Raw genomic sequence first — 288,358 nt, forward strand, 5'->3', positions numbered from 1 at the left:
CTCATATCGACCGTAATTTATTTTTCCTTTCATTTTGATCATATTCCCCTCCTTTTCTAATGGGTTTCATCCTACTGTAATTTTTTTCACTTTTTATTTATTTTAAAGGCTATCTGCACTGGTCTATATTGGATAAACTGTTAAATTAAAAATCAAGGAAAATTGTGTCACATTTTTAATTACAACCAAGTAAACTTGTCTAAGTGGTTGTTCTTGCTTAAGTCCGAGTTTCACATAACTAGCGCTGTTTAAAGCGCTGTCAGTACATTCGCCTAATGGCGAAGAGAGCGGGCAATACTTTGCTTAAACGTCACGTATAATCACAGCGTGCGTCACTCCATTCTGTGGCATAGGACATTGTGGTGTGGTTAAAGGGCGAGGCACCACTACTGCGTTGCGTCGTCGCAGCGTTTCCCATATAATTTTTTATACATGCCCCATTACACTGTTGCGTCGTCGCGAGCGACGTTTATACGGGTCGACCGACAAGAGACGAAGCAGGGAGGAGGGTGATCACTATTTCTTAATGCTATCAGAGGAGAATCCAGAATCTTCTATGGTTTCTAAGTTTAATTCGGCGGTGGCGTAATAAAAGCAACAAAAGAACACGTTTATGTCTGTCCATTGCGAAGGCTGAGACGCAGTTGCAACGGCGTGTATAGCATCTTGCGTCGAGACGTCTCGCCTCGACGCAACGCAGATGTGGCATACAATTCGTCAATCCGATGCGACGACACGACGCAACGCAGTAGTGGGGCCTCGCCCAAACTGTGTTATACGAGTATGCTGTCTTGCAAGTGTACTTCGAATTCAAACATTTTGATTTATTGTGAATCATTACGAACCACGGCACCATGTTGTACCAAATTAAAAGTATTAAAATTTTTTAATCCACTATTTAATGCGTCATACTACAGACATAAACTTTTTTTATATAGCAGATTTAAATGTATTAACGGTTTTAAGGAGTCATTAATAGACTTTTACAAATAAGAACGTCTACAAATAGAGTCCAAGAGACACATGATTCCCCGTTGCACAAGCTATCAGTTCGAAAGCCGAAACTTTACTTCCACTTTGACCTTTATTACAATAGCATAAGACTTAAACTTGCATTGTGCAATTTAGTAGGTAGTTAGTATTTCCTAATGACCACTGGTTCCCCTGAGACTGGCGACACGAACGAATTAGTGAACAATGAACAATTAGACGTACTTCAAATAGAACGTGTGCTCCAATTATTTGAGGATTTCGATCGTATTCTGGAACGGATTCACGGATTTACATAGAATTATAACAGTATTGTATCAATATCGCAGAATACAAGGTCGAATAAAGTCGAACAAAACGTAGAATTTTAGTGATACTGCAGGCACAAGACTTTAGACACCGGACCCCGAGATCAACAGCCTTGGATTAAAAAACATAGCGATAGGCATAATCCACTAACGCTGATTGAATTTGTGTGGAACGTGACGTCGCACACTAACGTAATTATGATACAATTTAAAAACGAAAACGGATCTCGGCTATAGCAATTTTGAAAGGATAATAGTGGTTGCTAATAATTTAAACTTTATATTATTTTCCTCGTTTATTAACCACAACATCATCGAAGGATATATATATATGTCGTGGGCTTATCGTTAGATTGGCCAGATCGAGATATGCCCGGGCACTTCTTGAAACGCCGGCACATCATGATTCGGCCGGGCATATCGCGATGCGCCAAGTAAAAGGTTGGGCAGATCGACGAGAATAACGTATTTGTCGATATTCCGAGCTAACAACACGGCGGATCGTGAAATAGTTGCATTTCGCGCCGATAGTGGCGCTGTCTTCGCGCGCTCGGCTTTGTTTACGCGAGCGGAAGATGGCGGCGTTACAAACAAGTGAATGTGGTGTTGATATTATCAAAATGAACAGTGAAAACGAAACAAAAAGTGCATTTAAAGAACAATATTACCATCAGTTACTTGATTTCTATGAGGGACATAAAGATTCTTCGCACAATGTAAAAAAACCATGGACTTCTCAACGTATTTTAGAGGTTAGTATTTAGTTGATAAACAAGTGTTTATTTTTGCATAATAATGTGTAGGTGATGCGTTTCTCTCATGTCATTATGTATTAAAATTCTTAGATTGATTAAGTAACTAATGTTTGTACGCTAAAGTTCCATTTTATTTTTTAGGTTATTGAACAAATAAAAAGAAGTAGGGTGACCATGCAGCGGGTCTCTTCGGACTATTATTGGAGTGCAAAATATGATGTCATGGAAACTTCTGACAAAGATTACTTAATTTTCAAAAGAAAAACTGCCGATGATCCTACAGTGCGCATAGTCGCCGTAGATGAATATTTTGATATATTAACAGAAGTTCACAAAGCTGTTGGGCATGGTGGCAGAGAAAAAATGATATATAGTATTAAAAACAAATTTCACATACCGAAAAAAGCTATAGAAATATACATTAAATTGTGTGCAGTGTGTGAAATGAAACGTTCCATGCCAAAAAAAGGTATAGTGACAAAACCAATTATATCACCAGATTTCAACTCACGAGGTCAGGTAGACCTTATTGATTTACAATCAGCTCCGGACGGGGAATACAAGTGGTTAATGAATTATCAGGACCATGCTACCAAGTTTCTACACTTGAGGCCATTGAAATCTAAGAGGGCTGTGGAGGTGGCGTTTGAACTATTTAAAATATTTTTGGAGTTTGGTGCACCATTAATTTTACAATCTGATAATGGGAAAGAGTTTACAGCTCATGTCATTGAAGAACTTGTGCAGTTGTGGCCAGAATGCAAGATCGTTCATGGAGGCCCTAGACGTCCTCAAACGCAAGGAAGCGTCGAACGTAGCAACAATAATTATTTTCAATTTTAATAAACATTTTAATTCTTAACTTTATTTTTATTTGCTAAAACCTTGGACACCCTACATAATCGATATGCCTAAAGTATCTCTGGCCAAATCGCCAAACGTTAAGTGTTGAACGATATGCCCTGTGTTGGATGGCCAGATCATGATGTGCCGGAGTATCACGTTCTGCCTGGGCATATCTCGATCTGGCCAATCTAACGATAAGCCCACGACATATACACTGACGGACTCATAAACTGCATCAAAGTAAAAAACGACTTTGAAATAAATATTTTAACCAAGTATGCAAACTTTCTACACAGATTTAAATTGAAACGTCTAGATTGGTTCGTTAACTTTAAAAGTAGGGTAGCGTAGGGTCATAGTATCGTATAGTAGTCATCCTTAAGTTTAAGTTTGTGTATTCATTAATTAATTTATTGTTATTCGATAACTTAATAATAACTAACATCGATCCAGCCGATCTTGAGTTATAAGTGGTGTAACTAACACGACTTTGTGTTATATATTTAGATTTCCCGATTTAGATCAACACTGACTTTATACAAGATAACTTCAGGTAATTATAGATTCCGGTGGTGGCTTAAAGTTATAAATGGGAAAGTCTATTACATTCTAGACACTCATTTTCTTATAATAAATGTCATTTTCGTAGTTGTCTATAAAATAAAATATTCAAATACTTCAACTGTATAATAGCCCTGTAGACGTCGGCCTGTGACCTGCAACATCACGTCTAATTGTCGGTTGCCCCAGCAATTGTCTCTGATTTATCTCCTATCTATTGTATTGGTTCCACAGAGCAGACTAATTACTGTACTAGAGGACTTGTGCTTACAGAAATTATGCGAATTAAACAAAGAAAATTCTGTGTATTTATACGAATATTATAAATACTAAAGATTTGTTTTGTATGTAAACTCAATTACTACCAATTTGACTTAGAACTCTAAAAAAATAGCGTACCAATACTTAAAAGGCCTGCAACGCACTTGCGAACCTTCTAATATGAGTGTCCATGGGCGCCGCCCACTTAACATCAGATGAGCCTCCTGCCCGTTTGCCTCCTATTACATAAAAAAACTACTGGACACTTTAAAAAAATCCTTATGCTATATTAACTGTGAGTAACAAAAAGTATGTTTAAATTCGGAATAGGCCGCTAGTAGGCCAATAGCTAGTCATATGCCGTTGATTATATTATTTGAGCTAATAATATAAAGTAATTTAATAACAAACCGATTTCAAATACCTGTCTACATTATTTACCTATGTTATACATATACCTATAATTAATTGTTGATAATTATTTAAATAAAAATCATCTCGACATGACTTTTGTTGATAATTATGTTGATAACACACTTTCGAAGTTTAGCACACGTGCGGATAGCATACAGAAATATCAAATCTACAATATCATAGATACAGAGCAAACTGATAATCTTGGTTTTTAGTCTGTTAATAAATAATAACATTAAATTGAAATAGTTTAATCACTTTTGCTTGGTTACGCGAGTGCTTATGGTGGCTTAATTCTGTATAATAATTTATAACAAGTCTTAGGGTCTGTTTCACAATGTACGGATAAGTTCTACATAAGTTCCAAATTAGCTATTTATGACTTATTGGTAGGATAAACACTATTGTTGCATTTCACGACTGTCAGATAGCGCTATTCGTCACATAAAGTCCATCATAAGTTATGAGTCCGATGAAGTGTGATATAGCACAATTTATCTTCCAAATAATTTATGTGTTGCATAGCTATTTGGTACTTTATCCATACATTGTGAAACAGACCCTTAATATAATATACCTAAAATATCATATAATAATCACACTGATCCTTAAAGGTTTTATTTTAAGGTTGGCAAGGGTCTTATTATTTTACTGAAAGCCGAAAATGCCGAATATTTTATTTTTTACCTGATTTTTAACAGCGATTGGTATGTTATTGTATTGTATAACTTGGGCGCTGTAATAGCCGGAGGATTTAAGTTCGACATCCGGCGAAGCATTGTTTGCTTACAACCGGTAGCCCTGAGGGGGATTATTTAATTTCCTGGTAGAAATTACCTTTAATTATTAAACAGGTTGGCAAAATACATAAATGAATATTTAAACAAAACTTAACGAATGTATGAATAATAACAGGAATTGTTATTATTGAAACTGTAAACAACGTTTTGGGTGCTTTAATCACAATACATATTTATAGAATATACAAAATCAATAAAATACAAACGGGGCAAAACAAATTTTTGAGGAATCTTAGGATGTACGGTGTGTGTCCTTTTTACCCACTCATTGTCGACTCATTGGTCTAGTGGTTAGTACCCCTGACTGCGAATCCATGGGTCCCGGGTTCGATCCCCGGCTGAGACGAACATCAACGAGCATTTGGTGTTGTGCTGAGGTCTTGGGTGTTTAAATATGTATTTATATGTCTATCTATCTATAATATGTATGTATATCCGTTGCCTAGTACCCATAACACAAGCGTCACCAGCTGAGCATGGGACTAGGTCAATTGGTGTGAATTGTCTAAAAAAAAAATGTATCTGACCTTACTTATTCTTAGTATTTGGGCTACAACGACCTTAGATCAAGGACGGATCGTGGATTTGTCGGTCTCTGGGCTCTAACAAAGCCGTAATAGACGCACACACGAAAAATACACCGACCGAAAACAAGTCACGGGGAATTCCCCGTTCCGTTCGAGAGACAAATATCGCCTATTGTTTTCAGTGGGGACTGAGGACCCTTTGTATCCACGGGGCCCTGTGCTGCAGAGTATGCCGAGAATTCGCGCTTTGATGTACTTAATAAAATTACATGGCAAGAACAGTAATTCGGCAATACTACACTGCCTTAGGGTACGTCAGAATACGACATCGTCCGCCGTTACTTCATGTGCCCTAGGACTAACCTTCTGAAAAGGGCACATATGATTCGCTGTACAAGTAGAGTTAACGAATTACATAGGTTAACGGACCTTTTTTATAGTCCGTTGAGTGATTTGACTCAAGTTCTATTATTTGTTAGTGCTTATAGTAGTTAGTTAATTGTTTGTATTGGGTTATTATGTCATTTTGTTTTTCCTAGTTAATTTCTTACGTTTGTTTTCGTGTGTAAATGAGCCATCATTGGTTATGCATTATTGTCTATTTAGGGTCACCTGTTAGGGCAGGATGGTGTTTTTGATAAAAAAATAATATACCTATATCATTTTCCTTCTTACTAGACAGCATGTAATTAAAGAGAACATTAGGATTTATTATTTGAATATTAATAACAAGAAAGGAAATAGATGGCGTATGGCAACTTACAATATATAGTATTTATCTATAATATCAAATTGGTTTTGGACAATATCAATTATATTGGCGCCTCACACTGAACCCGATAAGCGCTCAAAACGTCGGCTTATGTAAATAATGTATTATATATTATATCCGCTAAAGAGGTTTTATATGTACTTCCATAGACAATATGAATTCAAATATGTCAAAATTGTATTCCACCCTAATTATTCCTGGCAAGACTCACGATAAAATACTCCAAAACTGGCGTAAAGTGTAAGAAAGATTTCTTCAACAAATTTTCTGGCGGAATTGCCTGAACGCCCCGAGGCCATAATTCGGCTTAAGTGGGACTTTATACCTATTAAGTGTAACCGAGGCTCTGAATTGATATCAATTCCGACGCAAAGCCTCACACTATGTTCCGTTTAATCAAGATTTTTTAACAATAATGCCCTACGAACATATAAAGACTTACTATTACATTTTAAATAAATAATATAAACTGAAATATATTAGTCAGGGCTAGCGTGGGTTCTAGGTTATGGTGGTCAGGGTTAGAATCAAATGCCTAATTTATTTATTTATAAGTTCTAAAACAATGTGAACGTATCACAAATTTTACACACATAATATATTATATTAGCAAACAAGCTAGCAAGGGAAAAAACTAAACAAGCAACCACAAAATAATAAAAATCGGTTGTCTGTAAAGTCGGTTTACATACGATAGTTGAACGTGACAACGTCACGAATCGCTCACTCAAGTAGGAGAGAGACAGATGTCGAACGCTGAAGAGCGCGGAGTCCGATTGTGCCTCTCTGTCGCTTCGCGCTCTCGCTTGCACTTCAAGCCTTAAATGGAACGCCTCAGAGCGAGGTAACGCCGCATGAGTCATGTTTTTTCGTGCGTGCAGCCGGCTCCATCGAATTATAAGACGTTGTCACGTCAAAAAGTAATAATAATTAATAACTAAAACTAAAAATAATAAAATAATAATAATCACTAAAACTAAATGAAAACTTAAACCACATTTAGAGCACGATAAACAAAGTTACTGCAAGTTGGAAGACTATTGTAAAATTATCAATATTTTCATTATTAGGCCAACACGGCATTAGGCAGTTATATTATTAATAGAGTTTTAATTTTAATTTCCGCGGAAGAAAATTGTTTCTTAAGTAAACGTAACGATTACAAACCATTTCATATTACAATTTAAAGTTACCAGCATAATCAAAAACAATCGCATCTATGTGTGAATGTAAGGGGCGTAAATAAATTTCGTTAATTTTGCTCACACAGTTGGAAATCAGTGAGCAAATTTCATTCAGTTCAAAATTAATAAGCGTAATGGCTGACATTTATAATGTGTCGACATCGCATCGTAAAATTGTTTCAGCCGGTAATAAACCTTATAAATTGTACTGACGGTTTTTATAGCCAGTGTGATACGAGAATCTCAAGTTAAAATGGTATATTATTTTGTTAAAATTTTGCTTATATTTGTATATAGATTTTTTTTTATAGAGTAGGGAGCAAACGGGCAGGAGGCTCATGATGTTAAGTTATACACTGTCAATGCCAGAGGCCTCGCGAGTGTGTTGCCGGACTTACTCTTGCTGAAAAACGCAAAAACAGATTAATTTCAATTAGATTTTTCAATGGCCTTCTTCTTCTTCTTCTTGAAGTGCCTCTCCACTACTGGAGGTTGGCGGTCAGCTTATCATACTCCTTCTTATTTTTCGCAACAAGTTTCTTTCCTTTAGCGAATAAATTTCCCACGAAGTTATATGTAACTTCTACGTTTATATTTTAATATCTTCTAATAATATGAAAACACGATGTACACAACTACTCCACCTTAAATTAAAATTTGCTCACTAAGTAAAGTAAATGAGGGAATAAAAATAGAGGAAATAAAAATGAGTGAAATGAGAAATAAAGTATCTTTGAACCGACCCTGATTTTAATATTTTGTATGTTTAAGCTAACGAAGTGTAAATAAATACATACCTACCGACATTTTCGCATATAAATGATTTAGCATTGCATTTGAGTAATATAAATAATACATCAGATATTTGACAATGTTTAATAAACTAGTAAATAATCGATTTGTACAAATTTATTATTCACAAAGGTATCAATTGTAACAATATTCATTCCACTCATGTACGTGTCAATCAATTTTTAATTAGTTCAATTCAGTGTATAGTTTACGTATTACAGTTGGTTTATGGGTGAATTAATACATTTTTAATTAAAATAATAAAGTAGTGCTAGGTTTTATGAAGTATTAGGGTTAAAACAAAATCTTAACAACATCTCAACTTGTCAAAAAGAAGAGACCGGCTGCCCACGACACAGGGAATCCTAGCGTGGGGACTAGTGTACTTTCTTTTAACTTAATGTCCTTTTATTATGTATAATAAAGACTTTCTTTCTTTTTTAAGATATTTTTTGTTATAGGCAAATAAATCATTCTTCTGTGTCTGACACACGTAGTTGATATTTGGAAATCCATTCGGATTCTTGACCAATCTATGCTTTGACAAGGCGGTACTTGATAACTGAAAATAAGATAAAAATATATATATACTGACGCATAGAATAAGCGTCTAAAACATATGTTTAGTTAAGTAATATAATATTTTTCGTTATAACTTTGCCAAAGAAAAGTATTGGATACAATGAAAAATCTATTTATGGCTCTTTATTGGCCATGGTTTCCGAAGTTTTCATATGAGTTGGTTTGGTTATTCATTTGTGAAATATATCGGACCAACCGAATTTTATTTACAAATAAATAGCAGTTTTTCCCGTGGCAGATACTATTTTTGTAAAATTTTTACTGATTCTTAACAGTTCTGGAAATGTTTCACCTTTTCATACGATTTAACTCGGATTCATAAGAAAGAAGATATGAAACAATGACCTGAAGAAGAGAGAAAAGTTAGTTTCTCCTTAATATATCGTGAAGTAATTTGCTTATTTCTGACTAGAAAAGCTCGGTGAAGTCAAACTGATGATGTAGCCTTCACAATCTTTTTGGGTTTTGAAAGAAAAATGTAGACCTTTTGTCATTTTAAAGGCGAATGCTACACGCTCGATATTTATCGTGATATTTATCTTGTATTTTTTTAGTATACTACACACTCGATACGAATCGCGTAAGTACGACGGTAAATTTCATTGTGTACACTCGTACGTTTCTTATTATAATAATGAGTAACAATATTAAGAAAGCTTGCGTTGCTATTATATTAGCGATAGCATTGAAAAAACGTATAAAGCGAAAGAAATGGGCGAAACATTGGTTTCAAGATAGAGAAAAATATACACATCTGAATTTATTAAATCAAATTCGGGAATACCAAGAAATGGACGACTATCAATCGGCTTTTCATTTTTATTCAAAAACTTCAGCATATGAAATACCCAAGACTTTGGATTGTATACATTTTCAACTGCAGCACCCGATCGCTTCGAATCTGTTATTTTTTTTAATTCTTTTCTATAGTTCGATTTTAATGAATTGATCTTGGCAATCACGTCTTTAGCTGTCGCGCCTGGTTTAATTTTCTTAAAAATGTTAAGCAGCTGCTCATACGCATTCACCCTTTTCACTTTATTAATTATGTTTGCATTTGAGCTGTCCCATATCTCAGGTAGTGTTTCTAATACAAGTATAAATTCTTTCAAGTGTTTTGTGGTCGTTTGTTTGAAGTGCGGCGGGCGCCGACTCAATATGCGCGTCCTCTTCCATCGCTGGCAGAATTAATTGTGACGCGATAAATATCGACCAGAGACTAGACGCTCGATATTTATCGACGATAATTGATACGGATCGTGGATTTTTAGATTTCTAGAAATCCAGCGATCCGTATCACGTATCGTGATACGCCTGTACTACACATCGTAATTCTGGATCACGATCCAAATATCACGATAAATATCGAGCGTGTAGCATTCGCCAAAGATATTTTCTTTTAAATTAACCGAAAACTATATACCTTCATTGTTATCATCTAAACGAAATCCCCAAACAAAGGCCACACCAACTCACACATTTTATTAGAAATTTCTCCTCATAAAGTATGTGATATACAAGACGATATAATCCTGGGAATAAGTTGCGAGATTGCAAAAAGTTATATGTTGAGAATCGCCACAAACTTTCCAGAAGCGGCGTTTGATGACAACGGGGTAGATTAGATCTGCCGTCGCGATAGTGGGAAAACATTGTTTGCTTAAGCTGTCCATACACGAGGTGATGTTAACAACTATTTTATACATTTCGACGGTATTATAATCTGTGCCACAAAGAAAATAGGACAAATAAATGTTTATGTGAAAAACCTACAATCCTAAGCTCCGTGGATATTACAGAAATATTTCCTTCATAGAATAATTTTCAATTAACGCATAAATGGTTTCCTGGTTTCGTTACAGATAGATAGACTCGTTTGTAGTTCATAGTATCAACTAAAGCGTACGCCAAAGTATTACCAGTGGCGCTACAACCTTTTTAGGTCTGGGCCTCAGATTTCTGTATTCAATTCATGATCATTCAACCTAATAGATCAAGTAAGTAGGTGATCCGCCTCCTCTGCTTGACACACGCCGTCGACTTTTTGGGTCTAAGGCAAGTCGGTTTCCTCGTAATTCTTCCCATCACCGTTCGAGCGAATGTTAAATGCGTACATAGACAGAAAGTCAATTGGTGCAGCCGGGCATCAAACCTACGATCTCAAGAATCAGAGTGTACGATCCCCTCCCTGAGAGTTGTACGATCAAAACACAAGGCCAACACTGCTACTAAATATTACCAAAACTCATTATTAAATTGTATATTCTGAATCGCATTAGCAAACTCTAAGAGTCTTAGTGTAACACCCGTTGCTTACTTAAATAGATGGCGCTGGTTTGCAAATGCTAAGCAAAGCATTTATTTATTTACATTTCGTTACCTTAAGTTTAGTAAATATAGGAGCTCGATAGACGAAAAATATGGCACAGAGCGCCCCACGCTTTTTCACAATAATACCAGTATTTTTTGTTCATTACCATTTTCAGCCTAAATTAGGAATTATTTTTCACTTTTTAGTTTGATGTGCTTTAAAAGCGTATTTTTTATTTTTTTTAAACTATTATTTATTTTTTAGTTAATTTTTTTAATTTTTTTTGCTGATTATTGCATTGTCATCGATCTTTGACAGGTGGGTAAAGTTTGAATTAAATCTGTCCGTTAAAAGTGGGTCAAAATCGAGTCCGAAGGAGTCGGTTACATACATACATACATACATACATACAGGTGAAGCGTGTAAAATAAGACCTACTAAATCATTTAAGTAGACCTAAAAAAAAACATATGTAAAAGTGCATTTTCCGAATAACGGTTTGTAGCCGATTGTCTACGCAGCCGTATTGTAGAAAAGAACAATTTTCAACTCGTAGACCCTCTTGTTAGTTCGTGCTACGAAGACTTGCTTTGTGATACTCTTAAACTTACTTAAATTCATATTCTTTTTTAAAGTTGCACTTTGAGATTTTTCAGGATTTTTACAGAAATATTTTAAGGATAACTCTTACACGTAATGTGTACATGTAGTTTGTTGTCATTATATTCCGAGAGAACAGACTATTTTATGAAAGGTAATTATAATAATAAAAGCCAATTTACAAACAATGTAGAATATACAGCTTAGATTTGCTATATATTTATTTACACTTTATTGCTTTATGATATAAAAATTTAACAAAATTACATGTAAAGGAAAGGCAACTGGCGGCCTTATCGCTTTCGAGCGATCTCTTCCAGGCAACCACTATGAGAAAAAAAAATGTATAAAATTACATAAGGTAGGCAAGAAGAGCAAAAATATATGTATTACAAATAGTTGTTCAGAAAAAGAAACTAAACAGGAACAAAAAACGAACTAAACTAACAAAGGATACATGAAAAAAAAAAAATATATATACATAATATATATATTATATACATTTTATATTGTTTTTTCTTGTTATCCTAATATCCTAGCTTCCTTTAGCACCATTAATTGGAACCCCTTCACGGGTAAAGGTCTCCTCCAGCTTTTTCCAAGTAACACTATTCATGGCATTATTTATCCATTCTTTATACCATAAACATATACAGGGTGGACAAAAAGTCGTGGATCAAACGCAAATAGGGGATAGATGAGGTCATCAGCGGCAAAAAATTGTTCTACGGGAGGTCTCTAAGGTCCTCCCCTGCAGAGTTATGATTTATTTTGGTTTTTATATGAAAATTGACTTTTTTTACTAATTCTTATTAAAATTCGAAAAAAATCTACATCCTGTATCTTTTTCATAATATCCACTAGATTGGTACTGATGAGTTCTTGCGTTAGACATACTATTTATAGTTGTTTATTGAGTGTATTGAAGATAATATTAAGTTATACGATATACATTTTTTTCAAATCAAAACTTTTTGTTTATTTCGGACCCCACTGTGAAAAAAAATACCGATATACTCTACCGAAAGTGACTCTATATTACAAGTTTTGGCGCATTTTATATGGATTCTGAAAAGGTATTACGCATGGCCATGAGTCGCTCTAATATCTTTCTAGGAAGAATTACAAACAACGATTGTGAAATAATAATTGTATTAAAACAATTATTTCTCAATGGTTGTTAGCCTCATCCTGTATGAGATGCTTAGAGCTGCTGAAGGAATGTGTTTTGTAATATAAAATTGAATAATGAGTATTGGTAATATTTTGGTGTATGCTTAAGAAACTATGAACTTCATATATTTAAATCAATCTGTACAGTTAAATCAAATTATCGTGATTAAAAATATATTTAATGTTGATCTCACGCCCTTTTGTTTCGATGTGATTTTGCCATGTCAATCTACGGTCCGAGTGCAGTCCAAGATATTTGACTGAGTCACTCTGAGACAGATCCTTTCCTCCTAGGTTTACAGGAGCAGAAGCATGTATTTTTATATATATTTTGGAACCATTATATCCTTTGGCCACTGTTTGTTTTCATTTCTATTGATATCGAAACGCGAACGCGAACGAAAAGCGAAGTTAATGGAAACTCGACCCAAAAATCTACATTAAATTTGAATATAAAATTTTTAATAATGCATTTAAAGCGTAATTGAATAACTTTAGTAAACTTTTAAAAGTATTCATCATAAATAAGTCCCGAAGACGCTTTCAAACTATTTAATTTAAAGAAAAAAATATAGTGAAAGTTGTAAATTCACTTGAAAAGTTTCTGAATAATTTCTATTACTGATTTGAATATGAAGTATGTAAATAAATTACACAGATTTACATGAATTTAATAGAGAAACCTAAAAAGGAAGCTTGAATTAAATATAGAACTTACATGATATTTTTAATATGCCAAATTTATTTTTAAATATATTTCTGTAATTATTTGTTTGAGGTAAAATACTATATCACTATCGTTGAAAAAATAATGAAACAAGTAAAAAAAATTATCCGCAAAGCTCTAAACAAAAAAAAACTTGTATTGTTATTGTAATACAATAATAATAATACCACTTTAACTCCATACTATAAAAATACAAATCAGGTGGGTGTTAGTTTAGCTATTATACTCCTCCAACAGATGCTTATTGGAAATTCCAACTCACAGCTCATCCTTCTTAGATAATTCGTTTAGGATCTCCGCCATTAAGTTGTGGAATAGGCTGCCGACTCCATAAGTGAGCTACAATTTATGAAAATTATTTGATCTGTGATTATACTACAAGAACCGTAATAGAATGAGGGTAGGGAAAAAAGGACAGACACGGACGGTGATTGCCGTAGATTGGACGTGTTCGAGACATAAATTGTGTCTTGTGTGATATAAAATTTTGGATTGTTTCGGTTATAACACTCAGCCAAGCGTTGTTGTGGCTAAGATTTTTGTTATATTACATAGTAGTAAACTATTCAAGAGAAACGGCAGGACAACACCAATTCAACATGCTTTTTTGGTGGTTATGCCATTAAATTGTAGCTTATCAAAATGTTTGCTAATTGTTTATGTGGTAAACATTATCACATATAATAGGTTTGGTATGATAAACCAAAATCCTCCTGGCGCCCACATTTATGTATTTAACTTAATTATAAGATTTAGTTTAATGTACTTTAATTATTCTATTTTTCTGGCTTACTTGTTTGATGGCCCTTTTATAAGTATCTTAATATGTGCTAATTTGTTTTATTTTATGTTAAAAACCCATAACAGAACAAAGGCGATAGTGTGAAAATACCTTTGAAATTAACTATACCCCTCATGCGCAATGATTCCCTCCTCTCTCTTTAAGGCAGTATTCTTGATTAATTATAGCTATTTAGACTTTAATCCCTGACTGAGCAATATATGTCGTAAATAGCTTAATTAATAGAGGTAATAAACATTAGGAAACCACGCTTGTATAGTTAAGCTACATACGGGGACTTATGTTATATTTGGTACAAGATGGTGTTTTGCACAAAACATATGAAGGAGTAATTATCATAGTGGGAATTCATGAATGTTATTACCCTCGGAGTTTAGTCTTTAGTACATGTTTTATTATATATTATGTTGTTATTATATATTATAAAACTGATTATTTAGAGCAGAGTTGGTCTAGTGGCTTCAGCGTGCGACTTTCATACCTGAGGTTGTAGGTTCGATCCCCGGCTGTGCACCAAAGGACTTTCTGTCTATGTGCGCTTTTAACATTCGCTCGAACGGTGAAGGCCAACACCGTGATTGCGTTAGACCCAATAAGACGACGGCGTGTGTCGGGTACGGTCGGTTGATCACTTACTTGCCTATTAGAAAATATTTTCATTTATAAAACGATTATGAAACAGATTAAGAAATCTGACGCCTAGACCGAAAAGGTTGTAGCGCCACTGGTTTTTTAAAAGTTATTATTAAATATCCTGCCATTTTGATATTTGGTGTATGCTATCAAAAGCGGTAATTTAAAAGGTCCATTACATATATTGATGTAGTCCTCGTCTTCGCAAATTCAATGCGATCTAAACGAGGGAAATATTTTCTAACTCATAAATTGTTTACATAGAAGGTAATTTAAGATATTCCACGTTAAGAAACTTCCGTGAATATCTTTTCTTTTCTTGAGCCTGACACGCTTCGAATCGCAACCTGTCTACGGCTTGGGGTTCCGGTCTGCGCTCCTCATATATGTCCCTGTGGCAGTGATGTCGACAAGTTAGGACATCACGGCCTGTCATGCCAAAAAAGTGCAGGCCGCTTCTCGAGACATGCCGCACTTAACGATATCATACGCCGTTCCCTTGCCACCGTCAACGTGCCAAGTCTACTTGAGCCGAGTGGTATTGCAAGAGACGATGGCAAGAGGCCGGACGGTATGAGTTTGATTCCATGGAAGATGGGTCGGGTACTGGTATGGGATGCAACCTGTTCAGACACGCTGGCCCCTTCCCATCTACATGGAACCAACTACAGAGCTGGTGCGGCTTGTGAAGCGGCTGAAAAAAATAAAGCATGCAAATACAGGGGTCTGGGCTCAGAATATGATTTTGTCCCATTCGGTGTCGAGTCCCTTGGTCCGTGGGGTCCTAGCGCTTTAAGGCTTTTTAAAGAAATTTCAAAAAGGTTAGTCGAAATCACAGGAGACCGAAGATCTGGCAGCTACCTCGGACAAAGAATTAGTCTAGCAATTCAAAGGGGGAACGCTGCCAGTATCTTCGGAACCTTGCCTAAAGGGACTCCTTTTAATGATATATTTTAGTTTATGTTAAGTTTAGTTATTTATTTCAATATATATTATTTTATTATTAGTTTTATGTGACAACAATTAAATATTATTTGTAGAATATGCCACTAGACGTTACCATAATGATAATTCAGAGAGGAATTATGCTTGGAAATATTATATGATTATTTTTTAGAAACTTCCTGTGTGATATGTTCTGTGCGCAAATAAACAAAGACACAACTTAAATTTAAACAAACTCACTTTCTTCGCCCAACGTTTTAATTCACTAACAATCTAAAGCAACATTTTTTCGACCTATGCTGAAATGTAAAGCAGTCTTCTTGAGCAATAGTAGTTAAATTATAAAATTGTACGTGTTATGTAGAATTTTTCACATCAAATTCAAATTCAAAAATCATTTATTCACGTAGGTAACACAATGTACACTTGTGATTCGTCATTAAAGATATAAATATTAATGCTTCTAATTTTGCATTTACTGCCAGTTCTCAAATCAAGGGCGTAGAACGGAAGAGAAGAACTGGCAATAAACTCTCCGCCATTCTTTTTAATCGCCATGTTTTTTTTTTTTACACAACGGTTGTAAGGAGCTGCAACCATTACACCATGTTCCACATGACATTTTAAGTAATTAATAATAAGAACATAAATAAAAACAAAGACTTGTCCCCTATCAGCAGGAGGCATGGTGAAATAGGAGCACGCACTTACATTCTCGTGGGAACAACACGCAAACACATAGTCGAAATAATTAACATCACCGCATACACGAATTCAAGTACGACCAGTCACCACAAGCAGCACCCGTTCACGAGTATGACGCATGGCCAGCCATCGGCCCCCTCGCCATATTTTAGGGAGAGAGACAACCCGACGCATGGACGCCGCCACAAGCAATGACATTTAAGCGAGCATGACGATCCTTGAAATGTGGACTTGGCTACATAAGAAAATAATAATAATACTGAAATAATTGGATACCACATGGATCACGGTTTGTTCCCACTTTACATTAAAACAGTCGTGGATGTTGACGATCGCCCTGTTAAATATGTATCAAAATAATGTTTACGTACTATTAGTGACATCTAGTTTGTTATAAAGAAAGTACTCATTTGTGGGTCTATGTATGATTGTCATTGAATTAAAGTTAGTCTGTCAACGTCCACCGTTGTTTCATTATTATAGGTTATGGGCCCAGACCCGTTTTTAAGTGTATTATGGAAGTTTAAAGTATTATCTTTATCCATACTGCTATAATAATGTCGGTGAATTATATAGCCAACGTCCCAAAGTTGAAGGGTCGTGAAAACTATGACGACTGGTGTTTTGCGGTGCAAAATGTTTTGGTGCTAGAAAACATGGCGGATAAAATCAAGACGCAGCTATCAGCATCGGCGTCTGCGAGTGATATTGAAAGTGATGCTAAAGCCAAGGCAAAATTGATATTAACAATCGATACATCTTTATATGTTCATATCAAGCAGGCAGCTACGGCATATGATTTATGGTCTACGCTTAAACATATGTATGATGATTCCGGCTATATGAGGAAGATTAGTCTACTGAGAAACCTCATTAACATTCGGCTAGAAAACTGTGAGTCAATGGCACAGTATGTTACTCAAATTGTAGAAACGGGCCAGCGACTTCGAGGAACAGGATTCAGTATAACCGATGAGTGGATTGGTGCATTAATGTTAGCAGGATTGACAGAAAAATATGCGCCTATGATAATGGCCATTGAGCATTCTGGAATTGAGGTTAGTGCAGATATTGTAAAAACAAAATTGGTAGACATGTGTGCTGATGATTATGTTGGTACTACATCCGGTTCAGAAAGTGCATTTATTGCGAAAGGAAGACATAGATTGAAAAGTGGCAATACTAAAAGCGGCCATATTAATAGACAATCAGATATGACGCAACCTATCAAAATTATAAAGTGCTACAAATGTAAACAAACCGGTCACTATAAAAATCAGTGTGCGCAATCGGATAATACTAAACGAAAACAGACCAATGCCTTCAGTGCTGTTTTTCTGAGTGGAAATTTTAATAAGAACAGCTGGTATATCGATAGTGGCGCAAGTAAACACATGACTGCAAACAAAGATAACCTCACGAATGTATCGCATCAGCAGGAAACCAAAGAAATTATTATCGCAAATCAGACTAGAGTTTCAGTGTTGTGTTCTGGCGACGTAAACATCGTTACAGTAGTCAATCGAGAAGAATACGACGTTACAGTTACAGATGTATTGTATGTTCCGAATTTAACCACTAACTTGCTTTCTGTGAGTCAGTTGATTAGGAATGGCAACAATGTAATTTTCAAAGGAGAAATTTGCTATATTTATAATCAACAGAAAGAACTCGTTGGCCAAGCAGAATTAGTTGATGGTGTGTATAAATTACAAACGTTACAAGTCGATGAAATATTTGCAGCACCTGCAATAACATCATGTGAGACTTGGCACCGGCGATTAGGGCATATCAATAGTAATAGCCTGAATAAAATGAAAAATGGAGCTGTAGATGGAATCACATATCCTGAGGTGGTGAACATAGGCAAATCTTCATGCACTGTTTGTTGTGAAGGCAAACAAACTAGGTTGCCTTTCAAGAAAAGTTCATCAAAAACAGAGGATGTGCTGGAGATTATTCATGCAGATGTTGGAGGTCCTATGGAAAATCAATCGATTGGAGGATCAAAATACTATGTTTTGTTTGTGGATGACTATAGCAGAATGGCATTTGTTTATTTTATGAAAGCTAAGAATGAAGTGTTCCATTATTTTCAAGAATTTCAGAGAATGGTAGAAAACCAAAAAGAAAAGAAAGTCAAGGTTCTTCGAACTGATAATGGAGGGGAGTTTTGTAGTCGTGAATTTGGCAGTTATTTAAATAAGCAAGGTATAGTTCACCAGAGAACTAATGCTTATACACCAGAACAGAATGGTCTCTGCGAGAGGATGAACAGGTCAGTAGTTGAAAAGGCCAGATGTTTGATCTATGATGCTGGATTAGAGAAGAAGTTCTGGGCAGAAGCCGTCAACACATCAGTATATTTAAGAAATAGATCAGTTGTCACGGGGCTGAATAATAAGACTCCTTATGAAGTATGGACTGGTCAGAAACCAAACCTAAGTCATTTGCGTATATTTGGCAGTGTAGTCATGGTTCACATTCCCAAGGAAAGACGTTTGAAATGGGATAAAAAGGCCAACAAGCTGATTTTTGTAGGTTATGCAGAAAAAACTAAAGGATATAGAGTATATGATCCTGTAACTAACATTGTCACAATCAGCAGAGATGTAGTTGTCATGGAAAGTCCAAACCAGAATATGGTAGAAATACCATTGGAATGTAAGCATCCAGTGGAGGTAACTGAGCAAGAGAATGATTATGAAGAAATTGAGAGCTCTTCCTCTAAAGACGATTGTGGGGATGAAACTTATGTCCCAGAATCTGAAGTTTCAGTGAGTACTTACAGTGATAAGACATTTGACACAGTCTCAGACCCAGGTGTTGAACCAATTGAGCCAGAGCAATTACCCAAACGCACTAGAGTGAGACCAGATAGGTATGGTTACAATAACTTGTGTATGGTGCAGTGTGAAGACAGTAGTCAAGGAGAGATTACACTCGGAGAGGCATTAAATGGTCCAGAAAGTCAATTCTGGCGAGCCAGTATGAAAGAAGAACTAAAATCATTTAGAGAAAATGAAGCTTGGGAAGTGGTGGACAGGCCAAAACAAGCTACAGTGGTTAAGTGTAAGTGGGTGTTAAAGAAAAAAGTGGACAGTGATGATAACATAAGATATCGTGCTCGGTTAGTTGCTAAAGGTTTTACACAGAAAGCAGGAATAGACTATACCGAAACTTTTTCCCCAGTGGTTCGTCACTCAACAATAAGACTATTGTTTGCATTAAGTGTTAAATATAATCTAGATATAACTCACCTTGATGTAACCACAGCATTTTTAAATGGGCATTTAAATGAAGATGTATATATGTGTTTACCTGAGAATTTTGAATGTCATGATAGGGAGAACAAAGTGTTAAAACTAAAGAGGGCAATCTATGGGTTGAAACAATCAGCTAGGTCATGGTATAAGCGTGTAGATGATTGTTTACAATCTTTTGGATATAGAAAGTCAGTGTATGAACCTTGTTTATTTATTAAACATCATAATACTACCAGAACATATATAGCTTTGTTTGTAGATGATTTTTTTATTTTTTCTGATTGTAAAAGAGAAACTGAATGTCTTAAGACTGAACTAAAATCTAAATTTAAATTAAAAGACTTGGGAGACATTAGACAGTGCTTAGGTATGAGGGTCAGAAGAAAAAAAGATAAGATTTTTGTAGATCAGGAACAATTTGTTGATCATTTGTTGAATAAGTTTAATATGAAAAATTGTAAACCAGTTAGTACACCTATGGAGGTAAATTTAAAGCTTAAAAAGGGAGACACTTGTTGTACTCAGTATCCTTACCAACAATTAATAGGAAGTTTGCTTTATTTATCAATGTTAACCCGTCCTGATATATTTTATTCTGTTTGTTACCTAAGTCAGTTTAATAATAATTATAATGAAACACATTGGAACCATGTAAAACGTGTTTTAAAGTACTTGCAAAAAACAAAACATTTTGGTTTAAAATATGTCAAGGATGATTTAGATTTAATAGGCTATGCGGATGCTGATTGGGCATCAGATTGTGTGGACCGTAAGTCTTATACAGGTTTTATGTTTAAGATGTCTGGTAGTGTCATCTCATTTGAATGTAAAAAACAATTAACAATAGCTTTGTCTAGCACAGAAGCTGAGTATATGGCTATATGTGAGGCAAGTAAAGAAGCCATTTATTTAAGGAACTTGTTAATAGAATTGAAATGTAGAAATGAGTCACCTATACTATTATATAATGACAACCAGAGTGCACAATTGTTAACTAAACATAGTTTATTTCATAAAAGAAGCAAGCATATTGATGTTAGATTTCATTTTGTTAGAACAGCTGTTGAAAATAATTTTATTGTAATAGAGTACTTAAATACAAATGATATGCCAGCAGATATATTAACAAAAAGTTTATGTTGCCAAAAACATTATAATTTTGTTAAACAGTTAGGTGTCACTCCATTGTAGAATGAAATTTGTTCACTATGTTTCAAATGATTAGTTGTTTTTTCTTTTGTCTATATGTCAATTATTTTGATAAGGGAGTGTGTTAAATATGTATCAAAATAATGTTTACGTACTATTAGTGACATCTAGTTTGTTATAAAGAAAGTACTCATTTGTGGGTCTATGTATGATTGTCATTGAATTAAAGTTAGTCTGTCAACGTCCACCGTTGTTTCATTATTATACGCCCCAGAGTCTGGAAATGCAGCCGAGAGATTCAGTCGTGTTACCTATAATATATACTGGAGCAACTCATATCCAAGCACTAGGATCGTTTAAATATTCATTTATATTATAATAAGCCTTAGTAAGCAGTTTTACTTTAATGTACGATTTAAATTTATTTATTGACAACGCTTGTATCTCACTAGGGATTTTATTGAAAAAACGTATACAATTGCCTTGGAAAGAATTACTCGTTTTATGCAGCCTTCTGGTTGGTGCGCTAATTTTGTCTTTATTACGAGTACTATAATTATGGAAGCTACTATTCTTTTTAAAGATCTATATTTTTCCGCACATACAAAATATTCTCATAAATGTATTGACTTGCCAGAGTCAAAATATGTAATTCCTTAAATTTGCTTCGGACCGACTCCCGTGGGGACAACCCACAGATCGCTCTTATAGCCCGCTTTTGCACTACAAATATCGATTTAATGTCAGCTGCATTACCCCACAAAATAACACCATATGACATTATACTATGAAAATAGCTGAAATAAACAAGCTTTGCTGTGTTCTCATCCGTAAGATCGCGTATCTTTTTAACTGCGAACGCTGCGGAACTTAGCCTATTCGAAAGACCTTCTATGTGTCGGCCCCACTGGAGTTTACTATCTAAAGTAATTCCCAAGAACACCGCATTATCAACAAAGTCTATTTCCTCGTCTTTAATTATTATTTGAGAATGACTACTTTTTACATTTGTAGTTACAAATTTAACACATTTTGTCTTCTTTTCGTTTAACTTAAGATTATTTGTATTAAACCAGTATTAAACTACACTGGAGATGGCACTGTTTACGTCATCAAGTGATGGATTTTGTCGTTTCACTTTAAATAAAAGCGAAGTGTCATCAGCAAACAGTACTATCTCGTGAAGCTCCTTTACAAGAAATGGCAGGTCATTTATATAGACAAGGAATAAGAAGGGACCAAGTATGGAGCCCTGCGGTACTCCCATAGTAACAGAGGATCCCTGTGATATAGCTCCATTTACATTTACCTTTTGAATTCTATCGCTCAGGTATGATTCCACAAGATTTAGCGCCCTTTCGCCAATGCCATAGTGTTGAAGTTTCTTGATTAGGATTTCGTGATGGACACAGTCAAAAGCCTTTGATAAGTCGCAAAAAACTCCAATGGCATCATGAGAATTTTCCCAAGCATTTAAAATCTCGGAAATTAATTGAATGCCAGCATCTGCTGTGGAGCGACCTCTTGTAAAACCAAACTGCTGGCTATGCATAATTTTATTATTATTAAAATGTGTCAATAATTGTTCAAGAATGATTTTTTCAAAGATTTTACTCAAAGCCGGCAGCACAGATATGGGTCTAAAATTTGTGGGGTCCGAAGTGCTGCCCGTTTTGAATAACGGTGTGATTTTACTTATCTTCATCTGGTCTGGAAAGACTCCACAATCTATACATTCATTAAATATTATAGCCAACTCTGAACTGATAGTATTGATTACTGATTGTAAAATGAAAACAGATACACCCCAAAGATCTTTAGTTTTTTTTATTTTTAGCTGTTTAAATGTTTTTATAATGTCATTGCAGCTAATGCGGCTAAATACAAACTTATGATTGCATACAGGAACATTCTTTTTCAATAATAAAAGGGCGGCTGATGGTGAAGAATTTAAAACGCTGGTTGTATTTAAAGGAATGTTAGTAAAAAACTCTTCAAATGCAGAGGCTACTTCGAGGTCGGAACTAATTACTTTGCCGTTTATGTTCACTTTGAATTCAGTATCCTTTCTGGAGGTTCTTCCAGTCTCCTCGTTTATATTTTTCCAAGTAGCCTTTATCTTATCAGAGCATCAAGTACCTAAAATCATTAATATCAAATGGAATAGTCTAGCTGCCCACGACACAGGGAATCCTTGTGCTAGTGTACTTTCTGTAAATAGATTTTATAGTACTACAACAACATATACCCCGAAAGTGTTTCAAGTTTTTTTAAATACATGTTTTATTGGGTAATTCGGCGGTAAAAATAAAACTATATTGTCGGCGGAATTATTAAATAACTTATTTGCGTCTAGATAGACGTTTTACCGTCTCTTTAGCTATTGTATTGTTGGAAGGATAAGATATGATGAGAATTCACCGTGGGTTGTCGACATCTGTGTGAGAGAAGCGTTTCAGGTTAAAACATTCGCGTATATAAAATTCAGTCACAGACGCGGATAGCTAAATCCAAAGAACTAAGAGGCGATACTTACTCCGCTGCGGTTGCACCAAAACTTTTTCAGTAACGAGTTGTCGGATAGTTCCTAACTACCAACTACTTCAGTTAATATTGAAAATGGATTGGTTACACGTACAGCTTTATGAGAAAACTTCGATCTGTTTACTGAACGATTTTCGTGCGGATTTATTTCTTTTTCTGTTTACTGTCTACATGTATTTATTAAGTTATAAGTAATCTTACAAACTCAAAATAACTTTATTCATAGTAATCAAGTACACTTATGAGCGTCAACAGAAAACATGTTAAATTGATTATAAATTTACATTTACTACCAGTACGCAAGTCAAGGGCGTAGAGCGGGCGGGAAGAACTGGCAAGAAACACAGCTATACATATACATACTCGTATTATGAAAGAAAACACTTAGAGAATAAAAAGCTAAGATAGATTACATTGTCAAACAAAATATACGAAACATTAATAGATAAGAAAACTAAAATTAAACATTAAACAAACAACTTAATATTATGAAGATATTATTTAAATTGTTAGTACTGCTAAATAAAATCAAACACTTCCCGCTTCTTACTACAAAACATTGGCGAATTTCGCAGGAATTCGGCAGTGTTGTGTAATGGTGTAAAAGTTAGGGTTTGTATGTGAAGTGTGCTCATGATGCAAGTGATTTAGCGCTACGGATCAATACTCCTTTCAAGCATATTCTGCAATAACAATAGTTCGTTAATAGACTATTTTTCACACTCATTGTCCGAACTGCTTTCATAATACACTATATATCTACTAAGATGTATGGTCAATCTTGACCAAGTAAATAAAGGAAACATGGCAATAAATCAAAAGCACAAAGCATGATACACGATTCAACGTGGTATTCCTGACACGAGTTCGGCTTAATAGCTGCTATTCGGCTTATCTCCTACAACTTACTACGTGACTTGGTCGATACACCTCGAATGGATAATGAATTCGATTTACGAATATTTGTTATCTAAATATATATGAACTAGCTGGCCCCGCGAACTTCGTTTCTCCTTAATGCCTAGCCTACCTTTTTAGTAGATACCAACATGGAACATTTTGCTATGCTACCCCAGAGACTGTTCGGTTTTCTGGAATTAAAACTTTTTAAGTTTTTCTGTGATTTTTCTCTATATAAACCTCAGAGTTCAAGTTATAAGTTCTTAACTAACAAATAAAAAATAGGGGTTGATCGTAGAGGGTAGATGAAAATTAAGGGTTGTATGTATTTTTGTATGCTGTATCATAAATAAATAAAATTAAAAAAGTTTATCTAAAAAATTAAATCTATAATTGTTGGGGTGGACACCCCTTATCACTTAGGGGTTTGAAAGATAGATAGTACCCGATTCCCAGAATTACTGAATATGCATAAAAAATTTCATAAAAATGTGGTTCGGATTAATACCTGCAGCTGAGTTTCACCACCGGTCGTTGAGGCAGAATACGAAATTCCACCCGTATCACCTCGACGTCCGTCGTTCCACAACTGAGAAACTTTTTACGGCACTTTTTGCACTCACCACAACTATGTGGAACCAGCTGCCCATTGAAGTATTTCCGAACCATTTCAACTTAGGGTCCTTTAATATAAGTGTACCGTATCCTCAAAGATCGGCAACGCACCAGCAAGCCTTCAGTGTGAGTGTCCATAGGCAGCGATATCATCAGGTAAGCTTCCTTATAATAATTTAAATTTTGGTATAACAATAATATTTATTAATCCACATCTTAGTGACATACATTTCTTCTTCCTATCCGGTACACTCTTGACAGAGCGGTCGTGATCGCTATGAAGTAGTGGTAATAGAAGGAGCAGATGTGATTGGCTTCACGACGTTTCGCCATCGTTGCCTATTAGAGGTCATCCTGCTGCACTGATTGAGTGAATCTCCTACGGCAGACTTGATTTGGTCAGTCCAACGCGTCGGTGACCTTCAGCGCGGTCTAGTGCCTTCCACCTAGACGCCAAGGCGTTCTATGGACTGATCACCACGCCAAGATACGTGTTCAAAGAATGTAAGGAAAATGTATTTATTGTGTGTTATGTGTTTATTTCGATCCCGTCGGTCCAACGGTCTATTGGTCTGCCCTTGTTTCTTTTTCCTTTTGTACCACTCCATTCGGTTACTGCTTTAGTCCATCTATCATCAGTATAACGGGCTCCGTGCCCTTAACTCCATTTGAGTTGAAGGGCATGTTGCTCAGCATCAATTATTATTGTATTTCTGAAATAAATGTTGGTAACTAAGAGCATAATTAAATATCTCGAAGGACTTGATTAAATTTATTTCCTTTGTTCAAATCGCCAAAATATTCGCATGAGAATTTGTAACTTGAATAGTAAACAATCCCGAATGCCAGACACGTAGTTCGAAGCTGGATTAATCTCGACTGCGCCACCACTAATAAAACTAATCAGATGACGTGACTAAAGTGGTTGAAAAAATATATTTTTTAAGTGGCCTTAACAAACGAATCCAGCAGCCAATTCTTAAGACTTAAAACTGAAGTTGGTTTAAATTGAGTACTAAAAAATTAAATCGGAAAGGAATAGTATTTTCAATGATTGTTTCACAAATAGTACATAACTTCGCCAAAAATTCAAAAGCTCCATTTATCGTAATTTTATTCCCTTTTTTGTTTTTCTGAAATTGAATTTGAAGCGTAAATGTGTATAAAAATGGACAGAAATTATGATATCCTGTTGAAACTGTAATTTATTTTATACTGTTAAAACAAACCTTAAACCTATTGAATATTAAAACGTCTGAATGCGAAACCTCAATCCGTGGATTAAGCAAAAAATAAACTTTCAAAATATTCCATCTGAATTTTCCAATTGGATATTATTTGAAAACGGCAACATTGCGCTAGGTTATTTCAATTTAGGTCAGAGCCCTTGGGAAAGGCGTTTGGCCTGCACAATAAAATACCTATCTTATTCTGTGAGGCCTTTCCGTACGTATCATTTTCGAAATTTAAGCAAAATAACTTTGCATATTTCATCTTCCAGACGCCTGCAAATTTGGCTTACCTTTTATATATATATAGCTGAAAAAGTTAACTGAAAATTGTGAATAAAAATAGTAACAGCATGTGCGTGGCAGGTCCACGAAAGCCTTCTAAAGCACAAGTAAATTACAATAGCGATTGTTTGTTGTTTTTGTAAGCAATTTCGATGTTGCATCTTGGGATTGTGCTGACTCAATATTGGTGTCGATAATCGGAGTTATGGAGTATTGTTGCTGACCCGTGATTTGCAATAGAAAATAATGATCTCAATAATTAAAACAAATTATTGCTAGTATAGTAATAACATAAATAAAATAAAAAGTAAATAAATATCGATTTCAGTTCACTTCTCGCATCCGTAGTCTTGCACCTATTGTTACGTCTAGTTTGGCAGAGATCTTAGGTTCGATTCTCTGCAAGTTGTATTGTCAGTATGCTGCGAAAGGGAAAACCTGACTAATTAACCCACTTGTCATTCACCTGCTTTTATTTTCATAAAAAGCAATTGTCAGAGGTAATTAAAAATATCTTCAATTCCAAATCATGAAATCTTATAACAATAAAACAATTCTTATCTAATATATAAAATTCTCGTGTCACAGTTTTCGTTGCCATACTCCTCCGAAACGGCTTGACCGATTTTGATGAAATTTTTTGTGCTTATCCGGTATCTATGAGAATCGGCCAACATCTATTTTTCATCCCCCTAAATGTTAGGGGTAGTCCACCATTAAATTTTATTTTTATTTTTTAGACAAAATTTTTAATTTCTATTTTTTTATGATACAGCATTAAAAAATACATACAACCCCTACTTTTTTCACCCCTCTACGATCAACCCCTATTTTTTTTTTAAATATACATGGCAAAACGACGTTTGCCGGATCAGCTAGTTCCAGTATAAAATTTAAATCTAGGTACTATCTAATTTAAAAGAAAAATCCTCAGAACCTGTTTGACAGAAACTACTAAGTTATACATGTCCCAAGTTAAATACTGTAAGGAAATGTCGTAATATGCATATGAGTAGTTAAAAATAGATTAACAAATCTGTAGAACTGATTTTCCTCTAATTCTACGTGAGCTGTCTTGTCATAAGTAAAGTATAAGGCAGATACTTTTATCTTATAGTTTCGTCGGCATTTAATATTAAAATCATATCAATAGTACAACCAATATATCAATAATAAGTTGATATTTACACAAGAATACAAAACATACAATATACGAGTCTGTGTAAGAGAACTGTCGTGGGATTTGAGGGCATACACGGATGAATTTCTTTACTGTTATTTTAATTTTATATTATATGAAAGAGTTAAAAGTATTAAAAAGAACTATATTAGTTTTTCTCTTTCCGCACTATTGTATCTATTTAATGTGAACTACTTGGAATCATTTTCAAGACGCTATTAGTAACGCGTTAAACTTTCCATTTATAATACAGCTATTGTAAGTACCCAATAGGTATTTTTTATAATTCTTTTTTTTTAAATTATCTATTTTACAGAATAATATAATTACATCATATGTTACATTAGTAAACCGCTCTGGTTTGTTTAAATCTAACAATAATAATATTTATGGCCTTGCCTTGTTTTTTTTCTTCCACTCTACGCCCTTGACTTGCGAACTGTTAGTAAATGCAAATTCAGAACCAATTTAGCATCTTTTCTGTTGACGTTCATTAGTGTACTTGATTACCTATATGAAAGAATTAAAAATAAAACTCCAGTATAATCACGCATATAATTTTATTAAATCAGTAGCTAGGCTCTTCTATGATCAATTAGTTAAACATTAATTGACATTTAATATAAATTATACTTACATTACGGGTATAAAAATAAAACGTAAAAAATTGCTATCTACACAATTATTACAATCAATACATATGAGCTACATTATGTCACTCGATTATGCTTAACTTTGTTCTTCAATCACGTTATAAATTAACATGAAAATAAGTATAAGAGTACTTAACTGGTGGTCAACGAAAAACGTTTTTATGTCATACATGTCCTTTTCAGATGCGGAAATTTGTATTCAAAATTGCACGGAAGCAAAATCAAATAGTTTTTACTCGATATTGAATAAAAAACGATTTCTGTTTCTCTTGAAAATGTTGTATGGGGAAATGTATAACGGAATTTGAAACGATGGCATATTTTGTTTGCTTGTGATTGGTCAATAGCAAACAAAAAAGCAATAGAGTCGATTTTTCCGTTTGACTTTGTTTTTTAAATATTTCATATTAACCAGAAAGCTTTAGAGTATATTTAGTATTTACAGGCAAATTTCTTCTTTTAATACCGAACATAAGTTGAATTATTTACTTCAGTGAAAGGAGATATTGCAAATACACCGGTATTAGTGACAAAGGTCTGTTTGAAACGTTTGAGTATTAAACGCAATGAACTCGAAATTGACTCGCATTTAGTCATAAAATGATTTGTTTTGCGTTGGGAACAATTTCATGTATTTAATTAATTATTTTAGTATTCAATAGTGACGGTTTTACTTTTCTCATTAAACTCGAAGAATCTACGTTCTTTGTCGTCGGTAAAATAAGTTCTTTATAAAAAAAATATGAAAATTCCTTCGAATAGATTCTAGTTAGAAATTTGGGTTTCTCACTAGAATTTCTACGCCAGTGTAGATATAACCTTTTACTTTTGCTCCGCCAAAAGTGTATACTATATTATTCTATGCGGCATATAATATGCCACAAATAGTTAAAGGTGCGTCATGTTAATTATTTTAGTATCACAAGTGTGATAGGGCCAAAACTTTCGACCTGAAATTTGGCTTTAGTTTGTATTTTTAGAACATTTAGGTTTTTGCCAAAAATTTTCATACATATAAGTTTTTTAATCGCATTAAACATAAAGTAGCTTTTAGTACAGAATATTACACTATTCAAAAGTTATATATACCCAAATAGCTATTTCGTGTAAAGAAATTACTTAACAAAACCACCTTTAGATTTATTGTGCCTTTATGAATAAGCCCGTGGAGGTGACGATATCAAACAAATGACGAAACAATGGTGATTGGTCGAACGGAGTCGCGTTTCTGTGATTGGACGAGATTCTGTTGGCCAATCACAATTAAACGAATTGCTTTCGTCTTTTGTTTTAAAATTCCACGTCCAATTACCGACAACAATTCATACATGCATTTTATATAAACTGACATCGAAGAAATGCTTATTTTACAAGGCCAAAAACTAAATAATAATACTTATTTTACAAACGCTTCTCCATATATTATTTACATAATTTGAATTATACAGCTAATGTTTTTGGATATACCTTTGGGGACGTAGCTATAAGAGTTATCCAGCTCCGGTTTCCGTGATGAAATATTTAAATATACTAAAAATGTAATTCATCCGATAAACTTGAATACAGATCCGTGCTATTGATTGGGTCAAATGTATTATATTTCTTAATAACAAGAGATTGTTATTAATAGGGAAGGCCTGGCCTGTCACCTCTCATGGAGTATTTTTTTAAAACATTAATATGGTGCGTGTCCTATCAGATAACATAAACACTTCCTTCCTCCTTCAGATTTTATAAAGAGGTCAATATAAGCCAAAGATTTTAATAGCCATCATACAATATTTCAGCACTGAAACTCAAAGCTGGGATACCAATAGCAAAATTAATTATAATTAATCGTTCATTTAACATCTATAAAACGCTATCAGTCTGATTTCAACAACAATATAAAATTATCTAGTTATTTAATTATATATATTTCGTAACTATATCGTTGACAATTCATTAGTAGTAATCATTTAACAATATACTAATAAGTTTAATTGTAATTAGAATACACAAAATTTAAAATTTTGCCATAATTTTATTCGTATAAACTAAAAATGTAGAATAAAATTGTTGGATATCAATTACAGTTAGTTATAAAATAATACAACATGTTCAATCTATACTAATATTATAAGGATTTTTTGTTTGTTTGAAATGAATAGGCTCCGAAACTACTGGACCGATTTCAAAAAATTCTTTCACCGTTGGCAAGCTACACTATTCCCGAGTGACATAGGCCATGTTTCATTATCAAAAATAGGGATGCTTAGTAAAACTTGAATTATCTAACCCAAGGTGTAAAAAAATAAACAAAAAACTTCCTTCAACCGTGTGCGCTGCGAAAACTATTAATGATAGAACAAAATGATGTATTACAACTTTTCAGGACACATCACTATCTATAAAAAATGTCGCTACAGCATGTCTCTATCTTTATAGTTACGTCACAATAAGCGTCCTTTTATTAATTTTTTTTTATTAAAATACCACTGCTAGAAAAGGCTCTTTATTCGTACCTAGGTATGGATCCTTCACAAAATAATTACCAACGTTTCACATAAGCTACAATTTAATGGCGTAACCACCAAAAAAGCATGGTGGATTGGTGTTCTCCTGCCGTTTCTCTTGAATAGTTTACTACTATGTAATATAACAAAAACTTAGCCACAGCAACGCTTGGCCGAGTCTACTAGTATCTCATATAAAGGAAAAGTTACACAAGAGAGGAATTAAAATAACATCGTAAATGAAATAACAATGGCGCTGTCTTTGCCTTAGACGGTTTTCGTAATTATTTTTCTCTATATGTAAACACTTACCTTCTGTGTACATACTACAAGTTAATTGGGTCACACATGAAAAATCCTCATGACTTGAGAGTCTACTTTGCTAGAAAAACCCACATATAAGCCACAGGACTTCATAGTTCTTTTACATTTTACAGCAGTTATAGCTTCCAATTTCCTTGTCGCGTTTCTATTTTAAAAAATATAGCGCAATACAATTCAAAATGATATATTTTTGGGAGATTTTAGCAGCGAAGATAGTCTGTTGGCGTTTATCCAAACCGAAATGCAGTCGACGATATCTGGTGGAGCTAATTTATAAAAAGCTATTGTTCAATTCTGAATTTTAAAACGTTACAAATTTCAATAAATGTACAGATTGAATTTTTCCATTTAAATCGAATATTTCTTGTGGTTGCTTAGTTTATTGAATACATACTTGTAGCTGTATGTTTTGTATTGGCATACATAATATACATACGTATTATAAACCTATGAAACACGACTTTTTACTACTTCTAGGGTAAGAATTAAAGTCGATACTACGACTTCAGTATGTCAATATAGCTTTAGGTCTCCAATTAGAACCTTAAACTCAAACTTTTTAGGCCTGGGATTTTGTATCGGTTTCATTATAATTTATCAATCTAATAGGCAAGTAGGATCATCTACTGTGCTTGACGAAGTCGACTTTTTGGGTTGTTTTCCTTCAACGTTCGAGCGAATGTTAAATGCGCACATAGAAAGAAATTCCATTGGTGCACAGCCCGAGAGAACCTATGACTTCAGGGATGAAATTTACTAGGCTAACACGGCTAGAAAGCAATTTATTTTCGAATTTGTATAACCCTACACTCATTACATAAGGTCTAAGCTGCCGCACGTCCGCCTCGTCAGACCTAACCAAGCCTGACAATCACAAGAAGGCAGACATTGGAATATCACATTTCTGCGTCTATGTTATCTACGATTCAGGGTAGCTGAGATAATTGTTTTACCCAAAATCGAATTCAATTACTCACGTGGGTCATATAAAGACTATTTTTTACCCTTTACCCTAAGCATATTTTTTTTAGTTTTTTCTTTACTAGGGTTGCCTGAAAGATATCGCTTGTTAGCGATAAGGGTACCTGTTCCATCCCTAATAATTTATGTTTTTTGTTTTTACTTTAATGTAACGAAGTAATAATAATCTTTAAATTATGTTTAATATGTATATTTAAACATAATTTAAAGATTTCAGGAGTGTAATTGTTATCCAACAGATTTAAGACATTTTGCAATTTTCTAATACAATATTAATATTTAATTCTATACATTAATCTTATATACTATAACCACCACATAAGCTCAATACTGCACAATATACACAGCTATATTTGAGCGCTTAATTATTTATACAATTATTGTTCATATCTATAGAACATTAATATGTCATAAGAAGATTTAGACGTAATTTTACTTTTATTTATACATTCCAATAATGTTCGTATTTTTTGTCAATCTTGTAATACCTACAACATTCTTAATCTAACCAAAGACATTAAGAAAGATTTAAGCGGGATTTGAATTAAATCACTATTGGAATACGCCAGTGAGGCTTTTTATGACAATTTTCCAACAATTAGACACCCAAAACTTTTTGTAAAGTTATATTTTCACAGCTGAAAATGATTTCACTCTCCGAACGGCAAACAAGCACTGACTGCCGTTCATGTTGCCATGGCAACCATTATACAAACTATTCCTTAGATTTTAGTGTTCCTGCACTAGAAACGGGTTATGCACTAAATAGTCTTAGTCACAATGCTGCTGGGACTTTCACTGGGGCTCGAACTGTCATCTAGGCGAATGTTTCTTAAATCCTGTAACAAAATAATGCAGTTAGGCTATGGAATTCACTTCCCGTCCCTATTCGTTTAGCTCCTTCTCACTGCTGTGGTCTCTGGCAGAATGACCAGCGCTGTGGAACTTTTTCTCCTCAGCATAATGCTCAGCCAGGGCCAATTACATCCACAGTACACACACATTGCACACTGGAAGCGAACCGAATGGCAAAAGAAAATTTCCTAATTTTAATTTTTAATTTTTATTGTTTGTGATGTCTTATTTTATTTTATGTTTTCTTTAAGTATTGTTATTTGTGTGTTTATGTGTGTGTATTTTCGTGTGTAATAAATGTTATGTCTATTCTCTATCTTCCTTTAAATTTCTTCTGTACAAACATTACCTGTCCACATCGTATCCCTAACTTTCGTACTAACTACTAACTGACGTGAGACTGATCTTAAATTAAATTATCATGATTTATGTGCACTTTTTACTTTTGTAACTTATGTGAACGTAAATTATAACATGTCACATGTAAAGTATGCAATAAAGATTTGATTTTGACTTTTTATTTGTAATGTAAAGAGAGTTTCAATATATAAAATATGTCAGCCTACAACTTCTTTAGGTCTGGGCCTCAGATTTCTGAATCTGTTTCATGAAATTTTTTAAATCTAATAGGCAAGCAGGTTATCAGCTTCCAGTGCCTGACACACGCCGTCGACTTTTTGGGTCTAAGGCTTGTCAGTTTCCTCCACCGTTCGAGCGCATGTTAAATGCACATAGAAAGAAAGTCCATGAGTGCACAGCCGGGGCTCGAAGCTACCACCTCAGGGGTGAGAGTCGCACGCTGATGCCACTAGGCCAACACTGCTCCATGTAAACTTCAAATCGGTTCCCGAAATAAGCTAAAAAATGAATAATAATTTCTTTACATAAAAATCAGAGAATAAAAAATTAATATCCGCAATCGAAATGACTAAGATCAAAACGATAACGTCCCAATAATTGCTTTTCGAAATACGTTAGGCAATCGTTCGTAAAAAGGTTTCTCTTTGAGACGATATTAAATATTTTCCAACTAATAACACAAGCCGGTTTTGCATATACAATGCTATATCATCCAAAAACAAAAGGGTATTTTCTTATGTTAGTTTATTCTGTTGGATATGCTACGTTTACTCAAATAATTGAGCGTGGTGCACGACAAAAACTGCCTTAAAAATCGCTCAGTTGTGGAACGACGGACGTCGAGGTGATATTTTGTATCCTGCCTTGACATCCGATATTGAAACTCAGCTAGTAACCGAACAACTCCCCTGAACACTCTCCATGGTAAATGCGGTAGAAGATGCCCACACCATACGCTACGCCATGGTATCAAGTCGCACGAAAAGTGGCAGGTCGTTGACGAATCGAATCGGTCTTCGTTGGATACGGACAAGCGGAAGGAGCTGGTACTGGGGAGCTGCCGCCCAGAGATGCGAACAGTAAGAACAGTATTTTCACAAAAGAAGAAAAAAAATCCAAGGCTGTTGAAAAAAACTTTAATAAAGAATATCTAAATCTCTACCTCCAAGGACCTAGTGATAAATGAATTAGATTATTTAAGTACATTCTAATCGAATGGTTAATGTCAGGTATAATAGTCTAGTCGACAAGTTGAAAATGGAACAAAATAGAGATACTACTCTTAAAATTATGTGCGATAGCTCATTGGATCCGGAATGACGTCTAGAAAAATGTGCTAAAAGCGTGTATTAGCACATAAAAAATTGCAAAAGTTATAGACCATTAAAGATGAAAAAATAATGGCATTTAGTTTTTTGCCAATATTTAATAAACTATTAATATTTAAGAAATTTCAAATAAAGATTCTGAAAGAGGAGGAAATTTCTAATAAAAAACTCCTGACTCCCAGAACTCTATCTCCATTATTTATAATGTTAATTTAACGCTGAAAATAGGTCTGCGGTTGACATTTTTAGGATTCGCGCGTGGCGTCAAAAGCGACTACGGCACATTAATTAATTTATTTAAGGTATTGAATATTTTTTTTTAAATTTGAAAAAATTATGGTGTGTTCTGAACACTATAATTAATTTATTCCCGTTGAAAATTTTACTTAAAGTTAATTTTTCAACAAGTTAAATAATTGTTAACTAACGAAATTTTCTCGAACGACCGTCTTAATTGTAAGTGAAAAAAAATGTTTAAATAATGGTCGTAAAAATATTTCGCTTCGTAGAGCCTTTCTTACATACATACTTAACAAGATCGTGCCATAAAAGTTAAAAAAATATTTATACTTTGTTTATAACAATTTTTTTACTTAAACAAAAACTTAAAAATCCATGTAATGATGTTAAAAAAAATTTTTTTTTCTAAATCATCATATAATCGTTTTTTTATTAATACAAGATATTTATTGATTTGCAAAAAAAAAATTCCCGCCATTTGTTGATAAATTTTTTTTAAACAAATTGATTAAATCAATATTTTTTTTAAAAAATTTAACACAACTTTATTACATTAAAAATTTTATGATTTAAAAAAAAATTTTTTTCCTTAATAACAATTTTTAATTGTTTATAATCGATTTTTTAATTTTCTATTGTTTAAATAATTAGTTAAGAATTTTTTTTTTTCCTAAAAATCATATTTGACAGTCTTCTATAAAGTAACTTCTATAAGTAGAAAAAAAATTTTTTAATTTTAAATAAAAGTAATATTCATGATAATCAAAAAATTTACAAAATTTTTTTTTCTATACTTTGTTATATATGGTTGTTTTTGTTAATTTTAGAAGTTTTAGAAAAAAAATAAACAAAAGTTGAATATTTGTTTATAACAAATTGGTAAGTTAATAAACAATAGAATTGTTGATTAAAAAAAAATTTTTTTCTGTTACTTTATAGAAGACTGTCAAATATGATTTTTAGGAAAAAAAAAATTTCTTAACTAATTATTTAAACAATAGAAAATTAAAAAAAACGATTATAAACAATTAAAAATTGTTATTAAGGAAAAATTTTTTTTTTTTAAATCATAAAATTTTTAATGTAATAAAGTTGTGTTAATTTTTTTTTTAAAAATATTGATTTAATCAATTTGTTTAAGAAAAATTTATCAACAAATGGCGGGATTTTTTTTTTTGCAAATCAATAAATATCTTGTATTAATAAAAAAACGATTATATGATGATTTAGAAAAAAAAAAAATTTTTTAACATCATTACATGGATTTTTAAGTTTTTGTTTAAGTAAAAAAATTGTTATAAACAAAGTATAAATATTTTTTTAACTTTTATGGCACGATCTTGTTAAGTATGTATGTAAGAAAGGCTCTACGAAGCGAAATATTTTTACGACCATTATTTAAACATTTTTTTTCACTTACAATTAAGACGGTCGTTCGAGAAAATTTCGTTAGTTAACAATTATTTAACTTGTTGAAAAATTAACTTTAAGTAAAATTTTCAACGGGAATAAATTAATTATAGTGTTCAGAACACACCATAATTTTTTCAAATTTAAAAAAAAATATTCAATACCTTAAATAAATTAATTAATGTGCCGTAGTCGCTTTTGACGCCACGCGCGAATCCTAAAAATGTCAACCGCAGACCTATTTTCAGCGTTAAATTAACATTATAAATAATGGAGATAGAGTTCTGGGAGTCAGGAGTTTTTTATTAGAAATTTCCTCCTCTTTCAGAATCTTTATTTGAAATTTCTTAAATATTAATAGTTTATTAAATATTGGCAAAAAACTAAATGCCATTATTTTATCATCTTTAATGGTCTATAACTTTTGCAATTTTTTATGTGCTAATACACGCTTTTAGCACATTTTTCTAGACGTCATTCCGGATCCAATGAGCTATCGCACATAATTTTAAGAGTAGTATCTCTATTTTGTTCCATTTTCCACTTGTCGACTAGACTATAAAGAGCTTTAGTCAAGTCAAGTCAAGTTTAATCATTTCAATAAGACCACCTAAAATGGCATTTTTGAACGTCAAATAAAATATAAAGATGATTCTAGTTTCCCCTTCCAAAAGGTAGTTTCGTGTGGAGAAGAATGGGCAAGAAAATCCACAGTTACTGTATTAAAATATGTTTTACAATATTTTGTATGTATTAGATAAGCAAATATATGTGAAGACAATGTACTCCTAGAATAAAACTACTATACTAAAATAGGCTCGAAGTATTACTTACTTAAGCAATGCAGCGGATAGGTCAATTATTGTTTTTAAAGAAAACTAGCGAAAACCTTTTTGATTCAGTCATTCTAACGTAAACATAGTGTATAATATCCAAACTAACAGCAATCTGAATTGTAATTTTTATAGTATGGAATTAAAGTGGCTTTATTATTATTATCATCATGTCAGTCGACGTGACTGCAAAGGACCCGAAATGATGAATTTTAATAAATTCACATTGATACTGGATATTCTAAACAGGGGGTGTAAGTATAAACAAAAGAAGCAGGCAAAACTTTGTGTGCGATTGTGATTCGTCCAACGGTAACTAACGCCATATCTAACGTTTCATCGAATTGAGATATAAAAACAGCTTACTAGAACAAATTGAGTACTATAAAAAGAGGTTGTTCAAATCAATCCGTTGGCCGCATGTTATTTAACCTAATACTGTAGAGACAGGATTTCTTTACGCATATTTAATTTAGCTAAACGAAAATATCAAAAAACATATTTATGGATTGTATTGTTATGACTTCTGAATTATTGAACTGGCTGCTACGATTTAAAAATTAGAACAATCCAACTTTCTAGTCTTAGTATTTCTATCCCTTATATTCAGAATTTGGAATATGTATTATCTATCATTTTCGTATGTTAAAACGTTTTGTGATACAACGTAGCGCTTATCCTCATAGTTAAAAGCGAATAATTTTATAAGTTTTGTGTGAATAAATGTACAGTTGTGTTGAGTTTGTTTAAGGTGAAACAGCAAGTTCTGTTCAAGTATACAGAAAGGTTTAGAAACTATGTCTTCTTTGTACAAACATTTTTCCAGATCCGTTAAACATTTTTCGTTTAAATCGTTGTAAATTAAATAAAAACCGGATGCCTGTAAAATATTACAACGCTGATAAATCCATAGCAATTTGAAATTGCCGTATTTTATGGTACCTATAATGATGTCACGTAATATTCAATCAACATACGTTGTACAGTATCCAATCTGTTTATTGATTCACCATAATTGCACAAATCATTGTATGTAACAATTACTCTTTGTGTAATATTTTGCGCCATTGAGAAAAAATAACTACACAACCCTTGGTCTTCTTATGTTGTGTATTTATGTTCAAGGTCCTATCTTCCTGTGAGGAGTAGAAACCTGGACTACTATCTTGGCTCGAAAACGGCCAAGCCTTTGAGATGTGATGCTGAGGGCATACATCGATCCTGACCCAACTGTCTGACCGACATTTTCCAACAGTTAATTGTACCTTACTTCGGCCATATAAAACGATGAGCGCTTGGAGAAACTAATCGTGGTTGGTAATACGAAATGGACGGATCAAGTGAAAGACTCATCGTCCTCAAAACTGTCATAAGAGATGAGCTGGACAGAACCCGGTGGAAAAAGATTGTCAGACATGAGCTGCTGACTAAAAAAAGAGAACAGGCAAGTAGTTCATCAACCTTCTGTGCCTGACACATAGATTTTTGAGTCCAGGACATATCGGTTCGGTCTATCTGTTTTAACATAATTTTATTTTAATTTTTGTTTTGTTCAGTAAATAGCTGTCACTCCAAGTTAGTATGGTTTCACTGAAAATCAGTGTTGCTAATGACAGCAACTTAAAGCTGAGTTAGGCCTATTTTTGACTTAAGTGATTGTGTTTGTATTTCTTATATATATAATATGTGTGTGTGTGCTTTAGTCAGTTTTTATTATTGCCTAGAACTTGATGCACGACTTCTTGGTTAAAAGCATACTTAAGCAATCAGCTCAACCCGGCATGTAAATGAGTAATTAAAAAAAATCTTACCCGTGAAGTTGCTAGCCGTTGCACGACAATTTCTAATCGGTCACCCGCAGAGGCAATCAAAGGCACGGTCAAGCAGCAGTCATAATCCACCGTACGTGTACCATTCACCTGTTAAAAAATAATAATTAAAAAAAAAGGAATTTTTTCATATGTCACATTGCGTAAAATCATGAAAAACTTTTGCTTGTAATTTTTATATTATGATTAAACTGATTCTTTGCGCCCCTATAACTAGTTGTGGTTATAAAATCTCCAACAAACCAATCTGGGCCTAAGTTTTCTGTATCTTTTCATGATCATTTGTGAGTCTAATAGGCAAGTAGGTGACCAGCCTCCTGTGCTTGACGCCGACGACTTTTTGGGTCTAAGACAAGCCGGTTTCCTCACGATATTTTCCTTCACCGTTCGACTGAATGTTAAATTCGCATATCCACAGTCCATAGGTGCACAGCCGGGTATCGAACCTACGACTATATTGTAACACTGCTCTATTGAAAATGAAACCAGTCATATAACACTGATTTATATCTTATAACGTATTTCTGGGGCTATATAATTAAGTTTTTAGCTTGTAAACAGAAATATAATTTTCATATCAGAGATAATTAAAAGGAAGCAATATTGCTCGCACTTCAGCCTTACGAAGTACCCTCATAACTAGAACGTCAACTATCGTGATTGGTTTGCTAATTTCATCAACCTGTGACACAAACACTTCGAACGTTTATAACAGAATAGATAAAGAACACTTTTATATACACTATAGTAGTAGAGTTTTGGGCGTCAGGTATTTTTTGATATTTCATAACGACTCCCTATGACAAAGGGTATGGATTGGAGTTAAGCGAACACCGTTGTTGAAGCGGTACGAAAAATTTACCTGAAGTTCAGTTATTAAAACTCGACGATCTCTGATTTCTATCCTTTTTTACAATTGAAAATATTATCAGTTATATCGTAAACACTGAAAAAAAAGGTTTGATCCCCGGCTGTGCACCAATGGACTTTCTATGAGCGCATTTAACATTCGCTCGAACGATGAAGAAAAACATCGTGACTAAACCGACTTGCCTTAGACCCAAAAAGTCAACGGCGTATGTCAGGCACAGGAGGTTGTTTACCTACTTGCCTATTAGATTGACAAATTATCATGAAACAGATAGAAAAGGCCCAGACATATTTTAAGTAATCAAACCCCATAATTCGCTGACTGCAAAACTATGTTTTCATCTTTTATCTATATATTTCTTCAATAAAACTATACTTTTAACAACTACATACTTAACCATTAAAAAATATTGCATTTAATGTTTTAAATAGGCTTTTTGCAGTATTCATTTCCGATACGGGCAAAGATTGTTTTCACCGTTAATAAAATATAATTCAGGTCATGAAAAAGCGATTGATATAATTAATAACGGCTGACGAGATATGGAAAAATAAAGCAACAAATTCAACGCATTAATGATTGAAGATTTATTCTATTAATGACATTAAAAAAGCGTATTTGTATTAAAATGTTATTGCATAGTAGCGAGTCTGAACACAAGCGGCCATTACGACATTTCATATAAAAAAAGTTGTAATAATACTTAAATAATAAAAAATCCAGTGGGACTACAAGTATTTTAGTTCTGGGTCTCATATTTCTGTATCTGATTCATGGTCATTTATCAATCTAATAGGCAAGTAGGTGATCAGCCTCCTGTGCCTGACACACGCCGTCGACTTTTTGGGTATGGTATGCCGGTTTTCTCACGATGTTTTCCTTCAGCGTTCGAGCGAGTGTTAAATGCGCACATAGAATGAAAGTCCATTGCTGCAAAGCCGGGGATCGAACCTACGGCCTCAGGGACCTCATTTGACGAATAAAACTACAAACTACACTAAACACATTCAGAAATTAATTTTGAATGAAAAAAAATGGCAACTTGGAGCAATGGATGACTTTCTAGTCATGGCTGCCTTCTATAGATAGATAGAAAGCATTTTCTTATAACCTGGAGACACAAGATTCGATTTGTAGCGATTTTTTTAGAATATATAAATATTTCATGAACCAACTGCACAAATTATCCTCGCTATGAATGACCACTGACCTGTAAAATCCTGTCATACGGACGTAACAGACCAACGATATCTGCTGGTCCGCCTTTACGTATCCTATTGATGTAGACCCCCCTTTCATATAGACCATCAGATACGGAGAACCCATAGTCATCGTATATAGCATCCTTATATAGTATAACGTGATGAACAGAACCCCGAGCTGGTGATAACGTATCGCTGCTGTAGAGACCTTGAATGTTTAATAATCGTATTAGACTAAGGTGACTAAAACATATCGATATACTTAGTAGGGTAATGGACACCCCTGCGTCCACCTAACGAATGACAAACCTAAACAGAAACCTATTCTAAAAAGGCCGGCAACGCACTCACGAGCGCTCTGGCGTTGAGTGTCCAAGGGCGGCGGGATCACTTAAAATGAACTTAGGACAAGGAATGACGAACCTAAATAAAAACCTATTATAAAAAAGCCAGCAACGCACTCGCGAGCCCTCTGGCATTGAGTGTCCATGGGCGGCGGGATCACTTAACATCAACTAGGTACAAAGAATGACGAACCTAAATAATAACCTATTTAAAAAAAGGCCAGATACGCACTCGTGAGCCCTCTGGCATTGATTGTCCATGGGCGGCGGGAGCACTTAACATCAACTAGGTACAAGGAATGACGAACCTAAATAAAATCCTAATCTAAATAGGCCGGCAACGCACTCGCAAATCCACTGGCATTGAGAGTCCATGGGCGTCGTGATCATATAACATCAACTAAGGACAAGGAATGACGAACCTAAATAAAAACCTATCCGATTTGAAAATTTAGTTTCCACGTAAGAATTAAATTACTAAATATTTATTCTGTCGATTGGCAATTATTATAAGGTCAATTACGAAACATGATTTCACGCCAACATAATTTTCATAGTTACGTGGGAGTGATTAAGATACAATTAGGTATTGTATCGTATTTCATATCCAATATATCGCGTATTATTCTAGTTGTGAGACCTGCCATATTTAATTACTTCATTGGTCAATATTTGCCGAACAATATTGTGTACTTTGACATTGATATCAATTTCTATAAGCTGCCATATTTTGTTGTAGACCAGTGCAGATAGCCTTTAAAATAAATAAAAAGTGAAAAAAATTACAGTAGGATGAAACCCATTAGAAAAGGAGGGGAATATGATCAAAATGAAAGGAAAAATAAATTACGGTCGATCTGAGGTCGGGAAGGGGTAGGGGGGGGAGTTCTAAGGGTAAAAAACGGTTTATCTCGATTTCCGGCAAAACTAAAAGTCCTATCGAAGAAAGTTAAATGGCAAAGTTGTAGGCAATAAAAAGATCTAAAACTTTTGTATTCACACATTTTTCACATAACCTCAAATTTATGTGAAAAATTCAAAAAACCAAGTTTTTGGTTTTTTATTTTTATCTTTTACAAAAATTTATTTTTTTAAACGAAATTTGGTGAAAACTTACCTTATTATGTCCCAAATATACTGTAATTTATTTGATTAAAAATATTTATTTTTTCACCTTATTTTGAATTAATATCGAAAAAACACCCTAATTTTCAATCGAAAATTCTGACGTCAAAATTTCAGCTTTTTTCAAAAAGTTGATGTGATTTCAGTGCGTTGAAATCTCTATTTTCCTATGGTAAAAAATATATATATATTACCATAGTAAATCTTCTCAGAAAATGCAAAAAATCGTATGCAGTAACGCCCAGACCCGTCATCCCCTTCGCTACTTCTCTATGAAATACGAAAATTTTAGCCCATCTAAAGCCTAAAAAGATTTTTTAGGTCACTCAGGTATATATAAGTTATCTTAAAATAGTAATAAATAGGCATCTAATCATAATTTAAAGAAGATTCATAGAGAAGTAGGGAAGGGGATGACGGGTCTGGGCGTTACTGCATACGATTTTTTGCATTTTCTGAGAAGATTTACTATGGTAATATATATATATTTTTTTACCATAGGAAAATAGAGATTTCAACGCACTGAAAGCACATCAACTTTTTGAAAAAAGCTGAAATTTTGACGTCAGAATTTTCGATTGAAAATTAGGGTGTTTTTTCGATATTAATTCAAAATAAGGTGAAAAAATAAATATTTTTAATCAAATAAATTACAGTATATTTGGGACATTATAAGGTAAGTTTTCACCAAATTTCGTTTAAAAAAATAAATTTTTGTAAAAGATAAAAATAAAAAACCAAAAACTTGGTTTTTTGAATTTTTCACATAAATTTTGAGGTTATGTGAAAAATGTGTGAATACAAAAGTTTTAGATCTTTTTATTGCCTACAACTTTGCCATTTAACTTTCTTCGATAGGACTTTTAGTTTTGCCGGAAATCGAGATAAACCGTTTTTTACCCTTAGAACTCCCCCCCCTACCCCTTCCCGACCTCAGATCGACCGTAATTTATTTTTCCTTTCATTTTGATCATATTCCCCTCCTTTTCTAATGGGTTTCATCCTACTGTAATTTTTTTTGGTTTCAAAAATTATCGGCACTGGTCTATTGGTTTATGCATAGTAAATAAATTTCTATGAAAAGCTTTATAAATGTTTGTACTTTTATTGTATATCTCTAGCGACATTCGCTTGAATATTTCATTACGTTACTATAATATTTTAAAATTGAAATCCTGAATTTATAGATTTTTCATAGAAATGTTGTTTCGAGCTAAACATAATCTATTTGGAATATTATGCTTCGTCTATTATCTTCTTTAAGATTTTATTTATTATCTTAATATATATAAATTACGTGTCACGTTGTTTGTCCGCTATGGACTCCTAAACTACCGAACCGATATCAATTAAATTTGCACACAGTGTGTAGTTTGATCCAACTTAAAAGATAGGATAGCTGACATCTCAATTTATACCCGCAATATTATTTTATTGCAAAATATTTGTTTATTATTTGATAGTCACAATTCTAACAGATGGCGCTGTATTTAAAGTACCAACGTTTCACATAAGCTACAATTTAATGGCATAACCACCAAAAAAGCATGGTGGTCCCCATGACTGGTGTTCTTATACCGTTTCCCTTGAAAAGTTTTCTACTATGTAATATAACAAAAACTTTAGCCACAGCAAAGCTTGGCCGGTCTGCTAGTTTTATATATAACATTATTGTAATTAATGTTGACACTTCGGTGGACGGAGAAATTGTGACCAATTTGTGTAGCACCGTGTTACATATCCATTGCCCTCCCCCTCATTTGCCCCGCATAACCAATACGTGTACACCTCTGACGTAACACCGTTATAAAAGGAAATGGACAACTGAACCAATAGCTTTGATCGGATACCTCACATCGGATCGGTCAAATTCTCAATTAGTAATAAGTCCATAATATGTCGCGCACCTCATATCGGGCCGATTAAATAGTCATATTTAGTTAAGTCTCAATTAATGTACTAGTAATTAATACAAGTAATTTAAATACATTTTGTGTGTTTTTTTGGGATTCACCGCTGGCCCTCACTTAATTACCGTCACATTTTTAAAGTATTATGTAAAAAAAACAGAGAACACATACCTGGAACATCGTTCTCATAAATAGGACTATTCGAAAATTGAAAGCTGGATCCCGCCATAGGTTTCAACGGCGACTTCTGCGGCGTAGTCACAGTATATATACCGTTAAAGTCGTTATCCCAGTTACGCCTGTTCGGGGAGACTATACTATAAGGACCCATCTGAACATAGTCACATTTGCATGACGACCTCTCCATGTTGTGAAGTTGGCAATCCTTCATATTCGAAGTTAAAATTTCAATTTGCTGAACATCGTCCTCTCTTGTATTCGTTTTCTTCAAAGTCTCGGGAATAATGCACGTATTCTCGTAGTGGAACGTCTTGAGTGAATTATTGAGTGAATAATTCGGCAAGGGCAGGTCTTGAATGAACGAATTGAAGTTCGAGGCCATAAGTTTATCTTCGTCTGTCGGTGAGTACGGCTGTTTATCTATTATTCGGGACTTGTCTGGTACGGCGTATTCTATTACTTCGGAATTGCCTGAAAATTGGATAAATGAGAAATGAAGGTACGTGAGACATTACCAATAAATATAAGCTTTTATCAGACTATAATTTTATCTATTTTATATATTCTAAGTATAAAAATATAGTTTAAGTTATAAGTATTTAGTAAGTTAGTAAGTATTTAGTAGTTAATAAGTTATTAAGCAACAGGCGGCCCTCTCGCTAACAAGCGATTTCTTCTAGGCAACCCTTTTATGGAAAAATTAGAACAAAAAATACCTACAGAGGGTAAAGTACAAGAAGTGAGTAAATAATTAATAAAAAAATAACATAAAATAACGTGTACCACTATTTAAATAAATAAATAAAAATTTCAATACTAGGAAGTGATGAAAATTATTTTCGTTATAAATATAATGATATAATTATAATAAATTACTTAAAATATAGGTTTCAACTTAATCAAGGTACTTTTATTCCAAGTACGGTATAAACCCAGAATAACTGAATAGATTGGTGAATTTGTGGAAACATTACGCGATTGTCAGCTCTCAAATTCGGCGTAATTCTCAAAGGTTTCTAGGACAATTAAATACGCCTTGGCTTCAGAATCGACGTGATACAAAAAGCATCCCTATTTACAGTTTGGCCACAATCCCAAGTAAGATGTGGCCTATTGAAGGCCTGTCCAGAAGATTCCTATTAACCGCTCTAATGAACCCATATTTAACAGTCTAGCTATAGAAGGGGCAAGGAGTTCCACTCCTTTGCTGTTTTTATAAGAAACGAAGAACTAAATCGAGCAGTGACGCAACTGGGGATGAAGGGGTGAATCTCCAGCGTGCTTCTAGTATCACGAAGGTCGGTTGGACAGTAAAGTGAGCAGATGGGCAGCGTGAGTATGTAAATAGCTCGCGCTGTCACTGCCACTGAGAACACTCACTGGCGAAGATATTTTTTTGAACTGAGAGCAAACGGGCAGGAGGTTCATCTGATGTTCAGCGATACCGCCGCCCGTGGACACTCTCAATGCCAGAGGGCTCGCGAGTGCGTTGACGGCCTTTTAAATTTCAAATATTACAGCAAGCAGAATTTAGGGCAATATTTCCGGAAGCGGCAGAAACAGTAAAGGCTATGTGTAAATGTCTTAAACTTTGAAAAGAAGAAGTTAATTCCTCTTTGAACCGTAAATACTTACCACAGTTACCACTCGTCCTGACGGGAGTGTTCTGGTCCCAGGACTCAACAGCACTGTCGTTTGAGAGGCCTGGACTAGAAGTGGAATGGCTAGAATCCCTTGCACTCGACTCACCGCAGTCCAAATGACCTATTAATACAGTATAATATAACGTAATGCAAATATGTTTTTTTTTATAGAACGGGGTCAAACGGGCAGGAGGCTCACCTGATGTTAAGTGATACCGCCGCCCATGGACACTCTCAATGCCAGAGGGCTCGCGAGTGCGTTGTCGGCCTTTTAAGAATTGGTACGCTCTTTTCTTGAAAAGTCGAATTGGTTCGGAAATACTTCAGTGGGCAGCTGTTTTTTAATTACGAAAATGTTGTAAACAGTTATACCAAAGAGATATATTTTTGTACAGACAAAAGAATGACAGCATTAAAAAAATACTATAATTTTGATTGAATTCCAAAATCGGCTTCAGGTATTACGTTACAAAGTTGGAATATGAATGAGACAAATTATACCGCAAATACTTTTTCGATGAATGAGCAATATTGTAAATACTTTTTGTATAAAATTCCTATGTCGGATTTTCTATTCCAGGAAAATCATATTATGTGGAATTACGCGTGGACTGGTACTTTAGCATATCTTTTACGACCTTTTCAACACAATTCGCTGTACTTCAGTAAATTGCGTATAACAATGAAAATACTTAAACTTTTCTCAGGAATCATATGATGAACCTTAAATAAATTCGGTATTCGGTGTTTATCGTCATCATTTCAAACATATATTACAAAAACCGTCAAATAACAATCATGCTTGGCATTCCCAGAATTTTATTTATAGGACAGCGCCGGTGGGTCACTTTGAATAGCGATTTTCGTTTATCGTAAACGGGACGCCCAAAAATTTTTGTGTGTGAATTGCCGGCCTTCGAGGGAGGGGTGTACTCCTTTCCTTAAACAATTGAAGGTCGCATCTCCCAGGGAAGACCGCCACCGGGAATCGATTCCCCAGTTCGCTAGTTCGCAAAAGAAAATCTTGTGAAGTGGACCGCGGAAGACTTCCAGCCAACAAGATGGTGTTGATGGAATTTTCATACGGCTGGTAGGAGGGATCAACCCAAACAACTCTTCAGAACACTCTCCCATAGTACGCTTTGTAGAATACGCATAGAGACGCAATGTACGTAGAGAGAGAATGTGTATATTATTGAAATAGAAATGACCGCAATTATTCTTATTTTTAACTTTTAATTTTATTTTATTTAGTATACACCTTTACTCAAGACTTCATTACTTACACTGCTAACTTTTACTAATATTATTTTTTTTTCATTTTCTACTAAGTATTATTACATTCATTTTCTTTCTTTTTTTTGCGACTGAGGCATAAAAGTAGCTGCTGTGGTCTCTGGCAGAATGACCAGCTCCGTGGAACATTCTGCTCCTCAGCATAATGCTGAGCCAGGGCACACACACACACACACACACTTGAAACGAAACGGGATTTTTTTTATATCTCTCATTATTTTTCTTAGATTATTATTGTAATTTTGTGTGTTTTTGTTAGTAATAAATGTTATGTCTATATCTACCATTGGCCTTCAAGAAGAGAATTTTTTTTAAAACCCCTAAGTCGTATCTATTTGGAAATACCTCTACTGGCAGCTGGTTCCATAAGGAAAGTGCTGCGCGGCAGAAAGTGCCTTAAAAACGCTATTACTACACTCACCAGTGACTTTCCTACACATTTGCAGCTGAATTCTTTGCCCACTTTGTTGTAACAACTTGATCGCTTCCGACAAAGGTTTGTTTAGGACACTCTCGCCGTTTATGCTGAGCAGCTCATCTCCAATGGCCAGTTTACCGCACTTTTCAGCCAGGCCACCTATAATTAAGCTCTATTAGAAATTTTATAAAATATCTGTATTTTGGAAGGAGGTTATCGGTTTGACTTGAATTGGACAATATTTGACTATTATGATATATATGGTAAGTTTGTATTTTCATAAATTTCTTAGTAACTAAGTGTTATTGACATGAATTTTATTACAATCAAATTGCGGATTGATAGGAAAACATATAGTTTTTAAATCATTTTAGTTTTTCACTTCGGTTTTTATGTAGCCTTGAATTCCGTACTATTTTTTTCAAATAATCAATATTTGCGTTGTCGAGTAGAGCATAGGTGATAAATAATAATCACTCATATATTTATATTATGTAGTGCAATAAATCAATAATGATGAGATGCAGAAGATGCAAAGTGACCCCACATCTCTACGCAACGCCAAAGGATCAAGCCACTCGGAAAGGGATTGGTCGTCGGGGATTCGAACCGCTGTTCGTTGAATACGGTAAATTGCTTGTTGGTTGTGTTCGAGGATTAATAAAAACAACAACAAAGAACAAACCCCCTTAAAAAACCTCTGGACATCTTGATTCCCCCAAAATTTAGCTGAACACTATATAAACTCTACTTGCTTATTATACCTAAAACAGATTACCCAACAAAATATAAAGTATTGTATAGTAGTTATTTACTTGTCAATGTAATAATCACTTCATATTCATATTTAAATTTCGAGAGTAATTGACAGTGAATACATAAATAATTTTCTATAAAATTACATTAATTTTGCCAAAATTTAACAGTATGGCCATTAATGAAAACACATTTATATAACCTACCAGTCGTGATTCGCCAAACAAAACTTCTAACAGTTAGACTATACTTAATGGCAATATGCCGACTTTTTTGGAAACAAACGCCGACCACACCATATCATACACAATTCAAACCCACATAAAAGCTCTTCTTCTCTTTCAGAGGCTCTTTCTTTAACCACTTTCTTATAAACAAAATTTTCACTATTTATTCAAAACTGTATACATTCAATACAACAACAATATTGTAATTATAAAATGTAAGTGTTATGTAGAAATTATTATGAAGTACCGTTAACTAGTCAAAAGGAAGGGACTACCTGTCCTGCCCTGCGAAAATACTTCAAATTTACAATTCGCAAAACTTTAGTCTCGAAATCTTAATAATTATGATATAGAAAACCTTATACCTTATAGCTTATTATTATGTACACATAGTACAAATTAATTTTTAAATATATATTCTGTATTCCATCTTTGGCTATATCTATAGTATAATAGTTAGCTGTAGGATTACGAAATAAATAAATATGTGAAACGTACCTTCAATGAGTCCACTCAATAGTATAGGCTGCGTCACATCCTCGCTTCCAGCTATTGTTAATCCCAGCGGCCCACTGTCTGGTCTTATGATTTCCACCATAAAAACCGCGTCATGCCTGTCCTTCCCGCTATTATTAGGGCTGTCAGTATGCCCAGAGTCCTCTTCACTATGTATCACAGCTTTTGTTTCCACACTACTAAAGCTTTGCAAAGTGAGCTTTGCATTTTGCTTGTGTATGTTCGCCCAGTCGTCGGTCAAATCGCGTTTGCGGATTTTTAATGTTATTATATCTTCTGGTGAGTTTTGAAGGATGTTGAAGGCTGTGTCCTGATAAATAATAATATAAAAATATAATATTTTAATAATGCTTTTTCGTTTTTTACTGTACCCGCCTCCCTCTACTAAAACATTTCGTAAAGATAAAGTGACCATTTTACCTAAGTCACAATTATATGGCGTAAAGTACTGGAAAGTCGCTAATATTCATTTGTTAGTGTTTAAGTCGCGTTATTATTATTTAAAAAAAAACCTTTCCGACCTTGTACATAAATAAATACGTTACGTAATACTTGAACGCTCCCTAAGCAGATACTATTTATATATGAGAATATTAAACCAAATTATCAACACATTTGAAGATAATATAATAAAAATTCCCTAAAAATCTTTCTTCCAAACCGAGTAGTGGCTGAATGGAATAGACTTCCGGAAAGTGTAATTAGTGCACCCTCTTTGAAGTCTTTTAAAAACAGGTTGGATAATTTCTCCAAATCCTCAAATACACGCGCATGAACTTATTAAGCTGCTAGTGTGTTCATCTACATATTGATAATTATAAGTATACAAATACAATAATAAAGTGATACAAAAACGCAGAACCTACATGAAATAAAACTTTTAAATACTCTTCCAGGCATTTTTTTCAATTCTTTGAATTCGTATAAATTAAATAAAAAATAAAAAAAAATTTATAAAAATGTTTTGGGGGTACAATCGAAAGTTCGCATATTCTGCCACACATAATGGGGGGCAAATTTGTCTTAAAACGAATTTTACATACAAGTTATATACATTATGAGTAATCATTATAGTCAATTCTTATATTAATTGTATTGATAAAATATCACATTATTAAAATATAATATTACGTTATCAAATTAATATTAATTATAATGTTTCACGCAAGTGATCATTAATAGAATCATGAATAGAATAATTTTTACCAAAAGTAAATATATGTTCTCGTCTGATAAACAGAATAATTAATTCTATTCTATTTAACTACCACATGACAATTAATAGCAATACAAAATTCGCTCCGCAAAATAATGTTTGTGCCAAATTTGACGTATTAATATGTAAATATTAAACATAAGGCAGTAATTTCGATAAATATATTACCAGTGACAAATTATGTAAAGGCTGTCCATTTATAGCAAGAAGATGATCCCCCGGAGCCAACGCGCCACTTCGATGGGCCACCGAACCTGGTTTGATATCTGATATCACCATTGGTTCCTCATTACTTAATAGCTTCTGTTTGCAACCTGTAAACATGTTTATTATTCAGAATACAGTAAATGACAAATTAGGTTTATTAAATAAGGTTTTATAAGGCATTATACAATGCGCAGAGGAGATGAGAACTTCAAGAAACTGATCGTGGTTCAACAGACAGTTGGTTCGATCAAGTGGAAGACTCATTGTCGTCATGGTACACTGTCATAAGAGCTGGACAGAAACCTGACCTTCCTCGCTGACCACGACGCTCAGACATGAGCTACCATAAATAACAGAATGTATTAACAAAAATAATACCTTTTTAACTGACAAGAAAAGGACATTGTTAGTGTGAACTGTATATTGAGTGATATTGATATATTGTGATATAGTTTTAATTATGTAAATGTTGTTTGTATATTTAATTCTTAGAAGCTATATCGTGATTATGCTTTGTTTACAATGTATGTTGTTGTTAAAAATGTTGTTTACAAAGGTATAATAATTTAGTGAAAAGTCAAAGATTCAAAATCATTTCAGTAGTTTTTGATATAAAGGTACTCGCATTTCTGGATATGTATATACAGTGTAAACTCTTTATAACGTCGTCCGTTATAACGAACAAGTCTTTATAACGTAAAAATGAGTTAAATTTATTAGGTTTAACCCAATACCCATACATTAATTCGTCCTTCCCTATAACGAAACTTCTCTATAGCGAATTGGGGCCTTTGGACCGGCCAAGCAGTGGCTAGACTAGTCGAGGATCCTTCCATTAGGGTGTAGGAACTGTACCTCTGTTCCTCCACAGCTTTTACCTTGTCAAAGGCATTTGAACTTGGTTTGATTACCTGTGATCGTAACTCCAAGACCTGCCGTGGTCTTCGCAAGCTTTACAGTAAAGACCCCACTAGACGCCTCAATAGTATTGGGCATACTGAATTCCACGTTCAAGGTCAGATATTTTGGGTTATGCGAATCATTTCTTCGCTGGAGGATTTCGTTTGCCACATCAAGAGTTAGATTCTCGTGACCGTTTATTGACATCACTCGATCTCGGACTTGAAGACATCCCGATCTATAAAAATTTCAGTTATTCATTGTTCTAAATGTTTAAGGTTCTGTCATATTTTGGCGAATTGTGTGCCATGATATAATTACATTGGAATTGTCTCTCTCTGCAAGTTGATAAAAGTAGAAGATATAGATTGTTCGGAAAGAGAACCGGCGTGGTAGTTACGCAAACTACTTTTTTTAATACAAAACTTGACAGACGTTGGGGCACAATTCCGCTTGATGTTTGATTGATTGAGAACTGTCAAGAGAAGATACAAGGAGTTCCACTCTGTTTTCCAGAAATGGAATCGTGCAGTGCAGTATACAACAAAGGGGTTAAACAAAAATTTTGTTTATTAATAACTTCTAAAACAATATGCATGCTTAAAAATACGAGAACATTGAACAATTAAACAAGCAAAGAAAAAAACACATCTACGCGTATTTTTTTTATTCACAAAATTCAAATATTCCTTTATTTTTTTTTATAATATATACATATAATACTTAATAAGTATCGAGATTTCTGTCAAACTACGTAACAGTGGTGTCAAAATAACAAAAAAAAAAAAAGTACATGTCAAAACTCAAATCCCACGACGATTCTTTTTCCACACTGACTAGCTGATCATCATCAGGTAAGTTTTGGAATACTAGTACAATATTGATTAACGTAATTGCAAAGGGGTTTATCTATACTAATATTATAAAGAGGAAAGATTTGTATGTAAGTATGTTTGTAACAAATTGGTTCAAAAAGTACTGGACCTCAAAATTCTTCCACCATTTGAATATAAATTAATTATAAATTTTGTAATTAAAATAAATACAGAGAAAATGTATGAATCTACTTAAAAACGAACCTGTAGGCCGGTGATTGTGGCGCAACATGTGATATTACCAACGTAGCATTATCTTCGTGTACTAGTAGTCCGCTGCTGTGCCCCGGGGGCACTTCCAATTGTATGTTCAGAGATTCCGTTCTACACACGCCCATACTCATGTAGTTTTGCTGGTTGTCTGGAATAATATTATATTATATTCATACACAGGAAATCAGTAAAGCGTCTAAAGGACGTCTAAAAGTATACTTTTACTTCGTAAGTTGGTATTGGAAATTTAAAGTGAAATATATTATTGAGCAGTGTTGGCTTCGGCGTCCGGCTCTCATCCCTGAGAGAATAGGCACCAATGAAGTTCGCTCAAACGGTGAAGGAAACCAGCTTGCCTTAGACCCAAAACAACGGCGTGTGTCAGGCACAGGAGGCTGATCACCTTGATATTAGATGAATAAATGATCATGAAGCAGAATAAGATATAATCATTATATATATAATTATTCTGTGAGTGTGTATGTCACTGAACTTCTCTCAAACGACTGGACCGATTTTGATGAAATTTGTTGTGTGTGTGTTCAAGGGGATCTGGGAATGGTTTAGAGTCACAAATCAGCCCGGCAGGTGGCGCTGCAGTCGGTACTTTCATACTTTAATATCCTAATAGCTTGAAATATCATGCAGGACAACGTCTGTGGGGTCCACTAGTCTATATGTATAAAAATGAAACCCGTTTTCCGTTGTCACGACATAACATGAAAACGGCTTGACCGATTTGTCTGATTCTTTTTTTATAATATTTCTTGAAGTACGAGGATGGTTATTACGGAGAGAAAAATAAAAAAAATTGAGTGAAAAAGTCTAAAAACAACACTTTTCTATATTCCCATACAAAATATTCGTAATCATATTTAAAGGCAATTTGAACTTTAAAACCATATCATAAAGTTCAAGTGTTAGTGGAGGGGGGGTTCCGGGAAGGTAAATTTTTATTTTTTGACATTATGTATTTATTGTCTTATCAACTTTCTTTTTTTATCTTACTAGCTAGACCGGTGTCCCGAATAGCAGAATAAGTATTAAAAATAAATAAAGAATCGACTGTTAGGCGGTACGATGTTCGCCAGGCCAGCTAGTTAATGGTGATAAGGGACGGATCGCTTATTTTCGATTAGATCAGAAATGTTCCTCACCATTTAAAATCTTTTTTTTTATAGAACAGAGGTCAAACGGGCAGGAGGCTCATCCGGTGTTAAGTGTTAGCCCATGGAAACTCTCAATGCCAGAAGGCTCGCAAATGCCTTGCCGGCCTTTTAAGAATTAATACGCCTTTTCTGGGACTCTTAGTGGAATTAGTTGGGAAAAACTGTGTGGTATAACTTTACCACACAGTGATGGTGCGGCAAAAACTGCCTTAAAAAATTATGCCTTATAAAGCCGTTGTGAAACGGCGAAAATACACATGTCATTGTTTTAATATAAACCAAGCATTACACACCCGAAGATATTCTTTTACAATAATAACATTTGCTTAAATTGATTTAGTTCAATGCTAGCTTGCAAATCAATGATCCACATAGAAATTGAAGTAAAAGTAAAAATAAATCCCACCTAAAATACTATTAACTTTGATACGAATAGCGCCAACATTAACTACGCTTGCACGACTCAATCACCATTACAAAGGTGTCGTAAAACATTTACAAAGTATTCCCAAACATTAGCAAGTTTTTGTTCGAGGTTTGGACTTCACAATAAACAACCCTATAGTACGATTACGGGCCTAAACAAATATTGGGGGCGTGAAATCTCAAAGTTGGTTCGCAAAAAATTGTTTGAACGCTTTTTGCTACAAAACGTTGGTGAAATTGTTATTCTTGGCGATAAATTTTCTAAATTATTCCTGGTTTTCCTGTTCTTTATTTAAGCGTATTTTTATTGTGATTTATAGTGATATGCAGTTAGATATTAAATGGAAATTTCATTTTAATATTATTTACCAAAAATTAAACGAAAACGGTTTTTGTTTTGAATAAAGTTAGATGAATAATTAATTGTTGTCATTTAATCATTCCTCTAAGCGCAGCGCAATGTTGGCCTAATGGCTTCAGATTGCGACCCTCATCCCTGAGATCGTATGGTTCTATCCCCGGCTGTGCACCAACAGACTTTCTTTCATTATGTACCTACGCATTTAACATTCGCTCGAACGGTGAAGGAAAACATCGTGACGAAAGATTTTCAGATTATAACTAACTTACTTGCTAAATATAAAGTTATTTTTACGCCACTAAACGTATCTTTACATATAATTAAGTACATTATAATTAAACGGATTGGTAACAATTAAATCATTCTAATCTAACCATCTATATCTATCAAAGAAAGCAATAAACTAACTAAAATTAGTTGATTCAATTAATTAATTAAATGAATTATTAGTTACAAAAAAATCGAAGATGCCTTAGTACTCACCAAAATCATCCTGACCACCCAGTTTAGGCATGGAACTTTGCCTATATCTCTGCCGTTGTTTCTTAGGATTCAGCGTACCGGATATTGAATTTTCTGAAACAAAACATTTTCTAATCTCATGAAAATGTCATATCCACGAGACAACGTAATAAAAGAATAATATTTCTTATCGGTAAACATAGATTTTAATACTTGCTTTATAAAATTACATTTAAAAACCAGCCTAGTGGCTATACAGCCATGATATCGCTTGACTAGGACAAGATCGTAAAAGTTTTTCAGGAAAAATAAAAGAAAGTAATGCTACTAGGATACTAAGAACATTGCATATACAAATATATATATCAAATGAAAGTTTTTTTTCCCTATTCTACGATTTAAACATTGTTGTTATGTATTGAATGTAAATAATTAAAAAAATAACTAAATGTACAATTCAGTAATTTATCTAATTAGACTGAAGTGCAAAAGCGTTTTACGATAGTTTTAGTGTTTAAACATACATATTACACAGTAACCAAACATTACAATTTTGACGACTGTCTAGAACGTAATAATTTATTAACACTCTATTCGCGGTAATATTATGGTTCACCTTATTATTACCACTCTTTATTTGTTTTTAAACTGTCGCATTAACTTTTCTGATTATTTGGTAACATTACAATTTAAACTAAAATTATCTTTATGGTTGTTGCGATTTATTTCAGAAGACTAAAACTAGATAAACGAGTAGGTATTACTAACATTGTGCACAAAATAATTTCCGTAGAATAAAGACATCCTCGTGTTTTATATGTTTTGCAAAAATTCTGAAATGCAGTAAGGAAGTCAATAATGTGAAAACATTAAAAGAGTCATAATAGAACTCTAGGAATTTGTTTCCCGGGGCAAGCGATATGCATTATACGGTCGTGCGTTCTAACTCGGCTGTGCACAATTCATTTTTCTGTCTACGGTAAAGAAATCATCGTTTAGTATTTATTTCTAAGTTTTATTAGCGACGGCCTTTTAAAATGAAATAAGGCGTTGTATATTTGTGATTGAATGAAGATTTGTCAAAAATCAAATTAGAAACCTATCACATCCTTCCTAGTTACTCACACTCAAAATATCTTTATTCATATAGGTAACCAAGTACACTTATGAACGTAAACAGAAAAGGTGTTAAAAATTATTTAAAATTTACTACCAGTTCGCAAGTCAAGGGCGTAGAGCGGGCAAGAAGAACTGTCAAGAAACTTTCCGCCACACTTTTTTAATCGCCAAGTTTTGAGTCATCATTGTTTGAACTGAAGCAAATCAATCCCACGGTAAGGATCATTTAAATAATCGTCAAATATATAAAAAGCTATATTGATTAATTTATATCTAACAATAGTTTTGAATTTTTTTGTTAATTCTCTAATTTCGCTTGAGTTTGTTGTAAAAACGAATACAATTTCCATATAAGGAGTGGTTTATCTTCTGGAGCCTGGTTATTCGTTCTGTTTCGAGTATTATACTGATCTTAAATATAGAAATTTGTCCACAAAGTCTGCCAGTTCTCCAGAACGTGTGAGGAGTCCAACCCGAATCACTAACCTGACTTTTGTCTTTACCCTATTAAAATATTAACATGTTTTATATTTAACTAAAATGATAAATAATATACCTCTAGGAAACCTTCCACCATGTGCCAGAATATGTCGCGGCGCTATATGAAGTCTGGTAAAACCAGGTTCACAGTTCTCTAAGTAACACATGACTTCTTCCGCTGTGTAGGTGTTGCCATCAATAACGTGGTCGTCAAATGCTAACAGCTGGTCACCTGGGTGGAGGGCACCACATCTAAAATAGGGTAAAAGTAGTCAATTCAAAGTCACATTTGAAACGAACCGAAAGGAAAAAGGGAAAAAAAATTATCTCATTATACGTATTTGTTTTTTTTTTCTTTCATTATTTTATTATATTGTAAGGTTTTGCTAAGTAAGTTCATATAATTTAAATAGACTGTAGAAAATAAAATACAATAAATAAACTACACACCAATTAATAAAATATATACATATTAAAAAAAAACTTTAATATCACCTATTAATTATTTTCTATTAACGTATGGTCAAGTATTTGTTTTATTTTTTATTTAACAGGAGGCAAACGGGCACGAGGCTCACTTGATGTTAAATGATACCCCACAGACACTCACTTTACCAGAGGGCTCGCAAGCGCGTTGCCGGTCTTTTAAGAATTAGTACGTTCTTTCTTGAAGGACCATAAATCGAATTGGTTCGGTAATACTTCAGTGGGAAGCTGGTCCCACATGGTAGAGGTGTGCGATAAAAACTGCTTAAAAAACGCTCAGTTGTGGAACGACGGACGTCTCACTTATTCCTACTTTTCGCCCCACTAAACCAAATCTGCTACAAGGTAGCGCTTCGTCGTTGTTTCCATATAAACAATGGTAACCATGGCAACCAATAAAACCCGTCCACAGGTATAGCATTTATTTGTTTCTTACGAATCTACTGGTTCGAATAGAAAAATTGTTCAGTTATCAAAAATTGGTAAACTTTTATTACAAAAGCAATTATTACAAAGCGAAAGTATTGGTATTTATTATAACAGAAGGAACAACACTATAAAAACAATAACTAACCTTAAAATATAATAAAATAACTAAATTGTATTATTAAAAGGAGTCCCTTAAATAATAAGTTAATAGCAAAAAGGTTAGTCGACATCACAGGAGACCGAAGAGCTGGCAGCTACCTCGGACAAAGAATTAGTCTTGCTATTCAAAGGGGTAACGCTGCCAGTATTTATTTTTTAAATAATAGCGGGGAAAACGAGCTTGCGGGACGATCAAAAAGGGCAGTCTTCGCAGCCCCTAGACACCCATTTTTAGTGGGTGCGTTGCAGGCCTTTAAAATAATAAATAATTTTATTAGCTAATTTATGAATCCAATTATAGAAATATTAAACCTACCTGTCACTAATACTTGCAGGTAATATACTGTCAATGTAAATTGCGTTACACGCCCCAACCCTTTGGTACGTATCAGATCCAGAACTATATACATCGTCAGAATACCGCTGATTACTCAAGAAAAGCCCCAAATCCTCGTTACACGGCCTTTCAATCTCGATAAGTAAGGGCCCACTCGCCAATTTAACAGATTCCATGATAGATACATCATACTCGATAGTTAGGCTCGTCACTTGCGGGCAATTCTGGAGTATTTGATGGACCTCTGATAGTGTTTTGTTTGTTAGGGATATCTGGAATAAAGATAATAAGTCAGTCTTCTCTATATAAAGGTCTTTAGATTTTTTTGAGAGCGTTCGTATTAGCGTGCTTTGATACTGTAAAATATAGAACAAAAATTATTCTTTCGCAGGGAACCGAATCCTCTCCGGGTTGTGCGCCATGTGTGTGCAGTTCGTGAGATATAAAGAAATTTCCCGTAGGAACCCTTTGGAATCATTTTTGTACTTATTAAGGAAAACAGCTTCTAAATCGATTTTTTTTTAATTAAGCCCAGATCTGAGCCTGACTAACTTAGATTAAAGGTGGGTAACATGTTTGTTCAGGGTAAACAGCGTGTTGGTAGAAAGAAAAAAGCATGGCTTCGCAACGTTAGGAAGTGGACGGGTATTGCGACTGCAGAAGAGCTGCTGCATCTGGCACAGGACAAGACACGACCTCTAGTAATGGAGAGGCACCAAAAGAAGAAGAATATTGTTTACTCACATGATCAACTTTCAACAGCCGATCACCAGGTTTTATCCTGGATGTATTGTACGCTGCCCCGCCAGGTCTGACGTGGGTGATGACCAATGGTTGTGCATCCAGAGATCTGCTGTTCAACACCAGATCAGCAGTTGGAGCCGCGTTTTCCGGAAGACCACCACGTATTGTCACTCCTAGTGATCCTCCAATTTTCTCAACTGGAACTTCTGCTAGCTTCGTTGTGATGTAGAGGGAATTTTGTGATGCTGAAAAAAGTATTCTCAAGTTAAAAGTATATTAGTGGTTATCATAGCAGCGTCTAGGAGTCTGTTATAGCCCCGGTATGAAGCGAGAGTGACGGCGCATAGACTACTCGAGGTGGTTTTAGTGGGTATTGCTGACCCAGTATCTGAAAAAAACAGAGATTCTAGTGTGGGTCTCTCATACCCCTGTAACTGTCAGGGGAAGGGGTTGCGCAAATAAAGCCCGTCACAGACTTAGCTATAATATATATTAATATTTTTATGGCTAGGCATATTACTATATATTTTCTATACTAATTTTCGCGTGACCGCACACTCAGCTATAATATATATTTCTGTGACGTCACCAAGCGATACCGTAATATACATTATTGCATATTACTATATATTATGGTACTAGGACGACCATCAATTAAATGAAGGCAAAATATATATTTCTCAGTGTGTGGTAGCTTGCTATAATATATATTATAGTACGGTATATTAATATATATTATAGCTAAGTCTGTGACGGGCTTTAATTTCCACCTTGGATATAAAATAAAAAGGTGTATGTTATAACTTGGTGAGAAGATTAAAATTCAATTAAATTTTTTAAGGCTATTTAATCCAGACAAGCTGTCCTCTTGTGAAATATAAAAAATTCGATAGCATCCATATTTTACAAAAAGGTCTGGTATCTTTGTATTATATACGAGATGTTAATCTTTATTTTAATTATGTACATAATATTTTGAAATTGGCTCTGTTAGCCGGTAAGCTTAGTAATGTTATATTTTACTTATTATAATAATCATTCATGAAATAAATTTATTATCGATCGTTGAAAACAAAAGCCTATTAAAAATGTATAAACGATAGATGTGGACCAAATTGGTTGTAATGATGGTAGTAGAAATAAATAACATCATTATACATAAAACAAATTTTTTTAAAAGTTAAATAGGAAACAAAAACCAACGCGCAGTTAATAATTAACATGAAAGTTTGTTGTGGTAGAGTTTTTAACATTAACTTTGTTGACTTTTTCTTGTGTTTGGTTACCTATGTGCGCTCGTGACAATTTTAACTTTTTAAACTTACTTTTTAACTTTCGCTTATATTTGTTTTGTAATAGAAGTTTACCAATTTGACCTAACAAGTATCATCACACTGCTTCAGATATTTATGAATAATAAATCGAATTAATTACATACTTAAAGAAAACATTGCATTATCTAAATAAATACAGATAATGCAATTTTTTTCTACAGCTGTGATACTTTTTTTGACATTCAACACCTTTTGTCTTCAGTCACCGTGACCATGCACGCTGTAAAGCACGTGAAACGTCGGTTAAATTTAAAATTATGTTAAATTGTAAATTTATAATAATACATAACTTTAATCCGGTTAAAAAGTGTTTTCTTTTAATGTGTAAAGGTTATGTCAATAAAAGACAATACTAATTACATACTGTTATTTAACCCATAGGGACAAACAAATGATTGGCAAACAGAGACTGACACGTGAATGTGACAGAAAACCATTTGATTTATCTAATGAGGTGTTTTATTTTTTAATGTTTTGTTGACTCTGAGGTTTCAAAAACTAACACAGCACACGCACACACTTTATACATAGCACACACTCATACTCCCCGTCTTATACTTGTGTTTGATTAGATGTAACACTAAGACTACGTTATCAAAAAACAATTGTTTTAAACACGCACAATGTACCACGGAATTATTATTATCTAGTTACCCACAACATAGGGGTGTGTGGGGACTATCGATGGATGGATTTTGTCACAACCATATTTTTTTAACAAATGAATTTACATCATCAAACATCTCGAGAACCATTGAAGAATAAGGAGAGAAACGTGAAACTACTAAACATAAAGGACTAATTTCACATAGAAGGAAAGAACAAAGAAATCCAAGAATGAAACATAAACTAAAGTAAAGAATAGCTAAAATAAGGAGGAAGGGTGCCGTTCGAGTACCAATGACTGTGGTACCTCGTTATGCTGGTGAAGTCTCGGGCATTAAGCAAATGTCAAAAAGAGCATTATTATGTGATTTATAATGTTTTATTAGGTATATATAATATATAAAATTCTCGTGTCGCGGTGTTTGTGGTTAAACTCCTCCGAAACGGCTTGACCGATCATCATGAAATTTTCTGTGCATGTTGGGTATAACTGAGAATCGAACAACATTTATTTTTCATCCCTCTAAATATTAGGGGTAGTCCACCCCTAATTTTTTTAAATTTTTAGATAAAAAATGTTTACAAAAAATTAATTTTTTTTTGATACAGCATTAAAAAATACAACAACCCCTAATTTTCACCCCTCTACGATCAACCCCTATTTATTTATTACAAATGATAAACATGGCAAAACGACATTTGCCGGATCAGCTAGTATATATATAAAAATGTGTAGTGGTTTTATTACAATAAAAAACGTTTTCCTTTTTTGACATAGCTGCCTGTATAGTTATTTGTATTTCATCAATTATCTCACTTTAATGGCAAATATAAAATTAATTACTAATATAAATAGTAACTATAATGACTAAAATATTTGCGGTCTTAAAACAATTCGTATTCAAAATATCTTACCATAGTTAGGCATATAGTATTCAACTTCCAAAGATGCCCTCTCTTCAACATTGTCCAATAATCGTAGAACTTCTTCATTAGTAAGTCTAGCAGTGGAGATGCCATTGACGCTGCAGATTCTATCTCCCGGAGCCAGCCGGTCGGATTCATGGGCTACCGAGTCCTTGGTAAATCCAATAATCGAAGGTATTACACCTGGTTCCGAACGACCTGAAAACAAAATAGATTTTATAACGAAATTATTTCACTATTTGTTTCTTTCTAACAAGTGGTGTTTACGCTATGATAAAAAGAGACCAAACTAGTTAAAACTGTAAATAATTCATATAGTTGGATGTATAAAGTAAATAGGTACGTTAGAGAATATATCGCTATAGTATATATATGTCAAGAGATAATGTAATAAGAGAACACGATATCATTTGTTTTATTAGAAATAATATCACGCAATATCATAGACATCTTACAGGGTGTAAATTGTCATTGTGTCTAAGTAAATTTTTCAGTACTGAATTTTTTTGATTATTAGTTTTATGATTAGATGATTTGGATCGATATTCAATCGTAGCTCCGGACGTGCGCACTGACTTATTTTAAAATAAAATCCAAATTCTAGACGACGATAAAGATAATAATCGCTAATATTAATCGCTTTGAATCTGCACTTTAAGATGTTGTTATTGAAGAGTCGTAGAAAACTAATTGATACAACGTTTAATATATTTATGAATCAGATTGAGTGCCCCAACATTTTACTTAAATTTAAATTGTACCCTATAGATACCCCAGGCATCCCATTTTCCCAGAAGAACGTTTTTTGGACAAAACTCACTGATATCCAGATTGAGCATTCTGATGAACGAGCTGATTTTTGTTTATTTTTTTATTCGTGTTTGCCTATTAGTGCTTGTCCCAATGTATCTGTGCTAAGCGTTGGCAAACTTTTATAAATTAAAAAAATAAATATGAACTACTCTTAAATGCAATACTCGCTTCAAGTGAAGACGTAAATACGTACTATTAATTCCCTTGATGGAGTGCTCTCTAACAATCTAAATGCTTTTAATTAGAGTTCACTTGCCAGCCGATGGATTATGCACAATGTAACACGTGAATGTTGTTAACGGTCCAATACATGAATCAATTAATCATCTACAAGGTATATTGGTGCTTAGGACAGACTATAATATAGGACTTACTATAAAGGTGTTTGTTACCATGGTAACCGATTTACTCATAATACAGGAAAAACACTGAAAGTTAGAATTTGATTGTTGTCTACGCTTGATTTCGTACTCTACTCACCGTAACTTGGTTATTATTCTTCCTAGAAAGATATTAGAGCGACTCATGTCCATGTGTAGTACCTTTTCAGAATCCCTATTAAATGCGCCAAAAATTTGTAATACAGGGTCACTTTTCGGTAGAGTATTTTTTTTTCACAGTCGGGTCCGAAGTAAACAAAAATTTATGATTTGAGAAATTTTTATATCGTATAACTTAATATTATCTTCAATACACTCAATAAACAACTATAAATACTATGTCTTACGCAAGGACTCATCAGTACCAATCTAGTGGATATTATGAAAAAGATACAGGATGTAGATTTTTTCGAATTTTAATAAGAATTAGTAAAAAAAGTCAATTTTCTTATAAAAACGCAAAATAAATTATAACTCTGCAGGGGTTGAGCTTAGGGACCTCCCGTAGAACAATTTTTTGCAGATGATGACCTCATCTATCCCCTAGTTGCGTTTGATCTACGACGTTTTGGCCACCATGTATATCCAAAAATGCCAAACGTCATCGCTATGAGTCGTCTATAGAACATTGCGTAGTTTGAACTATTTCGCAAATACTTGTATCATAAATAGTCAATACATACTCTATACATAATATTCTATCTAAAAATTGTTTTATCCTTAAGCCTCTCGAAAGGCCCTCAGGGTTTATTCAAAGTAAGCCTAGGACAGGCTTTAATGGACAAGGGAATTGTTGAGGCAATTACCATTTTCTGTCTCCGAGATTTGAGTTGACCTATTCGTATATTTCTAGGGCACTCGAATTGAACGTATGCACCCTGTAAGACCATCCAGCCGGTTCTTTACAACTCAATAGAGAGAATAAAATTTAATAAATATATAAAATATATAAATTTATAATTATTTTACAAAATTTTAAATTTTTCCCGACGTTTCGCGTGCTTTACAGCGTGCGTGGTCATCCTCTATTCAGAGACATTTCTGCAAAAAACCCTTCATCTTTTATTCGATATCAACTACGGGGAAATAAATACAGATAATAAAACTTTTTATATAGCTGTGATACTTTTTGACATTCAACACCTTTTGTCTTCAGTCACCGTGACCACGCACGCTGTAAAGCACGCGAAACGACGGGAAAAATTTAAAATATGTAAAATAATTTTAAGTTTATAATATTCTGCCTTGATGACCGATAATGTTAGTGGATAGTCATTTGACAAATGCATCGAATTAGTACTAGTATAATACTTAGAATATTATTAATACGACGAGCGCATTAATATTTTAAGTCAATTTAATTTTCAAAATGCGCCATTAATCGACGTCATGGCAAAAGCTGTTGGCAATGAACAAGGGTACTTCAACCGAGATGTTATATAAAAAAATTCCCAAACAAATTGTTCGGAATTTCTGCGTAATATTTAATATTATTTTTAATCCACATTATTATTAAAATTTACAGTCTTTAAAATACCCTTACCGATAAATAACTCATTTCTATTCTCTAAATGGAAACGTCGGTTAATTTTAAAATTATGTTAAATAATTGTAAATTTCTAATAATACATAACTTTAATCCGGTTAAAAAGTTTTTTTTTAATGTGTAAAGGTTATGTCAATAAAAGACAATACTAAATAGTTTTAATTATTCCAACTAAATGTTGGTATTTTCTAGCTAATGAAACTCGTTTCTGTAATTCCATTTAAGCTCCATGAATAATTTCGTAAGAAATGAAGAATAACTAAACACCTCGTTGTCTTTCTACGTATTGCATGAATAATCGTATTAGTACGTACGTACGTATTTTAGCAACAGAATTCTCATTTACAAATTGTTTATGTATAAAGCTTATTTATGAACTTTGGCCTATGATATTTTATTCTGTTTCACTTATTGGCACTCCGGTGGCTCTCTGCGACTCTAAAACCTCCGAAATGAGAAATTTCTCTCCCTGTGCTGTCAAACTCAAACTCAAAATATATTTATTCATATAGGTAAACAAGTAAACTTATGAACGTCAAAAAAAAGTTAAATTAATTGTAAATTTACATTTACTACCAGTTCGCAAGTCAAGGGCGTAGAGCGGGTAAGAAGAAATGGCAAGAAACTTTCTGCCACTCTTTTTATTTATTTGATCAACGGTATTCCTACAGCTACTTACTAAACTATATTCAAACAATTACACTGTACACAATAGCCAAAACGGAATACGCATTTTAACATACACAAAGCACAATTTCACCTATACAAATACAAAAAGTATACAAAGAATATATGTATTTATAATAAACTAGCTGACCTGGCTAACTTCGTTCCGCCCTACAACCTTATAATATCGTTGTTACTTTAATTTAACTTATTTTAGGATTTCATTAATGTTAATTATTACATTAATACAACTTTTTTGCAAATACAGAAATGTTTTATTGCTTGCCATTGCGAAAGAAGAATGGCAGTTTTACACATAAGGCATCTTCTCTCTAGCGTCAATATGGCGATACTGCATGTTAAGCACTTTCTGATATCCAACATCTTTTGATGAGGATCAAAGCATGGTTATGCATCTTCTCATTCACCTCAAGATCGGAATTTCTTGAACTGACACGAATTCGACGTAAAATGATGCGTAGTTTTGTCAACAGATGGCACCATATGGTTTTTGCATTCGTAAAATTAATTAATTAATTTATTGTTATTCGATAACTTATCCGATATTTTATTGCTTATTCTGCTATTCGGGACGGAAACAAATCCAACAAATCAAAAATCATGGCAATCGGTACAGCCGTTCTCGAGTTATAAGTGTGTAAGAAACACGACTTTCTTTTATATATATAGATTCTAAGTTCTAAGACCTAAGATTCATTGCTCATCACAATATATATATATATTAATTAATACAAAGGAAGAAATTTTAAATTATTAAGTTTTTTAAAATTATTTTTTAAATATTTTTTAGTAACAATTTTTAATCGCTAAGTTTTTAATATACAAATTGTTTGAACTGGAGCAAATCAATCCCAAGGATTGTTGGCCAGTCCTCCTCCACTCTGTTGATCTTTTACCATTTATTGGCAAGTACCTGTCATTAATTATCTACTCTAGTCTCAAGCTTTAAACACAATTGTTGGGTCTAGGGCTGTGATTGAGAGACTTTATCGTGAGACGGTTGAGTCCGTCCAAGTCAAAAGTCAAGTTTACATAACGGTATTGAGTTACATTGTTCTTGACAGACATCGCTAAGTCTGGTTTATATTGATTTGGTAAGATTACAAAGAAAATTTTATCTATAACTAACTGACCCGGCAATCGTTTGTTTTGCCATGTACATATATTATTTTAGTAAACATTTTTTAGTGCAATAAAAATAACTATGTATCTTCAATAATAAAAATAGGGGGTTGATCGTAACGGTGTGAAAATTAGGGGTTGAAAGTATATTTGTATGCTGTATAATTATAAAATTAAAACAAAAAAAATCTAAAAATAATGTGAATGTGAGTGGACACCCCCCCCTTACCACTTAGGGGTTTGAAAGATAGCATTAAATTAAATTAAATTACATAAAATATTTCATAAGAATCGGTCAAGACGCTTCGGAGGAGTATGGGAACGAACATTGTGACACGAGAATTTTATATATTAGAGATAACAGATAATGAAAACATGAACAATTATTATAATCCAAAACAGCAAGAAACATCATATTGAGTGTAGCAGAGTAACAAGAAATTAATTTCAAGTCGTTTTAATTTTTATGTTAATTAATGTAGCATAGTTAAGTACTTTAACTATTAATTAGTGTATATGTTACACGAATTAATGGTTACTTACAGTAACATATATCTGAATACAGAAATGAGGATGCGGAAAATCTGTGGGTATGTGTGTGCCTTACACATACCCACACACACCCTCCTAACACTCACGCACACACGCATACATACCCTCTCCCACTATCACACACACACTCACATACACTCACCCTCGCATACACCCATACAACTTTATTTCTACTAACTTCTAACTAGTTGACTGTTTTGTTTTTCTTTCCTTATTTAAACGTTAAATTTGTTTGCCTACCTATATATGTATGTACTTTTTGTTACCACTCAATATGACTTTGCTGTGGAATGGAAGCCTGGTTATCCATATCACAGGATCTTACCTGGTTTGGAAACCAGTCTCCTTCTCAATTGTAATCTTATTGTTTGTTGTAAATGTTATATGGGAGAAAATAGATAATAATAATTATTATTATTAAAAGTTTCTGTATCACATATACAAAAAATTCCATCCAATCTTTATTTATTTTGTATATTTATTGCCTCTTAAGGATAATCGCATCTTATAAAAATAAGTACAAACATAACCATACACTGCTTGTACTACAAGCCATCATCAATATAACGATGCTATTAAGCAAGCGTTGGACGCAGACCAAACTGCACTTCTCGACCAAGCGTGAAGCTATTAAGAATATTATGTGTATGCAGATATTTGTTCTTTTTTCAAATATAATCTTTTAAAATCCTTTATAAGAATTTGACTTTGTGTTTCGGGCGAAGAAACCATAGTTTGGTGCAAAGGTAGAGCAGATTTCTATCGACATAAAACACATTTTTTGTGCAAATTGGACGCAGAAGAAAGAAAGACTTGTGCAGAAGTTGTTGGAGACGGCTGATTTTTAGCAAATGTTTGAGTTATATAAACATATAAGAAAGGTACGATGTCCATGTGAATCCAATTTTCTACTGTACCTGTTTTGTTACGCGTTACGTAAATATTATCTAATATATAAAAATCTCGTGTCACAATGTTCGTTCCCATACTCCTCCGAAACGGCTCGACCGATTCTTATGAAATTTTTTATGCATATTCAGTGTGTCTGAGAATCGGCTACTATCTATCTTTCAAATGAGTGTCAACCCCAAAAAACCCAAGTGGTTTTTTTTTTAGAATTTTTTTTGTTTTTATTTTTTTATGATACAGCATACAAAAATACATCTAACCCCTAATTTTCACCCCTCTACGATGAATCCCTATTTTATATTATAGTAGAATCTGAACTAAAAAAATGTTTCCTAGAAATAATTTACATGGCAAAACAAACGATTGCCGTGTCAGCTAGTACTTTTATAATAGAATGCCAAAGTATGTTCAAGTCAATGGCCTCGCCAATTAGCATTATCAAACAGTTCCTGAAGCTATAAAAACTATTGGAATTATATAACTGGTATCGGTTCACAATAAGACAATAGAACAAAGAGAAAGTTATTAAAGGCGCTATTCGCTGGAAAGCAATGAGAATAACGGACAAACACTAAGCAGGCACATTTCTATTCAATTACACCACTTATAATGTCTATTAACTTTTGTATAGAGCAGTATTGGCGTAGTAGCTTCAGCGTGTGACTCTCATCCCTGAGGTCGTAGATTCGGCTGTGCACCTAGCAATGTGCAATAGAATTCCTGTCTATGTGCGCATTACACCGCTCGAACGGTGAAGGAAAACATTGTGAGGAAACCGGCTTGCTTTAGACCCAAAATGTCGACGGCGTGTGTCAGGCATAGAAGACTGTTTCTTGCATTGACAAATGATCAATAAACCAGTACAGAAATCTGAGGCCCAGGCCTAAAAAGTAGGTTGTAGGGCCACTGATTTTTTATATAACGGCAGCTGTCTCACACTGTAAGTGATACTGCTATCCATGGAGACTCACATTGCTAGAAGGCTCGCAAGTGCGTTGCCGGCCTATAATATCACGTATATCTATTTTTCTTTCCAATAAATTATTTATTAATAATACCATATAATTTTACCTATAAATATGTGTTGTTTAAATAAATTTAGGTAAGTACCAAATAAATATACAATCTCCATACTAAAACTCAATATTTTATAAGCGTTAGCTATAGAAATTTTGGTTTCGTGTAAGTAACATTTTGAGGAAAAAAAGCAAAACATTCAATAGCTATTTGAAGTTTATATTACGTTAAAGAACAATCGGTATAGGTTTAAGTAAACGCAAAACTACATATAGATTACCACAAACTAGGATTTCATCGATGATTTAAATCGCACTCGAATGCGACAAAATATTCAAATCTCCCGCGCATTTACATACGAAACGAAGATCTACATATACACTGATTATTCCATTCGGTTGTAATTAAAACATGTACTGGAAATACGAAAACAGGGAATTTACTATTGCTTGTGGTAATTTATAGAACGTTGCTAGACTTTAAAATATATTTAATGCGAGCTTTTTTGCGTAATTAATATTGGAAACCTGGTGTTATCTAATACTTTGGAAATACAATCAATGGTAACTTTGGTTTGTTTTAAGTGTCACGTCAGCGCTGATATGTCAGCGCGAGTATTTTATAAACCCCCTCTCTTTGCATCACAGTGTAAACTTAATAAGGCAAAAGGAGACAGAAGAGTATTAAAAACACTTAATTTTGTATAAAAAACGGGGGTATATCTATACTAATGTTATAAAGTAGAAAGTAATGTTTAACCTCAAAAACTAAAAACCGATTAATTTGTTTCACCATTAAAATCTTACAATATTAGTGATAATCTATTATTAATATTTTTACTAACATAAAAATTATCGATTTAAAATTTAATATATATGTTAACGTAAAATTGTAAACACCGTTAGATTGTAATCTATCTCTCGAGATTATAAACTGTCGAAAGATTGTGAACCTCAGCTTACTGCTTACAATTTAACATATTATTATTTGGTAGATTGTACTACACTAACTTATAGTTATAATTCAAACTTCTTTGGTCAATTACAGATTAATTTTACTTCCCAACAATTACATATAACTACCGAATAATAATACGTTAAATTGCAAGCAGTATGTTGAGTTGACAATCTTTCGACAGTTTACAATCTCGCGAGATAGATTACAATCCAACGGTTTTTACAATTTTACGGTGACATATACACTGATTATTCCATTCGGTTGTAATTAAAACATGTACTGGAAATACGAAAACAGGGAATTTACTATTGCTTGTTGTAATTTATAGAACGTTGCTAGACTTTAAAATATATTTAAGGCACGCTTTTTGCCTAATTAATATTGTAAACCTGGTGTTGCCTTAATTAATAATTTGGAAATACAATCAATGGTAACTTTGGTTTGTTTTAAGTGTCACGTCAGCGCTGATATGACAGCGCGAGTATTATATACCTCTCTCTTTGCATCACAGTGTAAATTTAATAAGGCAAAAGGAGACAGAAGAGTATTAAAAACACATAATTTTGTATGAAAAAGGGGGTATATCTATACTAATGTTATAAAGTAGAAAGTAATGTTTAGGGTCTGTTTCACAATGTACGGATAAGTTCTACATAAGTTCCAAATTAGCTATTTATTACTTATTGGTAGGATAAACACTATTGTTGCGTTTCACGACTGTCAGATAGCGCTATTCGTCACATAAAGTCCATCATAAGTTATGAGTCCGATGAAATGTCAAATAGCACAATTTATCTCCAAATAATTTATGTGTTGCATAGCTATTTGGTACTTTATCCATACATTGTGAAACAGACCCTTAATCTCAAAAACTAAAAACCGATTAATTCGCTTCACCATTCAAATCTTACAATATTAGTTATAATCTATTATTAATATTTTTACTAACATAAATAAATAAAATATTGGTTGTTTGTAAAGTAGGTTTACGATCGAGATGTTTACGTGATAACGACTTATTGGTGATATAAGTTTTTGGGAAGTAAGGAATTAATGAAGATAACAATTTTTTCAAATTTTAAATTACATCTATCGTTTTATTCACACTTTTGATGATAAATTTCGGGTGTAAAATGACAAGTTTACTTATTCGACTATGATATACATTTTTCTTCATACATTCACGGAATGACTGGCAGCGCTCGAGATGAGACGGGAGATCGGTCCGTCTCTCTCGTTATACCTGCGATCGCGCTCGTGAGGTTTTGGTGTGACACAAGTTTCTGAACATGTCACCCGACTAAAACGATTTTAAAGACGTTATCACGTCAAAATTATCGATTTTAAATTTAATATATACGCCAACTAGGAATATATCAAATTGTATTGACTATAACTATATTGGCTCTGTGGACGAATGATTGTGTGCGCACTCCGAACTAAAGGGAGAATCCCCGACCAGTCTAACCACTGAGTGACCCAAAGGCTCCAGGCTAATGTCCAGAAGTTGTATGCTTAGCGGTTGAACATACTTCGTTAGTGCGATTCAGCGTTTGACATCGTCCTGTTAATTTACATCAGCCCTGCGATTCTGTAACTCACTTTTCAAACTCACACAGCGGTTTTCGCATCGGCGGTCGCTCTCAAATCAGTCGTGAAGCAGTCATTTTATGATTTGGCATTCTGATAAACAATAAACTACAAGCTCCTACCTTTCCAGAGCGACCGCCGATGCGAAAACCGCTGTGTGAGTTCGAAAAGTGAGTTACAGAATCGCAGAGCTGATTTTAATATTGTCTTAAAAATATTTTTAATTTTATGGCTCACTTACCCATCAGGAAAAAAAATCAATTCAAACTCAACACAAATAGTAACGTCAATCTTCAATAATATATATATTGTTCATTCATGAAAAACCAACTTTTTCCATAAATTATTTTTTACTATTCAAAAGTATGTGGCCAGTATCATTACGCACTTATATGCGCCGAAATAAAAACTTTTTTATGTAAAATAATGTAACCATTTCCATAAATTCTTTTTTATTATTCAAAAATAAGTGGCTAGTATCATTACGCACGAGATAAAAACTTTTTTGTGAAGTGACAAAAAAGGAACATCAGATATAATTTTATTATAGATTTCTAATTCGCACATCATGTTAGAGATGCATTTTCATAACTTTCTAACCCGCTCTTGGCGCCGATGACGACTGTTCTGCGTTATACTTATGACGTGTAACCTACGTATCTACGTCAGTTTCACAATGTATGGATAAAGTACCAAATAGCTTTGCAACACATAAATTATTTGGAAGATCAATTGTGCTATTTGACACTTCATCGGGCACATAACTTATGATGGACTTTATGTGACGAATAGCGCTATCTGTCAGTCGTGAAACGCAACAATAGTGTTTATCCTACCAATAAGTAATAAATAGCTAATTTGGAACTTATGTCGAACTTATAGTACAAAAAGTAGTACTTTGTAGTTATCAAAATATTAAATAGAAATCTATTAAAAAGTTTTCTTTTTTTCATTACGTACCAGAGTCTCTAGCAATTAATTTAGTACGACAAAATTCGTTCATTAATTAGTAAACAGAATTGACCTATGTCGAAAAATTAATGACCTGGTATTTCATCTTGTTTGATAATAATTCAGAAATCTACTATTTTGTTTATTAACTATTTAATATTCCAGATTAGTAGCTAACCTACTATTTTGGAGGCATATCTTTTTGACGTCATATTACAAGTTGATTTTGTGGCTTTTTTGTCAAAACGACGTCCAAACCAGCCTGTATTTTGTATTATAATTAAGAACTTTGAGTCGTCATAATCTTATGACGTTTATTTTATTATAAATAAACTATCTCTATGTCTAAGTTTGGAAAATTAAAACATTAATCAACATATATTTTAAACTTTGTTGTTTTTTCTTAATGTATCTTTGTTTTCTCTACAACTATACTGTATAGCTGTTGTAAAAAGCTCCACTCGTCGCAAGTAATGCTTAGAAATTAAACACACTATGTATTTTATTTTATTTTTGCTCTCTCAAACTTCACACATGTCATGAGAACAATCAGATACTTATGAAAATATGCTACAGAATACACGTGTGAAAATGACATGAGAACTAAGAAGGCGCCGTGCTAACCAGATCCAAGCAACTTCCTCACAATCGACAGCCCGCAATATCGCAGCACACAACTCAAGAGGGGACTCTTTGTATCGGACAAGCCGCATGGGAAGCATCAGCGAATGTACACTGTAAATACATAATTATGTAGGAATAAAGAAAATAAAGTATTGGTGAAAACCGACGCTATCCTTTATTCGATAGTTTTGGAATTTATCAGGTAAATAAAAAAAAACAATCAAAAGTGCTAACCTTTTAAGATCTGGGCCGCAGATTTCTGTATCTAATTCATGATAATTTGTCAATCTAATAGGCAAGTAGGTGATCAGCCTCCTGTGCCTAACACGCCGATGACTTTTTGAGTCATCGGGTTAATAATAGGTGATAAGGGGGTTTCCTCACGATTTTTCCTTCACCGTTCGAGCAAATATGCGCACATAGAAAGTCCATTGGTGCACAGCCGGGGTTCGAACCCACGAACTCACTTATCACGTAAATACGTTTTATAATATGTAAGGATTTTTGTTTCCTGACTTAAGATTCACGAAATATTGTTCCGTTTATCAAAAGAATTTAGACGTTATTAAATTCTGTAAAATATCAGTACATTTTATTCGAAGGCAACAATACCCCGCGCAGCGTCGTTGGCGCTGATACTTTTAAAGTCGTTTAGCTTCTATTGTAAACGTGTAGCGCTTAAAGAGCTGGTGTGGTGAGATCTTTTGAATTAAAGATAGATCACGTTCCAGCCCCGGGGTGTCGATTTATTTTTAAGTTGACGCTTTAGTAAATGCTGAAATTTAAGCTTGAAATAGTATGAATCTTCAGGAAACCGGATAACCGGTTTTATCTCACGTATGAATCAGATGTTGACATAATATATATCGTCTGAAAACTTGTAAAAATTTCAAATGATGTATATATATAATGCCGTAATGAAATTTTAATAATAATAATTCAGCGGCGCTACAAGAAATGTTCTTGGCCACAGATTACATAATAATATTTTTATAGACAACTCGTTGATCAGGTATTATGGTGGTATAACATTTTTTGAGGTGAAACTTCTTTAGGCGCATGAGGTGTTTTTACGGATGAAACGCAATAATAATAATATTAGCGTCACGAAGATGTGCAGCGTTTTTGTCGAAGAAAAGGGAGAGAGTGATTGAGACCGATTGAGAGAGTGAGAAGGACGAATTACCTTATTGAAATTCTATTTTTAAAATTAAAATTTCGTAAAGAGAAATTATGAAGTATAATTTATTATTAGTATTTTATACTTAATGGAAAATAATTTATTGAAATCTCAAACGAAGAATTGTAACTAAGAGAAGATTAAGATAAATGTATGAAAAAAGCGACGGAATGGCTTCCTCGCTATGACAAAAGAAAACGAGGGAGACAAATAAAAAGATGGGAAGATGATATAGGTAGAGCAGCTGGTCCTATGTGGCTACGTACAGCTAGACACCGAGAGGAGTGAAAGCTAATAGAGGATGCCTATGTCCAAGGACAAGGTGTAAAATAGAAATTAACCGGCTTGCCGATTAGTTATTAGTATTTATAGTACTTCACATTTTTATGTGTTTTAAAGGAATAAAGGCTTTTATTATAACTGAGTAATACTGCAAACACTCATTAAAATTTAATTTACTTAAAATTGGGTCTAATTTTAAAACGCCTGTTGCCACAACTCATAACCCAAAGTAATTAAACTCTAGCCATAATTAGATTTTCAACACGGGAACTAAAAACTGCAAAAGTTGACTCATAACTCCTGGAATGGCGTGACTTGTATGAATCACATTGGGGTTCTAAAATAATGCTTTAAATATTTGTACCACAAAGAACGGTTTGGAGTTGATACACAATTTATTTATTTCAGGTGATGAAATGTCTAAAGGCAAGGTATATGTTTATTTTATACTTTTCCTTTCAGTACAGATACAAAAAGTTCACAGCATGCAAAAAATACTCACTAAATATTGTATTCGTTAATCGATTCTCGTATTTTCGAAGGTAATAAGCATGGTGTAATGGTTGCAGCTCCTTACAATCGTTGTGTAAACAAAAAAAGAGTGGCGGAGAGTTTATTGCCAGTTCTTCTCTTCCGTTCTACGCCCTTGATTTGGGAACTGGCAGTAAATGTAAAATGAGAAACATTTAATGTAAATTTCTTTTTCGACGTCCATAATTGTACATTGTCTTACCTATATGAATAGGTAAATGATTTTTTACTTTTGATCTTTAAGATTACATAGCAATGCACATACACTTCCACTCATTACACATTCCCGAATTATTAGTACATTGTATTTGTTAATACATTTTTGTATATTAGATGTTATCCGTTTTGACAATATTTAAATATGGTTAATCTTTAAAAGCTATGTAAATAAATAAATAATAAAATCATTTTTGGTAAATATCGAAATTAAAGTGCGTCTAAACAAATAATACAAAAAAGCAAAAGATTATGTAAAGTGACGTGACGATCGGTCGTGTCAAACATTTAGCATAATCCTAAACAAAATTATTCACAAAAATATTACGAACATTAAAGCTGTTTTCTTTTTTTTTGCAAAAATCATATTTCTAACAATATATGATTACGAAACGTTAAAAATGTGCTTATTCGTAATTATAAAATAGATAGTCTGTCTTTATTGACAGCACGTTAATATAATATTATATATTACTAGCTGGCCTGGCGAACATCGTACCGCCTTACAGTCGATTCTTTATTTTTTTTAAATACTTATTCTGCTATTCGGGACACCGGGTCTAGTTAAGATAAAAAAAAGAAAGTTTATATGACAAAAAATACATTATGTAAAAAAATAAAAATTTACCTTCCCGGAACCCCTCCACTAACACTTGAACTTTATGTTATGGTATTAAAGTTCAAATTGACTTTTAAGTATTATTAATATTATGTATTATGGAAAAGTGTTGTTTTTAGACTTTTTCACTCAATTTTCTTAATTTTTCTCTCCGTAAGAACCATCCTCGTACTTCAAAGAATATTATAAAAAAAGAATTGGCCAAATCGGTCAAGCCGTTTTCATGTTATGTCATGACAGCGGAAAACGGGTTTCATTTTTATATATATAGATAACCTTACCCATAGGTTACTTGGTTTTGTTTGGAGAAATTGTAACAAAAATTGTGAACAAACGCGGTACAGATTCTCTCTCTTCAGTCGGTAGCCCATGTCTGAGGGTCGTGGTCAGCGAGGAAACATCTGGAGCGGACAATCTGTTTCCACCGGTTTGTGTCCAGCGCCTCTCTTATTACGTACTGTGTAGTTTTGAGGACGACGAGTCTTTCACTTGATCGGTCGATATGGTTGGTGAACGGCTACGTGATTTTTGCCTTCTGTGCTACCAACCACGATTAGTTTTGTTAATATAATTGAAAAAGTATTTGGTATAAAACATGCAAATTAATATATCAAATGGGCACAGTGAGTCGGTGGTAATTGCAATAATTATTGTTGACCCTACGAAGCACAGATGTGTGGGACGTAGCACGAAGTCAAGCGTTAAATTAGGGGAATGTAAGTCTAATTGCAACGGGAAAAGGTGCAAATTAGTTTGTTATTTTATTATTCGCTGTAAAACTTAGAAATGTTAATTAATAGCCAATGTGTAAAGAGAAAGTGTAGCAATGCAATTATTACAATGCGAATGGCAACATAGGTGTCATTTTATTGTTGTGGTTCTATTAGGGGATTATAAATTGAGCATCATTTATGGACTATGTTGGTTTTACATTACGCCGTTCTTAGAAACTTAATCTAGCTGATGTAATGAAAACATTTACACCTTTTGCATCTAAACATCATCACATCACCTTGATGGCTGGGAGTCTTCCATGGTCAGCTTCACAAGGTCACTTTTGTGAACTACCAAACTGTGAAATCGACTCCTAGTGGGGTTCTTCCTGGGAGATACTATCTCCAATGATTTATAAAAAGTGTATCCTCTCTCAAAGGCCGGCATCCACTTAACTGGCTGTCTATGAGCTGCGATGACTGCCCTTTTTGGGCGTCCCATAGGTTACCCACTATTATATATATAAAAAAAACGATATACATAAATTTTAGAAAACAATAAATATTTTTTAATAAATTAAATAGACAAGGATATAAATTCAGCCGCTGTTGAGCTACAATAAGTTCTGCCCTTCATCAACACAAATGGATAGAAGAGAGAGAGAAAGATACAAAAGACAAAGTAATTCGTAAAATACACTGGTGCGAACTGGCGCAGGACAGGGAGCGTAAGCTTCTCTTTTATGTAGCCAAGCCACATTTTGCTGGAGTAAGTACACTGGTTTTTTATGGAACAGGAGGCAAACGGCAGGAGACTCATCAGATGTTCAGTGATGGATACCATTGACACTCTTAATGCCAGAGAGCTCGCGAGCGTTGCTTTTCTTGAAGGACCCTGAGTCGAATTAACAATTATGATACTCGTAGTGTTATTGTTTTAGTTCTCAATAACCTAACCTGTTGTGTAGGCATTTTACAACATCAAATTTTCAAAAATCATTTATTCATATAGGTAACAAAATGTACACTTATGAACGTCAACAAATAAATATATAGATTTTAATTTTACATTTACTGCCAGTTCTCAAGGGCGTAGAACGGAAGAGAAGAACTGACAATAAACTCTCCGCCACAGTAATGTTTGTAAGGAGCTGCAACCTTTACACCATGTTCCACATGACATCTTAATTAATAATAATAAAATAAATTAAAAACACCTGTTTCATACGTGTGTTAAGTATTTACTGTACTCATAAACAAGTTTGATCGTTAATATCTTTAATCTTGTGTCTTGACGAGTTATAGGTAGCAAAAGTTTGTCTATCATAAGATATTATTAATTTAAGTTTATTAGGTTGGATGATAAAAAATTACACAAATTCTTTGGTTAATTTTGCAGTAAAAATTTAACCAAATTCAAATATCTGTCATAACTATTGAGTTAGGTACCTCTATTAAACATTATCCCTTTAGAAATGTGTGCGTACCCAAACTCTAAAAAGTACAGTTGTACCTAGATTGGAATATCACAATGTATCACCTCATCGATATGACTTTTAGTTTCATATTAATTAAATTTCACATCTACTATGTTACAAGTTATTTATTAAGAAATTATTAATTACTAAGAAAATAGCGGATTAGATATCAGATAGATACTTAACAATGCTTCTGAATTATTTGTGGACTGGATGCCTCATATATCATACTCACATGTTATCCTTGGAATCGGACTCATAACCTAGTATGTAACATAGTCTTCATAATAAAAACAACTTTCGCTCTAGTGACATAAGTCCCAAGTGGCCATTTCATTTATTATATTTAAAGCGTCAGAATATTATGCTTTAGCTCATCACGCCTACATTGAATAATTACTAGTGCTAATTAGAGGAATATTACACGTATTGTGTGCAGGGTAGAAATCTAAGACAAATATATTATATATTTATTAAGTAACTTTTATTACTCGCGAACGTCGAAAACGTGAAGTGCCTACAAATTTACATTTAACAGTTCCTAAGGCCGTAGAATAAGCGAATATCTCTGCCGCTCTTTGTAATTATAACTTGCTCTATTTGCCGTGGGTACTCTCTCTACTACAAGTACTTGTAGTAGTCTCAGTAGCAGGCATAGGAAGTACACAGTGAGAACAAAATGCAAATACATGTGAGGTTGCACGTTGGCACATGTTTCAATATTTTGCATAAATTTATTTCTTATTTTCTGTTTTTACAGTAACTTAATACTTATACAATAAAAACTTAGTAATATAAAAATTAAACCATTACTAAACTATGGTAAATGCGGAAGAAGACAGGCTAAAATGATAATCGTTAATATCTTTCTTTATAATAGTTTTCGTGTATTTTGCAATCCGTTTTTGAGCATATCGCGTTCAAACAGATACACGCGGCCCCATGACTTCATTTTATAATATGTTAGGATTTTAAAATATAATAATTAAAGTACATACGTTGCCCTAACAGAATATTAGACCTTTTGCGGATGTACAGAAAGAAACAAGAATAATCGTTATATTTCCTTAGCTATATTAGCTATCCAATGAGGTGCCAATTGACAGGTCTATAAAACGCCAAATGTGGAAATGGATGGCGCGTACGCTTCGAAGGGATCCAAGTCACATTTCCAAGGAAAAAGAAAACCTAAACAGACCTGGAAACGAAGCGTCATTGCTGAGAAAAGAAACTGGAATAACGTGGTGTGAAATTAAGAGAGACGCCAAGGACCGACCAAGCTGGTAATCTACACTCAATGCCCTTTGCCCCACTTGGGGGACATAGGACTTTAAGTCATTCCTTAGCTGGAGTATAAACAAAAATACATTTCATAATTTCTGAAGTAACATTTCCAACATGTGTCTATTATATTTAGTTAAGTTGGACTGTAGTGACCAGCTGCTACTGAGTTTAAGTACTCTCACTTATTTTCAACTAAAAGCTTTCCTACAAGTTCTCGGGTAGCTCAATGCTTAAGTATTTAAAAAAAACTTAAATTTCATCCTTCTTTGTAAATGGTCCATACATTTTGGATGTCAGATTGTGAATCATATGAATGCTTTATTTATTTTATTTATTTATTTGCTCAACAGTATTCCTACAGCTACTCACTAGGCAATATCCAATTAATTACATTGTACACAAAAGCGAAAAACGGAACACACATTCAAACATCAACAAAGCACAGTTTCACCTATATATACAAAAGATATAACAAAGTATATACTATTATAATAAATTCTAAGTTCTAAGATTCATTGATCATTATAATATATATTAAGTATAAATTAAGAATAACAAAGCCATTATTAATAAAAGATGCCAGTTGTTTTTAATTTTTTTTTAACAATATAAATGCATAAATACAACACTGTTTATATGTTTATGAATAAAATGGTAAGACCACAAAAAAACTTAAAGCTTAAGTGTTCTATAATATAGTCTATGAATAGTTGAAAAGAATAAATTAAAGAGAGATTGTAAAAAGAATGTAATCATTTCAAATAAATTTCCCTAGAATTATTTTTTTGCAGACACCTAACATATTTTGAACAAAATACTCATATAACTCGCGAATCCAGCGTTTGATAAAGCAATCTCTATTCTTTAAAGAGCTTAAATCTTATACTTATATATATAAATATATATATCTTAATATGCATGCAACGATAAATATAAAAGTGGCAATTAAAATACGAGAAGTTTCAACTCAAAACAGCCTATTTTAATACCTAGAATCAAGATCTAATTAAACGAAAATATACCAGGTTTGAAAAGATTATAAATCAATTATGTATGCAAAATTAATTTAATAATAATTTCTCTCAAAGCAAATCATAATGAAATTAAGTTTAAAGACATCTAGGTCAAGCAAGCTCCAATTAGGCGCAGCTGGCAAATTGGGTCTAGACTTTATAAATTATGTTAGCTTAGGGCAAGAATGTCCGTCCTAATTAATGATTTATCAAAACTAATGTTGTAAATGTTTAGTCTAATTAATTAGAAAAAGGAATTTTCTTCCCAAAAACTAGGTCGCTGACTGTTATATAATAGTTAGGTAAAGATCATTCAATGGATAAAATTAATAAGAATAACTAAAAGAAACAGTCTAATTTCAAGAAAACACTTTTTAACCGGATTAAAGTTGTGCATTATAATAAATTTACAATTATTTTACATAATTTTAAATTTAACCGACCTCTAATTTAAAATAGAGGACACCGTGAGCCAATTCTGCCAAAACCCTCCATCTTTTAGGCGATACCAACTCCGAGGAAATAAATACAGATAAATAAATACTACTTTTTCTACAGGTGTGATACTTTTTTGACATTCAACACCTTTTTTCTATATATTTTCTATAGTCACCGTGACCACGGACGCTGTAAACTACGCGAAACGTCGGTTAAATTTAAAATAATTGTAAGTAATACATAACTTTAAACCGGTTAAAATGTTTTTTCTTGAAATGTGTAAAGGTTATGTCAATAAGAGACAATACTACAGTCTAATTTCACTATTTATCTATTTGAAAAAGGTTTGCCAACGGGCATTACAAATAAAAGGTTTCATCTAGGAACACACAAAAAGAACAAAAACTGAAACCTGTGGCAAACACAGCATGCTTTATGCGTAATATCTATTGCTAACCAACAGACTTCATACAAACTATAAATACGTAATCTAAAAAGCGAGATATATATGTTATTGGAAAATTTTGGGAAAGATAAGTTCGCTTTAATTAGTCCGTATCTGTAGTGAAAATTCTGTTTACGCTGTTATTATATAGAGATGTGTATCTCTATGTTACATTATGTTCTCACTTCCGACTTAAGCGCGAAGCTACGAACGTAGCTAACTATGCAATGTAATTGGTGTTTGGTTACTCGCGAGTACTACATTATATGAGACTTCTTTAACTGTGTTGCAAAGCGTGAACACAGGTTTAATTCCTGATCAACCGCTAGGCGAACACTCAATTTTTTTACAAGCTTTAGGCATTGAAGACTGATCACCCACTTACATCTTAGATACAAACATATTTATATTTATATGTTTAATTATTTACAAAAACACATACACTATCCTTACAATACTAAGCCAAAACGATAATGTCGAAATCTATATATACATAATATGTATATATATAAATGTTATGTTGGTTTGTCAACATAACAGCTTCAAAAACTCAAAAAGTACAGCACCGACCGAGCTGAAATTTTAGCATAATATAAAATCCACATCAAGGATTGTTTTTATCTATGTTTTTTTATACATTTTTTTTGTTTTTTTATTTTTTTTCCACAAGTATTGCAAAGTACTTATTTATATTATATGAAATGTTTTCTTTGTTTTGTTTCTCATTTCTCAACCATCCAATCACAATGTGCCACAGCGAAGCGTGGCAGGGAACAGCTAGTAGTATATAAAATATCAGCAGTGTTGGCTTAGTGGCTTCAGCGTGCGACTATCATCCCTGAAGTCATGGGTTCGATCCCCGGCTGTGCACCAATGGACTTTCTGTCTATGTGCGCGTTTAACATTCGCTCGAACGGTGAAGGAAAGCATCGTGAGGCTGATCTACATCCCTATTAGATTTTCAAATGATCATGAAGATACAGAAATCTGAGGCCCAGACCTAAAAAGGTTGTAGTGCCACTGATTTATTTTTATTTTTTACAAAATATACTTAGTATCGCTACTGTGAACTCACTCAGCGAACACAATTAATTTTTTAGGCCAAGGTATTTCATATAGAAATAAAAAACTATTTTTAAATAATACAGTCCTAATGAAATCTTTAAATGTGAATATTCAAAAGACGTATTCAATAATTCGATAAAAAGGTTTTCTTCAGAACCAAAAATTAGATTCCTCCGCTTCGATAACCAAATGAATAATCCATTTACAGCGTGAAGGTGCCCGCGCGAATCAGTGAGGAAAGTGTCAGAGTGGGTAAATTATAAACAGTTGTGATATTGTTACATAAAAAAGTGTACTTATATACACGCGTTAGAAGTTATAATTCCTTGGCGCAACAAGATAAAAGTCTTTTTAAAAAAATTTTCTCTCGTCTTATTCTACGTTTGTAGAAAAAAGAACACTAACAATAGAAAAAATTTACTCTCATCATTTTTCCCTAACGCGCCAAAACAAGTATAACTTCAAAATAACTAAAATGTTGACTATAGCTAACTTCAGGGTGTCGGATTTTTGTGACGGTGTGCGCGCGCATCGTAAAAATTTACTCTCATCATTTATCCCTAACACGCCAAAAGAATTATAACTTCAAAAGAACTTCTTGAAACATTCGCTTACTAAGTGGTCAAATTATAATGAAAATTTGTTCGATTTTTTTCTAACCCTGTCTTTACAATAATTTTTAATACAATATGTGTCTTCACTGAGACATACTGAGACATCATGAAATAATACGATCTAGCCCATCTTAAGACTAAAAAGTAATTTAAGTCTTACTTAATTTACTAATAAGGGGACACTCTGTCCTTGTGTTCTATTTTTTCACTTATAACTATTTAACACTTAAGACTAACGTGCACTAACACTTATTCACTAATTCAAATGATTTTGTCCTTTTCAATCATCTCACTAGGCCCGTGATGTCAAGGACGTGATGTGATGTCCTCGACATTCACGTGATAAAGTCCTTAGAATATACGCACATTTCGGAGATTACTTTTTGTTTATATATCTATTTATATACAGCAAAATAATTATACAAGCTATATATAAAACATATTAAAATGGACAAGAAATTTTGCGTACACACAATGTTTTTTAGATGGGCTCTTTTTATTGTATTTATACATTAAAAAACTCGTGTTTTTCACGGAGTCCATTAGGAAAGGTGAGATTGAGTGTCACGAGGAATTTTTAATGCTGGCAAGAATGTTCGGTTCGTGACTCCTACTTGAATATTTAAGTGTCTGAGGCGACTGGGAAAATGTTTTCACAGGGTTGCTAGATGCAATTCCTTTTTTGAAATAAGACATTTTACATGAAATAGGGTTAACAGAACTGTCAAAATGTTAACATAAGTTATATTTTTGAAACTACACGTCGTTGTTCGGATTAGTACCTGCAGCTGAGCTTCATCACCGGACGTCGAGGCAGAATACAAATAGCATCCGTAGCTGGGCGTTTTTTAAGGTTCTTTTTGGCGCATACCACCACTATGTGGAACCAGCTGCCTACTGAAGTATTTATGAACCAATTCGAGTCCTTCAAGAAAAGAGCGTACCATTTTTTAAAACTCCGGCAACGCACTTGCGAACCTTCTGGCAATGTGAGTGTCCATGGCATCACATAACATCTGATGAGCCTCCTGCCCGTTTGACCCCAGTTACATAAAAAAAAACTTTACAGAAACGTCTAGAGTCTCAAAGTAGTATTGGTCAACAAAAACAACTTGACAGCCTAGTCAATTCAGAGCACAGCCAAATTTTTTTTACATATTTCCAAAAAACCATGCTCCTGAGATTTCTTTATAGATTTTTTGATATTAATAGGCACGTAGAAACCTTGATGGGATTTCTGTGCCTGACTTACACCGTCGATTTTTGGGTCTAAAATATGGCGGCTTCCCCATGTTGTCCACCGTACGAGCGGGTTTCGAAGCCGTGATTCGAACGTACAACCTTATGATTGAGAGTCATGCTAGGCCAGTAATTAATTAATATAGAGCCAGTAATATTTACATAATTGTAACCAGTTGCTGGTGCCTCCCTTTGTAACAAGATATGCTTGGGTTTAATATCCCAAATGCGTTAGATATTAATTATATCTTCGGCTACTATGTTACAGTTGACTCAAAGTGTCTGAGTGAATATGTTTAGTTCTTTAAATGGAAAAAAACATGTACAAAAATTCATTTCCAAATTCCTCAAACGTCGGTATTAAGAAATTACTTCCGAATCGAAAGCTAATAAACTAAAAAACTTTCATCTCTTTCTGTTAAATTGAATTTACCCTATGCTTAAAAGAGATATCTATTTATTTTTTAATGAACGATTATGTCTACAGTCTACACACACAAACATCACGACAGACTTCGGAGGTATTCTAGACATAGACATAACATTTATTACTAAGAAAAACACACACACCCATAATAACTTGATATTTTTTTGTAATTAATTAAATAAACTTAAAATAAAAAAAACTATTTAAATTTGTTTTGATTTTCTTTTTAATAATTTTAAAAGTTTATATTATGATAAAAAACATAACAATTCCGTTTATATAAAAAAGGTTTCTGTATGTATTCAAGTAATATTCTTCGCGTTTTGATCGGTTAATTGTATTCTTTCACGTTTCTCAGAAATGTTGATGAAGTGGTGACCCTGTTTCGTGTAGACGTTTAATTTTAAACTTGGAATGCTTGTCTAGGACAAGGTGATGTAAGATGCAGTAAGTTTTTATTTATGACGACTTTAACATTCTTAATGAAGTTATATTATAACGAAATTATTTACTAAAAGGAACAGGGAAATGTTTCTACAACATTTTAACTGAATTCAAAAAGAAACTTTTTAGGTCTTGGCCTCAGATTTCTGTATCTGTTTCATGATTATAGTTTCGTACCAAGTAGGTGAAGAGACTGTGCTCGACACACGCCTTCGACTTTTTGGGACTAAGGTTTCCTCATAACGTTCTTCTTCAGTGTTCGAGCGAATGTTAAATGCGCACATAGACAGAATGTCCATGCGTGCACAGCCGGGGATCGATCCTACGACCTCAAGGATGAGAGTCGCATGCTGAAGCGACTAGGCCAACACTGCTCTCGTGTGAATTGAATACAATTTTTTTTATTGATTTCGCATTCAAAAACATGCTAATTCGTAAGTGTGTTCAAAAACTTATAGTCTTATTTAGATGACCCATTTTGATATATTTACCCAACTTATTATTATTGAAACTAAGGCAACAGTCCAAGTTTTATCTGGTACGGTTTAGTAATTTTTGAGTCAAGGTATCCTCGAATAATCTGGAGTAGACTTGTAAGAGAGTAGAAAATAATAATTATTTACTTTTATGTATGTATTGTCGTTCTGTTTTTTTATAGAACAGGAGGAAAATGAGCAGGAGGCTCATCTGATGTTAAGTGCTTCATGCTAGAGCGCTCGAGAGTGCGTTGCTGGCCTATCAGGAATTGGTACGCCTTTTAGTTTATGGGCCCCGGGAGTCTTAATCCATGAACCCATTACATCAATTCACGCAGGTTTTCTGCGAGGCAGTGGAACTACACCGGTCGTGCCTGCCCATTTGGCTGAAAGCAACAGATAGGCACTTCCAGGAGGAAGGGGGTAGATCATATTATAGTCCATTTGATTTCGTGAATAACAACAAAAATATACCATCTTTTCTAAGGAATTGAAAGCGTGGAGTATTTACGATTTATTTTGCGTCAACTTTTAGAAGGACTATTAAGAATATCCATAGCGCAAAATCACATTCACATACACACTACTTTTACACCATCACACAACACAGCCAAATTAGGTATTACATAGTTAAATGTATTGCATAATTTTTACCGTTTTTTTTCCTTTGTAATGTTTTAACCTTGTTATAAATATTATATATTCGGCTTCTTTGGTGATTTTATTTATACTTTATTACCTTAATCAAAAACATACACATAACAAAAATAAAAAAAGCAGGTTACAAAAGTTATAAGGCAACGGGCGGCCTTATCGGTAACAAGCGATTTCTTCCAGGAAACCCTAAAGTGGAACAATGTAAAAGAAACACCCACAGAGGGTAGAGTACAAGTAATGAAAAAATTATTAACAAAAAAAAAACTTAAAACTGTTTAGGTTTTACTTTTGGTGTAATTGTTTGTCATTATATAATATTTTTGTTAGAGTGATTACGAAATAAATAAACCGCGGTTTAGGATTTGAATTTACCAATCAGCCAGTTCACACACACGTCACGTCGAATTATGTAAATAATATAATATATCCATTAAAGAGGTTTTATTAAATTCTTGATTATCTCTAATATTTTTCAAACTATATTTTGCAATTTAAAATTCATACCTTGCATGATGTACAAGTACAATCAACAACAAAGCAGGTAAAACTTCATACAGCGAATGACCTGAATCACCAAGCTTAAAAGTAGGGCTGTAAAAGAGGACCTGAGTACCTCATCATAAACCCAATTAAATAACCCAACTGATTTACCGACTCACTGAAGTAGTAGTAATTTGAATCCACAATGCGTTCATCCAATTACTTAGAACGAATAAGCTCATTCTTATTTCCACATTTTTCAACAAGCACACTTTTTTTATTCATTAATAATTATCTTTGTAAGGACTAACAACAAACAATAGTTATATAATATATATATATATATATATATATATATAACAAACTTAACTTAACTTAACTTAACTTAACTTTTAAATTTCTCATTTAATATCGCCATGATCAACAATTGCACTAAATACTGCCAACAGGAAGAAAATTTTAAATTTATTTTAGTTTTGTATTTATACATTTTTATATAATTATTATGTGGGTTTAGATTGTGAATAATTTTATAAGTGCTACATCATTTTGAAAATCGGAGTAAAGGCAAAATTTAATTTCACACCACCAAAAGACTTGCAGGTGAGTTTCATCATCGGACTTCGAGGCAGAATACGAAATTCCACCCGTATCACCTCATCCGTCGTTCCACAACTGAGCATTTTTTAAGGCAGTCTACGTGGAACCAGCTGCCCACTGAAGTATTTCCGAACCAATTCAACAGGGTCCTTCAAGAAAAGAGTGTACCAATTCTTAAAAGGCCGGCGCGAGCCCTCTGTCGTTGAGGGCGTCTCACTATCAGATGAGCCCCCTTCAGCCCCTATGCCCCCTGTTTCATAAAAAAGTAAAACAATATTCAAAAGACTGTGTCAGAGACACATCAAGATATTTTTCCATTTTTGAATTCGAGTAAAATTCATATAACGGGTTAAAGTCCCATCTAAGAAATTCGTGATAAAATAGATTTTCAAAGGATCCCTTCGCGTGTATGTTCACTCGCCTGATAATCGTTTTATCTACCCTTCACTTGCTTCAGGAATTGCGCGAATTTATCTTGCAACTTGCTCATATGTCAGATCTATTTGTAATTTCTTATTCATTTTCTTTTTTAAATAGAGAAACCCGGTTAGGACATCTTGTTCAGCTGAAACTACAGCTCATCATCATCAAGTTTGGAAGTTTAATAAAAGTAAATATTTATACCAATAGCGCTACAACCTTGGGGCTCAGATTTTTGCATCTGTTCCTGTTCTGATCATTTCTATATATTAGATATTTCATAGGCAAGTAGGTGTAGCCTTCTGTACACACACAACATCGACTTTTTTAAGGCATTTCGGTTCCACACGATGTTTTCCTTCTCTGTACGAGCGAGTGTTAAAAGCGCACATACACAGTAAGTCTTTTAGTGCAGACGGGATCGAACCTACGACCCCAGGGATGAGAGTCGTTCGTGGAAACCACTAGGACAACACTGCTCCTGTAAATTTACCTACTACTATAATATATGGTCCCTCCAGAAACGCATAGTCAAGCATTTCATCCCATATTTCAAAAACTACTGAATCGATTTTGATGAAACGTGGACTGGATCGAATATATAATCAAGAAATATCATCTTAGTTTCTATCATTTGTGGACTAACATACATACATTTATGAAAGTTAGCACAGGTGCTCGTATGCCCAAATAGTTATGTTCAAATATTATCCAATTCCAACAACTTCACATACAGATCGTACTTTGTGGAGTTTGTTAAAAAGGGGTAAAGTTATATTTAGTGATTTTTTTTCTATATGTTATGTATTAAATAAGTACAACAAAAATACAGATTTTTAATTTTGTTTCAGCTATTAATATAACGTCTAGTAAACTAATAACGAAGAAATCACTCAACAGTAAGAACTCCTATCGGATGCCAAGTGCGTCAGGTCATAAAAAATATTTTCCACACTTCTTAAGTTTCCTATTTTTGTCACAGTTTCAAGAAATTAGGACCGTGAATAAATAAATGTATGCCAGCGACGGTCACTGAATTATTTTTGTTTAACGAAATTAAATTTGTTTCGGTAGACTTATAGGAAAAAGTCTTTACCTTATATAAATTGAACATGCTTTCCTGCCTTTGTATAGTACTTTCGTAGTAAAAGTTATTATAAAAGGTTAATATTTTAATGGTTTATGAGAAAGCTTCTGTCTCACTGATCGAGATATGCGAAATCGAATGACGCGACGGCCTTTGGTTTATTAAACGATGCATTTGACGCAACTTTAACTCTCATATGGGATCAATAATTTGATTATACAGCTTTAAAGATCGTCAACACACTCGCGATTAATTCAAAACCGCCCAGATGAAAGCTTTGTTTCGACTATGTATTTGCGTGTTGTTCCCACGAGAATGTAAGTGCGTGCTCCTATTTCACCATGCTTCCTGCTGATGGAGGATAAATCTTTATTTTTAATGTATTTTATTATTATTAATTAACTATTAATTACTTAAGATGTCATGTGGGAAAATGATGTAATGGTTGCAGCTCCTTACAAACGTTGTGTAAAACAAAAAACTTGCCGATTAAAAACAGTGGCGGAGAGTTTATTGCCAGTTCTTCTCTTCCGTTCTACGACCTTGATTTTACTGGCAGTAAATGTAAAATTAGAAGCATTTAATATGTATTTATTATTTACGTTCATAAGTGTACATTATGTTACCTATATGAACAAATGATTTTGATTTGATTTGATACATAAATTAATAGAAAAATTATGTTGTAATATATGTTTTACATACAGGAATAAAGTCTCCATCGTTGTTTTTAGATTGATTTCGATTGAAACATCCAAAACATCGTTTATTTACCACACATTGAGTCCGACTCCCTGCAATCAAACATAAATCCATCCAAAGGTGATGTCTAATCTAAAATAAGCCCTTGATCCAGCGGTCGGTAATGGACGTCGCTGGTTTCTTTCAGTTTCATCCCATTAAGTTGATATTTGAAATCTCGGTTATAAATATGATAATGTGTTTCTATCGAGGAACGATTTTTCTCAGAAAACTTCGCCGACAGCGTATATACATATAAATGTGAGATTATTGGATAGGGATGAGTCTAGTTTGATTTATTTTTTCGTTTCTTATAAAAAACGGGACTGCTTACATTACTTTCATAATACGTAGTACTTTGTTCATGCTATATTATTCGGATGAAGTCAAAAATAAAATGGTAGATCTAACTGAAGGCTGTTAGGTTGTCTGCTTTTAACATGATTTTCGATGACTCCTGTTTGCCTTTAAGAATCAAGACACATAGAAAAATCTGTTGTATTGCAACTATGTGATAATTGATCTTAAATAGTAGCCTACTTACGATCAATTTTGATAGTGTATATTGTGTAGTGTACAATTGGGTAGCGCACTATTATAGTGTAAACCCAAAGAAGGTAAGTTATTTAAAAAGTTATTCCCATTCAAAATTTTCTCGTTTTATATATATAAGGGGGCAAATTGACGAAGGCTCACCTGTTGTTAAGTGATACCATGGACACTCACATTGCCAGAAGGTTCGCAAGTGCGTTGCCAGCTTTTTAAGAATTTGTACGCTCTTTTGTTGAAGGACCATAGGTCGCATTTGTTTGGAAATACTCCAGTGGGCAGCTGGTATCACACAGTGGTGGTGGGTGGCAAAACTGCCTCGTGTTAGACAGTACGTAAGTTAAAGTGTATGTAAGTATGTTTGTAACGAATTGGCTCAAAAAGTACTAGACTGATTTTAAAAATTATTTCACCATTTGAATGCTACATTATCACTGATTAATACAGGCTATTTTAATTGCAAGATAAATTATGATCCTTACTAAAAGTACAATAATGTTACCCAAGCTGTAAAAAATGCCTATAACATATCTTTCATCGCATGCGCTGCGGAAACTATTGATGTTAGAACAAAAAAATGTTCCACAATATTAAAGAACATATCAATATTTACAAAATAATTAAAAATTAATGTCAACTCGTGCGAAGCCGGGACGGGCCGCTAGTATGTATACAAATTAATATTATCTAAAATTAAAATCAGGTATTTATAGAATGAAAAGATTTCCCACAAAGTAAATTAATGAAAGAAATGAATCGCCCTAAATTCTTTATGAAGTACGATAAATTGTCTAATTTATCAACACGCCAATTAATTACTTAGATGGCTTTTAATTTTTTCATAATTTTCTTTTAGAAAAACTTTTGATTAATTTTTTATCTAGACGAGAAAGTTATTTATCGTTTTCCAAGAAAAACACAAAATATAATTTGTGACTGGAATCTTTCCATTTTCGTGATTTGAATGGCCATTAAATTTACTTATAATAAAAGTAATTAACAAAAATAAAACCGAAAAATACCTATCAATGTACCTATATTATACAGTGAACCTTCAGAAATGCGTGGAGGTATTTCATAGGCTTCTGAACCGATTTTGATGTACTTTGGCTGAACTAATTTGGAATATTATTTGAAAGGCCGGCAACGCACTTGCGAGCCTTCTGGCAATGTGAGTGTCCATGGGCGGCGGTATCACTTAACAACAGGTGAGCCTCCTGCCCGTTTGCCCATGGACACTCACATTGCCAGAAGGCTCGCAAGTGCGTTGCCGGCCTTTCAAGAATTGGTACGCTCTTTTCTTGAAGGACCCGAAGTCGAATTGGTTCGGAAATACTTCAGTGGGCAGCTGGTTCCACATAGTGGTGGTGCGCGTTAAAAACTGCCTGAAAACGCTTAGTTGTGGAACGACAGCGATACGGTATTTTGTATTTTGCCTTGATGTCCGGTACTATATATATTTTTATTTATATTCTATTAATCCAGAGTCAATGAACAATTAAATTAATCAGTATTCGGTCTGTCCAAACAGCGGAAGCGGCACACGCTCTAATAAAACAGACGTGTTTACAAATACACGCTATTTATAACTATTTAGTATTTGAAAACCATTCACTGTTCTTAGCTACTGATACGAGGTTCCGATACTATTTTCTAGTGAATTGCCATTTCGCTGTTACGTTTATGAATATTGCTCTGAAGTTTTAACACGAACGAATAATTTTTCTCACACAATTTGTATATTATTATTATTATTATTTCAATTAGTTTCAAAAGCTAGGGCGGAAAATAATAAACGGGTCAAATACTCCAAATCCGACTTTGTTCTCTTTGGAGTAGAGACTCTTGGGCCGTAGAGTTCAAGTGTACAGGTGCTAATTAAAGGTGGCGCCTAGAAGATAGTACCGGTGACCCCTGAACTGGTGCTTTCCTCGCTTAACTAAGAAGTATCGCAATACAGTGAGGAAATGCTTTTTCCTTTGTTTTAATTTACTTTGTTTAAGTTTTTTAATTTTTTTTTTCTTATTACTATTTAGGTTACAAAATTGTAGATACTGTTTATTTGAATAATATATTTAGGTTTTAAGAAACGATTCTTTAATTTAGTACCAAACAATCATAATAACATATATGAAACCATCTTTACTGTATCATCATCGTGAAATTAAGATGTTATATTAATCATAATTAAATAATAATTTGAGTAGTACATTATTCTGGTATAGTAATCAACAGATGCTGTTTTTTAATCTGTGGTTAACTTTGGTGGGCTTTCTGCGACCTCTTCAACATTAGTCGATATATTTCAGTGAATTTATATCAAACCATAATTAATGATACATTAAAACCTTCTTTAATAATAATCTGTTGGTGAAAACCATACAAAAATCTGTTCGCCAAGTTTTGAGTTCATCGCGTTCACAGAAACAGACGCGACAGTTTACTTCATAATATTTAACGATTTAGCTGGCAGTACTCCCTTCCAAAAACCCAAATTCCCTTGAACGCAAATTCTGATACACTTCTCCCAAGATAGTGTAGACGTCGCAAAATATGTAATTAGTTGCTACGATAACTCAGTATAGAAATCGGAAAAACGTTATGGTTCCCTGACTAAACTATGATCGAGTAGTGAAATAAAGAAGATACCATATCTTATAAATACTTGTGTCAAAAGGACTTCATTATCTAGAACTGCATGGTATACGTGGTTGCCATGCCAACGCTCATATGTAAAGCCCTGTAAAGCCTTAGAGGCGGTTCTAAACTTGAACAAGGCTTCATTAAGCTGAATTTACACTTGTGCCTTTGATGTTTCGCGATTTAAACTTAGAATACAATATTAGTTGTGGGGTTGCAATATTGCTTATTTACATTTTAATTGATTGACTCACTGTTTGGCATATTACATTTGTATATATGTATATAAAGTGCCATATAGAATGAGTAATGACCCAATTTTATTTGTCTTTATTTCAATATATCTATTACTTTGTTTTGATAAGTAACTGGTAAGATTTTGTTAAAAAAAATTACCGTTCGATCGAATATTAAATGCGCACATAGAAAAAAGTCATTTGGTAAGCTGGGGATAAAAACTACTACCTCAGGGATGAGAGTTTCACGCTTAAGCCACTAGGCCAACACTGCTCTTAATATTTTGTTACCTTTTCATCTATTATCAAACATTATATTCAGTAAAGAAAGAACGAAAGTTATAACACATATAACCTATAAGTTTATTTGTTAGAAATCCTAATCAATCGCTTTAAAAGATTACTTAACCACCAAATTCCTTTGGGACTTTTGAAAATCATTAAACAATGTAATAACATCGTCAAACTCACGTCTTTGATGCTTCGACGGTACCTTCGGAGGTTTTCTAACACCATAACAACGCACATCTTTCTCTTTATGTTTCACTTTGAAATTAAACATCGCACAATTCACATCACGGCCGCCATTTCATACGTGCGTACGCGCAGGCGTCTAGCGTGGGACTTTAGATCTATGATATATATAGACCGCGACTGTCCCATTTCAGTATGGGATATTATGGTGAAATTTTATGATTATGCAGCTATAATGGTTTTTTCTTGTAAATACGGTTTTGAAAATCGCCATAAAGCTTATGGTGGTACGCAGTTTTTAATTTAATTGATTGGGATTCGGTTAAATTCCAATAGAACAAAAGGTTATTCATAATTTTTTTATATATAACAGGGGGCAAACGTGGGTTCGTTGCCGGCCTTTTAATAATCGGTTTGCTCTTCCTTGAAGGACCCTATGCCTAGATATGTGCTTTTAGATAGCAGAATATGGTAAAGTCGAAGTGCCTATAAATACTTTTTGTCTATTTTTTAACTTCGCGGTTTCCCATTTGATAAATGTACGTTATTGCAAAATTGTACAGTAATAGTCAGATGAGCCTCCAATCCGTTTCTTTGTTCTATAAAAAAGATTACTATTTTAACTTAAACATTTTTAATATGAAGGACTTAGTTTCCGGTAAGCAAAAGCTACAAGAAGTGCAAGTTAAACAGCTCTGACGTAGCTTATTTCGGGAGCGCTGTAAAATCTCCATTAAGCTCAAACTTTAAGCTTTAAACTAAACGCAATGTTTCGTGCATGATTTACGAACATCAACAAAACTTTTGCTTAACTCTTCATATGTGTACACGATAACTGTGTCTCCAACTTTCACTGTTAAATAGGCCATATGAACTGTTTATATCATTTAGTCCCATGGGGTTTAGTTCATGTTCGATAGATCTACTAGATATGGCGCGAGCTAGTAACAATATGTACAAATTTGTTCATATTAAAATTGTATAGCTCAATGTATGAAAACATTAAAATTTTAGTAAAAGTTGTTCGAAAATCTAAGCCAACTAACGTTATTACTACATGTAGAGTATTTACTGTATAGAGTATAAAGAAATTATTGAAAAATATGAGTAATTATAAAAAAGCAACCAAATACACCCAAAAATTAATCATTTATCAGTTCAATTACACTGCTTTAAGTAAAGCACTCGTCTGTGGCATTTCATCACTAAGTTTTGACGGAAAGACATTGACAACAAGTGAAAAAAGTATAAAAACGCTGACTGAGCAACATAATCTATAGTAGTATTTTAATAATCTTTGTGATTGTGATTTTGAGTCATTGTTGAGTGACAAATGAATGATGATAGAACCATAGGATTTGTCAAAAATCAGATCAAATTTATCGTATCGAAATTCAGTTAAATTTAAACTATTTCGTTATTAATTATATTCATATTTTTAAACAACTTCCGTGGATGTTGTAACCAGACTATTGTTTACAAAAGTGAAATTAATTAATTTAGGTTACGTAAATACAAATGTTTGTTAACATATGTTGCACATATATGACATGATATTAAATAAAAAGTCGCTTACCGCTGATTTAATAATCATTAAGCTACTTAGTACGGTCATTTATTCACCGAGATATTAAAGTATAACAACTCTGGAAGACATTAGTTTAAATAATCATATACCGACATTCAGTGTGATGACATCATTCCCGGAATCGATGTCCAACTTATCAAAGTGATTCCTGACATATACACCACCTTGACTTCAGCTACAGGGGCCTTTCGGGGAGCCATTCAGTTGTAAGTCGATCCTCCTTTGGGTTTAAGGAACAGTACGCCTTGCTTCATCCAAACATCAAAAGAAATTACTTAGCTAATCAATCAAATAAATATTTAAGACGTTTATAGCTTTTGATTAAAATTGTGGATAAAAATCATACAAAGGGAATAAATATTTAGTAAATGACATAAAGGAACCTTAATTAACAAATCTGAGGGCTGATGAGCTTTGTATTTTTTTTATTGATAGTTTGTTAACGTACCTAATTAAACGAAAATACGGGCTGCATAAATTAAAGGACAAGTTCAATTTGAAGAAAAAAAGAAAAACCTAGCAGACCGGCCAAGCATTGCTGTGGCTAAGGTTTTTATTATATTACATAGTAGTAAACTATTCAAGGGAAACGGTAGGAGAACACCAGCCATGGGGACCACCATGCTGTTTTGGTGGTTATGCCATTAAATTGTAGCCTATGTGAAACGTTGGTACTTTCAACACAGCGCCATCTGTTAGAATTGTGACTATCAAATAATAAACAAATATTTTGCAATAAAATAATATGGCGGGTATAAATTGAGACGTAAGCTATCCTATCTTTTAAGTTAGATCAAAATGCACACGCGCTGATCACCAAAACAGGCACATCCGATGTATTTAGGCTCGATTAAGTTAGGTTATGTATCTAAAGCAAGGTAAAAAAAAATATGATACTGGGTGTCAGTAATAAAGGCTTAATAATATATCATATATAATAATAAATCAGTTGCTTAAAATATGTTACAGTAATGCTATAAAAGAAAACAAGTTATCAGTATCCTATACATATAAATAACTTGAACAGCGTAAATAACAATTTGTAACAAGGCCGTTACCGTGTAACGAAACGTAACTTGCCATATACGAGAAACTACTTCCGGGTGACTTCCGTCTTTAATTGGGGACAGGAAGAGATGATTCAGAGACTATTTCAAGCCTTAAAAAATTTAAGAATATTTTACCGCCTGTGGTACGAGTATAGTTCACGAATATAAAAGAACAAAATTAAGTGTTTACTAAAGAATAAAAATAATTAAATATCTACAATTCCACAGTTTGCCCGATTTCATCAGTAGTGATTTCTTGCTTTCTTCTTACCCGTCGAAATCATAATAATTTGTAATAATAAATGGAATCAATCCAACATAAATATGTGATGGATCATTTGATTAATGTTAACCGTTAGACTAACGGTAGAACATATACAATAGACAAATATTTATATTTAAAAAAAATCTTAATTCGCTTTCAAGAATAACAGAATTATTTATTTATTTATTAGTAATCTTACAGCTAACATACATATTATAAAACAAAACACTTAAACAATATACAAAGCCAAAACAGATAACATAGATAAACAAAATATATGAAACAGAAAACATAAGTAAGTATATTAATAGACAAAAAGAAATTAAAGAAACCTTAAATTTAACATTAAACAAGCGAGAATTAATACCTAATATTTCAAAGAAACAACTAGAATGTTGCTGTTAAACAAAGTCAAAGTCTTCCCGCCTCTTCAAATGTTTCCTCATATCCTCTTTAGTGAGGTGGAAAATATCAACATGCTCATAATTAATCATAGTAAGATAAAATCCGAAACATTGGCGAATTATGCAGGTAATTCGTGGCGTACGAGGCACATGGAACAATTCTGAGTATCGAATACGGTGGAGGAATTCTTAGAGAAATTAACGACAGCAAGTATCATACGCTGAAAAGTTTCAATCAAGAAAACATCGGATATCAATTACCAGGTTTTATTTGCTGCCACTAACTCTATTTAAATTCTAACTGTGTTCTTCATAGAAAAACTATTCCATCATAAACCTAATTACGCTTCAAGTATTTGTAAACATTGATTACGAAATCGGTCAAGTTGATTTGTTTCGAAACAAAATCTAAAATATACCGCGGCCTGACTCCATGATTCACTCAGGAAACAGGCGAAAATAGATTTGAAGTCTATAAGTCAAAATAAATTACGGTTGCCAAGCGGTTCGGAAGCTTTGAGAACAGCGGTTTTATCGTGAGGTTTTCAAAGTATTACAATGGGACTGCGTAAAAAATTGTATGAAAATTAGTTTCCACTGGAATATGCCTATTATTTAGGGTAATTTTTTTTTTGGTTTGGTGTTTGCCTAGTACCTTCAACGTGCGGCTCTCATCCCTGAGGTAGAAGGTTCGATCCCCGGCTGTACACCGATGGATTTTTTTCTATGTGCGCAATTAATATTCACTCGAGCGGTGAAGGAAAATATGGGGAGGAAACTTAGACCCGAAAAGTCCACATCGTGTGTCAGGCACAGGAGGCTGATCACCTTGCCTATTAGTATTAATGATACAAAAATCTGAGGCCCAGACCTAAAAAGGTTGTAGCGCCACTGATTATGATTATTATATTATTTGATAATTAAGTTTATTGCTTATAGTGTTCAAAAAAGAAAGCTTTCCAAGTTTTCCATTGCTGGAAACTAGATTAGAAATTCTTAAAGATTTTTTAAGAATCAACATCTAAAACTGGAACTACTTTAAGGAAAAACCTTTTAAATAAAATAGAAAATGGACGGTATTCTAGAAACCTGAGCAACTTTACCTCAACTTAAAATACGACACCGCCCGCCCAAACTATATGGGCGGAATGGCTCATGGGCAATGCGGCCATTAAGTACGTAATTAAAGTCTCCCACACGTCCGGTCATTCTACGTCCCAGAGCATTGAGTAAAGGTTCCAACTTTGGAACATGCGGCTATTTATTGCACTTTTAAACAAAGCGTTTTAAATCAACTATTTATTATACATATTATTTTAATGTAACATAAATATAAACTCCTTTAAAATCTTGATTTTTTATACACCTATAATATCTTTATTCATATAGGTAACCAAGTATACTTATGAATGTCAACAGAAAAGTTGTTAAATTGATTGTTAATTTACATTTACTATCAGTTCGCAAGGCACTCTTCTCTGCCACTCTTCTTAATCGCCAAGTTTTGAGTCATATAAATTATTTAAACTGGAGCAAATCAATCCCAAGTATTAGGGCCATTTAAATAATCGTCAAATTTATAAAAATATTTATTGATTACTCTACGTTTAACGAGAGTTTTGAATTTATTCTCTAATTTCGCTTGGGAGTTTGTTGTAAAAGGAAAAGAATACAATTTCCATATAAGGAGTGGTTTATCTTCTGGAGCCTGGTTGCTCGTACGCTTAGATTAGTTCTGTTTCGAGTATTATACTGGTGAAAGTCACCATTTGTTAAAAAATACTATTGTATAGATCCATCGGTAAATATTTATATAAGAGAGTATTAATACTTTACCATTACATGCTTGATTTTGCTGGAATAGCCTTATGCTTTAGATTACCTGAAAAAAAAAGATAACATTGTAGTAATAATCAAAAAATTAAAAAAAAATGTCTTTTCACTTCTTGCAAAAGAACAAAGTAAACTGAATCCTATTATACATTTTGATTTTACGAAAATATATTACACTAATTTTATATCTATATCGTAATTATTTTGCAAGAGCCTTCCGAAGGCCTTCAAGGATCTCCAGGTATCTCGGTCATGGATGAGTTGCATCCAGCGTTATAATTAATTACTAACATTAACATTATTATTATATAATCTATTATCTTGCACTGACTAAAATGAACATATTTAAAATTAGAACAATCTTTTATTGTAATAGCTATTTTTTATTAAGTGGCATTTAATTCAACGCTTCAGTATCGTCCAAAATTTGCTCCTGTATGTTTCCGCGCCTACGATACCTGTCCAACCGGCATAATGTTACCTCAACCGCGACTACAGGTCTTGTGTTACGGGTAATAGCGGCGTTGTTACCGTCAACTATGTGCCCATATAAGTGAAATGGCTCTGAATAATGCACTCAAACAATGCTTTTGACTTCTGTAGAGCTAAATGAACGGCTCTCGCTCGACCTTTGTTTTTGCAATTATTTTCTTTTATGACTAGTAAAGTACTTGGGCTCTTTAGTTGGGATAAAATAATACAAAGTTGTATTGCGTTAAGGGAAATGTTTTTGTTATTCTTCGTTGTTATTGAGATTCCACGTCCGGTATAGGAGGAAATATATACTGTTCTAACATTATTTCCAAGTCTCATAGCGGCACATATACAATATATATTTGCGTCATAATGATGGACAAGACAAAAAAATGGGCGAGCATATCAAATTTCACAGTTAGGTAAAAATTTTATACAGATTAAATTTATGTTTATTAGTTTAAACTGTAAGCAATTTAAATAATTTTAAATTAAATGAAAAACAAGCTGTACGCATAAATAGTAGAATTTGGAGATGACTTTCAGTAATTCCTGCAAAAAATGTTTAGACCTTGCTGGGCCTAGCTGACCTAGCATAATTAATTCAATTTCACACCCGAACTTGTTAATTATTTAACCCTTTGGAATAGAAACTTTTGCGCCGTGGGTTCAAGTGAAGTTAATTAAAGATCTAAGTTGGCCTAGAACACACCGGTAACCTCAGAGCTGCCCGTACTCTGTAACTTCTAATTGTGATCCAAACTTCAATATTCAGTTTTATACCACGAGTTCATAAGTGTCAAATGTTTACCTACATTAATAAATTATATTTTGATTTTTGACGTGACAACGACTAATAAATCGATGAACGCACGAAAAAGCATGACTGGTTGTCCCGTTACGCCCATTGTCCCGTTACACTCATTGTAAGCTTGAGTCGCGGTCTATGCGTCCGAGGATTCACTCCTTTGTATACATATACAAAATAGTGATAATTCAATAAAAATGTTTATGATGATGTTAATGATATTAAGTCATATTTGAGCTATTTTCTCTATTAATAAAAACCTCCGGGACAATAACAATATTGTCCAAAGGTAGTGACAGATTGTTGGACCAATCAGAATGATACAAATATAGTCATTCATTTTCGATTTTGAATCTACTGAATTTGAACCCTTGCAATAATAATTATTGGTAATTACTTATTACAAGTCGTTTCTTATTACAACACGCGAGAACGTCCAGCGCTACCTATTGGCTACACATTGGTTATTGAGTTGCATAATATCCCTTTAATATTAAATTGCACACACAAAGTGAGCGTGATGTAGATTGAAAATTGCAAAACATTGTAACCATGGAATGTATAAACAACTTTTTCTTGCTTCAAAGCCTCAAGAGGCTAACCATTAAGTGCTCAACTCAGATCGATTCACTTCAGGCACAGTAGTGTTGAACAGTTGGGCTATAAAACCTGCGAGATATATATTATTATTACCATGTATTTTTGTTGAATCACCGCTAACTATATAATTGGTGTGTTTAATGTATTGGTCTCTATCACATTTTAATTTATATGGCAAGGAATGTTATGACTATCAGGAAATATTTTGATGTTAGGACCCAGTTAATTGACCGTTGATTTTTATTGCTGCTTTGGTTAATCATTGTGATTTATTCTATTACTTTTAAGAATCATAATTCGATTTGAATTGTTTCGTTATAATGTATCATAGATGGAAATCATTAATTAAAGAATAAAAGTACGAATATTTTTATGACCAATCAGAGCAGAGCAAATGCCTCAAGTGGGTTCGGCGCCATCTTGAATTTTGGACAGTACGTACACGAAACGCGGGTCAGTACTGATTCAGTATTTAGTGGAGCATTATAGCATTGAGAGGTCCGAGTTGGGTCTGATAGATTGTGATTAAAAGAGTGTTAGATCAGTGCTTTGAACCCACTGCTCGTTAAAATTTAAGCCAAAGTGTTATTTGTAGTGTTAGAAGGAATCAATCTAAATTAATTATTGTACGATAATTATTCGTGTCTCTTTTGTTCTTTACCCACATGACGCCCACTAAACAGGCTAATGACGATGTCAATATCGATGGAGTGAGGGTATTTGGCCGACATATAGGAAATTTTAATATTACATAAAACTTTTCACTTCTTTAAAACACAGAGGACCTATACAAATAATTGTATTTAATATAAATATTATTTTCTTTTGATAAAAACGTACTTTGCTACATATTAGTTCATGATGTCAAACACTTTTTGAGTTTCGTTTATGGGGCCTTGGGTTGTAATGAATTACTAAAGATAATGTATGATGACGATGAGTGTAACGGCAATGGACTTAAACTGTGGGATATCTTCAAGTATTACAACTAGGCGCAGGTTATAAACTAAGAAAATCTCATCAGAAATGACATTAGAAATCACAGAGCCTTAAATCGTGTAGGCGTTTTTTTAAGAATTACTATTCAGTTTTCATCTGTGGCTTTTGTATTCATACCATTCAAGATACAAGCATTGTGACTGGGTATTACAGCGAACATGATGACTGTCCTTTGAATAATCTAGGCCATTATGTATCGAGGGGATACTTAATAACCTAGATTAATTAACTAGGGTTCTAAATGAGCTGAAAACTATGTTTGCGTATCTAGCAAAGTAGGTGACCCATTTGGATGGGTTTTGCTATCTTCATATGCTATAAATGATTTTCAATGTTAACATATATATATATCTCTCCATTATCCACTATGTATACATACGCTTTTTTCAATTTACTTATTTATTTCGAAATTAAAGGCGTGAAGTTGTAACTCACTTATTTTAAAATATTAATATTTTTTTTGAAGGTATACTTCTTTGGGCGCGTTATGAAAAATTGATGAGAGTGAAATTTTACGATGCGCGCGCACCGTGACACAAAATTAACAGAATGAAGTTGCCCACGGAAGATACTACGGCATTAGACATAATTTAAAAACAACATTCGAATAATAATATAATTTATGTTACACTTAATGTAAGAGAATAAAAATAAATATTTATTTAATTTTTCAAATGTAAACTGATCTTTATTGACTATAATGACTCCTTTTCCAGTCTTTGATTATTTAATTGTAATTAATTATTTGCATGCAATCAAAAACTATTTTTAATAATGCTAAAGAAGTATAACTTCTTACGCGCGTACATAAGCACACGCACCCTTTTTTCAATAAAGTTCTATATAATAAAACTAGTAAGTTTTATTTTTGTGTTGTATGTCCACGCTTGGTAGCCGTATGTGAGAGTAGGATAGATACAAGTGCCCAAGATATTTTACACCTTTATTAGATCTTTATTAATGAATCCATACAAAAATTGGTTAGTTAAAATTCATTTTTTTAACCTTTACTTAAACAAAATTCAAAAGAAATAAATAAAACTTAACCCCCTCATATAAAATAATGCGCTTAAAAGTGCTGAATAATTAATTAAATATTAAATAACATTTTAAAATAAGCTTATACGGCCCACGATTCAATTAGCTATCATATGTTAATTAATTTACAAACTTGTGGCAGCCTAACAGCCGGTAAATCATTTCAGACAACTTAATTAACTCTTGAACTTCAACATAGTTTTAAAATGTGTGAAAAGTTGGCTTATAAGAGTGGTTAAGTGCCTGTATTCATTTAGTATGATTAACGAAATTATAAATCTATAAATTTGTGGAGGCCGTAGCTTAGCGGTGTAAATAACCGCTAAGTAACTTACACAAGAGAACAAAGGGCAAACGGGCAGGAGGCTCATCTGATGTTAAGTGATACCGCCGCCCATGGACACTCCCTATGCCAGAGGGCTCACGAGTGTATTGGTACGCTCATTTCTTGAAAGAGCCTAAGTCGAATTGGTTCAGAAATACATCATGGGCAGCTGGTTCCAGATAGTTGTGGTGCGCGGCAGAAACTTCCTTAAAAACCGCTGAGTTGTGGAAGGGCTGACGTCGAGGTGATACGGGTGGTTTTTATTCCGTCAGATTATGAAACTCAGCTTCAGGTTTTAATCCGAACAACTCCTCTGAACACTCTTCGTGGCGAATGCGGTAGTAGATGCAGAGGGACTCCAAATATCTACGCAACGCCGAGGCATCAAGCCGCTTGTAATAACGAGCGAGCTTATTTCATTATAATAAGCATAAAAGAGCCCGCGCTGGGCTCGCCTGGCCCGTAAACAACACGAGTGGCACCAGATGGAGGATGTCTTTGTCCAATGGTGGACAAACCTGGTGGACCTGACAATGCAAGCATATCATGGTTCCTAAATGTTACATTGTATTTTACCTACTGCAAAAAGTTAATTTTTTAAAGGATTCATATAAATTAAACTTCAATATTCATAATTAAGTTTTGGAAACAAAGACTATTGTTATTGTTATTTGTGAACATAAATCATAATTATTTTTATCCTGTAGATTAATAAGTGCCATAATATTTACCTTTTACGACCTTTTTATCTGATTTGGAAACTTCATGAAACTTAGCGCGAACTATGGCTGCCAAAATCCAATACATTCTGACGTACGTACGTAGATATGGTAATCACTACTATAGTATCTTATCTCGTATTGCCCATTAAATACTATATAAATTTTAAGCGAAGAGCGACCCCGAAACGTTTATAAAAAGTAAACTTAAACGCCGATAAAATTAAAACGATGAATAAAACTTACAAATTTATAGTCGCAATACGGTCATAAGTCGATCATAAGGCAAAAGTTGCTATCGAATAATTTATCATCCATAATATTGCTATACGATTTTGACCCTTTTGCTCTTGCAATAAAGCCCAGGGTTTACTAAAGGAGCTGTCACTGGCAAAAGCCATAAATTTTTTCCTGCCTTTTGAACCGACTCGTGTAAACAACGTCAATTCTGTTTGTTCCAAGTTGAAGCTTTTATCATATTTTTATGAAAATGAAATATTTAATTTGAATAACAATTTTATAGCGCTCAACATAAAGTTGATGTTTTTGACAATCGTTCCGGAAAATTTAATGCCCAATTACATGTTATGGCGTTCCGCAAGGCACCAGTCTAGTGCCATTATTATTTATGAGTTACGAGTTTCATATACACACTAGATAAATAGCAAAAGTCAATGTCCCATTTGAAGTTCAAAGCCTTGAAACTTAAACACGTAAAGAACTTAAAACAACAAACGCGAATGTCATAAAAACCTAATGTAACAAGCAAACCATTAAAAGATCAAAGCGGGTTATATTAGGGGGGCGTCAAAGGCTGCGTTATCAGAATAATAAGTATACAAAACGGTCGCGTTTTATACGTACTTTAATCTTTGCATTTACTTTATAAAGAAGTAGATATGTGAAGACGATAACTTTTGCTCATTTTAAGAGAATTACGCGAAAGGATGAACGTGAAAGTTGACGCAGGAGTGTAAATTATTACAAGTATACATTACGACACTAACCAAGTCTTTCACAACACACATTAAATATCGGGAATAGAAAATAGACATACCCAAAATTCAGATACAGAAGGCAAACTGAATACTGAACCTATAAATAAAAATTTATTATGAAACGCCACTGAAAATAAAATAACTTTTACATTTTAACAATTAATTTGGTCAATGATAATGAAATGTCAATTACCTAATTATATGATATTTATAAGAATACTAGCAGACTCGGCCAAGTGTTGCTGTGGCTAAGGTTTTTGTTATATTACATAGTAGTAAACTATTCAAGGGAAACGTTAGGAGAACACCAGCCATGGGGACCACCTTGCTTTTTTGGTGGTTATGCCATAAAATTGTAGCTTATGTGAAACGTTGGTACTTTCAAAACAGCGCCATCTGTTAGAATTGTGACTGTCAAATAATATACAAATAATTTGTAATAAAATAATATTGCGGGTATAAATTAAAATGTAAGCAATCCTACCCTTTAAGTTAGATCAAACTGCACACGTTGTGCAAATTTGATGGAAATCGATTAAGTAGTTTAGGAGTCCATAGCGGACAAACAACGTGACGCGTAATTTATATATATTAAGATAACATTCACAGAACATAATATTATCAACATAATGTCGAAATAACAATCTTTAGAGTATGTGTACTGCTTAAAACGATAGAACACAGCTCGTAAGTAACGTGCACCATTAAACGAAGCTCTGCTCCATAAACGTATCCCCTCGAATTTTTCACGCGTTTTCCCCTAAGCTGTTACTCTTGATAATTCAATGGATTAAGTAAATAACATTAGATATATGTAAAGGCTTTTACCATACGACGTTTGATGTGCAGTGTCTTATTAACAATTTAGCTTTCGTTTAAAATACAACACATTGTTTTGTCTATTAATGTACTTATTTCTTTTGTTTCGTATATTTTGTTTATCAATGTAATCTTTTTTGTTTTGTATAATTGTTTTCATGTATAAAATGTATATGTGTTAGCTGTAAGATTACTTATATATAAACAAGTAGTTATATGTGATGAATATCGTATATATATGTGAAACGTCAATACCTCAAGATCAATATACGAGTATAATCTAATTCCTGAACAGTGTTCAAAGTTCAGTATTCATTATGTCTTGAGATAAAGTTGCAAGACGGGTCTACAGTATATTAAATAACATTTATTTAGGACAAAATCTGTTGCTATGACAAATATTTGTGCAGAACAAAACGATTGTATTTTCAGTAAAAAATATACAGTAGGTAATACAAAAATATAAGATATGATTGCTATTGAAGTTAACAAGGCGTTAAAGAATATTTGGCTGAGTATTGGTTAACTTTTCTAAGCTTATTTAAATCTATGATAAACTTAATTATTGTAGTAATTGCATACAAGACTCAAGTTATAAAAATATATAACTTAATAAATCTGTTTGACGATTGAGAGAGATGGGCAAATGTGATGTAGTGGTGATGCGGTATGGTTCCGTTGAATTCGTGTATATTTATCCTTAAACGCTTACATATCTGATTTATGGCTGTGTCGGGCCAACTTTAGTCCATTTACATACTCGCATAGAACACGATTGTGTAAGAACATTACTTTTCTTTTCATAAATATTCGTAAGAGTATAAGACAATTTGTTGAGGAAAAACATTGTTGTGATAGTTGAGTTGTATTTTATCTTAAAAAGAGAGTGAAGAGATTTTTAATCAACTCTAAAAACCACAGATACTAATTCGATACGAATACTAATAGAGTTCTTTAAAAAAAATCAGTGGCGCTACAACCTCTATAGGGAGCGTTCAAGTATTACGTCACACAATTTTTGGAGATTATTGAACCCCCCAATGTAACGCGCCGTAATGTTTTTCTGTAGCCAAGTACAGTACTGTAAACGTACAGTAAAACGTCTCTTGGCCACCTAGTGACTCTTTATAGTTAAAAGTTACCATTATGTGGTGTAAAGTACTGGAAAGTCAAAAATAATATTAACAATAACGCGTATTTCAATCCCCGCCCCGCATCGTAACGTTTTATAAAAGGACCCACTTTGTAGATTGTCTAAGTGTTTTATTTTTTAATATGTATGTTAGTTTGTAAGATTACTAATAAATAAATAAATATAGTATTTTATATTCCATACATCTATTACGTTAAAAAATATTTTATTATCAAACAGATTAAAACAAGTCGATATAAAAATCTACCCATAACTCCTTAAATCTGAATCTGTCGTTTTTTGATATTAAATTATTTGTTAAATCATAAACATAGTTTAAATATATCCGCAAAAAAATTTATTTGAACAACAGACATCATAAAATATTTTGACGTTTTCATAAAGCTTTAAAGCTTTAGAGCTTTTTACCGACTTAAAAAAAGAGTTCCGTTCAACAATAAGTGCGCTAGGAAAGCGTGTATAGCTGTCGGTCCTACGCCTGCTCTGTTGATACCTTTGTAGAGAATGAGAGTGATTGAGAGTGATGGAGAATCACAAAAGAGAGTCCAGTCTCATCATCCTCAATATACTTATTTTTAATGTAACAGGGGGCAAACGGGCACACCTGATGCTAAGTGATACCTCCGCCCATAGACACTTACATTGCCAGAGTGCAATTGCGTTGCCGGCCTTTTAAGAATTGATACGCTCTATTCTAAAAGGCCCCTGAGTCGAATTGGTTCGGAAATACTTCAGTGGGCAGCTGGTTTCACATAGTGGTGCACGGCAAAAAATGCCTTAATAAACGCTCAGTTGTGGAACGACGGACGTCGAAATGTTACGGGTGGAACTTATGATTACTAAGACAAATACATTAAATGCTTTCGTTGTACGATAAGATCTACGTTAAATTGCATTCCAAAAGTGACAGAAATGCAATTTTACACTAAGACAGCTTACATAACGTGTGAAGCACATAAATCTGATTCACTATGAAGCTCGGATGAATTTTAATCTCTACAATGCGTCTAGCAATGGAATTGGATGTGCATATGAAATATTGTTTTTGTTTGGTATGTATAAGTTTTTTTTTTATTTGATTTCACAGAATACAATATAGGATATTAAATTTAAATTTGGTTGGTTTTAATCTAACAACAGTCTCATCAGGAGCGAGACATATGCATATGAACATAGTTTGATCAAACCGTTATTATTATTTTAAACTTTAAATTGTACTAACTAAAACTCTGAATGTCAGAGTGAATTGCCGTTATTTTAAGAACTGGTACGTTCTTTTCTTCGAGGACTCTAAGTGTAATTAATTAATTAACTGATTCAATACATAGAAACTAACTTTGAGTGCAGTTTCCCGAAGTAGAATCAAAACAGTATTCACTCTGCAGAGAGCGTACATAGAGTAAACATGCTTAGTTGTATTTAGAAGGATACTGATTTGATACTAATACTGTTTATAATGTTACAGGTACCTATTTGTATGAAAAAGTATATTTTGTATTTTTATTTATTAAATCTTCGCTGCACGTATACAGGTACGAGTATAAGTAAAGCGCAAGAAGTGCAAAAATACATAAGACATATAGTTATTTAGACAAAACTATTGGAACAAAACAAAGCAATTAAAACATAATTAACATGTAAACAGTGAAAAGGACAACAGTAAAAAACACACATGAAAATATAAATTTAACCAAACCAAGGGAATAAAATATTCGTATGAAAATTCTTCCTTTGGTATGCGTAGGTATTTTTGAATGAATAATATTTTAGCATTCAACATTAATCAAAACAAATAACTAAATAAATCACGCTAGTTGAATTTATTCGAAATCATTAAATTTTCTCCTCATATAAATTATAATGAATAATTAATTATTCGTCACAAAGGAAATTTCAATTCGAGACTTTGCAGAAATTTCGACTATAAATCAAAGTATTTAAGCAGAAAATCCCTCACACAGGCTGCGTCGTTAGTTTTTAATAATCCTTTGAAAAATTGAGACGTCAATTTTTATTAATAGCGAAACTGTTGAATATATTTACATAATCGGGCCGGTTTTTGCATAACTCTTCGCATCGATTTTCTATTTAAGCTGTTAAATTATAACAAATAAAACTATCGCCTTAATGATTATAATAATAATAATAAAAAAAACGACGGGGGCACTCCGGGAGCGCCGGCAGAAGTGAAAACTTGAATATTAATGTTGTGCATTTTTTGATATTTTGGAATGGTTAGGGAATAATTTTGCACGAATTGCTTTAATTATGAGTATAAATGTACTATCATTTATGTGGTAGAATACAATATGTATTTATTGCGCGATCGTACATGACAATTTATATTACATTAAATACGCTGCGCCAGCTGTCTACTCTCCATCCGTCTTACGAATTTTCAATCAGGTCACTGTCCTGACGCGAGTTTAATTTTTTTTACCCATTCTAAAAAAGGGTACAACGCCGCTAAAGAAGTTTACACTTCAAAAAGTTTTATTTATGACAAAAGGGTTGTGACAGAATTCACATATCGCTAGTCCCCACACCAGGGAGGCCCTGTGTTGTGGGTAACCAGAAAACAATTATTACGTGGTACATGTTTAAAACAGTTTGAAAAAAAATTGTGTTACAAATTAAGAATGAGTGAATACTTAAGGTAAAAGGCTAAATTTAATGTATAGTGGAGAGGCATACGCCAATGCATTATCGCATTATATACGCAATCAATAAATGATCATATGGTAGAGGAAAACATCATTATTTGTTTTTAATTTATTTTATTATTATTTATTATCTACTTAAGATGGAACATGGTGTTATGATTGCAGCTCCTTACAAACGTTGTGTAAAACAAAAAACTTGGCGATTAAAAAGAGTGGCGAAGAGTTTATTGCCAGTTCTTCTCTTCCGTTCTACGCCCTTAATTTGAGAACTGGCTGTAAAATATATATTTCTTTTTTGACCTTCATAAGTGTAGATTGCGTTACCTATATGAATAAATGATTTGGACTTTTTATTTTTTTGACATCGTGACGTCAAATTACAGATTTGAGAACTAAAAACGACGTCACACTCAAAAGCCCGGTCGCCTTCTTTCCTATAATGTTACCTGCTTATACCAAATACATGGCATCGCATAGTTAGGTTTCACAGTTAAATAATAATTTAGATCAAAACCAAATATAATTGACTCATAACTAACAACAGTTATGAATTTCTCATACTGTCAGTTGTCAAATCTAGGACGAGACACTCTCCAGCATTAGTTTTAATCGACCGTAACACCTTGCTTCGAATGATATGTAATGGTCATGGCACGCCCTTGAGTTGTGTGACACCAAACACAGTTAACAAAACAGTAATAGGGTATGTTACCGTTCATAGAAAAAACTTTTAAAAAGCAACGTAGTACGAAAAGTCGTTATTTCTGTGAAAAGCTGACAATAAAACTCTTGTTATTGACGCAGGACATAAATCAAAACTCCTATTGATATGTCGGTGACATTTACTTTATTACGACTCCCTCGTCATGTCATTTTCGTTCTTCAATTTTTTCGTTATTGAAGGCTTTTATCCGATTTTACAAAGGGTTATATATGTGTATGAAGTATGAGTTCGCCAACGGATAAAGGGTGATATTAGTTTCTATTTTAATTTGGGCTTCTGTGATTTACGAATTTAGGAATGAAATTTTTAACATTCATTTACGACTTTCGGTTTTACAAGGCCTATATATGAAAAGCCTATGTTACTCAGTGAGCAATGTTGGCCTAGTCACTTCAGGTCCCTGAGGTCCTAGGTTCGATCCCCGGCTGTGCACCAATGGACTTTCTTTCTATGTGCGTATTTAACATTCGCCCGTAGAAAGGTGAATGGTGAAGGAAAACATCGTGAGGAAACCCAAAAAGTCGATGGTGTGTGTCAGACACAGGAGGCTGATCACTGGCCGCCTCATCGTGTCGCAGAATCGGCAAATGATCAGATACAGAGATCTGAGGCCCAGACCTAAACAAAGATTGTAGCGCCACTGATTTATTTATTTTATTTTATGCTAGAGTTAATTGAAACAAAATTTAAAGTCATTGAAAGTTTATTCAGTGTGTGCATTATATGTATACAAATCCTAGCGAATATCCCACAATTTCAAAATTTTAATTTAACTTTAATTATTATTGGATCTGACACTCATGTTCGACAGTGCGTCACTAGACGCATGATATCGTATATGAGTTGAATAGCCGTTATAAACAAATTATAAAATAAATTATCCATAGCAACTCTCTAACTTAAACATAATTAGAACTAACATAGTTAGAAGCATCAAAGCATTATTGCAGATAGTAGTTCCATGATAACGAAATTAAACTTTTTTTAAACGGTTTTATTTAGCTCACCCCGTTTGTTTTATTTATTCTTGGGTCAAATTTAGTAATTCAAATTTCACCCTCTTCCTATCAACCGATTAATCTGAAATTTTGTATACACTTTGGATTTTGGTGACAATACAATAAACTAAATAAATAAAATAAAAATAAATAAATATTATATTATATATAAATATATATTATATATATAACATTATATTAAAAACTGTATCTATTTTATTAATTAAATATATATTATAGAATTGATTTATTTATATAAACTAACGGGCAAGGACCCTTACAATAATGAAGCACTAAATGAATTAAACAGAATGCGAAATAAAAACTAAAAACTAGAAAATAAAAATAGGTAAAAAAAACTTTTTTATTAAACGGTTTTATGTTAAACATACATTGCAATGTTTAAGATAAATGTACTAAAAACCAAAAAATAATAAAATAGATACAGTCGTGGGAATTATAAACATATGCATAGACTAGACTAAAATAAAACCGTGGGGCATGTTAATTGTCTACAAATTATCGACTTAATGTGCGATAGAAGAATCGTTTAATTCGTCGTTAAAATAGGCAGTTGGCCCGCAGACGGTCAGGAAATTACTTACTATTTTCTTGCTCATGGAAATTCCAATAGTTATACACTCCATGTTCGACAGTGCGTCACTAGACGCATGATATCGTATATGAGTTGAATAGCCGTTATAAACAAATTATAAAATAAATTATCCATAGCAACTCTCTAACTTAAACATAATTAGAACTAACATAGTTAGAAGCATCAAAGCATTATTGCAGATAGTAGTTCCATGATAACGAAATTAAACTTTTTTTCCATAAAAAGTTTTCCAATTAACAAAGTTGTTCAGATATTGCGAGGATTTATAACTACAATAAAATGAAAAATGTTTTCATAGAGATTGTAGCCCTCTTCTGATGTTTGAAACTACGTTTGACCATTCGTTAAATTTATTTAATTAAAAATATAAATAAATAATTGTTTCAAGTTGGCATTAAGCATATAAACTATAAATCGGCAAGAAGAACAGAAAAGAGGAAGACAACTTAGACGGTGGATAGACCAATAGAAAGAAACATGGCAGAGAGTGGCACGGTGCAGAGAGGAATATCGGGATTTGGAGGAGGTCTTTGCCAAAAATAAAGATATAAATAAAAACGTGTTTAAATGTAAAAGTATCTGAATTAAAAGGCTATTGTTATAATGAAGTGGTACATTCAGATTGATTAATTATAAAGAAAATCAACCATATAAAAATAGGCATGCAACTAACACAATGTCATAATAATAAGTTAAGTTATTTATAATTGTTGTCGAAACTTATGGTCTAAATACTCTTCGACGCTATAACGGCACATAAACAAATTATATATATGCATGTGTTGTGGAACTTAATTTAATTAAAATTTAATTTAAAAAAAATTTTTTTAAGTTTTAATGAATATAAATGGGGATTAAGTTTTCACACGATTCTCTCTTATGTATTAACTAACTTATAATTATGACTCTAAAATTTGCAAAGGCAAAGACTGACAGTTTCAAACCAGCTCGTGCAAAATATAACACTGATAACTTCCGCACATGTAAAATTCTGGAAATACACAATTTTTGAACAACATGTTTTGTACGATTCCGTAAATATCCTGTGCATGTAACAATTTAGTAGCAAATATTTTGTTCATTCAATATTTTATTCGTGGATTTTAAAATTCTATTTATAAAATATTTTTACAAGTCTAGGGTGCTCTTGTGACGTCCCGATGGATACACTATATTTCGGGGCAATAACTCACTTATCATGCAAAATTTAAGTTGTGGATATATCTCATATATAGGTATGTCACAATATTCGTTCCCATACTCCTTCGAAACGGCTCAATCGATTCTTATGAAATTTTTTATCCATATTCAGTAAATCTGAGAATCGACTACTATCTATTTTTCAAACTAATGTTAAGGCTGGTACACCCTAAATTTTGATTTATATTTTATTATACAGCATACAAAAATTGTACATACAACCCCTAATTTTCACCACTCTACGATCAACCCCTATTTTTTATTGGAATAATTTATTTTTTCCTAGAATTAATGGCAAAACAACGTTTGCCGGGTCAGCTAGAATAATATAGTAAACATACGCAGAGGCGATGAGAACTTGGAGAAACTGATCGTGGTTCGTAACACAGAAGGCAAACGATCACGTGGCTGTTCACCAACCAGATGGACTGATCAAGTGAAAGACTCGTCCTCAAAACTATACACTGTCATAAGACAGGCGCTGGCCAGTAACCGATTGAAAACAGATTGTCCGCTACAGATGTTTCCTTGCTGATCACGACGCTCAAACAGACCGACTGAAGAAAGTAAGAGGACATGAATCAAATGTAATTTTTAAAACGAAATTTTTAACTTGCCTATTAAATCAACATTTTATAGGCAAGTTAAAAATTCCGTTATACTTACTTGTTGTACAACTAAAGACAGTTAATTGCGCAAATAGTAATATTCGCTGATGAACGGGGTTGGAACACTCAAAGAGTTACGCTTATCTCATGTTTACACAATTTTACAAATGCTTACAAACATCTATGTGTTTGAATGCGGTAAACTCAAACCAACTGAAAGGAGTCAAGAAACTAAATAGTGATTCTGATAAATGTTTAGGTATATAATTCGTTTATCCTTCTGTGAGCATGTCCTGCTACAGAAGGAGACAGCAGAGCGAGAGAGGGAGCGCTTTAGGATGAATCCTAGGGGTAGAAGACGGGGAGTAAATAGGAGAAGATATGCCCATCTCCTACCTTCTATTTAGTGTATACTGCGCCGGAGGTTTTTGAGTGTAACATGCCGTTGAGGTTCCGGTAGAATGCAACAGCGACCCAGGAGCCTCTATAACGCGGCTTTGTTGGAACTACTCGAGGTGGTTTTAGTGGGTATTGCTCACCCAGTCTCTGAATAGCAGAGATTTTGGCGTGGGTCGAGTCCCACATACCCCTGTTCCGGGGATGCGCAAATGCATTTCCACCTCGGATATAAAAAAAAAGGTATATAATTCGTTATGGTTTCCTGAAAATTATAAACAACAATTATTGCTGAAGAGGTCGCAAAAAACTTGCCAAAATACACGAAATCCACGCAGTCAAAGCTGAGTGGGCGGAAGCTATTTACGATAAAAAACACTCGCTCATTAAAAGTGCACTTTTAAAATTGCTTCCATATACACAATACATTAAGCGCAACTCGCATTTATATCATAATTCAAAGTAGGTCAGTTAAATTCAACTATTAGTCATGTTTATAGCAACTTATCATTCTTTTTAATGGTCTCGCTGGCCGTATATTTTAATAAGAAAACGTTGTTTTTGTAAAGATCTCGGTAACAATATTCAGTTCACTGGTAGTCTGGTCTTTCATAAGTAGAATTTTCCTTATTTCTAAGACAACCTATAGCTCTGGAATTACACAATGTTCATACATTCGATCTAAGACTCAATACAAACTCATTTTCCCCTTTTCATCCGATTCCAAGCAAAAAAGGCAAAATATATAACTTGATTTAATATGGACATATGCTTCATTTCATTTGGGCCTTTATAAGAAAAATAACAAGTGCCGCTACATTCCTTGGGTTACCTTAGATTTTAGTATCTCGTAATCATTTTTTTTAAAAGGCAATAAGAAATCCATTCTCAACCAAGTGAAGATCACAAGACTGTCATCTATCATTTCAAACGGGTGCTTCGCTACTTTGACCATATTGCCAGGAGAGAATCGAATAGTCTAGAAATAGTAGGGAGAAGTGATGATACCATGTCCTGTAACCACCCCATTTTTAAAGTCCTATACAGGAAAATTTTCCCATAAAATTTACAAGCATTTAATAGCAGGGCACGCAAATCGCGTAGATTGAGTCTGAATTGCCTTCAAAATTGCCGAAAGATTCTCAAAGATAAATGTAATGAAATACATTTACGCAGAACGCTGTGTTCTGGCAATTTCGTATCCCTTTTTCCTGTCTTAATATGTGTGATTTAGATCATTACAGCCTCACTTTTGGAATATATGAAAGTCCCTCAAGTTTATTTATGTATTTCAAGATATATGTTGGTTGGTTGATAAAATTGCGAGCCCCGAGGCGATTTATTCATATTATGGTTTCGTGAAACATGCCCTATTAAGTATATACATGTTATATATAGATTTATAGTTAATTTGCTTATTTTTCAGATTGATTATGTTAGTTTCTGTATAAACATTTTGATGACGACATTTCTACAGTCTCTCTCTAACTCTTATTTTTAAAAATATGAGACGGCAAAAAACATCTGTTTTGCGTAAATTTTTTGTACTTTATTTATTATCACATTATATTTTACTACATTAAACATGTATACGTAATACTTTCAGAATAAATAACAAGAATTAAAATGTGATCTACATTACATGATAAATCAAAAGAAGCTACAAACTTTCGAAACGAAAACCTGTTTTCCATTGAAAAATCGATCACCTCAATTGTTTTTATTCATTTCACAAAAGCCTAAAGAACGTTTAAAAAGAGCTTAACAAAAATATCCAAAGTTTTGGGAACTTGGCCTGCGTCCAGGCCCTACCTTTCGGAACCCCGCATTGTGGCGCGAAGCTCGATGCCAAAACGCATCCTTTAATGCTTTTAAATATTAAACGTCCCACAACATTTCCTTTATACATTATTAGAATAGTTTTACTGAATGGCGAGATTTGGAAAATGCCAAATGTATATAATATAGATTTGGCATTATCGTTTAATGAGGTGACATGAAACTAAACTATTTTTTTTCATGTATCCTTTATTAGTTTAGTTTGTTTTTTGTTCCTGTTTCGTTTCTTTTTTTCTTCTTGATAACTATGTGTAATATATGTATTTTTGCACTTCTTGCCTACCTTATGTAATTTAATACATTTTTTTCTTTTCTCACAGTGGTTGCCTGAAAGAGATTGTTCGGAAGCGAAAAGGCCAGATGCCTTTCCTTTACACGTAATTATGTTAAATTTTTATATTATAATGCAACAAAGTTTAAATAAACAATAAAAAATGAATAAACACACAACGCATGTGAAGTCTGTCAAGCAATAAGTGGAAATTCCTAGAAGTTTGAGTAATGAAGTCAATGTTAGATATTCTTGGAATCGTCGTTCAGCGTCAAACTAAATTAAAAACTTTTAAAAAATCCATATAATATATTATTTGGTAATATTTAGAGTATGGACGCGCCATCACTGTGTCTCCAAGTGTACTTTTTTTTTTTTTTTTTTTTTTAACGTCAGGAAATGCTTTTACGCATATCCCTGCTGAATTTTACTCCAGCAGGGATTATGTGGGACTCAGACATAATATTTACACACCTACCCACTAAAACCTGACGGATGCCTTCGGCTCGCCAAAGGGCGGAGGCAGGTAACAGCTGTGCCCTATCCTTACCCCCGCCAAACGCGAATGCCACAATATCAACGTGACTCCTCCCACGAACAAATCATCAGCATCTTAACTTAGGGCAGACGTGCGAAAGCACGGCGTCGCTGCCCCAGTCGTCGTTTTCTTACCGGCGGAGCATCAGAATTGTTTTCGCGCTGACGCTCCGCATTCTCTTTCTCAGTCATGACGGCCTCACAAAAAGCCTTGAAGGCATTCCATGGGCCGTCATTGTCAGCTTCCACCATTCTTTGGATAATTAGTGGAAGCGACAGATTGCCAACAATGCTATCAGCAAGGACCGAGCGAAAGCCGTCCCAAGCCGGACACTCCTCAACAGTGTGCCTCACCGTATCCTCTCTACAGTCACAATGATGACAAGCAGGTGTCGCCTCTCTCCCAACGATTCGATGCAGGTAACTCCCAAAGCATCCATGCCCAGAGAGAACCTGAACGAGCCGATAGGAAAGCGATCCCCACCGTCGGTCCACCCAGTGTTTCAAGAAGGGACGAATAAGATCAACGGTTTGTAAACCAAACCGACATTCACTTAACTCATCCCTCCATTCTAGCAAAATTAGGCGGCGATACTCCTCCTTCCAGACCTTGACTACCTCCAGAGGTGGGTCAAAACCACCACTCCTGGCTTCAGCTCGTCTCCAAAAAATTTCACCCAAAGCCAAAGCTTCCAAATGCCAAGGCGGAGTGGCGGCTATGACACATGCCGCGTCACAGGATACGGTACGGTATGCCCTAGCAATTCTTATGGCAACTTTACGCTGTGACCGTCTCAGTAAAGCCTTGTTGTAAAAAGACAACTTATCTGCCCATATCGGACACCCATAAAGCGCCTTTGCACGCACCACTCCAGCATAAAGGAGCCTACAGCCCCCGCCTGGCCCACCGATATTTGGCATTATACGACCCAATGCCATTGCAGTTGAATCAAGCTTGGGTTCCAGGGCAGCAAAATGAGCCTTGAAAGTCCATCGGGCGTCAAGAACCAACCCGAGGTATTTCAACGTCGACTTTAATGCCATATGAACACCATCCACTATTATATTAATTAATTGTTTAATCGACAGGAATGCTCGTCTAACGTTAGTTAAATAGTTTTACATCGTTAGTGTAAAATCACTTTTAAGAGTCACTAATGTTTATATCCCAGACACCAAAATTGCAGCAATAACTCACCAAAAAGGTTACGAGTCCAATATTTTACACTACAACTTCACAAAGCCGACCATAAAACTTTAAATTATCCGACCTCTAAACAAAATGGACTTCTAATTTATGATAAGAGCGAAAATTGCTTCAGAATATGGTATGAATAAAATTTGAAAATGAATAGCTTATATTTTAAATATATAACATTTTGTGGAGAATTTGACTGCGTATTTTCTTAGCATTAAGATGTTTTGTTAATTAAACGCACTTCAAAAAGCCTTCTTTAAAACTAAACTATATATCTTTGGACGCCGAATTTAATACCATTTCGATAACGATGGCCATTATAATAATTATATCATCAGTACAAAACATGAAATTCAAAATTCGAATGTACTCCTCCCTCAAAGCACGGCAACGCGGGTCCCGCAGGCTCGTTTGCCCCCTATTATATAAAAAAGGATAGGCGTAATTTTATAACTACTAGACAAGTATTTGATCAGACCTCTGAGCCTAACACACGCCGTCGATTTCTAGATGAGACTTAGACTCTAAGGCATGCCGGTTTTCTCGCGACCTTTTTTGTTCACCATACAGATTACAGAAGAATGGGCATACAGAAAATTCATTGGTACACAGCAGTGATTCGAACTTAGTCACATAACTTTTTAATTGGTGGTTAAGTAAAATCACATTAAGGAGAAACGTTCGCGGGGATTTTTTTCTGAGATTTTATTGGTTGGGAACAACTGATATTTTAAAAGATCAACAAAATACTTTTCAAAATGCCAGAGCTGACGCAGCATCGTAAAACTTTTTATTCAAGCTTTATACCCCATAACAAGAGAACGTGAGTTCATATGAGTTTTGAAAATCAGAAGTTGCCAGAAAATTACGATATTAGATAAAACCTGAGGATGTTTTAAATATTCAGTATAAATTATTTTTATCAATTGATGCAGATACGTTTTATAATTTATAAATAATTAAAATAAATATACTAACATAATATTCATGCTCTTCCTGTTATAACATTTATATTGTTTAATACTTTAAAAGTACTATGATGTTTCGCGATACAAAAAATAAATATATAATTATAAAAATATTTAAAAATTTTAATATAAAAACCAAGTATGAGAGGTACAATAATTTGTTAAATTTAATGTTAATGTAATGTATGTATTTGTGAACTATATTAAATGTAATTTGATTTGAATAAGTTATTAATAGGTACTACGTTTTGTACGTTTTTTGTACTATATTATGTAACTAAATCGAGCCTGCGTAGAGAAGTAATAACGAACCTTAATTACAATTATATTTTTTATACAAAAAAGTTAAGTTTCACATAAAGATTTTATTAGATCACCGCTTATCTCATAAGTGACTGAATCATTTATTAGATCTAACAACAACTAGACGAGAAAATTACCATATAAAGAGAAATAACACGTCTTATCAGAATGGCATTACGTTTTACCGCCTCAAAAACACTATCCCCAAATTAACTCAAAACAAAATCACTCAAATATTGGCGTGCGTCCAAACTGGCCGGGCGACTCATCTGAAATTCAAATAGAGATTTTCCGCACCCAATTTCAACCTTATGCAAAGGTAATAAGGTGACGGGGAAAAGAAATCGGGAAAGTTTTCACACGTTTCCCGAAATGGGCGTACGTTAATACTCGAAGTGAACATTTATGGTGGGGGCCCTCTGAAATGATCTTAGGACTTTTTGACAAGAAATGGTTTATTTATAGCGATATCTATATCTGATAAATCTTAAAAGGCGAATAAGAAATGAAGTTAGAGTTAGCAAACTTAATTCGGTTTTTAAAAACTTTGGAACAACTTTTATTTACGGTTCGGAAGTTTAGAGAAAAAACTCAAGACACAGTTCTGTGTGATTGATATTTTTGCTATGACAACGTGATTTGCACAGTGTTCACTCTATTGGCTGATTGATAAGCAAAAGTTTAGTCTAACGGTAAGAGTCTCCCGGATGTCAAAAAAAAGTCACACAATGTACACTTATAAACGTCAAAAAAGAAACAAACATTAAATGCTTCTAATTTTACATTTACTGCCAGTTCTCAAACCAAGGGCATAGAACGGAAGAGGAGAACTGGCAATAAACTCTCCGCCACTCTTTTTAATCGCCAAGTTTTTTGTTTTACACAACGTTTGTAAGGAGCTGCAACCATTACACAATGTTCCACGTGACATCTTAAGTAATCAATAATAATAAAAACAAATATTTGTCAAAATCTAACAAGTATTTGACGTAAGAGAATCATACTTATAGATAATTCTCGATCTTAAATATAAACCTTTCTTATAGACTATTATTTCTGCGAAGAAAGAATACATGGGAATGCACAGTTGCGAATAATCAGTACTCAAAATGTTAATACATAAAATTAAATATTTGAAATATTTCATATTCCGTTTGCTAGTGATCTATTGAATTAATAACGATTAGAGTGATTTCGATGCTGTCGGCTGCTCTATGTGTAATACATGACAGGATTTTTTAAATCTGTTTACAAATTATCTGTTTGTCGCAGATTCAATGTGATTCATATTTGCAAAGTTGATGTCATTATCGTCGTCCGATATTTTAAGTAAATATTTAAACAAATTCAGTACGCACGTCCGCTCATTTCCGCCGCAGGGGCCGATCAGAGAGCAACTGAACAACACAGACAAATTGATTTTGACACATTGACATACATAAGGTGTCTATGATATTGCGTGCTATTCTAATAAAACAATTGACATCGTGTTCTTAGGTGACTGTGGCTGGATTAGAAGTAGAAGAAATTTTTGGGCATACCGTGCAATATCTGCGCCTGAAACCATGATTTTTTTAGCATAGGCAAACGAGCAAACGTGACTCCCAAAAAAAGCAGTCATCGCAGCCCATAGGCACCCATTTTAGCGGGTGCGTTGCCGGCCTTTGAGAGAGGAGTATGCTCTTTTTCTAAACGGGGAAGACCTCCCACCGGGAGTCTAATCAACAGTTCGCTAGTTCGCAAAAGAAATTATTAGTTAATTGTGCAGATTGAAAAATAAAATTGTTACATCAACATTTGAATGCAGGCCCTCAGGTATAACAACGGCACGCTTAATCACTATACACAGCACTTTCTCCTGCTGCTGTCATGGTAAATACCTTTTCAGGTCCCTTTTTTAATAAAAACAATCTAAAAAAGTCCAATCTTGAGAAACTCGCAAACAAAACGACCAACTGTCGTAAAGCACTTAGTATAATACAAACTCTCGCCCATAGTTTTTGTTCAGAAAATTAATTCACTGTACGCGGCTTTTTAACGAAATGGACATTGATTAAGTTAAGTGAGCGTCGTCTGGCCCTCAGCATTAGAATTGCAAAAATACTGAGACAAAACCGAACCTCTTATAAGACGCGCTTTCAGACAACGCATTTTCGAAATGTAAAACCATTTGACCAGGGAAATACCTTCAACCTTAAAAACAACTAAAAATATTGGTTGTTTGTAAAGTAGGTTTACGATCGAGATGTTTACGTGATAACGTCTTATTGGTGATATAAGTTTTTGGGAAGTAAGGAATTAATGAAGATAACAATTTTTTCAAATTTTAAATTACACCTATCGTTTTATTCACACTTTTGATGATAAATTTCGGGTGTAAAATGACAAGTTTACTTATTCGACTATGATATACATTTTTCTTCATACATTCACGGAATGACTGGCAGCGCTCGAGATGAGACGGGAGATCGGTCCGTCTCTCTCTCGTTATACCTGCGATCGCGCTCGTGAGGTTTTGGTGTGACACAAGTTTCTGAACATGTCACCCGACTAAAACGATTTTAAAGACGTTATCACGTCAAAATTCTCACCATAAATTAACAAAAGAAAAACATGTAATTATAAACATTATATTACAGTTAATAGACGGCCTCGGTAAGATGTAAAAGCTAAAAGCTAAAAACAGTTTCCTCCAGACAGCCCATTATTATAAAAAGTGTAGTACTTTCTTTCTCGTCGACGGTGTGTCAGGCAGGTTGAACAACTGCCGCATAGAAACGATCAAGGAATAAATACAGAAATCGGGGGCTCAGAAGTAAAAGTAAACTAAAATCAAATTTTCGTCCGTTATCTACTGACTCAACAAAAATCCCACAAAATCTAGTTTTTAATCCGCCCAAAAATATTTATTTATTTATTTCTTAACAATTATTCTTATTTTTAGTTTGATTTTCTTTACTATATACTTATACACAAGACTTTATTACTTACACTGCTAACTTTCACTAAAAATATTATTATTTTTTCTACTAAGTATTAGTATTATTGTGTAGTATTGGCCTAGTGGCTTCAGCGTGCGACTGTCATCAATGAGATCGTAGGTTCGATCCCCGGATGTGGATCTTTCTTTCTATGGCGCATTTAACATTCGCTTAATAGGTGAAGGAAAACATCGTGAGGAAAACCGGCTTGTTTTAGACCCAAAAAGTCGACGGCTTGTATCAGGCACTGGAGGCTGATCACCTACACGCCTATCAGATTAAAAAATGATCATGAAACAGATTCAGAAATCTGAGGCCAGACCTAAGAGGTTGTAGCGCCACTGTTTTTTTTTTTTTTAGTATTATTACATTTTTTTTGCGACTGAGGCGCAACCAGCGCTGTGGAACAGTCTGCTCCTCAGCATAATGCTGAGCCAGAGCCAATTACAACCACACACGCATTACACACTTAAAACGTACCTTGTTCTTTAAAAAAAAAAATATTTTATCTCTCATTCTTTTTTTTTTGTTATTTTGTGTGTTTCTGTGTTAGTTTGTTAGTAATAAATGTTATGTCTATGTCTAGTAATAAAAGTAGAACCACAGGTGCATACGTACATTTTATTATTTCTTCAGTAGTTTAAATTTTAATCATACTCAAGAAAACATCAAATTTACTTTTAAAGCTTATTCAGAGACCGAATCCTCAAGCATCGATTTGAAATATACTCTTAATGCATACATTAACATTTTACTGTGACCACATAAGGTCTTTACAATAACCGTTTGACTATAAATGTTGAAATCTGGGCGACAACCTGACTTCATCAAAATTCAGATTCTTTATAAAGAGGGCGGAATTTCAAATGCATGCGCCTGGCCGTCCGATTGACGCCGATTCACTAATGCGATTTTCTTTGTAGTAGAAAATTGGACGCGGCTGGCTCTTTTTTCCGATCTATTATTTTTTTATTTAATAACTAGTGGACCCCACAGACGTTGTCCTGCATGATATTTCAAGCTATTAGGATATTAAAGTATGAAAGTACCGACTGCAGCGCCACCTGCCGGGCTGATTTGTGAATCTAAACCATTCCCAGATCCCCTTGAACACACACAAAAAATTTCATCAAAATCGGTCCAGTCGTTTGAGAGAAGTTCAGTGACAGTGACTCACAGAAGAATTATATATATGTATAAAGATATACAGTGGAATGTATGACTCCTAAAATCGTAACGTCATGAATGTCATGTAAGGCTAATGATTTTTGTTTCCGTCATTCTATGTTATAAGATCTAGGTATATAGTTTATAATTAATAGATTTATTTTTAATTGTAGAATTATCGGTGTAGGTATTATTGCTAAACACACCTTAACAGTTAATAACTTCTATTGTATTAGAAGTAACTGATAATATGTGTTAAACAGTTTTACTGTTGTAATGAAAACAAATATTTCTTTGTAAAAAAACTTATTTGGTTTCTAAGGCTAAAAACAAAGTTTTATCAACTCCTCTGAACACCCCATGGTAAATGCGGTAGAAGATGCACTGAGAACTGTACGAAACACCAAGATATCAAGCCGCTCGGAGAGTCATCAGTCGACAGGTCTTCGACGATTCGATGCGTTACAGCCCAATCCCAGCACGAATTGCTGTGTCAGTGTCTCGGGGTGGACAGCGGGGCGCAGTGGAGAGCTGGAGCACTGAGGCGCGCCGGCCCGTAAAACCCGTACGGCGTACCCGTGTTTTACATAACAATTAGTTATGTAAAACATTAAATTAATGTAGATTTATCATTTTTATTTGAAATGGATTACTTGGCTTGCGATAAAATATATCGTGTAAACTTCAAAATCATGTTCTATATACATTTTCGTCATAAAATTAATTCAAAGTGTCAAGAATTGCGTATGATTGGATTTTTTTTCTATCGAGCGAAGTTTTTAAAATCGTGTATCGATCTTTCAAAATGGATACATAAACTACTCAACTCCACCATAAATTTTTTCCATTCGCCTTACAAGAAACGATGACGAATAATGGAAAGCAACTGTGTACTTTTTTGGAGTTTGGCGACCAGATAGGTACTTAAAGCAATTGAGCAAGTAGAACCGGGTGGAACGATGTTATAGCTCATTGCCATAAGCCCGAATGACTAATGAACGAATAATTTAAATTTAAATTAAATTTTCGTCTGTCCGTGTATCCAGCTTACCGCTTACTCACCCAAAGTTATAATGGGATATGAAAATTAGCGGCCAAAGACGATTATGAGGATCCCTGAATTTTTGACACTTGACGGATTTATGGTATTAGGATAATCTGTGAGGTTGGGCGACTTTTGTTTAGTCCTAAAACTCCATTTTGAAAAATTTATATAATACTAGCTGCCCCCGCGAACTTCGTTTCTCCTTAATGTGATTTTACTTAGCCTGCCCTTTTAGTACATACCAACATGGAACCTTTTGCTGTGCTACCCCAGAGACTGTTCGGTTTTTTGGATTGAAAACTTTTTAGGTTTTTCTGTGAATTTTTTTCTATATAAACCTCAGAGTTCAAGTCATAAGATTTTAATGAACAAATAAAAAATAGGGGTTGATTGTAGAGAGGTCGAAATTAAGGGTTGTATTTATTTTACATATCATAAAAGCATATCATAAAAAAACAAGAAAAATTATGGGGTACCCCTTATCACTTAGGGCTTTTAAAGATAGAAAGGAGCTGATTCTCAGATTCACTGAATATGCATAAAAAATCATAAGAATCGGTCGAGCCGTTTCGGAGAAGTATGGGAACGAACATTACACGAGAATTTTATATATATAGATATTGTTATATTAACAATATTCTGTTATTTAGGTCATAAAAATTACGAGCCGGCATCCCATCGCAGACAGAAATATACAAAACATACCACTGCATATCATGACTAAACTAAAGTTACAGACAAAACAAAAAAAAACAAAACAAAACTAAAGCATGAGTTGTTGTGGGTGTGTGAATATGTATAAGGGTGTGTGAATTAAACGTGAATTAAATAGATACAGATTGTCGAATCTTTATTGGTTCAGGGTACGACAAAGTGCCTGTCCTTGTAGCAATATAGATGAAGGTGTTACTTGTCCTGACCGATAGTCCAACGTATATCGACAACGGTACGTACGACAGGTATAACACTGAACAAGCTAAGGGAATAAAATTAACAGAGACGAACTTAAAAGAAATAATGTTCAACAATAGGTTAAGAGGGATCTTTATGGAATTTGCTGTAAATGTCATACAAGAAGTTGTTAAGAGAAAGGTAGTAGTGCCTTGTCAACCGTTACAAATACTATTTAAGTAATTTAATACCTCCGACGACACAATAGTCGGGAATTAGCTAAAAAAAATAGATACAAGACCAAGCATCGTAGGCTTGATATACAGTGTAATCTCTTTATATCGAATTTCAAGGATCTGAGCATTTTTCTTCATTATACAGAGTTTTCGTTATACGGATGGAAAAGAAAAAACACCAAATTTAACCAATTACAATAATCTATATATATATAAATGAAACCCGTTTTCCGTTGTCACGACATAACATTAAAACGGCTTGACCGATTTGTCTGATTCTTTTTTTATAATATTCCTTGAAGTACGAGGATGGTTCTTACGGAGAGAAAAATTAAAAAAAATGAGTGAAAAAGTCTAAAAACAACACTTTTCACACTATATTCCCATACAAAATATTCGTAATAATATTTAAAGGAAATTTGAACTTTAATACCATATCATAAAGTTCAAGTATTAGTGGAGGGGTTCCGGGAAATTTTTTATTTTTTGACTGAATGTATTTGTTGTATTATCAACTTTCATTTTTTTATCTTTCTACCGGTGTCCCGAATAGCAGAATAAGTATTAAAAAAAATAAAGAATCGACTGTTAGGCGGTACGATGTTCGCCAGGCCAGCTAGTTTATATATATATACGTATAATAGATAGGTGACAATGGTATCTGAGACCAAAACTTCCTACAGGTAATGTAATCTAAGAATAATAGAACACGTGTTAATGCAATTAACAATAACAAAGGCGAGAAGGCTGTTTATGACCTCAGGTTTTCTTAGAAATTTCCGCAATAAGTTAATTTTGTGTAATTAGATAATTATAAAAACAATTCAAGTATGTTGTTGATGTCTAAATATGAAAATATTTCTTTGTAATAGTGGCTGTTTAATTTACACTATAATATAAAAATGCTTTAGTTCTAAAACCATAAAACACGTACCTGTATTATACTCGGGATATCGCAGGGGAGCATACAATTTTGTTTGTATTAACGTAAAACTGAGTACAACTACTCATAAATTTTAATAACGAAACATGAAATTCCGTATCAACATTCATAGATGCTTCGCTTTAGCACCCCTGTGGTGGCCACTTTTGTTTTGCAAAATATAAGAGAAAATTTCGCGTGAAAATGAAAAGACTTCTGGGCGGTGTTGATTGTTCTTCATTTGGTATTTATAAATTTTTGAATATTATGTATGTATAATAATTCCAATTTCCTTGACCTGGTAATGATTATAGCATTGAATATATGTTTGTCTCTTTTAATACTTCGTTAATGAAATTTATTATAATTTATAAGGTACATTGTTCAACATTGTTTTTACTATGTGATAAAATAAGTAACTTTAAAAAAATATAAGAATAATAAGAGCCTTTTATTTCAGATACTTAACATTGAAATAATATTTCTCTTATCTATTCATTCCAAAGTGTGCCTTTTTTAGCTCCAAAAGCTCTTCCAAGCTTTTTATTAGAATTTGTTTTATAATATATCAAACTGTTAACTTTTTGTTTAATGTAATAGAAGGCAAACGGGAAGGAGTCTCATCTGACGATAAGTGGACACTCAAATTGCCAGAAGGCTCGCATTGCCGGACTTTTGTGGTCAAAAAATTTGTCAGCTGCTTTCTTGAAATACTTCAGTGGGCAGCTCGTTCCACATGTGCGCGTCTGCCTTAAGAAACGCTCAGTTGTGGAACGACGGACGTCGAGGTGATACGGATGGTATTTTGTATTCTGCTTTGACGATAGTAAAACTAAGCTGCAGTTGTTAGTCCAAACAACTCCTCTGAACACTTTCCATGGTAAATGTGCTTATTTTATGTCTTTTAACCGATTTATATAGATGAGAATAAAACAATTCAGTTATCATCCAATTACCGTCCAGATACTATTCAGTTAATTTAAGCAGGTCCACATAACGTCACATTAATTAACTTCCCCGAATTCGACGTGGTTTGAATTATGTGCTTATTGCCTGAACACAGTATTTTAACATTTACGGTCCTCATTTTAGATTTTATGCATTATTTACTCGTGTACAATTTGTGCACTTTATGTAGAAGCAAGAACGGAAATGTTTTGCTTTATTATTTAGTTTCCTATATTTCATACGAGTGTTAAGGAAAGATTAACACGCGTAAATACTATCTGTCTGGAAGAGTGGGTTAGAGATACCTGGAGTATTATTGTGAATACATTGTCTTTTTTTTATAAAGACAATTCACACCAATTGACCTAGTACCATATGCTAAGCTGGTGAAGCTTGTGTTATACGTACTAGGCAACGGATATACATACATATTATAGATAGATAGACATATAAATACATATTTAAACACCCAAGACCTAAGCACGACACCAAATGCTCATCACATCGATGTTCGTCTCAGCTGGGGATCGAACCCGGGACCCATGGATTCGTAGTCAGGGGTACTAACCACTAGACCAATGAGTCGTCTATAACAAGTGTCAAACTAATGAGTCTGTGTATACGTTTCAGCCGAGTGATTTTTTTGTGTAGTTTTCAAATATGTACGAAATTTTACATTCACAAATTAATACAACCAGACAGAAGTTTGTACGTATAAGTAAAGAAATTCATTACATATCCGTCGCAATTTCTGTTGTAATCTAAACTTTAGTGGCTAAGTGTACTACAAAACCCACGGTCATACATTCAAACTGCTACTGTGATTTTTTATGTGTACAAATAATATTTAGGTGAACAAAACATTATGATCCCAAAAGCGATTAAATTTACATACGAGGTAGATCACCCAATGTAAAAGGCCGGCATCGCACTCGTGATTACTTTGGAATTGAGTGTCGACGGGTGGCGGTATCACATAACATGAGGTGTAAACGGGATTAGAATAGTCCCAAGGCTGTTATAATTTACATAAAATAAATATTATTAAGATTTTAAGCAAAGATATATACTGTTAATACCATTTCCGGGAAACAGATGGCGCTGGCTAGCATTAACTTTGGTAATTTAAATGAGAATTATCAGTGTTCGTCGCCTATGCGGGCTTTAAATCGCGCTAGTTTGCAATTCTATTTTAATTGTGAAAGCTACGACACGGATTGCCTTTGGTTTGCGCAACTACACATTAAACATAGCTTCTTATTAACAAATGCAGCTATAAACATCAGGCGCTGCAACCTTTTTTTATGTCTTGGCCTCAGATTTCTGTATCTGTTTTCTTCATCTAACAGGCAAGTAGGTGATCAGTGCCTACTTGCCTGCCTACTACACACGCTATCGACTTTTTGGGTCTAAGGCAAGCCGGTTTCCTCACGATTTTTTCCTCCACCATTCCATTAGTGCACAGCCGGGGGTCGAATAAGATCTCAGGGATGACAGTCACACACTGAAGCCACTAGGCCAACGCTGTTGTATAATAAATAAATATGCAAATAGTTTTACTGAAATATATTTACTAATTATTAACTTCGTTGCATTAAAATATAAAAATGTAACATAATTAAATAACTGTGAGAAAAGAAAAAATTATGTATTAAATTAGATAAGGTAGTGCAAAAATACATTTTACATATCTATATATATAAAAGAAAGTCGTGTTTGTTACAACACTTATAACTCGAGAACGGCTGGACCAATTGCCATGGTTTTTTATTTGTTAGATTTGTTTCCGTCCCAAATAGCAGAATAAGCAATAAAATATCGGATAAGTTATCGAATAACAATAAATTAATTAATTAATTTTACGAATGCAAAAATCATATGGTGCCATCTGTTGACAAAACTACGCATCATTTTACGTCGAATTCGTGTCAGTTCAAGAAATTCCGATCTTGAGGTGAATGAGGAGATGCATAACCATGCTTTGATCCTGATCAAAAGATGGTGGATATCAGAAAGTGCTTAACATGCAGTATCGCCATATTGACGCTAGAGAGAAGATGCCTAATGTGTAAAACTGCCATTCTTCTTTCGCAATGGCAAGCAATAAAACATTTCTGTATTTGCAAAAGAGTTGTATTAATGTAATACTTAACATTAATGAAATCCTAAAATAAGTTAAATTAAAGTAACAACGATATTATAAGGTTGTAGGGCGGAACGAAGTTAGCCAGGTCAGCTAGTAGTTAATAAGAAAATAAACTAAATACAGTCAAAACAGTTTACAACGACATCGCTTAGACCGGTTATATTGACCAAAATCAAAGGTCCCGGCTGAATACTATTGTATTAGGTACTTAATACAAGTCATCGGCTGTTACGACTATCAGTTTTTACGATCAAATATGAGTAGTCCCTTCGATGTTGCTAAAACAGATTTCGACTGTATACTTAAGGCATACAATATAATTTATCATAAAGTACCTTCCATTACGTAATGTTCAGAGTGCATTAACACCTTTGATGTTAAAACGGCAGGAAGTCTGCAAACTAGCGACTAATGACCTCGCGTGACGAATCAGGGCGGTTCGCAAGTTGCCCAATAAATTAATTTTACGATCGCCATATTTATGAGTGCTATTTTGAAAATTGACTAAGAAGTATGTTTATGGTGATTGCTATTTTCTTAGGTTAATTTTAAGACTTTATAATGTGTAATTTGACTTTGTAATTTGTAATTTTAGAAGTAAAAATAACTTCAAATTTTATCTATACTCATTTTCAGTATTAATGTTATTTTTGTCTAATTAGTGAGTTTCATTAATTTTTAAATTAAAGATGCACATCAGAATGAGCCTAGAAACCTAAAACCAGGACAGCTGTGCCTGATGGCGACATTCATCTCGTTTGTAATGTAATTTTAAGTTTCTCATGTAAAAAAGAATCATTTTGTCATGAGAAATTAAGTTTTTTAAATTTTATACAAAAATAATCGAAGTGGGAATTTAATTTGGGGTTGCCGTGTTGTTGATTTACAGAAAACACTTTAATTATGTGACGCCGTAACATAAGGAAGAAAATATGGATTATTTATCCAACTTATTACGAATTTTCAATATTTTTCGAATCGGTAATTCTTAAGATCAAGCAATAAAGAAGTTTCGCTTTTTATACGTTGACTTTAGGAACTGAGAATCTAGTTATAATGAAGTTCATGCTTTACAATCCGTCAAAAGTTAACTCTTAGATCGAGTTTAACATTGAATGATGGGCCAATATAACCGATAGTTAAATATTGGCTCGCTCATCCATCACTGACGATGTCCGACAACCTTTGAAACTTTTGTATAACTTTAAATCTATCGCTTTTATACTTCGTAAACTAAAATTGATTTTCATTTTTTGTGACGTTGAAAACTGTCGCTAAAGCACTTAGCCTTCAATTTTAGTTTGTTGGAAAGCAATTAACCGATATAAGTTTTATTCAAAACATGCTCTTGCATTGAATTATTATATATAAATAAAAAAAAGCCTTTAATAAAGTACTACATAATCATAATTACATTGAGTTCAGGTCTCTTTCAAATTCTCTCACTTGTCTCTCATCCTCGCCACTATTTTCCAGTCCTTCCCCGCTATCCCTTTTATTCCAGTTACCCAGGCTTCCGGCGGGAGTTATCTCTTTTTTTATTATACCAATATAATGAATTTACGGGGAATTTTTACAGTTTAGCATTGTATATATACGTATATATTACTTACTTTCAGTGGTACAGATATGAAAAAGTGGTCCTTTTTCCTTTTACTTGGACATAAATTAAAAAAAAAACGTGTGTGTACTTATGTACACGCGTTAGAAGTTATACTTCTGTGGCGTAACAAGATAAAAATATTTTCAAATTTTTTATCTTTCGCCTTATTCTAAGTGTGTAGAAAAAAGGACACTAACAATAGAAATAATTTACTCTCATCACTTTTCCCTAACGCGACAAAAGAAGTATAACTTTAAAAAAAACAAAAATTTTGGCTATATCTAACTTCATGGTGTCGGTTTATTGTGACGGTGTGCGCTCGCATCGTAAAAATTTACTATCATAATTTTTCCCTAACGCACCAAAAGAAGTATAACTTCAAAAACGTCACCTACAGCATTGCTTCACACATAATTTCATTATCGCTTCTAAATTAAAAAAAAAAGTTATTTTATAGGAATAGTTAGCTACTTTTAATCTTTTATTTGCTACTCCGTGACTTATCTGAAAGTATGTACCTATAAAAAATGTTTTAGACACATTACGAATGAAAGTGCTCACCCTATCCCAGTACTTCTTCTCCATTCACATTTTCTGTCCTTACCGCGCCCATTCTTTAAATATCACTCTATCTCTTTTCATGCTCCCGCGCTGCCAAGAAGACTTGCAACCGCGCACGCGAGGTGACGCTTCTTGTTGCTTTTGCGCTTGCGCTTTTGCTATGTGGTCTTCTCCCACGGAGACAAGTGAAGAGACGGAGGGCTATCGGTGAGGTCCATATTTTTACGCCGCATTCCACTTGCCCGGTCTACTTTCCTTTGTTTTCGCCGCTACAGTAAGCGAAAAAGGTGCGATAAAGTTACGCAAGGCAGAAATTATGTTTGCAATTTTTCGGAATAGCGCTTTAACGAAATAATAAAAGAGATCATCCGACATCAATTAACATTTCACGTCAACAGCCGTAAAGTCGAGCCGAAAACAGTTTCGATATTTTGATTGCAATAAATCGGAATTCAATTTGCAGTGTTTTAAAAATTCCTACAGAATTCATTGTCATACGATTTTCAGACGTGTGTTCCGAATATTGCGCTTTAAAAACGCCTGTTATACTATATTATACATTGCTGAATTTTAAATCTTATGTCCATGGTTTAAAGTTCAGTGTTGCATGTGTATAGTACAATAAATACCGAAAGTTTTATATTATTTTTTTCGGCAAGAGCCTATTAAGAGTGTAAATAAAAGGCATATAGCCGAGTACCACGAGTAACGCGCTCAGGAGTTTTGATATTCAATAGTGAACAATAAACACTCTCTTTGTACTGAGAATATCTAGGCTTGCTAGTGTAGTTATGAATTGTGCCATAGAAGTTTAGAAGCATAATACAAAATACCATCCGTATCACCTCGACGTCCGTCGTTCCACAACTGAGTTGTTTAAGGGAGTTTTTGCCGCACACTACCACTATGTGGAATCAACTGCCCATTGAAGTATTTCCGAACCAATTCAAGGTCCTTAAAGAAAAGAGGGTACCAATTCTTAAAAGGCCGGCACGGCACTCGCGAAACTTCTGGAATTGAGAGAGTGTAGGCGGCGGTATCACTAAACATCAGATGAGCCTCCTGCCTGTTTGCCTACGTTTAGAAGAAAAGTTCATGTTTTTGAGGTGTAGGTGTATAATCATTATGTATGTAAATTTACTGAAATAAAGATTGTTGATGGAGAGGTTGCAAAACCTTGTCAAATTAAACAAAATCAAAGGTGTAAAAAAGCCTTCACATTATACAGCCAATCGCAACAATCACATTCATCTATATTGTTGGTTAAAATGGTTCCGGTCCTTATAAAATAACTAATACTAACACATCGTTTCAAATATCTTTTATAATTTAGACGTACATGTGTTTTGTTTGTCATTTGTAGTACAAAAATGAACGGAATCCTTTATTATATATTTTTTTAAGCTGTTGAATGTGTTTGTATGCTAGCTAATTGTGGCAACTGAAATCAAATAAATAAATTCTTCTAATTTTATTTATTTATTAACACGTCAGCAGCAATATAATACAATTCCCATAATTAAATGAAAAGGAGGTAACCACTTTGTATATACTATATATAGATATCATGTTTTTACATCCATTCAATCCATGATCTTAGCTACAAGGTAATCGTGGTCTTTTAAATAAATAAAAAAATATTCCACTGCTATCATAAAGTTCGTAGTTATAAGCTTGGAGTTAACTAAGAACTGTCATAACTCTGAACAAAGTTAGAATATGTGACTTCGGTCTCCATTACAATAAGTAACTGAACACTCAACGTCTCGTGATTTACATATTTTTCTGGAGCAACTTTTTTACTTCATGAATGAAATAGAAATTTTAACAGTCAATCGCAAGTTCACAAAATTCATAAAAACTTTATAATAATTTTTTATCTTCAAAATTAAACATAATTTACATGCGTATTTCTGACGACGTTTGCCGGATCAGCTAGTATATTTATATTATTACAAGTATCTGTAGTTAACGGCGCTGTAAACATGTCTTTATTTAACGTATCAACAGGATAAATAATCTGAACACGACCTAATTACAACAGTCGTTGCCTCAACAAATATCATCCGCAAACATAAAAAAGTACCAATGGGAACCATTTGTACACAAATAACAGGTGCGTTGCCAGTCAGCAAACAATCAGAGATATTAAACCCGCTGAAATTGGCAAAAATGTTATTCAACATTTACGTACAAAATTGGTATTACACTAACTCCTTTGGGTCTTAGCGTATCTATATTAAGCTGGATTCTCTAGAAGAGATATTACTGCGTCAATATTATTTTAGGCGATTCCCATAGCGGATTACTTGTGCTTTAATTAAGACAGCTAGGTAGCTTAGATCTGTGCACTAATGGATTTGTGTTATATCAAAAGACAAAAATCATTTATCATATAGGTAACACAATGTACACTTATAAACGTCAAAAAAGAAATATACATTAAATGCTTCTGATTTTACATTTACTGCCAGTTCTCAAATCAAGAACGTAGAACGGAAGAGAGGAACTGGCAATAAACTCTAACTAAATATCGTGTAGAAACCTTTGTTTTATACCATGTGGCAAAACAGTCAGTGACGTACCTTGCCTGAACAGAAGAAATCTTGAAGAATTATATGCTAATATATGCGGTCCAAATCTATAATGGTTTGGGCGCACCTATTTCTGTGGAAGTTTTATTGTGTTACAAAGTAAACGGACAGCTAAATAGTATAATAGCTGAATAGTTTTTTTTCTATATTTTAATAAAGTATACGTAACAGAAAAGAACACCATCATCTATTTGGGACATCATCTATTCAAACCAAAATTGTTTGATGTCTTTTGTCTTTATCAGGATTTTTAACCAAACGAGTCCTTGTATATTACATTTTATTAAGCAACAACAACTAACAAACCAAAAAAATGTTCATACAATAATTACCAAATATTATATTAACATATTATGTATGATTTTATACCAAACACCATTTTACTTCAAGTTATGCGGAATTCTTAAGTAGTCGAATTCAAATAAGATCTAGAAACTGTCTCAAACAATTTTGAGGGAAGTCAACGACCCTTGACTTCCTAAGATAACTCTCAAATAATTTGTGTAAGTATTCTCATTTATATTAATATTTATTTCATAATATTTTTCCCTTCTGTAAAGGGCTATATTAAAATTAAATTTCAATATAAATAATATTTAGGAGTACACTCGATTTTTAGAAGACCCCCACCGGAAGTCGATTCCACAGTTCGGTAGTTCGCAAAAGAAAATGCCTTGTGAAACATAACAGTATTGAAAAGTAACATTTTTTATTTATGATCCAAAACATTACTGAAAGTATACTATTTTATATTAAAACAGATAAATCTTTTGTATTATTTAAAAGATTCAATAGGGACATGCCACTGCGATAAAAAAGTTTGGCACTTTGACCACAGATACTCATTGTTTTTTCTAATGATTCTACATACATGAAAATGTGTTTCAATTAAATGAAATGCATTCTTCATCATCGAGCGCTATGGGCAAACCTTTTGCAAAATGCATTCAATATAAATTATTTATAACATTATAGACGCACTGCTTCAAAATTCAATATAAAATCGTACAAAATACACCGATCAATAAGCTTAACGAGGGACCTTGAGTCGGCATCGAGTTGAGTATTCTTGAAGAGAAGCAGAAGAGAGCAGACGTCAGCTTTTGATTCCACTCCACACTTGATCTGTGTCAAGTTGTCAACCGACTAGAGTGACCACATCTTACGATATATGAAAATGGTATTTCATATAAACACACGTTTAAGTGCACAAAGCTTTAAATAAAATTTTAAATTTAGAAAAATTCTTATTTTTGTTCTTACAAATATCTAAAAAATTCTAGATCTATAATTTTACTCGAGATGATACTAAGCGTTTTTAATATCTAAATATATAAAACAAAGTCGTGTTAGTTTCACCACTTATAACTCAAGATCGGCTGGACCGCTGTTAGTAATCTCTTGGCGGATTCTTCTCCACTCCGAATAGCAGAATAAGTAATAAAATATCGGATAAGTTATCCAATTACAATAAATAAATTAATCAATTTTACAAAATATGCAAACAGCATGTGGTGCCATCTGTTGACGAAATAAGAAAGACAAATTCCATCAAATATGTATCTGCAAATATGTCACAAAAGTAGATAGATATGGCGGCTTTTGGCATCCAAAATTCTAATACCAACGAAATAAAACATTTCTGTATTTGCAAAAAAAGTTGTTTTATTGTATGATAACATGTATTATACCTTAATGAAATCATAAATTAAGTTAAACTAAAGTTAAAACGATATTATTAGACTGTTAGGCAGAACTAAGTTCGTCAGCTAGTAATTTATAATCGCCTAATAATTTCTTTTAAAAAAAATTCTATAGTTAAGAAGGCTGTATGTATCTAAGTCCAAATTTGTATTACGTTTATTCTACATACGGTTCATAATTTCCTCAAGCCATGCTCATCCCAACTTCATTACGTAAGTGAAAATCGAGAGGTGTTGATTAAGTCTCTGATAGACTTGACTGCATTGCAGTTTTCTCACAGATTTAACGATACTGCATCGCCACATTTCAAAGAGACTGTGAAATGAATCTCGCTGAAGCAATTAAGATGCGCTTTACACGGAAGATAGGAGGTAATCCTGGATAAATCGCACACGCTAAGACTATTATAATTATCACGCGGCAATATCTCTCTGGCTAATAGTCAAGTAGGTGATCAGCCTCCTGTGTCTGACACACACCACCACTTTTGACTACTAAGGTCTCGACTGAAATACCGTAAGGATATCTCTGACCACGCTGTGAAGTAACTAAGAGGTATTATTTAAACAAATCATTTCCTTAAGTAAAAAAAAATCAGTAACGCAAAAAAGGTTGTACCTTTTTAGGAATGGGCCTCAGAATTCTGTATCTGTTTCACGATCATTAGTTAACCTATAGGCAAGTAGGTGATCAGCCTCCTGTACCTGACACGCCGTCGACTTTTTAGGTCTAAGGCGAGCTGGTTTCTTTACGATGTTTTCCTTCACCGTTCGAGCGAATGATACACGCACATAGACAGAAAGTTCATTGGTGCACAGCCGTGGCTCGAATCTGCGACTTCAGGGATAAGAGTTACACGTTGAAGGCACTTGCCAACGCTCTTCTAGCAAAATATAAATAATAAATATAACCGAATTTATGAACTTTTATTTAAATAATTATATTCTAAAACGTACTTTACACGGAAGCAGCTAATGAAACGATTTTATCGTTAATCATTAAATCTAACAGCTGTAATACCTATTTATCATTATTGATATCACGATACAAATCAAAGTTAATCTCACGTGAACATCAAACATTTAACGAATATGAGTTGTTGATGCAATATGATTTGGAATCTCCATTCGGTATCGACAATTTACGAAATATCTATCGTAATGTATCGAGATATTACGATTTGTAATATCTATTAAATCTATGGTATATAAGGCTTTAGTGTTTGATTAAATGCGCGTCATCACAATCAGTGTCCATTCAAAATTTTAACATTTATTTTTTTGCCCATTTTGCTATTTATTTAACAAGATATATTGTATTAAAACTTGTTAAACTTTTGTAATTAAACATCTTAAACATTCTTCCGCATTTACCATGGAGAGCGTTCAGAGGAGTTGTTCGCGTTAATACCTGCACCCTTATCACCTCGACGTCCGTCGTTCCACAACTGAGCGTTTTTAAGGCGTTTTTGCCGCCACCATTACGTGGAACCAGCTACTGAAGTATCCAAATTCACTTAAGGTCCTTCAAGAAACGAACTTGCGAGCCTTCTGGCATTGCACGTGTACATGGGCGGTGATATCACTTAATATCATGTGAGCCTCCTGCCCGTTTGCCCTAGTTGTATAAAAAACTAACATAGACTAGATATTATATATGTACAATAGACGTTTGGAGTGCTTTTTAGCAATTGCTAGCCATATTATGTTGAGATTTTACAAAAATGATTATTTCTAAAACATTTTATTTTTGATTAGTTAATACTGCAGACAGCTTAATTAGAATCAAAGCAGAATATTTCTACGTAATGACGTTAATATCTGGAGAAAGAATTCTTTATCTGGTTAAACGATTCATTCAATATTTATTTAAACGATTCAGTATTAATAATGAAATAAAAATATATTTTCTTTTAAGATTGCAACGTTAGTTTTTATGTTCAACCAAATTATCAAATTGAAACTAAAGAGAACTAGATTAGATATCAAAGTTTCTTTTTAAAATAGCTAATGTATCGAAGATGATATTAAAAAGGTGGCAGGAGCGACATGGATCAGGCAAGAGTTAGATCTTTGTGGAGAACACTTGGGGAAGCTTATGCTGACGATCAAGAAACCGTTGTCTAATAGGAAATAATAAGATAATATTTACATTTACTTTCGATAATATTTACTACTAAATTTCGTTAATAACTAAGTAGAAATAAGATAAAATGATACTTCCAAGATTTCAATAAAGGCTATATTTAATATATCAAAATATCTTTATTGAGTTAATTAATCTTAACCCAAAAACCCAAAAATAAATTTTTGTCACCTTTTCGTCAAGTTGAGCAATGAAAATGCAGTTGAAGCTATGACGTTTAATTAATTTTAATGTAACCACGTTTTTATATTCACGTTTGTCCGAGTACTATATATGTATTTATTTAAGTTCACCACATCATATATGTCTTTTCTACGGGATATGTTACAAGGTATCTATTCTAAAATACATGAAAAGTATGGGGAACATAAATTTTACAAAAAATAAATTATAAAAATACAGTACAAAAAAATCCACAACACTTTCAATTACACTAGTCGTTACAAGTAATGTTTTGATTACCAATGCGGATATTTAATCTAAATCTGTAACAGAATATTAGATTTTTTATATCCCAACTACAATTTTGTTCCCTTTGGAGTAGAGACTCTTGGGCCGTGGGGTTCAAGTACACAGGCGCTTAATAAACATTTAAGTTGGCGCTTAGTAGATCGTACTGGTGGCCCCAGAGCTGGTGCTTTCCTGGCTAAACGAATCATTATTCTAATACAGCGAGGAAATGCTGTCAGCGTTAAAGGTACACTGCCACAGGGACCAAACTTTTTAAATTTGTTTTGATTGTCTTTTTATAAATATAATCCAATAGAAGCGCTCTAAGCGCCCAGTATATTTCTGATAACTGACTGAATAGACTAAATAATCAAACGTGTACAAATAATCGATCACACACAAATTTCTACAGAATGGTTTCACTTAACAAAACGTACAGTACTTCAGACAAGGGATTTAAGAATATCAGAGAATCCATTAAAATAAATTATACATACCGAAAAAGGTCTTAATGGAATCGGTAAATGCTGTATACGATTAAGGCAGGATTATATTTTTCTCAAAGGACATAATCTTATCCTTCGGTTACGCGGTTTAATAGGGTCTGGGAGTGCACGTTTATGTTTAAACATTGTGAGTTATATCGTTAATACATATAACTTGAGCGTAAAATCTATATATAACCTATATGTTATTTATAGTAACATGTTTTTTTTTTAATAGAACAGGGGGCAAACGGGCAGGAGGCTCATCTGATGTTAAGTGATAACGCCGCCCATGGACACTCTCAATGCCAGAGGGCTCGCGTGCGTGCGTTGCCGGCCTTTTAAGAATTGGTACGCTCTTTTCTTGAAGGACCCTAAGTCGAATTGGTAAAGACAAGATAATGTTGAAGAGTTTTTTTACTTAACACACTAATGTCCACTGCTAGTTTTAACTTTAAACAAAAGATAAATCTATTTTAGTTGATATTAAATCCAATAATTGTGGGTCATTTATTCAGTGCAAATCATACAGAAATTTTTATAAATTTATATTTATATAATATTTTACTAAAAATATTGATAAAACATCTCGCATTTAAAAAAAATAGGATATTCTAAATAAGGTTTTCATTATTATTAAGAAAACCTTTTAGTGTTGATTTATATATCTAAGAAGAAGTATATATATTTTAATAATTGTATAATAAATCTTTATATTAAATACTTTATATTTGTATGCTGTAAGTAAATAAATATGAACAAATAATTAAATTAAGACAGATACAACTGCAGTGCACAGATTATTGGGTGAAAAATGTCTGTTTCGTTATACAATACATAAATGCATGTTTCCTTATTTTTTTAAATAAATTAAATGATTATCTTTTCTTTCTAGTATTACGCCGGACTTCGGTTCATACACTTTACAAGCAGAGAGAGAGACTTAATTTTTTTTTCAAAATGCTGGTCCTATTAGCAGAAAGTGAATTAAATTCTGAGTAACATTGTATATAGGCCGAATAGAAAACGTCACTGGGAAGATTAATAGATCGAGTAATAATTTATAAGGTGAAGGTAACGACGCAAGACATTATTTGTGTCCCTATGAGAGACCTGTCTTGGGCCCATTCTGTTTAAAGATTAATCTTCAAGCTGTCTGACCGCGGTCTTTCTATTATAAGGAATAAGATGCGCCTTTAAGTGTTCTTTCTATTATAATAAATTTTCGTAACATTTATCATACAATATATATAATGGGTGTTCATGGTCTGCCATGAATGCCTTTTTTGGGCGGCCATAGGCTCGATTATGTAATAAAAAGAAATACAAAATATTTACACAATTCAATTAGTTTATTGCAACAAGAACAATACATTGAAAAGATATAAGATATATACTTATAAATGTGTTCTTGATAATTTTTTACAGATACTATAACAATATCCAATATTTTGCTGTACTTTTATTGTACACAAGAAAAAATCACAACATTCACAAATGCAAAGTAAACTCTTTATATTCATAGTATAATTATATATAGCCCATATCCTTCCAAGAACAAAAGATATTCTAACACACATGTAGAATCATAATGTAAAATCTGTCTGTCGTTCCTGAGATTAGCACGTTCAAATAAACAAAGTCAATTTCAAAGTAATGTTTGTTTTTTTGCCGATTGGCACTAGCCCACTTGGCTACTAAACCCACCTGATGTTAAGTGATATGTGGCCTAATGGAAGGTACGTCTGTCAAGATGCCTGTTCAACTATCGCTTGAATGAACCCATATCATACTGCGTAGGGAAGATGGAAGGGGGCCAGGAGTTCCAATACTTTGCTCTTTTTATAAGAAACGATGAACCAAATCGTGCGGCAACAAGATGGCGACAACGAAGGGTTGCAACCGCGTGCTTCTGTATAGATATATCATATACTATACAGTATTTTTTTAAAACCCCGAGAAATATCAAAAAGACTGCCAAAAACTCACATCATTCAAATCAAATCGAATTCGATTACTCGTATCTTATCTAAGCCAAAATCGATACGTCTCTTCGAATGAACGTCGTATTATTTATAAAGGGTTACAATCTCGCTGCAGCCTGAGGATATTCATCCCAAGCTTCTTAGAACATATATGTAAGAACGAGGTCAAGCTTGAAACTGTATACAGGATTCAGATAAGAGCCAGGATTCTTTGAACTTAGATTTAGGTTGTTAGAATCCGTCTGAACGTAGAACGTGATGTAAAATGCTACTCATATTAAATGTTACGACGCGCTGAATTCTCGTTTCCCTTTATTCACGTATCGCTAATTGCGTAAATGAAATAAAGGAATACTTAAATATAATAGCACGTCTACGTGCTACGCCACAATAATAATACAACGCTACGATTTATCTACGCTTCCGTAATGCTACGTACTTTCGTTACAATATGCTACGGAATATTTACCTGGCTACGCGATGCCAACAATGCGTAGCTTCAAAGAAATCTGCTTTGTTATTTCTCCAACACTTCAGAAAAAGATATTTCAACAATATAAAAAGCAAACACTAAAGTCAGAAATATGCTGAAAGCTGTTTTCAAAAGAGCAATACCAACAATACTGACATTCAACCGAATCAATATCTAGAAAGTTTGAACCTTTCAAATCGCTAAGAGCTGTGCAAAGAGCCACAATGCGGTAACGTAACGTGAATATCTAGACATTATTGTGTCGACATCTCCGAGTTTATATTTAAAGTATTGCAGGGAATAGTTGGTAAGTTTTGCTGATCTCAGTGAAACAAACATATTACAATAAATATAGGATTTTTGATGTCAAACATCTATAGCCGCACGTAAAACCGATTTCAGGCGTGGCGACGCATGCCGTGGCGACGCTTTGCCACGCTATATGATGGTGGTATACACACTACTGCATATAGACTGTATGTCTATATGCACTAGTGTGTACGGTGTGTGTATTTCGAAGTCACTGATTAAACGAATCAAGTAGTCGCGATTTGAAATAAATTCGTAAATTTTTGTATTTAATGAAAATAAATGTTTATTCAATAAATAATCATCGTTATCTGGAAAAAAATCGAAACATTTTATTTTATCATTATGACATATTTGGTTTAGGAACCAATAGTGATAGGTCACAATCTGTTCTTTTCTGCATATTACTTTTACAAAATAATGTCGATGTTTCACATCTGCCAAGGCGTCCCACGACGGCTGACATTTTTTTTGACGTGTTCAAAGTTTGAAACAAATTGCTTGTTTTGTTGAAATAAATTGTGATACATATTAAGTATTGATCGCAATAAAAATTTGATTGCTTTACTTATTTTGCTATAGTAATACTATAGAGATTCTTTATAAGTCAAGTTTTATTATAAAGAATTTCGGAATTACAACAATTCTTCGCCCTAGACAAGGAGCCACAAAATAGTATTAGCCCGTATAAGCCTATCTAAGAGTTTCAGCTAAGGTGATAGACCAGATAATTGTGCAATAACATAGATCTTCAGCATACGTCATAGATCTAATAGTATCCATACATTCGTAGAATCGAAATACCCAGCATTATAATTGACCAGAGCCTTCCTGTATGCGACTTAACGGAGCAAAATATAGTTGTGGGACTTATTGGGGTAAGTCGTCGACTCTATGTTCCCGAGATATTTACGGGTACAAAGCACACATGCTGGAAACCTTAAATACATCGTCATATTATCATGTTTTAATAATATCACATACAGATCAAACTGATAATGACCTTCTATTGAATCCGGCATAAATGTATGATGACTATTACATTAATTTAAGATTTCACGTATTTAACATAAGAAGGCAGAATCAATGCAAACATCAGTGGTGCTGCAACCTATTTGGGTCTGGGCATCAGATATCTGTATCTGTTTCATGATTATTTGTCAATCTAATAGGAGGGGACCAGCTTCCTATGCCTGACTGGGTCTAAGGCAAGCCGGTTTCCTCGCGATGTTTTCCTTCACCGTTCGAGCGAATATTAAATATGCACACGAAAAAAAATACATTCGTGAATAGCCGCGGTTCGAACCTACGACCTCAGAGATGAGATTTGCATGCTGACGCCACTAGGCCAACACTGATGCAAACGTATGAAAACACAAAATATGCTACACTTCGTATTAGATTAATGGTTTGCGGGAAAAATGAAGGAGAAACGCCACCTTACCGCGTGTCGTCATTTATTACCGAGCTCCATTATTGGTGATGTACGGTGGGTTTTCGCCAAATATTTGCGGAATGCAAACAAATTTCGACGTCGGATACTGACGAACCGGGAACTTATGATTTAAGAACCTCTAGGATGTTAAGATCAAATTAATTAATTCGTCCACAGTTTCGCTTCGTAGAACATTAATTTGGTAATTAATTTTCAAACATTTAGTGGCGTTTTAACCATTTATCGCTCTTTCTGGAAATGGTTTTCTGTATCTATAGGTCGTAAATTATAGGGTCGTAATTTTGGTTTACAATGCAATCTACACATAGAGCGATTAATATATTGAACAGCTGGTGTATGACTTCAAGATGGGTTAACACGCATAACGTGCGACGTCGATTAATTCATAATATTTGTTTGATTGAATAAAGTTTTTATACATCACTATGTGGAACCAACTGCCCACCTACTTCCGAACCAATTCGACTTAGGGTCCTTCAAGAAGAGAGCGTACCAATTCTTAAAAGGCCAGCAAAGCATTAGCAAGCCCTCAGGAAATGTTAGTGTCTATGGGCGGAGTTAAACTCTGTTACATAAAAAAAAGTGCGTGCGTACAAAGTACACATGTCAGAAGTGAAACTTCTTTGTAAATTTATTATTACTAAGTACCAGTATATGATCACTCCAAGTATTTGTATACCTATATTTGTGAATACAGATTACAAATTCAAAATATGCCAGATTCTATTTTAAAAATTACATTTCGTAAAGAGAATTTCAGAAATATTAGTATTTTAATTGTTTTTGCAAAATAATTTATTGAAATCTCAAATGACGAATAAAAAATATAAAATACTAATATTTCACAAATTCTCTTTACGAAATTTTAATTATAAAAAAAGAATTTCATATATTTATGTATATTGCTACGTTCGCCCTTTCTCACTCTCTCTCAAACGGTCTCAATCGATCTCTCCCTTTTCTTCGACAAAAACGGTGCACATCTTCGTGATGCTAATATTACTATTATTGCGTTTCATCCGTAAACATTTTACCCTAAAGAAGTTTCACTTCAAAAAATTAATTAAACCCTTCGTAATGAGTTCATTTGTTTTTGAAAAGTACTTAAACTAGTAACAAATGATTTACTAAATATATATTGTCTCACCGTAATTATGCAAATTCCAAAGCTTTACATAAGCTCAAAGTGAAAAGACAGTTATGAAGTTTCAGTAAACGCCTAAACAACTCAAATCGCAACACAAAGGTTAACCCAAATCTCAGGATCAGTCCCTTCTTAACAACGAGAATAAACAGCGAAGTTCAGAACAAATCCTATGACGACGTTTGAATTCGGCACGTATGTAACACATTAACGCTCTGAAGTTTGTATTTACTTGTCAAATTTCCTCGCGCTGATTAACTGAATACTAATTTTTATTAATTCAGAATGAACTTCTGATTCTAGTTTAAATGAGAAAATAAAATAAATCAGTGGCGCTACAACCTCTTTAGGTCTTGGCGTCAGATTTCTGAATCTGTTTCATAATAATTTTTAAGTCTAATAGGCAAGTAGGTGATCAGCCTCCAGTGCCGTATATATCATAACTATGCTATAATCATTAAAAAGTTGTTGCTTATATAATAAATAAATCAGTGTATCTATTTCATGATAATTTTTAAATCTAATAGGCAAGTAGGTGATCAGCCTCCTGTACCTGACACACGCCGTCGACTTTTTGGGTCTAAGACATGTCGGTTTCCTCACTATGTTTTCGTCACCGTTCAAGCAAATGTTAAATGCGCACATAGAAAGTAAGTCCATTGGTGCACAGGAGAGAACCTTTGACCTCAAGCATGAAAGTCGCACGCTGAAGTCACTAGGCCAATACTGCTCATTATCTATATCTATACTAATATTATCAAGAAGAAAGTTATTTGTTTCATTTCTCGATATTAATGTTAATAAAGTCTTCAAGTGTATGTCAAGGTTTAGTACAAGGGTCGTTTTTATTTGTAGTAGACATCGTAAATTTTATTTTTACTGCCTATATTTTAGTATTTTATATACCCCGTTATCCCTACATCTTCAAGTAAAATAAACTGCTTATATTCGTCTGCGTATAAGAACTAATAATTAGAAGTATTTGTTATTAAAAAAAGTGCGTTGTACAAAGTACACGTCTGAAGTGAAACTTTTTTGGCAAACTAATTTTTAAGTCTTAGACTTAGAGGGAGGGAAAATGAAGATATGTTAGGAATTTAATGAATTTAATTGTCATTAAAATAATTAAAGTGTCATAAATTAATACAAATTATATATATTTTTTTAAATTTATTACTTCGATAATAAAACACGTGGCATTTTAATTTACAATTCGTCAATTGAGATTTCAATAAATTATTATGCATAAAATATAAAATACTAATATTTCATAAATTCTCTTTACGAAATTTAAATTTTAAAAATAGAATTTCTATAAGGTAATTCGCCCTTATCACTCTCTCTCATTGGTCTCAATCGCTCTCTCCCTTTTCTTCGACAAAAACGCTGCACATCTTCGTGACGCTAATGTTATTATTGCGTTTCATTCGTAAAAATTTTACTCTCATGCGCCTAAAGCCCTCACTTCAAAAACTTTATTGTAACGACATCTTTCTTAGCACGAAAGCACAGCCTAGATTCGAAAGCAAGAACTCAAGAGTTGAGTGGCATGCTTAAGCTAGGCCAAGGTTGCTTAAATAAAATAGAATAGAAATGAAGTCAAATTTAAATTCAACCATTGCTGTAAATTAACGAATTTTAAATTTAATTCAACCATCAAACACCGCAAACTAAGTTGAATTCGACAATGGAGCCAGGGTTTATTGGGAATTAATAATAGGAAAGCTATAATTGCTTCCCCGAACATATTGTATAAGATATTAATATTCATAAATCAAGATGGCGGATCTTAATCGTAACCTGTTAAATGGAAGATCAGATTAGATAACAACGAACTTAAAATTTTGGATAGGCGCATATCATTTAGATTTCTTATGATTGATATTAAGTAATACAGGAATTGTCAAAGCTGTTTTTCAGGGCCATCTTCAACAACAAATCTAATATATAAAATTCTCGTGTCGCGGTGTTTGTAGTTAAACTCCTCCGAAACGGCTTGACCGATTCTCATGAAATTTTGTGTGCATATTCCGTATGTCTGAAAATCGGACAACATCTATTTTTCATCCCCCTAAATGTTAAGGGAAGTCCCCCTAAATATTTATTTTTTATTTTTAGATATTTTTTTCTGTTTTTATTTTTTTATGATACAGCATTAAAAATACAACCCCTAACTTTCACCCCTCTACGATCAACTCCAATTTTTTTATTATAAATTATATACATGGCAAAACGACGTTTGCCCGGTCAGCTAGTATTTTTATATTGTTTAAATTGGCTTCCTAAGAAATACTCTTAAAACATAAAAATATATAAGCAAATAATATTTTCCTCTGTTTTAATATTATTAGTGGATAAAGCTTCCTGGATAAGATCGTTTATAGGAAGGCCATCTGTTCTACGAGAAATTGATTTATCCAGTGTTAACATTGATTACTGAAACTTGTTTATTGTTTTCTTGTGTTCAATAAAGTGTTAGTAATGAAATTTAATGCAAGTTGCATTCATATATTTGTATAAGCAACAACTGAGCAGAATTGGCCTAGTGGCTTCAGCGTGCGACTCTCATCCCTGAGGTTATATTTGATACCCAGCTGTGCACCAATGCACTTTTTTTCTATGTGCGCATTTAACATTCGCTCGAACGGTGAAGGAAGGATCGTGAGGAAACCAGCTTGCCCTAGGCCCAAAAAGTTGACGGCGTGTGATAGGCACAGGAGGCTGATCACCTATATTCTAAGAGTACATTGTCTTCACATATAATTATTTAACAAATGTAACTAAATATTGTAAACCTATTTTAAAAGAGTAAGTGTGGAGTTTATTGCCCATTCTTCTCCACACGAAACTACCTTCTCGAAGGGGCAACTAGAATCTTCTTTGTATTTTTTTTTGACGTTCAAATGTGCCATTTTAGGTGGTCTAATTGAAATAAATGATTTGACTTTGACTTATTTGCCTTTAAGATTGACAAATGATCATGAAATAGATACACTGATTTATTTATTATATAAGCAACAACTTTTTAATGATTATAGCATAGTTATAAAAGTAGTGTAAGAAACTTTGGAATAGAAATGCTAAAACCTTACATAGATTATTATTTCAGATAGTTTCGGAGCTCCACAGCATCCCTGGATCAGATTAATAACGTTGAATGTAAAATTAGTTTGGGCACCGCGCCCCTGAGTCCCACCGGTGTAAGTAATAAATAATATTATATTGCGGTCATAATACTGAACCTTCGTTTAATTAGGTTATAATTTATTGTTGCTAAAAGTATGAGGATTCAAAATTCGTCTGTTCCTCATAATAAACTAAACTTAACATAAATTTTTATGATTTAATTATATCATTATACAGAGGATAACTATGCTATAGATAATAATTGTACTTTAAAGCAATTCGGATCACGCAAAATTTTCATACAAAACACGTTTTTCTAGAAATAAAGTAGACCATAATCTTTTCCAAGGATCTATTGGTCTACACCTTTTTTATAGAACGAACTGCAAGCGGCAGGTACACTTGATGTTGAGTGATACAGACACCCATGGACACTCTTAATACCAGAGGGCTCGCGAGTGCGTTGCCGGCCTTTTAAGAATACTACTACTAATACTTAAAGCCTTTTTGTGCCCTGTCCTTTGTTGTGTCCTTGTTTGTGGTGGGCTCGCGAGTGCGTTGCCGGCCTTTTAAGAATACTAATACGTGTTTGTAACGAAACATTCCAATATTCTGGAATTATAATTTTTTTTTTTTTTTTTAATATATCACTTTTCTACTCCCCTGCCATTGTGTCCAGGGACCTTTGCACATCACACGTCTCGCGAAAGACGCCCCGGCTACATCTGTAATATTTTTGTTAACAATATTCATGGGCGAGCCGGGACGCAATTCCTCGCGAGACCCGTTCTTGGGGTTTTGTTTGCCGCCTTTATATATTCCACAATTTTATCGCAGAACCGTTCCAGGCACGATCTGTGCTTAACATGTCCTGCAGGCCGTTACGGTCTACAGTCATCTGCATTTGTTGATCCAGGTCGTGCCTGGACGATGCGAATTATACATTATCACATGAGTCTTTAATAATTTCCAAATAATAACTGGACTGCTAAACATTAATAGAATTTAATTACAGTTATATCCAGTCTTCTACCACGCAACGGTTTCGAGTGCAATTTGACGTGAGATTTGTAAATCATTAATTTCGTTACCAGAATATCGGAATGTTAACTATTTTCACAAAGGCTGAACATCGAATTTAATGATTTCCATATAAATGAAACATTGAGTAACTTACATCATTATTTTATACCAATGATCTTTAATTATTATACTCATTATACGGGCGAAATGGTTTCGCAAGACCGGGTAATATTTATTTGTAAAAATGATAAATACAACTTTAAAAAGTATAAAACGATAAAATAATTAAAAAATATTTACAATTTTCTTAACCTACATAGTAAACATAATAAAAATTAATGAATAGAAAATTAAAACTTTAAAAAAAAAAAAATTTTCCTAGTGGGAGTGCCATGCTGTTGCCTTCGGGCTTCAGCCAAATGGGCAGGCACGACCGGGGCAGTACCACTGTCTCTTAGAAAACCGGCGTGAAGTGATGCAATAGGTTCGCCCTATTGTACTCGCGTTTCGTGCGGTGAGAGAGACTCCCGGAGCCCATCCCCCCCCCCCCCCATATGAAATATGAAGGCGCAGAAAAAAGAGAATCTACCCCAGGGGGGTACCACACGCGCTCGCGGTGGAGAATCCCCCTCTGGGCGTCCAACACCGGGACACTCAGCACCCGGTGGTGGACGCACAGGCTGCCCTTCGTATTCTGGGGGGGGCAACTCTGCGCTCAAAAACAAAAACAGTTATCGTTCTCGGGGCAAACGGAGCAATTCAACAAAGGCACCCCCGTCCACGCTCGCCGTGGACTTCACAAATGTTAGGGGGCTCAATTCCAACATCAACGCAGTCCACTACCATTTAGAGACTGCGAAGCCGGCCTTGCTCTTTCTTACCGAGACTCAGATATCCCCCCCGGCTGATACTTCCTACCTCTCCTACCCGGGGTACAAATTGGAACATTCATTTGTGCCGCGGGCTGGAGTTTGCGTGTACGTCAGAGAGGATATCTGTTCTCGTCGCCTCGGGACGCTTGAAGGAAGGGACCTATCTAACCTCTGGCTGCGCGTAGACTGCGATGACCATCCGCGATTCTACGCATGCCTGTATAGGTCCCATAGCGGAAATACCGAAACTGACCGACTCATTGAGCACATCCAAATGGCTACAGATTCCCTGCTCGAAAGGGTTCCTACCGCTGAAATCGTGATACTTGGCGATTTTAACGCCCACCATGCCGATTGGCTCGGCTCTGAAACCACCGATCACGCGGGAAGATCCTTTCACGACTTTGCTTTAGCCTGCGACCTGACACAAATGGTCCCTGCGATTACGCGAATACCAGATGTGGATGGTCATAAACCCTCTTTGTTGGACCTTCTGCTGACTTCACATCCGGAGAACTATCAAGTCTCTGTTGACCCGCCATTAGGTTCATCAGATCATTGTGTGGTCCGGAGTACTGTGCCTTCTACGCGCCCTTCACGGCCCCGCTTTATGGGTTGTCGCCGTATTTGGCACTATAAGTCAGCAGATTGGGATGGGATGCGGTCTTTCTTTGCGTCCTTCCCTTGGGGGCCTATGTGCTTTTCGCCGGAAGCTCCAGATTCCGTCGCCACCTCTGTCACCGAAGTGGTTCTGCAGGGCATGGAACTCTTTATTCCATTTTCTGCGGTGCCGATCGGTGGCAAGTCTCAGCCCTGGTTTAAACGTTCTTGCAAGGCGGCCTCGCGTCGAAAGCGAGAATGCTTTAAGGCATGGGCGGAAGCGGCGAAATCTCGTGATGCCAATACCAGCGAACTTAAAACAGCATATAACTCAGCCTCCAGGTCCTTCAAACGGGAAATCACTAAGGCAAAGTCAGAGCACATTGCCGGATTTGGCGAGAGATTGGCCCAACTCCCTTCAGGGACACGTGCCTTCTGGTCTCTCGCCAAAGCTGTCCAAGGGAATTTCTGTCAGCCCGCCATTCCGCCACTGCACAGGGAGGATGACTCTCTAGCCCATACTGCGAAGGAGAAGGCCGACCTTTTGGGCTGTCTCTTCGCGTCCAACTCGACTTTGGATGACCGAGGGAGATCACCACCGACCATTTCGCGGTGTGATTCTTCGATGCCGGAAATCACATTCCAGCAACGTGCTGTCCGCAAAGCACTTTCTTCCTTGGACATTCATAAGTCGAGCGGGCCGGATGGTATCCCCCCAATTGTGCTGCGTACTTGTGCTCCTGAGTTGGCTCCGGTCTTAACGCGCCTTTTCCGGTACCTGTACTCGCTCGGCACTGTCCCGAAGTGCTGGAAGACCGCTTCGATACATCCGATCCCAAAAAAAGGCGATCGCTCTGATCCGTCCAACTATCGCCCAATAGCTATAACCTCCTTGTTCTCCAAAATAATGGAAACCATTATTAATAGCCAGCTCTTGAGGTATCTAGAGGGCCACCAGTTGATTAGCGATTCTCAGTACGGCTTTCGTCGTGGTCGCTCAGCTGGTGACCTCCTTGTATACCTTACCCATAGGTGGGCAGAGGCAATTGAGTCCAAGGGGGAGGCGCTGGCGGTAAGTTTGGACATAGCGAAAGCCTTCGATCGGGTGTGGCATAGAGCACTGCTCTCGAAGCTTCCAGCCTATGGGCTTCCCGAGAAATTATGCGATTGGATCTCCAGCTTTCTGGCCGATCGGAGCATCAAGGTCGTCATCGACGGAGCATGTTCCGACCTTAAACCCGTAAACGCTGGGGTCCCACAAGGCTGTGTTCTATCCCCGACCCTATTTCTTCTGCATATCAATGATATGTTGCAACTTAGCAACATTCATTGCTATGCGGATGACAGCACTGGGGATACTCTTTACACTGGCCGGGCAGGTATTTCTCGGGCAGTTGTTGATGAGTACCGGAACAAACTTGTGTCTGAAGTCGAAACTCTACTACGTGGAGTCTCAGACTGGGGCAGACAAAACCTAGTCCAATTTAACCCCAAGAAGACACAAGTTTGCGCGTTTTCCGCTAAAAAAATACCCTTTGTCGCTACTCCTCTTTTCGAAAACACTCTTCTTAAAGCCACAGCCAGCATTGGAATACTTGGCGTTGACATATCGAACGACGTTCAGTTTCGCGGTCACTTGGAGGGAAAGGCTAAATTAGCCTCCAAAAAGCTTGGTGTGCTCAGCAAGGCGAGGCGGTACTTCACTCCGGGCCACCGCATGCAACTATATAAAGCGCAAATTCGGCCCCACATGGAGTACTGCTCTCACCTCTGGGCGGGGGCTCCCCAGTACCAGCTCCTTCCACTTGACCGTATACAACGCAGAGCGGTTCGAATCGTCGACGACCAATCCCTCTCCGATCGGCTTGATCCTTTGGCGTTGCGTAGAGATGTGGGGTCACTCTGTATCTTCTACCGCATTTACCATGGAGAGTGTTCAGAGGAGTTGTTCGGATTAATACCTGCAGCTGAGTTTCATCATCGGACGTCGAGGCAGAATACGAAATTCCACCCGTATCACCTCGACGTCCGCCGTTCCACAACTGAGCGTTTTTCAAGGCAGTTTTTGCCGCGCACCACCACTATGTGGAACCAGCTGCCCACTGAAGTATTTCCGAACCAATTCGACTTAGGGTCCTTCAAGAAAAGAGCGTACCAATTCTTAAAAGGCCGGCAACGCACTCGCGAGCCCTCTGGCATTGAGAGTGTCCATGGGCGGCGGTATCACTTTACATCAGGTGAGCCTCCTGCCCGTTTTCCCCCCGTTCTATAAAAAAAAAAAAAACAAAAAAAAAAAAAAACAAATTTAAAAGCTTGGACCCTGTGGCAGTGTACCTTTAACGCTGGCAGCATTACCTCGCTGTATGCGATACTTATTCGTTGAGCGTGGAACGCACCAGCTCTGGGGTCACCTGTACTATCACCATCCACCAACTTAAATCTTTAAGTAGTGCCTATGCATTTGAACCCCACAGCCCAAGAGTCTCTACTCCAAAGGGAACAAATATAAATAGATAAAAATAAAACACTCATTCCACATAAATGGAAACAATAAATAAATACACCAAGTCCTAGCTGTCCCTTGATGATTACAGAAATATATTATTTCAAACTTGAATATCACAATAGAGATTGTGTAACATATTACTCGTAGCTATTTAAATAAGAAGTAGTATATAAAATTTATGAAGAACATAGGTTACATTTATTTCTTCATTTAAAATCTAATGTCAAACTGTGCGAGGAGGTGCTTATTAGTGCTAAAATAATCAAAAGTTTTTTTTTATATAGCACGGGGGGCAAACGGGCAGGAGGCTCACCTGATGTTAAGTGATACCGCCGCCCATTCTCAATGCCAGAGGGCTCGCGAGTGCGTTGCCGGCCCTTTAAGAATTGATACGCTCTTTTTTTGAAGGACACTAAGTTACTAAGTTAAATTAAGTTCTTGTAAAGGGGTTTCTGCTATTAGCGCAATTAACACTTCATACAAATGAAGTTCGATAGTCGGCATTTCTTAAATTCAAATATCGACGTTAAGGAAAACAATATTGCTTGCCACTTGCACGTTATCTAACTTACACAGCTTTTAAGCTAACATTTATAGAGATAAATCTTAAAAGTATCCACTATTTATCTCTATCGCGAAGCTACTGGCGAAATCAAACGAGCTCACTAATTAAAATACGCAGTCAACAAGCTCCAACTTTCACATTATCCACTCTCATCCAAGCTATTCAAAAACTGTAAAAACAATACTTAAAAAACTTGTTAAACCGCAAAACGTAATCCCAAGTACAGTTATGCAGAAAACTGTTGTTCATAAACGCTCGGTTACTCGCCATTTTACGAGCGACATCGTGTATTTTTCTCTCGGTTTTAAAGTCTAACTACAAACGTATCTCGACAGCTGTGTCGTGTTAAGTGTCACGGATAAGTGTTGCTAGAAGTGACTTGTTTAGGATTGTTTGGCGTTTTGAACAGTGATGGAGTGCATTGATTAAGTTTAGGAGACGTATGTACATAACTTTTAATAAGTGAAATTATTAATGGAATACGCTTATAACTATAAAATAAACAGTATTTAAGATTTTATTGACCTACATAGTATTAATAAAAACTGTGGTAGTGCCTTTGTTTTTTTTTTACTTGTTTTTTCATTAAATTAAAAAAAAAAAGTTTTTTTTATTATTCACTCACTTGCGGAACCAGTGAAGTAACCAAATAACAAAATAATTCCGGTTTAAAAACTTCAACAGAAATTTTATTCATGGCTCAATAACATCATAAAACATCAGTGGTACTACAACCTATTTAGGTCAGGGCCTCAGATTTCTGAATCTGATTCATGATCAGTTTTTAATCTAATAGGCAAATTTTTGGGTCAAAGATATGTCGGTTTCCTCACAATGGTTACCTTCACCGTTCGAGCGAATGTTAAATGCACACATAGAAAGAAAATGCATTGGTGCACAGCCAGGAATCGAACCTACGACCTCAGGGATGAGAGTCACGCTGAAGCCACTAAGCTTCAATTTCAATTACATACCAGAATTAATTGCAACTACAGATTCAGGTACAAATATAAAATATAAAAGGTGTGCGCCCATCACGCCTTCACTTGGTTAAACGTGTTACTAAAACGAAATCACCTTACAATCTTTATACCCAAACATAAATCGCCACCACATCCAGACTACAATATCTATGTATAACCACACGCAACTATTTTTATTACCTCCGGCATACAAATTTAGCCTCCCTCCTGGCGTCGCGATACTAATTGACGCTTTAAATCCATCCTCGCCTTTGGACGACTAAATTATTTTATTTGAACGTTATGAGTTATGCGCGTGAGTGTACTCTTGCTTTTCCTGTTTGAGGGCTTAATGTTATATTGGAAATGCAATAAATAATGAATGTCAAATTGGATTTATTTAGATGACATGTTGGTGTCATATTAATTAATTCAGTGTATAAATATGTATGTGTAGAGCAGTGTTGGCCTAGTGGCTTCAGCGTGCGACTCTCATCCCTGAGGACGTAGGTTCGATCCCCGGCTGCACCAATGGATTTTCTGTCTATGTGCGCATTTAACATTTGCTCCAACGGTGATGGAAAACATCGTAAGAAAACCTGTTTGAAGAAAACCCGACGGCGTGTGGCAGTTACAGACTGATTACGTACAAGTTGTTTATTAGATTGACAACTAATCAATAAATAGAGTACAGAAATCTGAGTCCCAGACCTAATAAGGCTGTAGAGCCACTAATAATAATAATAAATATGTAGACGGCGTATAATGTTAAAATTCAATATTTGATTCTCAGATAAATATTAAATACGGTTTTGTTTTGAATTCTTTTAACCTAGGTGGTCGCATACCCATGGCTTGAAGTCAAAGTCAAAAAGAAAATTACATTAAATGCTTCTAATTTTAGATTTACTGCCAATTCTCAAATCAAGGGCGTAGAACGGAAGAGAAGAACTGGCAAGAAAGCGGGATATCTCTGACCCAATTACAAAAAAAATCCATCAATAATTGTTGGGTTTACGTTACATAAAGGTAATAAAAAAAATGTGTGCGTGTACTAGGTGTACCAACGTAAGAAGTGAAACTTCTTTTGACCTAGTTTTTCGAAAAATAATCTACTAATAAAGTTAAATAAAGTTTAACAAAAGGCTTTTTTTATCATAGACATGAATACAAATACAATTATTTCATTTTACCTTATTACTAGTAAGATTATTACAGAATTTCATTAATTGTAATAGAATTATTACTATCATTGTTATCGTTATTATTTATTTTTGTTATTAATGGCTTCGAATCTCTTCGGATCAACCGTGGTAGGGACAAGAAAAAGATGGCGCGTAACCGAAAAACGTGACGATTTGCTATAAAATTTCACCCATACGTTGATAAAAAATTCATTCTAACGCCGATAAAGAAGTTTGACTTCAAAAAGCAACATGGCGCGTAACCGAAAAACGTGACGATTTGCTACAAAATTTCTCCCATATGTCGATAAAGAACTTTCATTCCAACGCCGATAAAGAAGTTTGACTTCAAAAAGCAACATGGCGCGTAACGGACAAATGTGACGCGTAACGAAAAAATTTTACACAATTTTTTTTTCCAACCCCGATAAAGAAGTTTCACTTCAATAATAAAATAAAGGCCTAAAATATTGCACTAATCTAAAGCCAAGACTCATATGGGGTTATGTAGCTTGTCAATATGTCCACGCTTGAATCAAAAGACGTCGACTAAATCAACCCGACAACCAATAAATATGTAAATTTGTACTAGATCCAACAACCCTCGAGTTTCAAGAGGTGTGGGTTGATTTTTGTAATTATATTGCACGGGATACGCGGAAAAAAACATTGTGAAGTTAGATCAATAAATTAGATTTAATATTATCTTACCTGCCAGTTTAAGCCCGATCCGCTTTCCTGGAGGCTTGATTAGTTCTATGTGTGTTCTACGCAGGCCTCGTTCAGTGCATAGCCCGGAGTCAGTTGATAGTGACGTCTGCGATTTGAACACTGTAACAATTAATTCTATAAATTAACAAATAATACAAAATTATTATTCAATATTGCTACTAATGATTGTATAAAGACCTTTTGAACTTTTGATCAATCCCATTATTCATAAATACTCTGCAGCGCCGTATTTGTTACCATGGTTATGTAAATAAAAAAAGGGTTTCTTTCATTTGACAACAATTCATTATAATGTAAGATTTGCGAACCCTTTAAGTATAAAATAGATATAATAATATCTATATATATGTATTTAATTAAAAATAATATTAACTAAATTCCATCCAAAAATAACAATTCGCGTGTTTGTTTTGTGGGCATTACGGGTGATTAATGTACACAAATCTTTTAAAGCCGGTGCGCTGACATTTACCTCTCTGTAATAAACTCTTAAATACACGTGGCAGGTGTAAGCAACACATCAATACTATAAATTGAAGATTTGACCTTCGAGTAGGTCATGGGACAGATGCATAAGGTCAGCTCTCATGTAGTTTCTTGCTTTATCGGGATTTATGATCCGCATAAATTTATCTAAATCTCAGCAAAGTACAAAAGTTGAATCTTTTTAATGACGCAACAGTTTTTGTGTGAGTGATTTGATACAGATACCGGCAAACATTTTGAACAAATGGGCTTGCCTGCGCAGAAGCGGTTTTTAGGTATCACTGGCGGCGGAAGAGTGACGTGTCGATCGCGTGATTGGTAAATCACGAACAATCCGTTGACGTTTATGTCCCGCGCGTCCCGTACGATGCGCAAACTTTACCCCACTCCCTCGTTTATTGCTCAAGAAGTTTGCCGGTATCTATAGGAATGTTTATATAGTAATTCTGCACTGTTTACGCATACTACACGCGATTAGGCCGAGGTAGCCGTACTACTCTGCCGTCAGAGAGAGATACAGTTTAAACTCCAATGGAGGGTTTTAAAGTTACAGTAACAACTAACCGATACGTAACAATCATCTTGTGCTCTTTTAGAATCCAACAAAATTATTTCACGCGCAAGTATTAATTTGTACAGTTACAACATTGTTAAATATTTATTACTGCTTGCAATTATAAAAATAAGGCTAAGTTTTTGAAGAAATAAAGAAAGAACCTTATTAATATTTCGAATTATGAAAGAAACAGTCTGCACACTTGGATTTTTTAAAAACTTTTTCCTGTTTCGACACGAGTGATTCTTCACTGACATTAGAGAAGTATAACAAATCGTGATTCCTAAGTGGGCCATGGGGCAGATACATAACGTCAGGGGTTTGATGTAATAAAACTCGGTAGCTACATTAGATTTCACTAAATTTTATCAAGATTCGTTGAAGCGTATTCTTATACAATATGATATCACATATATACACGGCGCTTTTGACAACACATTTCAATATATCTCTTATCTGGATAAGGAAATATGATTAATAAGTAATATAAAACCTGAAATATGTAAGTAAAAAAGTAAAGTACGTAATCAAAAACGTGTATTTTGTTTAACAATCTTGTTCGTAATCAAAAACATATATTTTCTTTAACAACCTTTGGTTTATTATTTCCATGATTTAGGGTTAGGGAAAAATAGCAATGTTATTATTCACTATCTACATCTTAAATAATTTCAATGTAGTTGAAGAATTTTTTTTTTTTTTTAAGACAATTCACACCAATTGACCTAGTCCCATGCTAAGCTGGTGAAGCTTGTGTTTTGGGTACTAGGCAACGGATATACATACATGTTATAGATAGATAGACATATAAATACATATTTAAACACCCAAGACCTAAGCACAACACCAAATGCTCATCACATCGATGTTCGTCTCAGCCGGGGATCGAACCCGGGACCCATGGATTCGCAGTCAGGGGTACTAACCACTAGACCAATGAGTCGTCATTAATTCTATACTGATGCCTGACATTCGTCACATTTATATAATACAAAATTAAAAAGGCAAATCTACTTTTAAATTCACTAAGTCATGTTTCAAGCAAAGGCTTTTACCAAATTGTGCTTTCCAAAAGCAAATGCACTCGACATTATAAGAATATCCAAGCTTCGAGTATACCTACAGAATTTTATGGATTTCCTATGGTATATAGAAACCTATTTAATCATAGGTCCACCTAGATTTTTCAACTGTATATACATCCCAGCATTCCATTTGTCCCTCCTATCCGGAGAACGCGTTTTGGCCAAAACTCACTGATGCCCAGATTGAACATTCTGATAAACGAGCTGGGTCTGGATATCCATAGATGCTTCAAAATCTACTTTCGTTTAGTTTTTGATAATTCAAATGTTTTATTTTGTTTAATTTATTTTTTCTATCTCTTCGTGTATGTTATTTGTCTATAAGTACTTGTCACATTAAAATTTGTATTTTATTTTTCTTGTACCAATGTATTAGTGTGCATAGTGTTGGCCAGCTTTTATAAATAAATACATAACAATATATCCGTAACATCTATTGTGTGATCAGTAGAATATTATAAATATCATCATTTGTGTATTAATTTTCGCCCGTGGATTTAGCAAGACTTGCAACTTTTTTAAAAATAATGATGGTTTGGTTAATTAATAAATAATACACCTAAAGGGAATCAGACAATCTTTACTTTACTTCTTACATAGGGTATAGGCGGCCGGGAGTCTTCATTATTTAACACGAAAAAAATTAAATAAAGTCTTATGTTAGATTAGTATAAAATGCTCAGTGTAAATAGCTCTCTATATCAGACAACTAAACCTGAACAAACTTATATTAAAGAAGTAATTAGAATCCTAATTCAATGTATCAGTAATATTATTCCCATAGAAGCGGTTGCTTATTAAATTTACCAATTATTCCTAAGCGCATACTAAATTGCTAGATGGTCAGCGTAACTAGGTTAGATTAGATTGCATTATCGCCTCAGAATATTGATTTCCGATGGTCTGGAGTGGCTAAGATTATTGGTTTAATTCTAAATATTAGCATAAGATATAAGTCACAGATGAGCGAATAAATGATTACCGAACAAATGAGCATCAAGAAAACCTAAGTCTAAGACAAAGCAATCTTTAAATCCAAGATCAATTATTCTCTAGTTTTTCCTATTATTAAATATTTAATGGATTATCAAACATTAGACATTACTGTTTAAACATATATAATATATATATATATATATATATATATATATAGGCATGTATGGGATCAACCTTCTCTGCCTATCACACAACGTCGACTTTTAAGTTTAAGGCAAGCCGGTTTTCCCACGATACGATGTTTTGTTTCACTGTGCGAGTGAGTGTGCACATAGATAGATAGTCTATTGGTATACAGCCGGGGATTGTACTTATGACCTCAAGGATAAGAGTCACACGCTGAATTCACTAGGCCAACACTGCTCATGATACACCGAAAACTTAACTATTTTTGGGAACATCCGTACAAAATGCTTTCGGTATTTGCGTTAATTTTTTATGTAAAGATAACCTTTAAATATTTATTTATGAAAAATGAGTGTACAAATCGCGGAAAGCGATCAAAACGTTTACAGCATAGTTAATGAAAGTAATTTATTCAAATCATGGCAACATTGCATGGACTTGTCAAAATGTTCTAAAAACATTATTAATGTTACGTATTTCAGCTCAAGCAATACATATCACAAACGTGAAAAATCCAGAATAAAAACGTGACCTAGAACTGAAAAATTCTAACTGTATACAGATTTAAATACATACTTTTTAACTGAGCTCTCTTATGGTTTAAACCTTTATTTGTAAGTCGTTAGCGAAACTCGACATTTCATTTAAAAGCAGGATTACTTTTTGTCTGCTCCTAATTTGGGAACGGAAAACTTTTTTGTAGTATTGTTTTGTATTGTCGTAAGATGATTGATCGAGTTATAAGGGTTTACATTCAACGGGAAAATAGTATTAATAACGGTTAGCAGTTATTATTATTATGACGTTAGTTAAAAGTATAAAGAATCTCTCGAAAGAATAAATATTAAAATAAAAAATCCATTTATTTTTTGCAAAATCAAAGTAAACTCAATCCTATTACAATTTTTATTTGTACTAATATATATTCTCATATTACTTTATAGTACTTTAGTGTTGCAATAAATACTTAACTTTTGTTGCTGTTTGGATATTTATTAACTATTTGTTGCCGCAAACATTTATATTGATAACAAAAGATCTTGTTTTTAATTGCCCAATAATGTTGAAAATGAGACGTTGAGAAAGAAAAAATCATACCCATTTTTATAACATTACTAGCTGACCGGGAAAACGTCGTTTTGTCATGTATATCATTTATAATAAAAAAATAGGGGTTGATCGTAGAAAAGTGAAAAATAGGGGTTGTATGTATTTTTTAATGCTGTAAAATAAAAAAATAAAAAAAATTATCTAAAAATAAAAAAAATTGGGGTGGACTACCCTTAACATTTAGGGGGATGAAAAATAGATGTTGTCCGATTCTGAGTTATACCCAATATGCACACAAAATTTCATGATAATCGGTCGAGCCGTTTCGGAGGAGTTTATTTTATATATTAGATTATTGCACGGTGTTATATAAAATAATGTACCTGGAAGTCTATACATATCAATAATAATCTGATAAATTCAACGAAGTGAATTTAAAAGAAAAGATTAGTCGTATTTATGAATATTAAAAATAATGTTTGCCTGTACATAAACACATTTTAATTGCAATATTTTAACTGTTAAAATATTTTTTGATGACAGCCGTAAAGAAAGCAAACAAAAGTTAAATGTCCCTTTTATTCGTATGCGCGTCACAAAAACAGAAAAACAATTCATTTCCAAGAAAATGTCTTAAACATTTGTTTGCAAATTAATGATATCTAAGTTCCTGAGAAGCCTTAATTCACGTAAACAAAATCTCTTTGGAATAAAAAAAATATTCTTTCTAAAGATGCGTACAGACTATATAACATAACATGTTATACAACATTGCTATACAACATGTTTCAGATAATGTGGACACTGAATGTTATAAAACATGTTATTTATGGACGAACCCAGCATCTACGTTTTTTTGTTTTTCTTTTGTTATTTAAAATGGTTATATAACATTGTTATATTGCATTGTTATTCTAATGTGTACAGTGTACACTGTACAGTATTGTTTTATGTTATAATGTTGAATAACAAGGTTACATAGGGTATGTTCCGATATACACTGCGAGTACTGTATAGTACTCCCACTGTTCAAAAATTCGTTCCGCTATGGACTGCCAGTATACAGCCGCAGCGTCCTAGGGAAATATATGACGTCGCAAATCCCCGCTATACTTCTACTGCGAGCACTGGCGTTTTCGAGGTAAGGTACTCTCGCAGTGCTTTGATCACGTGATCAATCAAAACCACTTGAATGCCTAACGGCTGATATAACTTACAGTTTAATAACAAACATTTAAAATTCTAACTTACTGTCTTTGTAGTATTAATTCAATTGACAGTTAATATTAATATAGATTTTTTTAATGCGATAATACTCCAATAATAGTTTTTCTTGTTGAATTGAAAAACTTTGATGCACTCATTTGAAAACTGTGTCGAAAGCTGGCTATAGAGAAACGGTTTCACAGTATACTAAATTGACGGTACTCTATACAGTGATCGCAGTGTATATCGGAACATACCCATAATGTGGACGTGTTATAAAACACAAGTTATATAATATGTTACATAGTCTGTACGCACCCTTAGATATGATTGATATTCTTTTATTTCAGTTTTATTTGAGTTTTTCTTAATTCTATTTCTTGTGAATTAATAACTATAACTATACTTACGTTAGAAAGGTATATATAATATACCATTTTCAACATAACAAGTTATCGTGCTCTCAGAACTGTACAAAATATTCACGAAATGGATGTATCCATATTTTTTATTTTATTGTTCATATTTTTTATCCAACCTCAGAACTGACAATTATAAAACAGTTTAGGATGTTTGTCTTAATTCAGTCTTTAAAATTGTTAAATCACGTTTAAAACTATAAATATTTTTATTAATACAACATAAACCAAATACTGAATTACTTAATTACTTATTGATAAAAACCGCAGATTACCAAATCGAAATATTTTGTCTATTTTGTAATTTTTTTTTTGTGAAACAGTTTTCACTTATCTGTCTCTTGCCATCACTTTACAAATGCACAAGAGGTAAATAAGAACCTGAAATCATTCCCTAATGCCTGATTTTTTTTTGATGAATATAAAGTGAAAGTTTTCTTTAGAAACAACTCTTTTGTTTTAGCTAAAATTTTCAGTCTTCTATGAAAATCTAGAGAGCCCTAAACGCCCTTGTAATGTTAAGTAGCCTCCTTTTAGGACGTCGAACCTGATCTAAGTGGCTCTTAAAAATCCTTTACGTTCATAAGAATATGATTTTAAACTACGTTATACAAAAATTAGTTTTTTGTTTTTCATATATATTGAGATTAATTTAAATATCTCTTTTATCACAAAAATGTCGAATTTAAAAGAGATGTGTCCTAAATAAATATATTCAAATTGAGCTATTTATTTGGCTAATAATCTACTTTCAAAATTCATAAACGGTCGACTGCGTATAGAGAGAAAACATTATTCTTGTAATTCTCTGTATCATAATATAAAAGTAAATATTTTCATTGGATCATTAAAAAAAACTACTACAATATTACTTTACCTTGTCTTCTTTGCGAACACAAGCCTCTCTAAAGGCCCCGGGTTCACTCTGGACCCCCTACCTACAAATGGCCTCACGCCTACGACCTGCAAGGTAATCCACCCCGCAATGGCCTGAGCCCTTTCGAGCTGTCAAGGCCTTTAACGCGAACAACGAGACTCCATTCCAAAAAAAAAAGCATTTTAATCAATTCGGTACAGTGTACTGTCTACCACAGTACAATCACACAACTATGAGTATATTTCACAGCCAACTAGCTTAATTAGCCGTTCAATTAACAGCCTAGCCTTTTAACTAATCGGCGCCGTTTAACTAGCGGCCTGAAAGATGTTCAGCCAGTTGATTAAACAGCTAGGCAAATGACTTGGATCGATCATGTTTCATTACTTGCCTAGCCTGTTGACTGTTAATTTAAATTTAATTCCACTTTCTGCTACTCTCAAACTTGAAACGAAACTCTTAAAACTGTCAATATGGCATCGGCAAACCACCACTTTGATGGTGTTTTCCAAAATTTTATGAAAAAAAAAAGAAGTACAATGGAAGAGCGTAGTGACAATGATAATGTGAATTTGACTTGAGCAATTTAATTTTATAAGTTATATTTTTTATCTCATATGTTTATCTTTTTTATTTCTGCCAAATAATGACTATCGTACGAATGGCCTAAGCATTAGCCTAGCAAGTTTATTAAATGTTGTAACAAACGCGCCGTTTAGTTAAAAGGCTAGGCTGTTAATTGAACGGCTCATTAAGCTAGTTGGCTACGACATATATATATAAATAAATCTTCATAAATTGACCATTCCAAAGGCGGAGAACAAATGGAACCTGGTATCCTAGATGTCACGACCCTCTTAGACACAAGGCCATTAATAAGAACTACACAATACGAGATCCTTACAAAAACAATCCAAATAAAACTTCCACTCATAATTAATGTCGCGACGTCACATCCGGTAAACGCGAGATTTATGGACTAAGGATTCTATGAAATTATTTTCTTGAGATTTATGCGTAGATGGACCAAATAGTAATTAACTATACTATAATTATTTTTATATTACAAAATATTGTTCTATATAATAAAATGTATATAATTAGAGGAAAACAGATATCTAAGAAAGAGAAAGAAGAAGAAAGGAGGTCTACACAAAAAGACAATATTTTTTTGATTCCGCGAGTACTAGATAAATTAAACTAAATTTTGTTATGTAACGAAACAAATGCTTCTCAGTCGAAAGTTAATCACAATAATCAAAGCAGATCATAAGAAACTAACGCAAGTTATTAATAACTGCAGAATCGTTCTCACGGCCAGGAAATCTCAAATGAATTCCCATAATTTAATATGAAACCGTACATCCACTGACAAACTCTGGACGACACTTTATTGACTGCACTTTGAAGTATGAGATAGTAAGGCTAAATTATAATGAAGACTCTCCAAATGCAAATACGCTATAATAATAAACGCAATAATATATACTGGCGTTCTTGCCGCTTGGATATTTATTTCATTTAATATGTAACTATATATATGGTGTCTTAATCACTTTGTAATATCTATAATATAAAAATGAATCGCAAAATGTGTTGGTAAGCGCATAACTCAACAACGCCTGGACCAATTTGGCCAATTCTTTTTTATAATATTCCTTGAAGTACGAGGATGGTTCTTACGAAGAGAAAAAATAAAAAAAATTGAGTGAAAAAGTTTAAAAACAACACTTTTCTATATTCCCATACAAAAATATTCGTATAATAATACTTAAAAGTCAATTTGAACTTTAATACCATAGCATAAAGTTCAAGTGTTAGTGGAGGGGTTCCGGGAAGGTAAATTTTTATTTTTTGACATAATATATTTGTTGTCTTATTAACTTTCTTTTTTTTATCTTACTAGCTAGACCGGTGTCCCGAATAGCAGAATAAGTATTAAAAAAAAAATAAAGAATCGACTGTTAGGCGGTACGATGTTCGCCAGGCCAGCTAGTTGTTAATAGTTTTCGCAGGTTACAATATCAATTTCCTACCGATACCTTCCTTTTTATCAGGGATACTGTAGAAATTTAATCGGTCCAGTAGTTTTGATACTTTTCAATGCAAATAAACAATCAAATCTTTCCTCTTCATAAAATTTGTGTAGAATGAAAATTTAATAAAATCTAGCCAGAGCGCTCGCGAGTGCGTTGCTTTTTATTAAGCCGGCCAGCTATTGATTCTAAGGCTAAGAGTTCGTGTAAAACAGCAGTTTGCTGTGTATCGTTTCTAAATGTATTAACAACTTGAAATATATAACTGATTTCGGGATATCAATGCTAACTACAGTCATTTCCATGTTTCGAGACTTGTGTTCATATAAAAACTGCCACATCAATACGTAACCCGCCTACTCATTTTTTTAATGTTCAATAAAAAAGCGTATGTAGCTAAAAACTTTCCGTGAATAAAATAGAAAGCTTAGCTTATAAACAAAACTTAGCGGAGCAGCGTTACACTACGCCGTAAAAATGACTAGATTACACTTTTAAAAAATATGTTGCAAAAATGTTGCTGAATTTATCTTCAACGGGAACACGCTTCATCACACTACTGTGTAAAATGAAAACAGAGTATGCGTTAGATCGTCGGATGGATGCTAAAATTGGAAATGTTGTGAAAATTTAACGAAAACTTATTCCCTTAGCTAAAGAATAAAACTGGTTTTGAGCGTTAATGATAGTAATGAATATCTTTTAAGAAATTAGCAGTATTGGCCTAGTGGCTTCAGCATGAGACTCTCACCACTGATGTCGTAGGTTCCATCCCCGGCTGTGCACCAATAGACTTTCTTACTATGTGCGCATTTAACATTCGCTCAAACGGTGAAGGAAAACATCGTGAGCAAACCGGCTTGCCTTAGACCCAAAAAGTTGGCGTGCGTCAGGCATAGGAGGCTGATAACCTACCCACCTATTAAATTAACAAATGATCTTTGATGATGATACAGAAATCTGAGGCCCAGACCTAAAAAAGTTTGTAGTTGATTTATTTTTGATATTATTTTAAGAACTATTAACTAACTATTATTATTTTAACATATTAAATAATTCCCATGAAAATAAAAAAAAAATACACAAACACAAGCTCCGATTCTGGCCTATTATATCGCAATAGGCTATCAAATAGTCGTTAACAAATTAACGACAAATCACTAGATGCCTCAAAGCTTTTGAGATGTGATGTTACCGTCACATACTTTCCATCAGCTGGATCTAAAGAGTGACGAATGAAAAATCTGTTGAAATGGGGGCGACAAGAAAGTTTATGCAGACTGTTAAAATACGGAAAGTCGCATTTAGTATATATTTTAATTGAAAAGCCATTTCCAACCCATCAAGAAGCCTTTTTGCTGAAGGAAGTTATCTAACATAAAATGCCATTATTCATTACTCCGTCCAACAGTACGCGGTTTCTATTGTATTTGCACAAATAGATTCAACCATGATTCTTTCATTGGAGAATGTTTTATTACTTTCTCATTTCAAAGGTTTTATCTATAAATGTACTAAGTAAAAATATTGGCTTCCATTTATTTATTTACTTATTTCGTAATCCTACAGCTAACATTAATGATATATAATAAAAAACAGTTACACTGAAAATATAGCCAGAGATGGAATGCATAATACATTTAACTAAGTGGTAATTTGGCTGTGTTGTGTGATGGTGTAAAAGTGAGGGTAAGTGTGTGATGGTGTGTATGTAGGGTATGCTCATGATGGAGGTGATTTTGCGCTATTTATTATTTATGATAAAAAATTGGCACAGTTAAATATAGTTCATAAAATCGATATATTAATTGAATAAACGTATTTTGGTTCTTGTTGGTGTATGTAAAGTATGTTTTAAGAACTCCAGTTCTACAAAAAACGGGCAGGAGGCTCACCCGATGGTAAGTGATACCGCCGTACATCGACACTCTCAATGCAAGAAGGCTCACGAGTGCGTTGCCGCCTTTTAAGAATTGGTACGCTCTTTTCTTGTAGGACTCTACGTCGAATTCGTTTGCAAATACTTCAGTAGGCATCTGTTTCCACATAGTGGTTTACCTAATTAGATTAAAAATGGGTTTAATTAACGGGTCACATTTTGCATACATCCTTCATATGGCTTAAATAACTATTAAATTAATGAACAAATCAAAGTAGGGTTGATAAACTTTTACATACAAACAAATTAATTAATATAATACCACAAATTTAATTAATTTGAGGTAATTGGACTAAACTTTTTGGCGCAATATTCAACAAAATATGTATAAATCACATATCTCATTTCGTATATTATATGATTATCCAATATATTTAAATCGAGCATCGACATGACTTTTATTAGTCGGGAAATAAACTAACATACAAACATACAATACAGTCACGAAATTTAGCTTACTTTCACAGCCTAAATAGATGTATGATAGTCTTAGTTCTTTTTTAAAAATAACCTATTTTCCTACGTTTAAATTAGTAACAAAATCAAGTATTTTAAATAAATATAATTAAAATAGTCTTCAACAAGTTATTGAAGCATTAACTAAAGTGACAAAACTCGTGTGGAAGCGCGCTCTTCACTAATTTAGAGAATTCCAAATTGTGCTCACATCTGTATGCAAGTATGTGGTTTATACCGAACATGGAAAATATGTTAAGATATTGAAATACTTAAACTTTCTGCTTTTGTCTCGATTTCACTATTATTCATGTTTTCAAATACCACTATACTAATAATTTTAGAAGCATTTGAGATGTGGTATTATCGTGGCGTTGTTCGTATAGAGATTCAGAAGGTCTCTTGAAAAAACTTATAAAGAACATTAAACAACGGAATATTGCGTACCTTGGCCACGTGTTGAACTATTACCGCTACCACCTCCTTCAATTAAATATAATGGGTATAATCCAGGTTAAACAGCGTGTCAGTAGAAGGAAAAAATCATGGCTTCGCAACGTTAGGGAGTGGACGGGTATTGCGATTGCAGAAGAGTTGTTGCATCTGGCACAGGAAAATATAGCCAAAAGAAGAGAAGAAACACCTTTTTGTTTTAGTTTCATAATAAACCGTGTAGCATCAGCCTCCAGGTTCACCCGCATGGGTGTATTTTGACGATTAAATTAACAATTGTCATATTTCAGAAATTTACTATAACTATAACTTTGAGCTTATCTCGTTCACACAGACGCAGCCGGGGTACTTGTTTATAACATGTAAGATTGTTTGTTTATGTATTGAATCGCCAAAGGGCAATGGAGCATAGTCGTTTCATTCTCCAATGATATTTATCGGCCAGTTGCTAGTGTGTATATTGTGCCTTATTTTATTATGTATATTGTTCAATATTAATTCGGTCTTATGTAGTATTATAATATCGTAGCCATTCGATTCAGTTAGGTTACTTCCCGCATAAAATTATTATAATTATTTAAAGTATTCTATAGTTTATGTGGTCGCATCATCCGGCTGATAAGAGACATGCTACGCTGTACTAACCTGCACTGGTCACGATATACGGACTACACTCGTCTGAGTTGCACTACAGTTACACTCATGTCTCACTCACATAATCAAAAGAAAGACGATGGTGTGATTGATTTTAATCTACCTCACTTGTTTAGTTATTACGATTTAATATCAACAATCGCCAGTAGTTTGGTTTTTCAAGTATGTAATATAATTAATTAACTATTTAAGTACCTTTACTGTTTTGCTTTGTTAAGTAGATTAAGTAGGTATTAACATATAGGAAAGAGCGTTCATCCCTAACACAGGTTCTTGAACTTAAAAGGGATGTACTAAAATATAGATTTAAGACTATTTACTTAATAAAGAAAAATTTTGTTTTGTTTTGTTTTGCTAGTCTGTTCGGATAGAGAACCGGCGTGGCAATATACTTCGTTTTATTTTATGTGACTTTTAGTTTATTTACAATAATCAAATTTATTTTTCCATATTAAGTATTAATGATTACTGTCAAACTATAATGACCCTATTGACTTCGTAACAAGAAAGATAATTTAGTAGTTCTCTTATCCGCATAGGTCTTTCATATGTGCCTGAACACATAGTCGAATTTGGGTTAAAAAACAACCAATTTTACCATAAAAGGAATCAGAATTAAGAATCATATTCAAATTCAATTCAAAAATCATTTAATCATATAGCTAACAAAATGTACACTTATCATCGTCAAAAAAAATGTAAATGAAATGCTTCTAACTTTACATTTAGTGCCAGTTCTCAAATCAAGGGCGTAGATCGGAAGAAAAGAACTGGCAATAAACTCTCCGCCACTCTTTTTAACCGCCTTTTTTTTTACACAACGTTTGTAAGGAGCTGCAACCATATCAGCATGTTCCACATGAAAATCTTAAATAAGTATGGCGCATGGCCAGCCATCGGTCCCCTCGCCATATTTTAGGGAGAGAGACAACCCGACTTTTTCTGACTAATATCTTTTAAAAATAGAATAATATTAACTTTCTGACAATTCAAAACAGAACTTACTTTTCAAAGAACTCGGAGCAAATAAACCATGGAAGCTACAGATTTATAAGTTGGAAGTTGTCAGAGTGAAAAAACGAATGTTAATTTTAAAAATTTCCGAGAATTTTAAGCTTATTTTACGTAACAATACCAGCGTATTCTATTTTATAGACGGACTTCTAAACAGGGCCGAAGTGTTGTTCAACGTAGTCCCGAAAGCAATAAGAGTTGAGATAACACAGGGAATATAAAATGCATTTTAAAACTGAATTTTTCTGTACGATATTCTCCAAATGTGAATTTGGAATTGTAAAAGTTATTTAAAACAAAAAAGTATTCATGAACTAATATAATTACAATTTGAACTGAAATACTCTTTCGCATCTTTTTGTCAAATCGTCTTTTAGCTGTAATGAAAAGACACGAATTATTACTTTATTTAAAATAGTGCAATTAGACTGATGAAAATAAAAATGATTTAACAGAAAAAAGTAGTCGCAAAATTTCTATAAAAAATCCTTGTGAATCTAATGAAGTTAGATAATAAGAAATTGATCGGTAATTTAAAAAGGATTGTGTGTTTTTATGAAACCACGGTAAAAGTGAAACTTTTTTTCACATTATAGACATTTAACTAAATTTTTTTGAAATAATATTCCATTAAGGGTATAAAAATCTCTTTATTAATCTTGATTGTATACTTGGAAAATTGGAATAATAATGGGAAATAATAAAAGTAGACTAAGTCTCTCAACTAATATTTTTAATGAACTCTGTGCCTTAGAGAGTACGACATACATAATATATATAATATAATATACATAATAAGAATTATTTAGATTATATACACATATTAAATAATAGTCCAGACACTACACGGTCAGCTGCTGCGAACCTTGGCTGCTATGACGAGCGCCTTTCACTTTATCCCTACTCCGCGGCCGACCGTCACGCGACATGCAGAACGAAAAAGTTTGAGACGATGTAATAAAAGTTTCATTTTAATAAACATATGTAGTTTTTTCTAATCAAATAAGCTATTTCATGTAACATTTCAACAGGGTCAAATCACATTATTGAATTGTTATCTATCAATCAAATCGTCGAGTTAAACAAGTATCGTGTAAACCAAAGATGGATGGTATGGTTCGTCAAACGCTATTGACTTCGCATTCTGGGGCCTCCCATACGTCTTACGTAAATTCGGCCGAGTCCTTGTAAAGCACCTAAGAATGTCCGCTATTCGCAACCTCCTCGCTCGGGCTCTTTATTTAAAACCATTTTCTACAAGTGTTTGTAATTTATTAAGACAACTCTCGGAACGACGCGAAATTTCCATTTGCATTAGATTTTCTTAATTCAAAGCTGATCTTTTCAACGGAAATCCGGGATTCGTTAACTCTATAATAAATTGATGTTGTTTATATGCTGTATCACGTAGTAATATTGTGTTCTTGGGTTGTTGTATTCTTTTAGATTACTCGTATTTATCTTATTTTTTTTCGTGCTGTATGAACACAGATTGAATTAGTAACCTTATAACTGCATAAAATATACGATTTTGTTTAACAATTATGAAATTTTTGTGCGAATATTTCAAAGCATCTATCCACAACTAATATTTGGTACATTCGAGTAAATGAGAGAAAATGCTTTTCTTGACTTTTAGTCTTATAAAGTTGTACTTCTATGTTGCTGATAAATTACAAGCAATAAAAGACGACTGCCTTGTAATGATTTTAAAGGTGATTAAGTTTTTAAACACAGTGCTTCAATAGTTTGTAAAAGTAACTTGTAAAATGTAACTTGAATTACTGTTATTGTAAACAATTACATGTTCATGTGAAATTGCATAATAATTTGAAATGGCTGATTGTACTGTCAGTTGCATTCATAAAGACTTTATTATTTAATAATCACGTATCAAACAGAATTCAACAAACACGTTCTAAAACAATATGCATGCTTAAACTACAACAAAATATGACGTCACAAATTTTACACACATACTCTTAAATTACATTAGAACATAGAATTTACATACCAGCAAGGAAAAAATAACTAAATCCAAGTAAAATTTTAAATTTCATTAAGTGCATAATAGTAGTTGTTAGTCTTTTTTTATAGGGCAATCAGACAGAAGGATGTAATTTATACCGCCGCCCATGGACACTCTCAATGCCAAAGGGCTCGCGAGTACGTAGCCGGCCTTTTTATTTTTTAGTTATAACATTGTAAGAGTGAGAAAGACTTTTATTTCAAGTAAGTCGAGGATTATAAAGAAAAGATTTAGCTATGATTAGGAAATGATTAATAGATAGATAAATTTGAATGCACTTACCATCCAACTCATAACCCTGGCCGCCCCACTGTGGTAGTTCGTGAGGGTACCCTTTCGAGTCAGTCTTGCCTATGGAAATTTTAAGGCTTTTCCACAACTTCATCTTGCCACCATATTTACTTTATCCACCTCACATGCCTCACTAACACTGCGCCACTATATCTGCAAAGATAAAAAAAATTCATGAAAAATAATTAGGAAGATCGCGGGGTTTATTGTGCATAGAACAAGTTTATTCATAATAGATTTCTTTGACAACGATTTGTATCAGATTCTTATTTGGCTAAGTTTATTATTATATTCATATCAATCTTGTTGAACAATATAACGAGAAACAAAACCTTATTTCGATTTCATTATTTTAGCTATAATTCAAATTAAAACGTTCGGGAGGCTGACCATCATTTTTGGTTCTTAAAGAAAGTAAAATTAAACAATTATTATTATTATTTTTTCCTAACTTTTGTATCTATTTCCCAATTATTATTTTGCAAGAACCCTTCCGCAGATGTAGGCCTCCTCCAGGGATCTCCATGTATCTCGATTTTGGGTGAGCTACATCCAGCTCGGGCCAGCCGTTTCAGCAATGTCGTCCGCCCATCTCGTGAGCGGTCTTCCTCTGTTTCATTTCCCAATAGGGCCACCCCACCTGGTCACCCTTATGGTCCATCGATCGTCAGAGAGTCTTGCTACATGACCTGCCCATCTCCATTTAAGCGTTACGTTATATTTACTTATAAACGAAGACCAATGATACACATACCCTAACATTATAACCATTATTTTCCGCGTAAAACATCACAAACACATTTAACCATCGCGCAATATGTGCAAGAAGCCTGTTTTCGACGAGAATTCTTATTACGTATAATTTATTGTTTATAATTGTTTGATTTATGTTATGCAGCGATCTTTTTAATTTAATTTTTTTTTTGCGTTTTGTTAAATCATTACGTAGTGAAGTTGGTAGCAAGTTTATAAAAATTTGAATAAGATAATCTTGTGTCTTTACCACTATGCGCAATCAGTCATAAAACTATTGCGGAGTATCTTTAATAAGTCATGGTTAATTCATGAGTATTGTGTGCGGTGAACCGTGACAGATGCGATTCATAGAAACAAGTGACCCGTAACGAACGGATGTTACTTTGAACTGATTTCGTGACTTTCATGTTTTGATGTTGAACTAAACTTCATTACACATATGGGAATATCTTAAGACATTCAATACTAATATTATAATAAATATGGAAATGTTTAAGAAACGAGCGGACTTTGACTTTATTTAGGAGTTGTAACAATTTTTTTCTCTATCAAATATTAAGTTGTAGTTAAACAAACATATCCATGCATGTACTTAATTGACTAATGTTGTTTCGTATATTTTGTTTATCAAATCTGTTTTGGTATATTGCCAAAGTGTTATCCATTTTTTAATAGGTATATAATAGGTGTAGCTGTCAGATTACTTATAAATAAAAAATAAATTATATGGAGGATAGATTTCCTTGTAACGAATTAATCAAAAAACTTTATTCAATTCTCGGAAATTATCAGTTTTTATCAACTTCGGTAAGTTTAGAATGCCGAAAATGGTCCAAATTAAAGATATAAACGCCCGTAAACGCAACAAATATGTATTTAAAGTACTGAAATATAAATGAATAGACACCATTATGGACAAGAAACAAATGCTACATGTCAAGACATCGTCTGATCGAGTAACAAATGTAATTTGTATCACTGACGGCCACCAGTCCAAAGCGCTAATGTTAAGTGATGATTTGCCGAATATTATTCACGAACGCGAAAAACGCAATACGTTTTTACGAATCTCACATTTGTATGAAGCAATTTTACCATTTTTTAACATATATATAGAAATACGATTGCGCTCCTGAAAATAATACTGTTATTCCATGAATATTGTATATGTATTCTGTGAATTGAATGTAATTAATCCAAAAACAAATGGTGTTTAAATAAGGCATGTACATTTTTATTTTTTGACGTGACAACGTCTTATAATTCGATGGAGCCGGCTGCACGCACGAAAAAACATGACGCATGCGGTGTTACCTCGCTCTTGACGCATGCGGCGTTACCTCGTTCTGAGGCGTTCCATTTAAGTCTTGAAGTGCAAGCGAGAGCGCGGAACGAGCGACAAAGAGGCACAATCGGCCTCCGCGTTCGGCAGCGTTTGTTCGTTCCTAAATTGACAGAATTGTATTTATGCGTACAAATAAATGTAACTTGATCAATTCAATTGTGATTTCCATTTACCTCCTGCTCTATATCCATACAAAATATCTATCAAACAAATAAAATTAAAATTTTATTTTGAAAAATGCAACCATTCCATACATCAGTATTTTCTTATGACGTTGTCACGTTCAACTATCGTCAGTAAACCAACTTTACAGATAACCGATTTTTTTTAATAAAATTGGTAATTTTGTTTTAACGATTTTACAAATTTTCTTATTACCAATATTCATAGGGACTTAGCGAGAATAATACGTGAAAACTGTCAACTAAAATTATCGTATTGGCGTACAGAAATACTTGACATAACTACAGTAAAATTGGTGCTGGGCGGACAAGCATTTTAAACGTCGACTATAAATTCGAGTACTATATTAATCATGCTTTTTTCTCTACAGTAATATAAAACGGTATTCACTAGACGCCAGGTGAGAAAATGCAAATACGGAGTACGTAGAAAAATTATTAAAGAGGGTGTCAATTGTGAGGCCTCTTAAAGGGAGAGTTTGCGCATTTTGCGTAAAATGAGGTATATTAACTGCGTTTTCTTTGAGATAAAGATAAAAGAGCGTGGTGGCTGAGAGTTGGTTCATTATGGAATAGTGACAAATGGATTTATATCTATTTATTTATTTCGTAATTCTACAGCTAACATAAATTATATATATAACAAAAAACAATTACACTACATATATAGCCAAAGATGAAATACATACTATATACAAAGAGGTTCAAACATTTAAAATAAATAAATCAGTGGCGCTACGACCTCTTTTAAATCTTGGCGTCAGATTTCTGAATCTGTTTCATGATCATTTTTAAATTTAATAGGCAAGTAGGCGATCAGTCTCCAGTGCCAGTCAGACGCCGTCGACTTTTTGGGTCTAAGAAAAATCGGTTTCCTCACGATGTTTTCCTTCACCGTTTGAGCAAATGTTAAATGCGCACATAGAAAGAAAGTCCATTGGTGCACAGCCGGGGATCGAAACTACGACCTCAGGTATGAGAGTCGCACGCTAAAGCTACTAGGCCCACACTGATCAAACATTTACAAAAGGAAAAAGTCAATAAAAATTATTAAATACATTTAACAAAGTAATACCTAATTCGACTATTTAACTTGACAATTCAAAAGTGTAGGTACTTGGTTACCCACTTGAATAAAAATATTTTGAGTTTGATTGTGAGTTTTGAATTTGACTGTGTTGTGTGAAGTCAGGGTACGGAAGGGTACGTGAGGGTTTGTATGTGGGGTGTGCTCATAATGCAGGTTATTAAGACATAGAATAAATCACCTCGTATTTAAAATAAAATAAAAAGACACAATAAATAGTAATACTTCTTAGTCTTTCGTTTGGTTTTGTTATATAAGAATTCATTTTTATTATATACATATATATTGATCCAGAATATCCATATTAAGATAAATCTCCTATGGAGGCTTATTCTTAAAAGGCCGGCAACGCACTCGCGAGCCCTCTGGCATTGAGTGTCCATGGGCGGCGGTATCTCTAAACATCAGATGAGCCTCCTGCCCGTTTTCCCCCTTATAGTTGATATCAAAATTAAATTATCTTCAAAAATAAAAAGGGATATTAAAAATAATATAAAATTATAAATACATTTCGTGTGCGTCGCGCCTACTTGTCACAGACGAGACATTAAACAAGACGAATAATATTTAATCACAAACAAAGACACTTCTGGAATATTATTAGCGTCTTAAGTTGTCTTAAGTTCAAATTCAAATATTAATACATTTAATACCTTAATTTAGCTGTGTGTACTGAGTTTGAGCACTATACTTATTTTAATATATGTATAAAGTTCTCGTATCAGCGATTTCAACTTAATCCTTCTGAAACGGTTTGACTGATTATGAAATTTTATTGAATCGATGACTCGAACATTTATTTTTATTTAATTAAAATTTCATATTAATAATTAAAAATTTTTATTGTTTGCCTACTAACCTTCTACTTCTTTATATTGCAGAAGGTAAGTAATTTTTATGTTAGTGTTATCACATACAAATGATTCTTGTATCTTCTTATATAGATTTATTGTTAAGTTGTCGATTGAAACTTTAGTAGAGAAGAGGTTTTTATTTCGACCTGATTTCCGTTTCGTTTCGTGTTGGTTATTTATATACAATTTTTAAATTGAAGTTGAAATCCAAATAACAAACTAAGTATCTTTTTATAAGTAAAATAGTAGGTAGGAAATTCAATCAGCTATAGGTTGATTTTTTTTAAATTAATTATCGGGTTGTAAGATCGTACTTAAACAGGCTGCATAGCCATGTGAATTCTGAGGCAATCCAACTTCTTGATACAAAAGGAAAAAGACGCCTAAATACAACTAAACCTTCTGAATTAATAAACCTAGTGTAGTGAATATAAGTGCAAGTGCAGTATCACAGACACGAAAGCGTCAAAACATTATAGAAAACAAAGACTGTTAATGAACATTACCTTAGTTTAAGCTATTCACGAGTATTGTAGAAACTTAAGTCAACATAATATTACTTATTACCCATAATTATTGTATAGGCTAGATCATCAGTTCTTCCCAACGTGAGGCCCACGCCCCACTGAAGGGGAAATTTGATTGTTGTTGTTATGTTATTGAAATTTGATGTTTTAAAATCTACTAACTGTGTTCCGTTAACAATTTCCAAGTAATTTTTTCCTAAAACCTATCATTTAAATTTCTTAAATTATTTTTTAAAATTTAATTTCTTACCAATTCAATTTTAGATATTAAAAATAAAAATAATGTATATTTCAATGTCATAAAAATTTTAGGAAGGCTAAGGTGGGGCATGGCACAAAATAGGTTAGGAAAAACTGGGCTAGATTGTTATTTATGTAAAGTCGCACTCTCTTTTGTGAACTTTCTTGTATGAATAAATTAAAAAATAAGTAAACTAAATTTCTTTGCAAAAACATTCTAGATAGGAAGAAAATTCAATCAGCTTTAGGTTGAAAATCTTTTACATCAATTATCTAGTTATAATGATCGCGGAATTAAGGTTAATAATTCTTCCATGCATTATACACTGAAGATATTGTTTTGGTAAAATGGTAATATAACATCGACAATGTATTTAAAATACTTGACTAAATAATCCGAGAAACGGATGCAATCTGAGGCAAACATACACATAGCGTCGAAGCGCTAAACTATTTGAATTAATCACTTTAAAAATATGTCAAATTTATTCAATTATTTCTAATATTTATAATAATATAATTTTTATAAAATTTTGCTGTAAATATTATAAAAATGTTGTTAAAAGAAATAAGTAATACTTAATCATTTTAGTTACCAATGCTATTTACTTAAGTTAAACAAGCTCAAGGAAATATATATAAAAAAGGTTATTTTATCATATTAACTTTGCTTGGCTTGAACTTTCGTGCAAATTCAATTTAAATCGAAAACGTCTTTCATATTATACCACAAAACCACGCGCGTGGCTTCATTGGATTTATATCCTTACTTCCTTACTATAGTAATTTTTTTAGTAATTTTACAGATTATATTGGTAGCTTAATAAGGATGTCATAATCAAATCATTAATTTGAATTAGGCACATTTATAACGGCACTTTTAAAAGTCAATATTACAAGTTAAAAATATTATTATTATTTTACTAGTTACTAAACGCACCACCGTCACCTATACGTGTATTATCAGTCGTAAACAAATTTTGAAACTGTCAAGATGGCCAGCAAATGACAAGCGTTATGTATTACATGTGTTTAGAATAATTTACCTATTGATTGTGATAAAAATAGAAATTATTGTACTTGGTTAAATTTGGTTGTTTTTTCTCTTCTCTTAACGAAAACTCTCTATAAGGAGTTAAAATATTTGTTCCTTTCGTTTATTCGTTATAAAGAGTTATCACTATATATGATTTCTATAAATCCTTAATCTATTAATAACTAATAGACTATAAAGTCTAGCGGTGACGCGGCTAACGAACCTCTTTTCGCTAACTAAATTTGCCTAAAGAAAGTAAAGAGTCGTGTACCTAACTTAAGACGATAATTGGAGATCGTTCGTTCGTCGTAACTAATACTCTGGATTTGTGCCAAACGGTTTTTTCTTTAGTTTTTAGAACTATAGTTACAACTTTGAATCACTTTTTGAATAAGTACTTAATCAACTTTTACTTGGCGATCTCTTGAATTTGATTAGAGCAATTTCTCTTTTATAGATATCATTTTTGTTATCAAGGAAAGCAGTTGTTCCACATAGTATGAAACTTTATACATAACATAGATTATTAGTATTTGTTTATCGTTAATTAAACATAACAATCAATATATATATATATAGCAATTATTATTTTCTTAACCTACATAGTAATAATCAGAAAATTAAACCTAATTCATAAAGTGTGGGCCCTGGGCAGTACACCTCTAACGTTGGCAGCACTTCCTCGATGTATTGCGATACTTATTCGCTAAGCTAGGAAAGCACGAGCTCTGGTATCTACAGTACTGTCTACCAGGTGCCTACTTAAATCTTTAATTAGCGCCTGTGCACATGAATCACACGGCCCAAGAGTATCTACTCCAAAGGGAACAAAATCGAAGTTGAAGGAAAGACTCTTTCTTATATTTGAGTCGTTTGCTATTATTATTTTAGCAATTAACATATTATATTAATTTATTATAGACATATATTATGTACTTCAATCTTCTGGGACTATATTCCAAGGGACGCCGAACCACTTCGTGTCGCCGCAGACGGCAAAGTTCAATTTTATTTCTTATTTGAAGTTGCTGAACTATCCGAAAAGATTCTCCAGGCACATTCTGTGTTCGGGCAAAACTGAACTAAACTGAACTGGTTTTGTCGGAGACACGTTTTTTCTGTTCTATTTCGTACCTGAATCATATGCCGAGTCAAAATTGATATATGATCAGACATTTTAAATACAAATATTACTATACTTAGTGTTAAAAACATGTAAAACAATTATACTGCAGAGATTGAATTAACAATAATAACATTAGCGCAGCGCACAACAGAACATTTCTCAAAACATCTGCGCCATTAGGTCGCCGATGTAAACACCAACAACCATTTATAACTGTCTTGTTTGCTCCTTGCACTTACTTTAGTAATAAATTGCTTAAAAATATAGTAAATGCCATTAAATATAAATCGATTTTCTATCTTATTTATTACCAAAATGTATGTTTAAAAATAAACCCATACAACCCCTTTTTAACATAAATTTTGGCAAAAAGCATTTTGTTTTACAGTTTGATTTAGACATATTATTTAGGTTAATATCTTATGATACCGCCATGGCATTCAATTTACCCATGGACGCACTGGCCATTTTAGAATTGGTACGTGCTGTAGAAGTTAGGTTAGTTAAGCAGGTATAGCAATTGGATACAACCATTAATTAATTCACTTAATTAAAAGTTTGGAAGCTAGCCTCTAATTAATGTTATACCTGAATTTAATTATGTAAAATTGTATATGAGCAGAAAATGAGAAATAATTTAAAAATATCGTAAAGTATAAAAAGCACTTTATATATTACAAGTAAAATGGTGACGGGAAAATATGTACCTCTAAGTGTTGTAATTGGTCAAAGCGAGATAAAGGGCAGTACGCAATAGATAAACCGAACTATGAAGACCTTTGATAGCTAACAATGTATGCCACACATACTATAATTTAATAACTATCAAAATTGTATTTGTTTTACGCAAATATTAATAATACAAATTTTCTTTAACGGATATTAACGTGATTTATTACTATTTTATATACCTGCCGTGGCTGTGTGCACGTTAGTGTAAAGCAGAGTTCCCCAAACTTTTTTGTGTCGTAGACCCCTTGCCATGTTTTTCCGTGTTGGGTAGACCCCCTACTTACTTGATATTGATTTCCTGTAAATTTCTAACTGTAGTGAAGTTTAGTGTTAAAAACTTAAAGTAAAACACATGTTAATTTATACATTTATTAATTGAATTTAAATGAATACTACTCAAAATAAAATTTTGTATCTGTTTGTTTGTAATGTATATGTTTTGATATTATAAGATAGTATGATGTAAGTAAATAGGTACTATTAGTGTATGTGTTGAGATCCACTATCGTGGACCCCCATTTTCATTTCATCGACCCCCAAATTTTTTTTCGCTGCCGTAGACCCCTTGCAGGTTGTCATAGACCCCTAGGGGTCGATATAGACCACTTTGGGAATCACTGGTGTAAAGTGATAAACAGAGTGTCTTCCCCTTAACTATAAGCAGTGTTACTGGACTCTGTCTTATGTTAAATATAATTTTTAGTTATTAATTATTTTTTAGTCTCAATGTATCGTAATGTTAAATTGTATATTTGTGCAGAGAAACTCCCAAGAGAAATTAGAGAATTATCACTGAATAAAATCAAAAATCTCATTAAGGTAACTTAATCAACAGAGCTTTTTATAAATTTGGAGCTCATTTAAATGATCCTAATCCTTGTTATTAATTTGATCCAGTTCAAATATTTATGGCTGCTCTGCCTTACAAACAAATTGTATGACTCATTTAGAATCAATTTAACTTCTTTTATGTTGACGTTCATAAAAGTACTTAGCTATATGAATAAAATTATTTTGAGTTTGAGAGAAACTTATTCAAAAACTACACACCTAGAATTCGACGTTTAAAGCGCTTTTGTCACATTTATAAATTACATTTTACACAGACATTAGTAGTACTACTGCGTGAGTTTCTGTGTATACTGGAAATAAAAAAAACATAACATGGGTTGCTCGATAGACGAAAAATATGGCACAGAGCGCCCCACGCTTTTTCACAATAATACCAGTATTTTTTGTTCATTACCATTTTCAGCCTAAATTAGGAATTATTTTTCACTTTTTAGTTTGATGTGCTTTAAAAGCGTGTTTTTTAGTTTTTTTTAACTATATTTATTTTCCACTTTTTAGTCCTAGCACGTGTTGTCTCAATTTAATCGTATTGCTTTGTGGACTTAGAAAAAATTTCATTGTTTTTTCGAGATAAACCTATGAAATTATTATATTGTCGCTGATTCTTTATAAGTGTACAAAGTTTGAATTAAATCTGTCCGTTTAATGTGGGTCAAAATCGAGTCCGAAGGAGTCGGTTACATACATACATACATACAGGTGAAGCTAATATAAAGCGTGTCATTGCTGTAGCAAATAACACAGAATATGAAGATTATTGACTTTTGACAATTGACACTACGGTGTACACATCTTTCACAGAATGCTAAACATCTACTGGCCTATAATTAATCAAACAGCTGTCTACCCCTTGTCTTTATTATTCTGTTTTACCCCTTTAGATTCCCTAAAAGCTTTTGAATCAAAACGTCTATTACAAATATTTGTGTGGAACTAAAAAAACATTTTATTCACTTTATCCTCGATATCTTTGGCTATTCTTTCTTCGTGGCGTGCTCAAGTGGGGAAGACGGATATTTAAAGTGATCCGATACTTAAGTTCCTCTCTAAGATGCTGATGTAAGGGTAACCTTAATGAGCTCAGTTGATAATATCGGTTAAGAAATATTTTCATTATTCGTTTTTTTTCTTGCTTCATCCGTTGTAATACATAGTTCGATTGTTTTTGCGTTAATAGAACATTTATCACTCATGCGACACTAATAACTACATGTTATCTAAATACTACATTAATTAAGCAACGTACTTATAACATTCTTCGAAAAAGAATCAGTACCACATACACTTTTTTTAAACATAGTTCGATTAATTGAAATTTCAAGCAAAAAAGATGTTTGATTGATTTTTTTATATTCCCTGATTACTAGAAGACTTTTCAGGTGGTCATAATTTTTCAACACTAGGAGGAGTGGGGGTAATTGTTCAAATATACATAGGTATACGAAATATAGCACACTAGTAATCGTAAATACATTGTTTGTCAATTTCTGAAAAGTTTATTTTCTTTATTAAATAAAAAAAAAATTATATCTATGTCCGTTTGCCCATCCCGACCGAAGCGTCCCATTCTAACCTTTCCCGCCCCCTTAACGATACCTTGTAATCTTCTCATCTCTTAAACCCTGAATCGTTATACTCAAATGTTATACAGTTCCAAGTATCACATACATAAGAGTGATAACTTTGCTGTTAATTAAAAATCATACAAACATTGATATTCGTAATTTAAAACAGCATATCACATGGATTGTAATGAAACGTTACATCTCTTTCTGCACTGTGAGATGAGCCCTCAAAGGTCATTTGAAGCGGAATCACTTTGCGGCTTTATGAATACTGATACTACTGACTGTATATGGGGTTGTTCTAATCAACAATACATGTTGTAGAAAATAAATGATGCTTTGGATAAATCTCTAGAACCTTCTTTAAAGTATGCGTGACTTGGGTATATTAAGGATTAATTGTAATCAGTCCATTTACTGTGTTTTTAAACGTCAGAGCTGTAACATTTAGAAACTAAGTTCCCATTATTACTTTTCCACTTCATGTGGTTACAGATAAGTATCATTCCTATTTGTTTCCTTGTTCGGGTTTATTTTGTTTGTTTTAAAAAAGATTTAATCTAATCAAATCAAAATACGTTTATTCAGTTTAGATGCGTCTTAGGGCATGCTTATGAATGTCAAAAACGTTTACAAAATTCGCGAAAGAGCAAGACTATGCCATCCGTTCGCAAAACTACCAGGTGGCCTTGTTCTGAGAAGAACCGGCAAGAAACTTAGTAGATTGGTAAGGTTAAATGCATGAACGAGCGTTGCCATACATAACGAGACAAATAATAAAATAGAATAAAAAAGCCTCTATTTGAGTTCGATAAGGATTACACTAAATTTCTATTTTTTTTATATCAGCACACCTTCTCCAAATTCATTAATTTGTCTCTCATCTAAGCCGCTATTTAATATTAATATTATTATTATAAAACGATTTAAATACCACAGAGAAAATGTATAATTTGTTCCGTACAAAGGAGAAATACATTTCAAGTCTTAAAACTATTTACGCAAACCAGAAATATAATGTTACATAGCATTACAGTAGTTTTTTATATAATTAAGATCTTACTGCGTTCTTACTGGGTTTTATTGGAATTTATCACCATTTATCCCATATCACGTTATATAACGCCCTTTTCCTTGGTTTAGTGCGTTTAATAGGACTTTAGAAGATCTGCGGTAACTGGTCACCCGCCCGAATCGAGAAGAGGGTACCTACACTAATATTATAAAGAAGAATGATTAGATTGTTCGCTTGTGAGCATTGTACGGTCTCCAAAAGTTTTGGACTGATTATCACATATGTATACTGCGGAAACTATAGAGATAATAGAGCAAACTGATGTACTACAGTTTTATAGAAGATATATCTATATATCAATATCTACATACCGTGATACCATGTCTTACTTTTACATATAAAAAACAATCCACCTGTACGAGACGCTTGTAATATTTTGGAAATAAATTTAGTCTCAAATCTTAGGGATGATGTAAAAAATCATATTCAAAATTGTTTATTTTTAGCAACCAGATTTATATACAATGTGTCGCTTTTAACTAAAAACAAATTACTTCCTACCCAACTTTTCCGTAACTTTTATGATACGTGTGTGAATCGCAGACTATATGTGTGTGTGTAAAGTTATGTTAAAGTTATTAGATCCGCCACTTCTGTATATCTTCATTTTCACAATAGTAAGATTCTTGCTTTAACCCAAGAAGTCTATTGAATACAACCAGTCTTCCTCAACAATCTCTCTTCGCTTTTAATTGATACGTTACAAAATAAAAATATATAAAACTCTTAATAATATTGATAACAAAACCTGTTCAATCATTTACAATACTTAACAGACATATCACAGATACATATATAAAAAGAAATACAAGTTATAATCATAAAAGTCTTCGTAAATTGTTTCACAGATAATAAACAAAATGAAACAGTAAAACTAGAAAATTGTATGACATTAAACCGTATAATATAATGATTGTCACATTACTAAACACTGTAGGCCAAAGAATGAACAGTTAATTACACAAAATCGATAAAGGCCTGTCGGCAATGTCACCCCACACTCATCTATCAACGATTATATTTCGGTCACGTCGAATCTTCAATTTTAATTAGATTTGCTCCCCCGTCTTGAATTTATTTTTGGGCGCATTGATGGGTTAATTTAGGAAATATTTAATCTAATTCATATCAGTTCGAATCGATTTATTTTTAAGTCTTTACGATTACCTTCAACAAGCATTGCATGCTTATAGTAAAAACCAAATTTATTATTCTTCGTATAGAGTATTTATCGAGAGAAAACGCAATTATAATGTTTGCCTCACGGTAGGAGCATTGTATGAGAGCACAAGAAAAATTACACGGCCGTGATTCGAACACACGGGGGTTGAGTTTTGCACGCGTAATATAAACATTTGTTTATAAAGGGACAAAAGTTCACGATATTCGTTGTTACAGAAATTATGTGATCAACTTCTCGTGTTAAAATAAAAGACACGCAGAAATACGTCATCCCAAGTCAACAACAAAACATAAGCGTTTTTTCCGTTTAAACTAAAAATAAAAATTATATTACGTGAAAATTCGTTCAAAATACAATTGTCGAGTTTTCGCTTGGTCCCGCTGCAGCGAACTGCGCAATAACAATCGCTTGGAGCTCGTTAGACCCAGTCACTCGTTAGAACTGAACTAACTTAGTTACAAATAACCATTGTTAAATCAATTAGTTTTATTTCGATAGAAATTGTATTGATACAATAATATTTCTATACTAGCGGATACGATAACGTACACAGCTTAAATACAAAAAATTGAATAAGGTCTTTCTTAGCTGTTTGATTTTGTTTATTTAAATTTCGTATCATAAAACAATTCTAAGTTATTTAGAGTAAATATAATTATAATACTCTAAACAATGTTACAATGTTCCTTAAAAATAACGGTCCGCTCTATGATGACGCCGGAAACCCTATATACGGGAAAATACAAAAATTATCTCTGATTCTAATTTAGTGTCAAAACTAAGCTCTAAGTATGACTTCCGTATGTCAAAGTCAATTTATTTTTGACATACCTATTACCTAAACCTATTTTTATTTATGTACTCGCTGACACGACGAACTTCATCACGCCTAATAGTCAATGAATTTCGTTTTACATATTAGCACATTACATATTAAAAATTTCGCACGCAATATTTTTATATTTGTCAACCAATATACATATTAAACCTTCTTTATTACTGAAATTATTCCACAATTTTGGAAAATCTAAAATACGCCATTTACCTCATAGTGTGGATTTATTTTTCATAAGTTCTTTAATTTGAGGAGAGAATTTACCGTATCAGCGGGATGAATATTAAAAGTTTGATGGTTACGAAACCCATAAACATTTTGTATTGTTTTTTTTTATATTTATTTATCAATATTTATTCTGCTATTCGGAACGGAGACAAATACTGTACCACAAAGAACGGTTCGTTGGCCGTCGATACACAATCTTATACTAGGATAATAAGTCCTGACCAAGAAAGGCACACAATATTGTCAGTCGTAAGGATTTGGAGAAATTGTATTAGTTTGGGAACAAAGAGAGGTTAGACTCATATCGATACCTTAAGGGCCTCATAGCCTAGCGGTCTTATTAAGTGGCAGCTATGTGAGGGGTACCGGGTTCGATTCCCGGTTCGAGGGCAAGTTTTAATTTAATTTAAATTTGTTCTCGGCCTTTGGGAGGGTTGTGCGGTACCGGGCGAGTGCTTAAACCGTAAATGGAGGGTACGGTCGAATTTCTAAGGCAAGCAGAGAGTATGCTACCTAAGAAAGGAGACTGTGTAGGTTAAGAACGTAGCAATACGCTCTAGGCCGAGGATGGCCATTACAAGTGGTCATTAATTCAACATCTGATACCCATACCTTGCCTCATAATTGTTCACGAAAACGCACAAAACACTTAATATAAAATTATAAATTGAGGACGTTACTATTAACAAAAAAGTATTACAAATAAAAATGCGTCTAAAATAGCCCGAGTAAATCTCAACAACGACTAACCAAAACATGTGACGATCGGCCAAGTAAAAATATTTTGGATCACCCTCATCAAATTTTATTAATCAAAAATTTTGTATTTCGATCAAATACAATAAAAATCGGTCCAGCTTTCCGACCCTACATTAACAGGAATGCATGTCCGATAAGAAAATTCACACGCGAAATCATTCAAACAAAAACAATAATAATTAATGAGAAAAGCTAAAAGTATTTAAAAAAATATATTTTTTTATGTAATAGGAGGCAAATGAGCAAATCACCTGATGTTAAATGATACCGCCGCCCATGGACACTCCCATTGCCAGAAAGCTCGCAAGTGCGTTGCCGGCTTTTTAAAATTTGGTACGCTCTTTTCTTGAAGGACCCTAAGTCGAATTGGTTCGGAAACACTTTAGTATGCACCTGGTTCCACATAATGGTGTAGTACGGTAAAAACTGAGCTAAGAAACGCTCAGTTGTGGAACGACGGACGTCGAGGTGATACGGATGGTATTTTGTATTCCACCTTGACGTCCGTTATGAAACTGAGCTGTAGGTATTAGTCCGAACAACTCCTCTGAATACTCTTCAATTTAAATGCGGTAGTTGTAGACCCCACATCTCTAAGCAATGCCAAGGGATCAAGCCGTCCGGAAAGTGACTGGTCGTTAGTGGTCAGTTCACTACACTAAATAAAATAGGTCCATTAAAATGTGTAATTCGTTGGCTGTACAAGATGCATTCATATACAACTGGATTTGGTTTTAGATAGTACCACCCCTATCAATAGGAAATGTACTTGAATATGTAAAATATACCATTAAATTCTTTAAGAATTTCAATTGATATTTTTCGTGTATTTAACAGATGCAACGATTGGCTAATTTTTCTTGTCATACAAGCAATTGAACCATTCTAAGAATCCTAAATACACATTAACTTTATTAATAGATTGAATTGATCAGTACCCCACATTTTGACTCAATTGATAACAGACAATTAATTTAGGGTTGCCATCAAATCGTTTTAGGAGATAATTAGACTTAGTTAAAAAGCTCAAAATGACATTTAAGAGTATATGACGGAGTGAGATAGATAAGAAGAAGAGACAAAGTAGAGGGAGAAGGAGAACTACGCTCAATAACGAGAAAGCACGACCTGGAATTTAACAAAAACAAGACCTGTGGATAAATCTATGAAGATAATAAATCAGCAATTCTGACGTCAGAAATTAATTTGTTGGTATCAGCTGTTTAAATTCGACATTAGAGTCTACTTTTTAAAGGCTTGGTTCGACCGATCAATCGAACGGATGGCCGTATTTTTTTATAGAATCTCGCCGTTGGCTTAAGGACTTAATATTTAAAGTTAACATATAAAGTCAGACAAAACCAAACACTAAAATAATACTAAATTAAAATTTGAATCATTTATAAACCGTATTTATTTCAGTTATTTAAATCTTTTGTGCGTATGTTTGTCATTAAACTCCTTCTAAAGGGCTGGATGGTTTGTTTTTTGTTTTGGTGTGTGTTCGTGTGGATTGGAGAATGGTTTAGATTTACAAGTAAATTCTTTCCGCTAGTAATTCTTACAAAAATTACAAGTTAAGTCTGAGAACTAATAAAAAAATATAACAAGCGTTGTACTTTATAAGCCAAAATCCATTGACACTATTTTGAATTCTGTTTTTACTAATAATGTAAGATGGGTTAACCCTAATAACTTTGCAAAGCCCTAACACACAATTTGAGTATTGCTTTTAACAAATAACTAAAATGCATTATTTCGTGTCCAAAAACCTAACCCTAAATCATAACATCACAAACATTACGTGTGCAATAATGGCCTTTATCACAGCGTCATAAAAACCCTTTTACTGTCAATAAGATTTCCAATTTGTGACGCTATTTGGCTAAATGCATATGAGACGTTTTGACAAAGAATTTATAGAACTTTTGTCCTTATTACGTAGTGTTAGAAGATATTATTCCGTGACATAGACGGTAATAGAGCTAGGATTTTTATTAAATACAGTCCCCATTAATTCCGTATTTGGGATATAACTTTATTATCAAGACATTACCGTTAAAGGGGCTTTAATTTTATGTTTAAGGGGTGGATTATAAGCGTATATAATTTTAATTAAGACATTACGAATAATAAGTACCCGTAGCGACAATACTTCTGTACCCGTAGATGAAAAATAGGCACGCGTCGCATTTATTACTGAACAAATATAATATAAAGCAAATACGACGTAGCGACGTTGTAAGGGCTGTCGCAACATCTAAGAAGATGAAGAAGAGAGGAGATTAAATTCCAACTCAATTATATAAAATTTTTGAAGTAAAACTTCTTTAAGCGTATGAGGGTAAAATTTTTACGGAGCGTTTTTGTCGAAGAAAAGGGAGAGAGAGCGATTGAGACCGATTGAGATATAGTGATATAGAAATTATATTTTTAAAATTAAAATTTCGTAAAGAAAATTTAAGAAATATTTAGTATTTTATATTTTATGCAAAATAATTTATTGAAATCTCAAATGACGAATTGTAAATTAAATGCCACGTGTTTTTACTATCGAAGAAATAAATTTAAAAAAATAAATTTATTATTTGTATTAATTTTCGACACTTTTCATTTTTTAATGACAACTAAATTCCTAACATATCTTCCTTTTTCCCTCCCTCTAAGTTTTGGAAATCGAAAGTTTTAGATTTGTATAAATATGAACAAGAGTTTCAAAAAGTTTGAAAAATTAGTTTTCCAAAGAAGTTTCACTTCTGACATGTGTACTTTGTACACACGCACTTTTTTTAAATAAATTTTACGTATTTATTTTAATGAATCCGATTGTTAAGCAATCCGTGCACTGCAAATATAAGACGCAAATAGCAGCAGATGCGATCAGTCACCGCTAACATCCGGACAAAAAGTTAACCGCACGTTTTATTGCGCTCTCTGAGATCTATTTTCGGTTCCTTACTAATTTGCTAGAGGGTTCTAATTATTGAATGCTTTTGAATTTCGAATTCGAAATTGCAAATTGTTAGTGTCTAGTTAGTTGAACGGTTTAATTGCATAAATGTATATTTTATGTTACCTATTAAATTAATTCAATATTTTCATAGATTATGCAAGTACTAATGTGAAACGTAAGTACGAAAAGTACTCGCATTTATTTGTATAAGAAGTATTATTCAAAGGAATCATATCATAGGAACAATAACAACACTTGTAAGTATAACGGTTGCATTTTGCTCTCTTAATTATTTAACTTTAGGTTGATTTCCTAATAAATAAATTAACTTAATAAATTATTAAGAAGCTTATCTATTTGTGTGGTAGCGTTTATCTGTTTGTATATATGTATTTCGTGGTTATGTTGTGATAAAACATTTATCAATTTTCCAGTTAGATTGTTGTAAATACTATACCCATTGTTAAAGTATTCAGTCTACTTGCACCGGTTCAAATAACTTTTTGAAGAAGTGAAGATACATATGCATCTCTTTTTGTCACAGGGAAAACACTATTCGGTAGAAAGAGATGAGCGAGTACCTTAGTTATAATAGTGCAATTAGTACTATATTTAGATACTAACATTGTAGATGGAACTAGGTGACTTACAAGTTGTGTAAGTATGTCCAAGAGCGGCATCAAATAATTTGCCTGAAATCTGGGAATATTCAGGAAATTGTCGCTTTGTCTTGATCTCCCTGGAGATACCGAGGGACAGAATGTGACGGACGAATTACAACTGTAATTGGGGATAAATGGGGATTGTTCAAGACAAATGAGAGGATAGTAATTGGAACCAAACGGTAGAAGATATATTGATATTGGAGGTAGCAAAAGACTTACATACAGTAACCTTTTCCTTCTCATGCCGGCTAGGAATGACCTCCCGGAAGTGAGTTTTTTGTGATATTCTTAATTTAAAAAATAGAAAAGGGAGATATGTTTTCTATTTCGCCTCCCGGTATTTGACATTTTTGTATACATGTTTTGGCAAGAATTTCATATCGCCAGTCTCTATATCGAATTACATTTGAGAAGCTTTAGCATAACTTCCGTGAAGCTTTAATTTTCATTCTAAATTTCACTTCTTAACAAAATATGACATCATTACAATTCACGTGAATTGAGTAATATTGAAACAATCATGCATATATCTCATCATACTATAGACCTCAAAATCTCCCTGTAAAATTTGTTAGTAGGTAATATAGTAAAAACACTAAACTTTTTAATTCAAGCTTAGCGTCTCAAAAACAAAGGAATAGTCAAAAATGTACGTAAAGAAAAAAATGTCGTTTGACACAGACACCCACTGAAATCTTTGTCCAAAAAGTAATCTATATAAACACGAGTGCAAATCACCAGAAAATAATAATAAAGAACCCAATTTGGGTTTACTTTTTATCCGGGAGCGGGATACATCGTAAATTCTTAATCCGGACAAATTGCCGGACGGCGGCGCGTTGTTGAGCCCGATATCGTCCGGATGAGACCCGGGTTTTACACTTCATTTGTTTTGATATACACCTTCGAATACTCATGTAAAGAAATATAAATGTTACAAAAATCCAAACACAAAAATGAAATAGTGAAAGATTATTTATTTTTGAAATCTTTTTTTGCTTTTCTCTGTTTCAAGTACAGAATTTCCTAGAAGAGATCGGTTATGTTACAGATTACTTAATTATAATACAAAATAATTTTTAAACCGAAACGACAGTTAGATGGTTTATAGACTTAACAATAATATGCGTGTAAGGTGTGTATTTTTGTGTGTAACTGACTACGTTAAAATCGCCTGGATTTAGTTACATTAAATGTCCGATAAAGCTTTAAAGATATCTTTTTTGTATTTAATTGAATATGCCGTAGTTGCTTAAAGAAATTGAAAAAATAGATTTGGCGTCATGAAGTTCACATTATTGTTGGTATTCTTTTGGCTAGTGATGCGGACGTGAAGCGAAAGTTTAAAATGAGAACAGTAAACCAGAAAAATTATTATCTATAAATTGTAACAGAGCCTCGCTACAACTGCACTGACATTTAGCGTATTAAAAATTATTCAGTTGTACCTTTGTGTAATTACAATAAGGTAACACTGGACTAATATTTACGAAATAAAATAATTCTATAGAAAATAATTATTTATAATTACACTAGCTGACCTGGCTAACTTCGTTCCGCCCTACAACCTTATAATATCGTTGTTACTTTAATTTAACTTATTTTAGGATTTCATTAATGTTAAGTATTACATTAATACAACTCTTTTGCTAATACAGAAATGTTTTATTGCTTGCCATTGCGAAGAAGAATGGCAGTTTTACACATTAGGCATCTAGCGTCAATATGGCGATACTGCATGTTAAGCACTTTCTGATACCCAACATCTTTTGATCAGGATCAAAGCATGCTTCTGCATCTCCTCATTCACCTCAAGATCGGAATTTCTTGAACTGACACGAATTCGACGTAAAATGATGCGTAGTTTTGTCAACAGATGGCACCATATGGTTTTTGCATTTGTAAAATTAATTAATTAATTTATTGTTATTCGATAACTTATCCGATATTTTATTGCTTATTCTGCTATTCGGGACGGAAACAAATCAAAAACCATGGCAATCGGTCCAGCCGTTCTCGAGTTATAAGTGTTGTAACAAACACGACTTTCTTTTATATATATAAGACTAGCAAACTCGGCGAACTCCGTTTCGCCACCAGACAGATGGCTTCGTTTTATGTAACATTTCGTTTGGTGATCCCGCTTTTCTGTTGAATTAGATTTTTCCTGAATTTTCTTTGCTATAAACCTGACGGAGCCCGAGACCTTTCCAACGAATGCAAAACCGTGGAACTCGGTTCGTGCGTTCTGGTGTTATAGCGTCAGGAAGGAAAACCCGACTTATTTTTATATAGTAGATATAGGATATAAAAGAAATGCTTATGTTCTTTACTTGGAATTTCATAATGAAATTGAATAGTTAATTATGAATAGTATTTAATTATAAATTTAGTATTCATAATTAACACAACAAAATTATAATTCCTAAATTATGCATATCAGGCATTTATCATTCAAACAAAACATTATTCCACTAAGAATAATGGAAAGCAATTCTTAACACTTAAAATTTCAATAAGTTGCAATTCGCCGATAAAACTGTTCCAAACTTACTTAGCAACTTGTCCGCTTTAAATAACTGCAAACCTCTATCAGAAGTTTCGTAAACAACGTTGCAGTAAATTGATTTTATAGCTTCTAAACTAATAGCAATAAAGTCGAAATTGCAATGTATGGTTCACGGTTAGCTAACTATTAACTAAGCTTCAGCAAATTTCGATAGGTGCGGTGCGTCTTTGTAAGCTAGAACGTTAGCAGATAAAAAAAATTGTCTCAGATTTCTTTATCTGTTTCATGATCATTTGTTAATCTAATAGACAAGTAGGTGATCAGCCTACTGTGTCTGACACACCGGCGACTTTTAGGATCAAGCGAAAGCCGGTTTCCTCACGATATTTTCGTTCACCGATCCAGCGAATGTTAAAGGCGAATATAGAAAGAAATTCCATTGGTGCACACCTGGGGATCGAACCTACGACCTCAGGAATGAGAGTGGCACGCTGAAGCTACTCGCCAGCACTTCTTTAGAAAGATAGGAGATAAGAGATATAATACAACAGTATTTACAATTAATACTAAAAATAAAACAAATTTAAAAAGTTTGGTCCCTGTGGCAGTGTACCTTTAACGCTGGCAGCATTTTCTCGATGTATTGCGATATTTATTCGTTGAGCGAGGAAAGTACCAGCTCTGGGGTCACCGGTACTATCTACTTGGTGTCAACTTAAATAATTAACGCCATCTCCAAAGGGAATAAAATCGTTGGAGAAAAGACTCTTATACTTGAGCCGTTGCTCTTTTTGTGCGAGGGAGGTGAGACAAGCCTAACGTGTCCACATAAGTAGCATCCCACCCCCCCCCCCCACCATCATCTCTAGCGATATAATTCATTTTATTATTAATGCATTAATAAAAAAAACCTTTAATTAATGAACCGCAGAAACCTCATACTTAGTCATCAACAAATATAGCAACTGCGAATAAAATCGCTTTCGATTGTGTTATAGGAAAAAACTAGCTATGCTATTGTAATTCAGGTCATATTTGCTTGCTGTGTTTACAGTACATGACGATTGCACAGTTAAATATATTTATGGCACTTTATGTTTTAATCCGTGCTGTTTAGCACCGTATTAGCATGATGAAATAAATAAAATTATTCCTATTAATGTGACTCATTTATGTTAGCAATTTGGCGTAATGTATTCAGCCTATATTTTCACATAATTAGTAGTGTTTGCTCCGATGCAATGTGCACCCTTCTAGATTATTTTGACACAGCGGGTAATATCGACTTAATACATTGATAGTAGCGCGAGTACACATATAAAAACTTATAGAACGGATAAATAATAAAGCTTTTTTAATTTATAATTAAGAAAAAAGGTGATAATATAATTATAGCTTAGATTTTTTTTTACATTTTATACATTACTAGCTGATCCGTCAAACGTCGTGTTGCCATGTATATCATTTATGATAAAACAATTGGGGTTGATCGTAAAGGGGTGAAAGTTAGGGGTTGTATGTATTTTTTAATGCTGTATCATAAAAAAATAAAAACAGAAAAAATATCTAAAAATAAAAAATATATTTTAACATTTAGGGGGGTGAAAAATAGATGTTGCCCGATTCTCAGACATACCCAATATGCACACAAAATTTCATGAGAATCGGTCGAGCAGTTTCGGAGGAGTTTAACCACAAACACCGCGACACGAGAATTTTATATATATTAGATTTATATGCTATATCCTAGCTACCTTCAGAAGATACCGTCGATCGGAACCCCTTCTCGACTAAAGACCTCCTCCAGCTTTTTCCAAATGACTTTGTCTATGGCTTTCTTTAAAAAAAATATGTTTACTATGAAATAAAAGATACAAATACCACTTATTCCATTCCAGTCATTAAATTTGTATCGGCAGAAATCACTCGCTTCCGGCTACCGCTTATATTTCTTCTATCCACCTTTTTTACAGCACCCCCTTCTTCTTTTTCCCCTTGGTTCTTTCCATACAGTTGTCTTTAAAGTCCACCTTTTATCCATGTATCTTGCTATATGCCCTGCCCATGGCCTGTCTTAGGGCGTAATGTAAAGCATCTATCACTTTTGTTTTTCGTCTTTTTTTATAGAACGGATATGAATGGGGACTCTCAGTCACTTATATAACTCAAACAATACCATAACTTTCAGAGTCGTGGCTTAACATTGCACACGACTCTTTGTCGACTTGAATACCGTCAGAGACCACGCTGTGAAGAAGCTACTAAGAAGTTTTAATTAAACAAATCATTTCCTTTAGTAAAAAAGCGTTATTAGGTCTCGGCCTCAGATTTCTGTATCTCTTTCACAATAATTTGTTAATCTATAGGCAAGTAATATAATATAATAGTGATCAGCCTCCTGGGATACGCCGTCGAAATTTTGGATCGAAGGCAAGCCGGTTTCCTCACGACATTTTTCTTCACTGTTCGAGCGAATATCAATTGTGCACATAGATGAAAATCCATTAGTGTACGGCTGGGGATCGAACCTACGACCTCAGGAATGAGAGTCGCTACTAGGCCAACACACTCATTTCCTTAAGTACAACCTTCTATTCTAAATAGATTTCTCTTTTTTCCTACAGTCTGTTAATATTTCGTTACTTGTTTACTGAATAAGTAATGTGTAATTTTTCTAAAGCATCCCTAGTGACGAAGCTAGATTGGCCATCCAAATAACATTGACAAAAACATAAACCATTTTATGACGGAATTTAATTGGATATTTTTTAATGATAAAGATAAGAAAGGAAAGTCTAGGACCTCATTTAAAATCGTCTAAATAACCCTCAATAAAAGACCCCTGCGAATCATTTAGAGACAATTTAGATTCCTCTCGTAATAAAATAACACTTACTATACGAAGCTGGGGTGAGAATTATTTATTATTATTTCAGCTTAGATTGTGAAGTGTGTCTAATGTGGAGAAGAATATCTAATGTAATATGCAAGATTTCTTTTCTTTATGACTTAAACGTACCGACTACAGGATCAGTAACAGTAGGGTCGTTGGTTAGATCATCAAACATCATCAAGCATCAACAAATAGTGACGAAAAAAATCGCAATTAAATCGACAAACGTTTTTTTTTGTTTACCTAAAATATGAAATAAATCATTGAATCTGAAAATTAATATTATTTCAATTCAATAGTCATAGTCAAATCATTATTTCAATTAGGCCCATTAAAAAGCACTTTGAAAGTCAAAATAACAAGTTATATTAAAAAAAATTACCCCTTGCCCCTTGAGTTGCCCCTTCAAAAATGTAGTTGGAGAAGAATAGGCAAGAAACTCCACTCCATACTTACTCTGTCAAAATAGTTTTTAAAATATTTTGTACACTTTGATGATAATTATATGTGAAGACTACATAGTCTTTATTAAGGTTACATAACCTTAATTAATTAAGTTTTCTACTTTTTATTTAGGAATCAAAGAAACTGTAAAAAAAACTTTGATGCAATTAACAAAACATCTTAACAAAATTCCACTGATGCATCACACAATATTTAGTTCATAATTTTCTGTTCGCCTACATGAGATCACTTACTAGCGAACCGTACTTCAAAAAATATAAAAAAGGCTTTTTTTAGCTTATATTTACGAGATATGTATATTTTACATCATAAAAATAATTTCTCTTGTTTTGTCAATCACTAAAACAGCAAATAGCTTCTAAAGCGAAACCATTAAACACTCCAGCCCATTAACAATAAAATGTCGCCAACAAATTGTACATTAAAATAACACTTAGATGTCGTAAAATATATCTGTTATCTCCCCTATAATAATAAATAATAAAGGCGCACAAACAACGTGGATTCCAAGTGATATTGATAATAAAAATTCTTTCTCCGACCAATGAATGGCATTCGGGCCCTCAGATGCTTCGATACACGTTCCATTATTTATTTATTAAAGGTACTGAGATTAATATTTTATGAGTGACTAGTCGAATTTCATAGACACCACACATAATTTTTATAAATAATTTCGTAATAGATAAAAGGTGTTTTTTTTTTGCTTGTTTGACATTTTACCTATTAATAAATTTGAATGAGATTAATTTTTGTTTCACAATTGTTTTAATTTGTCTAAGAATTATATATCACACTATGTTGTTAAATATTTACATACAAAGTCTAATAATATATATCAGATTTTTGTCAAAATTGGAACACCTACTCGTATATGCATATGAGAGCAGTTTACGTAGTTTTCAGCGTGCGACTCTCATCCCTGAGGTCGTGTGTTCGATCCCCGGCTGTGCACCAATGGCTTTTCTGTCTAAGTGCGCATTAAAAATTGATTTAGAGGAAAACATCGTGAGAAAACCGGCTTGCCTTAGACCCAAAAAGTCTATAGCGTGTGTCAGCCACAGGAGGCTGATCACCTGGCCTTTTAGATTGACAAATGATTTTGAAACAGATATAGACATCTGAGGCCCAGACCTAACAATGTTGTAGCGCCACTGGCTTTTACACAAATATAACCTTTGATGATTGAGCTCAAGTATTGTCGAATTGCTACCATTTTTAAATTAAAAGTATTTGACAATAATAAGTTATCGTTTAACCTTTAATTGGACTTAGGGTCCGGCAAGAAAAGAACATACCAAATCTTAAAAGGCCGACAACGCACTCGCGAGCCCTCTGGCATAGTGTCTATAGGCGGCGACATCACTTAACATCATGTGAGCCTCTTGCACGTTTTATATAGTATTTTATAACAAACACGTCCGCATTACCGGACATTACACGCACGCAATAGAGGAATTTCAAGACTCAAGCCAATCTCTATGAAGTATACCACAAGACCTTAAGTAAATTTAGTAGCAAATTACACGTAATAATTAGGATAGCGATCCATATATCACAGATGCCATCACATAAATGATTCACACTGTATCATCAATCACGTCACATAATCTTAGGTGTAATTTAGGCCTGATATAAACATGTACTTATGTATAATGTTTTATCTCTTTATCGTAAAGTTAGCAATTTTAATATATTATTAGTAAACGTAAATCCTCTTTATTGACAGAACACAGTTTGACAGAGAGAGACAAAAGGAGGACAATTTGGTCTGTATAAAAAAATCGGTTGTCTGTAAAGTCGGTTTACTGACGATAGTTGAACGTGATAACGTCACGAATCGCTCACTCAAGTAGGAGAGGGACAGATGTCGAACGCTGAAGAGCGCGGAGTCCGATTGTGCCTCTCTGTCGCTTCGCGCTCTCACTTGCACTTCAAGCCTTAAATGGAACGCCTCAGAGCGAGGTAACGCCGCATGAGTCATGTTTTTTCGTGCGTGCAGCCAGCTCCATCGAATTATAAGACGTTGTCACGTCAAAAATATATTGTACTCATTCGAATTCTTCCCGAATATAACAGAATAAACACTACTTATCCAGAGCTTGATATATTCAGTAGTGGGCTGATACCTAATCCGCTCGCTACTTTAAAGTCTAAAATTGGGAGTGCAATATTTTTATTTAGGTGTCAGCGTCTTATAATTCGATGGAGCCGGCTGCACGTACGAAGAAACATGACTCATGCGGCGTTACCTCGCGGCGTGGCGTTACCTCTGAGGCGTTTCATTTAAGACTTGAAGTGCAAGCGAGAGCGCGGAACGAGCGACAAAGAGGCACAAAAAATTGACATAATTGTATTTATGCGTACAAATAAATGTAACTTGATCAATTCAATTGTGATTTCCATTTACGTCCTTTTCTATATCCATACAAATAAAATTAAAATTTTCTTTTAAAAAATGCAACCATTCTATCAGTATTTTCTTACGACATTGTCACGTTCAACTATCGTCAGTAAACCGACTTTACAGACCACCGATTTTTTACCTAATTGTCATATATTTTAGAAACTAGGTTGTAACATATACTGTAGATATAGCATAATATGTGGTGAACTTGATAAAATTAATACATATTATGGTTTAAGAACAGACCGGCAATCCAAATCTCCAGCCCCCATCTATATTATCAATTCAACTCATGTGTAAATTACCCGAAACAATCGCAAATAAACACTTTCCGAACATTTCAGCGGGACGTTAACTATGTTTCAACTTCTAGAAACTCCCACTTGCATTCTACACTTGACTTAACATAATATATGTGACTATAAAACTAACTGCAGGGTTATCGTAATGTTCGGAACATTTTTATTGGCGCCTGTAAAATGTTCGCTCGTATTTGAATTTGACAATTGCTTTATTGATGGCTATGCGTTTTATTACGTGATTTGTTGGTCTGTGAATAGAGCTGTGAAAGCAATTTAACGTTATGTCACTTGTGTAATTAATTGTTTATTGTGAGCGATCCACCCCGATCAAAATGGACGTTTCCTGGTACAGGTACATTTCTATGAGTAGTATCTGAGTTGGTGGCTAGTCGAACTTGGATCGGGGTTTACACAGCTATGTATTAATCAGTTTCTGCTTTTATTCACCTTGGTAGGTACATTACTATGAATAGTTAAGAGTATGAGTTGGTGTCTAGTCGGAATTGGATGGGTGTATATGTTAACGTAAAATTGTAAAAACCGTTAGATTGTAATCTATCGGTTATCGGTTATCGGTATTCGGTAGATTGTACTACACTAACTTAGTTATCATTCAAACTTCTTTGGTCAATTACAGATTAATTTTACTTCCCAACAATTTCATATAACTACCGAATAATAATACGTTAAATTGCAAGCAGTATGTTGAGTTGACAATCTTTCGACAGTTTACAATCTCGCGAGATAGATTACAATCTAACGGTTTTTACAATTTTACGGTGACATATACACGGCTATCTATTGATTATTTTCTGCCTTGATTCACTTTGAATACTATATGTTTGAGTGTTGTTCCCACAGCAATGTAAGAGTATGCTGCTATTTCAATACTTCCTGGTAAAGGTCAAACGTTTACTTATTTAAAACATTATCATGGTCATCTTGACATGCATGATATAAGGGTTGCAAGTGCTCTTAAAGAATATGACACATATGGCGATTTAAGAAAGTGACGGATTTAATAGCCAGTTCTTCTCGTCCGTTCTATGACTTGAATTTAGCAGCATTAATTTTTTTTACTGACAATTAAATTACCTAGTTCTGAATAATATAAATTTGGTGGTGCTATAATATTTATATACGTCGTGGCTTCGTTGTCCGTTATAAAATTGTTAACCATATATGTGTCATACGTACACACACTTGGACACACATAGTGCAATGTTCTAAAAATACCATAACTGAAAAATGAAACCGAGATGATCGTTTCCTTTGGTATTCCTAATGCGTTTGAACAGAATCTTGTTTTGGTTGTAAACAGTTTGGATTTAGATATGAAAGCTGGAGTATTCAATTGCTTAAGTAAAACGTCGGTAAATTTCCGAGTTTTAATGGAGAAATAGTTTACGTAGTATGAATATTCTTAAGTAAAAAATAAATCTTCTATATTATTCTATATGTTACCGCGAATAAGGTTATATATACATATATCGACAATATTTTTTTTTACTTTGAAATAGTGATAACCGCCGTCCACGGACACATGTCTAATGATGGAATTCAGCCGCAGCTATTAGTCCGAACAATTCTTCAGAGCACTCCCCATGATAAATGCGGTAGAAGATAGCAAGATCTCTGCAAAACCAAGGGATCAAGACGATCGGAAAGAGCAGGGTCGTCTACGATTCGAGTCGCCCTGCGTTGGATGCGAACAAATAGTAGGAGTAGGTACTTGGGAGCTCCATATATTAAGGGAAAGGGAAGGATAGGGGGAAGGGAAAATGATGGTCACCGGGAAACTCACCCACCCCACGAAACGCGAGTACAATAGGATAAACCTATTGCATCACTTCGGTGAGACGGTGGTCTCACAGAAAACCAGGGAAATACCTCTGTACGGCACATCCCTGCCCATTCGACTGAGGCTTAAAGGCAACAGCATAGCACTCTCACAGTTAAAAATGTCGTGTGCTTTTCAGCTAACTTGGTCAATGAGAGACTCTAAATAGCACAACGATATCTGAAATAACGTAATAATTACTTAAATCCGTTAAATATGTAGCACGTAAATCAAAGCCTCAAATCTAAAGCTTCAAAAGCGCTTAGCAATACAGTAAAGTAAATTTGCGGACATAAGCTAGTTAAGCTGCTATCTAGCTTAACAAGAACATATGAAGAAACTTTGTAAAGACATCTATCAGCGAACAGCATTGTCAGCGAATTGGGGTAAACATCTAACAAGCAATAACAACTGTGTCAAGTTCGATACCGATCTAATCGTTTCGAGGCTCATATTTATATCATTTTATATTATAACATCACATGCACCTTGATGGCTGGAAGTCATCCACAGGCATTTCACAAGGCATTTTCTTTTGTGAACTGAATCGACTCCTGGTGGAGGTCTTCCCGGAGAGATACGACCTCCAACTATTCAAAATTCGAGTGTACTCCTTCCTCAAAGGCCGGCAACGCACCTACTAATTTATTTATTTATTTAATTATAAGTAATCTTACAGCTAACATAAATGATATTACAAAACAAACACTTAGACAATACAGAAAGCCAAAACAGATTACATAGATAAACAATATTATATACGAAAAATAAAACAAATAAGCGCATCAATAGACAAAACTATATACAGAAAACAGAAATTTAATATTTAAAACAACAAATAATACTAAATATTTCGAATCACTACCTAAACAAAACTAGATTCTTCCCGCCTCTTCAAATATTTTCTCACATGTTCTTTGGTGAGGTGGAAAATATCAATATCCTCATAATTAGTGTCATAGTTAGATAAAACCCGAAACATTGGTGAATTATGCAGGTAATTCACCAATGTATCTAATAATGGGTCTATGTGCTGACTGCCCTTTTTGGGCGTCCCGCAGGCTCATTTGCCCCCCTGTTATATAAAAAAAAGTATTCTTTATCCAAGAGTCAACTGTCTATTGATGCGATTTACTTTGCGCCATGACCGCTTTCACCTCCTTTAATTAATTGTAGTGGGTAAAACCAGGGTAAACGGCGTGTAGAAGGAAAAAATCATGTCTTCGCAACGTTAGGGTGTGGACGGGGAGGGGATTGCGACTGCAGAAGAGTTGCTGCATCTGGCACAGGACAAGACACGCTTCACGAGGCTGACGGCAAACCTCCAGTAATGAAGAGGCACAAATAGAAGAAGACTTAGGTGAAGTATCTATACGAAAAGCAATAATACTGCCTAAAATTACCAACGCCTCAACAACGCCTATATAACACACTCGCAATTGTTCTAATTATATTTGTCGTTTATTTTTTTCTTTGTTATTAAATAAGGTTTTGTACATAAATAAATAGTTTTTAACAGTTTTGATAATAAAATTGAGTAACAACCAAAAACATCAGCTTTGTTATTAATATGTTATAGGTAAAAGATTTTTTTTTACTTTTGAATGTAATGTCAACCAGGGTTACACTGTAATTGCAATTCAAACCCCGATCCAAATTAACATTAAGTTTACCACGTTATTAAACATTAGCGACAATATCGGTACGAATATAAATACACCAAATTCTGATTTCATCATTATGGCATCAAGGAGAAAATTAATCTTCGGAAATCAGTACAGATAATACATCAAAACCCTGTAGGTCATCACGGTCTAAATATAATAAACAACACTATTCAAAATGTGTTAGATAAAACTCACCAGTAGTAAAATAAAAATTCATAATTGTTTATAAATACGCGCGAACGTGGAATACAGTAAATAAATTGAATTTAGTTCCAGTTAAAGCAATTTTCCAGTTAAAACGTAAATTGTCCAATTGCCAACCTACTGTTTTAGTTTAGTCCATTTGAATTTCAAAATCGATACAATTCTGTTAAAAGTAGTATTTCCGAATTTTCTATAATACTATAGTTCGGGATTTCGATGTATCGGATTGTACTTTTATTTAAACTATTGCTTCTTTTATAAGTATAGCAGTGTTGGCCTAGTGGCTTCAGCGTGCGACTCTCATCTCTGAGGTCGTAGGTTCGTTCCTTCCTGTGCACCAATCGAATTTCTGTGTGCGCAATGCGCATCTAACATTCGTTCGAACGGTGAAGGAAAACATCGCGAGGAAAACGACATGTCTTAGTCCCAAAAAGTCGGCGTGTGTCAGGCACAGGAGGCTGATCACCCACTTGCCTATTAGATTAAAAAATGATCATGAAACAGATTCAAAAGTCTGAGACCCCGACCTAAAAGAGGTTGTAATGCCACTGTTTTTTTTTATAAGTATACGTCGCATATGCGTAAATATTCAAATAGTGCATAGAATAGTTTAATAGTAGGCTTGAATATATTAAGATGTATCTGGTGATGACGATTTTTTTTGTTAATTTCTTAGTAATCGGGATAATATAGCATTTTGGTGAAATTTAGACATCGGTCATACAAAATACAAATCATTCTTCATTATAATATTACTATAGTGATCAATTATCATGATAGGTTTAGAACCTGATATAGTTCCCGATTCCTTGGCATCTTGAAGGAATTGCCTAAGGATATTCAGATACTGACCTTAAATTATAAGTCTACGGGACTTATATACTTATACTTATAACATACATACAAATGATTTTAGTCACTAACGTATTAAATGTGTTTATAAATGAATTATTCTGAATTCCAATTTTTTTATAGAACGAAAACAAAATGGGCAGGAGGCTCAACCGATGTTAAATGATACACCATGGACACTCTCAATGCCAGAGGGCTCCCTTATGCGTTGCCGGCCTTTTAACGATTAGCGAACTTTTAAATAACGCCCGTTACTTTTTAACCCACGATGTTTTCCTTCGCCGTACGTACGTATTATTACTTCTTATTACGTAATATTATTAATTTTACAGGGTTTCAGCACGTGATCTCAGTAAAACTCACTGAACCTATAGTCTTAGATAAATAAATTGTACGTGTATTTACCGGACTTATTTAGTCTGAAGAGTCTATTAAATTACGAAAACTTATCCACAAAGCACGCACTCAAACGAATCTAATTAGTTACTCAAATACCTTTATGTTTATCTAAGAACATTTGAGGTCTAGACTTAACTATAAGCAAGTCGCTCAAACGAATCTTTGCGCTGGAGCGTTAAGAAGTGATGATTCAGCGTAGATAGTTAATTTTCTCCAAACATTGCTTCGTTGCCTTTACTTTTAAGAATGTGTACTACCTATTTATTTATTTAACAACAAGGCACAATATATGATCTCGATTATGTGCACAAATGCTTATAGTGTAATGTACTTACAATTCATATAGGTACCAAGGATACTTATGATCGTCAACAGAAAAGATATTAAATTGATACATTTACTACCAGTTCGCAAGTCAAGGGCATAAAGCGGGCGAGAAGAACTGGCAAGAAACTATCGGCCACTCTTTTTAAACGCTAAGTTTTTAGTCATACAAATTGTTTGAACTGGAGCAAATCAATCCCAAGGATCATTTAAATAGTTGTCAAATTTATAAAAAGATTAATTTTCTTTAATGAGAGTTTTGATTTATTCAGCGATAATTGTCTAATTTCGCTTGGGAGTTTGTTGTAAAAACGAATACAATTTCCATACAAGGAGTTGTTTATCTTCTGGAGCCTAGAGCCTTATCTTTAGACCCTAAGTCGAATCGCTTAAAAAACGCTCAGTTGTAAAACGACATACTTTGTTTCTCTTGTTTTGATTGCCATAAGTTCACATCAATGAAATAAACTGTTCGTAAATTTAGTTTAATGAAGATGAATGCCATATTTACGTGATGATTGTCGCGTTACTTTGATGTACCGCATGATGCAAATGCAACGAGAATTTGTGGTTACACTGGCCAGAACAATTGTGTAGATTGAATCAAATGCGTTTATTAAAATTATTCTCAATTTTGAATCGTGGTTACACATGCCTGTCCATGTAATATGGATTTATAGCATTTCATATCATTTGGCCATGTATGGTATCCAATAAATAAATCATATTTATAGTAAGCAACTTGTTTTAATAGAAGCGTTGATGTTTTTTAGAAATTTACATAACACTTAGAGAAAAATATTTGTAAATTGAAAGAAATTCTAGAATGAAATTAAACGATCTTAGCTTACGGATAAAGTGTATATTTATTAATTTATATCTAACCCTTTTTTAAGACATGTCCTTGCGTTAATTTAAATTATAAATATAACTGTGAAGTAAAGATAAAAACTGTTGTTAAAATAAATAATGATTAGCAAAAATGCTTGCGCGGTCGCAGAGCAGTTGAAAAATAATAAACGGCTGTCTTTCCACCGACTTCGATTTAAAATATAAAATTGTTGTGATTTATGTTTCCGTATATAAAAGATAATATTATTTCTTTATTAATCCGGAATTAAAAAAATATAAAATCATTTAAATTAAACGTAACATGAATAAATTGTTTGTTAATTATTGCATTTAACGTGCCCAATTTATTTAATAGCATTTAAATCCCTATAATTTAAGAAAATTAAACAATCCAGCGTTTCACACAGGGGGTGGTAGATTGGGAGACAAAGTGGGATTCCACAAAGGATTTGACCGGAACAAATAGTAGTATATTGCAGGATGTCGCGGCTGAATTATGGACTTTGCGACCAGTTAATTCTTGCTGCTTCAATTCAAAAGTGTATAAATATTTTATTCGGTACGAGGTACTTTGGGTATACGCTAACTTAGGAAAATTATTTATTATATTACAATAAACCATGTTTACATTTGGTTCAGAATAATACTTTGTAACATATTAAATATATGTTTAAACTGGTACCTGTTTCTTAGATATTCTCTACAATTTAATATAAAAACGACTCCAAAAACCCAAGGAAGGAGGGTGCATTGAGACTCAACTTGTTTCATAATTATAAATTCATAAAATCCTATAAAAATATTTATTTATTCATTAGTGTGATAGTCACAAATATTAATTGACAGCTCGAAAGTAATTTAATCAATTTTCAAATGAAAAATCGAATTTGATTTATTAATAAACATAATATTTCTTTTTGGAATTTTATACAACGACGACGTTCAATTATGAATTGCCAATTAAACGTACATTTTCCTAATTCAGTCAGTGTTCAAGTTCTTTAAATTTTGTTGATTCTACTATTCACGTTTGTTATCACCTAGAAATAATAATAATTTGCTCATTACTCAGTACGCATTACTCTTTCTATCAAAGCGTTAACATAACTGCACAGAAAAGGACGAAGGACTTTTTTTTTTAGAACAGAAGACAAACGGGCTCACCTGCTGTCAAGTGATAGACACTCTCAATGCCATAGGGAGGCTCACGAGTGCGTTGCCCGCCAATAACTAAATATTTATATAAGAATCTAACTTACGGAAGATACAGGTAATAATGTTATAGATTTTACAATTGAAGTAAGATTGTTCGGAATTACCTCGTACCCTGGAGCGCTATAGTCTTTATCTGAAATGGTAATGTACTTAGTGCACTGAATAGGCCATTTTCAGTAATGCACTATTAGAACGTGGAAATTTCAGGAGGAAAATCCAAACTGTTATCTTTGAGACATTATCATTGTTTCAAACGCTTTGTAAATGTTGAAGTTTTCAGTTTCAATAATGTTGAATTTAACAATACTCTACAGTGATATTGAATGAATATTTCGGATCCCCTTTGAAAAACACCTTACGTTTTTCGTATCAACAAAAGTCATGTTATTTTTCTATATTTAATATACAAATTCAACATGACTAAAAATGGCAGAAATTGCATCCAACGGTAATTCAAGTTAAGGACAAAACTAGAATGTTACAATCAAAATATAGTTTTGATCAGAAAATATTACTAACCATAAACATACTATTGAAAATTACCTTTTATGGTTCACCGTTTATTTGATAAAGCGAAATAAACTGCACTATAAAAATGTACTTCAATTAGCTTAAAACCTATTGAATTTTTTGTCCTTATTACACTTTAGACTGCTAGTCAGTATACATACAACATTATTTAACTAACTGAGGCTTTTAGTACGTTTATGACTAATATATTGATCACAAATGATTGTATAAATTATTTGAATTTTGTTTAACTCTAATACTTTGTTAATAATTATAAAATTCTATATGTTAAAGAGTTTCCTTTATGGCGCTGAATCCTGGACAATACGGACATATGAAAGGAGGAAAATAGCTCTGGAAATATGGTGTTGGAGACTGATGCTTAGAATTCACTGGACACCTGGAAACAAATGTGTCCATACTAAGACGGTTACAGATAAAAAAACATCTTCCGACACTTTGTCGGAATATGTTTTGAAGTTTCAAAATTTAGAAAAACTTATCGTGACTGAGCGGTGGGCACCAGATCTCGAACCGATCCTTTACCGCATGACCTATCAAGTACCCTAACAGGTTTTACTATCACCCTGGCAAAGAGGCATGCTGCAGACAAGAGAGTGGACGAAGTTGTTAGGGCCCACTAACACGACCTTCAGAAATGAAGAACGCGACTGAAGAAGATAATGGAAAACTTTATTGTGCTCTATAAAATAATATTAAATTGAAACTTTTGAATTATTTCATAATTACACAAACATACACCTTTATAGTTTTACATACACAACATTAATAAACTTCATTCAAAAACACACGTTCTTGTTTTCCCAACCTTATTGTCTCTTACTTCCCAAACCTATTTTTCAACCTCTTGAAATTCTCTAGAATTGTCATAATATTTCTCTTATAAACGAAAAACTTCTAACCAACTATATTCGAAACAGTATAACCTAGTTCTCAGTCATATGTCACAATCGAATTGAGAGCTTATTTAATTTTAATTATATGATATTGATATTAAATTCTAAAGGAACGTTTATAGTAAAGCTAGTCTTTAAATTAAAGAAATGTGGCTTTTTATTAACCGACTAAAAGACAGCGAAAGAAGAGGTTACTAATTCGACGAGTAATTGTATTTGTTTCTAATATGTTCAGGCATAGCTGCGACGGCCGTGTACCGATGTCAATAATCGAGATGTCCAATTATTTGGAATTGCGGAAACGATTGACTAATATTAATAAATGAATTATCGTAATTCTCTCGGTAATACAAATATACATTTGCAGTCAGTTCTATTTTAAAGGAAATTCATGAGGTACAATATAAGTCTCCTTAATCATATAAACTAAATTAATACATTTGCACTGTCACTGAAAAAAAAAACATAATGAGAGATATATACAAAAAAATCCCTTTTCCCATTCGGTTCGTTTCAACTGTGCAATGCGTGTGTGCTGTGGCTGTAATTGGCCCCGGCTCAGCATTATGCTGAGGAGCAGAATGTTCCACAGCGCTGGTCATTCTGCCAGAGACCACAGCAGCTAGTTTGCGCCTCAGTCGCAAAAAAAGAAAGAAAAGAAAAAACTTAGTAGAAAAATAATAATAATAATAACATAAGGAAAAGTTAGCATTAAGTAGCAGTAAGAGTTAGTGTTTGTAATGAAGTCTTGTGTAAAGGTGTGTAGAAAATAAAATAAAATGTTAAAAATAAGAATAATTGTTATAAGAAGTAGACAATTTTTTATTTTGGTTTGGTATGTACAGCATCAATATGTAGAGAAACAACAACAAAAGGTATATCTATAGAGAGATCTACTTCTCGTAGCAGTTTAGTAGTATACAAAAAAGCAACAGATCGCCCGCGTGGATATTTTTTTTCTTGTTTACAACAATAAATTTACAAAAACCACAATCAATTATAATATTACTATTTTTATCTGAATCGACAATACATTCATTATAATTAAAAAATATCAAAGATATAAAAATGTTAGAAGTATTGTATTCTAAAGCTAGCCTGAGGCTAACATCTGAGCAGTGTTGGCCTAGTGGCTTAAGCGTGAGACCCTCATCCCTGAGGACGTTCGAATCGCGGCTGTGCACCAATGTAATCTTTCTATGTCCGCAATTAGCATTCACTCACAATGTGAAAACAAACACCGACACGTCTAAAAATTAATATATTTATTTGATCGAAAGCCATTTAGAGTTCAAGCGCAACTGGATTATTTATTTTTATTTTAAAAAGAATACGTGTAATATTATGGTGGTACGATTGTACCACCATAATATTACACGTATTCTATCATACTTATATTACACATAAAAGTATGCATCTGTCATAATGGTGTAAAAATTTGCCTTAAAAAGGTAGAATTTTAAATAGAAGTTACAATAAAAAAGTAAGCAAATATTATTGAAAAGCAGTTATTTATTCAATATATATAAAAAGTGATTTTTCACATCATCCGCACAGCCCAATAATACGCCAATACGCGTTCAGAATTCAATTCAATAATCACATAAACCTACCAATAACGAAACAATTTAAAGATACGGATTGAACAGGAAATTCGATCAATTTGGTTTAAATCATCTACGCTATCGTCAGGTTTCTTCACAATTTGTGATTCATTATTTATAATGTTTATTAACTGAATTTGATTTTAACATAGTATATGTGTTGTATGGAGGAGGCCTATGTCCAACGGTGGACAAACCAAAACCTGACAATGCAAGCATATGATGGTTCCTAAATATTACATTGTATTTTATCTACTATTAAAAGTATTTTTTTAGGATCCATATAAATGAAACTTCAATGTTCATAATTAATTTTACGAAATTAAGGCTATTATTATTAAAGTATGTCTTGCAACTTTTAATAATGATTATATTTTTACCGCATCAATTACATATAATGCGCAGAATTGGCCTAGTGCCTTCAGCGTGCGAATCTAGTCCCTGAGGTCGTAGGTTCGATTCCCGGCTGTGCACCAATGACCTTTCTTTCTATGTGCGCCCTTAACATTTGCTCAAACAGTGAAAGAAAATATCGTGAGGAAACCGGCATGTTTTAGACTCAAACAGTCGACGGCGCGTGTCAGGCACAGGAGGCTGATCAGCTACTTGCCTATTAGATTGACAAATGATTTGTGACAGCTGTCGTCGTAAGCGAAAAATCGTATGTAACCTTTATAATGATAGCTATGTGAAAATGAAGAAAGTAACGACTCGCAATTAATCCGAGTCATTGGTTTTTCTATAGAAAGAAGGATTTTCTATAAATCTATCTCAAGGCAATATCGTGTTTTGAATAAAACCTGTTGTAACATGAACGTTTTCCAAATTCTTATTTCAATATAAAAATGTTCTTCGGTGACTATAGGTTCGGTTTTATAGAACTATTCGAATATATCACCGTAACAAAATGTAATTGGAGTTTACATTATGCTTATAATTTGAAAATTTCGATTCATATTTCATCGACTAGAAAGACTTGATAAAATTAAATGAAAATATGATATGCAATTAAATATATTACCGATAATTGAAAGTCATAGACAAAATGTAAAGTATAGACAATATGGAATAGAGTTTTAAAACGTTATATAGTTGTCAAATTCATAAATTTTAATTTGAAATCATAGTAAAATACACATTTATTTTGCGAGAGTTTCTTGTATGTTCATTACTTTCAAGCAAATATTGGTCGATAGGTCACGTATTTATTAGTAACACACAAAAATAATGGTAACCAATACACAGAATTCCTTTATTTTTAGCAGGCTGTGTTTGTTTTTTTCCATATTATATTGAAGCGAAGTATATAGACACAAGGGACCCCTATCACCTTTACAAGGGCGTTATTATTTCAAACATCAGGCCAATGTCTTCGAGCTCCCTTGTGACACACGAACATATTTCATTTTATACGGCGAAATGTACGTTTTAGAAAGATTAATAACGTAGAGTCGAGTTTAATCACGTTTCATATTATTTTGTAACCATTTTAAGGGTACAATTGAAGTAAATTGGAAAAGGTATTTCATTTATACTTATATAATTTTCTACGATATTCACGGTTAACCACATAGTGTATATAACTTCGTAGATTATGTAATAAAAATCCGTAAAAAATCCACTATCACGTTGTGGAATAGGCTGTCCGACTACATACGATTGTCTACCTCCCTAACATCATTTAAAACTCTTACGCATAAACATTTCTTAACCATATCCTATCCTGCTCAATCGTGACTTTTGTAATTATTGTATTTCTTATTCTTCTGTATTGCATTCATGAATCTGTGAGATTTTAGTTCTGTTAGTTTTTCGTTTATTTTATTATTAAAAGGTTCTATATTTTTTTTAAAGATTTGGTTATGCACTTCTTGCGCTTTAGCCATCATATTCTTTTTTTAGGTAAAGAAGAGATTGCTTGTTAGCGATAAGGCCGTTGCATTCCTAATAATGTTTATGTATTATGTAATTTGTTTTTGTATAAATGTAACTAAGTGTGAATAAATAAATAAATAATATAAATGTACATAACTAACGCTTAATTGTTTTTAGTAAAGTACAAAAACTGGTTTACCAATCTTTTTGTATAACATATTTTAATATTTGAAAAATATTTTCCAGAATTTTCAAAAAAGCAACTCTTAAAGTGTTACTCGATAAAATGACGGAGAATGCTCTCTTTGTTTAAAACCAGAATGAACTGCTAATCATCGATAGTATATATTTTTCAAATATAAACTCTAGTATGCCTTTTGCCACAAAAATTAAACAAACGCCCGCTTTTAAATAATATATCCCTAATCACTGGTTCTTATTGTTATTTCTCATATAAAGAGAAAAGCTTAAAGAGCTTTAATTTAACTGTATTAATATATAACAGCCATTATAGTGTGGGAAGTAATTAACTGCACCGAATTGCTTAAAATATTAAACTTAAATATAGTCGGTTATAGAATTCTGAACTGAGCTTTTCATATCCTCTATTTTAGTAGAAACTATACTCAAAACAACACACTCTATATTGTATATATAAGGAGAACGGGGGCTTGAATTATTCCATATAATGTCCAAACGCGTATTTTCGAAGTAAATAAGCAATTGGAATGGAATTCACATTCACACAAAACTCACAAGTACAGTCTTTGTTAGTTCATAATGTTCTTCGTTTATAAGGTGTTCTCCGTTAATTATATATTTTTAATTTAAATATTGTTAATACAATCTTTTTAAACTGTTAAATAAATAAGTAACAGACTGGCAATGTATTGAAGATGGATTTTTTTTAAAAGGGTTTCACCAGAGGAGCACATATACCAAAGTACGAAGACTTTAAAATTCTAAGTTCTAAACAATATTATATTATAAACTAACAACAATATTAAAAGTAATAATAATTAAAGGCTTTACATACAATTTAATATAGTATTGTTTTTTATTGAAAGTACTTGCGAAAGAAAAAAGATTCTTCCCAAGATTGACATCAAAAAACACCCCAAAATCAATAGAGAAGACGGCCTAAAATTGTCAAACACCTGGGATCCAATAGTATCCAAATTAAAATCTCAAGATAAACACTCCGCGAAAATAGAGGACACCGTGAGCCATTTCTGCCAAAAACCCTCCATCTTTTAGTCGATACCAATTCCGGGGAAATAAATACGGATAACACAACTTTTTCTACAGCTGTGATACTTTTTGACATTCAACACCTTTTGTCTTCAGTCACCGTGTAGTCTAGTCGACAAGTTGAAAATGGAACAAAATAGAGATACTACTCCTAAAATTATGTGCGATAGCTCATTGGATCCGGAATGACGTCTAGAAAAATGTGCTAAAAGCGTGTATTAGCACATAAAAAATTGCAAAAGTTATAGACCATTAAAGATGAAAAAATAATGGCATTTAGTTTTTTGCCAATATTTAATAAACTATTAATATTTAAGAAATTTCAAATAAAGATTCTGAAAGAGGAGGAAATTTCCAACAAAAAACTCCTGACTCCCGGAACTCTATCTCCATTATTTATAATGTTAATTTAACGCTAAAAATAGGTCTGCGGGTGACATTTTTAGGATTCGCGCGTGGCGTCAAAAGCGACTACGGCACATTAATTAATTTATTTAAGGTATTGAATATTTTTTTTTAAATTTGAAAAAATTATGGTGTGTTCTGAACACTATAATTAATTTATTCCCGTTGAAAATTTTACTTAAAGTTAATTTTTCAACAAGTTAAATAATTGTTAACTAACGAAATTTTCTCGAACGACCGTCTTAATTGTAAGTGAAAAAAAAATGTTTAAATAATGGTCGTAAAAATATTTCGCTTCGTAGAGCCTTTCTTACATACATACTTAACAAGATCGTGCCATAAAAGTTAAAAAAATATTTATACTTTGTTTATAACAATTTTTTTACTTAAACAAAAACTTAAAAATCCATGTAATGATGTTAAAAATTTTTTTTTTTTTTCAATCATCATATAATCGTTTTTTTATTAATACAAGATATTTATTAATTTGCAAAAAAAAAAATTCCCGCCATTTGTTGATAAATTTTTTTTAAACAAATTGATTAAATCAATATTTTTTTTTTAAAATTTAACACAACTTTATTACATTAAAAATTTTATGATTTTAAAAAAAAAAATTTTCCTTAATAACAATTTTTAATTGTTTATAATCGTTTTTTTTAATTTTCTATTGTTTAAATAATTAGTTAAGAAATTTTTTTTTCCTAAAAATCATAATTGACAGTCTTCTATAAAGTAACAGAAAAAAATTTTTTTTTAATCAACAATTCTATTGTTTATTAACTTACCAATTTGTTATAAACAAATATTCAACTTTTGTTTATTTTTTTTCTAAAACTTCTAAAATTAACAAAAACAACCATATATAACAAAGTATAGAAAAAAAAATTTTTAATTTTAAATAAAAGTAATATTCATGATAATCAAAAAAATTTTTTTTAGTTTTTTTTGTTTAAGTAAAAAAATTGTTATAAACAAAGTATAAATATTTTTTTAACTTTTATGGCACGATCTTGTTAAGTATGTATGTAAGAAAGGCTCTACGAAGCGAAATATTTTTACGACCATTATTTAAACATTTTTTTTCACTTACAATTAAGACGGTCGTTCGAGAAAATTTCGTTAGTTAACAATTATTTAACTTGTTGAAAAATTAACTTTAAGTAAAATTTTCAACGGGAATAAATTAATTATAGTGTTCAGAACACACCATAATTTTTTCAAATTTAAAAAAAAATATTCAATACCTTAAATAAATTAATTAATGTGCCGTAGTCGCTTTTGACGCCACGCGCGAATCCTAAAAATGTCACCCGCAGACCTATTTTTAGCGTTAAATTAACATTATAAATAATGGAGATAGAGTTCCGGGAGTCAGGAGTTTTTTGTTGGAAATTTCCTCCTCTTTCAGAATCTTTATTTGAAATTTCTTAAATATTAATAGTTTATTAAATATTGGCAAAAAACTAAATGCCATTATTTTTTCATCTTTAATGCTCTATAACTTTTGCAATTTTTTATGTGCTAATACACGCTTTTAGCACATTTTTCTAGACGTCATTCCGGATCCAATGAGCTATCGCACATAATTTTAGGAGTAGTATCTCTATTTTGTTCCATTTTCAACTTGTCGACTAGACTAGTGACCACGCACGCTTAAAGCACGCGAAACGTCGGGAAAATTTGAAATTATGCAAAATAATTGTAAATTTATAATAATACATAATTTCAATCCGGTAAAAAAGTGTTTTCTTACAATTTAATAGTTAAACATTCCGAAGTCCTCCGCAAACAACATGTCATAAAAACAGCGATTAATCCAACAAACAACACTGACGCAATATTGTTCATAAAATTATTGAAAATAAATCCCCCTGCAACGTCACGGGTCATTATGTAACAAGTCATTGTTCGCTGTCAGAATGTTCAGCGGAATGTCGGTTTGTAGAAATTTGCGTGCGCATTCGGAGCAAATTGGGCAAATACCGAAATTAATGTTTGCAAACGACTGCTACTTATCAGACTTGGCTATCGCGGCCGCTATTACGTCTTGCCATATGCAGTCTATTGGAATGATTATTATATTTAGGCACGATAAAGGCCTGTAGCAATTTTATGCTCTAATAATTTTAAACTTCGAAAATCAAATATTTTCCGGAAAAATATATTGTATTTTGTATTGTTTATTCTTAAGTTGTTTGTTGCTAAAGTGTTTGTTTTGTAAGTTTTTTGCATGTGTTCTGAATTTGAAAAACTTAATCATAGATTATTTATTCCCAAATTACTCTGGAACTAAAAGTCATACGAAAATTATTAATTTGAATTATGTATACATAACTTATTATTTACCTAGCTACTACGTTTTATACACTTTCCGAGAAATGTGTGAAAACCCATATTATTTTTAATAATATGGGTCGGAAAGTGTATAAAACGTAGTAGCTAGGTAAATAATAAGTTATATCTATCTATTTTTATTACTTTTCAGTGGACAGGTATTTGAAATCGGTTTTATTTTTTCAAATTACTTTTATTATGAGCCCTTTTATATGAATTACATTTATATTAAGCCCTTAATTGTCATATTTAGTAAAGACTTCATTCTAGAGAAATGACAAGTCAATAGTTCCAAGACATGAACGTGGAGGAAGTGAGAGAGATAATCCCAGACCTTAGTAAATGGAAATCCATGGTATGAATTCCGTTACGACATTTTTTTTAGAAATATAAAAATAAATATATTAAGCCCTTGTTGCTATTATTCAACAATATTTACTCCTTGCGAAATATTATTGTATAAAATAAAATTCTCGCGTCGCGGTGTTTGTGGTTAAACTCCTCCGAAACGGCTTGACCGATTCTCATAAAATTTTGTGTGCATATTGGGTATAACTGAGAATCAGACAACATCTATTTTTCATCCCCCTAAATGTTAAGCGTAAGTCCACCCCTAATTATTAGATAATTTTTTTATTTTAATTTTTTTATGATACAACATTTAAAAATATATAATTTATACAAAACCCATAATTTTCACCCCTCTACGATCAACCCCTATTTTTATTATAAATGATAAACATGGCAAAACGACGTTTGCCGGATCAGCTAGTTATTGTATAAAATTTTTGAAACGATTTAGTATTTAAGATTTTTCATTGGCATCTTTATGGATATTTATAAAAAGGGTTGGGTGTTAAATACCACCTCACGTTTTTGACGATACTAATTATCTAGGAGTGTCCGGGGGACCTTCATTGGAACACCTCCAAGTGAGTTTTGCTCCGGAAACGCGTCTTAATATTTTTATAAAAAATTTATTGTTTTGTGTAATGTATTAAAATTTGTAAACAATCCGCCATTTTCTACTTTTCTATTGGTTATAAGTGATGTGACGTTCACTTAAAAAAATCGTGTTTTTAATTTATCGATTGTTAATAATCGTTTTATTTATTTATCGATTATTTCCTCATTTTTGAAATTTAAAGTTATAGAATAATCAACATTGAAATTAACCTAATTTCGTGTTGATAGATTATAGTGTTCTGAAATTTTTTGAAATTATCGATACCTACTCGTCTGTATTTTCTAATTAGTACTTGTATTTCATTGTTTGCTACTTTCTATATTATTTAATTTTTACTAGAATAAAGTGTTTACTTTAATATCCAAAAAGTACCCAAAACCGAATCAGAGCACCCCACTATCCACGTGGTCTTGTCTGTCTTACCCCTAGAGTGTATATAAATAATCGGAGGCGCGGAGGAAGAGCAGCCCCCACCCGCTGTAACAAAGCACAGGCATTATGAAAGCTGTAGCGGCTGAGGCTGGTCGCCGAAGGCGACCAAAAAGCCGAGGTTGCGGAGGCTTGAATAAAATGCCTGTGCTTTGGTACGCAAGGGTGGAGGGGCTGCATTTCCCGTAGCGCCGGAGCTGTCCACAAAAAAAATTTTATTTAGATTGGTTAGGTTAGAGTTAGTATATGAATATTTGGTCGCCGAAGGCGACCAGGACGCCGAGAAGCCGAGGCTTGAATAAACAATTACTATTTAGATCGGAGCTGTCCACAAAAACAAATATTATTTAGATTGGTTAGGTTAGAGTTAGTATATGAATATTTGGTCGCCGAAGGCGACCAGGACGCCGAGAAGCCGAGGCTTGAATAAACAATTACTATTTAGATCGGAGCTGTCCACAAAAACAAATATTATTTAGATTGGTTAGGTTAGAGTTAGTATATGAATATTTGGTCGACGAAGGCGACCAGGACGCCGAGAAGCCGAGGCTTGAATAAACAATTACTATTTAGATCGGAGCTGTCCACAAAAACAAATATTATTTAGATTGGTTAGGTTAGAGTTAGTATATGAATATTTGGTCGCCGAAGGCGACCAGGACGCCGAGAAGCCGAGGCTTGAATAAACAATTACTATTTAGATCGGAGCTGTCCACAAAAACAAATATTATTTAGATTGGTTAGGTTAGAGTTAGTATATGAATATTTGGTCGCCGAAGGCGACCAGGACGCCGAGAAGCCGAGGCTTGAATAAACAATTACTATTTAGATCGGAGCTGTCCACAAAAACAAATATTATTTAGATTGGTTAGGTTAGAGTTAGTATATGAATATTTGGTCGCCGAAGGCGACCAGGACGCCGAGAAGCCGAGGCTTGAATAAACAATTACTATTTAGATCGGAGCTGTCCACAAAAACAAATATTATTTAGATTGGTTAGGTTAGAGTTAGTATATGAATATTTGGTCGACGAAGGCGACCAGGACGCCGAGAAGCCGAGGCTTGAATAAACAATTACTATTTAGATCGGAGCTGTCCACAAAAACAAATATTATTTAGATTGGTTAGGTTAGAGTTAGTATATGAATATTTGGTCGCCGAAGGCGACCAGGACGCCGAGAAGCCGAGGCTTGAATAAACAATTACTATTTAGATCGGAGCTGTCCACAAAAACAAATATTATTTAGATTGGTTAGGTTAGAGTTAGTATATGAATATTTGGTCGCCGAAGGCGACCAGGACGCCGAGAAGCCGAGGCTTGAATAAACAATTACTATTTAGATCGGAGCTGTCCACAAAAACAAATATTATTTAGATTGGTTAGGTTAGAGTTAGTATATGAATATTTGGTCGCCGAAGGCGACCAGGACGCCGAGAAGCCGAGGCTTGAATAAACAATTACTATTTAGATCGGAGCTGTCCACAAAAACAAATATTATTTAGATTGGTTAGGTTAGAGTTAGTATATGAATATTTGGTCGCCGAAGGCGACCAGGACGCCGAGAAGCCGAGGCTTGAATAAACAATTACTATTTAGATCGGAGCTGTCCACAAAAACAAATATTATTTAGATTGGTTAGGTTAGAGTTAGTATATGAATATTTGGTCGCCGAAGGCGACCAGGACGCCGAGAAGCCGAGGCTTGAATAAACAATTACTATTTAGATCGGAGCTGTCCACAAAAACAAATATTATTTAGATTGGTTAGGTTAGAGTTAGTATATGAATATTTGGTCGCCGAAGGCGACCAGGACGCCGAGAAGCCGAGGCTTGAATAAACAATTACTATTTAGATCGGAGCTGTCCACAAAAAAAAATATTATTTAGATTGGTTAGGTTAGAGTTAGTATATGAATATTTGGTCGCCGAAGGCGACCAGGACGCCGAGAAGCCGAGGCTTGAATAAACAATTACTATTTAGATCGGAGCTGTCCACAAAAACAAATATTATTTAGATTGGTTAGGTTAGAGTTAGTATATGAATATTTGGTCGCCGAAGGCGACCAGGACGCCGAGAAGCCGAGGCTTGAATAAACAATTACTATTTAGATCGGAGCTGTCCACAAAAACAAATATTATTTAGATTGGTTAGGTTAGAGTTAGTATATGAATATTTGGTCGCCGAAGGCGACCAGGACGCCGAGAAGCCGAGGCTTGAATAAACAATTACTATTTAGATCGGAGCTGTCCACAAAAACAAATATTATTTAGATTGGTTAGGTTAGAGTTAGTATATGAATATTTGGTCGCCGAAGGCGACCAGGACGCCGAGAAGCCGAGGCTTGAATAAACAATTACTATTTAGATCGGAGCTGTCCACAAAAACAAATATTATTTAGATTGGTTAGGTTAGAGTTAGTATATGAATATTTGGTCGCCGAAGGCGACCAGGACGCCGAGAAGCCGAGGCTTGAATAAACAATTACTATTTAGATCGGAGCTGTCCACAAAAAAAAATATTATTTAGATTGGTTAGGTTAGAGTTAGTATATGAATATTTGGTCGCCGAAGGCGACCAGGACGCCGAAAAGCCGAGGCTTGAATAAACAATTACTATTTAGATCGGAGCTGTCCACAAAAACAAATATTATTTAGATTGGTTAGGTTAGAGTTAGTATATGAATATTTGGTCGCCGAAGGCGACCAGGACGCCGAGAAGCCGAGGCTTGAATAAACAATTACTATTTAGATCGGAGCTGTCCACAAAAACAAATATTATTTAGATTGGTTAGGTTAGAGTTAGTATATGAATATTTGGTCGCCGAAGGCGACCAGGACGCCGAGAAGCCGAGGCTTGAATAAACAATTACTATTTAGATCGGAGCTGTCCACAAAAACAAATATTATTTAGATTGGTTAGGTTAGAGTTAGTATATGAATATTTGGTCGCCGAATTTTCAATTATTTGTAATATTAAAATCGAATACAAAAATCGATTTTCACTTTTAAAAAAATCGATTATTTTTCACATCCCTATTAATTTTATAAACTTAATCGGCCATTTTGAATGTGGTTTATGCTAGACTAGCGGTAATTAGTTTTACAGTGCAAAGTTTACTTTATAAATCCGTTTCTTTTTTATTTTCACGTGAAAGTGCGTTATTTTATTTGCATTTTTTGAAACTTGGCTTTACATACATAATCAACACTGATTTCTCGCGATCATTTTCAGATTTATAGTGATGGCGTCTACAAGTTCTACTCGTGAAAATGATTTTGAGGACGATGGGTCCGTTGTGAATCGTGACTTGAATAGTGAGGAAGTGGTCTCATTGTGGAATCTGATTAGATTATATAAAAAATTAGGTACCAATGAGCAGTGTGTGGCATTCGCTGAAGAAAATGGTTTAGTGCATTCTCAAAAGCAATGTAGTACACATCGTAAACCCATGAAAATTGCTAAATCGACGAATAAAACATTTGGTTCATGGTGTTGCACGAAAGGAAATTGCAGATCAAAAACTAAAGTTCCTAGAAATAAAGGAACATTTTTCGAAAATATTAAAATAGAATTAGTTCATGTTTTCTATTTATTATATGCGTTTTCGCAAAATTGGAGCTATCTTACAACCATGCGTGAAGATCCATATAAAGATGATAGACTTAAATCCTTAAGCCGAGTTACTATATGTGATTGGTATAGTTATTGTAGGGAAACTATAGTTATATATCAAATGGATAAAACTCAAGCGGTAGGAAAGATTGGTGGCCCAGGGAAGATAGTCCAGATTGATGAATCTAAATTTGGGAAAAGAAAATATAATCGAGGTAATTATTTTATAGCACTATTAATTAATATTTACTATATGTGTTATTAGTCTGTTTTACTCCTAGAGTGTAATTTAAAAACCAGAGCTGTCCAATAACCCTATTATTATCACATCTACAAAATTTATTTAACTCATTAAGCTTATTAACTAATTCTTTAATTGTTGTAGGACGACATATTGAGGGCCATTGGGTCCTTGGTATGATCGAAGACAAATCTGAAGACCTAAGATTGGAAGTGTGCCCAAATAATATTCGATCAGCTGATATATTACTTCCTCTCATTCAAAAACATGTTGAAGTTGGTACTATCATTCATACTGACTTCTGGAAAGCATACGATTGTCTGGCAGACCATGGGTACATACATCAAAAAGTGAATCATTCAGACCCTGAAAACCCGTTTGTGGCTGAAGATGGAACCCATACGCAAAGGATTGAGTCACAGTGGAGGGCAGTAAAAAGATTTTTTAAAAAGGATAATTATAATAACACTGAAAATTTTTCAGATCATGTCTATGAATATTTGTGGCGGCGAAACAATATAAAACATAAAAAAGACCCATTTTTGGAGCTAATTAAAGCTGTCAAATATGTCTATAAATTAAACACTGACTGACCGATTTTTTATTTTGCTATATTGCTTATTTTGCTTTTGTTTACTGCTCTTCACGTGCTATGGCTATGTATTGGGCCCTGGTGGTTTTAGTGGGTATGGGGACCATCGCATTTTACGACCTTGATCCCCACACTCCCCGCGCCAATCACACTTGCCCAGGCGCGGGGGCCCGTAATCGGGTTTCCCCAGGTGAAAAAAAAAAAAAAAAAAAACGCGTTTTTTTGACGCGTTTCCGGAGCAAAACTCACTTGCAGGTGTTCCAATGAAGGTCCTCCGAGACTCCTAAATAATTAGTATCGTCAAAAAAGTGCGATGGTATTTAAAACTGTTACCTATAAAAATATCAGCCGTTCTATGGCAATTATTTCTCATTATTAATACGTGATGTATAAATTAATATTTTTATATCGACATCAATTTACTCATATTAAATATTTAATATTGACAGTACATAATACCTGATCCCTGTAAAATACTTCAAACAATTTACAATCACCATATAATACGGTTTATTTTTAAATAACATACAGTACAAATAGTTATACAAGAATGTGAAGTAATTTGTTTGCCAATTTGCGTTCATACTCGAGTCAAACAATTTATTTTACAAGAAAACATGGCTTTACATTTTACTCAAAGCATATTTCATTTAACAAATATTTAATAAGTAAATTCCATTATATCATCGCAATATATTGTCCAAATCACTTTTGGGTATTAGTGAATCATAATATCTTGGTTTCCGTCTTGGCTATATTGGCATCAGTTTGTTTGATCATTATTTTTTTTAGTGTCGACGTCTGACCCATGCCGTTATTAGGGTCTAGGACAGGGTAGCTACACCATCAAAATAAATAATAGTTAAAAAAAACTAAAAAACACGCTTTTAAAGCATAATCAAACTAAAAAATGAAAAATAATTCCTAATTTAGGCTGAAAATGGTAATGAACAAAAAATACTGGTATTATTGTGAAAAAGCGTGGGTTGCTCGATAGACGAAAAATATGGCACATAGTTTTTTTTTAACTATTATTTATTTTTTATTTTATTTTTTATTTTTTTCGGATTATTGCATTTTCATCGATCTTTGACAGGTGCGCAAAATTTGAATAAAATCTGTCCGTTTAAAGTGGGTCAAAATCGAGTCCGAAGGAGTCGGTTACATACATACATACATACATACATACAGGTGAAGCTAATATAAAGCGAGTAAAAAGGTTAATTTCACAGCCGTGATTCGAGCGCATGAACTCAGGGTCTAGTCGCATAGTTAATTCTCTCGGCCGTTATTGTTCTAGAATTCATAACCTATGAATTCTGCTCAGTTGACAACTCTTTGTTTCTTTGCACAATCAATAAATTTAAAGCACATATGTTACAAAAACTAACAACTTTTTTGATAGTATTCTTTTATTCAAGTTATTGTCTCGTACAATCCCCGCTCGCAATAATAACATCTCTGTGAAGTCGTAATAAAAATTGTCACGTTCCGCCGCGGGTGCAGTTGAAATTGGAAAAAGTTGGGGTCAAACTCAATCTGAGATTTAAACTTGTATTTTGTACGTTGGTGTATTTATTACATTGTCTGCACATTTTAAGGGCTTTCCATTGTTTTACCAATGTGCTCTAATACGATTTAGTTGAACCTAAAAGTAATATGAAAGTTGGTCATACACTAGTTCAATGTTGCCTTTCAGACAATTCGAACGGTAGTTAAAGTTGTTCATTACGAACAAATATCAAAGCCAATTAGTAAAATCAAAATGAAGCTGCAAAATCCTTAGATTAGTTGTTAACATAGCTTCCTTAAATGTACAACTTTATCTATTTAATTGTTGCGTTGGAAGGTTTGTTTACCAAGCCATAAAAATATTATTCAACATATTTATTTATTACTATAATTGTATTATTTCTATACAAATATTAAAGTAATATTTGTAAGTAAGAACTCACAAATACTGGACGGTTTCAAATATTGTTTCACTGTCAATAGTATTTGTGAGTAAAGTTTTGAATTGATTGATTGATTTATTTAATAATTTAAACAGTTTTTGTAGTATTCAAACTACTTACTGCATATTTACACATTGTATGATTTAAATCTAATATATAAAATTCTCGTGTCGCGGTGTTTGTAGTTAAACCCCTCCGAAACGGCTTGACCGATTCTCATGAAATTTTGTGTGCGTATTGGGTATGTCTGAGAATCGGACAACATCTAAATGTAACATCTAATTTTTCATCCCCCTAAATGTTAAGGGTAGTCCACCCCAAAAAAATTTTTTTTTTTCATTTTTAGTTATTTTTTTATCATACAGCATTAAAAAATACGTAGGCACAACCCCTAATTTTCACACCTCTACGATCAACCTCTATTTTTAATTATAAATGATATACATGGCAAAACGACGTTTGCCCGGTCAGCTAGTATATTTTATAGTAATTACTACTCGATACTAGAACAGCGCACAAAATAATAATAACAAATTGTTTAAAATATATGTTCACCCGTAGTTGCCCATCGCTACACTAGCGTATTAAGTAATGAATAATGATCATACATCTTATATTTTATTCAACGTAGGTCAAATTCAGGCCAACCAAACGAACCAGGTATTACGTAGATAATATATTGAGTATGCAATAACCTCAACCTGTGTCACACGAGAGTTAATAAAACACACTTCACCAAGATCAAACGTTAATGCTGTGTCCTCTAATATTCTCATTTTGAGGTTGATACTTATGCTTATGAACAAATTTTGTCCTATATGAAAAGTAGCAGAATTTAACAGTACACATATGAAAAAGTATTCTTAATATGTTATCGGTATTCGCTTAAATAGGTGACAATCGAAAATTTGTAGATCTAAGTGGATTTCTACATATGAATAATCCTGCGTATTAATATGTAGTAATTATTTTATTCGGAACAAAATTTATAAAATAATTCCATGTATATAATTTACTTTGTGTTTTAAAGCCGGTCAAAAAGAGATAAGTTTTATTATTCTGTAGGTGACAGTAATATAATGTGAATGCGCACATTATTCTCAATAAGAAACAATAAATTTTGATTCGATTGCACATACAATAAGTACCCGGTCGCGTGTTTCTGCCTGTATGAACGCGATAAACTCAAAAATTAACAATTGTTTTTTTTCGTAGTTCATCACCAATACATGTGATTACTGGCAAAAGGTTCAGGTATAAAATTCATCATGGTTTGAAATGATGAAAATCTTGCAATTATACGAAATCTACACAGGCGAAAATACTTTTACCAAATATAAACTCATCTAAAGGCATTGTTTTTCGTTAGCATGACCGAGAAAAAGGCAGTATGACAGGAGGAAATAAAACAAAATTAATAGTTACCGAAAACAATAGCAAAAACAGGCGCTCAGTAAACCAATAACGCAACAATGATACGGAACTGACACGCGAGTAACAAATGTTTTTTCTAAGATTGATGGAACTCATAAGAGGGAGGAAAAAGAAAATAAGGATAATTGATTTGCCTCTATAGAAATTATTAGACAATACGTTTTCGTAGGTAAATTTTAGCCATGCCTTTGAGTTCCCGATGGACGAGAGCGACCCTGGAGTATCTGTAACACGGCTTTGAAGGAACTACTCGTAGTTTTAGTTTTAGTGGGTATAGCTTACCCAGTCTCTGAATAGCAGAGATTCTGGTATGGGTCGAGTCCCCCCCTTTCGGGGGCAGAGGATGCGCAAATACATCTCTTGGATTAAAAAAGAAACGTCGATTTTAGCCAATGAAGTCAAAATCCTTATTGTTGGTTATTACCTGCTACACGACTGTGGCAAATAGTTTATTTCCAGTTCTTCATGCGCTCTCGATTTCAGAACTGGATGTAATTATTTTGTCGTTCATAAGTGTATAATAACTTAGCTACATGAAGAAATTATAGTTTGTACCCAAATACCTAAACTATTCCGGGAAGTGGAAAAAACAAAAACGAAACAAAAGCGCGTTTCGTTAGGTTTTTATTGGTCAGCATTATCTTTATTCCAATCGCAGGCACGCGACACGATCATTCGTATTGTTTGACCAGTTACAATCAAACAAACAATTTTTTAGCAAAAACATGGTTTTCTTGTTATATCAGGGGCTTTCGAGATTAGTTCGCTATTTTCAATGATAGTAAAATACATTCAAAGAGTTTAATAAAATTAAAAATATTTTAAAAATTATAAAAAAGTTAAAATACTAACTGCGAAGTTTTATAAATTTAAAAATTAATTAATTATTAAATTGTTTACATCAATTTAGTGGTCTTCCCTGGGAGATACGACGTCCAATTGTTTAAAGTATACTCCTATCTCAAAGGCCGGCAACGCACGCACTATAATACTTCCTATATAACTTTTAAAGAAATTTCTCAAATGCAGTTTAATTTTTAAACAGATAAACACGGAATTCGTTTTTTTTTAATTTCAAACGCAGACTGATGAAAACCACTCTATAGTTATTTGATACGAAAGCGGAAATATAAACGTCTAATGTATTTTGAAGCAAGCTAATACCACTTGACATAGAAATGATGCCCGGCTCTGCAGGCTTACCCTGTAACTTGAATAACGTTGAATTTCAATATTGAGTTTTCCTCCAACAATTGTAAGAGCTAGGTTCTTCTTAGAACAGTTATTTCTTAAAATCGGCACTGTTGTATAATACTCATTGCATTATTGAATCTATAATTGAAAATCGGTTTTACAGAATAGCATTGCTGGTTTTATTATACTTATAACGTACATATATAGGTATATAAGGAATTGCCTGCAGCAAGCGAGCAAGAGGCTCATCTGATGTTAAGCGATACCGCCGCCCATGGACACTCTCAATGCAAGAGGGCTCGCGAGTGCGTTTCCGGTCTTTTAAGAATCGGTACGCTCTTTTCTTGAAGGACCATTAAATAAGGATCATATCATTAAAATATCGTAAGCTTATGCCCCCTGTATTATTAGATTGAAATCTGCACGGGGCGCACATTTGATATATCGTGACTTAAGAAAAACGAAAAGTCCTTTTTTTTATTAATATACTAGCTGACCTGGTTAACTTCGTTCCGCCCTACAACCTTATAATATCGTTGTTACTTTAATTTAACTTATTTTAGGATTTCATTAATGTTAAGTATTACATTAATACAACTTTTTTGCAAATACAGAAATGTTTTATTGCTTGCCATTGTGAAAGAAGAATGGCAGTTTTACACATTAGGCATCTTCTCTCTAGCGTCAATATGGCGATACTGCATGTTAAGCACTTTCTGATATCCAACATCTTTTGATCAGGATCAAAGCATGGTTATGCATCTCCTCATTCACCTCAAGATCGGAATTTCTTGGATTCTTGGATTCCATATGGTTTTTGCATTCGTAAAATTAATTAATTAATTTATTGTTATTCGATAACTTATCCGATATTTTATTGCTTATTCTGCTATTCGGGACGGAAACAAATCCAACAAATCAAAAACCATGGCAATCGGTCCAGCCGTTTTCGAGTTATAAGTGTTGTAACAAACTCGACTTTCTTTTATATATATAGATGTATTATAATTTCTTGCAGTCTATGTCTCGTCTAATGATGTGAAATCTGCAACTTAAATATACGGTTTCCCATTCAAATACAATACAGATAAAAGGAATTTAAAGAAAAGTCAGTGTTACTTTGATGGCAGACACTTTGCATGCTGAAATCTTCAAAAGGAATAACGTAAAGGCGAAACGATCTTTGTTCTTTGATATGTACACGTCCTATGTACAGATTCTGTAGTACAGTACGATTTAGAACAGATGTATTGTGTTCGATTCAATGAAACAATATTTAAGTTTGATAATCTCGTCACTGATGAAATGTAAGGTAATGTCTATAGCTATTTTATCTCTATTTAAATTACATATATTATTCATCTCTTTTAATGTGTTTTTGATTAAACAAATTAACAGTATGTACAATTGTATAAACCTACATAGTAATAATAATAATTTAAAATTAATCAATAGAAATTTTAAACAAATTTAAAAGTTTGTTACCTGTGGCAATTCTGAAGCAAGGAGAAATTCTGCCAGCAAGTCTTTCTCGCTGGCAGAATTTCCTCGCTGTATTGTGATAGTTATTTGTTAAGCGAGGAAAGCACCAGCTCTGGGGTCACCGGTTCTATCTTCCAGGCGCCAACTTAAATGTATAATATATAACATGTCTATGAGGTTTTATAATAAGAAAAAAAAGGAAGTTAATAAAGTATTGATATGAAAAAGGTATTATTTAATAATTTGTTTAGAAAAAAATTTTGGATGTCGTTGCCAAAAATCTATACTTGATTGAAATAAAAAAAAATGAAATACTAGGATGACCACAATCGTCACCTGAGGTGATAGTCAATAAATAACATGTGCGTTTGGACAGATACATCAATACTTTGTCATGTTCACAAACAATCCTGAAATTAAGTAATGTAAACTATTTATTCCTAACATACTTATAATAATATGAAACTCATACATTTAGTTTCACCATCGGACGTCGAGATATACGAAATTCCACCCGTACGAGGTCAGTCATTCCACAATTGAGCGTTTTAATGCAATTTTTTCCGCGCACCACCTCTATGTGGAACTGCCAACTTTATTTACGCACTAATTCCTTAAAAAAAAAGTGCGTACAAACGGTCCCACGGCCATCACATAAAATCAGTTGAGTCTCGTTTTGCTTGTCTTATCAAGTAAATAAAAATTATTTTCATTTCATCCAAAAGTCGCATAACTTATACAGCATTGATGTTTCGGATCATTTACCTTTCAAACTCCGTGTATTTACGATGTCTCCTAAAAAAATCATAAAAGGACTAAAACATAATAAGGTTGTAAATACACGATATGGCAGAACATACACAGAATAGAAAAATCGGTAGGATAAGAGTAAGTGTACGGACAACGATGCAGATTTTTTTATCTACTACATATATAAAAATAAGTCGGGTTTTCCTTTCTGACGCTATAACTTCAGAACGCACGAACCGATTTCCACGGTTTTGCATTCGTTGGAAAGGTCTCGGGCTCCATGAGGTTTATAGCAATTCAGGAAAAATTGAAAAATTTTCAACAGAAAAGCGGGATCACCAAAGGAAATGTTACATAAAACGAAGCCACCTGGTGGCGAAACGGAGTTCGCCGGGTTTGCTAGTTTTATAAATAAAAATGAAAAACTAGAAGACGGCTGGACCAATTCGAGTAATTTTAAATTTTTATTCCTTGAACTCAGAGGAAAGTTTGTATGGAGAGAAAAATTTGGATAATGTAATAAAAAAGTTTTATACTCAGGTTTTTTTATTCCGGAAAATCGATCATCTATGAAGCTTCTTTAATGACGCATCACAAGTGTACATTATACACCTACGTGAATAAATGATTTTTGAATTTGAATTGAATTTGAAGCATAGCAAACAGTTCCATATGTTGGTATGTAGGTACTAAAACTTTACGCCTTTAAACTACGGGTTTAAAACACGTTTTTCTTTATTTAAAGTGGTAACCGATGGCTACCAACAACCAAAAAAAGTATTTCTACCATTAACTTTAGCAGAACATTACTTTTAACACTACTTTAATTCAGGTTTTCACGTAAGTTCCTATTCTGTGTTATAAAATATGTATAAAAATGAACTTTCGTCGAGTATATTCAATTATTAATTTCTTGTCCATGTCGTTTTGAATAAAAGCAATATCAATATATAGAACTTATAAATATATCAAATCACTATGGCAATTATCAGAATAATTTGTTTTTCAATACATCTTGGTTCGTACAAGCCCGCACGAGTTGATCAACTGTTTTTAACACTCTATGGCTCGGATCGTATCAGTCCCAAATAAAATCATACATCATAAATTTTCCTTTGCGAGACTCTGATTGAGCATACCCTTTTAAGCTTGAATAATTAATGTATGGGAAACGCTTAATATTTTTGTAACTAAAATCACAAAGCGGGTAACTAGGGCTCAAAGAACAGATGAACAATTTTACTAGGTCAATGGTATATCGTTAATAGGTATTTCATTTTAAATATACTTTAGAGTTTTATAAATGTAAGCGTTGAATAAACAAAAAATACTTTACTAATGTTATAGTGTATTGTTTTGGTTATTGGAAGGTCAGAACAAAACTTTTTTAAAGAAATTGTATGAAGCACACGACTGACTTTGCATTTCTTAGGACGTGGTAAAACAGGAGTCTACCTAAAATACCTACAAACTTTTAAGAATTTTGAACCTCTTAGGATTGCGTTACGGTACGATGCCATCAAAAACATAACTTGTAAAAAAAAGTGTCGCAGCGCAGTTCTTCTACCGTAAAAAGTTGTACGATCCATGTAACACCAAGTCGGTTAATTTATTCAGTTCCTACTTAAGGGATCTTCTATCTTAAGTTATTACGTAATTAGATAACCTAACAACATCGCATACTGACCATATATAAAGTCTAAGTTATATTCCACATATAAAACTACTACTGTTTGCATTAAATACAACAATGTCTTTATTTAAAACATAAAAGATTTGTAATATTGATAATAAGGTGCTTTTATTAGTCGGAATTGGCCCGAACTGCTTCGAAAGGATGGTACGGCTACGGTTTTTTACTCGACTTGGTGGGCGCACTGCCGTGCCCCCCGATTGAGAAGTCGGGTTTCGAGTCATGCGAATATTCACTAAAATGCAATCAAACACGAAGAAATGAACAGTGCAGCTTATAGCTCAAAAATCTTAATTTAACGTGTGAATCATCATCATTGGCTCCAAGTGCCAACAAGCCAAACTGGGTGGCACTTGGAACAGAATAAAATATTGTTTTATTTTACTTAAAAAGATTCCTTACTATTTAAGCTTAATTAACTGCCATAGGGATGCAGTTTCAGCGCAGAACATCACCATTCCAGGACTATGTGGGAAATTAGTCACCTAGGTACGTAGTCCTGGAATGCTTGGCTCTGGGTTCCTAACGAGTGGAAATCTTCAAAGCAGTAGGTCGCTCCGTCAAGCCTGCGAAGTCCCCAGGAAACTTCTGAGCTTCTGAAAGGAGCTAGACTGGCTTAATTGGCCAGGACATGCGACCAAATGTGCTTCTAAGTGTCCTAAGTCTTACTACATATTAACTGCGATGTCTGGTTTTAATTAGTTTAAAAAGCAAAAGTTTTGTCAAACTTTTTAAAATCTGTAGTAACAGCTAAAATGGTAAAATACCACATATACACATTTGATAGTTTTATTCCATGAATCCGAATATGGGACCTAAAATCTTGCGTTTAACTTCGTGAACGTCGTTGCGTTTAATTTTTTTTATATCAAAGACGCCTACGCAAGCTGCGTCCTTTGAAATTAAATACTAAATAGCCCCAAATTGATACGACGCGTTACAATTGAATTAAGGTCAAAGCGTTACAGTCCAGTGACTCCAATATTTTTTTCGTTTCTGAGTAATATTTGTAACAATGTAATAAAGACGGGTTCAAAGTTCATATACAGTATAAAGCATCTGCAGACATCTGAAAGATAAAGGATTTCTTGCTCCTTCAATAAAACTAAGATTATATTATTATACTAGCGGCCTCTTTGCACAATTGGACTTTTGTAACTTTGGAAATATAGCCCATTACATAAAAATTTTGTCAAACATTCAAAGTTAAAACGTTAAAGTTAAAATCATTTATTCATATAGGAAACACAATGAATATCAAAAAAAGAAATATACATTAAATGCTTCGAATTTTACATTTAGGCCAGTTCTCATATCAAGGGCGTAAAACGGAAGAGAAGAACTGGCAATAAACTCTCCGCCACTCTTTTTAATCGCCATGTTTTTTTTACACAACGTTTGTAAAGAGCTGCAACCATTACACCATGTTCCACATGACATCTTAAGTAAAAAATAATAATAACATAAATTTAAAACGAAGATTTATCCTCTATCAAGATAAGTATAGACGAAAAATTCTGACAAATAACAGTCACCTATCTTTATTTCTATTCTCAATAACACTTGACAGAAATTAAAACTTTATGCTTCAATTTTTTTTCAGATAGTAAATTACAAAATAAAATATTTAAAAGCAAAAGATAAGAAGATGATAGATGAGACTGGAAGCAGTGCACTTCAATTAGAGTCTAAAATAATAAAAAAATAACTGTGTTAATCTGATTCAAAGGCCCAAAGGTGGTTTCGACTCAAAAGTCAACAAAAACGAGTAATCACCAAAGTTTCACACTTAGTGCGGTTTTAATTACTAAAGCGTCCACAAGAGGTTCTTAACGTAAAAAATCCACCCCCCGTCTGGAACGCCTGTTATTAATACTTCGTTGATAAGTTCTTTGCTTTACGAATGCTTTTTTTAACGAGGTAAAGTGGTATTTACTATAAAAATATTATATTTATTATTCTCCCTTACACTGTTTACATATTATGTTTTAAAGAAAAAACTTTTTACCGGATTAAAGTTATGTATTATTATAAATTTACAATTATTTAACATAATTTTAAATTTATCCGACGTTTCGCGTGCTTTACAGCGTGCATGGTCACGGTGTCACCGTGTATAAAGTTAATAGTAAATGTGTAAAGGTTATGTTAATCAAAGACAATACTATTATGTTTTAATCGATTTCCTTTTGTTCCATTTGTTTTCTCTAAATAAGTGTCTTATGTAATTTTGCACCTCTTGCGCTTACCTTATAATTTTTTAAAATAAGAGAAAGTAAGGAAACCAGCTTATCATAGTTGCCATTGTTATGTTGCATAAAAGGTTCATCATATAAAAGCTATATGGTGAAGAGTCATATATACCCTCACTGAAATATATGTATATAAATAAATATATGTATGTAGAATTAACTACGGTGTATATATATTATCTATTAAACGCTTTGAATAAGCAGTGTCGCAGTGGCGTCAGCGTGCGCCACTCCTGATGTAGGTTCGATCCTAGTCTGTGCACCAATGGACTTTCTATCTATGTGCACATTTTACATTTGGATTTGGATTGGATTAAAGGATCGTGAGAAAACGGAAAGTCAACGGTGTGTGTCAGGCACAGGAAGCCGATCACCTACTTGCCTATTAGATTATTAAATGATCATAAAACTGATACAGAAATCTAAGGCCCAGACCTAAACAGGTTGTAGCGCTACTGGTTTTTTTTAAAGCTTTGAACAACATATAGACCTTAATAAATTTTATATAATATAGTATTTATATATAAAAAGCTTCTAATGTATATATATATAAACCTAAGCTTCAAGATCAGTAGTAATCAGTAAGCCTTGGCATCAATCTAGCAACCGAGAACTAACCGCTGACAAATTGATACAAGCTTAGGTATTAAGTATAACTCCTAGGGCTTTCTACTAGCCTAGTATCTCTCAGCATGATCATTGTAAGTTCAATTAGTGTATTAACTAACTAAACTACGATTATTGTTTGCCAGTATTTATTTAATTCCTAAAACAATATGCATGCTTAAAAACAGAAGAAAATATGACATTACAAATTTTAAACACATAAACATTAATTATATTATACATTTAAAATAAATTGTAATGGAAACCAATAAAAGCAAGGAAATATACTTAAAGGTTAAACTAAATATTATCAAAACTAAATTATTATTAAACTATATTATTATAACTTCACTACACTTATGATCACCGACCGATATTTTAAAAAAATTGTCAGAGGCGTGATGAGAAGAACGGGCAGATCTCTTCGATTCGATCGATCCGATTTTTAATCGTTAAGTGTTTTGTTTATAAGGAAGTTTAAAGGAATTGCCGATGATACCATGCTTCACGTGACTCATAGTCATAATAATAAATTTTTAACAAATATAAAAACAAATTTCACTCGCGTATATCGCGATTCGTCGGCTTTTGACCAGTCAAATCATAACCAATTTCATAGGTAAGTTTCAAGTTCATCATACAGAATTACCTAACAGCATAAAAATGTTAATTTAACTTAGCAATTGTTAGAACACAAAACAACAATTAATCGTTCAGCGCGTATGTACATATGTAGTTACATACATACGCGCTGAACGATGAAATTACGAAATGAAAACTTCCTTAAGACAGTCTGATAGCAAGACATTTAATATCTTAAAAGAAGCCAGCATTCAAACATGAATTGTTATTCAAATTCTGAACTAATAAGTTTGCAAAACTTTTGAATCAGAGAATTGCTTTGGCCTCGCAACTTCTGATTTCAATACTTAAAAAACAACTAAAATATTCTTTTTACAAAGAAAGCATTGTGTAAAACCTTCGCTTCGTCTGAGTTGGCCATTTTTTAATATACATTTCGTTGCTTTGACAACACAAAGTGATGACGAAATTATGCGAACCGTTTTTAATATAAACATACGACAACGCAACGCTTTACTTTAAGTGACGTGAGATCTCAAAACGTCAATTGACAGTTTTACGAGTTTTTGTTTAAAATATCGATACGTTGAAGCAACAATAATTTGTAAGTTTCTTATTGGTGGTTGTACATAATTCAACAGTTTTAGGTAAATATTCTGTATCGCGCCACCAGCGATTTTGAGGCTGATTTTTTTACAGTCGCGTTATGATCTGTAAACATCATAACTAGTATTGTTATGATGGCGCATGACTTTTGGCTAAAAAAAAACAAATTTTCAAAGTATTTGGAATTGATTCATACAAGCATTAGTGCTGCCCTGCGATTCTGTAACTCACTTTTCGAATAAAATTAAAAAAATAAAATGATTGCTTCACGACTGATTTGAGAGCGACCGCCGATGCGAAAACCGCTGTGTGACTTGTGAGTTCGAAAAGTTACAGAATCGCAGGGCTGTATACTGTATAGTGATACTTGTGGGGACAACCAAACCAAACACAAACAGAAACAAAGCATCATAGAGTCGTATACTACCAAAAAAACTGTTTTTTGGAAAGCTCCGGCGCTGCGGGAAATGCAGCCCCACCACCCTTGCGTACCAAAGCATAGGCATTTTTGCTCTTCCTCCGCGCCTCCGATTTTTACATACACTCTAGGGGTAAGGCAGACAAGATCACAAGACAAACATAAATTTAAAAAAAATCCGTTAAGTGTTCTAAATTTAAAATATTCATCGATCGGAGCAGTGTAAAACGCTTTTTAATATTTGCAGGACACGAAAAACCTCGAATAAGCAATGGGCCTTGAACTCAGTTAACCTGAATTCAGACACATTTTAAGGGTGCTCGGTTTTAGTAATTTCTAGAGAGGAGAATAAATATTAGCACCTTTTTCGCTCGAGGATTTTTGGTGAATTTAAAATGAACTCTCCAAGACATCGTAATGTACCTTTAAGGGGCGAAATGTTGAAGGGTTACTCTTAGATAAAAATGTAATAGTGAAGGTAAAATTGTTAATTAAACTTGTGAAAGGTAATGAGTTTAGCTGAGAGATAGTTTATTTAAAAATAAATATCGACGCCTTAATTAAATAATCGTGGGTCAAAATATAAAGCTTTCATATCTTAATATATATAAATTACGCGTCACGTTGTTTGTCCGCTATGGACTCCTAAACTACTAAACCGATCTCAATCAAATTTGCACACCGAGTGCAGTTTGATCTAACTTAAAAGATAGGATAGGATAGTCTTAATTTATACCCGCAATATTATTTAATGCAAATTATTTGTTTATTATAAGAAACAATAGCGGAGTTGATAGCCCAACCCAACATTATAGGCGAACACAATTTACTGCGTTGGTTGGGGCAACTTGAGCGCATGGGCCAAGATGGGGCGGTGAAAGGAACTTGCTAAGCCTATCTAATGACTGGATCGACAGAGGGCCTGCTGCAATTGAAAGTCAGCATTGCACAGCTGCAACACAAAGCCGTTGGTGGGAGGTGGCACAGAACAGCGAGCGCTCGACGTTTCTCATTTCGGACGGCATGACGCAGAGCCAGAGAAGTGTGTAAGTGAGTGTTGTACATTACTATTGCTTCAAAATATGATCTTCAAATACTAAGAAAATGACGTAATATGAGGACGAAATGGATTTTGACGTAAACATCTCGATTCTCGACTCAACTTCCCCTTCATCTAAGATTCTAAGCCTATCGGCCTGAGATTGCTTTTAATGGTCAAGATTTTGCATTATGAACTCAAATGGTTATTCTTAAGTCGACACCAAGCCAACGAACGGTCTTGTGCTTTGATCACTAAGTGATGGAAGTAGCAGAAATTATAGTATGAAAATACGCAATAAGATCAATTTGATCATAAGTACGTTATAAATTTAATATGCTTGTAAATAAAATTTAATTAACGCGCAAATAGTGAAGTGCACTTTATTATTTTGCAAACGTAAACAGACCATCAGAGAATTCTTGGCTATGATTTTAGCTAAAATTATCCGCAGATAATATAGAGTATTTCAATGTTAAATGCTTAATCGAATATATTATCCTTTTTTGTATTTTAATTTATTAATTAAACACAGTTTATCTATTAGGAATATACTTTAAAATATGAAATTACGAATGTCTCTATTCACTTTTGAATAAAAAGAACTAAACCGTATATTAAGGTTACGAAACAAATGCCAAACGATGATTTATATCTCAATTATAAAAGACCACAAACCTTTAATAAAAATCCGCATCAAAAGTCAACACTTAAATCACTGAAAAACACGATTCACCACAGTCACAAAAAGCGTAGTACTATTTTCGTAACAGTTAGCGGTACGGAGCGCGCAACCTCCCCTCACCACGTCAGATCGCGTACTGCCGAACGCCAAAGTCCGACGAACTGAGAATTCCACACTTCGTCGACCCACAAAGGGCGAAAACCGAAGTTTTTGATGCTGAATTGAATGACTGAACATCGCTTTTTTCAGTCAAAAATGTTATTTTTTAACATTATGCTCACTACGACGCAAAGAAATACATTTTTGAAACTTAACAATGTGTCCAATAATTTGACAGATTAAATTAATGACAATTGACAATACAGATGCTTATAAATTCTCGTTCGAAATTCGAAACTAACCTAGTACTGTAGTCTTAAAGCAGAATTCTCACATTTAATAAGTCTCTTCTAGGAATTAATTATTGAGTGTAGTCAACCGAATATAATCGCATCGATTCTGTTTACCTTTGAACTTAAAGTTCAATGTACTTTAGGTGTGAGGGCCCGCTTTAAATAGGAATTTATATGCGGAAGAAAAATTCTATTTCAGTTTTATCGGTTTAAACTTGATGCATGTGGATGAAAGATTACAACGATTTGGGAAATTGTAACAATCTATTCAACACAAGAGAACAATAAGACACGAATGAACAGTTTCAGAGAGGTCTTCTAAGCGATATGGTTTTGGCAAACTGTAGTTTTAGATAATTTTTGACGTTATCTACATAAATAGAGGGTTAGAGTTTAGCTATAGTGTTCGACTGATAGATGTTCTATAAGAAATATAAGATTAAAGTAATTCTTAAACAATCACAGAGAGATATGGTTATTCCCCAATGTGTATGTAATGCTACATATTTATTAATTAATTAAAAAAATATCTAGCTTAATTAATAAATATGTAAGCTTTTATTACTAATAAACCTTTTTTTATATAAAAAACTCAAAAAGGCCAGTCTCACAGCCCATGGACATCCTTTTAGTGGGTGCGATGCCGGCCTTTGAAAGATTAGTATGCTCTTGCAATTGGAGGTCGTATCTTCCAGGGAAGATTCCGGGAGTCGATTCCACAGTTCGCTAGTGGCTGGCTTCCAGCCATCAAAGTGATGTGAAATTTTGGGTTAATATATATTTATTTATTGCAAAAAAATAATATAAAATATAATAAAGTATATACATAATATTAAACACATAATATACACAATATCGCTACTGTGAATTCACTCTGCGAACATATAATATGTCTGTATATTATATTAAAGTATTATTGATATTAAGGTATCATCTAAATAAGTATTTTAGTATAAGCTATCAAAACTTATTAAAATATACCAATGTACTCCCAGCGGGCTAAACCGCTAAAATTGTCATTAGACTCGGCTGAAATTTAAAGCGATAGAATTGTAATCATCGTTTTTATCCAATAAACTCGGTCTTTTGGGGCGGTATAAAATATTCAAGAGGTCGAAAAGTAATATTCTCACTAGTTAAAGAACGTCAAAGTTACGAGAGAATTTCCGAAAGCTCATCAAAATGTATTAACATCAGCCTGTAGGAACTATCTTAATAAGATTTTTAATACAGTCCTTTGTCTTGTTTTTAGGCTTTTGTTTTTTAACTTTCTGTCCAAAATTTGTACTTTAAAAGTCGTTATAGACTTCTAGTTAAAACTGAGAGATGTTGAGGTAACGTTGTAGAAAGAAGAATACAAGGGTATGTTGTTTGATTGCTCTTTCTCTCACTTGGAGTTTACTGACTTATTATTTGCAGACAAGGTCACATTAAAAAGCGCCCAAAGGGAGGATCCTCAAACCTAACCAATAACTAGCTGAATACTCCAGTGGCTAGGTTCGAGATGTTGTACATATCCTTAGGGGTCAGAAAATTTCCTTTACATTACGCGTTTTAGAGTATCGGTATCCGAGTAGGCGTAAGGCGTAGGTGTTCATACAATTATATATTTTTTAGCAGTAAATATCACGCAATATTAATTTACAAGCAAACAGAAATATAAAAATGTGTATTTACAAAGATTTATTAAACTTAATTGCAATAAAATCAAAATTTTGCCAATCATAAATCTCGCTCAATATTTTTAACATTGTATACTATTCAGAAATAGGGACAAATCATGTATAACATGATAACACATAATTTAATTAGCTGCGCTTTAATCGGGAATCAAAACTAAAATCCCAGTGTCGGTCGATAATAATCTAACATCGCCAAACGAATTTAGATGAATTTTATTTTTTTAAGTATAGGGGGCCAAACGACGGAACGTCCAAAAAGGCCATAGCTGTCCAAGGACACCCATTTTTAGTGAATACGTTGCCGGCCTTTCATTACACTCTTAATTTATACAATTGGAGGTTGTACGACCGGGAATCGATTCTACTTGAAGTGGACCGTGGAAGACTTCAAGGTGACGCTGATGAAATTTTAAATTAATACGGCTCGTACGGATCAATCCACACAACTCTTCAGAACACTCTCCATAGTACGCTTTGTAGAATACGCATAGAGACGCAATGAATTAGAAATAAAAAATGTGCGCGTACTAGTGTACACACGTTAGAAGTGAAACTTCTTTATGACCTTATTTTTCGAAAAATTATCTATATGCAACTAACTTTACAGAAATTGGTTAAATAAAGTTAAATTAGATAAAGTTTAACAAAAGGCTTTTAATATCACAGACTTGAATACAAATAATACAATTATTTCATTTTACCTCATTACCACTAAGATTATTACAGAATTTCATAAATTGTAATATAATTTTTAGTATCATTGTTATAGTTATTATAAATTTTTGTTATTAATGGTTTAGAATCTCTTCGAATCAACCGTGGTAGGGACGAGAAAAAGACGCGCGTAACGTTCAAATGTGACGCGTAACCGAAACATGTGACGCGTAACCGAAAAATGTTACACTAATTTTTTTTCCAACCCCTATAAAGAAGTTTCACTTCAAAAACGTTTTTCAACCTACTCTTCAAAGAGGAAGTCATAGTAGCTATGTTATATCTGTTGCGTTATTACCATAACATAAAAATACAGCAAAATAACGAGCCCGCTCCCTTTTCTTGGAACGTAACGCATGATCGCACACAATACTTCAATAATAAAAACGTATGAATATAACGTTCGACACACCGCATGACAATACCGCTCATGCAAAACACATTGACGGTATACAAATGGCGCTACAACCTTTTAGGGCCGGGCCTCAGATTTCTCTATGTGTTCCCTGATGTTTTAGGCAAAAATGTTCCTATAGTATTGTCTTTTATTGACATAACCTTCCGCGAAAATAGAGGACACCGTGAGCCATTACTGCCAAAACCCTCCATCTTTTAGTCGAAACCAACTACGGGGTAATAAATACAGATAATGCAACTATTCCTACAGCTGTGATACTTTTTTGACATCCAACACCTTTTGTCTTCAGTCACCGTGACCACGCACGCTGTAAAGCACGCGAAACATCGGTTAAATTTAAAATTATGCTAAATAATTGTAAATTCATAATAATACATAACTTTAATCCGGTTAAAAAGTTTTTTCTTTAAAAATGTTCCTTCTGTGCTTGACACACACCGTCGACTTTTTGGGTTCTAAGGCATGCCGGTTTTCTCACGATGTTTTCTTTCACCGAGTCTTAATGCGCACATAGACAAAAAGTCCATTGGTGCTCAGTCACCTTACTTTTCACTTTATGTAACAGACTCCCATTCCTCTCTGCACTGTGCCACACTCTGCCATGTACCACCTGCTGTTTGTTTAACGTCTGTCTTTTGTTTTTTTGTCTATCCACCTTCTAAGTTGGCTTCCTCTTTTTTGTTTGCTGTACCTCGGGCACTAGTTTAGTACATTTTTGCTCCACTTCTGTTCCTCTTGACATGCGCCTCGCCTATTTTCACTTTAGTAGAAGTTGATAATAATCGGTAGTAAATTTTCCCTTATTCATACTTGAGTTCCGCATTGAGCGGTTTAAAAGAGGTAAACTTAATAATTAACTGAGTTTGTGTAGTTAAAGACTAGTTAAAAGTCGGTTCTTTGTTTGGGTTTTAAAGTGGAAACAGCTTGGCAGTTTTCAAAGACGGATTAAGGAGTCTTGGTAATACTTGCTTTATTACTACTTAATTAAGAGGTGTCATAGTTTGAGCGTGTCTGTTTTCATACTGTTTCTAAATTTTGCAGCAGAAATAGCTAAGTAGCTAAGAATGTCGTACACCCAAAAATCTATGACGTCTTAGAATTTTGTATCGTTATTATTTATGTATTTTATTCTTAAAAGGCCATATGCCATCGATTTTTGGTCTCAAATGCTGGTTTCCTGACGATATTTTTCTGTCATCATGACAGAAAGTTAGTAGGAAAAAATTGTTGCAAAGCCGTGATTCGAGCACACGAATTCAAGCTTAACGACACAACGGTAACACTGGACTACTTGTCTTTAAATTAAAATTATCTGTTGATACAGAAATACCTTTATCTATAAATTAAAATTATCAGTAGATTATTAGATTTTTATCCAATTGACAATTGAATTAGGTCTGATACGTAAGTCACTTTTAGTACTGTGTGTAAAATGATGTCGTTTTATAACGTTTGTAATTAGATCTTGAGTAGGACTGTATCAGTATGTTAGAACTGATAAGTATGACTTAGGCTCGAGAGACAAACTCTTATTTAATAATATTTGTAATTCACGTAATTACTTATAAAATGATGAAATTAAAAAAACAGATTATGGCTGATTTACACAGGGTCAGTAGACAAGTCAGTCGCAGCGCCAATGTCGGCTCCGCGACTGACATGAAGTAAGTAGTAGTGGTGCGTTTCTCACGATGAGCACACGTGTGTGAAGTCAGTGGGAAAAATGAATTCGCGAAAACAACTGAAACGACGATTTAATTATTTGTTGAAAAATTTATCAATTTTGCTGTTGAATGAGTTAATAGAAATGGTAGAAAATGAGATAACTAAAAATAAACGACAATGGGTAAGAAAATGGATTGACGATAGAAACGAAACTGGTGGCTCTGCTTTGTTGCTGAAGCAATTGCGATTTGAAGATCCTGCGGAGTACAAACTGGCCATATAATTGCACCAATTTTAAGGTTTCGTCTTCGCTTCATTTTTATCGCCAGCGAAAAAAACGTGGTCACTCTACAACGCAGCGGCAGTGACTAACCACGCACTGACTTGTCTGTTTACACGGGGTTGATTTGGCTGGCGCGGGGGTGCGCGGGTGGCGGGGGGCGCCAACTGACTTTAAAATATTCGTGTCCGACTACAGCGCTGACTTCAAGCCACTGTACTGACTTCAAATCAGTTTACACAGGGTTTTTTTCGGGTCAGCACTGACTTGCCTTGAATTTGTAGTCAGTTACTGACCCTGTGTAAATCAGCTCTTAGACTAAGTCACAGTAATAAAAGATACTTTTATTATTCCTTCTGTATAACATAAATATATTGAAATTTAAAAGATTTAATAGACGTTCATCTCGTCTTTGATTTTGTCTTTAAAAAAATTGATTTAAATATTAAGTTTTAGTACAACATAATTGCGTATCATTTATCTCACTAATCAGGTTTCTTCTTTAGATGGCATTTGGATTTTAAAGTCAGTCAATTATTAAATATCAGTTTAACAGAGGTAGAATAAAGACCACTTGTATCCATTGCCATCCTTAATTTAAAGTTTTACTTTGATTAATATCAACGCGTCTGAAAATCAGATACAAACTGAGTCCCATCGCGTGAGTTGTAATGCTGACAAATGATGCTGGTTTGCTGCATGCGATGACTCATAGTGTTGGACTGGTGCCAACACGACTGTTAAAACTGACGTTTGTTCCGTGGATTGCTTCTACGATGATCCATACACTTAACATACAAAGGACGGCTTTGTGATACGAAATATACAAGGATATAGTTGACTATTTTTAGCCTTAGGCAAGTGAAAATCAACTCCATAAACTCATATACGCACTTACTAAGATAAGAAGTGTTCATAGGCGCAACGACTGCCCTTTTTTGGGATTCCCGTTGCCGTTTGCCTATGCTATAAAAAAAGTGCGTGCGTACTAAGTACACATGTCAGAAGTGAAACTTCTTTGGCAAACTAATTTTTAACTCTAAAGTACATGATAACTTTATATCCCTACTTTAGTTTGTCACACAGTACTATTACTAAACCTATTACGGATATAAAGTGTTTATGTACTTTAGAACTTTAAGCGAATAAAATAGAATTTTATTTTTAACTCTTGTTCATAATATTTATAGAAATCAAAAACTTTAGATGTTCGAGACTTAGAGGGAGGGAAAAAGGAAGATATGTTAGGAATTTAATGAATTTAATTGTCATTAATATTAAAAGTTTCGAAAATTTATACAAATAATACATTTATTTTCTTAAATTTTTTTCTTCGACAGTAAAAATACTTGGCATTTTAATTTACAATTCGTCATTCAAGACTTCAATATTATTATGCATAAAACATGTACTAAATACTAATATTTCATAAATTACCTAATTGTATAGAAATTTTATTTTCAAAAATAAAATTTAACAAACACAAATGTAACAAAAGGACAAAAACGCTGCACATCTTCGTAACGTTTCCGTAAAAACTTTACCCTCATGCGCCTAAAGATGTTTCACTACAAAAATACGAGGCTCAATTTCTACGATTTGTCTATAGCAAAATGTATATCATATCGGACACCATTATAAGTTGTAACACTAAATAAAACAGATTTTTCAGAGATTATGTATCAGAAAGTACACTTACTTGTAATAAATAATATGCGTTAGAATTACTTGGCATAGTCTGTAAGTTTAAATGATAATGTATGTATTTCTGTAATAAATAAATAAATAAACAAAAAACTAAATACTTTGAAAATTTGTAATCAACACAGATTTTTAATAAACCCGCTGACTCTACATTGGCAACCGCACAAACCATAAAGTTACGGAAACGGTAACAGCTATTTTACTTATGTAGTCTATCGAGTTGCCAAAAGCGTTCATAGATCAATCTGTTTATATTGGTTCCGGTGAAATATGTAAATAAGATGATGGCTGAGTTTTATTTGAGAATCTTGATGTGTGCTGCGCTGGTACTCGTTGCGCTTAGGCCTTAGAGTGAGATTCAGAACCGAGACTTTCCACATACTGGAGTCACTTTTATCACTAAGCTTCTGAATGTCAATCGTTAGAAAGAAGAATTGATTCCACATTTATAACCTTACTAACATGTTTCGATATCGACGGATGCGTTGAAAAGAATTTGAACGTGTTCTTTTACAATACTATGTGTGATAAACATTGCAAGAATACAAGAATACTAACCGTTGGAGTTTCACCCCTTTCTTGTCGAAATCATCCAGCTGAGTTTCATCATCGGACGTCGAGGCAGAATACAAAATTTCACCCGTATCACCTCGTCGTCCGTCGTTCCACAACTTAGCGTTTTTAAGGAAGTTATTAACGCGCACCAACACTATGTGGAACCAGCTGCCCGCTGAAGTATTTCCGAACCAATTAGACTTATTCCTTCAAGAAAAGAGCGTACCAATTATTTAAAGGCCGGCAACGCACTCGCGAACTCTCTGGCATTGCGAGTGTCAATGGGTATCACTCAGGTGAGTCTCCTGCCCGTTTGCCCTCTGTTCTATAAAAAACAAGGTGCCGCAATAGACGATTTGGGTCCTCGTTTCTTATAAAACCAGAAAAGGAGTCTCTCTCTTTGCCTCCTTTTAGACAGTATAATATGGGTTTATTTAAGCGGTTAAACAGGGCTTTCCTACAATAGGCCACATCTCAATTAACGTCAGCCTTGCGATTCTGTAACTCACTTTTCAAACTCTCACAGCGGTTTTCGCAAACAATAAACTACAAGCTCCCTCCTTATCTGAATGCCAAATCGTAAAATGACTGCTTCACGACTGATTTGAGCGCGACCGCCGCTGTTAAAACCGCAGTGAGAGTTTGAAAAGTGAGTTACAGAATCACAAGGCTGATGGGATTGTAGCCAAACGGCTGTCCGTAAAAAAAGTAAAAATATTTTGTTTATAATCATTTGATTAGAGCACAGGCCGCACCCAAAAGTCCTGGATCGTATTGCCAAGCAATACGCTAAATAGTAATTCAATAAATAACATAAAATCACCAGCTCATACTTTATTATATAAGTATGAAGAGGGAAGAGATTTGTACTTGTCTGTCTAATTACCGATATCTATTAGGCGTACTTAATCCTCGATGTCGTTGCACGCATGCATAATGTACCAAACATTATCCTAGTGCTAGTTTCACTTGTGAACTGTTAATCGCCTAGTCTTGTGCAAACAGGCTGAAATTAACCACAAACCAATGCATCTGCCAATATCAGGCTACGGAAGATTCTTGGTGGTTCATTGTGTGCCAGTTTAAAATTGTTACCATTCGCGATTTTATACGAAGGGAGTTTATTACATATAATATAATGCTATATCTACAGTATATGCTACAAGGTATATTTTCTAAAATACATGACTATTATGTTGAAAATAAATGATACAATAAAGTAAAAATAATAAAAATATTACACTTCCAATTCTCGATTTTTATAGTAATTTTTGTTATTCTTAAGCAAAAAATTACTAGTAAAATAGCGGTTTATAAGATGTGTGACAATGTTTTTTTTTTAAATTGATGAGCCCACAGTTTCACATAATAGTTCTGTTTAAAGTTATAACTTAATAATATTACTATTCTTATGGGCGGACAGATAGCCCCAATTAGTATTAATTTATCTAAGAATCCCTCCAACGACAAGATATTCGCAAGTTTCGGGTTTTAGCTAACTATGACAGTAATTATTATCAGGATATTGATATTTTCCACCTCACGAAAGAGGATGTGAGGAAATATTTGAAGAAAATTTTCTCGCGTTAGGTTCATTTTCACGTGTAACAAGAGTTTTAGATTTGCCGCCAATTCACAAAAACAAATGACTGCAATATAATACATTAGGTTACCAAAGAGTTCTAAAATTGAAATTCAAAAAAGTTTTCATTAGCAATGTTTCTAATTGGCCAGTTCTAAACATTTTCAGTGTTACCCACGTATTAAGTATTAATTAATAGTCGTTTGTTTGAGGTTTAATTTCAGCTTTCTTTTTCTTTTTGTCTATAAAAGTACAAGTATGTTTTCTTTTTCATATATTTTGCTTATCAATGTAATCTGTTTTGGCTTTGTGTATAGTCTGTTTTGTTTTATTATATGGATACGTGTCAGCTGTAAGATATTTAATTAATAAATATTATTTAATATCTTGAAAACTCAGCCAGAATACAAACAAATAGGTCTATCTAACCAAACCTTATTGATTACATGTATCGCGTGAGAAATATGAAATGATCCGAACTTAATGCTCAGAATTTAACTTCGATATAATATTTAACGTTCGTGCTACGTTAATAGAACCTCACGATTAATTTCACTTAAACACAATTTCAAATTCTATGGTCTCTGAAGAGCAGCATTGCGTAATACGATTAACTTGCTGAAATATTTATATTTTACTAGCGGCCTATTAATCTTTAACATTGTGGAACATTTTTTTTCTATCATCAATAGTTTGGTATATTATAAATAATCCTTATTTGTTTATTTCAATTAAAAGCCTGTATTATTCAGTGATAATGTAGCATTCAAATGGTGAAAGGATTTTTAAAATTGGTCCAGTACTTTTTGAGCCATTCCGTTACAAACATACGTACATAACGTCTTTATAATAATAGTATAGATGAGCGTATAAAAACAAAATTTCACGAACAGGCGGGTCCCAACTTGTAATAAACGTATGTCTTTGACTTGAGTAAATATAAAAATTCAAAGGTCGGCAGAGCATTCGTCATCTGTGGCACACATCCGTGACCGAGGACATCTGTTAAACTGATTAGGGGCCAGCCGTGATTGATGGTTTTGACGCTCGCTCGATAATCTCTGACCACAACTTGAAGGTTCGATTATATATCAAACATATGCTATAAGATATATATATAATAATATCATAAATGGATAAGTAGAAAATGATTCTTGTTATTATACTTTTTAAACTAGGTATAAAAAGAAAATCTTAAAGAAAAACAAAAACTAACGTTTCAATATAATAACTAAAATATATTATTAAAAGGAGCCCTTTAGGCAAGATTCCGAAGATACTGGCAGCATTTCCCCTTTGAATAGCTAGACTAAATCTATGTCCGGGATAGCTGCCAGCTCATAAGAGCTGGCAATATAATAGGTATAATCTAAAAATAAAAACAAAAAGTTTTGTCTAAAAAATAAAAATTTAGGGGTGGGACCAACGTTTAACTTAACGTTTAGGAGGATGAAAAATAGCTGTTGTCCGATTCTCATACTTACTGAATATGCATAAAAAAATTCATAGGAATCGGTCGAGCCGTTTTGGAGGAGTATGGGAACGAACATTGTGTCACGAAAATTGTATGTATAGGGATAATACTTTGTACGTATACTACAGTTGAATATATACTATTATAAATATTACATTTGACCCCTCTATGATATCAGAATGACTCATTACAGCTCCTTTAAAAATAATTTCATGTTATTCGCAATCTAGATCAATCAAAATTTGTAACATTGTTAGTATTCACCCCAAACTCATTCGTGCATTCACCCCTGCAAAACAACATGAATATTATTTCTGATAAATAAATATTTTTAGACAGTCTTAGAATAGTGTTAGTGAGTATTTTTTAACTCGCTCATTGTTCTTTTAAAGAACCCATGTGCACTCTCAATGCCAGAGGACTCGCAAGTGCGTTACCGGCCTTTAAAGAATTCGTACGCACTTTTTTTTAGGACCCCAAGTACGAGATTTTATGTTTTTTTTAGTATAGAACTGTACATTTAACGTTCTGTCTAAAAATGGAAACTGGGCCTCCACGTGTTTGATGATGCAAGTTAAGCGATACCCGCCGCCCATGGACACTCTCAATGTCAGAGGGCTCGCGAGTACGTTGCCGGCGTTTTATACGTTACGTATAACGTTCTGTCTGCTGCTGCTGGAAGCTGGAAACTGGGCCCCTACTTGTTTGAAGATGGATAATAGTCCAGAGCGCTCGAGAAATGCGTACAGCTATTAATTAAGCGGTATTTGCTTATAAAATAAAATAAAAATCTGCAGATTTTTTTAAAGTTAACAATCTTTTGTATTGCTACTTGAGTTCATGTAATATTTATAAAATACTGTCTGATTGATGATTTTACTGTTGAGTTTAAGTTTCCTCACGATGTTTTTCTTCACCACACTATGTTTGATTGCGCACATAAACAAAATGCTTTGGCTCACGGCCGTGATTCCAACGGGTTTAGAATCACTCTGTAAGATATAGAAAAGTATATTAAAAAATTATATTGTAATAAAATAAATATTAAACCTAACTTTACGCTATTTGTCCTTAATGATAAATGATTTTGCGGTCAGAAGACATGAGTAATGGTTGACCTGTCCAATCCGGTCAATATCGGTTTATTTGTAATACTATAGAGAATAGACGTACTGACAAAGATAGAGTGGGAGGGTATTAATTGACCTAGAAAAGGGGGTGGCTTGCGGTCAGATAGTGTTTTGTTTCGAATGTTTTGATAATTTCTAAGGAATTTCGGCCCATTGAATGTGATTTATGAATATCTATTTCCAAACGAAACAAAAGATTTCTTTAGTTTAACTTAGTTTTCTAAATAACTATTTTTTTGTGTAACGGTATGAACTGGCGACAACAATGTCTTCATTGTTGATATATGCGTTTAAAAATGTTTTCGGGCTTTAGACCAACGTGCTGCCATAATCAGCCTTTACTTCTGAGCACCTACTTTAGCTCGAGGTCTTCTGTCTTTCTGAAGACCTTGATACAGTCCTTCTTCTTCCTTGGTCCTATGTTATCGTACCCCGTACTATATTCACAGTACTGGTTACGTGAGAAGTTCGTAGTAAAATACCAATGTACTAGTTGACCTTGATACAGTCCTTCTACTTCCCCTGGAACTTTTTATGTCACATCCAGTACTACATTCATAGCGTGAGAAGTTTGTGGCAAAATACATCAATGTATAGCTTGTGGTCTTCTCCATCCTTCTGAAGATCTTGTCAGTACAGTCCTTCATCTTCTTTGGTCCTTTGTTGTCGTACCCCGTACTACATTCATAGTACTGGATATGTGAGAAGTTCGTAGTAAAATCCCAATGAATTAGTTTGTGGTCTAATCCATCCTTCTGAAGACTTTGATACAGTCCTTTTACTTCTTCCTACAACTATTTTTGTCGTGCTACGTATTGGATATGTGAGAAGTTTAATAAGTAAAATAGCCGAAACAATAAAACCTAAGTGCTAACGGCTTAACTATTCTAAATCCCATAAGTCACGTATCTGAACACGAGCATAAAGCTGAACATGGAAGCATTTACAACTAACTTTATTGGTAACAAGTTGAAATCGCTCTCCCGGCTACGGCAAATGTTCCAACTTTGACCAGTACTTGCTGTTAAATTATACGAAGCATCAAGGTAGTGTTAAAAATTCAATCCGCTTTGGAATTCATGCTGTACACTGTTATATAACAAAGAATAATAAATTAGTGGCGCTTTTAGGTCAGGGCCTCAGATTTCTATATCTGTTTTATGATAATTTGTCAATCTAATAGGCAAGTTGGTGATCCTGTGCTAGACACACGCCGCCGGATTTTTAGGTTTAGGGAAAGTCGGTTTCCTCACGATGTTTTCCTTCACAGTTCGAGCGAATGTTAAATGCGCACCTAAAAAGTCCATTTGTGCACTGCCGGGGATCGAACCTACGACAGGAAATCAGGAATTTCAGTCGCACGGTAAAGCCTAGGCTAACACTGCTAGTATCCACTGTTAAACCGCAATAAATACTTTAGTTTTTCAAAACGCTGTATATTCTAGACTCTAGAGTTTCCGGGGTCATGCAATTCACTCTCTATCCGCATATGCTGTCATTTTCCTTTAAATATCTACTAATAAGCATTACATGTCCATATTATAGACATACAACGCACTTGCGCACCTTATGACAGTATTCCATTGGCGGCGTTATAACATAATATCAGGTAAGCCTGCCCATTTGCCACCTGTTCTATAATTTTTTTTATAGATGCTTCAATTTAATATTCGTTTTAGATAAGTATAATCTAAAACAATTATTAAATGTCTTCGAGAAGTCAATAATCTTTTGCACCTGTTTTGCTTTTGATTGTCAGATTGAAATAAATAAAACCCATTATATATTCTTCTTCCCATTATGAAATTCGTTTGGATTTCAATAAGAAAATCAACAATATCTTTATTTAAGTGGAGGAATAAGCAACATACACTATGCAGTATGAACCCTGTAAATAGAATATTGGGTTCGCAGGTTTAATGCTGAATTACCTAAACTAATTCATTAAATAAAATGAAAATATCAAGCATCCAACTTGACTTCATCAAATACGACCACTTTGTAAGATTCTTTACACTTGTAAAATGTGTATAAACATAATAAAGTCACGAAAAGAGTTTATTTTTAACATTCTATTCGTAGTAAAAACATTCGTCACTTGTTTTTTTACATCTCCGTAATGGATACTACATCTGTATACACTTTAAGTCGGGCCATTAAAGATTTATAATTGATTTGTATAAAAGCGTTCTTTGCTCTTTATGACGTTACCAATCTTGCAAATTGTATTTTATATAGATATAAGTACAGATGACATTTATACAAGTTATTTTTTATTATTATATCCACGTAATGATATGTTATGTAATCCACATTTATTTATGTTATGTTTGTTTATTCTATAACATAAATAAATGTGTGCAAAGCCATTATTATTTGCCAATTTGTTATCACCATCGTCTGACAATTTAATTTATTTTTTTTAAAAACAAGGTCACATACCGGTGCAGGCCGATCAGAGAGCAACTAAACTCAACGATCGATACTGATAACTTGATTTTGACACATTGACAATAATTTACAAACTGCAAGATGTCTATGATATAGCGTGGTGTTGCCATTCTAATAAAATAAATGACATCGTGTTCTATGCATTATAAATAAATAAAAATCAACAACAAATGAATTATTTAGTCTTTGACGTTTTGTTTATTTATAATTATGAATATAAACTTAAACCAGATTTTACAGATAAAAAGTTGGTACTAAAAATTGTCATTTTTTTGTTTAGGATCATTGGACATATCTGTCTTTGTCATACGCTTTTCTCTTAGCCCTTCGTGTCCGTAGCGTTGAATATAGGCCAAGTTTGAACGACAAAGTTTCTGAAGTACTGGAACTTGGAGCTTGAATATATTCACGATATCTGCACACCGTGACGTAGCCAGCCGTAGAATATGATTTTATATGAAGGTACGAGTACAATGATTTATACGTTTGTTAGACTACTTTAGCAATATTGGGAATTGAGATCTTTTCTTCTGATTTATATTTATTAATATTAAATCGCATCTAAAAAGATATATTTTATATTCTATATTCATCGTGTTCATAAGCTAGATGGAATAACAATTACTCCAGTAAATTGGAACCAGTAAGAAAACGTATAAATCCAGCAGATTATTACAAAAACCAACAACGCGACAATGATGTCCTTCACATTTCAATTAGATTAATCATAATATTATCAAATCGTTAACTGTCAACTGTCTGCGGTATCTGTCAAATCGAAACGTCAAGCTCTTTAAATACTGTATTAAATTCGCGCTTATTTGCGTTAAATATGGTTTTTGTTATACAATTGTTTTTACGCTTTTGTAGTAGATTAGTTTGTCTAGTCTGTGGAATTAACGGATTTATTAATTGTCGAAATAGTCCTTGAGGTCTTAGGTTCGATCGACTGTGGACAATACGTTCTATGTGCTCGTATGGTGAGGGAAAGAGCAAATACTTCGAGTGGGGTCAGAGCGCCATCTTGACTTTTGACGCAGTACTAATTAAGTATTTAGTAAACCATTGTGGTGATGAGAGGTTAGCCCGAGTTGAGTAGATTGTGATTAATAGTGAGATCGGAGCTTTGAACTCGCTGCTTGTTATGATTTAAGCTAAAGTGTTATTCGTAGTGTTACGAGGAATCTTGATTAAATATTGTACGATAATTATTCATGTCTTTTGTGCTCGCACTTTACCCGCATGATGCCCACTAAAACGAAATGACTTTGTCAATCAAATCAAATCATTTAATGATATAGGTAAGGATAAGGCTATGTTCAGATGGCAAAAACTTGACGCGCGTTTTCAAATCGCGCTACTAGACATTGTGGTATTTTCATACAACTGTTCACATGAGCGCGCGTTAACGCGCGTCAACGCGGCGCTCAGAGAAAAAGTCTCTAGACGCAGGTGATCGCGCGTTGACGCGCGCTTTGATATTAATGTAATGTCCGTTTGCTGTTCAGATGAGCGCGCGCTTTCATCGCGATCGCATGTAATTTTGTTAATTTTCATAATTATATTTTGTTCTCGCATTTAAAATGAGTGAAGTTGAAGATATTGACATCGACTTACTAATCGATGAAGTAGAAAAAAGGCCAGCAAGTTGGAATATAGCAAATTTGTATAAAAAATATAATATAATTTGTATTTTTTTTCAAAATTGGATGAACCCAATGTGTACGTTTTCTTTTTCTATATTTTTCTTTATAATATAACCACAAAATAATAGCCTCTTCCACGTCCATTTTCTATGTTCTACCGAACTAGACTGACGAGTACTCTCGCAACGCGCGTTAGCGCTCATCATCTGAACGCTCTTCAAATTTGATCGCGCGTTGACGCGCGTTACATGTGAACATAACCTAAAGTACACTTATAAACGTCATAAAAGTAATACATATTAAATGCTTCTAATTTTACACTTATTGCCAGTTCTCAAATCAAGGGCGTAGAACGGAAGAGAAGAACTGGCAATAAACTCTCCGCCACTCTTTTTAATCGCCAATTTTTTTGTTTTACACAATATTTGTAAGGAGCTGCAACTATTACACCATGTTCCACGTGACATCTTAAGATATAGATGAAATATTCTACTCGACTACGATAATTCTCCGAAATATTTATATTTAAAATCGAATCCTGTTTAGGATTGAAAATAATTAGTTTTCGGTTTTCAATTCCAACACGAACCGTTTAATTGAGAAGTTCGCGAAACTACTTCGGAATTTATCTCGGCTCCAATCAATGGTTCGCGGGAAATTTGACTTCCAAAAACTTTGAGATTCCTTTAAGTCTCCGAGATCGTGTTTGCAAGAATTTCGCTGGAACTTGGCGCGATTTGAAGCGATCGTCTATTGCTTGTTATGCAAGCGTAGATCTACAAATTGATAAAGTGCATTTTACGTTGAATACTTTATATTTTACAATTTTTTTTAAATAAAATAAAAAAAGTAACCTTCGATATCCTTCATCACAGTTGGTCAGTGATATCAGCAAACATAACAAGAGGAGATGCGACTCTTAAATGCTTGAACAGATCATCTATCGTTAATAACGTACTAATATGACAATTGGTTAAGCAATATTGGTCTAATGGCTTGCTATCGCCAAATATTATAAGAACCAGAATACACGTAGATGGCCGGATGGTATTTTTTTAAAGAACAACGCTTGCAAACAAGCAGAAGAATCACCTGGTGTTAAGTGGACACTATCAATGCCAGAGGGCTCGCGAGGTAATAGGTACGCTCTTTTCTTGAAGGACCCTATGGCGAATTGGTTAGGAATTACTTCGGTCGTGTGGTCGTGTGTAAACTGCCTTAAATAAAGAAAAAAATATTTAGGACACTTTTTAGCTTCAATAGATAAAAATTAGCCCAAAACCTATTTACAATGTTTATTACATTTTTGTCAAATGCCGGTCTACTACGATACAAAAATGTTTACAATTCGATGCGTTTTTTTTTTTGCTAATATTGGTGGATTATGTGAAGAAGAAAGTGCTGTTTCATCAAGACAATGCACCGTACCACAAATGAATGAAAACGATGGCAGAATTGATTGATTGTTTCGGCATCTACGGTATTCTCCAGATTTAGCCCTAAGCGACTTTTTCCTGTTCTCACACCACAAGAGATTTTTTTTGCTCGCTGTAGCTCGCAGTGAATATAAATTATTCACTGATTCGTATTATAAAAATGGTATCAAAAAATTTCATGACCGCTATAATCGTTCTATCGATCTCGAAGGCAACTAAATTGAATAATCAAATCAAATTCTATTTAAAGAGATTTTAATCAGATTTTTTCTTTTCGCCCACGAACTTTTCAGCCCACCTAATACAACCCACATTAGCTAGTTTGTAAAAGACAAAAACACCCCCTCTGAATCCATCAATTCTGAATAATCCTTGGCCATGTGTATTAACATGTTTCGAATACGGTTTTTTGTTTCGTACCGATGTCACGCCTCGTTATTAGAAATTAATTACTTTAGGGTCGAGCAAAAAATAACGATAACATTTAAAGGTTCAAGTGATAACAAACAAGGCAATATCGGGACATATTTATATTTTTGATACATTTTTGGGAGGAGATAGATTAATTATAGATTATAGTGGAGAAGATGGATTTCGTAGAAATTACATTGTAGCTTCCTACAGTATGAGAAGATCAAATACCGCGGTTTTCTCACAACCCGTTAATATTATTGTTTGACCTTTCACTGGGAATCAAGCTCAAACTACGATTCCTTTATGAAACCGCTGAGGTGAAGCAGTTTATCAATTGGATCCTAGCTGTTATAAACATAGTTTCTGAATTCTTCTGTGACGATAGATATAGTGAAGGTAGATAGATATTTTACGGTAACGTTAACGACAACAAATCAAAGTTGATTGTTGACCAGAGAAACGTCGAACTTTTATCTGTCACCTAAGATTTAGTGAATACATAATATTACCATTAATTAATGGTAATATGTATATGCATTTTCGTGATATTGGAAGATCATTAATCTAACACAAATTACCAACACACAAAAGACCCTATAAAATATCTTTCTCTCAATTATTATTATACTTTGACAGATAGCGTGCTGCGCGCTGTGGAAATTAACAAAGTATTATGCGGCTGTGAAACTTGTTAACAGAGGGTATTGAACCTTATTCCAACGCACCACGGTGTATATTCAAAGTTGTAACGGAAAGCTAAACTTGTCTTTTGATAAGTCCGCATTCAAACCACGTACACTTGGCATAGAGTCTGAATAGATATCTTGTGAAATGATACGACTCTCCCGATGCCAATAAAGCTGGATTTACATAAAATGCCCCTGAATCATTATGTAATTGTTTAATGACAATTGTGAATTTTAAGTTTTTTGCTTCATACATCCTAGAGCCGCCAAATATTCTTATTGTAGGAATATTTGGCGGCTCTAGGTTAGTTTTTTTTATAGTATAAGGGACAAAAGTGATACCGCCGCCTATGGACACTCTCAATGCCAGAGTGCTTGCGAGTGCGTTGCCGGCCTTTGAAGAATTGGTAGGCTCTTTTCTTGAAGGACCCTAAGTCGAATTTGTTCGGAGAAACTTCAGTGGGCAGCTGGTTCCACATAGTTTGAATGTATTTAATACATAATAATCTCCTGGCTGATTCGGCCATGGTGGCTATTTTCTACGGAGATTGGTAGAAGATGCAGAGAGACTCCACTTTTCTATGCAACGCCTTGGAAAGTGACTGGTCGATGACGGTCAAGTGGTAGGAGCTAGTACAGGGGAGCTCCCGCCCAGAGGTGAGAGCAATACGCCATGTGGGGCCAAATTTTCGCTGTAAAAAGTTGCATGTGGTGGTCCGAAGTGAAGTACCGTCTCGCCTTGCTGAGCACACCAGTCTTCTTAGAGGCTAATTTAACCTTATCCTGCAAATGACCGTCATTCGATATGTCAACGCCCAGTATTCGATGCTGGATGAGGCTTTAAGAAGGGAGGAGTAACGACAAAGAGTGTTTTTTTTGCGGAAAACTTCTACGACTACATTAAGTCGACTCCAGTCCGAGACTTCAAGTAAGCAGAGTTTCGACTTCACACACAAGTTTGTTCCGGTATTGATCGACAACTACCCGAGAAATACCACCACGGCCAGTGTAGAGTATCCCCCTATGCTGTTGTCCGCATAGCAATGAATGTTGCTAAGTTGCAACATGTCATTGGTATGCAGAAGAAAACTGGTCGGGTATAGGACACTGCCTTGTGGGACACCAGCGTTCACGTTCACGTTTAAGCATTCAGCTATATTTAAATACTAATTATGTCTCAACTCTCCTCTTAATATCTTCTTAATTTCTTAATATTAAGATGTATAATCTAATAAGCAAAATACGAATATTAAATTTACCGGATCCAACTATAAATGTTAATGTAAGAAAAATTTTCTCAAATCGTGAGAAGCAATAAAGTCGCTTCGCTGTAAACTGAAAAATAACAAACGTCGGTCTTATTCTCAGCACATTAAATTATTAAAGTTCAATATTTATATTGACATTTAATTATTCGTTATTATTTAACATTAAAATAAAGATCGATTCGAGCCGATTTTTGAATATTAAGGTCAGTACTCACATACGGTATTACTCGATCGAGCTAAACTGTCGAGTAAAACCCATGGCATGGGCTTTCGTCCACACATTGAGCATTGATCTATCGAGTGAGGCGCGCCGTTCAGTATTCACCGAACCGTTCGAGCCAAAGGATGTCTGTGCAACAAAGGAGACGTTGGCTGTATTTAGCAAGTCTCACAGTGCTTTATAAGAAAATCAAAGAAAAAACGTTAAGCACAGCTAGTTATTTATCATAATATTCATTTCTCTTATTTTTGTGGGAGTAATCTTTGGACTTGACATCCCATAAACACTCACACTGTCTATATGTGTTAATAAAGTCTTCTATAGCGCTTTTGGAATAAACTCGCAAATCCATTTCTCTTAAAAACACATGTTTCAATCACGATAAACAATACCAGACTGACGCTCGCCTCGCGCCACTCGCAGTCACGTACACACGTTCGAGTCAAGATTGACGGCTCGCTTCGAGTAGGTTCGAAGGAAATTACTTTCATTTAATTCCATCGAGCCGGCTCGGTGCGAGCCTTCGAGCTGTGAGCTTTGCGGTCCACACGTTGATTTTTACTCGACTTCGAGTAAAACTATCGAGTAATACCGTATGTGAGTACTGACCTTTAGTCTATTCTAATTTCTTTATATACTTTGTTTTTTTTTATGTTTTCTAGATAGTTCTCGGACTATGCTGTCGTCGGAGGTATTAAATAACGTACGTAAATGGTATTGGTAACCCGGATGATTAAACACTACCACCTATTCCTTTTAACAACTTTTTGTATTCTTGATATACTTACCACATGTGTGAGCACGAGTGTTTGGCTCGATAATCGAGACTGTATGTTGAAAGTATGTTGTGTTCACTGAACCAACAAGTATTAGAAAAGGGTCACGCTTAGGAATACCGAAAATCGTTGCAGTTCTAACAATTTATAAAACTTAGTATCAGAATAAGCACCGCAATAACCGGGGATTATAGTGCATTTCAGCGAAAGCTTGCAGTTTTGATTTGCGGGACTTTATTCCTTAGACTTGTTATTATTACATTACTTACCGCTTTGAGACGAATGAAAGATGATTTTATTGATCCTTGAGTTTTTACGGTTATATATTTTTCTACTAGTTGTGTTTGCAGTCTGCTACATAAAGGATAATGAAATACTTTTTTAGATTCTTCTTTATAATTTGCTTTGCGGGGCTTCAGCGTGTGACACTCATCATTGAGTTCGTAGGTTCGATCCCGGCTGTGCACCAATGGACTTACTGTTTATGTGCGCATTTAACATGCGCTCGAACGGTGAAGGAAAACATCGTGAGGAAACCGGCTTGACAACGGCGTGTGTCACAGGAGGCTGATCTGACAAATGATCATGAAACAGATACATAAATCTGAGGCATAGAACTAAAATGGTTGTGCTGGTTGGTTTGTTATGTTTTTAGCTAGATGTAATTAATAAATGTAGTCAAATATTTTTTTATAATAAAATATTTATCTATTTCGTAAACCTACAACATAAATGATATATAAGAAACAATTACATTAAAGATTTAGCTAAGGAATACATAATATATACTAAAAGATTCAAATGAAACGAAAGAAAATAAATTATTAAATACATTTTCTAAGTATTAACTAATTTGGCTGTGTTGTGTGGTGGCGGATGTAGAATTATGTACATGATGATGTGTATGTGGGGTGTGCTCATATTGGAAGTAAGTTTTGGCAGGACCTTATGGTGAAATTTCATAATAATAATTTATTTATAGCTTTACAAATATTCAACATTTTGTGGTGGTCACTTTAATCGTCTATGGTGGTACAGAACCGATTAGGCGACTGCAGATACTTGTGTCAATAGAGTATTCTTGTACATGCAAAAACAACAAACTAACAAAATTAAAAAAGGTTAAAAAATTGTATTATATTTAGTATTGTCTTTGATTGACATAACCTTTACACATTTAAAAAAAACTTTTTAACCGGATTAAAGTTATGTATTATTATAAATTTACAACTATTTAACATAATTTTAAATTTATCCGACTTTTCGCGTGCTTTACAGCGTGTGGATGTTGGTGTTGTACAGGTGTTGGATGTCAAAAAGTATCACAGCTGTAGAGAAAGTTGCATTATCTGTATTTATTTCCCCGGAGTTGGTATCGACTAAAAGATGGAGGGTTTTGGCAAAAATGGCTCACGGTGTCCTCTATTTTTGCGGATTGTTTTTCTTGAGATTTTAATTTGGATATTATTGTATTATATTTTTTTCTAATGACCCATACTATAAATTAATAATACAATGTACAGATGTTTCTTCTTGTACAGTAGATACGAATAACGTAAAGTTAAAATCACAAAGTATCCGTTCCCGAAGCGGGTAAGTCATCGAATAATACGAGCGTAGAACTTGTAACAGCTCGCTGCAGTAAATTAAACTATGTAGAGCAGATATAGTAAATCACAGATAACTTAGTAACTTAGGAATTGCACCGTCTATTCCTGTTGACGCCCGGGTCACTATTATCTAAATCGAAACATTTAATATTTATATAGTTCTAAGCTGTATAGTGATAAGCTGTAGCTTATTTAGAGTTTTATGAATTAAAAAGTTATATTTACGGGAACTTTATATAAAAAAACGGCTCACACTTTTTTATAACTCAGATTTTTTTAACGATCCTACAGGACGCCCAAAAATCGCAATTATCGTAGCCCATAGATACCCATTTTAGTGGGTGCGTTGCCGGCCTTTAACCATATCTTGTTCAAACAATATTCGTTTTTTATGGAATAGGAGGCAAACGGGCGGGAGGCTCACCTGATTTTAAGTGACAACGCCGCCCGTGGACACTTCACTCACCTTCAAGAAAAGAGTGTACCAATTCTTGAAAGGCCGGCAACGCACTCGCGAGCCCTCTGGTATTGAAAGTGTCCATGGGCGGTATCACTAAACATCAGGTGAGCCTCCTGCCCGTTTGCCTCCTATTCCATAAAAAACGAACTCACATTACCAGAAGGCTCATTAGTGCGTTGCTGGCCTTTTAAGTATAAAGAGAGAGAAGAGTGTACCTATATATTAAGATGTGCAACGCCTAATCTGTGATTCTTTACGCAATTATTTTTAAAGTTAGTGTAGGGTAATACAAAGTATTACCACTATGTACGTATTTGTAAGTCGTAACACTTTCAACTGGTTAAAAAAATCGTTTAGGACCTTTGGTTTTAAATTCATGTATTAAAACGACATATATTTACTTTTTTAATATATATATGTGAGGAAAACATAATATATTTTCCTATACAAACTCCTGTCTATATTGTATTTTATATAAACTTTTTTGTAATGTTGTCTTTGCCGTCTGATCGACGATGTGTAATTTATGTCACTTGACATTATTATAATATGTAAGATATTTTATTTTTTTCATTGTATTATTTTACTTTATAAAAAGTAGAATATAGGCTTTAAATGTTGTTTCTTTTGTATTCACAGAGAAACGCAGTTGCGCCTTATTTATTTCCAGTAGGTATAAGCGATTGATACTATGATATATATATATTATATATGTAGCTAATACCAATAAATTATTACAAATAAAAAAAGATACGTCTACACATATAAACAAAACAAATACTAAGCTCGAAAAAAGGTTCCAATTAACATAAGCCCTTAAAATATTAAATATAATACAATTAGTTCTCTTATAAATTGGGTGAATTAATTCAGAGGAAAAAGTGGGAAGACCTATGATTAAGTGGTGTTTGAGTTCGGGTTGGGATCCTTTCGACCGTTTAGTTAATATCCGCAGTTTTGGGTTAACTTTGTTGTTTTTAATGTCTTTCGCGGGGTGACACTTTGGAAGGGAGATTAAAGGGTGACTTAGTCCCGAGGAACCGATTATTTCGTCACGATTTGCAAACTTATTTTGGCCGGTTTATATTTAGTAAAGAAACAGGAAAAATTAATTGCATATATAGGAATTACGAAAAAGTTTCCACCTCTACTCAGTTCGGGACCAAAGGAATGATGATTCCCCCCTCATAGTGAAGCTTAATTTCACTGTTAAGTCGAAGACGTACGAATATCGGATACTTAAGTTAAAAGCTCTAAGGCTATTATATATTATTGGTGTGTGGAAAAAGAGGAAAGTTCTGATATATAATATTTTAGGTTTAGGTTTAAAGACTTTATTTCTCAAAAAAGACAAAAAATGTCACTTACATGAGAATAATACTCTAGATAACGTAACATTGTAGTCGTTCTTAAAATAATCCCCCTCCCCCCTGGACCGCGGAAGCGTTTAGACGTGTGCATTCTATTTGTTTTATAACTTAAAAATCAAATTAAAAATAAATTCCGTGCGAATAAATTAAGGTGTGTACCAGGAGCGCATGAGTTGCGTTGCAGTAAGTGCATCTGTGCGAACGGGACAACACTTGTGAGACAGCTTAAGTTGTACGCTCCGTCTGCGCGCATCATCGATACGCAAGCTTTGTAAGTTGCCGTAATTCATAAGCGATAGCGGGTAGCGGAAATTTATAGGGGGCTGGTCCAAGTTTATTTTTTCGTGTACTCTGGTGTCATCTTTTGTCAGAAATATGCCTCTTAAGCGCACACCTCCCAGCACCCCCACTCCCGAAGACTTAAAGGAAGCTAGGTTGAACGCGCCGAAAGCTTCTTTTTCGGGCTCCGCGCCAGATTTATCTAATGAGGAGCGAAGCAATGTAACTATGAGGCGCAAGCAGGATGAGTCCTATATTAAAAAATTCATAACCGAAATTAAGGATATGCTTGCTAAAGCAAACTCTCAAAATGAAAGTAAATTCACCTCCTTGCAATCCTCCATGAGAGAAATCTTGACACAAAATACAGAAATAAAAGACTCCATTGCTTTTGTTTCTAAGCAGTACGAAGATATGAAAGCTAAATACGAGAAGTTGGAAAAACAGAGGAATGAAGATCGTCTGCATATTGATCAGCTTGAAAAGAAAATCGAGTCGCTGGAACGAACGTCTGCCTCAACTAAACTTGAACTAAGAAATATTCCTAAGATTACCGGTGAAAATAAGGATAGTTTATGTAAAATTGCTTCAAAAGCTGCAGATGTTATTGATTTTCCCATACAGAAACAGGATATTAAGGATATTTATCGTACAAAAAGTAAAACTGGACATGGAGCAATTATTGTGGAATTGGGCAGCGTTATATTGAAAGATGGTATTATTGAAAAGGCACGCAAATTTAACAAAATGAATTCTGCTAACAAATTGAACACGGCACACTTAAGTTTGGAAGGACCAGCAAAGCCATTTTTTATTTCAGAATGTCTATCACCCTGCGGAAAACGATTAAATTATCTGGCTCGTGCATTTGCTCAGGAAAATGGATATAAATTCTGCTGGACCTCATTTGGAAGAACCTACCTGAGACAAGATGAAGGTAAACGGCATATTAGAATTGATAGTGAGGGTGATTTAAATAAACTTCGTCTAAAACAATGACTTTTTGAGGCCCCCAGGAAACTCCGCCGGCCTACGATAACTTTCCTGTTTGTGAAAATCCGGCACTTAATTATTGTTTTTATAGATATTATTTTATTTTTTTATATATTATATTATTGTTTTACTTTATATACATACTTATACTCTGTTCATTGTATTGTATTTTACATAACTAAAAAATTATACATTCTTAGTCTAGTGATCATGTTGAAATCGAGATCTTATCTTTGTAAAAATGTCAGCATTTCTCAGACACGAGTAGCTGCGACAAAAAGCTTAATATTTTACAAATGGCTAGATTTATTGATAATATAAATAATGATATTGATAATATAACAGTGGCAACTGCCTACAGTTGTGATATAAATAATTGTAATGATTTAGTAAAAAAATCAGGAAACTCCCTAAAAATTATAACACAAAATATCCGTAGCGTTTACAAAAATATTGATGCATTCTTGGCCCATATAGCTCGTCTGTACTTTGATCCAGATATAATAATTTTAACTGAATGCTGGTTAAACGATAATAAACCCATACCCAGTCTCAAGGATTATAATTCTTATTTCACAAAAAAATGCTTAAATCAAAATGACGGTATTATAATTTATGCTAAACAAAATATAAATTGCGAAATTGAAGAACCTAATCCTAAAGATGCTAACTTTCTGCTAGCTAAAATAGTACCAGATATTGTACTTTTAGCTATTTATAGATCACCATCCTTTTACTACACTGAGCGCTTTTTGAATGCTTTGAATGATATTGTTAAATCTATAAAATCTAAGAATATATTTTTAATAGGTGATATAAATATCGATATAAAACCTGGAAACGGTGACAGAAACAGTAACTCTTACTTAAATTTAACCAGCGAATTGGGTTTTCTGCCAGGCCACACATATCCAACACGATTAAGCAATTGTCTCGATCATGTAATGGTTAAAACTGTTTTACAAACTAGTGTTATAGTTATAAATTCCACCGTAACTGATCACGACTCTATTCTAATAAATCTATCCCTTAACAGTAAACGGACTAATACTCAGTGCCCTTCCATTGTTGAAAGAGTAAATTTTAGTGAAGCTATAAAATATGTTGAATTGGCTGATTTTACTTTTATGACTAACAAGCAAGACGCCGAGTCTGCTGCGACTCGATTTGTTGAAATTCTGTCATCTGCTATTAAAGCTAACACTGAAAAAGTCCGTGTACCCAGGCGCAAAAAATCTCTTAAGCCCTGGATGACTCCGGGCCTACTTCGCTGTATCCGTCACCGGGATAAACTGCATCTTAATTTAAAAAGGGACCCCCAAAATGAAATTCTTAAAATAACCTATAAAAGGTACAGGAATTTTTGTTGCTCATTACTTAGAAAATTGAAGCGCGAACACGATAAATTCTTATTAAAAAGTGCAAAATCAAATAAAGAAACCTGGGCTGCAATAAAATATGTCACCGATAGTTCAAGTAAAAAATCTTCTGCCGATGAGTTAATTAGGAATTGTAACGCATTGGATGCGAGAGAGCTAGCTGAAAAACTTACAGGGTGTAAGTATAACTACATATGTACAAGATCTAATTGCTTGACTAACTCCTTCGTACTAATGCCACCAGATGAGGTTGAGGTGGAATCTCTCATCTTAAGCTTAAAAAATGATTGTGCCACTGGTTGGGACTCTATACCAGCTCGATTTCTAAAAATGGTAAGACATGTCATTGTATCGCCGCTTACTATCTTGTTTCAGACATGTTTTAGGGAAGGCTGCTTTCCAAAAGTCTTTAAAAGGTCTCTCATTACTCCTGTTCACAAGGGTGGGGCACGGGATTGTGTTGCAAACTACAGACCGATTTCTGTGCTTATAGCACTATCAAAAATCCTAGAAAAGATGCTTAACGTGAGGTTAATACAGTTTTTAAATCGGTACAATATTCTGTCCAGCTCACAATTTGGTTTCAGAATGGGTATGTCAACAGAAGACGCTGTGGGTAGCTTGATTGAGTTTGTCACAGAAAAACTTGACAGGAAACAAAAGTGCCTTGGTGTCTTCCTCGATCTTGCCAAGGCATTTGATACCGTCTCAATACCTATACTTGTGGACAAATTGGAGCGAATTGGAATAAGAGACTCAGCCCTGCTTATTTTTAAAGATTTCCTTAGTGGTCGGGTGCAAAGGGTTAAGATTAACAATCATATTAGTTCCGACGCAAATGTAACTTTTGGAGTTCCGCAAGGCAGTATTCTTGGTCCAAGTCTTTTTCTTATTTACATAAACGACCTATGTAATATGTCCCTAACTAGTTGCAGGTTGTTTACCTATGCCGATGATACGGCTATAGTTTTTTATGGGGACACCTGGACCGAGATACAAAATATTGCCGAAAGCGGACTGCAGAAGGTGGCTAGATGGCTCAGGGAAAATTTACTTACTTTAAATATTTCTAAAACTTCGTATATTCAGTTCCAAACTATTAATTCCCATATGACTGATATTAATCTTAAAATACACATATGTGTCTCTGAGCGCAATTGTACTTGCATTAATATAACAAAATCCAATACCATTAAATACCTCGGTATCGAATTAGATAATAAATTGAGTTGGCTTCCTCACATTGAGATTATAACGGCACGCACGCGAAAACTAATCTGGACATTCAAAAAATTACGTTATGCCGCGGAATTTGAACTACTCCGCACTGTTTACTTTGCCTTAGTAAAATCGGTTATTGGATACTGCGTGAGCGTGTGGGGTGGAGCGTGCAAGTCACATCTAATTCAGCTTGAAAGAGCCCACAGATCTTTACTAAAAGTAATGACTTTCAAACCCTACAGATTTTCAACCACACTTTTATATAAACAGTGTGAGCTCCTCAGTGTTAGACAGTTATTCGTCTTTAATATAATAGCCAAACAACATGTCCATACCCCTTATAACCCAGAGGTTTGCAGTAACAAACGCTGTATACCAAATGTACTCCCCACAGCAAAATTCCGTACTACCTTCGCAAGGCGACAACGAGCATTTCTCTCAGTCTTTCTATATAATAAAATAAACAAAAAATTAAATTTCTACCCTCTTTCACTACATGACTGCAAATCAATTGTTAAGACTTGGCTTTTGTCTTTAAATTATGAGGAAACAGAAGATCTATTTAACTAACATGCTACAATAATATTTTGGTTATTTTGATTCATTAATTATGTGTATAATTTATATATTTATACTAGTGTTACATATACCCATATGTAAAATGTATAATTATGTATATTTATGTATTATGTATATTTATGTATTTTAGTATTTTATGTGTATGTACCTATTTTATTACCTATTATATTCATTGTAATTTATACTGAAACATTTTTTTTTTTAATATATGTTATTTTGTTTAAGTATATTGTGTGTAAGAAGATAATTAGATGTAATATCTGGAATTTACAAATGTCTATAAAAAGTATTGTCTTGTAAAATTTTGAATAAGCTCTCTTGACACTTGTTACGAATTATATTGGGAGAAGCCACTGACTCCTGAGATACAGGCACTAAAGCCTAGTTTAGGTGTCAGAGTCTTCATAGGATTTCTGTAATTACAAATATGTCAATAAAGATTATTATTATTATTATAATCACAATAAAATATAGCCGTACATGCAATAAAATTACAAAATAAAAGTAAACAAAGAAATATGAATTAAAAGTAAGTAATAAGTAAGTAATAAGTAAGTAATAAGTAAGTAATAATATTTTAAATTCTCTTGCAAATTCTCTAACAGATTGGATAAGCAGAACATGTGTCAGCATGGACAGCAAAATTGATTTAAATATCGACATAAACAAGTATCAATCGAATTTGTATTAAGGAATATTATCTGCTATATATTAAACTATTACATTCAAGTGATGTGAATATTTGTATTGTTACTTAAATACAATTAATAATTTCTTTGTGACATTTATAGGTCTATGTATTAGTTATAATATTGGCCTGAATATTATATTATTACGTTTATTAACTTACGCTTTAACGTATATTCAGTCATAAAAAAATGGTGCGTGTAGGTACTTATGTACGCGCGTAAGAAGTTATACTTCTTTGGCATTATTAAAAATAGTTTTTGATTGCATACAAATAATTAATTACAATTAAATAATCAAAGACTGGAAAAGGAGTCATTATAGTCAATAAAGTTCAGTTTACATTTGAAAAATTAAATAAATAAATATTTATTATTATTCTCATACATTAAGTGTAACATAAATTATTAGTAACTATTATTATTCGAATGTTGTTTTTAAATTATGTCCAATGCCGTAGCATTTTCCGTGGACTAATAATTATTAGTTATGTTAAACATTAAATTAATGTAATTTAATTTTAAAAAAAATCTAAAATTGATTATTTGGCTTACGATAAAATATACTGTGTAAATTTCAAAATCATGTTCAAAATGTCAAAAATTGGCTATGTTTGGATTTTTTTTCTATCGGGTGAAGTTATTTAAATCGTGTATCGATCTTTCAAATTAGATACATAAACTACTCAACAACAGATATTTTTTCCATGTACTTACTGCGACGAAAAATGGAAAGAAACAGTGCACTTTTTTGAAGTTTGACGACCAGATAAATCCTTAACGTCCGAAGTAGAAGAAAAGTTCTTCGATGTACACCCCATGATATTATATACGATAGAAGATGTAGCGAAAGCCTACATTTAAATAAGTCCTATTTATTGATTCTTGATTCCTTATGGATCTATGCCTACGATTTGCCACTTCGAATGACCAAGAATACAAAAATACGCCTACCTTGACGGTTACGTTTACTTTTGTAATAACTGTGTATCCGGGTGAAGTTTGAACGTTAACGATCGTCCTCGAGGGAGTTCGTTGTTTTGTCTTAAAAACCTTTTCGTGCCTGTTGTGTTGCAAAAACCAAAGCCTTTGTAGTACGAAGACATATTTTGGCACGTTTCACGTTGAAAGTCTAAAAATGGTCCTACCGATATGCTAGAAACGATGACTTTTAAAATCATGTACATTGCTATTTGACAATGATTGTGGGTGAATCGCTAACCTATAGAGAATAACAGTGCTATATTAGCTTTAGCTTTTTGAATAATGATTGAATATAGATAGATAGCAATATATTTATAGTAACTTAATACTTATAATAGAAAAGTTATATGTATATAAAAATAAACTTAAAGTATGAACAAAACAAAAATGTCAAAACTAATTATAAATAATTCAATTCTTGTGAAGCCAGCCCGTTTGCAACTAAATATATCCGTCTCACATGCAATAATATTTAGGGTGCGCAAGACAAGAGTAAATGGCGCTTCTCTGAGTAAATTGTACGTGCTTGAGCACTGCTAACAAATATAATAGGTATATAGTTTGTTATGAATAAATAAAATAAATCAGTGACGCTACAATATTTTTAGCTAATATTTACTGAACAGCTATTTACACCGGACATAATATTATAGTGCAAAAGTGTGTATGCAGTGCTGGCTTCGATCGCCGTTGAAATTAATTAATCTGACGACAACGCACATCCGAGTCTTCTAACAGTGCATGGGCTTATATCACTAAACCTCAGGTGGCTCACTTGCATGTTAAAAAAACAAAAAACGAAAAGATAATTAAAGCCTTCCAACGCTGATGGTGTAACATTTTTTTTTAAAAATCAGTGGCGCTACAACCTTTAGGTCTAGGCCTCTATCTTCTGGATATCTGCTTCATCATCATTTGTCAATCTAATAGGCAAGTAGGTGATCACCATCCTGTACTTGACACACGCCGCGACTTTTTGGGTCTAAGGCAACCCAGTTTCCTCATGATATTTTCCTTCACAATTCGAACGAATGTTAAATGCGCACATAGAAAGAAAGTCCATCGGTCCACAGCCGGGGATCGAACCTATGACCTCATGGATGAGAGTCGTACGCTGAAGCCACTAGGCCAACACTTGTTATGACCAGTTTAAAACTGATGAACTGTACGTTTATATTTATTAGCTAAAATTATATTCCAAAACTGAGCAATTATGACTTTTTATTTTGGATGTCTACAAATAATCAATCTTTAAGATCCATTATCAGATTATCTCAATGAGAGTCCATACATGGGCGTTTTAAATATTACGACTATCATGTTTCAAAATAAGGGAAAAAGAGAACTCAACAAGTTTTCTAGTAGCTAAGAACCATTTCCACCAAGACATCTTTTTAACAAAAACCCACCATAACTGGTTTGGGAACTAGTTGTCGTCTTTTTTTTCATCGGGTTTAAAAAAAACACAGTTATTTTCGATTCCGGAATGAAAATCTCTACGAACAGTTAAAGGATATACTTAAATGTCTTCAAAGTATCTTTATGGTTCTCTTTGACTAACATAGTAATAAAATACGCTTACTATGTATTATATCTGTATAACATTCGTAAACTGCCGAGCTAAATATCGTATAATAGAGTCTTTATGATCGAAAATAGGTCGGAGTAATTAGACACGACTAAAATATAGTAGAGGAAGTTTAATTTATGGGCCTTAAGAATTTTTGTACATTCAAAAGCCGGTTTTGATTCGGTGACTGTAGTGACATAATCATAAAAAAACTGATATTATAACTAGTCTAGATTGACAGAGGTACTCTGGAGTTTTTATCCGTTAAATCTCTTTAGGCTCTAGAAAGTTCGCCATACTTCCTGTAACCAAAACAAACTAATTTGAAAAAACCGACTTCAAATACCTGTCAAAATCAAATTGGTTGCTGATTTTTTGCTTTAACATATTTTTGTTATTATTATTATTATTTATTTTTTTTAATTTATTTTGCTACAAATGTAATTATTATTTATTTTTTTGTATCTATCTCACACGCTGTTTTGTTGTGTTTTTTTAATATTTTTATTACTCTTTAATGTTAATATTCTACGGTTTCGATATTTGTAAATATGTGAGGAACATGTATACTAACTTTTTTAGTATAGTAGTTTTATTGTAAGAGTACATTGTCTTCACATATAATTATTTAACAAATGTAACAAAATATTGTAAACCTATTTTAAAAGAGTAAGTGTGGAGTTTCTTGCCCATTCTTCTCCACACGAAACTACCTTTTGGAAGGGGCAACTAGAATCTTCTTTATATTTTTTTTTTGACGTTCAAAAGTGCCATTTTAGATGGTCTAATTGAAATAAATGATTTGACTTTGACTTTGACTTTGACTGTCAACCTTTTTATCTATATTAAACATCACGTTCAGAAATGCGTGGATATCTCAGAAACTATTGAACTGATTTCGATGAAACTTGGACTTACCTAAGTTGGAATAGACTTATTTAAGACTTTAAGGCTTGGATATATTTGTGTGTATGAATATTAGCACACGTGGAAGCTTATATTCTAATGTGATCTGATTCCAAAAACATCACATCATGACGTATCAAACCGATAACTTTTATAAGACACTACACAACTAGAAAGAAATCGTAACTGAGTTCAACCATTCATTATTATTAATTGTTTAATATAATGTATTTTAAAATTGTTAGAGCAGTGTTAGAGAGTGTTGGCCTAGTGGCTTCAGCGTGCGATTCTCATACCTGAGGTCGTAGGTTCGATCCCCGGCTGTGCACTCTCTTTCTATGTGCGCATTTAACATTTGCTCGACGTGTCTTAGACCCAAAAAGTCGACGGTGTGTGTCAGGCACTGAAGGCTACTTGCCTATTAGATTTAAAATGATCATGAAACAGATTCAGAAATCTGAGGCCTAGACCTAAAGAGGTTGTAGCGCCACTGATTTATTTTTTATTTATTTTAAAATTGTTAACATTTTATTCCTATGAACGGGGGCAAGCAAGGAGACGGTTGAAAACTGGGCCATTTCTCAATGTAGATCTATCTAATTCTAGGTGGCATCCGAACTTTGTTTCGTCGTATTAGGTAAGACAGCCGTCCAGGTATCTCCGAGTACTTAGATAATTTGCTGAGTAAATAGTGACTTGAACATTAGTAAAGCCTATTTATATATTAAGTGAATATTTTGACTTGAATGCCACTAACATTTGTAGTATATTAAGGTTTACTTTAAGGTAGGATAAGAAGTAATACGGAAAAATGGACTAAAGAAGTTATGGAATGTTGCCCTAGACATAAAACGAGAAGTAAAGGTAGACAACATCGATGATAGATGGGAAGATGATATTAATAAGGTGATAGGAGCGACATGGATGAGGAAAGCAAGAGATAGATCTTTGTGGAGAACACTTGGGGAGGCCTATGCTGAAAAGCAAAACGATCAAGAAACCGGTGTCTAATAGGAAATAATTTGATAATACTTACATTTACTTTAACTAAATTTCAGTAGTAAGTAACTTACAAGATTGTCAATAAAAGGCTATATTTATTTATTAAGGATTACAAGGACGCATACATCGTATAATCGTGATTCTAATAGGTATAGAATAACTTAGGGACGTCTTCGCCAGGGAAGTGAAAATCGTTCAGTGGTTTTATAAATATCAGTATCTACGCATTTCTACTGTATATGTTTAATATACCCAGGTAAAAAATGTTAGCAGGTATTTAAAGTCTGTTTTATTATTCTAAATTGTACTAGTCTTCTTTCTTCTTCTAGAGACTTTAAAGCAGTGTTTTATTACACAACTTTCCACCCTGAACACGTGTGTTCGAACCCTCGTCGTGCACAATTAATTTTTGCTTAGACAATAAACACGAGGAAACCATGACCCAAAATCATGCACATATGTGTTAGCTCCATTCCGTATTCCTCCAGACCGTATTTCAACGTAGAGTTCGAATCGTCAACGACCAGTCTTTTTCCGTGCGGCTTGATCTATTGTTCAGAGGAGTTGTTCGGACTACAGACCTGCAGCTGAGTTTCATCATCGGACGTCAAGGCAGAATACAAAATACCATCCGTATCACCTCAACGTCCGTCGTTGCACAACTGAGCGTCTCTTAAGGCAGTTTTTGCCGCGCACTAACATTATGTGTAACTAACTGCCCACTGAAGTATTTCCAAACCAATTCGACTTGGGGTCCTTCAAGAATAGAACGTACCAATTCTTAAAAAAACCGGCAATACACTTGCGAGGCTTCGGCAATGTGAGTGTCCATGGGCGGCGGTATCACTTGACATCAGATGAGACTGAGCCTCCTGCCCATTGGCCCCCTGTTCTATAAAAAAATAAATATCAGTATCTACGCATTTCTACATTTGTTTATTTTTTTATATGTTCAAAATACCCAGGTAAAAAATGTTAGCAGGTATTTGAGTCTGTTTTTCTAAATTGTACTATCTTCTTTCTTCTTCTAGACTTTAGATCATGTTTTATAACGCAACTTTCCACCCTAAGCTCCTGTGTTCAAACCCTCGCCATGCACAATTAATATTTGCTTAGACAATAAAGAAAAACACGAGGAAACCATGACCCAAAAATCAGACACATACATAGATATATAAAAGCCACACAGGCACGCCTCGTCTTTGGTTATTTCTATAACGAAGAATAATAATTCAGCACACGGAATTTGAGAACCCTATAAAAGTGATCTTAAAAGTTTTGCCTAAAAACTGTAATCCCGCGCTCGGTTATTTATATTAAGGAAAATTATCAGAGCAATGCAGGCGCCTAAGCTGGCTTCGTCATTAAACCGATTAGCGGCTGAGGAGCTTCCATTCGCTTATTATTTCTTTCTCACTGCGCTTTAATGCTCCTGATTGCATTTGTTTTCTTGCTACAGTTATTTACTTTCTATTGGATTACGATTCTATTTGGAGAGCAATTTTCTCATGCTTATTTTGTATTCATAAATAAAACATTGGCGCTACAGCCTTTTTAGGTCTGGGCTTTAGATTTCTGTATCTACATGATGATCATTTGTCAAGGTACTTAATGTACACTTATGAAATGCTTCTAATTTTACATTTACTGCCAGTTCTCAAATCAAGGGCGTAGAACGGAAGAGAAGAACTGGCAATAAACTCTCCGCCTCTCTTTTTAATCGCCAAGTTATTTGTTTTACACAACGTTTGTAAGGAGCTGCAACCATTACACCATGTTTCACATGACATCTTAAGTAATTTAAAAAAAGGGTGCGTGTACGTATGTCTGCGCGTAAGAAGTTATACTTCTTTGGCATTATTAAAAATAGTTTTTGATTGCATGCAAATAATTAATTACAATTAAATAATCAAAGACTGGAAAAGGAGTCATTATAGTCTCTTACATTAAGTGTAACATAAATTCTATTATTATTAGAATGTTGTTTTTAAATTATGTCCAATGCCGTAGCATCTTCCGTGGGCAATTTCGCGCGCACCGTGAAATTTAACTCTCATCAATTTTTCATAACGCGCCTAAAGAAGTATAATTTCAATAATAAAATAAATTAAAAACAAAGATGTGTCCTCTATCAGCAGGATGCATGGTCATATAGGTGCACGCACTTACATTCTCGTGGGAACAACACGCACAATATGTTTAAAGAAGGAGCCTTTGGTGACACTCTAAAGAAAGACGTATCGTTACTTGTACGTTAAAAAAAAAATGTAGTTAGAAAGGTACAGCCCTAAAAAGATGTCAAATAACATTACGAATTTATAAACTACAATCTTACTTAATTAGACATTTTAAGAAGTTTTTCAATTAAACAGATCCCTTGTTTTGAATTGTGAAGTCAGACGTTTTCTAGATCTTGGATCAAGATTATTTTCTTATTAAAATGTCCCTTTGCTTTGTTTTAGGAAATAATTTGAATGAAAATAAGGAAGCCAAAACTTTAGCGCGATTAAGGTTAGCAATGTTTTTTATATGAAACAAAGTAGGCATCTAAGCTAAAATTAAGATTACCAGTATGATTTAATTGTATTTGATTTTCACGATTATAAAATATTGTTAATATTTTAACTGCTTTTATATATACGTATAATTTTCTATTAATATAGATTCATTACACGATAATGTTGAAACAGAAAAATAAGGATTAAAGTTTATTGCCAGTTATTGAAGGTAAAAAAATAAATTCCTTATAAACTAAATAGCTTGAAAAGAAGTTCAATTAATACAATAAACAGAGACAAAAACTATTTATTATACCTTATACATAATATTAAATTTATGGAGCCAAGCAATCACTTAGGTTGCCCAAAAAATACCTAGCAATTTTCGGGTGTTATTTTAAATATTATAAATTACCTAATAAAATTAAGTTCCTATTAAATTATTTTAGCGTTTCCCTCATGCTCTCGTACTCAATCTAAGTTAATCCATGAGCAAATAGGATCAAGTAGAAAGACAAATAAAGACCCTGTTAGCTTCCGCGACAGACAAACCACAAACAGACTGGGTTTTTGAAATCGCTATTAATGTGCTCACTAGCCTGGAATCTAATCTGCATGTCTCTTTAGTGAGATTTAGCGATTATACTATATAAAGCCTTCCCATTATTCATTAATCGCCTGTTATTTAAAGGGGGTTAGGGGGGTGTTGGGTTATCTACGTCTTTATGTATATGTCTATATTTTATGCCTATTTCACCATGCCTCCTACTGATAAAGGACAAATCTTAGTTTTTAATTTATTTTATTATTTATTACTTAAGATGTCATGTGGAACATGGTGTAATGGTTGCAGCTCAAACATTACACATTGTTGTGCAAACGTTGTGTAAAACAAAAAAGGGTGCGTGTACTTATGTACGCGCGTAAGAAGTTATACTTCTTTGGCATTATTAAAAATAGTTTTTGATTGCATGCAAATAATTAATTACAATTAAATAATCAAAGTCTGGAAAAGGAGTCATTATAGTCAATAAAGTTCAGTTTACATTTGAAAAATCAAATAAATAAATATTTATTATTATTCTCTTACATTAAGTGTAACATAAATTATATTCTTATTCGAATGTTGTTTTTAAATTATGTCCAATGCCGTAGCATTTTCCGTGGGCAACTTCATTCTGTTAATTTTGTGTCACGGTGCGCGCGCATCGTAAAATTTCACTCTCATCAATTGATTGAATTTCATAACGCGCCTAAAGAAGTATTACTTCAAAAACTTGACGTTTAAAAAGAGTGACGGAGAGTTTATTGCCAGTTCTTCTCTTCCGTTCAAAGCCCTTGATTGGAGAACTGGCATTAAATGTAAAATTAAAAGCATTTAATATATATTTCTTTTTTGACGTTCACAAGAGTACAAAGTGTTACCTATATGAATAAATGAATTTTGGCTTTTGTGCACATATAATACGCGATCTTACAGTGTCGGAAAACATCGTAAAGACACCGGGCATGCTTTAGATCCAAAGGCATGTGTCAGGAAGGTTGATCACCTACTCGCCTATTAGAAATGACCACGGAACAGATGCTGAAATATGAGTCCAACCTACAAGATTGTAGCGCCATTGGTAAATATATAAAGCTTTACCTCGCTTCATTATTCCATTTATGGCCTATCACGTATATAGAGGAGTTTATATGTTTTCGTATAGAGACTTCAAAATTTAAGTTGGTAAAGGATAAATCTGACAAGACTCAAGATTCGAAAAAAAACTCATTGTCCGCCTAAACGGTGACTAGCGAGGTTGGTTGGCGGTTTTGGATTAAGATAGATTCAAGTAAAAGCAGCGCAGTTGAAGCGAAACTATTAAAAAGCGTAAAATAAGGGTTGTTGGTTGTCTCTAGGTATGGTCTACACGTTCGCTTAAATGTTGTTTTACTCGATACCACCAAGACATAAGTTTGAGATAATTTGCCATCACTTCAACTTGAGTGCGTAATTTCTCTATATGTTACATTAATACCGATTGACTCAATTAGTTAATAATTGGCTGCCTTAGACAATTAACCCTTACGATGTCATCTTAAGACAAAGTCCAAGTTCGAATCGTTTCATATCTTTAGCTTAGATGTCACAAACTATTTAAACTTGTAAAATATATTAGGAGGCTCAAATATCAAGTCTTTCCTCCAACTTTGATTTTGTTCCCTTTGGAGTAGACTCTTGGGCCATGGGGTTCAAGTACACGGGCGCTAATTAAATAATTAAGTTGGCGCGTGGTAGATAGTGCTGGTGACCCTAGAGCTGGTGCTTTCCTCAACTAATAAGTATAACAACCACAGGAACCAACCTTTTTAAATCTACTATATAAAAATAAGTCGGGTTTTCCTTCCTGACGCTATAACTCCAGAACGCACGATTCCACGGTTTTGCGTCCGTTGGAAAGGTCTCGGGTTCCGTGAGGTTTATAGCGAAGAAAATTCAGGAAAAATTTCAACAGAAAAGCGGGATCACCAAACGAAATGTTACATAAAACGAAGCCATCTGGTGGCGAAACGGAGTTCGCCGAGTTTGCTAGTTTGTTATAATTTTCAATTGCTATTATTATTACAGTGTTAAGCAAATTGAAAATACTGTATATTTGTGTTAGAAATAAATATTTTAAATTATAATTGAGACCCATATGTTATAAATGTTTTTAAACTCGTCCTAATATTTTAAATACTATATCTGATTTAAACAACTTTCAACATAAATAAAAACACCTTTAATAAAACGCAACATTAGCGGGAAAACCCGCTTAAAAATCACTCTCGTACAAAAATATATCACAATAGCCTTTAATTAAAACGCGAGCATTAGTAAAAATGGAAGTTAGATTAACGGGCAACGTGTGCCGATTTGAAATTGAAAATATGTCGAAATTGGCAATTGTAGCGGTTGCATTTCGCTTGATAACGTAAAAAAGAATGAATACTCGAGCATTTCGGACAGGCTTGATTTGTGGCTGAGGTTGGCCGTAAATCAGACATTTCCTACGTTTCGGTCACGACGCGTTGAGGTTTTAGATAATATAAGTGATTTTTTTTACTTATAATTTAGATAATATAAGTCTAAAACTGAGAGCAGTGTTGGCCTAGTGGCTTCAGCGTACGACTCTCATCCCTGAGATCGTAGGTTCGATCCCCGGCTGTGCACCAATGGACTTTCTTTCTATATACGGAAACATCGTGAGGAAACCGGCTTGCCTTAGACCCAAAAACTCAACGGCGTGCGTCAGGCACTGAAGTCTGATCACCTACTTGCCTATCAGATTACCAAATGATCATGAAACAGACACAGAAATTTGAGGCCCAGACCTAAGAAGGTTGTAGCGCCATTGATTTTTTATAAGTCTAAAACTTGCCTAGTACTTGGCTTGACCTAAGAAGTGAGCATATGACCCCCTCTTATATATACCTGGTGAAACAATTTTTTTTTCTTTATTTCGGATGTACAGTATAAGTTTTTAGGCACGGGGCATTTGCGATTCTGCGTCTCAGATCATGTTACTTTTAAGGCCAGCCTTAGTTAAGCGCCTCTAAGACACGAGAGAACATACATTATATAATATATCATCTATTTTAGATATATACATTACTAAAATGCTAAAATATCCAAGCCGCTAAATTAATTAAAATTTTGTCCTGTATCCTGCGTTAATACGGGGAGAAATGAATTATTTGGATTTAAAAAAATCTCAACAAAAAGTCATATGTGTAATTAAAAAGTTATGATACGTACAAAATGGTCGTTATAAATAGAAATGTCCGACAATAAGGCTTTTAGGGGTAAAAAGGCAATAAACATAAATAAACGTTAGCAGTTAACTTAATATCACTAACATACATTCTGTTGTGAAGTTTAATATGATTTTATCGCTGTTTAGTATTTATTATTATGTTTGTTGGAAGTATAACGTAAATTGTATTTTCATTAATCGTAACAAATATACAGTATTTACAACTTTCTTAACGTGCATAGTAATAATTAAAATTAGTAAAAAGAAAATTAAAACAAATTTAAAAAGTTTGGTCCCCGTGGCAGTGTACTTTTAACGCTAGTAACATTTCCTCGCTGTATTGCGATACTTATTCGTTGAGCGAGGAAAGCACCAGCTCTAGGATCACTACAATCTACCAGGCGCCAACTTAAATCTTTAATCAGCGCATGTGCACTTGAACCGCACGGCCCAAGAGTCTCTACTCCAAAGGGAACAAAATCAAAGTTGGAGGAAAGACTCTTATATTGTTTTCTAGTTACCCACAACACAGGGACTCCCCTAGTGTGAAAACTAGCGATAGGTAGGTAAATGAATTTTGTCACAACCCTTTTGTAATAAAAAATATTTTTTATTTTTTTTATTTGAGCCGTTTATTTAGTATTTCTTTAAAACGAATTGGCATTTGTTTGCATGATCATGAAGATTTTAGGTTTCATGTACATTATGATTTTTCTAATATTTTTAACGAAGTTGGCAGAAGTATCTGATTAAAAAATGTGTAGGTTCTTCAGTATTTCACACTCACTCTCACCGCTGGCTCTGCGACCCTTAATGTATCTTGGAGTCTGAAAACACATTTTTATAATTTACAGATAAACGGATATAATTCAATGAAAAATCCGGGAATGCACTTGAGCGCGGTATATGCGGATATAGCGCGGATGTCCTCATTGGGCATGATATTACCGCGGCCGCCGTCAAAAAGTCGAAGTCAAATAATTTATTTTAATTAGGCCTATTAAAAAGGCACCTTTGAATGTCATAATTACAAGATTGTTGCGAGAGTTGCCCCTTCCAAAAGGTAGGCCTGTGCATATGGAGAAGAATAGGCAAAACAAATGATTTTCTTAACTATTTACACACACATTTATAATATGGTGAAAACACTTATCAACTTCATTCTGGATAAAATATGATTTAGGTCGCTATGAAAATGATTATCCTCTTAAAATATTTAAATTATTTCCTTATAGCGTTCACCTCAGTGAAATTTTATTCATGGTATTCCAGTTTTTCGGAAGCAATTTTCTTTGTTATCATAATTTAGACGTCACCGTAGTTTAGAGGCGGGGTAATTTATAACCGCCATTTGCTTTGTACTTCACAAAATTTCTAACAATTAATTAACTTAAAGGATTTATTTTACTAGTCTGTGTGACTTTGTTCGAATGGAATATTAATCAACATAAAATATAGTATGTTACTGAGGTATTTAAAGGTAGGCAACGCACTTGAGAGCCCTCTGCCCTCTTAACCGGCAATGTAAGTGTCTATGGGTAGTATCACTTAACATCAGGTGAGCCTCCTGTCCGTTTGCATAACTACTTTTCGTGTTACATAAATAGAGGTATAATTTAGTTTAAATAATGTAGTTAATTAGTTGTGATTAAAAAATAATTTTTTAAAGCAATAAATTACCTACTAATTACTTACTAATTAGTTGGTGCTTGTCTCTCATAGTAAAATGAACACCGGAATACAGCGAAAAAAAACCGTAAGTTTTTTAGTTTATTATTAGATTTATTCATGTATTTCTTGTAAAAATTTCGGTACCTACCCGCAAAATTGATGATTCGGCCATTGAACCAAACTTTTTTTGCAAGGCATCACCGTCGGTATCATGCCCAAAGGGCTCTCGAGTGCGTTGCTGGCCTTTTAAGAATTGGTTCAGAAATACTTCAGTGGGTACTTACTAGTAGTGAAGCGCGGCAAACTTGCCTTAAATAACGCTCAGTTGTGTGGAACAAGGGACGTCGAGGTGATATGATACGAGTTGAAACTTTACAAGTAAAAAATGTATTTTTGTTAGTTTCTTAGTAGGAGTGAATCTCTGGAACTTTCTAGAATATTTCTGTCACATTAAAGTCTAGTAAAACACTCGCACGGGAAACAGTTGCTTGTGTATACGAAATTGTATCAAGTTCTGCAAAACATCGAACAACCATAATGAGACAAAGTTGTTGAAGGTTGCGAGCTTGTTTTCCATTTCTGATAGAATTAAAAAAGTTAGAATGAAAAGGAAATTTCTATTTTTCTCAATTATGTGGTTTAATTTTATTCTAATCAGATTTTAGAATATATTGTCTTTACGATTTTACTACACCACATTCCTGAATGTTTAGAATTAATCAACAAATTCAGTAAATAAAAATTATTTGGAATTTATTTTATTTTTAAGTGCATTTAATTTTTCATTTTGTTGTATTAAGAATTGTATTTTTCGCATGGTATGGAGAAAGTTTTTGCCAGATCGCCTTCATTATATTTTCATGCTATTTTTCTTTCTTATATAATAATAACTATGTATTCTATAATATATATTAACTTAACGCTGGTCTATATAATTGAGACATACATTGTACATATATATTACAATTCAAACAGGCCAATTCCATAGCCTACAATATTGCAGACAATCCCTTCCTATATCCATTTAAAGTCAATCTAAACATTTTGAAGAGTGACTTCTTTAGCCGCCTTATTACAATCACGTAGCGCCTATATTACTTCATCAAAATTCTTTGTATTTAAGATTCTCGTCCAGTCTGGAACAGTGCCAATACTGAGTGATTTTGTTTCATGTTTATTCGAGGGTAGTGTTTTTAGTGTTAAAATGTTGAGCTAATGTAATATTGTCTTTAAGTGTCGTTATTATCTGAAGGCGCACTGAAAATAAAACGCTCTTCATCGCAAGAGTCAATAAAGCTTACCTTTCAAAAACGCACCATAGAGGAATTATAAGTAGCATACCTATACATCAGATAGCAGCACAGTTGACAGCAAAGTTTTGCATGGTATACTCTTAATTTATAAAAAAAATATGTTTATTATGGAACATAAGATAGAGGTATCACTTATTCCACGCCATAAAATTATTAATCCCTACACATCAGCAATAAAATAGCAAAATCATCAGTCAACTAGTCACTAGTCCCAGGCCCTTTTATCAACTAGATATTATTTAACTGTATAATTAAAGTAAAGTAAATTGGTTAACTGTATAGTAAGCTTTTTACACAGCATTTCTTTAATACATTTCTTAAATTTATTAAAAGGCAGAGATAAAAGAGCCTCTGGGATTTTATAAAAGAAGAGTATCCCTTTTCCCAAAAAATAATTGCTAACTTTAGATCTAGTCTATTACGGGGAAATTGCGGCCTGCGTTTGTCCTAGTATTAACATTATGCGTATGTTATATTCTAGTAAACTTATCTCTATTCTTGTATACATACATAATATTTCATGAATATATTGCGAGGGAAAGGTAAGTATATTAATTTCCTATAATTTATCTCTCAGAGATTTCCTACATTTCAAATTGTAAATTTTTTTTAAGTATGTCTAATAATAAGTCAAACTTAAACCTTAGGAGACTGCGTACAATCGCGGAAACTAAACTTGATTGATTACAGAAGCAGCCTAAACACTCATTCGGTCTCTTTCCTACCATGTTTATATGCTGGCTTACTTAATTTAAATGAACGGTATGTTTTTCTATTTTTAAGCAACTGTATTGTACGAGTGCAACTGTTATCATCATTGCGTTTAAGTATATGACAAACGTTGCTGATGTTATTATAGCTTAGATTTAAGTCATAAAATAATACATATTATATATTAAACTTAATAATAGACAGTTTACACTTGACCTATAATTTAGATATATGTAGGTGATTGGTTAACGTGTCGTATTGAAACAGTGATGTGTTCTGACAAGAACATATCAGAATAGATACGGTCGTGTGTTCTGAAAAGAACAGTTTCATCGTGTCGTAAGACACGGTAATTTGCCCTGACAAGGGCAGTTGTCAAACGTTTTCGTCGTGAAACAAGAATAATATGTCCTGAAAAGGACAGTTGTTAGACGTTTAGTCGTGACACGATAATTTGTCCTGAAAAGGACAGTTTTAGCGTTATCGTAAGGCTACGATACCGAAGTGTTCTGAGATGAACACGTTCGTACGCTTCGGCGGCTGCGTGCAGAAAAAGGCCAACTTTTTGCCGCGCCGCATTTTTATCGCCTACTCTGGTACCTGCGCAACCAATCAACGCTCCGCATCTTGGCACCACATGTCAATATTAGTTGTAAGTGTAGGATAATTTTTAAGTATAATTGTACACAGTTTTGTAAATAAAATCATTCATTATTCCATCTACACCTCTTCTCTACAAGTAATTAGGGAGTTTTATTTTAACATCGACCAAGTAATTCTGAACCAGTCAACCCGAAGCTACATCCCTAAAGTGGTGACCCCGAGAAGAACAACCCGAGAAGAACAACCCGAGAAGAACAAACCCGAGAAGAATACCAAGAACATTGAAGATGTCGACAACAGAAAATTCCGGTGCAGAGCGTCTAACTTCATCAACACCGTCGAGCCAGGAAGCCTCCGGTATTTCACTGTCGCTCCGCGTGCCACCACCGCATCCGCAACAGCCAACCATCGACACACTCATCGGTGAAATAAGAAGATTGTCTTTGGAAGTTGCTGAGCTACGAGCACAACCTTGCGACAACCATCGCAACCGTCGCCCTCGCCACCGTTTACAATCACGCTCACAGAACGCATCTACAAATCGTAACGAAAACCAACGAGAGTCGCTGATGGAAGACCGAAGTCGCAGAAAGTCTCCAATGCCGTACTGCTACTACCATCAACGCTACGGTATGGACGCGAAGAAATGCGCACCACCATGCAGTGTCAAGCCTATTATCCAGTCGGAAAACTAAAAGTAACGCTGGCCGCGGCGGGAACTGGCGTTACCGAATCATCACACCGCCTTTTCGTTACCGACAGGGTAACGAAACTTACGTTTTTGGTCGACACAGGAGCCAATATCTCCGTGCTACCAAAGAAAAAAGGCTCACGCGAAAAACCACTGCCGTTTCAACTCTACGCCGCCAACAACACTGTAATTCCTACATACGGAGAGAAGTCACTCACACTCGATCTTAACCTTCGAAGACCATACACATGGAAATTCGTCGTAGCAGATGTGTCCAAGCCAATCCTGGGAGCAGATTTCTTACAGTACCACCACCTCATTGTCGACGTAAAACACCGACGATTGATCGACGGGAAAACACAGCTGGTAACTAACGCTCAACTCAGTACTGCGGGCATACCTACAGTTCGCAGTATAGACATTGGGCAAAATTACCACAGCATACTAGCAGATTTCCCAGGCACAACTAGACTCACTTCAATGAAGCTAAGTCCTAAACATTCCGTCGAACACTTCATTGAAACAAATGGACCGCCTCTTCACTGCAGACCACGCCCCATTGCGCCGCATCGTTACGAAATGGTCAGAAAGGAATTTCAGAGCATGATTGATCAAGGGTTATGCAGACCAAGCAAAAGCCCTTGGGCATCACCTCTTCACGTCGTGCCAAAGAAGAATGGAGACCTACGCGTGTGTGGCGATTACCGAAGGCTCAACGCTATAACTAAGCCCGATCGGTATCCCATACCACGCATACGTGATTTCACATATCAACTCGCAGGAAAGAAAATTTTCTCCACACTCGACCTCAACCGCGCCTACCAACAACTGCCAGTCAGCGAGCAAGATGTGGAGAAAACCGCCATCATAACACCATTCGGCCTTTTCGAGTTCCCGCGCATGTGTCCTGGTCTAAAGAACGCCGGCCAGACATTCCAACGCTTTATTCACGAAGTACTGCGCGAACTCGACTTCGTATTCCCTTTCGTTGATGATCTACTGATAGCGTCAATTGACGAGGAACAGCACCGAAAACATCTACGCACCGTATTACAGCGACTAGAAGAATACGGCATTACCATCAACCCATCAAAATGTGTTTTCGGCCAGCCAACTGTCAAATTCCTCGGTCATCAAGTCACGGCGGAAGGAATACAGCCACCCCAAGAGAAGGTACAGGCTATCACAGACTTTCCAAAGCCACAAACCGTAGAAGAGCTGCGACGTTTTCTCGGTATGATAAACTTTTACCGCGAAAATGTCAAAGACGCCGCCACCATACAAGCGCCGCTAAATACCTATCTGCACAACATCAAGAAGCGTGACAAAACTAAGATCGACTGGACCGTTGAATCGACGCAAGCGTATGAAGCATGTAAAGAGAGCATAAAAAACGCCGCTTTACTCGCTCATCCGTCTCACCATGCGACGCTTGCGATATTCAGCGACGCGAGCGACAAAACAGCTGGTGCCGCACTCAATCAATTTGTCAACAACACATGGCAACCACTCGGATATTTTTCGAAGAAATTCAGCGACGCACAGACTCGCTATAGTACCTACGATAGAGAGCTACTCGCCATCTACATGGCTGTCAAACATTTCCGAAAAATGTTCGAGGGACGTGAAATAATAATATACACGGACCACAAGCCGCTAACTTTCGCTTATACAAAATCAAATACAAACAGCGAATCACCAAGACGCACCCGACAACTACTTTATATCAGCGAATTTACCACTGATATACGACACGTCAGTGGGTCTCAAAATGCAGCCGCAGACGCATTATCACGCATCGACGCAATCACATGTCCATCGCCGATCGACTACAATCAACTTGCAATAGCTCAAGAGCGCGATAGCGATACAATGCAAGCACTCAGTCTACAGAGCAACCTATCTTTCAAGGAAGTTAACCTGCCCGCGTCAAACATCAAATTACTCTGCGAAACTTCAACCTCATACATACGTCCGTACCTACCTAAAGAATACCGACGTACCGCATTCGACGCAGTACATAACGTTAGCCACCCTGGAATAAAGACCACGAGGAAATTAATTACGCAACGCTACTTTTGGCCCTCAATGAACGCAGATGTCGGCAAGTGGGCAAAAGTATGCCTACAGTGTCAGCGCGCCAAAATACAACGCCACACAACAAGTCCATTATCAATTTTTTCACCAACCGAACGATTCGAACACGTTCACATCGATATCGTTGGTCCGCTACCTACAGCGGCCACCGGTCATCGATACCTAGTGACAATGATCGACAGAGCGACGAGATGGCCCGAAGCATACCCATTATGCGAAATAACAGCCGAAGACGTCGCCAAAGCATTATACGAAGGTTGGATTTCCCGTTTCGGTTGCCCTGCTACAATAACAACGGACCAAGGACGCCAATTCGAAAGCAGAGTATTTGCATCTCTTTCTCGCTTACTCGGCATCGAAAAAACGCGTACAACTGCATACCACGCACAATGTAACGGTATCATCGAAAGATGGCACCGTGTCCTTAAAGCCGCATTGAAAGCAAGACTACAGACCGCAAGAAGCTGGATTAACGAGCTACCAACCGTCCTACTCGGATTACGCGCCGCTATGCGAAGTGACACCGGCGTAAGCGCCGCTCAACTTACCTACGGATGCAACATACGCTTACCCGGTGATTTCTTATCTACGACCCGCGATAACGTCATTATGGACTCTGCCTACATCGATCAGCTGCGCGACGCAATACGTAACTTGCAACCAATGCCTAACCAACCACATAGCAACACAAAACCCATATTCATACACCGCGACCTGCAGACATGTGAATACGTTTTCGTACGCATAGACGCCGTAAAGAAGCCATTACAAGCACCCTACGACGGACCCTACCGCGTGCTGAAACGAGATAGCAAGATATTCAAGCTGCAGTTACCTAACCGTGAAATGAATATCTCTATTGACAGACTCAAACCCGCCTACACAATCGCCGAGCCAGATGTGCCCACTGATACAATACCGAGTACCTGCAACAAGCAAATCACATCAAGTGCGAACGAAACACATGAACCATTAAATAGCCTGAAACATCAAAACGACAACAACCTGAAACATCAAAACGATAACAACCTGAAACATCAAAATGACAACGACCTGAAACAACAAGACATTGGGAACAACTCAATACCTACAAGGACAACTCGCCGAGGCCGCGTTATACGCCTGCCGGTACGCTTCGCTAGAGGGGGAATCCTGTAGGTGATTGGTTAACGTGTCGTATTGAAACAGTGATGTGTTCTGACAAGAACATATCAGAATAGATACGGTCGTGTGTTCTGAAAAGAACAGTTTCATCGTGTCGTAAGACACGGTAATTTGCCCTGACAAGGGCAGTTGTCAAACGTTTTCGTCGTGAAACAAGAATAATATGTCCTGAAAAGGACAGTTGTTAGACGTTTAGTCGTGACACGATAATTTGTCCTGAAAAGGACAGTTTTAGCGTTATCGTAAGGCTACGATACCGAAGTGTTCTGAGATGAACACGTTCGTACGCTTCGGCGGCTGCGTGCAGAAAAAGGCCAACTTTTTGCCGCGCCGCATTTTTATCGCCTACTCTGGTACCTGCGCAACCAATCAACGCTCCGCATCTTGGCACCACATGTCAATATTAGTTGTAAGTGTAGGATAATTTTTAAGTATAATTGTACACAGTTTTGTAAATAAAATCATTCATTATTCCATCTACACCTCTTCTCTACAAGTAATTAGGGAGTTTTATTTTAACATCGACCAAGTAATTCTGAACCAGTCAACCCGAAGCTACACCCCTAAATATATATGTTAAAATTACTCATGAGCACAGATTAGTAAAAAGCTGAACTTCCAATAAAGACTAAAAATATGATGTAAAACTTAGGTATAATAATACCATCACGTTTATATGTCAAACATTGTTGATATTATAGCTAATTTTTAAATCATAAGAAGACTACAAATTATAAATTAATCTTAGCAATGGACGGTTGACACTTGACCTACAATTTAGTTACATATGTCAAATTTTGTTACGAGCACAGATGAGTAAAAACAGACCTTCCAATAAAGACTAAAAATATTATGTAAAATTTACATATAATAATACCATCATGACGTTTTTATGTCAAACGTTGCTGATATTATAGCAAATTTTTAAATCATAGGAAAGAAGACATATCACAAATTAATCTTAAAAATAGACAGTTGACACTTGACCTATAATTTTGATACATATGTCAAACTTTCATCGTCAAGCACAGATTAGTAAAATTAGTTATTACTCAAAAACATTAATATAGTTTTTTGTGTATAATTCACGGGTATGTAAGGTATATGTTAAAATACAATATTAATAAAGTTATAATGAGGTTAACAGATTTTCGGTTTATCGCAGTTCGGCCATCTTAGTGTTTCCCTACCTTTCAGTTATTTTGCAACAATTAACTTGTTTGTTTGGTACGCTTACAATGTTGCTTACTTGAAATTGAAAATTATGAGATATCTTCTGTTGTTTATTGTTATTGACTTTCGATCCCTTAATTTAAATAACAAATATAGAATTGGACGACTTCATTGACGTTTCTTAACGCATTTGGATTTAGTAGAGGTTTTAAAATGAGCAGTGTTGGCCTAGTGGCTTAAGCGTGCGACTCTCATACCTGAGGTCGTAGATTCGATCCCCGGCTGTGCACCAATGGACTTTCTTTCTATGTGCGCATTTAACATTCGCTCGAACGATGAAGGAACACATCGTGAGGAAATCCTGTCGTGGACCCGAAAAGTCGACGGCGTGTGTCAGGCACAGGAATCTGATCACCTATTAATTTGAAAAATGATCATAAAACAGATTCAGAAATCTAACGCCCAGACCTAAAGAGGTTGTAGCGCCACTGATTTTTTTAAAACTGCAGTTGGGTTGATAGCATAGACAATTTTACAATGAATACACAAATACTATGATAGAAATGAGATCTCTATATAAAAGAATGCAACAGCTACTAATTGGCAGTCCCTGGGAATATGGAACTAACGAACAGGTCAGCAAGTGGTAATTAACGGGCAAAAGCCATTCAAAGAACGTATAACATTTCTCTCTGCGACGGATTTTCAGATACAATTAGTTATACGCGAAGTAGTTAAATGAAAAGCACAATGTGATCTGGTTAAAATTAATTATAATATCTCAAACAAAACAAAGTTATTTATTAAAACAAAGGTCAAATTAAAAAAGTTTGTCACCAAAGAGTTTGTATGTATGTTTTCACAGCGCGCCACTTCTTTAGCGTTTGAATTCCAATAACGCGTATAGATATAACATTGTATTAGGCAAAATCTTGATTTATGAGAAGATAACGTTGTATTTACAACTGTATATAACTTATTTTTGAAACACTATATCGAAACAAGTCCAGCCTACTCTCGGTGAGTTAAAAAATAAAATGTTCACAATTCAAATATATGAGATAAAAAAAAAGATTAATTGTAAACTATAGATTTTGGTTTTATTCAATAAAACACTACTGGATTACATATATTTTGTCTAATTTAAAACCTTTAATTCCAACGTTCCTTCATTTTTTTATTTCTGTTTTACTTTTATGAAAATTTTTCCCGCTAATAAAAACAAAAGAGGCTCCCTAGAACCGCAAAACGTCAACATCTGTTAAAAACTCGATTTTCGAAATATTTCAATTTTCTTAGCGGGAAGTTAAAAAGAAGAATAATAAAAATATGAAAAAAAATAAAATAATGAAACATAAAATTTATTTTAATTCGTCCAGCAAAGCGGGCGCGAAACGGCTAGTTCTATATATATAAAAATGAAACCCGTTTTCCGTTGTCACGACATAACATGAAAACGGCTTGAACGATTTGTCTGAATCTTTTTTTTTAATATTCCTTGAAGTACGAGAATGGTTCTTACGGAGAGAAAAATTAAAGAAATTGAGTGAAAAAGTCTAAAAACAACACTTTTCTATATTCCCATACAAAAAATTCGTAATAATACTTAAAAGTCAATTTGAACTTGAATACCATATCATAAAGTTCAAGTGTTAGTGGAGGGGTTCCGGGAAGGTAAATTTTAATTTTTTGACATAATGTATTTGTTGTCTTATCAACTTTCTTTTTTTATCTTACTAGCTAGACCGGTGTCCCGAATAGAAGAATAAGTATTTAAAAAAAAATAAAGAATCGACTGTTAGGCGGTACGATGTATGCCAGGCCAGCTAGTTCTTTATAAAATCTTAAATCGCTTTTTTTGATAGCTATATTATGTTATTTATGTCGAATAATGTATAGTTTAAATTGACTTTTACAGTATATAAACTTAACATTGAAATAATAAATCAGTATTATTTATAATTACATTTATTATATTAAAATGGTTTAAGAATCAAAAAGCTTCACTTGTGTTGAAACGAAGGAAAAATAAAAAATCCAACACATGTTTGTCTCATAAGACGATCATATCTTTTAACGCTCATTACCCAAGGCGCAGACCTAATTTTATTTGCACATCAAAGGGCTTTGATGTTATGTATTTTCTCTCTTGATTGTGTCTGTCATTTTCGAATATCTTAAACGTCAATTTTCTTTACGTAGCCTAAAGGAACGGCGTTTTAGATTCGTTCAAACACATCCCGCCCTAAGGGAACAACCTGAAAATTTCATATCAAAAGAAATTTACTATAATTAATTATCTAAAGATACATTAAAGATACTGTTAGTTTACTTGGAACGGAGAATGACATTTTATTCATTTCCTTATTTTCTATTCTTACAGTAACTTGATCCCACGTTTTGAATCCTCCTAAAAAGCGAATGTTCCAATTTGATGTCTAGTAGTCACTCATTTTATTCATCACCAACATAAAGACACAAAACTTTTCTCTTTGTTATTTATTATTATATTTGTAAAGACGAATCCATTTAAAAGAACCTTAAATCTTAAAAGTTACAGCAACACTAGGTCAAGAGCTTCATTATTCTTTCTTAAACACTCACTTTAGGTATAGTGTTTCCCTGACATTACCTTTTCATGAAAACCTCTTGACAACTGCTGTCAACAAAGTTAAGGTTGACTTTCTTATATTCTTTATATATATAATTCTTCTGTGAGTGTGTATGTCACTGAACTTCTCTCAAACGACTGGACCGATTTTGATGAAATTTTTTGTGTGTGTTCAAGGGGATCTGGGAATGGTTTAGATTCACAAATCAGCCCGGCAGGTGGCGCTGCAGTCGGTACTTTCATACTTTAATATCCTAATAGCTTGAAATAACATGCAGGACAACGACTGTGGGGTCCACTAGTAATATATATAACGGTATAGCTTAAAATATCATTGAAACATCATTCATTTGTTCGTTTATATAGTAACATTAAAATTAAAATGAATAAACGCTTGTTTGAACCTCATTTATTTGATTTAATAAAACCAGTTTTTGACGGCCCAAATCTATATATATTTTTTGATTCTTATGAGCTTGGCCATCTTCAAAGACTTTACTCGAATAATAATAAAAACGAAATTTGATGTTTGTAATATATTTGAAAGATATGCTTGCTTCGTTTACGGGTTTTAATTTTTTTATAGTGCAGGGGTCAAAAGGGCAGTAGGCTCATTTGATGTTAAGTGATACCGCCGCCCATGGACACCCACACTGCCACATGCGATGCCGGCCTTTTAGTAGTTGGTACGCTCTTGTATTGAAGAATTCGACCCTAAGTCGAATGGGTTCGGAAATACTTCAGTAGATTTCACATAGGGGTGGTGTGCGGCAAAAAGAGCTTTAAAAAGCACACGAAGGGCGTCGAGGTGATACGAGTCCAATTTGGTATCTGCCTTGATGAACGATGATGAAACTAAGCTGCAGGTTTCGAACGACTCCTCCGAAAACTCTCTATGGTAAATGCGGGAGAAGATGCAGAGAGTACACACTATATCTAACGCCAAGGGATCAAACCACTGAGAAAGTGACTCGACGATGCAAATCCTCTACGTTAAATATGGTTAAATGGGAGGAGCTGGTACTGGGAAGCTCCCGCCCAGAGGTGAGAAGTGATGTACCGCTGTATTGCTCAGAACTCCAAGCTTCTTTATCCTGGAGGAAAGGCTAATTTAGCGTTTCCCCTAACCGATTGCTAGCTAGGTACTATATAATAATCGATATCGTATAATATAACACTATTGTATTATATTAAACATACCAATTAAGAACTGAAATATTATTTTAACACAGCACACACAAACTTATAACGACTACAATCAACATTGTATAATTCCGTAAAATATATGCATGGTATAGAATTGGCATCAAAATTAAACTTTGGTACATAATCTAAACAGTAAATTCAAATGACAGTTCCACATGGTATGTTAAGCTACAAATAATTGGCGGTAACGATGTTTTAACTGCATTAATTAGTTGAGCACACAGCAGCCAAAGCCTATAGAAATTTAGTTCGCTGTTTACAATTGTGTTTACTTCACTGATTGATGAATGAGAGCTTTACGATTAAAGCTACATATTATTGGATGACGTCATATGATATTTTTATAGAACAGTGGTCGAAAGGCTCTTCTGTTGATGATATGCCCATGGACACCCAAAGGCTTGCGAGTGCGTTGTACCGGCTCTTTACCAATAGAGATTTTTAATGCCAATAAAGCTTGCGCTA

The 288,358-nt window shown here is 33.9% G+C and overlaps 2 protein-coding genes across 5 annotated transcripts; one reads left to right on the forward strand and one right to left on the reverse strand.

Moving 5' to 3' along the window:
• Window positions 1-32,471: 32,471 nt before the first annotated feature.
• Window positions 32,472-234,993, reverse strand: LOC125056607 (glutamate receptor-interacting protein 2). 2 transcript variants are annotated; one of them, XM_047659793.1, is made up of 18 exons: window positions 234,838-234,993; window positions 171,470-171,631; window positions 155,785-155,904; window positions 62,091-62,300; window positions 59,236-59,480; window positions 58,471-58,763; window positions 57,157-57,332; window positions 55,503-55,595; window positions 53,055-53,211; window positions 51,987-52,213; window positions 51,037-51,182; window positions 49,635-49,962; window positions 48,157-48,312; window positions 46,432-46,560; window positions 44,788-45,267; window positions 41,246-41,445; window positions 39,147-39,254; window positions 32,472-33,148 (listed from the first exon to the last, which is right to left on the reverse strand). In XM_047659793.1, the coding sequence occupies exons 2-18, from the start codon at window positions 171,570-171,572 to the stop codon at window positions 33,071-33,073; spliced, it is 3,249 nt and encodes a 1,082-aa protein (XP_047515749.1). In that variant the 5' UTR covers window positions 171,573-171,631; window positions 234,838-234,993; the 3' UTR covers window positions 32,472-33,070. The 2 variants fall into 2 exon arrangements, with proteins under 2 accessions (XP_047515749.1, XP_047515750.1); XM_047659794.1 differs by lacking the exons at window positions 155,785-155,904; window positions 171,470-171,631; window positions 234,838-234,993 and adding an exon at window positions 93,596-93,737.
• On the forward strand, window positions 215,149-220,479 carry LOC125056608. 3 transcript variants are annotated; one of them, XM_047659797.1, is made up of 3 exons: window positions 215,149-215,238; window positions 218,935-219,530; window positions 219,701-220,463. In XM_047659797.1, exons 2-3 carry the CDS (start codon window positions 218,945-218,947, stop codon window positions 220,147-220,149), a joined length of 1,035 nt encoding a protein of 344 aa, XP_047515753.1. In that variant the 5' UTR covers window positions 215,149-215,238; window positions 218,935-218,944; the 3' UTR covers window positions 220,150-220,463. The 3 variants fall into 3 exon arrangements, with proteins under 3 accessions (XP_047515753.1, XP_047515752.1, XP_047515751.1); XM_047659796.1 differs by lacking the exon at window positions 215,149-215,238 and adding an exon at window positions 218,661-218,856 and having other exon boundaries at window positions 219,701-220,479; XM_047659795.1 differs by lacking the exon at window positions 215,149-215,238 and having other exon boundaries at window positions 218,661-219,530.
• Window positions 234,994-288,358: the final 53,365 nt, after the last annotated feature.

This window comes from Pieris napi, chromosome 15, assembly GCF_905475465.1.
Source record: "Pieris napi chromosome 15, ilPieNapi1.2, whole genome shotgun sequence".
Lineage (NCBI taxonomy): Eukaryota > Metazoa > Arthropoda > Insecta > Lepidoptera > Pieridae > Pieris > Pieris napi.

Bases quoted from the DNA above. Each gene is read 5' to 3' on its own strand.
- LOC125056607 (XM_047659793.1), bottom strand. From the start codon at position 171,572: ATGAAGTTGTGGAAAAGCCTTAAAATTTCCATAGGCAAGACTGACTCG. The intron at 57,333-58,470 runs GTAGGTTTAATA...ACCCTATTTTAG, and splicing joins CCTGCAAGTATTAGTGACAG to ATGTGGTGCCCTCCACCCAG. The intron at 45,268-46,431 runs GTAAGTATTTAC...TCCAATTTTCAG, and splicing joins CAGGACGAGTGGTAACTGTG to GCAATTCCGAAGTAATAGAA.
- LOC125056608 (XM_047659797.1), top strand. From the start codon at position 218,945: ATGGCGTCTACAAGTTCTACTCGTGAAAATGATTTTGAGGACGATGGG. The intron at 219,531-219,700 runs GTAATTATTTTA...TAATTGTTGTAG, and splicing joins GAAAAGAAAATATAATCGAG to GACGACATATTGAGGGCCAT.